This window comes from Hemicordylus capensis, chromosome 2 (genome assembly GCF_027244095.1).
Source record: "Hemicordylus capensis ecotype Gifberg chromosome 2, rHemCap1.1.pri, whole genome shotgun sequence".
NCBI classification, from domain to species: Eukaryota; Metazoa; Chordata; class Lepidosauria; order Squamata; family Cordylidae; genus Hemicordylus; species Hemicordylus capensis.
The window spans coordinates 27,722,582-27,969,589 of NC_069658.1; the positions used below are offsets into that span (position 1 = coordinate 27,722,582).

Here is a 247,008-nt window from a genome sequence, read left to right on the forward strand (position 1 = left end):
ACTAAATTAAACAAAAAAGTTGTCAGATTAAAAACCACAATCATCATTAGGTTTAAAAGTTATTTCAAAAGCTAAAAACTGAAAATTATAAAAAGCTAAAGAACCTACCAGATATAACAAAAAAAATATGGAGCATTAAAAAGCCTCCTTAAAAAGGTGTGTTTTAAGGTTTTTTTTTTTAAACACTGAGGGAAGGAGTATGGCGAAGCTCTTCAGGGAGGGCGTTCCAAAGCCGAGGGGTCACAACCAAAAAGGCCCTGTCTCTAGTCCCCGCCAACCAGATCTCTGTTAGTGGTGGGGCCATGAGCAGGGCCTGAGATGATGAGCGGAGAGCCCTGGCAGATTTATATGGGTGAATGTGTTCCGGCAGGTAACCCAGCCCTAAGCCATGTCGGGCTTTAAAGGTCAGTACCAGCACCTTGAATCTAGCCTGGAAGCGGACTGGTAGCCAATGAAGCTGATGCAGGAGAGGTGTAATATTCGTGAAGTGACTCGCACCCACAAGCATCCTTGCAGCAGCATTCTGAACTTGCTGAAGCTTCTGAACAGTCTTCAAGGGCAGCCCCACATAGAGTGTATTGCAGTAGTCCAATCTGGATGTTACTAATGCATGAATGACTGAGGTCAGGTCCGACTTCTCCAAATAGGGTTGCAGCTGGCATACCAGCTGTAGTTCGTAAAAGGCGCTTCTGCACACTGCTGCCATCTGCATCTCCAAGGACAGCGTTGGGTCCAGAAGCATCCCCAAGCTGCGGATTTTGTCTTTCAGAGGGAGCGCAACCCTGTCCAAGACCAGATTGACCTCATTACTCAGATGATCAGTTCTACCAACCCAGAGCACTTTACTCATGAAAGATATTCAGATTCAGCCAGGGAATTTCAAATAGCTCAGCCAACCAATGCCCTCCCTACCTTTTGATTTATAGGAATCAAGTACAAATACATCAAATATTTATACACCACTTTTCAATAAAAGATCCCAAAGTGGTTTACATAGATAAATATATAAATAATAGATAGATTCATAAACAATAAAATATTTATACTTATTTATAAATAAAATAAATAAAATGGCTCCCTGTCCCCAAAGCGCTCACAATCCAAAAAGGAAACTTAAGACGGACACCAGCAGCAGCCACTGGAGGGCTGCTGTGCTGGGGATGGATAGAGTTAGTTGCTCATCCGCTGGTCAATAAAGAGAATCACCACTTTAGAAAGGTGCCCCTTTGCTCAGTTAGCAGGGAACCCAAATGTAGCCAAATGTACATCTAAAGCAGATTTACAAATCTGTTTGGAAAAACAGGTTGCTCACCTGTAACCATTGATCTGGTAGTGATCCGTGGCAGTCATAAGAATGTGTTCTGCACCAGCGCAGGACCATATGGGCAGAATCGACTAGCTCTCGGACGTGTTTAGCCCTGCCCCCTGCACATGGTGCACTTGCTCAGTTTGGGCGGGTTAGCATTATCTCCTCAGTTGCTGAAGGAATGACATTTGGATGCAGTCATCATATGGAACCAGTCCACAGTTCAACAAGGTAAGTAGCACTGCGTGTTTTATAAACATATGTCTTGTCACTTCACATACTGTAGCGGGGCCAGCAGGAGGGTCTTATGACTGCAATGGAGTCCAGGATCTGAGACCATGATCTGCTGCAGCCATAAGAATGGGTGACTAAAGAGCTGCCAGTCTGGAGGTGGGCATAGTATGCTAAGCTAAGACCCTTTTCAGCACAAACCTCCCGAAATTGGCCGGATGGCTGCAGAGCGAAGGTCCAAAGCATAATGCTTGACAAAAGTATGCTCAGAGGACCAGGAAGCTGCGGTGCAGATGTCTCTGAGCTTGATGCCAGCCATATGGGCTGCAGAGGTACTATAAGCCCTGGTCGAGTCTTAGCTCCATCTTTTGAGGTTTGTAGGCCAGGAAATGAGTTCCACAATCCAATGGGATATTCTCTGTCTGGAAGTCTGGTAAGCTTTCACCTTGCCCTTGTAACCCAGGAAGAGGTGTTTTGTGTTTCTATAGGGCTTTGTTAACTGCAAATAGAACAAGAGCACACGCCTCAGATCCAGAGAATGCAAGCAACGCTCCAGAGCCGTTGCTGGATTTTGAAAGAAGGTAGGTAAAACCATGTCACTGTTGATATGGAAATCAGTAATTATTTTAGGCCTAAATTCAGGGTCTAGGCAAAACACCACCCTATCCCTCATGAAATTTAGTGTAGGGGATGTCAATGTGAAGGGCATTTAGTTCACTGGTGCATGCAAAAGGAGTGGGACACAGTCTTTCCCTGGCTGTTTAGACACATGGTTGCCGTAGTGTTGTTCAGGCTGATTTGAACTACCTTGCTGACAAGCAATGGTTGAAAAAACAAAACAAAACTTGAGGGCCCAGAATAGTGCCAGCAGCTCCAACAAATAGATGTGCATCTGGCACTGGCTCTGAGACCACAGGACCTGTGTGTGAACGTCTCTGCAATGGACTCCCCAACCTCACATGGAGGCATTGGTTGGGACCCAGACGAATGGCTGGGGTACTTGGAAGGGGACTCCCGTGAGAAGATTGGTCTCCTTTGTCCACCATCACAGTGATAGCAGGACCAGGTCTGGAATCACCAGCAACATTTGGGCAAGTTGGGCCTGAAAACTGACAGAAACCAAAGATGCAGCTGTTGCAGACAAAGCTTGACAAAGTGCACAATGGAATTGCATGAGGCCATCAGATCCAGCAGCTTCTATTTCTCATGAGCTTTCTGTCTGGGGTACTCCATGAAGATTGATATTAGGTCTCTGATTCGCAAGAAGCTCTCCATGGGAAGAAATGCATGCTGTGTATCTGCAACAAGAATGGCTATGTAAGCTATGCGCTTCACCAGCTGGAGCTTGGACTTTGACCAGTTGACCTGGATGCCTAGGTCCTCCAGTAAGCTTAGGACTGTCAAGACATGTGAAGCAAACTGATGTTCTACTCTTCCTGTCAGGAGCCAGTCGTCGGGTTATGGAAAGAGGACCAGTCCCTGTGACCGGCGGTGCGCTACAATCATGGCCATGCATTTTGTAAATTAATGGGGTGCCATCGCCAGCCCAAATGGAAGAACATTGTATTGGAAAGCTTGGTGACCCACTGTGAATCAGAGGTACTCTCTGTGGTTTTGTTGGATTCCAATATGAAAATACACATCCCAGAGATCCAATGTCACGAACTACTCCTCCCTAAGGAGGAAAGGAAGGAACCCCACCGCCCACTGAGATCTGCTGGAGAGGTCCGTCTGCAGCTGTAACCGGTTTGTCTGGTGGCCACTCAGGGACGGGACTTCTCCGCTGCTGCCCTGAGGCTTTGGAATGCGCTCCCTAGTGAAATAAGAGCCTCCCCATCTCTGACAGCTTTTTAAAAGTCTTTAAAAACACATTTCTTCACCCAGGCTTTTAATTCATGTTTTAAAGTATTCTTTGAAAATTTTAAATTGTTGTAATGTGTGTGTGTCCCCCCCCCCCATTTTTGTTTTAACAAATGTTTTACTTTGTTTTTATTCTGTTGTAAACCACCCAGAGACATACGTTTTGGGCGGTATAGAAATATTTTAATAAAAATAAAAAATAAAGTAAAATACTCCGTAATGTTATCATGCAAAACTTGCATATGTCCACATGATGATTTAATTGCTGGAGGTCCATAATCGGTCGTAGACCCTCGTCCTGTTTTGGGACCTGGAAGTAGAGAGTAAAACCCCTGCCACTGATCTGTCCACTGAACAGGGGATATCACCCCTTTGTCCAAGAGAGTCTGAATCTCTTCTATCAGATTTGGGGGAAGCAGGAGTATATTTAATGCCACTGAAGGGTGGCAGGGACGTGAATTCTATCACACAGCCTGTCTGGATTATGCATAGGACCCAGCAGTCTGATGTTATGTTGCACCATGTGAGGCTTGCCAACCTCATGTCGGAGGCAGCGAGGATGGAAGGCAGCAGAGAGTCAATGGCAGTGACTCTTGGGCTACGACATTCAGTGGACTGGCCTGATAATCAAAGATGCTGCTTGCCTGCATAGATAGTTTTCGTGTGGGAGCCTTGAGTGGTACTCATTTTCTGATTATAAGGCTTCTTATTGAAACACTGGTACTGTTTGCGAAAGTCCCTCCTGTCTGTCTGTTGGAGTATTGCCTCCTGCCGTACTGGTGGAGTTGTAAGGCTGTGATGGGGCTAAAAAGGTCTTAGCTGTAAACTTTGGCTTTTTGATGGATTCCATAGTGGTGTCTGTAGTTTCACAGAAGAGACCCCTTCCTGAAGGGCAAATTCTCCACACGATCTTTCATATCAGACTGAAGCACAGTTGAGCAAAGCCAAGCATGTCTGCGTAATGTGACAGCAGTAGCCAGTGTATGACATTCAGTTTCTACCAAATGTTTGGCAATGCTGAGTTGTCTAGTTAAGAGAATGGCTTTGGATAGGACATCATTGAACTTAGCTAGAAACTCCTCTGGCGAAAGGTTCCCCCCCCCCCCCGAAAATGTTCATCCCGGAGGGAGTGGACATACTTAGCAAAGTAGGCAGTGTAATTAGCAATTTTAACTGCCAAGCAAGAAGTTGAGTAGAACTTTTGACCCAAAATGTCCAATTTCCGACCCTCCTTATACATCTATATCTAAAACCGGCAGGTGTTAGTCATATCATACTGGGAGCAGTATGATATGACTAACACCTGCTGGTTTTAAACGATGAAGCACAATCCACCACAACAGAGTTGGGGGAAGGGTGTTTTAGCAAAAACTCATTATTGTCTTTCTGGATCCTGTACAAATTTTCCAATCATTTGGAAGAGGGAGCTGAGGTCTGAAGAGCATCCTATGCGGATTTTTCAGCCTTTGAAATCACCAGTAGAATTGGAAGTTGCAATGGCTGAGTGGGGGCTGCAGAATTAAAGAATTTTTGGACTGGATCGTCTATATCTTGAGCTTGCTTTTTTAACTCCAAGCCAAGTGCAGAAGCCATTTCAGAAATTTGTTTGTGATAAGGATACATTATCACCTGGCACCACCTTAATTGGAGGGTGGTCAGGATGGTCAGAAGAAGTCGTGTCACTAGATGATGATTCAGAATCGCAGTTATCTGTCACAATGACAGTACAAGATCCTGAAGGGGCTGGGCCTGTGTTCCTAGGAGTTGTTTGAGTCATAGACGTAGTGGTGGTAAGTGCTGCTGTTGGAGTAGGTTGAGTTTTTTGAGGATGCGGCTTGGGCACTTCAACCGTTTGTGTAGCCATGCACAAACAAATAGGATGCCCAGGCATCAATGAATCCCCCTCTGTTCTTGGTGGTGTAATCTGTGTCGACATCGAAACCCCCACTGGGTAGAGGTGTGACTTGGGTCAACACTGAGACCATAGCAGTGACAGGCTTAGTCAACACTGGTGGAGGGGTCATTTGTGTAGCAATAGGGACCATCAACACCGAGGATGATTGGTGAGCCTTCCAGGTTCTGTATTCTTGGTAATCGGAGGAAAGTCCAGAGGGGCTATGTTGAGCTTGTGAAGCATCACCTCCTCCGTATGCACAAACCAGGCCTTGTGTGGCCACATAGTCGGTCGGGACTTTCCATAGATGTGGGCAGGTTTGAAAATGGTTGAAAAGCCAAGGGTGTCAAATGAGTGGAGAGTTCAGCTTGGGATAGTGAGGTTCCTGGGGTCCTCATTATTGAGAACGTTGTCCCATCCTTGTCTGTGTTGAGCCCATGGCTTAGGAATCCATGGAAGGTTGAAGCTGATGGGGTACTCTCAGTGGAGTCCAGAATTTGTAAAGGGCATTGGGCAGCATCCTGTCCTAAGCCCAGGTCGAGTTTGACTTCGCCAACTTTCATTTCATAAGAAACTGGAGAGGACGTTGGTCGAAGAGTGTGCTGGGCACAGAGAACGGCTGGAGACAGAGTCAGCACTGGTGTTACTACGGGTGATAGGGAATGTTCACGACCTTGAGCAGTCGGTACCGTAGCCAGTATAGAGTGTGTTGTTACCATCAATGCCAAAGCAGGGCGTCGAGCCACGGGCAAAGTGGAACCCAGCTCCACAACATCCAACGTCAATGGATGAGATTGAACGGTCATCGAGATTGACTGCAGAGGAGTTGGAGAAGGCATAGCTCCTGAAGGGGCGGAGGAATGTTCACTATCAGTCTTGGCACCCTTTTCAAGATGTTTCTTAGGAGGCGGCAACCCTTCAACATTGGCAGCCTGATGCCGGGACTTGTGCTGTTTTGGGTGGATCGAATCAGAGGGTGACTTAGGTGCTTTAAAGGTATCAGTCGATGATGTCGAGGCAGTTCGCATCGAGGTTTTAGACTGTATAGCAGCAGATCCTGATGCACACTTAGACATCGGGCCCAGCGTTGACCTCGATACTGTACCAGATGTTGAGGGTATGGGAGCATTGGCCGGGGACTCTGGCATTGGTGTCCCTGGGTGCAGGGCGTTATTGTACAAGGCAGCTCGCAAACGAAGGCCTCTATCTTTTTCTAGTCTGGTGGGGAAAAGTGAGACAAATCTTACAAGTAGAGGTGTTGTGCTCCTCACCCAGACAAAGTAGGCAGAGCTCATGCTCATCTGCTGAGGGGAGTTTTGCGTTACAGTGGAGACAGCATTTAAAGGTCTTTTTCTTATCCATAATGAGTAAATAAAGAAGAAATAATACTCAAAGAGCCAAATTGAAGTCAGTTCTGAGAGTAAGTGGATGTAAGAATCCGAAGTCGTATCCGAAAAATCCATCCATACATAGACCAAAATCAAAACATAAAGAGCAAGAACAGTCTAGTCCAGTCCGAGTCAGAGGGTAGTAATGGTTGTTTTCTTTCAATTTCCACAGGAAAATAATTGATCTGAGGAGCTCACTGTCCGAGGTGCCGACACAATGGTCAGAAAGGAACTGAGGAGAAAATGCTAGCCCACCCAAACTGAGCAAGTGCACCATGTGCAGGGGGCAAGTGCTTTGAGGAGCTAGTCAATTCTGCCTGAATGGTCCCGCGCAGGTGCAGAACCCATTCTTATGGCTGCAACCAATCATGATCCAGATGCTACCTACATTACTAATCACAACAGTATTATGCTCTTGTGGAGTAATTTTCTAGGAAAGATTGTACTGTTGAGTTGGTGTTGACTCCTAGCGATCACATTCCATGTGATTTTCTTGGTAAAATACAAGAGTGGTTTACTAGTGCCTCCTCCCGGGCAGTGTGAAATGATGCCTTTCAGCACCTCCCTATATCACTGCTGCCCAATATAGGTGACTACAAATGTATTTACTCAGCACAGCCTGGGAAGAACAGCCACTTGCACGCTGGGCAAGCTGCTTCCCTGCTGCACCACCACAATCAAAATATTGCATTAGCCAGTTGGGGTAGTCATCTCTGGGGGACACCTCTAGAGATGGAAAATAGGTTACCGCATTGCAATCGGCTTTCAGCATGTTATCATGCTTTTATTGTCCTGACCATCGGGCCTGCAATGGCCAAGTCCTCAGTGGTGTTTTAAAAGCTTATACTAGTTTTAAACACACAAAACCTACTATAAAATTTTGTCAATGTGGCCTGAGGAATGGAAATGGAAGTTGGCCGTAACGCCCTCCAAAGGTTACTCCATGGAGAGAATACAACAATTTTTTCATTGTGACCTTAAACCCTGACCCTAACCTCTGTGCAAAACTGCCTGCAATTTTACCATAATTGTTTGTGGGTGGGGTTGAAGAAGGATTAAAGCTGGAAGTGCAGAAAACACAGAAAGCTGTAAGTACAACAATACTATCACCTATGTCACATCTCTAATGGGGTAGACGGCAAATTTACGACGAGTCTTTGACCCAAGATGGTACCAATGGCCAAAATTTGTGGGCCTCACTCATGGACGAAAAGCACTCCACCTCTCAAAACATTAAAACATGTTTTGCAATGCTATTTTCAAGCACAAGTTAAAGGCACACTAAGGGCACATTTGGCAAGGAGAAGAACCCTTAACAAAATACACCACCAAATCTTCATAATTCTGCTTACTATGGCCCAAACTCAGTCACAAACCCCAAATGCCGAGTTCTCTCTACTTGGTTGCCCAATGTCAAAGATAATAAAACACAGACTAGTAGTAAAATTTGTAACATTTATTGCATCACAATTCAGTTTAAAGCAGCACTATAAAGAGTAGATTGCAACATCCAATGATGGCAGACACAGAGACATGTTCAAAGGCATGCACCAGCCAAAATGGTTGACCTTTATGACAAACAGCATGATGAAGTAGCATGGGCCAGCCAAGATGGTAGACCTTGATCCTCCATCAAGAGAGACTTTTTATCACCCCATCCCACAGGAATCAGTTATGTTCAGTAAGGTATTTTATTCTCTATTATGAGTGCTTTATCCTGGCCGGGTAGGTCATGCTTGTACCCACCCACTTCATGTCCATTGGTCCGTGTCATCTTTGGTGCTCTCTCACTCAAGCCCCTCACTCTGTTTTTCCATGGAGCTCATGTACAGTTCTCTGTGGTTTGTGTAGCCAGTGTAGAGCTCACCACAACTACCTCTTTTTCAGGGGGGACACCCTGCTTTGTGGTTGGGAACTTACCACTTTCTGCTTCAGTTGGAAATTTCTGCCCAGCCAAGCAGATCTCCATACAGTTATGTGGAAAGTGTTTTACACCAGGGCAAGCACAGCTCAAAGGTCTAGGTGCACTTGCACATCGATTCCTTTCAACCCATCACACTTTACTAAAATGTATTGATTAAGCTGTGCACAGAGCTAATGTGATCTTCCTTCACTATGTAAAGAGGAGCAGCATATACATATTCTAAATAATGTTCAAAAACCAATGGGAGAATATTTCTCACTGTATCTCACAACAATGTGTTGCTGACATGAGTCACCATTCTTCAAAAGTGGAACTTCATCAAATGTGAAACTGCTGAATTAGAATTAATCAAGAGGTTAGATCCTCTCAGGCTTGAACTGAGACGACTTCTAGTTATATTTCAGGCTTAATTTAGCATAGTTAGGAGAATCTTGTTATCACCAGTAACTGCTGTTGTGTATTGTTGTATTTTATGTAAATTTAAGATGTATATAGAATTGTCACAGATGATACCCTTTTGTATTTCATAGTCATCTGGCACCATTGCTTACAATTCGTTCTCCTTTTGAGTGTGTGTGAGCGTCAGTGTATGTGCACATGCATGCACTTATTGCATGCTCACCTGAAGACAATTCATTATCTTCTCACTCACTCACCTGAAGACAATTCATTGGTTGCCAGTTTGTTTCTGAGCCAGGTTAAAAGCTGGTTTCGACTTTCAGAGCCCTACACGGCTTGGGACTGGGGTATCTGTCAGATCGCATTCACCCATATGAATTCACCAGGACCCTCAATTCGACTCAAGCCCTGCTTTTAGTTCTCACCAATGCAAGTCCAGTTGGTCGGGACTAGGACCAGGGCCTTATCAGTAGCGGCCCTCAACCTTTGGATAGCCCTCCGAGAGATGCTTCGTCAGTCTCCCTCTGATTGATTTTGTTTAAATGTGAAAATCCTCCTTCTTAAAGAGCTTTTAAAATTGGTTGCTCTTGATTTCTGATTTTCATTAGTTTTTAGACCTGATTGCTATTTTGCCTCTTGTGTGTGTGTGTTTTACTGTTTATTTGCCTGTATATATATATATATTTTTTTTTACTGTAAGCCACCCCAAGCAGCAGGCAGATAGAGATAGAGGGGTGTGTGTGTGTTCCTGACCACTACAGCTCAAAATGTATGTCTGCCTGACTTGTGGCAGATATTCTGAAAGCAGGTAAAGGTGATTTTGTGTTCTACAGGTCTTTGGGAACTAGAATTAAATTTTGCTTACAAGTTACTCATGAGTAGTCTCAATGAAATTAATGGAACCTAGTCATGAGTAACATTAATTTCAGTGGGACTACTCATGAGTAGTCTTGATGTCAGCTAGTGTTTCTTATTCTCCACTGGCTTTTTGTACTTCAAAGGATTTTCACATATACAGAATTATTTTTCAGTACTATATATTTTGGTTGCGGTATATGAATATTTGTAGTAGTTTGTCAGCTGCTTTGTTGGCCCATTATTGATAGAATTTCAGAAGCAGTACAATAGAGGTCACTATAAATTATACATTATTTTGCTTGTTTTAATCTCTTCCCTCTTATGTCTCATCAGGTTGTGATGAGCTTTCGGGCAAGGACTTGGCAAGTTTTTAGTGTAGTCCTTAGCTTATTTTAAGCATTTTACACATAGTAAGTAATAATAATATTCAACATTAACAACTGAGTCGGTGGCTAAGTTGTTTAAAATAGCAATCTGTTTTCTTGCAACTACTTTGGGCAGCAGCCTTCTGGATAAAAGGGGTTCCTCAGTCTAGACGTCTACACCACTGGAATCTATTGGGCAACTTTAATCCTAACAAACCTGAATTCCTTATTCATGATTTTAGTTACAGTATTAGGTAACAGTGCCACCTAGTGGGCAGAAGAAAACTCTAGGACAGATTTAACAGGGACAGAAAAAACACCATCCTATATAATAAAAGGCTAGGGTACCTGCGTCCGTGTCTCTGGCGGGTGTTCTGCACATGCGTGGCGCGCGCAGAACACGGCGAAAGGGAAGCGGAGCGGGCCGCCACCGCCGCCATGTTGGTTGGGCCGAGGCGGACAGCGGGTGGGCGGCGAAGCGGTGGTGGGCCCTGCCGAGGGCCGAGGTGGGCAGGCGGAGAAGCATGGTGGGCCCTGCCGAGGGCCGAGGCGGTGAGCGGCGAAGTGGTGGTGGGCAGCCGGCCAGGCGGCCCCGATACCGGGACAGAAGGTGGGGGTGGGGGGGAGAGGTGGCTGGCCTGCGGCCGTCCGCAAACACTAGCAAGCGGCGCTAGTGGGCATGGCAGGCCGCGGAGGCGGCACTAGGTGTGGCAAGCCCACCAGCGTGACAGTCCACAGAAGCGGCTCTCAGCCGCGGCGGGGGGACTGGGTCCGCTGGCGGTGGCACTCGGCCCTGCCGGAGACAGGGGAGCGGGCGGAGAGAGAAAGGTAGCCGGCCCCACTAGTGCCCGTTAATGTAACGGGCCTAATGACTAGTACTGAATAAAGAGCAAAATACAAGATGAGCAAACACACAGAATGTCAGGGTCTCATTATTAATTTCTATTGGTAAAAACTGAGTTTTTTTAAAAAATCAAATTTGCCACAAGTGATTGATTCAACCCTGATGGGCAACATGCTCTTGGATGTAATGAAACCTCAACAATCCTTTTAAGACAACATGACAAGTGTATGAAGTTTGAAGTCCATTTTATTAACAATGCATCCCTTTGATAAGATAATGCTTCAGGAGACTTTTAATGTTTGTAGACATGAACTATACACACTATACAAAAAACCAAATGCAAATCAAAAGGAAAAAAACCCCAGAAGAATCAAGATGGGCATAAGCATTCTGGGACAAAGCCTCTTTAAAATTATACACAGCTCAATGAAATATTCATACAGAAAATATATAAATACTTTTTTTTCTTGCTATGTTACAGGTATACAATATAAATCAGATTTCAATGTCCATTCAGTGACCTATAAACAATAGAACTTCAAAATATGTAGCAGCTTGTCAACTAAAAAAGAAAGAAACAAGGAAAATACAACCACATGGGATAGGGAAAATGACTCTTGGTTTTTCATAATCTCTTCCCCTCCTCAGAATAATTTACATCATCTCTAAGAACAAGCATTGTTTGGGTTATTGGCAGCAACTATTTGAAGAACCCTCCCCCCCATCCCAATATTACATGTACAAAATGCCATCTCTCCCCCACCCCTCAAAATTCTTGCATTTTGTGCTAATCTAACCTAAGCAGTGGCAAAAATGGCAAGTTACCTTTTTTTTTTTTTGGCATAAATTACTTTTTCAAATTAAATAGTGTCTATTTTACAAGCACGTCAAGCAAAAAAAAAAGTGCAACATCTGCATGCTGTGGCATTGCTAGCCACCTATTTTTACAAAAATAGTCCAAAGAAAAATCCACATCATTTTCTGAAATAAAAAATAAGGTTAACAAAAATATGTAGCAAATCTGGAGTTTTAAAGAAGATCTTCCTAAATAAAATCCTAAGATCAAGACAGGGTTATTTCCTTTTCTAGAAATGGAGAATTTCTAAAGTGGGGTAGGTGGGGTGGGGATTCAGCCATGTTCCCATCATCACTAGCTTACCTCTGTCTAGCCAGCACATAATTGTAGAGTACAGTAACGGGGAAAAGTTGCAAAATACATACCCCTCCACAATGTCACGATTTTCTGTACAGGAGGGCAAGCCAAAAGGTTAGGGATAACAGGGGTTATTGCAGGGGGCAGTCTCAAAAGAACATAGTTTCTTTACCCACAATGATATGTGTATATGTGTGTATGTGTGTGTGTGTGCGCGCGTACGCGTGCGTACACACACACACACACACCCCTTTTGAGGCAAGATCTAGCTAAAAGCAAGCACTTAAAGTACACACTTAAATACATATTAAGTACATGCTTACAGACTTTAAAGTGTGTAACTTTGGTTGGATCATGCCCTCTCTTTACATTAAACTTACATTCACTTCACACGTGGACATCAACTTTGTAAAATCTGAGTGCTGCTCGAAACACAAGCAGAGGATAATTTCCATGCATTTTATAGAATGTGTCTAGGACAGCAATTTCTTAAAATGTGTCAGCCTAACTTCAATGAAGCTCGCACCACCTCTTAATAAAAAAACAAAATGTTGAAACACAATTGCCATTTTCTAGCATACTGAAAATTCAAAATGAGAACGGATGGTGCCTATTTAAGCATTAACAGGAGCATTTTTCTTTCTTTTTAGGGTTACAGGGCTAGCCCACAGTTAAATCTCATGAATTATATGTTCCTAGGGATTGAAAATTCACTGGGGTGAGCCAAACAACCGTTCTGGGAGGGCGCAGGGGGGAAGGCTGGACTTATCCTACCTTTCCCCCAGGTGACCAATCATCCATTGTCTGCACACCTCCTGCGCGCCCACACGGACAACAGCAGGGGGGAGGGATCCGGGGCAGGAACTTGTTCTGGCCTCCAGGCATCCCTCAACACAACACACGGCACGCATGCTGCGTTAAGGATTCCCCCACGCGACACGCACTCTATGCACCCATCTCAGTGACACCTCAGGCTGTGTGCAGCCTGCAGAATCACATGATATCCAGTAGCTAGGGTAAGGGTGTAAGAGTACCCTTAACCTTGGCTAAAAGCCGGGTTTGTTAAGGGGGTTGGGCGGGCAGGGAGCGGAGGGATCTGCGAGGATCCTGCCGCTTCTCACGACCAGTCTAACCCTACTTGTGGCAGCCCAGATAGGGTTAAGATGGTTGTGAGAACAGCCTCATCTGATTACCAAACCTCCTGAGATTAGTAAGAGGAAGAGGTTTTTCCAAGCCTGTCTTAAAACTGGCAATTGCTATATGAATGGAATTTTTGAAAATTGATGGAAATGTTGAATTTAAGGTACCTTGTTCTAACAGGTTTGCTACAGCACTATATCTACTCTATCCCTAAGTTATCTTTTATAAGAAACAGAACTCCTACCATGATATTTGGAATGCACTGAATATAAGCCGGCAAGGCTGTCAATTTTTGTCATCTGCAGCCTGTTGGGATACTATTCCACTACCACCCACCTCCCCCCACCCCAAACCAAACTGTTAAATAGGCTTCTTTAAATAGGGTTTAATCTCTAAGTGCTAAGGAAGATCTCCATGTTCCAGCGAACTCTGTTCAACTCTCCTTGCAGTGAAGTGAGTAGGAAAGAGACTCGAGTAAGGAGTGTGGAAGTCTGTGGTTGATTCTTGATCTCCCTCCAGAGAGAATCCTTCAGGGTTGAGGTCGTAACTTTCCAACAGGTCCCCCAAGAAATAGCAACAGGCTGTGAGCATAGATTCTGAACGATTAAGATTCAATTAATGTACTTCACTATGAAAGTAGGGAGAACATTCACACAGGGATTTCTGCAGGGGCTGGATGCATTCAAGCACTATCTCTGAACTCCCATACTCCACATGCAGAAGACATCTAATCCCTTAACCTATGCTTAAAATGCAGTATGTGAAATGTTAAGGACATTATATCCTCCACATCACGGGTTAGGCAACCTCGGCTCTTCAGCTGCTATAATCCAAGACCAACTGGAGAGCCAAAGTTGGCCACCGCTGCTTTGCACATTTGGAAATCTGTTGTGCCTTTTACGTGTACTTTAAAAATTCATTTGATGTCAACTTTGCAATTTTCAGAAATGACTCATAACATTCCATCTTGTTGATGCTGCTGCCCAAACAGGTAGTTTAATACTTCTGGAGGCATGTACAGGATGGAAACCAGAATTCTCAGTTGTGGGGATGCGGGGGACGGGACATGTTTTGGATATACACACACATAGCTATCTGACTTTTTAAAAAAATTCTCCACTTCTAATTTTGAATCTCCCCAATAGCTGTTGTCATATAGCCTAACCATCTTGAGCATATTGTGTGTGTACATATGTATATGTGTGTGTGTACACACACACACTCATCTCCTATCTTGAAAAAAAGAAAAGAAAAATACAGAGTTACTGAATTAACTCCACCTAGAGTTATCAATCTATAGACCTTATTACTCTGTTCTAACTGAGGTAGTGTTCAGAACTACTGTATAAGATCAGCTACTGTTGTTTTTGCTGGGAATACTACACTAGTCCTTTGGAGTTTAACACCACTGTTTGGCCTATTGAGGCTAGTATTTTGGTTTTGCAAAGGAGTTGTCTTTCTTTAAGACCAAAAGATATCTCTGTAAATACTGGTGGATAATATAGAGGAATTCATTTCAAATATACTTTGCTATCCACATCATATGGTTTTATTATTCAGGCATTAAAGCAGCTGTGGCCACCTCCTTCCTACCAAGTCCTCAAGGGTCTCATGAAAATGGAAAAGCTCAGGCCACTCAATGTTGCTGTGAGCACCCATTCATAGCCCTACAAGTGTTTTACTGTACAGTTATAGTGAAGGGCACATAACTCAATTAAAACACTTTTGTTAACTACTACTATGAGAAGGGAAGAAACAGCTGGCTGGGTTATTACCTGTAAGTTGTCCTCCTTGGGTTACCCTCTACTGTCACTCCAAACATATAGCTTTACTCTCCAGCTCAGAGAAAGGAGGAAGATTTGGCTTCAAGGAATGCTCTACTTTGTTTGCTCCTTCCTGCAGCCTCCCAGTTGAAGACTTCCAAAGAAGGAAGTACTGCAACCTAAAACAACTTTGCAAAAAATAAAAGGCCAAGAAGCCCTTCTCATACAGGAGGAAAGCTCTCCAAATCTCTTCAAATGACCGCATACTTCCTTAGATCCCTGGTAATCACCAAATTGGAGAGCTGAGATTTCCTAAGAAGATTCAGGAGATTATCAGTAACAAGAAGTCCAATAGCAGGATGCTGGGGTTTTTTTTAGGATTCTTTGTTTCAAAAGAGTGGGTTAGAGTGGCAGCAGAGAAAAACCAAGGGGGGAGAGCTCACAGGTAAGGACTCAGTTGGCCATTCTCCAAGTTATCTCTGCTGCCATCCAGTGGTCCCTCTAACAAGGATTCCCAGATGTTATTGACTACAACTCCCAGAATCCCCAGCTGCAATGGCTTTTGCTTGGGGATTATGGGAGTTGTAGTCAACAACATCTGGGAATCCCTGTTAGAGGGAATACTGCTGCTATTCCCAACATTTGGGATGTACCAGAGCAATACAGCCCAATAGTTAAGGGAGGATTAGACTGTAAGAGAATAGTTATCCTCAGGAAGGGAAAACTCAGAAGGAAAAGGGCTTGAAACACTGTGTGTTCAAAGGCAGAATCTGCGAAAGATAGGACATCAATTTTGTAATATACAAGTCTGTTTGCCATAAAAAATTTCAATCAATCCATTAGAATTTATTAACATCTCACAGAGAAGAAAGAGTGTTCCTCTCAGGTTAGTGTAGCCTGCAATGCCCAGGATGCCTTTTGAAGAACAAGAAATGATGGCACAGGAGACTCTTTCTTAACTTAGAAATGGATGCAGTGCAAGCTTTATTCATGATCAGCCCTCCCAAAATTAAAGCCTAGTCAATTCTGAAGTAAATTCTGGAAATGAAGATGAGCTACCTGCACATCAGTAGCATGCCAAACCGGATTTCAGCAGAGCTGGAGCAGAATGAGGGCAATTCTTATGAAAAGTAGAACAGAGGATTTACCTTGGGCTTAAATCCTGTGTTGGGATGAAAGCTAACCCTGTTGCTGTGAAAAAATGCATAGCTTAGCCTGTATATAAGGTGCATTTGATACTGACTCCCTTGTAAAGTAGTTATTAACAAGAAAGGGCATGCATGTGCGCGTGCGCGCACACACACACACGTACGTGTGAGTGAGAGGAGGGAGGAGAAGCACTTGATGCCCTCAAAACCATCAAAATGGGGAGTCTTTCATGGTTGTTGATAAAAGTGTTCCAGCCATTTCAACAAGAATGGGGGGCAGGGAAGAGCAACTGCTTCACCAGGGAACTGTCTGCTCATCACTGGCCAGTTTCCCATATTCCAGAGCAGTTTACTCATAAGTAGTGCCAACAGATGGACTCGCAGCCACACTCTCTTTGGGCTTCTCTCATAAGCACAATGATAGAAAATAGCAAGGGATGAATTGCTCAGAGGGGCCAAGTTGGCAACCAGAGTGGGAGAGAGAGAAAAAGAGAAAACTGCGCAGTTCCAACCATTCTACATCCAAGGCTTTGAAAGAGCAGCAATGACCTAGAGGTGCAGTCATTTGTCTTTCGACCAGTCCAACAGATGAAGAGCTAGGAGCCCAGGCTAAAGGGGATCAAGAGGGGCTCCCAAAAGAAGATGTTTGGCCCAAGAAAAAGACATGTGACTGCAACCATTTGCCAAACTTGTGCGGAAGGAGAATTTGATTGAGAGGCTGCAGGAAGGGACTTTGACTGGGAAGCTGCAGGCGGCTTTCCCTAAAACTGTTATGAAACACCTCATTTCTCAGAATTGTGGAGCAAAAATCATATGTCTGGAGTAGCAATGGAGATGAGGATGCTGTGTTTTGTAAACAAACATTCAAATTATGTATACAATTATTTTACGTGCCTCTAGCAACAAGAAGATTCTACCACAAAAATAACTATTAGTATATTATTTAAGATCAGATAAGGAATATGCAAAATTGAGCTAATTCCGGCACAAGAAGGAATTTATTTGTATTTAAATACAAATTTAAATAATTTATTTGTATTTATTTAAAAACAGAAGGGTGAGGGGAATAAAAGTGGATGGACATATTTTTCCCAGTACAGTCCAGCTGAACTATTTTCTTACATCAGAAGTCATAGGAGTAACACCACTCCACCTTAGCCTCTGTAAGGAAAGTGGTCGGGTATTTGTATATACAAGTTTGCATATATCAGTTATTTGATTCTAGAGGAGGCTTCTCGATGTGGGACAAGTTTCAAGTTTGCACTTATTTAAATTTAGGAATTTCACTGATGATTATGGAGAACTGACCTACACATTGTCACCATAACATAAGCTTGGCAAAAAGACCTCTGAATACTGGATTAAAGTGAAGAAACGGCCACTTCTTGCACGTTTAAGGCTGAATTATTGGTACTATTCTGCAATTAACCTTGTGTGTATGATTAAAGCAAAGTGGTTAGGAGAAAATTTAAAGCCATGGAATGTGTAAATAATTTGTAGCTTTTCTGATCAAAAGCAGCAATAAGTATAAATTTCCTAGGTTTGCCTGATAAAGTATGCACCCTTACCGGACAGAAGTCATGCTTGTTAAAAATTTACATTTAGACAGCCAATTTACATATTGGATGAGCATTAATGTAGAAAACCTCACGAAAACAACATGCATTATATGTACAAGGAAATTTGATTCCACGGGATTGATATAAGTGATTTGTTCGTTTTAAGTCAAACTGTAGTGAAATTCCTTAATTAGTTCAATTAACACATCATTACATGTAACTGCAACGAAACTGGACAAACTGTCAACACAAATAAGAACCTTTGCCATTATAAACAATAAAATAACTTAAGACTACCCCCAAATTACTGAGGATTTTCTCTCTCTCCGAGACCAGAAACTCCCCAAGTAGTGTTTCACAAAATTAAGAAAAATATCATGGAAGGCCCAACATTAATCCCCTGATGTCAAAAGTCAGAGCATGCTCCATAGACAGCAAAGGGATACAGCCTACGATACCGTGATTCCCAAGATCCAAACAAGGGATTGCATCTCTGTCCACAACGGAAGTCAAAAGTCAGCAATATAAAACACGTCCCCATACGCCGTCCTCTATTATTAGGATGCTGCGTTTAAAAATAAGTGAAATGAAAACCTGTGCGTGTGTCTGGTGCTTGGTTCTTGCATATCTTGGTAACTGTTACTCATTGTTTCAACAATGCCCCACAGGGCTCAGATGGCTGGGGAACCACGTTCCACTGAGGAAAGGTTCTGCAGCTGGGATTCCGATTCCATGTACCAGGAACTTCCACAGCAACTCAGGAGTATGCTTCTCTTTTGGTTGTTCAGTCAACTGGAGATTATCCAGGGCTACCAGCAACTTCATATTTACTGCACCACAGAAAACAAGAGGTCAGGATTCAGCTGAAGAGTCAACTGTTCGTTGATTTGCCGGTGTTGCTAGAACGGCTTCTGCTTCTTCATGCATCTAGAAGAAAAGAGGAGGGAAATAGGCATTCAGGGTCATTTATATTATGGCACCAACCCAGTGGAAGCCTGTTACAAAGTTCACTAGATGTTCTACTCACAAGTAAAAACTGTACATCTTGAAAGAGTTCCTGAATGAATCGCCGAGATGGTAATCGAAATGTGCAGTGAGCTAGCAAGTATGATACTTCAGAGTAAAGGCATATATCATCAAATGCTTGGGGAAACTTCTCTTTAATTCTAATCAGGAAGAAAAAAGCAAGATTTATCATGTAAACATGATGATTTAACATGATTTTAACAAATGCTCCATTAAAATATTACAGTGCAAGTCTTTAGGGAAGAAAGCCGAGACAAACTAGCTGGACAAATATCTGATGTTCCATGCAAATCTATGAAGAAGTGTTTCAGGTGACCAATCATTTGGACCCAAATGAAAAACAAAGACAAAGAATGAAAAGGCAAATACTGGAAAGGCTTAGAAGCATCAAACCCAAACTACAAAAGGCCTTTCCCCTACAATCACTGTAGATATATAGCTGCAGCAAAACATCTGCTTGTGCTGAGATGGTTGTATCCCTATTACCAGGATTCCGTCACTGGAAATGTTACGTTGGCAATATGTCAAAAGCAGATCTGAAACTGAGCATGCAGGTGGCATGCTTCACCACAGGCTGATATGTTGCACTCATAGCTGGTTGCACACATAACTGTTGCACACATAGCTGGTTGTGAGAACAGACCCTAAGAGAAGATTCAAGTGATATTCAAGATAGCTATTTTTACTCATTAACTCCAGAACCATAGTCAGCAACAAGATTTCTGGAGAGCCATTTGAGGGCAGGGTAGGTTGATGGCCATGGCTTTAACACTATCTCCAAAAAAAGATACTTTGCCACAGATGCCAATCCCTTCTAACTTGCCCGTGCATCTGGTTTGCAAATGGGGGAAGATCAGGGAGTCCCCCTACTCCAGTTCAAAACCACATAAGGCCCAGAACTATGCTCAGCCGGCATGGCATCATTTCACTTCTAACATAATCACTCAGTCCTCTTGGGGATGTGTTAAGCATATGCTGATCTGATGGCTCACACATATCCAGAAGCTCACACATATCCCATTCTCCCTCCCTCCCTCCCTCCCCAACTCCACAGACAACTGGTCAGTGTGGAATCTGAGGCAGCTTCATCTGCTGTCCTTTGCTCTGCCTCTCTCACCCAGTTCTGACAGATGCACTGACTGCTAGTAGCAAACTAGAAATGTAGCAAGAACAGAGCATTACTTACGTCAAGAGCCCCGTTTCATGACCTTTTGTTCCTACTGAACTACTCAAGTTGATCACTAGTCGCAGGACTTCCTTTCTTAGTAGTATGCGACACACTGGAGTATCGTCTGCGATTGACTTTACTCCTGAGGGAAAGATAATTTAAGTATAAATATCTATGGCAACTGCACAAAATGCATAGATAGCATTACTCAATTTGCCATATTTCTAAATTTTTCCTCTTAAAAAAGACAACCAACACACAAAATCACAGGCTAAGGGGCTCTTCAGATTATACATCCTCTCTATGCAAGGGTTCAATATCTAGGAGCAAGGGAGAACACACCAATATGAGTTCTCCTGGTCTGGGAGTTCACCTTCACACGTGTTAAGAGGAGTGAGGGGACGATGTTGGGAAACTGTGAGCCAGAAACTCTATAGCTCGTTTGACTATTAAATAGTGAGGGGTGGGACCATATAGAGGGAAGAAAAGAGGATCAGGAAACTGATTAACATCTGAGACGCCCCTAAGAGAATCACATTCAGCTATTTTGGCAGAAATAATGTTATGATTTAGGCCAAAACTTTCAAGGGCTTAAATCCCTAGCGCAGTTAGGAAGGAGTATGTTCAACTGAGATAATGTTACTTCCATGAAAGTATTATTAGAATGGGGTTGAAAAGATCTTCCTTTGTCTCACAAGCCATCATCCTAATAATTAGGGATGTACGCAGACCATTTTTGCATGGTTTGGAATTAGAATTAGAAACTAAAATTAGAATTAGTATTAGAAACCAATTGGAAATGGGCTGCGTCCACAAACTGGTTTGGTTGAACGGACTGGCTGGTCTGGTCCATTCAATCGAACTGGCTTGAACTGGTTCACAGTTCTGAGTGGCTATTGTAACGTTAGGATAAAGGTATTTTAAAGGTAGGAATAGGATAAAGCTTAGGGTGGCCGTGGTGAAGGCAGGTGGTCGGTGCTGGGGAGGCGGTGAGAGACACATTTACAAGTGAAAGAGAACGTGCTGCTAGTGCCTACCAGTGCAGACTGCAGCAGTGCTCCTCCCAGCAGCCCGTGGCGGCAGCTCAGAGTTCTGGCCCCTTACTCAATTGCACATGCGTGGAGGGCAGCTGAGTGAGGGACCGGCCAGGACTAAGACCCTGAGCTGCCACCACTGGGGAGTACTGGTAAGCACTAGCAGCACTTTTTTCTTTACTTCTAAAGGTGCATCTTGCCTCTGCCTGCCTGCCCTCACCACATTCAGTCTTGGACTGGCCCGCCTCTCCTGGAGACCAGTCCAGTTCGCAACCGAAAACTGTCCAACCAGCCTGGCTCACCATCAAACGGTTCATGCACACCCCTACTACTAATGAATATAAACCTGAGAATTTTTCTGTTCAAAAGCTGTATATAAATAACGTATCTAAATTATCACAATAGTCGGAGGTATTAAAAAGACTGAATATTGTCTAAGACAAGTTACTCACCTATCACAAGATCTGTACTCTTGGTGCTACTAGCTGAACCATGGGACACAGCGTCACTACATCCTGAAATCCCAGAAAACTTTGAGGAATGGGAAACCACATCTAAGTGATTATGCACCGCCTTTCCACACCAGTCAGAATAAGGAATGTCTGAGAACTCTGATGATACAAGACACATGGAATGGTATAGATAAAAGTAATCCATACAGCTTAATGGTATCTGAAATTACTTGGGGACAGCTCTGGGAGGCACTATAGTTCCCAACTCTCTTTCCTGGCTTCCCCTTACAAAAGACCCACCCCTCGCACTGCAACAAGCAACGACTACTTGGTGCTGATTGCACCAGGAGAACCTGCTTCCATGTGGCGCGTGGGGGAAATGCCTACCAGACTCTCCAATTTCATCCAACTATAAAGGCCTAGTGCAGAGCTTGCTAGACTTCTGGCTGAGGCAGATGTAGAGGTACAAACCTGAGCGACTAAATGCAGAGTTAATTTTGTTGTTATGTGGATAGCTCTGGATGTGCGTGCAGACACAATAAAGGCAATTATCTTCCGTATGCTCTTGGAGCCCAGTATCTTCCATGTTTTCTAAGAACTGAGAGGCATCTGAACGGCTCGTGTTCATAATCTCTGTAAGGCTGATCTGTTGACGAAGCATCTGGAAGGGACTCTTTACAATCTCAGTAGGATCACTTGGGAAACCTGGAAATACATTAAGTAAAGCTATAGAAAAAGGAATATAATGAAGAGTAGCACCTTGTAGTAAAATATCAATGTCTGCGATTCATTTCCAGAAGTGACACGCTTAAGAAATTATTCTGTTCCTAGAATATTTGTTAGCACTACAGAAAATTAGCATTTTAGTACATGTCCACCTGAAGCTTGCTATAATCAAAGAAAGCTGCCAAACAAAGAAATCACAATCGGTGAAGGGTTTCCATACCTCTTTTCTCGCTCCAACAATGAAACAGCAAGTCACAATTTATCAAAATTACTAACACAACCGTGTGCGCAGTGTGCAAATCTGAAAAGCAGCAAACACCGAGTGGCAATGCAGTGCCAGCACTGCCCATCAGTTGGTGCTGCTGCGCATGTGACAGGCAGCCCCCGTGGTGTTGAACAAGCAGGCAGTTACACAACTCCTTAAAATTGTGCTTCTGCAGATGCACAATGGATGCCGTAGTGCGCAGCTGAAGGTGCATGGTTTTAAGCAGCTGCACAACTGTTGGCTTGTGCAATGTCACTGGGGCTGCCATATGCACAGCAGCGCTGGTTGATGGGCAATGTGGGCATTACTTTGCACATGTTGATCCGTAAACTTGGATAGGACATAACTATTCCGATTCCAGGAAAATGTCCCTCAACAATATCGAATGTATCGCCTCCTTTCATTTGTATGTTTCATTTCCTTTCTGATACACAACACACTTTGAAACCCCACTTACAAGTAAGAATAATGAAGTGGATATCCTCAGTCACACATTTCAGAAAACAACACCCAAATGTGACTTTCCCGAACAAAGTAAGTGGAAGGTTTGGCAATGACAACAGCCAGTTACCCAAGAAAAAAGAGTTGAGAGGGGAAGCAGTACCTCCAGTATCCTGGGCAAAGGCACGAGTTCCCCGTTCATCAAATGAAGGCATAGTTTTCTTCTGGAAATAAGGAGTTTCCTTTACCTGAAATATTGTAAATGAAAAGTTGTGGAAGTGCATGTCTAGTAATGCAAAAAACAAAACAACACCCTTCCTTACTACTGGTAAATATTATAGTAAAGTAAAGGTAAAGTTGTGCCCTCAAGTTGGTGACGACTACTGGCAACCACAGAGCCGTGTGGTTTTCTTTGGTAGAATGCAGGAGAAGTTTACCATTGCCTCCTACTGCACAGTTTGAGTTGATGCCTTTCAGCACCTTCCTAGATCACTGCTGCCAGTGGGGAGTTGAACCAGCAACCTCTTGCTCACTAGGCAAGTCATTTCCCCGCTGCACCATTAAGTGGCTTGGGGTGGATATTGCTGTAAATTAAGCACCCTGCTAACTCTTTCTCGGTCTAAATCTCCCAAAAGATATTAAACATGTTTCATGCAGAATTGCATGTGAATTAGGGATGTGCACAAATCAATTTTTTGATTCTATTTGTGCCTGAATTGAATCACTCCTGATTTGTTTTGTGTCTGAATATGTCTCCCCGAATCAACCCAGATTCTATTTGGATTCAGATTGATTCAGACCACTTATAAAGGTCCTAGGGGCACCAAATATAGTGGATGGGTAGGTCCCCATGGGTTCCACGTAACACCCAGATTTCAAGGCAGTGGGCACTTGGTTGATTTTTAATGATCCCCCCCCCCAGTTTTTACTGATGTTGTATATTTCCACCATAGGAAATAATGGGGATTCGAAGTCGCCCTATCCTAACCCTAACATGGATCCACAACTTTAGTGTTGGTTTTTTTTAAAAAGCTAAGCTCTAGCCCTTGTAGAAGTGGAGTTATGGAGCAAAATGTGCGGTCACTATTTTTCAAGTGTTTGGATTCTTTGGTGTCTAATAACTTTTCCTCATAATGAATTCCTATGAGGATTCATTATACACCTTAATTTCTTCTGTTCATTTTGACTGTCATTGGACAGTGCTAACTGTCAATTGTTACTTCTTCTGTTGATTTTAACCTCACTGCTGTGCGGGTGGGGAATTAGTGGCATCCCATGTGCCAACTACCCCCCCAACCCACTGGGTACTCAGTTTATATTTTAGGAATTGTTGAGGTGTTCAGACTCTTTGGTATGTAATGAATCCTCATAGGGATTCATTATGAGGAAAGATTATTAGACACAAAGGAGTCTAAACACTTGAAAAAATTGCTAGAACATAAACTGAGTACTACCCCACTGCCTTGCAGGCGGGAAGGGGGAATAGTTGACAGTTGGCACTGACCAAAGTCAGTTAAAATGAATAGAAGAAATGAAGGTATGTAATGAATCCTCATAGGGATTCATTGAGGAAACATTATACACCAAAGAATCCAAACACTTAAATCAATTTGTACCCAAATTGATTCGCACATCCCTAATCTGAATAATGAATTTGAGATGACAAATTCCCTCACAATAAAATATTATCACTTAAGACAGAAAGAGTTATATATACCTCAAATATTTCATTGATATCCACTGGGAGAGCAAGGCCAATGAAGTCATCCGAGCTACCATAGGTGGCATTGGACACCATTGAACGAACTGAAGAAGAACGCTGCAGTGTGTTTTGGTTAATTGGACTTAATAAATCTTCTTTGTCTAAAGAGGATGCATAACTTAAAGCTCTCATGAACCTGTAACACGAGAAAAAGAAGTGACCATTTATATTTAATTTCACACCCTGGCACATATAACAAGCATAATGGTCGACATCCAGACTAAGCACCATTGAAACTGTAGTGGTTAGAGTGCTGGACTAGGTCCGGGGAGACCTGAGTTCAAATTCCCATTCAGCCATGATACCTGCTGGGTGACTCTGGGCCAGTCACTTCTCTCTCAGCCTAACCTACTTCACAGGGTTGTTGTGAGAAGAAACTCAAGTATGTAGTACACCGCTCTGGGCTCCTTGGAGGAAGAGCAGGATATAAAATGTAAAATAAATAAATAAAATAAATTAATTTAAGTTCCATTAATTTAAAAGAGGCTTAGTTAGCCTGGATGTTATCCAGTTCTTTTAAAGTATGACTCACTTTGATGCACATACAATTTGCACCTAAATATGCACGTTCAGTGGTGCATATGCTGGTAACCTCCAGACGTGATTACTGTAATGTGCTATATACCTTTGTGTAGTCCAGAAACTGCAACTGCAAAATATGTCAGCCAAGTTGGTCTCCGGATCGTCTCAAAGAGACCGCATTACACATATATTAAAAGAACTGCACTGTCTACCAATATGTTTCTGAGCAATATATAGGTGCTGGTTATAACCTATAAAACCCTAAACAGCTTAATTCAGAGTATTTAACAGAATGCCTTCTTTGTTATGAACCCCGCTACATATTGAGATAATCTGGGGAGGCCCATCTGCAACAGCCACCAGTTGCCATCAGTGGCTACTCAGGGACGGGACTTCTTCAATGCCACCTCAAAGCTTTGAAATGCACTCCCTGCTGAAATAAGAGCCTCCCCATATCTGACAACTTTTAAAAAGGCTGTTAAGACACGTTTGTTCATCCAGGCTTTTAATTAGACTTACAAAATTTAACACAGTTTTTTAAGTTTAATATTATTTTAATTTGAGTTGTTTTATTGTAAACCGCCCAGAGGCATGACTTTTGGGTGGTTTATAAATACAGTATGTTAAATAAATAAATAAACCAGCTGACAGACAGACCAATGCTGTGATGGCGCTATGGGGGAGGGGTGACTTCCACTGGTGCTGGGGAGGGGTGATTTTTGCTAATTTCCCCTTCCCCCAAAGTCCACTGTACCTCTCAAAATTGTATCCCTGAAGGTCACTTGACCCTTAAGGACATATTTTCAGGATGCACAGTGGGCTTTAAAGAGAAGGGGAAATCAGCAAAATCATCCCTCCCCCATGGCGCCAGTACGTTAGTCTGGATGTCAGTCAGGCAGTCATTATCGATTGTCTTTTCAAGAGTAACTCAAATAATTTTTTTAATTGCAACACAAACTTGTAATAGGTGGATTCCAAATGCTTAAGAGGAAAATTTGAATTAGGTTCACCTGTATTCACAAAATGTTTAGCGATTGTTCCAGTCACAAAAATGTTTGGTAATTGTTTCAGTTCCAATGAACCAGGTCTATTCAAAAGACAAATCTCCTGAACATCTGATTATTTACATACGAACTTCAAAGGATGCTCCAGCTGTAGACACAGCTTCCCCTGCATAATCATAGCCTATCTGAAATTTCTGGTTAATTCCCTTAACAACTGGAATGTTTTTCACAGAGCTGAGATCATGACCTATATAGGTTTCCTCTCTTTCATTATTTCATGGAGACAAAACCTAGCTACCTCTGAAGAAAACCTGAGGAAATAAGAAGCTTTTACCTGTTTGGTGTCAGTCGGGAGTCTAAGCTGCCAGACTTCATTGTTATTGTATCAGTGAAGAGGACATCCTTTGCTGGAGATGCCAGGGCTTCCGAATGTGACAGGGAGGGATGCATCCTCTGCTGCTGCAAGCGTTTCAGTGTTGCATACCCAAAGGCATCTCGAGAACTGGTGTAGCTGAAGTTATAGTCAGCTAGGATTTTTATTGTAGCAAGGGAAGGCGCTTTTAGGGACTGTGCTCGCCGCGGAAGAGTGTGCGAGGAGCCTGGTGGTACCAGGGAGACGGAATTTGATTTTGAGAGAGGCAGGTGGTTAGACTGTGGGGTTGAACAATGGACCGTTTTAACTGTCTTGGTACTCACCACAGTACTTAAACTCCCACAGTCTGTGTCTATGTTTGTAGCATCCACTCCCACAGTTTCCCTTGAAGGACTCGAACTCATTGAACTTATGCCACTTGTTGTGGTATCTGTATTGAAACTCAAGCTACGGCTTTTGAAATGCGTCTGTGTAGAAACCTCTCCTATTAGCCTCTCTCGGCTGGTGTTTTCCCTGTGATTTTCATGCCCAAGGCTTTTCGGAAGCTTCAAGTCATTTTCACCAATACTTGGGGTGCTGTCTGCATCCTCACTGTGCCTGTTCCCAACAAAGGATGTCTCCAGTTTCAGCGTGTGGATTTTAGGCACCCTGAATATAGGCGTGAATTCGTCTCCCTGGGTCAAGTCCATGCTGCTGGAAGGCTCAGTTACTGTACGATTTCGCCTCAAGCCCGACTTGCTTTCTGATGAAGACAACTTGCCTCCTTTGGGATCACTGCTACTCCTATGCTTTTTATTAGGCAAAGTAAGAGAATTTAAGAAGCGATTCTTCACAAGCCTTCTGGAAGAAAAAAATGGGAAGGGACTGCGATCCTTATCCTTTAACGGTCCAGCTTGGTCATAGAGATTCTGCTCTCCATCTTCTGAGATGTCTAGGAAAAATGTACTAGTAGAGCTGCTGCCAACCCTGTCATCTTCCATAATAAACATACCTGAAATTAAAAGAAAAGCTTGCATTGCTAAATATTTTCACCTTCACATAAGACACAAAACACCTTAAGATCAGACCACTAATGCTTTCACCAAATATTGCTGTTATGCACCCAAGGCATCTATGGTGGTGATCTTGTCAGTTTCATGTGAAGGGGCAAAGAGTTGACCTCTGTTTCTGCTATGCATGCTTACTTGATGGTGCAGATTCACTTTCGCTGTTATGCCTGGAACTGGTGGATTCAGAGTTCAAGCTAAGTGTGCTGGGAATAGAGGAAAGTTCATTGCAGAGTTGCTCCATGTCATCAGGGACTACCGGCCAAGGCTGCCTACGGCTGTGTCTCACTGCATCCCAGTTGTGATGCTTCAGAATGTCACAACCTTGTTTCGTTTTGGCTATTAGGCCAAGCACGTAGACACAAGTTCTGTATTTACAAAACAGGGATCCAGTTTAAACAAGTATATATTTTATAGTTCAACAGACAAAAGATAATATGAACAGTCAGGCTACAGGAAATCTTTCCCCTCCCACCACTCTTATCAGAAAAGCAGTACATTCAGCCATGTAAAGGCACTGAAGACACATTTATCCACCCAGGCTTTTAATTAGATTTATAATTTTAAATAATTTTAATACTGGGTTTTAAATGTTTTTAATCTTTTAAATGATTTTAATTAATTGATTTAATATTTTAAATTATTTTAATTGTAAACCGTCCAGAGACACAAGTTTTGAGTGATATAGCAATATTTTAAATACGTTAAAAAATATTAAATAATTACTTGTGAAATGCAGAGAATACAAAGTCCTTTGTTAAGCTTGCCTGCTGACATAGTCTATAAACCTGAATAGATTTACATATTACTATTTTAACTCTAAGGTGACGTATTCATAAAGCATAATCAGAAATGTTACAGCTCACAGGTGGATAACATTAGATTATTTGTTTTTAACAATAAATAAAAGCCAAATAATAAAGATCTGGCCATAAAGAACATAATATCAAGTTGTCCAGGTGGCCCTAGTTATTCACAGGCACTCCATCCGCACCAATTTCCACAGATAACCTTATCCCTATGGGGATTGGGGGTCAGGTTCCTAAGCACACTGAAGTGTCCTGCAAATCACAAGAAACTCCCAAATCTTCTGATTTTTGTTCCTTTTGGGGGGCGGGGGCTTGGGTTTTTTTGTTTGTTTGTTTTTGCAGAAGAGCCACAAAATGTCTCAGCATTACAAAATGGCAGCAAGAGATTATGTCAGAAGTCATTTCCAGCAATTCAAGAACCACAGACAAGCAAAAATAACCGTATACTTGCCCCACAAATAAAAGCAACTGGGTCCCTATGACCCGACTGCAGTCATGTGAAACCGCGGGTGCCACATCCACGGGTAACAAGGACCACCTGCATATGAGCCCAGACTTCATTTACTAATAATAGAACTTTTGTTTTTATTTCCTGATGGGTATTTTGAAGTTAAACCTTATTTCAGTTTGGAAGAAAGGAAGTATAACGTTAAAGATGATCACTGAAAAAACGTCTACATGAGTAGGGCAAGAGGGTGCAAAACCAATGAAAAACAATGTAGCTGGCACACACAGAACATTCATTTTCCAGTTAGCCTATGGTCAATTCTAGGCTCTCCCACTGTAATGCTTCTTTTCTTCCTAAGATCATGTGCCATTTGTGAAGAATAACTTTACAGACAGTGAATCATGTAATCATTTTAATGGCTTCTGGACAAAGCCAAGCACTACAGACAGAAGGCAGCTTCCAATCTTCAAGTTGTACTTACCCCCTGATAGATAGAACCTCACAATGCTGAGCAAGTGCCATTATATCAGGAATCACATTTTCCTCCTGAAGCAAATTCAGTCCCCAGTTTGAAGATCCAATATTGCCCTGGAATGAAAACATAATTTTTGATCAAATTCCTTAGGACTGCCAAGGATAAAGGACTAGGATTACGATAGCTGTGGGTGGTGACAGCAATAGAACTTCTGACACAGTGCAACATGGCAAAGTGGCATTTGACTGGAGCTTGATTTGAGTGCCTTGCTAACTAACTGAGCAAAGAGGCACTTTTTAAAGTGGTCTCTTATATTTAGCAGGAGGCAGCAACTGGCCTTATCCAACCTCAGCACAGCATCCCTCCAGTGGTAGTTACTAGTGTCTCTCTTATACCTTTTAGATTGTGAGCACCTGGGAACAAATTCATTCATTTCTGTGTAAACCACTTTTGCTGAAAAGTGGTCTATAAATATTCACAATAGTAGTGGTTCACAATTTAAGAGATTTTATATAGGAAGCCACATCTATGTCAGTCATTCACCCCAAATCAAGCAGGTTTCCTTACAATATTCAATTAGAGCAGCGGCATCCAAAGTCAGAATAGTCTTAATGGTACCTAACCTCCGGTAGGAGACAGCACCTGAAGAAGCATCAGCAAATCAAAGAGCACAACACAGCCAGGGGAGGAACAAGCCCCAAAGGTTATTTCTTATCACTAACGCCCCCCCAGAGTGACAGACCACTCCAGAGAGAAACTATCCAACAGAAGAGGATAGCGGGGTGAAAAACGGAAACTGAACAACAGAGAGCCAGGGTGGATACACTCCCAGCCACTGAGGAGAATGACCTTTCAGGTAAGTGCCAACAATTTGTTCTCCCTCAATGGGGGAATGCATCCAGGCTGGGACCAGCCAAAGCCCCTAAAATCTCACTGGGAGGGAAGAAGTCTGGTCCTCATTGTGGAATCACCTGCTGTAACACTCGCTTCCCAAAGAAGACATCAGAAAAAGCCGACGTATGAATTTTATAACATCTAACAAATGTAGACAAAGAAGTCCAGGTGGCTGCCTGACATATCTACCAGAGGCGCTAGAGGTGAAAAGGTCGCTGAGGTGGCTGTACTTCTAGTGAAGTGAGCAGTGATTCCCTGGGGTGGGGAAAGTTGACTACTATACTATGCACAGATCCACCTGGCTAGGGTGGAAGAAGAAACTTTGGGGTCTAGGACAACTCTCTGAGGCCAACTCTCTGCGGGACACCTCAACATGGCTGACTCACTGCAGGGACAACTCAATGTGAATCTGACAAACACTTCAAAGCAGATCCCTGCTCTCTCTTCATTTTCCAACAAACCCGATAGTGCCCCACACTTCAAAGCAGTTCCCAGCTCTCTCTTCACAAACACACCCAACAGTGCCCCACACTTCAAAACAGTTCCCTGCTCTCTCTATATGGGGCTCGGAAGTGGGCGAAGGAGGCGCAGAACAGCCCGCCCCACACTTCAAAAGAGTTCCCTGCTCTCTCTATAGGGATGGGAAGCCGGCAAGGGATGCAGAGCGCAGCCCACTCCTGCCAGCAACCAGTGGACACGCAATTATTACTTTATTTGAATTTGAGTTGCAACCAGCAAACCCGATAGTATTAATGACAGTAGTACCAGAGGGTAGGGATGTGCACAAATGTGCACTCCCAGGAGGGAGTAGTGCAGTCAGGCTTGGTGTTATCCACCCCTTCCTCGGAAGGCTAACTGTCACACTCCGGTTGATCTTGGTTGCTCCCTGCCCTGCCAGAGAGTCTCCGATGTTTGGGGCCGAATCACCAACTGTACTGCAATCTGGGGAACAGGGATGCATGTGCAGAGACATTCTGTGTTCGGGAGCCTGAGCACGAGAGCTTGGCCTCCCTCGGTTTCTTGTAGGCTTCAGTGGTGGCGGCCACCACTGATCTCCAAGCCTCTCTGCAGGCAGAGAAAGCTGAGTCTTCAGATAGAGAGAGGGAGAGGCCTCTCTCTAGCTTCTTGAAGCGTGGGCAGCCATGTTAGAGAGGCTGCAGCAGTGTTAAGAATCGAGCTGTGTTCTGTCTCCCTTAAGCCCCGACTCCTCTAAACCACAAAGCAGGAAAGGGCAGGGGAAGGGAGATGAAGAAAAGCAAGGAATAACTAAAGGAACAGCAGAGCTGTAAAAAAAGGCACCTGCTGTGGAGTGGGACGGGGCGAAAAACTGGAGGCCGAGGGGGCAGCCCCTCCCATGTGGCCACAGTAAGCTTCTTTGATTGGCCCTGTTCTGGAGCAGGTGAGAGGAGCTACCCAGCCTGGATACACTCCCCCACCGAGGGAGAATGCACCATTTTTTATTTTTACATTTTGAGATTGATGTTTCTGCTTTCTTTCTTGGATTAAATAATCCTTAAACTCATAAACATAAACTCAGTATACATAAACTCAAATACAAAAGTCTGATAAGAAATATCCTGAATGCTTATACAGTATTATCAGCCAGAGAAAACTATCATTCAGGCATAAACTAATAATAAAAAACCATTACAAACTTATTCAAGTTACTAGTTATTTGAGTTATTATTATTACAAGATCTATATTATTTATTTATTTATTCGGTTATTTATCTGATATATGAAGTGTTTAGTAATTATAAGCAACCCCCCAAAAAACAAACAAACAAACCGATCTATAAAGATATGTATGGCTGTAGAAATGTAAAACAACCCCACAGAGCATGGCTGGTTCAAGATGTACTAGCACAAGGCATCTTCCTCACTCACTCCTGAAACTCCTTGAGCCACCCAAAAACCCACTAATGAAGGTTGGGGGACTTTCAGCAATGGCATGGGATGAGGCCTAAGGGGTATTATCTGGAAGCACTGAAGGAGAAGTGCCCTCCACTAGCAGCACCCCGCTCTTCTCATGCTGAGCCTCAGCAATGGCTTCAGCAGGGTGGAGGTGGAGGGAAAGATGCCATGTAGTGGTGCACGTTGAACTGTGGTACAATCTGGATGCGGCCTATGGAAGATTTTTTTTAAAAACAACAACAACAACAACAACTAACCAGTGCCCAGAGAGCTGCCTTCAGTTGCTTGATCCCTTCCCATTTGTCCAGCATAGGAGAACGAACAGTGTAGCTCAGGTCAGGAACAATACTCTAAAGAATAAAGAACAAGCACAAAGTATGTTCAACACCACTTTGTTTTCAACAGATCAGGCTTGATGAAATATATAATTTATTTATAAACCGAGTCACTTTTCCTACTTAAGCACTGAAAGCAACATAAAAATGGATTATGCTTTAAGTATTTTCAATAACACAAAAATTATGTTTCAAAAAAGCGAATAAACTAGTTTATAAATCACAACATTTCCACTGGTGAAATTTAATCAAGATGTCTGAAACAATTACAACAACTGTACCCAGCAAATAAACCTTTTCCCACTTAATGAAAAAATCTTCGAAAAAGATATAAAGTTCAGATGGAATTAAAAATCAGCTTCTTTGCTTCAGTGACTTGAAAACTGAGAAATTAACCAACTGAAAGTTGCATCATATCAAACTAAGGAGAGCACTATCACGCAATTCAAAATCAGCTAGCTCTTCCTTTGCTATGCAAGCCTGGCACAAGGAGCAAAAGAACAATTGTGGGAGAGGGCAATATACACATACATGGAAAGGAAGGGGGGAATCAGAGCAGGAGGGAAATTTGAGGGAGAGAGAAGGTGCAAGAGACCCACACTTCTTGTTTCAGCACTTCTTACATGCATCTCTAAGTAGAACTCAGACATCACCCCCAGTGAAAAGGAGTCTGAGCTCTAGAATCTCACAAGTTCTGCATAGATGTTACAACAATGAAGTGTGAGAAAACGAAGAGCTCATACCCCCTCACCCCACCCCCCTTTTTCTTCACATCCCAAGTTGCACTCAATCAGCTACGGGAGTATGCTTTCCCTAGCGCTTTGTAATAGCTGTTCAAAACCCACCGTATATGAAATTATTTCATTTAAATTCAACTGACATTCCAAAACTATGTGGGAAGAACTCAAAATGAAATTCTACAGGCAGGATTTTTAAATATGAACAAGGCCTGAACTTCTGCTCCAGTGAATCACCAATATGGTGAGTATGTCACAGGGTTTCTGTTCATAGTTTTTCAAAATTTCACAGGGCTCCATTTTCAGTTACTGTGATCAGTTGCAAGCAAACTAAAAGACATTCATCTGATGCCTTCAAATACAGGAATGACGGATTTAAAAATCAAGTTGTAAGTAAGCTGCTCTGCAAATATGATTGCTTATGAAAGCCAAATGCAATGCTGAAGAATCAATTTATTCTGCCTTAAGATCTTGCAATTCTGAAAAAAAAAAATCAAAATAGAAAATGTAAACATTCTGAAGGATGGGTATACAGCTCATGCTAAAGGAACAGCATGAACCACTAACTGGTTTTATGTATCAATATCTGACAAATGTGATAAGGCGTGCAGTCCTCCATCCCCCAGGATGAAATAAAGATATATTCACAGCCCAGAAGAAAGAGAAGGGAAAAGTAGAAGACAACAGCATCCCCAAGGAGGCAAAACAGTTCAGCTGCAGAGGGACAACCTCCATGTTTCTGTGGGACCAATAACCTCTGGGCTGAGATTACTAACAGCCAGGTGAAATACAACTTCTCTGATTGGCAGGTCAACTCTATAAACCTCGGCAATTATTCCCACCAATTAATACAAAAAGAAAAAGTTTAACTTAGACAGTGCTGGCAGAGACTAATTTCACAGAACAAATTTGCATCCATGACCTAGAACTTCTTAACTTTCTTACTGGACCTAATCAGAAAAAAATCAAGCCAGACTGGAGCACAGGCTCCAGAACATTGCACCAGTAATATCCAAAGAAAGAATGCTGAAAATTCCATAAGAAGGTTGGAATATATTTGTTACCTGCATTTGAATCAGCTACATTAAATTTCCTCACCTGAGCTTCCAACAAATGGCAGCCTGTTTTGTGGTGTACCAGTTGGCCATAAAGGTGAACTGGCAGATAGACATGCGGCCGCTGTAATCTGATAGAAAGAAAAATGGTCTGTTTGCATACAGTTAATTAAGACACTTTCAAAAGCAGCCACAAAGTAAATTTCATTCTAGATAGCCATTGTTTTAACAGTCCAATCAAGATAATTTGTAATTAAACTTGCCTTTGGTTGCTTCGACGAACGTAATTATCGCCATCAACAGGCTTGCGGTAAGTGGTAAGTGCTTCATTAAGTTGCTCTTCTATCAGCTCAACATATTTTAAATTATACTCCTAATGCAATAAATGGAACAGAGAGCCCATTAAAAAATGGTTCTCCCAGGAAATATTCTTATTTTTAATAATGTACATTAGTCTGATTAGAGTGAGAACATTCTTTCCAATTCCATCATTATAAGTGAGCTATAATTGTAGCTTTTTACAAGTGCAATGTTCAATTCAAAAGAACCAAAGGAATTCTAGAACGGAGGTATTTCTCATCATGAACTATCTTCTTTGTACAATGTAAAGGTTCTTGTGTCAGATCAATGCAAGGTTAGAAGGGCCAGACACTGTATTATCTCTAGAATATCCTCTGCTGCACAGACTTGCAGAGGGAAACTGTGAAGCAGCTATTCTATGTAAATGGGCATGCAGTTTGTGGATGCTCTTTCCATAGTGTTTCTGAACAGCTGTCTTTTGTCATAGGGCAGTTCTCCACCCCCACCCAGTATATGAAGACATTCACATTTCACACCTGATGGCTAAAGAATCAGCCCTGCTCTTCTATTCTTGGCCGAGACAGCTACACTCAAGCCTGGTTCACACAAACACACACAAAAACCCATGAAACTGAAGGTCAGGAATTGTAGGACTGACAAGAGGAAGCATTTATTCACACACTGCATAACTAATTTATGGAATTCTTTGCCACGGGATGTGGTGATGGCCACTAGCTTGGATAGCTTTAAATGGGACTTTAGACAAATTCATGGAGGACAGGTCTATCAATGGCCACTAGTCTGGTGGCTATGGGTCACTCCCAGCCTTGGAGGCATGATGCCTCTCAATACCAGTTGCAGGGGAGCAACAGCAAGAGATAGGGCATGCCCTCACCTCTTGCCTGTGGGCTTCTCAGAGGCACTTGGTGGGCCACTGTGCGAACAGGATGCTAGACTAGATAGGCCTTGGGCCTGATCCAGCAGGGCTGTTTTTATGCTTACCTGTAACAGGTGATCTTTCTGGTGATCCATGTTCACTCAAAAAATGGGTTCTGTGCCTGTGAAGTTAAAGCATCAAAAAGTCTGCTTAGACTGATCTTCAGATTTAGCCCTCTGAGGCTGCCTTTGCCTTTGGTTATATGGCTTTTTTTACACTGAATTTGAAAGATTTCCTGAAATCTCTTTTATCAGATTGTTTGCACTGATATTTTTCTCTACAATAGGTTTTGTACTTTTAAGAGTAAGATGGTAGTTGAGGGTTGGAAGCAAGAGTTCTTACTGTGTATCGTGACTTCTTCATCCTTTCCATGGTCTTGTAGGTTTGTGTGCTGAAAAGACCCTCTTCCTCAAATGGCAGATTTTCTATTTTGTCCTTCATACCAGGTTGAAAGGACACTGACCTTAGCCAAGCATACCTTCTGAGGGACATAGCACCTGCGATGGTCCATGATTCTGTTTCTTTTAAGTGCTTTGCTGTACTTAGGTGCCACCTGATGATGTCCACGGATTTGTTCAGGGCAGTCTTAAATTTCTCACGAAATTCCTCTGGCACATCTTTCAGGTCTTCCTTTAGATTGTCCAAGAGAGAGTGGTGGTACTTCACCACACAGGCCATGTATTTGGCTATTTTTATGTCTAAGCATGAAGTTGAGCAGAATCTATGCCCCATGGCATCCAGCTCTCTCCCCTTCCTGTCCACTGGGGATGAGTGCTTTTTGCCTGACTTGTTGCTTGCAGCACAATCAACCACCAGGGGTTTGGGCAGAGGATGTTTGAAGAGGAAGGGACAAGACTCTTCCTGGATGGACACAGTACAGGTTTTCTGGTCTCTGATGTGAAGGTAGAGACCAATGGTATTCCCAAGGTGTTTTTGCTGAGTTCACTAGCACTGGCATTGTAGGTAGAGATGCTGGTTGAGATGTAAAAGAACTGGCTATAAAATCATGAACAGGATCTCTGGCTGGTGCTTTGAGCTCTAGAACCAACACCTTTGCCATGTCAGCTACCTGTATTCTATATGATTTTGTCTCCTCTGCAGGTTTGTTGGAGGATGGGTTAGCAACATTTTCATGTTGGGAAGGGTCTGAGGGATTTTCAGTTTGAACTGAATCTCCCTCAGAGGAAGAAATAGAATCATATCCCCCCATCATAATGTTCTCTCTGTGTTTCAGGTGACTTTTCTGGAGCTGGAGAACGGTGTACAATCTCCAAGTCAGATTCAGTCAGGTGAGCAAGAGTTGAGGTCTTCTGTACTTCCTTTTCAGGGGGTGCAGTTGGAAGTACAATGAAGAATATTTATATAACATTTTTCAACGAAAGTACCCAAAGCAGCTTGCATAGATTGATAAATAAATAAAATGGTTCCCTGTCCCCAACAGACTCACAATCTAAAAAAGAAATATAAGATAGACACCAGCAACAGCCATTGGAGAGATGCTGTCTTGGGGATAGATAGGACCAATTGCTCTCCCCCTGCTAAATAAAGAGAATCGCCACTTTTAAAAGGTACCCCTTTGCTCTGTTAGCAGCTGGAGCCTTTGGTCTTTTGAAAGGGGAATCGGCAATGGGTTCAGGTGAGACCCCTTGCTCTTTGGGGCAGGCACCCTTCTCAAATCAGCCCTTAGTTTCATTGATTTCCACTTGCAGTAATTGTCAAAATCATAAGGTAGGTCTGGTGATTGCAAAAAATAAGGCTCCCTATAGCATCTGAGACCTCTTATGTATCCTGGGTCTAGGACCTATGGAGAGCTCCAACAGTCCTTTGGTCCAGTCAGGGACAAGTAATGAGGAGCAGGTTGGTGGTAGTTTTCTCTCCATGGGTAGGAGGGAAAACACTGAGTTGCTCTCGCAGGAGAAGCTGAGAGAGTCTTAGGGACTGGAGCAGTCTCGAAGTCCTCATCACCATCTACTGTAGCCCACGCATAGAAAAGGCTCTGAAAGTGGAACCTGATAGAGTGGTAGTTATAGACCCCATCAGATCCCAAACTCCTTGCAGGGGATTTATTATGTAGAAGAGGGGATGTTGCTCTTGAAGAGAGAAGCCTCCCTCGACTGGAGTAGGACTTCTTTGTGGGTCGAGAGAGCTGGAGTGGCATCTGGTAAGAAATCTATTATGATGGACAACATCATGGAAGTACCGGTCTTGGTAGGGGTCACCAAAGTCTGGGTTATCGATGTAGGCATTGGTGAAGCTACTGTGGCAGTCGATGATGAGCGTGCAGTCCATGACTGATGATGGTGGAGTGGACTTAGTGGAGGCTTTCAAAATAGAAGTCGATGTCCACGTCAACTCCAATGTTGAGGGTCTTGCGGTGTCCAGTGTCGAGGGTTTTGCAGTATCTGGTGTATCTTGGAAGCTTTGCTGCCCACCTTGCACTGAGGATGGCAATGGTGTGTGCAGGGATTTCCCCAACATCAGTGCCAATGTCAAAACCTTCTCCAGTGCCACTGATGCTTTATTGGGGGATCAAGTGCAATGGTACTTTGAGCCCAAGGGGTTTGGTGAGCCTGCTCTTTTGTGGTTTTGCTTCTTGTGGTGTCAGCATCGATCTAGCTTATCAATGGCCACGGGTTTCTTAAATGTCAAGTCTCCGTGATCTCTGTCAGATGGAGGGGGTCAGGTCACTGAACTCGGGGAGTCTTCTGACATCGACCTCAAGGGTAGACGATTGTCTAACATCAATCTCACTGATGTTGATGGCTCAGCATTGGAGAACTGTTTCGCATAATGTTGCTCTTATACAGAGTTCCCTGCACTTCTGCATTCGCTTCGAGAAAGACAAATAGGTTTTGCAGGAACTCACATTGTGGTTTCCCCCCAGGCAAATCAAGCAGTCGCCATGCCTGTCAGAGGAACGTAGTGTCCATCTACAGGTGGCAAAATGCTTGAAAGTTTTTAAGGAGTCCACTAGAACTGAGATATAAAGATGAAGGAGAAACCTTAAAACAGAACTGTTGTATGAAAGCCAGGAATTTCACCAACAGAACAAGTTTGAGTCAAAGGAGAAATGAAGAAATAGTCTGAAGGTCAAAGCCAGAATAATCTAATAAATTTATCTCTCACAGGAAATGGGAAACAAACAGAATGAATCCTTCACAATGCCAGAGGCGTGGCAGGTGAGAAGGAACTGAGAAGGTGTTCTCTCACCAAAAATAATGGTCATGCCACACGTGTGATTCATCAGAGCTGAAAACCACCTCATGGAGTTATTGAATTCTTCTACAGGAGTTACTGTGCAGGTGCAGAACCTATTTTGTCAGGGAACATGGGATCACTTCAAAGATCTGTTAATACTGGTAACCCACATTAAACCTAGATTTGAGAAGAATCATCTCACAATCACACTAATGGTGCTAACCCATATTAAACCTAGATTTGGACAGTTGTGTGAACCAGACTTAGGAACATAGGAAGCTGCCATATACTGAGTCAGACCATTGGTCCATCTAGCTCAGTATTGTCTACACCAGGGATTCTTAATGTTTGGTCCCCATATGTTATGGGACTTCAATTCCCATAATCCCCAACCAGAGGACTCTGGGGCTGGGGATTATGCGAGTTGAGGTCCAATAACATCTGGGGACCCAACATTGAAAATCCCTGGTCTACACAGACTGGTAGCAGCTTCTCCAAGGCTGCAGGCAGGAGTCTCTCTCAGGCCTATCTTGGAGATGTCACGAAGGGAACTTGGAACCTAGATGTTCTTCCCAGAGCAACTCCATCCCGAGGGGAATATCTTACAGTGCTCACACTTCTGGTCACTCATTCATATGCAACCAGGGCAGACCCCGTTTAGCTAAGGGGACAAGTCATGCTTGCCAGCACAAGACCAGTTCTCCTTTCTTGTGTTCTTCAGTGTTTAATAGAATCCCAGAAGTAACCTCTTCTAAGGAAAGGCAGCTTTTTATGTCAGCAATTTCTAGCAGAGAGGTGGTTAACTATTTCATCTGTCACCTTTCATCGCAACTCGTACCCACACATTTATCCTTGAAAGTACGTACCTGGAACTCTGCAGGAAAGAAGTTTGGGGTAAGTAAAGAAGAGAATTGCAGTAGGAAAAGGTGGACAGGAGAAAAGTTAAGCGGTGCCTCCTCCCTCCAACTTCTCTTCCTATTAAAAGCTGCTTTTCCTGAGAAGCAGGAGCTGTCAAGATTGTGTCTCACTTGTAACCTAACGCAAAGCCATGCAAGTACTATTTAACAATAAAAGGAAAATTGGTTCCAGCACTCACAGGTCTAACCTCACAGGCCAATAGTCCTCATGCAGGGGAACACAAGAACTTCCCATAATGGATCAGAATAATGAAGGCTAAATATGATACCTAAATTCAGGAAGCCTAAAAGCCTTGTGTGGTGACAGATCAAAGAGCTATCTGAGCCCCTACCTCATCTGTGAAAGCAGAGGCACACCTGGGCCAAGGCAGGAACGGGGTTGTCCCCCTCACTAACAGCTTGGTGATCAGAACTACTATCTATACCAAGTAGGAGTGTTGAGCTGCCCCATCATGAAGATGACTTTCCAGAGAGCTTTACCAGAGAATCTATTCTAGGAAAAGCAAGTCCACAACACATTAGAGGCTCCAATTTTAAAGAGCCCAAAGTAATTAAGTGTAATTAATTCAACTACATCCAATGTGCTTGCCAAGATCTGAGCCTAAGGAATGTAGGCCATCTTGTAAGCCGACCATGCTGACCAAATGGAATTTATACTCAGAAGCTGGCACCTTCCAATGCATGAAATTTTACAATTTAATAAAATGTTCACAGCAGCTTCCTTCCAACTGAATATCTAGAACACATACATGCCACTAAGATACAAAAAATAAAGCACAATCTACTCAAACTTTAGCATTTTAAGTCCCACTGATCTCACTGGTAGAGTTGAGCATGTGCTTAAATCTCTCCTGTTGAAATGGGATCCAACAGTGCTCAACATGAGCCGGATCGTGCTCCTAATGTTCTATTCTGCAGGGCTGGCTTTAGCCAAGCAAAACAATTGCACAATAAGAAGATATATATCTTAAATTATGAGTTCCAGAGAGCATTTTAGATTTGTTACCTTCTGCCATTTCTCCATTTGTTTTGTCACAAAGCCTCGCTCATTTAGATAGGAAAACCCTTTTGGAATTGATAGAAATCTGAAAAATCAACATGTTTACATGTGTGAGTGCAGTTTATAAATGCACATTAATTGGTTTTTATTCATCTGAATTAACATATGCTTACCTTAACAACAGAAGCAAACCTTTGTCTCCAAGATGAGATAGTGCTGGTTTCATTTGAATGAGGGCATGAAGGTTCGCCTAAAGAAGTGCAGGAAAGTTACATTTTAGGACTAGATAGCTTGCTCAACTGTTATGATCACATTCATATTCATCTATAAGAGAGCAGCAGTAAATGTGCATTTTATTATATGCAGTAATTAAATTACTGTAATTTAAACACCACTTTCACAAGTATTGTAGATTTTAAATGTTATTTGTTGGAAATACGTATTCATTCTCTTATGCTGAAATAGTCAGTCTTTTCAAACACTTAATAAATGCACAATGAATTTGGTCTTTGCTCCAACATGTCTTCCTAGTTACTATTCTCTTTGCGATAATAACTGGGAAAGTCACCATCACACACACACTACAGCTCACTTCATCGGCAACTTACAATTTCTACTTTGTCATACAAAAAGTAAGATGTGTACTTCTTAATGAACTGATACATGATTGTGTATATTCACAGAGAGTGAAGAATAGGGCAAAAGAATTCCCACCTTGTCTTCACATGCCTCATCAAGGATATCAAGTGCTTCAGAAGAAATGGCTTTATTTTTGTCATGCAGCTGGGTAACAAGTAATTCAATTCCCCAATTGCTGAAGAACTCTACATTGGCTCTCAGCAGTACTCTCAAATGTTTTGTGGCATACAACCTGCAGCTCTAGAAAGGAAAAGACAGACTGATAGAAAACTAGCAAGCAAAACATGGCAGAGAAACATAGATTAGGGATGTGCAGAACATTCTGATCTCAGAACTTTCCATCTCGAAACGGGCCGTTTCGAGTGTTCTGAGCCATTCTGACTTCGAACATTCCGAGTGTTCTGAACGCCGTTTTGGATTTCAAAGTAGTACTCTTCTGGCTTCTGTGCGTGTGCGGAAGCCATTTGCATGGTTCACCACACAAATGGCTGCCGCACATGTGCAGAGGCCAGAAAAGTGCTGTGTTGGAATCCAAAATGGAACTCAGAACGGGGTAGTTCCATCAGAAAAACCAGCTCGATTAGTTGTTCCGACAAAAAGATCCAGGGATTTTGTGGATTTAAAATTGTGGAGTACAATTCTATATAGTTAGAAAGTATGTTTCATGACAAAATGAGTTATAAAAATATAAGGAGTTCAAATTGTGTGTTAAACTTCCTAGATTGTATAGGCAACATTTACCATATTTTGACCTCCCCCTTCTTCCAAGCAGCCCCTACTCCCCAGTTTATCCTCTCCAGATTATCCCTGTAAGGTAGGGTAGACAGAGTGACTGGGTGTGACCAAAGGTTCAGCTACGGTGGGGGAGTGAGGCTCCCAGGAACCACTGAGGAACCACAGGGAAAGCTGCTCAATCAGCATCTACAATCCTTAGCGCTTGATGCCAATGAATGGGCTGTGCAGGAAGAAGCCAACTCCAGCTGGGTTGTTCCCACCCTTCAAGTTTCACTGCACTTGGGGATGATGGGAAGTGCACAGTTGAGGCTATGCCCCCTGCACCTGTTAAGGTAACAGGCCCAGCCTGCTCCAGGCCCAACACTGGGAAAGGCAACCAGTCAGTAAGTGGAGACTGTCACCATCCTGTGAAACTGGGACAGGGATGCTGCCAAGTCTCCCTCACAACAAGGTCACTCAGTTAGCTTCAAGTCTGAGGCTCAGCAAAAATTTGAACCCAGGTGTCCCTGGTCCAACACTATCCATATCCGTAAAAACATGAATAAAGTCACCCACACACCGTTTACAAAAGCCACCTCTCACTTACATCTGTAGATGCAGTTAGAATTTTGGAAAGGATGACTCTTGCTAATCCATCTCTGCTGTAGTCCAAGCTAGAAACTGTCAGTTTGAGTAAGTGATCTTGGTTCTTTAAGGAGCAAACATTAAGAAGACTGAAACAAGATAGAAATAATTAAGTGTAAGTTGAATCCCTATAAGTTATGTATACCTACACACAACTGAGATTACTAAGAATGTAAATATGTGTGTTTATTGAACTGATTTTAAAAATTCCTCCTTTTTTCCTTTGCTGCCCCATCATCTGTTGTATCCTCCACTTTTAAGTTTAGATGGTAAAGTCCCCAGGCCAAGCAACTTTTTTATTATTATTTATTATTAAAACTTTTATACCGCCCTTCCAAAAGGCTCAGTGCGGTTTACATTAAAACACCATTAAAATTAGTTAATAATTAAAACAAAAATTATAAAGCATAAAACAATGATAAACAATTAAAAACATCATAAAACAACAATTAAATAATCAGAACAATTTAAAAACAAGTTTTAAAAAGCTGAGAAAGCCTGGTTGAAGAGATGTGTTTTCAGGTGTTTTCTGAAAATTGCCAGAGATGGGGAGGCTCTTATTTCAGCAGGGAGCGCATTCCACAATCTCGGGGCAACAGCCGAGAAGGCCCATCTCTGTGTAGCCACCAAACGAGTTGGTGGCAACTGGAGACGGACCTCCTCAAGTGACCTCAACGGCCGGTGGGTAGGAATGTGCATGGTCCGGAGCAGTCCGGACCGGCACCGAAGGGGGGTCTTCCTTTAAGGGCAGGGAGGGCTTACTTACCCCTCCCGCCGCTTTGCCCCCTCCAGCGCCCGTATTTTACTGAGTAATTGGGGCGCTGGAAACCAGCCGCCCCCACCGCCCCACCGCGAGCAGATTAGGGGCCAAAACTACTGCCGCCGCCACCCTCCCTCCCTCCCTCCCAGCCGCCCTCCCTGCCGCCCTCCCGAGTCCTCACCAGATGTTGTTCAAAAAAAGAGAGGAGCTCGCGAACAGAGCTCCTCTCTCTGCAAAGTCTTGGCCCCAACTGGGGCCTTGGCCGCGCCGCAAAGGACGCCTGGGAGTTCTGCCGGAGGCCCGGTCTTGTCCCCTGCCGGCGGGTAGACCGGGCCTCCAGCGGAACTCCCAGGCGTCCTTTGCGGCGCGCCCAAGGCCCCAGTTGGGGCCACGAATTTGCAGAGAGAGGAGCTCTGTTCGCGAGCTCCTCTCTTTTTTTGAACATCTGATGAGGACTCGGGCGGGCGGCTGGGAGGGAGGGCGGGCGGCTGGGAGGGAGGGCGGGCGGCGGCAGTAGTTTTGGCCCCTAATCCGCTTGCAGGGGCGGGGCGGGGCGAGTTTCCAGCGCCCTAATTACTCAGTAAAATATGGGTGCTGGAGGGAGCAAAGCGGTGGGAGGGGTAAGTAAGCCCTCCCCGCCCTTAAAGGAAGACCCCCACCCGGACCCGGACTGGCCAGGTCCGAACCGGTCCGGACAGTTCGGAGGCCTTTACAATGGCCTCCGGACCGGTTCAGACACACCCCTACCGGTGGGGCTCATAGTGAAGAAGATGCTCTCTTAAATACCCAGGGCCTAAGCCGTTTAGGGCTTTATAAGTTATAACTAGCACTTTGTATTTTGCCCGGAAGCCTATTGGCAGCCAGTGTAACTCCATCAACAAAGGAGTAATGTGGTCTCTCCGAGATGACCCAGAGACCAACCTGGCTGCCGCATTCTGAACCAACTGAAGTTTCCGGACTACGTACAAAGGCAGCCCCATGTAGAGCGCATTACAGAAGTCCAGTCTGGAGGTTACCAACAAATGTACCACTGTTTTGAGGTCATTGATCTCGAGAAGCGGGCGCAGCTGGCGTATCAGCCGGAGCTGATAGAAAGCACCCCTTTTTGCATATGTTTTCCCAGAGTGGTACTGCAAATATTGATGCAATGGAAACAGAGTAAGTCAATAATGCATTCATTTTGATACATAAAGTTTTCTGCAACCTCAGTGCTTTTGGGTGGGGTGATCTGGGCGCTCTTGTAGCTTTTGGAAAGCCGCTTTGCCCTTTTCCCCTCTGAACACAGATCCGCCTCTTGTTGTCTGCACGCTCCATAGCAGGGGGGAGGAGTCAAGAAGGGACGAAAAATGGAGAAGGGCGGGGGGAAACACTGAGGAAAAAATGAAGGAAGGCTTTCTTTTTTAGGTTTAGGTACTGAAAAAAAAGACATTTAAGACAGAAGGAATAAGGAGGTATAAGAATAGTAAGAGAAAAGTTGGGGAGAGAAAAAAAATCAGTCTGCCTGGAGCTACACAGGACTGAAAGAACTGGAGGACAGAGTTATCCCCCTCGGGCTCTAGAGGCTTCTGTTTCATTAAACTAGTTACATAGTCTTGCCTAGGATCACATGAGGGGGATAACCCATCGAGATGCCCTTGACCCCAGCAACTGAGAATAATTATGTGCTTGGCCTACAAATCAAGGTTTATAAATGTGTTAACTTGGGGAATGATATTTTTTGTCACTTTCAAAATACATAATTCTGCATTTTGAATTCTAGCATGTTTGAAAATCATGCAACTGAAGCGTACAGAATTGATGAAATATAGATAACTTGGAGGGACTTCTGCAACTAATGATATGAGATTCCATTTTATCTGGGCTCAATATTTTTACATGCAAAATCTAAAAAAGCAAAATGAGTGTTTGCTAACTGCATCTAGCTGTAGAAAGAAAAGGTCGAAAGACTGTAGTTCTAAAGGAATGTAATATATAGAGTGAGAGAATAACATCTCTCTAGAACCTGAGAACGTCAAGACTTTCTTTTAAAATGAACAAAATACTTACCACTGAAAGACGTTGCATTTTTCAAGCATTTTAACTCCATGGGGATGACAAGAGAGTGTACCAAAAAACAAGAAGTAGTGCTGACTAAGGGTGTTCAGTAACCCATTGTTCTGGAGGCTGCGTTCTGGTTTCATTCCAGAAGAAGAATTGAGCCAGTGCACAATATCTTTTACTAACTCTTCCAGATATGTTTGGCCATCCTGCTTAAAAGTGGGAGAACAGACGAGCTTCAGTTGCTTTTGAAAGATTTTCTTTTCCTGAATGAAAATGTCACATATTTACATTTCTCTGAGCACAAGACAAAGTAAACATCATCTAACAGGACATACCAAGTAAATTAAAGGAGAAACACTTCTTCATTGCAAGAATGCTGGAACACGAGAGCTGAAGAGGAACTGTTATATTTTAAGGCAGGGGTAGGCAACCTTGGCTCTCCAGCTGTTGCTGAACTCCAACTCCCAACTTCCCCAGCCACAATAAGGCTGGGGATGATTGTTGTTCAACAATGGCTGTAGAGACAAGGTTGCCTACCGCTGCTTTAAAGGATATGTAATCTAGAAGAGATATTAAAACCTGGCTGCAACAGTACAAGGAAGTCTTTTCGCTTTTTAACAAAGCCATAGACTAGGATTTATAACTCCTCCACATGAGAAATGTGGGGGAAGTCAGCTGTGATGCTGCCCTCAGATGATCTTGACATGAGCTACAACTCATTCCTGTGGGGATTATGGGAGTCACAACTGTAAACAACTCCCAGGCAGCCCAAAATTTGTCAGAGCTAACTGTGCCAAGAGAGAAGCAGCTCAAGAACAGGTGTATTCAACAGGGAAATTACGCCCTCTGGAACTTTCTTCTAGCATCAGCTCCTGAGTTTTGTCAAATACACACAGCAAGACCAGAGAACAGAACAAGTCATGTTGCTTCGCTGGCTTCACTTGTGAGTGCATTTCAATGTTTGGGAGGGCATTACTGATCATTTCATTTTACAGTGATAACCCAGGAATAAACAATAGGTTGGTTCAAAGGTGTCTTGCTTTAGTAGAAGAGAACTTCCCTGCGCTCTCACACCACCCAAATTTCTGCCAATTTCTCCCTCTCACTGTAGTCCCTTCTGCTATTCTGGCTGCATTTTCATTAGAGCTGGCAAGCCCAAAATCCAAGGTCTTTGAGAACATGCAAAGAGCTTCATCAAAGTAAAGCTTGAGTATATAATTGCAGCCCGTTAAACTGAAGCTACTCAAAATTTCTCTCACCTCTTCAGATTCAAGAAGAAACTCCGTGAACTGGCAACCCACCACTGTGAGCTGCTTGGATTTTGCATACTCCACATCCAGGTTGGCATACAGTTTACTGCTGGGCTTGTAAAAATACATCAGCCGCCGTACAAATCTAATATTAAACAGAATAAAGAGATGTAAACAACGATCACAAGCTTCAGTTAACTGTGTACATTACTTACAGTGTTTTATCTACAAGACAGCATGCTGTGAACCAAGTAGGTTTGGGTTTTTTTGCTGTCTCTGCTTGCTTCTTCCAAGAGGGTTCATATAATGTAGTAAATTTGTTTTTCTAAATTAATCACTTGTGAATAAATACACTGGTGTGAATGTGTGTGTGCATGCGTATGTACACTCACACGGAGAACAAATTAGTAAAGGGTGGGGGCAGAATTTTTTCTCAGGAAATATGCTTTCTTAAACCCTGGCTGTCATCCAGACTATTCCATGAGGAGTTCAAATGAAATTAATGCGGGGAAATTATGAACTTGTCCCATTAATTTCAACAGGACTATTCATGAGTAATTTAGTCTGCATGTCAGCTACTGATGCAAAACAAAGAAAAATTATGTACAAATTACCCTTCCAACCCACCCACCCCAACCCAACTAAATGAAAGATTAACTCACAAAAAGTGAAAGGGAATAAGACAGTCGGTGTAGCAAAGAGATTACATCAACATTATAAGGAAGCTTTACTAACTTAAGAGGTAAGATGTTGGCCAAAGAAGTGTCTAGATAAGCACTTTCAAATCATTTGCACATATTGTACTTCAGAAGTTAATCTCTACTGAAACCATAGAAATGCTATAGGGCCAGAATTACTGCAACATGAGGCAAGCCATCACAGGGAATACAGAGAGTTACTAGGCAAGAAGCACCTTAATCTTCCTCCACTTTAAATATGTATCTGATTGGATCAGGAGACAAAGGCCGAATGGTATAGTCTCTCCAGAGGGAGTGACAATGCTGTAAACCTATCACTTTCACTTCACTCACAGACTTGTGCAGCATACTTGGATGCAAACCGCTCCTCTCCAGAGTTCTCATTTTTCTCTTGTATGCTAGGGATGTGCATGGAACCAGTTCGGACACCCTTTATGGGCCTCCAAAGAGGTTAGAACGACTGGCAGTTTGGCTGGTGCCCTTACCCTTCCTGTCATGTTTCCCCCGCTGGCGTTCAATTTTAAAAGTGCCCATTGGGGTGGCAGCGTGCCTCCCTGCCGCTTGTGTTCTCCTCAGCCAGGAGTATCCTAAAGTACCCAGTGCACATGTGCATGCCAGGTGTGCGCACACATCACATTCACTTGCGCGCACATGCCCGGCATGTGTATGTGCGCCGGGTACTTCCGGCCTAGAACACCAGGGCAACAGGGAGGTACACTGCCGCCCTGACGAGCACTTTTTAAATGGAGCGCCGGTGGGGGGAAATGCATTGGGAAGGGGAAACGCATTGGGAGGGGTAAGGTCACCTTCCCCCATCCTTAAAGGAATGCCCCCCGATCTTCACACCTCCCCCTGCCGGATCCGTGCACATCCCTAGTGTCTGCCCACCCCCAGATCTGAAATGAGAATGAGCAGCATCAGATGGAGTACCCTTGATGACTCTAACCTCAAACACACTCAAAAAAAGTCTTGACTTGGCAAGAGTCTTTATGAAAGATCAAGTACATCTTTTATAAGGCATATAACCAGTTATTGTACTGCAATTGAACCCTTACTGAAATGCACAACAAGCCATGGCTTCAAAACAAATGCATGCTAAACTATATTCATGTGTAAGCATACTAAATTTTACTTACAAAATTAGAGTTTGTATGATCATAAAACAAAAACCACATAAAAGGACTGTTGAACTGTTGGTGGCCGTATTGACAGTGATGAACTAATTGGCAGTAATGGCTCTGAGTCATCAAAACAAACAAAGCTACTTTTGTTGTCCATGATAACTGCAACCTGAGATCATTCTGTGGGAGGACTAACATGCAGCTACTTGCTTTCCATTTGGCAGCTAAAGATTGTATCTACTGCAAAAGAAACTGGCTATTTTTGAGCAAGCATGGAATTTTAAAAAAAGAAATGCAAACATATCAAAGTATACCATGGGTAATAATTAGGGGTACACAAAGCTTCAATGGCTGAATCAAACTCCTCAAACCAAGTTGAACCAACATTATTTTGGTTCAGACTGGGACGACTTGATTCAACCCCGACTTGGATGTCAAAACTGCCCTGTCTGTCCCCTGACTGTTTTAGTATGTACTGGGCAGAAGAGTTTTTAGTTTATTTTCAGTAGCAAGGGATTGGCAGCGGCTGCACAGCTTCAGCTTAAAAAGAGCTTTCAGAAGCTTCCCAGTTCCCCCACCCTTCTCCCTAAAGTACAGGAAAAGACTCCAGGTGCATTGGGAAATGTAGTTTTTTTCAGAGGCAATGGCAGCATTTCCCCACATATCCTCCACCTTTTCCCCAAAGGGAAAGCGGGGGAGAGGGAGCATTCCAGAAGTCTTTTTAAAGCTGAAGCTGCACTGCAGCAGCCATTAGCCCCTCAACAAAAGTAAATAAAAGCCTCTTTTGATCCCATCTAGTAAGCACTAAACCGGGGCTGGAGGAGTGGCAAAGGGTGGATGAATAAAAGCTTTGGCCAATTCGACAGGATCACTTCGAATCTAGCTAAAGCAAATAAACAGGTTACTCGCCTATAACTTATGATCTGGTACAGATCTGTCAACATCCATAAGTTTGGGTTCTGTGCCTGCATGGGAACCACAGGGTAGCAATGCCGCAGCTTGTTGAGGTGTCCAAGTCCTGTCCCCATGCCTACGGCGTGCTATTTAAAGGCAGGCTGGGCACCATGTTCCTCAGTTTTTGGATGACCGCCATGAAGGACGACAATCCAGATAAGTAGGTGAGTTCAGGATCGAAGCAAAAGGCCTGCACACTGGTACGCACACAGCAGAGCACTACTGCAGAGCGGTGGTCCGGGAGGGTCTTTATAGCATCCTGCAACACAGTTATATGCCATACACCTATCAGGGGTAACATTCATGGGCATCTGTAAAGCAGCAACATGGCCCACAGAGTTAACTTCTGTTAATCATTATGCCATAGATGTGCACTCTGCTGCTGAGGCGAGCTTCGGGAGAAGCATTTTGAAGTGCGTGTTACAATGATTACTACTGCACTCTCCTTCAAGGGGAGCTAGCTAAACACCCCTACTTATGGATTTTGACGGCTCTCGATCCAGATAAACAGGTTGCTCACCTATAACTTATGATCTGGTAGACATCTTTTGACATCTCATCCAGAAGTTATCTTTGCATGCGGACACATATTTGTAATATAGCAAAATGCACATTTAGATTGTTGCCATACTCAATAAGAACCACCTTGCTGGATCAGACCAAGGGTCCATCTTGTCTAGTATATTCACTTTCAGCATCTCACAAACTCTTGAAGGGGACCTACAATAGGAATTTTGCCCTTGGAACTCATCTGACAACACAAAATCCCTAACCAAGAAGCCATCCCGCTGTGGGGATTCAAACCAGCAACCTCTTGCTCCCAAGCAAGTTACTTCTCTGCTGCGCAATTAAGGTGGCAGTCCAATTGGATCTTAGGAACATGTTATTTCCAAGGCGTACCAAAATATTTTATTAAACTGATTTAATGCACATAGTAGCTACATACCTGTGCAACTGTTCATCTTTGTTGTTCTTCAGGTTGATATTTGGCCACTAAAAACAGCAGATACATAGTTTTGTAAGAATGGTATGCCCTTTTATTTGCAATTATTCATAATGATTTTATTTCAGCTTATCTTTTACAATTAATTAGGATATCATTTCACTGCTTACCTTAAGTATGGTCCCTATCAGATTCCAATTCCACTCAAGGTTCTCTTTGTGATTAAGAACTTGGCTATCTCTCAGATTCATCGACAGAGCTTCCTCTGTATCCTATAAAAATCAAAAGTAGAGGGGAAAATGCAAGTTTCTTTTGCTGTGAGATTATCTCTATATTAGAAGCTAACGAATAAATTTACAATGTAAATTTAAAAAAACTACAAGATTACTCCACCTTTAGAATGAAGATATCCTTCTGCACGCGATATTGATCCCTTTTCTGATGTGTTGACATGGCTTTCTGAACAATGTGATCTAGGTGAAGGCTGTAAGGTTTAGGTCCTCGTTTCTTCATCTCATGAAAACGTTTTAAGCAATTCAGTGCTGCACTGGCTCGTCTGCCAGGGAAAAATTTGATATTGTCAATATTTAATCAGGCTTTTCTCTCCTTTTTGTAAATTACTATCCTTACCAAGAGTCTGGGAGACCCAGAAAGTGACATTTCCCAAGGACTGTGATGAAAAGATCCTTTTTGTAGGACTGTAGGAAGTCCCAAACACTGCTGTGGCAAGGGTATGGGAACAGGGGTGCCTTGTAAGAGTTTTGCAACTGTAAAGCCTTCAGGCCTCACCATATTCTTAGCGACTTCAACAGGAGCATGAGGAGGCCTGAAACTTCAAATGGGATGGGCTTTAACAATGAGCTTATGTGGGCATGATACAAACTGAGTTCAAATCAGTTCATTTTAGAGTGAGTTCATGCTGAATCAAGCCAGGGGGTCTCCTCCATCACTATTTACAAGGCTATACTATACTACCACCTATAACAAATTATCAAGGGCATTTTGAAGGAAAACACTTTTAACAGTGCATAAAGTGCACAACACATCTGAAATTGCCAAGCATTTTTAAAAAGCATACTCTGGGGAATTTATTTATGTGGTAGTGATTATGAGCTAGAAAGCGAGAAAAAGGGCAAACTCACTTAGAATAAGAGTGTTGTGAATGCAACTTAGAGCCATGAAAATCAGATTTGCCACTGATTTCAATAAGATACAGATCTAAGACGCATTTCTTTCAACTGAAATAAAATACTCAGAAGTTTAACTGTGCTAAAAGCATTGATTATATTTGCACATTCTGAACTCATCAGGCTTGGGGTTTTCCAATTGCTTTATAAGAGGAACAATGTCTTAATTCAGTTCATGTTTTAAAAGCAATTGCCAGAGAGCAACTTGAATAACTTCTTCCAATAGTAATTTGTATGACAGGATTCCAGCCACATCTTGATTATTTGTTAAGCCAAGTTGTAAAGTGTGCGGTAGCGAGAGAGATTATACTAGTTCTTTTTGTACTGGTGAAAAGCTTCCCCCTGCCCCAAGTCAAGTGAACTGCACAAATACCACAGCAACTTTGTAACTAGGGGTGCGCAAGGAACCAGTTCCGTGCACACGCAGGAGAAGGTCTCTAAGGCGCAGGGAGGGTGCTCTTACCTCCACCGTCGCGCTTCCCCCTCCCCCACCATGCTGCATTAAAAATCGCTGGCGCGAGGCGGCTGTATTCCCTCTTGCCACCCCAGCCATTGTAATACCAGAAATGGAATCTATGCATGCGCATGCCACACACACACACACACACACACCACTTCCGGTATTACGCTGACTGGGGCGGCAAGAGAGAATACAGCCACCCCGCACCAGTGAATTTTAATGCAGCGCCAGAGGGGGAAGCGTGGCGGAGGAGGTAAAAGAACCTTCCCCATGACTTAAAGAGACCCTTGCCTTACCATTCGAACCAGTTTGAACGCAGGGGTTCCGAACCTGTTCAGCATTCTAAGAATTGAACACTGAACAGGTTCATGCACATCCCTATTCGTAACAAGTATTTTCTGAATGCCAAGATGTGCATTTAAAGGGAAATTTTAAAATTATTAAAAAATCTATCTTCCTGAAACAGAATTAAAATCCTATTGTAGATCCCAGAATTCCTTTATTCCATGAACTATGTATTTATTTTAATTTACTGTTAAATTTCTAGACCACCTTTCATAAAACATCCCAAGGCGCTTTACTAAAGTAAATACACAATAAAATTTCCTAAGTTGCATTAAAAAATTATTTATTTGATTTATATACTGCCCCTCCAAAAATGGCTCAGGGCGGTTTTAAAAATCACATTTAAAACCTTAAAATCAGTTAAACAATAAAGACATACATCACCATTTTTAAAAACCTACTACTATTCTTCCACATTACTGCAAAAAGAAAAGAGAAAGAGAATCCAAAAGGCCTCCGAGTTTTTTAAATTAATGTTCCTGGTATATCACTCGTTGCATCAATGGTATTGTGCCAAATAAAATTTGTGAATGGTGTGTAATTCTGGCTAGTACAGGACATCTGCTTCCCAGAACATTGTATAAACTGTTCAGAGTTCCTGCCTTATACATAGAGTCCAAATAGAAAGACAAACATATTTTCAAAACAAGTGGAAACTTCAAAACTAGAAAGTGAGGAAGTTTTTGTTAGACAAAACTGCTTTATATCCTAAATGTTCCTGGTATGAGCAGAAATTCCACTCATACCAAGGGAAGGGCTCATTCCCCACCCCTTCACTAATTCCCACTTCCTCATGTAATTGTGCTCTGGAGAGTCACCCAACCTGCAAGAGCCGATTTTCAGGGGGACAGGAGGTGGTGGCAGGGGGCAAGAGATAGATGAAAATAACTAACTCCTTACTCCCACCCTGCCACATGAGCACAACTTCTTCTGTTCAAGTGACAAAAAAGCTGTTCTGGCAAAATAAATCACAGATTTTACAAGCAGCAAAATTCCCAAATAATTCTTCAGCTATTAATTGTGAGTGCAATCCTACTTTAGAAATGGTTAAATTATTACAGATTTTTGTGAAGCAAGATTGCAGCCCTTGGTCATAATTTGACAAATCTGATAAATACCGATATTCTTTAATAGATGTTTAAAAAGCATCAACCATAATACTAAAAGATGACAGAAAGATTAATGATCTGGAATATAGAACACACAGGAGTAAAATTTCAGACAAAGTATAGAAAGCTTGAGAGCTTTTAACTAAAAAGTATGCTTACAGTCTTTTCTCCTTTACAATGTCAAAAGAAGCTGCCATGTTCATTAACGTTGGTAAGCAGTGTAAGTGGTGGCTGTGACAGTGAGGAAGAATGGTGTTTGCCTGGAAGAGAGAAGCAGCTTCATGGAGTTAGATTTTCAAATCGAGCCCAGGTTCCCCCACATAAACTTATTTAATTTTAATGGGACACAAACAGAGCTTTGGAAAAATAAAATCACTTTTCACATATAATTCAGCTAATGCATAATCGTATTTAAAAGCAAATACTGAATTTGGAAATGACAGAAACTTCTTTCCTTGTAATTACTTTTATTTTTTGTAAATTTTAAAGCAATACTTAGGAGTCCTTTATAGTGTCAATTAAATGCATTAAAGGGGGCAACAACTAATTGATCTAATGAATTTTATAGCTGGTCAGCTTGAAAAGAACAAAACCAGCCACTTGCAGGATTGCTGAATGATTAACATAATTTATAATCTTGTTATTCTAGTGCAGAGACCTCTCAACCCAATGCAAGACTGTGAGCCCTTGGCTCTGCTTTATACAGCCATCCAGGGGTAACTAACAGTGTGATGAACATAAGCAAAGGTCCTGTGCATTGGTAGAATTGCATCCTCTCCTAAGATAAAATGTGTTTTTAAAAATCCTCAACCCTAATGCTTTACCTTTCAAGGTAAAGCGTTAGGGTATGTGAAATGGTAAGTGAAATGAAATACTAACTTACCATATGCAAAAGTTCTCCGAGTAAGATTGTTGCTCTGACAGATATGTGGTCATCACTGCTTGTGATTACCTCAACTAAACCCTGGAGAAATTAAGAAGAGAACATCTAGTGTAATCAGCTCACTGATGCTGCTTTATAGAACCTATGTGCAATAAGGCAGGCTTAACTATTCATTATTTCAATTAAAAATCTGAACTTACTTCTAAGAGTCCATTTGTAATGAAAGCAGAGAGAATCAGTGCCAGGTAATTGTCCATGAGGTCAGGTCTAAATAAATGTTTAAACGGCAAAATCAGCTTCAAGTTTTTATTTCTCTTTCTTTCATAACCAAAGTAAGAGAAAATGGCATCACAAGTTACTCTTTTGGTTGTAAATCAATACCTGGATCTGGCTCGGTGATGTAAGATAACTTTAGCTTCTGCAGCTACAAAGCCATCAGAAAGTCTCCAACTGTCTTGAAACCTGCTTGGGTCTAGAACAAGAAAACCATCAAGTGAAAACTCTGCTTTCTTAAAAAGAAGACTCAGGTATACATGTACTACTATCCCTTGTCATCTTTCATTAGTTTGGTTTTATTTCTCTCCTACTTGTCCATTGTGGTTCCAGTACTGAAAGAGAGGGGTGTGTGTGTGTGTGTGTGTGTGTGTGTGTGTGTACACACACACACACACACACACACACACACGATCATATATGGTCTGTCACATTATGAGTAATCTCAGGTCTAATCTACAATAGGTCTTAAACCTCTCACATTTAACAAAGCAAGAAAAACAGTCAGGACACATACTCAGAACAGGGATTCGTGCAAAAGCAGGGAAGGTATAAGCTGGCTTGGTCTAAAGGTAGGTAATTTTTTATTCTCACACAGCACAAAATGTTTCAGGTCTGGAATATAACTTAGTATTTTCAAAATATAATTTAGCAAAAAGTGGGCCTCCACTATTAGATTTTGGGAAATAGTGATTAAAGGCTCCTATGCTGAACCCTGTTCCAGAGGCCCGCATCTTCCTACACTAGACCAGTGTTTCTCAACCGCCGGTCCGCGGACCGGTGCCGGTCCGTGAAGAGTCAACTGCCGGTCCGTACATAGATAGAACAGTCCCTGGGCAAATTAGGTCCCCTTGGCTCTATCGGCTGCTGGGCAAGGGGAGAGAGCGCTTTTTGCTCGCTCCCTGGAAAAAGCCACGTGTGAGGTTCCGAGCCAGCGCTGAGGGTATTTTTACCCAGTGCAGGTCAGCAGCACTTGGGACGGTCGCTCCAGAGGGAGCACCTTGAGGAGAAGGGAGCGCCGGTGTCCCGATCAGCCACGTGGGCAGGCTGATTGTGGGCTCCCAGAAACAGCGCTCCTTGGCCGCAGTCACTCCTCGCTCCTGAATGAATGCATTGAGGAAGGTAGTTGTGGTGGCTTCCGAGGGAGTGCTTTGAGGAAGGGACATGCAGGAAGAGGAAGAAGAGAGCAGGAAGAGACCAGCCATAGAGTGTCCACAGTCCCTGCTCTGCCGCCGCCCATGCACTGTGGGGAGTTGCGGCACAAGTCACTCCTGGTCCCCCCGCGCTGCCGCTTCTGGCTGGGTTCAGGGCTGGGGGTGGGCTGCTGTGGCCATTCAGCACCAGAGAAGCCCCCCATGGCAGCCGCGATCTTGCTTGCCTTCCTCTTGGCTTCCCGCGATTTTGGCGGGAAGCCGGCAGTAATCGGCGCGCTCCCTCAGGGCTAGTAGGCCAATGGAGCTCTTAGAGGCCATCCCAACGGGGAAAAAGACCGGCCGGGCAGAGGAAGAGCGAAGGGGACGTGGCAGAGGTAAGGAGGAGGATCGGGTTGGAAGCGGGTGAAAAGCGCGGAAAGGAGCCAAAGAAAGAAAATGGGGCTTTTTAAAAAAAAGGTAATATTGAGGCAGAAAGCGGTGAAGAGGGGTAGAAAAATCGGTAAGGGAGAACACAGAGTTGAGGGATTGCCGTTTATTGGAGTTATCAACTTATCCCTCCTCTATCTTTTCCCATTCGTAATGCATTCAGCCTTTCCCCAACCCTACAAACACCCCTGCCATAGTAGAGGCGGTTTTGTGGCGCTGGAAAGGGTGACGTGTGTTACGAGTGATCTTAGCAGATCTGTATGTTCAGAGAGACTTAAAACGTAGAGCTGGGTTTGCTAACCCGTGTGAACCGGCAGAAGCACTGCACCTTCTGATTCCTGCTTCAGAATCCCTCAGGTAGACTCTTGGTAAGGCAGCCACCCCATTGCCTGCCATACCTGCAGTTGGCCATTCAGTTTTGTGCTTCTCAAAACTCCATATTTTTTAGTTCAAATTTTTAGCCTTTATTTCCTTAACTGTAGTATTGCTGCTGACACTTTTAGGGTAGTATTTTGAAAATGAGCCAAGATTGGTACTGTCTTTTGTGCTGCTAGGTGAGACCTGTTGAAGTATAAAGCCACCTTACTACTATCTAAAACTGCCAGAATAAAACATGTAGATTCAAAACATAACTCTTCTCTCTCCTGTATTCAATAATGTCTCTGCTTAGGAAAATATTATCAGTGTATTGTTGGGTTTTTCCATTGTGGCTTTTGGATAGCCACTGTTGCTCCACCTGTGTGCGTACACAGAAGTTGCCTTCAATTGTAAGAGTAATTGTAAAAGTGAGCAAATGGTGGGGAGGGGGCACCTGAGAGTGAGTGGCTGACACTCAGCAATAAAGCGAAGTATAAGGTTGCAGCATATTTTTAAAAGATAGTAATCTTAAATCTGGACTTGACAAATCTCAGGTGCCAGGGAGCCATGATGCTTCATCCTTTCCCCCCCTCTCCCTTCAGATCAAAGCATAATCTTAGTCAAAATTATGAGATTTATGGTTTTAATATTTAATGTTTGCTTTTAAATTATTCTAATTTTAATGATTTTAATGCTCATGATATTATTTTAATTGTAAACTGCCCAGAGAGGTATAGAAGGCTTTTAAATAAATAAATAGATAGACAGATAGACTTAAACTTGGAACCCCTTTACTAACTGCTGGTCCGGGAAACTGCACACATGGAATATAGCGGTCCTTGAAACTGCGCGCGAAGAATTTACCGGTCCTTGGTTCCAAAAAGGTTGAGAAACACTGCACTAGACGACACCAGTTTTCTTCTAGCACTCACACGAGCAAAAAGGCTCTCAGACAGTCACCTGCTCAATCAGCCTGCAAATTACAATCTCACCCAACGACAAGATTGATGCTCATTCTGCAATTCCTGTTCAACAGTGTAGCAGTTTTAAGGTGACTTAAACCCCCCGCAAACCCCTGGCACTGGAAATAAGGCCCTTGTTCTGCTGTAATCAAGTAAAGAAAACACACCACATTCCAAGCTATGTCACATGTAAAGGAGCTTTTAAAAGTGTCACATTTTGTATACACAAGTGCTCACAAAATAAAAGTTTATCTAGCTGTATGCAAAACAAGATGCTAGGGTTTGCTTGCATCACTGCTCCCTTCTGCTTTTCAGTTAACTGAATTTTGTTTTACTTTTGTTTCTTGTCATCTTGTCTCCCTCTGTTCTGTTGCCACTTTTTGCCCGTCTGCAGTGCATGTGTGCAAATGAACAATGCAGGAATCACAAATAAGGAAAAGGGGCACCATGAAGGCCAAGCAAAAGATGTATTCATGAGTAAGCATTTCATGCTGCTGCATAGCCTTTATGGCAGCCCCTTTTTCATGTCCGTTAATTATGTCTGCATTGTTCTTTTGCACATATGCACTCCAGATGCACAAAAAGTAGCAATGGAACAGAGAGAGAGAAAGAACAAACAAACAAGATAAGAGGACAAGAATAAAAAGCAACAATATGAAATTAAATGAGAGGAAACATGGGGTGATGGTGCAGACAAACCCTTTACTATTGAGTAGAGGATTAGGCTGCTATACTAGGCAGCAAGTTTGCAAGTACAAAGCTTTTAGCGATGTCTTACCAGCCACTGTAAAAACACCGGCCAACATTCTGCACAGTCTCCACTCGATACTAAGAATCCACTGGGGCTGCTGTGCAATTTCAAAAGGCAGCCCTGATGGTACAGCAACAGGAATGTGGTGGAATGTCTTTAAAACACTTCCATTGCTTCCAATAGAAAGGAGTACTGTGCTGCTGTTTGGAAATACCTTACAGTCATTTCATAGGAGCCCTGTTCCTGCCACTACACAATGCCTTTGGAGTTGCACAGCAATCTCAGTGGGTTCTTAACGTCGATGGGAGACTGCACAGAATGTTGGCTACCTCCGAGGAGGGAAAGAAAACTCTCTTTAATAATGCACTGACTTCTGACAATTAAACTTAGACATGGAATCCTAATAACTGACTCCACAAACATGTCAAAAAGAGTTTGCATACTGTAATCAGTATAAAGTTGAAAAGCAATATTTTAAAATCAAGAACCCATTGTGCTTAATTTATATTGTAGTTTATAAAGCAGGGGGTTGGATGCAACAAGGAATGTTAGGAGCAAAATACATAAAGCATAGTGGCCAACATTCTGACTAACAAAATGCACGTGCTGTGAGGATCTGTGGGGGAGCATCAAGAACCCCTGCACAACTCTCCCATTCCTCTTGCATTCATACTGTCATGCAAGAGGACGAAGGCTTTTGACTGCTTTTTTCACATTATATAAAAGTGGAAACACGTCACTCGCGCAGCCCTCTTGCGTGACAGAGCCACAGGAGGGCTGGGGGAGGTGTGTGAGGGCTCCCAGCAAATCCCTGCAGACCCTCCTAATACGTGCCTTTCATCAGTCAGGATGTCAGCCAATACTATTTTAACTGTTCTCTACTTGGGTTACACATTAATGCCAGAATACAGCAAGTCTATTTGGAAAAATCAACAGCTTTTCAAGTTTACACAGAGAAATGGCTACTAGTTGCTGCAATCCAGTCTGATACTCATGCTTGAGGTCTACTGAGCATGATTATACTAAGCATGATTACACAGGGATTTGGGTATGAAGAAGTGGATAGAGGATTGCACCCGATACATCACCCTTAAAGCTGATAGTTTTATTTGAGTGTGCTACTTTCTTCAGCTTAATACTAACCAACACTGAGAAGTGCTTCTATAAATTCTTCTGTCACAACAGGAAGAGGAAGGCGAAATATATCATAAAGAACTTCAAGCAAGCCTCGCTATAAACATAAAAAGGAATATGATTAGGGGGAAAAAGCAGCCAAAATGTAAAAATACACTGAAACCATCAGTCAAAGCCTTAAAGATACATGAAAATGCAGCTACTTGTTTTCTAAGTTCAAGAATTTACAGTAGGCTGGGAGGGAGCACTGGATGAGACTACGGGAGACCTCCCAACTCTTGCAATGGCCTGCTACCATACTTAAGAGTTAGGACTAAAAGCTATTTATAAACACTAGATTGACTGCATCCAGTCCCCACAAGTCAGTGTGTTCTGGCCACAAGCTGTCCCCTGCTCATCTGTACTGCAGACTACAAAGACAGAGGCCAACACAGCAAGTGATGCGTCTAACACTCAAGGCATCAAGTTGGTGTGCAGTTCTCCCATTCCACATCCTGTTTATGTGAAAGTCACTTTTTGAGGCAAAAATCAAGAGCATAGATAACTGACATGCAGACATGCCCTTACTGTATTGTCTTGGTTAGTTCCATTTACAAAAATCCATGTGAGGTAATGGTTATTGTACTACTCCTCAGAGGAAAAACTGGAACTGCACTAAAGTGGTTGGCCCAAGGTCTATCTGTGAGTCCATGACTGAGCAGGAGAATGCATGCAAATTTTTCCAACTTAAATTCATTATTTTATTCAATGGAATATACTGAAGCACTATTACAAGATTATCTTTATGACTACTTTATAGCTAGCCCTCTCTTCACCAGATGAAATTGAACAATATTTCAAGTTATGGAGTAATGCGGAGATTATGGTCAAGGTACAGAGAACTGCTCAACTAGTTTTGCATTATCAAAGGGCTTTGGGCTTGTGCCTTTCAATCAGAAGTCAACTGTATTACATGGCAAACTACTCTTGAAACAGAGAGGAGTTGAAACTGAGAAAGCAATCTGTGATATGGCACAGTGATCAGCTGTTCAAAGTAAAACAAAAAACAACTCAGTGGACAAACTCTAGCATTTGGGAATGCCTGAAATATTGTTTGGATACCAGTCTTTAAATTGCCTAACAAATATTGCACATGAAATCTGTGTGAATGCACAATCCAATATTCAGGAATTATCTATAGTTTATCATCAACATAGTATTTTATTTTTGAACACATACTGAAGGGCTGCCTATTAGGAACACAGTCATCATAAAAGAGCTTTTACACTTTTTGCCTGCATATAGTTTTACCATTCAATGTATCAGCCAACATATCAACAATTCCTGCTCCAAATCAGTGATATCAACCAAGCCAGTTAACATAAGAGTGTAATCACATTGGAATATACATAGATACATTTTAATCACTTGTTACTCCTACAATTAAGAGTCTCTTCCATCTGCTCTTTTTATTTTAAAATTTGTCTTGTAATTTCACCTCATTTCATTACAGTAATTAAGTAATCTATTATTTAAGTCAGACTGTGGAAGAGCACCAGAGGATGCTCTGTGGGTCCAAATCAGTGGATCCAACTCAGCTGCCACTTGGATGTCTGGGACCCTGCCCTCTCCTTCCAGCAGATCAATTCTGAGAAATCAGCTCTTTCCTGCCTCTCCCATCTGTTGCCCTGCTGAGGTTCCTCCGAGCAGCTGGAAGGGACAGCCCCGACTATTCTGGTCTCACCATTTGTGTTCTATGAGCGACTGTCTTTCTCTACTAGGGCTCCCCTCAACACGGTTCATCCACAAGAAAGCTTCTGTAGACCCTCCAAAGATTGCATTGGGCATCTGAGCACTGGCAGCTATGCACCATCTCCCAGCTGCACTGTGAAGGCACAGGATCACTGTGTGCAGTACAGTCTCTGAGACAGACAGACACAGACACCTATTCTCAAGGAAACTAAAACTGGACATACATCTATAGAAACACTAGAAGAATACTGAGTACAACCCATGAAGGAGCATATAATCCTCACAAATCTTTCTGAAGAATTCAAACATACCCGTATTTCCATGTTAGGAATGCACAGCACCCCAATAAGAGACTGAATCCCAGAATTCCCAGGCTTGCATAAGCTAATAATGCCTAAAAACAATGAAATGCATAGTTAAATAATGGAAGAGTGAGATATTTTACTCATAAGAAAATACCCACTGACAATATCATCTATGAGGCATTTTTTTCAACCACATGGACATTATTAAATGCAAAACTTCTACAACAAATAGTGTTAATTACACACAGATAATCCAAGAATAATCCAGCATAAAGTCCACAGGATTTATATCACTATGAGCAACATGTCTTCCTTTTTTGTGAGAACATTACAACAGTTAAACTGTGAGAGCAAAAGGCTCTCTTTGCCTGGAAAGGACATGAGAGAATACAAGATCAAGACAGCCTTTTCCATACGATACCAAGGGGAAAATGTGGGAATTCCCACTAGAAGAGTTACTGGAACATTGCTGGATCAAAGGAGCCCAACTAGTTACTAGTGCTGAGTAACTTACAGGCAGGGCAAAAAATTAACAGCCCTTCTGTATTGTTTATTCCCAGTTTCTGCTATTCAGAGGTATACAAACTCTGAATATGGGTGTACCATTTAACTATAAAGGCTCGTAGCTTCTGCGAGTCCTAGATATTCTGTGAATTTGTCTACTTTTTTTTTAAGCAATCAAAGGTGTGGGCTATAATCTCATCCTATGTCAGTGAATTCCATAATTATGAGATGTGTGTAGAAGTTCTCTCATCTGTCCTGAATCTATTGTCAATCAACTTCATTTCCATACTGTTAATAATGTTATAAGCTTGTGTCCCTTCCTCCACTGCCTCTTCCCAATTGTCTTTTTTTCTGAACTAGAAAGCCCAAAAGCCTCTCCTCACAAGGTGATCCAAACCCTTGATCTCTGCTTGCTTGTTTCTGACTTTTTCCAATGCCATGATATTCTCTTTGAGATTAGCAACCACAACTGTACAAGACAGGCTTGAGAGCACGTTGCTTGGCAAGTACTAGAGAGAGAGCCTTTTCAATGGCAACTCCACAACTTTGGAACTCTCTTCCCAAGGAGATACAACAGGCTACCTCGATCCTCATCATTAAGTAGTTACTGAAGACATTTATCTTTAGCAAGGCCTTTTAATTGCTGTTTTAATCATTCAAATAGTGGTTAGGGATGTGCACTGAACCAGCGCCCTTCGAGCCGGTGGAGGTGGTGGGGATAGCTTTAAGGATGGGGGAGAGTGACCTTCCCCCCCCTTCCCCCACTGGTGCTCTGTATAAAAATAGTCCGGCAGGGTGGCAGTGTACCTCCTTGGTCCCCTGATGAAGTGACCAGTGAGTGTGTGTGCATGTTGCAGGCGGGCATGCAACACCCGCCCGTAATGTTCGCGCGCACACACACTGGGCAGTTCCAGTCACTTCCAGTCAGGGGATTAACAGGACAGCAAGGAGGTATGCTGCCACCCCGCTGAACTATTTTTACAGAGCGCCGGAAGAGAAAGTGTACCCTCCCCCATCCTTGAAACTATCCAACCCCCCAGTCTGGAGGCCCATAAAAGGGCCCCCAAACTTGTTCGTGCACATCCCTAATAGTGGTTCTTCTCATGATGATGTTTTTACTCATTGTGATTTTATTTAATTTTGTTTTGTTAATTGCCATGAGCTGTTTTTATTAGGGAAGGAAGGATTTAAATATCTAAAATAAACAACCTTGCCACATCCCAAATGTGGCTGCATCACAGATTTATATAAAGGCTCAATGATACTGGCAGCATTATTTTCAGTTCTTTTCCTAACAGGTCTTCTTTTCCTAAGATTGTTTTCTCCCCCTCTACTGTTTGATGGACTTGCAGCATTCCTCTTCCACCTGAGCTGCGAGGGAGGTATAGCCTATCTACATCACTGCGGGGGTGCAGAGCATGATTGATGGTCATGATTTTCCTGGTCTACCGTCTCTAGCTCTGCCTGGGTCCAGTCTATTATTCCTGCAGTGTACCTGATAACAGGTATAGCCCAGGTGTTTATGGCTTGTATGGTGTTCCCACCATTGAGTTTGGACTTTAGGATTTTTCTAACTCTCCTAATGTATTCACTTCCAATTTTTCTTTTAACTTCAGTGTGTGCAATGTTATCAGCCTGGAGAATGCCCAAGTATTTGTAATGTTCTTTCTCTTCCAGGTTCTTGATCTTGCTTCCATTGGGCAGTTCTATTCCTTCAGTTTTTCTTATTTTCCCTCTGTTCATTATTAATGCAGCACACTTGTCTAGTCCAAATTCCATTGCTATATCGCTACTGAAAAACGGACACTGTTTAGCAGTGATTCGATTTCTGATTGGGACTTTCCATACAGCTTCAGATTGTCCTTGTATAGCAGATGGTTTATTTTACTTGATGTTTTTAGATGTTTGGTATCCGAGGCCTGTTTTTATTATTAATTATTATTATTTATTTACACAGTCAGACAGGTGTTGTTGACTGGTTTGTTTTATCCAGACATCGAATCCTTCCCAGGGACCTGGGATGGCTGAATTTTATTCTCAATGTTCTTGCTGTTATGATAGATAGATATCATCGCAGGCTGTTCCCAGTAAAGTTGCTTTTTGTAATTGGCTGATGGTGATTTCTGTGGCCCCTATGGTGTTGAGGTGCTCTTCAAGTTGTTTTGGAATTGCACCTAGGGTGCCAATTACCACTGGACTTATTTTGGTCTTTTTCTGCCACAGCCTTTCTATTTCAATTTGTAGATCTTTGTATTTTGTGATTTTTTTCTATTTCTTTTTCTTCTATTCTGCTATCCCCTGGTATTGCTATGTCGATTATTTTCACTTGTTTTTCTTTCTTCTCGACTACAGTTACATCTGGCTTAATTATTAATTAATTATTAATTTATTATTATTAATTCATTTTCTATACTATTTATTTCTATACTATTTCTATATTATCAATTCAATTTCTTTTTTAAAGTCTGCTGTTACGTTACCCTCTAATCCATCAACTTTATTAACGTTGCAGATCTACAATTCTACTTTTGAATTCTTTAAGAGCTCTAAGATGTATGCCATCTGAATCTGGGGATTAATTTTTAATTTAATTAACTTCCAAACCTACCTCATCACTTCTATTTGAACAAGCAAGCAATTCTGTACATGTTTACTCAGATGTAAACTCCACTATGCTCAGAGATATACTCTCATGTAAGCATGCAGGGGATTGCAACCTTAATTCTTCAGATGTCCTAGCTGAAAATATTGACTCCCATCATTATTAGCTGAAAAAGGAGGATCTTCCCCTACTTTCAGCTCATTTCCTTCAGATGAGATGAACAAGGTTGTTTGTCTTTTGCAAGAATGGATTTGGTATTGTGTGCTGAATTCAGCTTTGATGTTTTTCAACACATTTCTAGCATCTAATTTCAGAGTTTTCACCAGGCATTGTTCATACACTTAAGTCTTTCATCTCAGCAATAGGAACTAAACTGCCTTAAAGAACAATGAAGAATCACAAGATGCTAAATTTCATTAGTGAATTCTGGACTTGTTCCAACTCCAAGTAAGCCATTCTTTCATTCATTCATCTTGTGCAAAGTTAAACTACCTACCTGCCCATGAACGAAACGCTGCCACAATTCCCATTTTACTAGCTGAGAGTCGAGCTTCTCGGTCCTCTCTGTTGTAAAAACAAGATCATGCAGAGATATTGAAGTTACACTGAGTTTTGTTATCCATTAAAAGTGATATATTTGACACCCTCAAATGTAAAATTATTAGGTAGATTCAGGGAATATGAATGCCAATATAGCAGCTTTAAAGTCTTGGGCCAGAACAAAATGGAAGCACTTTTATTTCAAAGCCAGCTAAGATGCAACTATATCCATTGTACTTACTTGAGTTGTCCATCAGCAGTGTCTGGATTGTGTCTGTAGTGAAAGTCTGTGTATGGAGCTAAAATCCGCTACAAGAGAAAAAAAATTGGGAGTCATTCCCAGGGCCACCATCATTTACTTTTTATAACTATTTAATGCTGATCTTTAATACTACCCACATCAAAAATAGCCATTGAAACAATGGCATGGTTGAGATGACATGAATTAAACCATGAGTCCGCACAACATCCCTGAGACTCACACTGATGCACTTCCCCCTACACTTCACACACAAAGGAAGGATTCTACTCCCAACCCTGCTTTAATACAAGCCAGGCGTGAAGGTTCTTGTATCTGCTGCCATGATCTATCTTTAGTAGTCCTCTCCTATAATAGCTATTGTCCTTGATAGCGGGGGAATGCTATAGGCATGGGGTGTTACTCCAACAGACAAAGTCCAAATATTTTAAAAATAAAGACTGTTTCACACAGAAAAACAAATGAAACAAAAGTTGATCCTTTCCAAGAAATACACAGTTCAAAGCATAACTAGTTATACTTTTTTCTGTCCTTCAGTTTCAGTCCCTTTCTGCCAGACTCTTCCTTGGCAGTTAACTTCCAACTGATTCCACAATACACATTCTGATATATATAGAACTCCTATCAATCAAAATACCCGGCCACAGTTGCCATGCTGACCTTACTCTTGCCCATATTTCCCCCCACACCCAAATTATTCTTAACTAGTCAGCTCTTCACACCGATCCACCAAGATCTCTGTTTTCAGAAAACCCTGGCTTGCTCCAAATAAAGCTTGAAAACCAGCCAAGGTATGAATCTGGGAATCAGCCTAGGCATTAAATCTAGACTATACATGTTTTTAAATGGGAGAACGTCCATTGTTTCTTTGTCCTAGAATGCTTCCTGACATCAATGGCTAACACCTTGTAAGGCTAATTAATTGTGTAACTTCTCATGCATTCCATCCTTAGGACTTTTGGGCTCCTACAATATGTAAAGCTTCTCCTTCCTCTTTTTGCTTTGTTTAACATCTAGCTTCTGGAGAACTCAAAATCTCGACGCCTGAAACTTTGTTTAATTTTGGTGGGTCTTAATAAAGGTATTACCAGACTCTGGTTTTTCTTTCTTTTTTTATATGGCTAACAACAACAACAATTTTAAAAATCCATCTTTTATTTAGATTTTGAACTGCCCAGGTTCTTGCGTATGGGGCAGTATAAAAATGTGACAGAGAGTTAAATAAAATAAGAACTCTCCTGATGGAAACTAAATAAAGCTCAAGCAAAGAGCCACGCCATGCATCTGCCATAGCAGTCTCCCCATCCCCAGCACCTGAAGAACATCTGATGAGGCTTTGCATCTAGCTTCTTATTTGGCAAAACTTAGTGTTCAGTGTCCTCTTTTCAAATGATATACAGAGTTCCAAAATTCTCCTATGCAGAATAGATATTTCTTTCCCTAAGTATTTTTTTAATCATTTCTCAACTCATCCACTATTACAATGAATTAAATAGCACAAAGTTACATACATGCGTACTTTGCAGAAGCCACAATGATAAACACTTCTTTGCAATTTTTATTTATTTATTTATTTATTTTTGCATTTATATACCGCCTTTCGTTAAAAAGATAACCCCAATTCCTACCTCTAATTCTACATCTGCTCGCACATACTGCCGGGTCTTTGGATGATTGAGAAGATGTAAGACAGTCGTTATGAGAGCTTCATTTATGCGGCTTAACTGACAATCAATCACATTTTTCAAGATGGTACTTAACCCACCCCGAAGAGCAACTACTTCTGGATTTTGAATAGCTGAAAAAGGAGAATTACATAGTTGGAGTATGATATCATCCATAAATGCAGAAAGACTAAAATACAGTTTACTTGAAATTATATTTTTATCAACAGTTTGCCTTAAAATCCCTTCCAATGAATTCTACAATTCAATATAAAATTATGTAAAAATTTAAATGTATTAATTCCTTTGATGATTGTATGCCATGAAACAGAATTACCATCTAACTCACCTAAATGTTTGAAAGCATGCTCAAGACAATTTTTTAAAACCCAAAAGCAAATCTGTAATAGATTAAGATCTTAAGTCTGTGTTTGGGAGAACAGTTGAGCATGTCTGGCTTCTCTTGCAAGTGCACGCGCACACTCGCTTCCGATGCTTGTCCATTTTTTCCAACGCATGCTTACACATATTGTAAATCTACTCTTTTTCAAACTGTTCAAGGACATGTACTGTAACCAACATATAAGACTTGAACTGTATTCAGATTTGCTTCAGAAGAATAACTAGGTCTGAGTGTTCCAAAATGCTACCAGATTTTAAGGCAGACGCAGAGGCAATCTTGAAGTGAATATCTTATATTTACATCTAAATGCAGTTGGCTGAGTTCTTCCACGTGCCCCACATTGTTTTGGTAGAGTGCATCATGTGGAAAGTGGGTGAACCAAACAGCTGAAGGAGGCAAAGCTCTGTAATCAGGCAAACAGGCTGCCCTGCCCTGTTTTCATCTGTTGGCTGACCCTCCAGAGCACAATACAGGCTGGAAGCCAGCCATTAAATGAAACTGGCCGAGTTCCTCATTTATCTCCCTGTGCACTGAGATCAGCAGTGAATTACTTGCTCACAGATACTAGACAGATGTGTATAAGGAACAGGATCTTCTTGGTGATGGTGCCCATGCTCCATGAAACTCATTCCCAGCAAAATTCATCCAGCCAATTCCATCTTTATTTTTTGTTAAAGGATCTTAAACATCTTTTGTAAGAAGCCTTTGAAAATGCAGCCTGAATAATTTTTAGATGAGTTACAGCTATTGAGAAATTTGATTGATTGGTTGATTGATTAAGTGCCATCAAGTCGGAGTCGACTCTTGGTGACTACATAAACAGATTCTCTCCAGGACGATCTGTCTTCAACTTGGCCTTTAAGGTCTCTCAGTGGTGCATTCATTGCTGTCGTAATCGAGTCCATCAACCTTGCTGCTGGTCGTCGTCTTCTCTTTCCTTCAACTTTTCCCAGCATTATGGACTTGTTGGGTCCATTGGGTCTTCACATAATGTGTCCAAAGTATGGTAGTTTGAGTCTGGTCATTTGTGCCTCAAGTGAAGATTCTGGATTGATTTGTTCTATGATCCATTTGTTTGTTTTCCTGGCTGTCCATCGTATCCTCAAAAGTCTTCTCCAGCACCAAAGTTCAAAAGCATCAATACTTTTTCTCTCTTGCTTCTTCAAAGTCCAACTTTCGCATCCATAGAGTGTCACGGGGAAAACCATTGTCCCAATTCTAATCTTTGTAGGTATAGACATGGCACGGCATCTGAATATCCTTTCCAAGGCCTTCAATTGCAACCCTATCAAGTGCTAGTCTGCAGCATATTTCTTGACTGCTGGATCCTTTGCTGTTGATGGTTGAGCCTAAAAGGCAGAAGCTGTCCACCACTTCAATGTCTTCATTATCAATTCTGAGGCTGGATGCTGTACCCGTTACCAGTTTAGTCTTCTTAACATTTCATCGTAGTCCTAGTTTTTCACTGTGCTCCTTGACTTTCATTACTTGAGCTTGCAGATCATCAGCATTCTCAGTAATCAGAGTGGGTCATCAGCATAGCACACGTTATTGATGTTTCTTCCTCCAACTTTAAAACCATACTCACTTCTTCCAATCCAGCTTCTCTCAGTATATGTTCAGCATATAAATTGAATAAAGAAGGAGAAAGTATACAGCCTTGTCTTACTCCTTTGCCAATGTGGAACCAGTCTGTTTTACTATGTTCCATCTGTACTGTGGCTTCCTGTCCTTTGTATAGGTTTCTCATGAGAACAATGAGATGTTCTGGGATGCCCATTTTCCTAAGGATATTCCACAACTTGACATGGACAATGCAATCAAAGGCTTTTCTGTAGTCAATGAAGCCACATGTTGTCTTCTTTTTGGTATTCTTTGGCTTTCTCAATTATCCAGTATGCATCAGCAATGATGTCTATTGTTCCTCAGCCTTTTTTGAAACCAGCTTGAATATCCAGCATTTCCCTTTCCATGTAGGGCTCTAATCTACACTGGATGATCCTGAGCATTATTTTGCTAGCATGTGAAATTAAGGATATTGTGTGATGGTTTGCACAATCTGTTAAGTCTCCTTTCTTTGGTATGGGTATGTCTGACCTCTTCCAATCTGTTGGCCATTGTGTCGTTCTCCAAATTTGCTGGCATAGTTTGGTTAGAGCCTTGACTGAGTCTTCTTCTGTTGCCTGCCATATTTCTGTAGCTATTCCATCAATTCCTGTAGCCTTCCAACTTGGTAATAAGATCCATCTTATTCATTTATTATTTTTCTGTGTAAACTGCCCTGAGCTATTTTTGGAAGGGCGGTATAGAAATTGAATTAATAATAATAACAACAATAATGATAATAATAATGACTAGAGTGCTGATCTAACTTCATCTTCCCATTCTAGAGGTTCTTGCAAGTAGGGAATATCTTCTAGAGTATCTTGGATGTTGACGTCCCTGCTGTACAGATTTTCAGTATAATCCTTTCATCTCTGTTTGATCTTCTCTGAGTCAGTTACTATCTGTCCTTTGGCATCCCTTAACATAGAAGGAGGTTCCAACCTTGATTTGGTGAGTTCAGAGATCTTTTATTTATTTTTTATTTATTTAACTTATTTATATACCGCTCAAAACAAAAGTTTCTGGGCAGTTTACAGCAATAAGAACAAATAAATAAAAAAGTTAAAACATTACAACAATTTCAAACGTTAAATTTATTTATTTACTACATTTTTATACTGCCTTTCCGCCAAAGGCACCCAAAGCGGTTTAGAATATTAAAAGAAGCAAATTACAGAATGTTAATAAAGTGTTGTCTCATGCTGTTGGTCTTTTCAGTAGCTGAAGACAGAGCTCCGTGGTCTGGGTGTATCCTTTCTTAAAACAACGTTAAAACTATTAAAAACCATAAAACTATTAAAACAGTATCTAATTAGAAGCCAGGGTGAACAAATGTGCTTTGACTGCCTTTCTAAAAGTTGTAAGAGATGGGGAGGTTATTATTTCAGCAGGGAGCCTGTTCCAAAGCCTCGGGGCAGCAATGGAAAAGGCCCGTCCCTGAGTAGCCACCAGACGAGTTGGTGGCAACTGCAAACAAACCTCTCCTGATGATCTCAACGGGCGGTTTGGTTCATAGCGAAGAAAACATTCTCTTAAATCCCCAGGGCCAAAGCAGTTTAGGGCTTTATAGGTTATAAACAAGACCTTGTATTTTTCTCGGAAACATAGCAGCAGCCAGTGTAGATCTTTTTAAAGATAGGATTGATATGGTCTCTTCGAGATGACCCCGAGACCAATCTGGCTGCTGCATTCTGGACCAACTGCAGTTTCCAGACTACGTACAAAGGCAGCCCCACACAGAGTGCATTCCAGTAGTCAAGTATGGAGGTGACCAGCAGATGTACTACTGTTCTGAGGTCATTTATCTCAAGAAACTGACGGAGCTGACGTATCAGCTGAAGCTGATAAAAGGCACCTTTGGCCACTGCCTCAACCTGGGACACCAGGAAGAGGTTTGTGTCCAGAAGCACCCCCAGACTGAATACCTGTTCCTTCTGGGGAAGTGTGACACCCATCCAGAACTGGCAGATCAAAATAATCTCCTGAGTTCCCACCCCGCACAATAAGTACCTCCATCTTATCTCGATTCAGTCTCAGCTTGTTACCTCTCATACAGCCCATCACAGCCTCCAGGCAGGCATTTAGGAAGGTTATTCCTTCTGATGTTGTTGACATGGAGAAATTGATTTAGGTGCCATCAGCATACTGATAACACCCTACATCAAATCTCCTGATGATTTCTCCCATGTAGCTGTCAAATAATACTGCAGACAATATGGAACCCTAAGAGACACCATACCGAAGTTCAGATTTTGAAGAACAACAGTCCCCGAGGGACACCATCTGGAATCTGCCCATGAGGTAGGAATGAAACCACTGCAAAGCAGTGCCTCCCAACCCCCTCAGACATTCTAGAAGAACATTATGGTCAATAGTATCGAAAACCACCAAGAGGTCCAAAAGGACCAGAGTCACACTTCCTCTGTCACTTCCCAATTGGAGATTATCCATCAGGCCAACCAAGGCAGTCTCCACCCCATAGCCCACCCGAAAGCCAGTCTGAAATGGGTCTAGATAATCCGTTTAGTCCAAGACTGGAGTTGGGAGGCCACCACCCTCTCAATTACCTTGCCCAACCACAGAAGGTTGGAGACAGGCCTATAGTTGCTTAACTCTGAGGGATCCAACACAGGTTTCTTCAAAAAGAGGAAGAGTGGGATATAAAATGTAAAAAATAAAAAGAAATAAATAAATAAGATCTAATAATTGCCTCCTTAAGGTAAGGAGGCATCCTGCCCTCCCTCAGAGAAGCATTATGATTTTTAATAGGCCGTCTACAACAACCTCCTTGCCAGATAGTATAAGCTATGTCAGGCAAGGGTCAAGAATACAGGTGGTAGGCCACACCACTCCAAGCAGCTGATTTTGGAAAACTTTCCTTGTTTTTCCATGTCTATTTCCATCCTCAAGGTCTTTACAGATGTCATTGCAGTATTGCTCATTGTCTCTTCTAACAGCTTTCTGAAATTCCCTATTAAGTTCCTTCCTGAGGTCTTTATCTTTCTTGACTTTGGCTTCTCTCCTCTTACTGGCAATTTCCACTGTCTGTTCTGACATCCAGTTTGCTTTCTTCTGATTCTTGGTTTTTGGCAGTCTCTTTTCATATTCGTCCTCAATTTCTTTGGTTTCATTCCACAGTTCTCTGGTTCCCTATCAATGAGTTCAAAAATTCAAAGTGGTTCCTGATGTTCTCCTTGAAAATAGTGGGTACATCCTCAAGATCATATCATGGAAACGGGAGAGCTTTGTTTTTCTGCTTTAGCTTGATTTTGAACTTGCACATGAGCAGTTTGTGATCTGTTCTATAATTGGCCCCCGGCCAGGTCTTTGCTGTTATAACTGAGCTCTTCCACCTCCTTGCACCAATAATGTAATCAATTTGTTCTCTGTATACCCCATCTGGTGATGTCCATGTGTATAGGTGCCGCTTTGGTTGTTTGAAGAATGTGTTAGCAATGAAGAGATCATTGGCTTGGCAGAAACTAAGAAGTCGTTCTCCTGCTTCATTTCTGTTTCCTAGGCCATACAGTCCGACTGTTTTCCACCTTTTTCCAACTTTGTCATTCCGGTTTCCAGCCACCACCAGCACATTTTGCTTGCATGTTCTGTCAATTTCAGACTGAACTTGAGCATAAAACTCATCAACTACCTCTTCTTCTGCATCTGTCGTTGGGGCATAGACTTGAAAAACTGTCATGTTAAAGGGTTGTCCACGAAATCTAATTGATATTAATTGGTCACTGACCGCATTGCACCTAAGTACTGTCATTGCTATATCCTTCCTGACTATGAAAGCAACATTGTTCCTTCTTTGTTTTTTGTGTCCCAAGTATTAAACGGTATGATTTTCTGACTGAAAGTGTCTTATTACAGTCCATTTTAATTCACTGATGCTCAAGATGTCAATCTGTTTTGAGAAATTTAGGCATGGCTATTAATGTGTTTTATCGCTGGTTCTGGTTGTTTTATTTATTGTGATTGCAATATTGTCCCTTGGTTTTTAAACTTATTTTAACTGTTATAGGAATGATTTTGATGAATTTACTTTTTGTTGGAAGCCACTCTGAAAACTCTAGAGTCATTACATCACCAGAACAGAATGCAAACAAGCAGTAGCACTAGGGGAAAACACACACAGTCCAAATATATTTCTTCATGCAATGCACAATACGGGTGTGCATGGAACTGGCTGGCCCAGTTCGAGTCTGAAGTGACTTTAACCTGACTGGCCCAGTTCGGTTCCGCACCCCCTCGAATCCCTCCTCTCAACCAGTTCAGTTCAGTTTGGTTGGGGGGGGGGGGTCGCAATTTTTTAAAAATTATTTTTCTTTTAGCCCCTTCGGGGGACTTCGTCTAGGCACAGGGGTGGGGGTCCGCAAAGGTTCCCCTCCCCCCTGCCAGCCTCCCTCATCACCACTGCGGCCCGTTCGACTGCTTTATTAGGCAATGCCAGGCCTCGCAGAGGCCATTTGCACATGCACGGCGGTGGACAAAATTGCCATCGCGCGAGTCTACGGAGGCCAAAACAGGCCTAATAAAGTGGCTGAACGGTGATTAAAGAGGCCAGTGATTAAATAAAGTGGCGGTGATTAAAGAGGCTAGCAGGGGGAGGGGGAACCTTTATGGACTCCCCGCAGCCTAGACCAAGCCCCCCGAAGGGGAGAAAAGGTAAAAAAAGAATTTTTAAAAAAAATCATGTGCCAGGGGGTTCGGTTCTGGTCTGGATGTAACTGGGGGGGGGGTCGGTTCATCCCCAAACCATTGAACCCTCAAAACCAAAACCATGAACCGCAAACCCCCGAGCCGGTTTGCAAATCCCTAATGCACAACTACATCATGCAGTTTATTGTCATGTGATGTTGCAATGGCCTCTAAAAATATTTCATTAAAAATGGCTATTGGTGAGAACTAAAAAATGGCTATATCCATCCTGCCATATATGTTCTTCCTGTGTCTGGCCACTCCTGAAAACAATGGATTTTTGGTCTAATCCAAAACACAATTATTACATTGATCTGCAATTTCAGAATTACTATATTCCTTTTTCACTCAACAGGACACCTATGGTTTTCTTACAGGATGTTTACTGCATCTGGGCACAGTTTAGCATTATTTTGTAAATTTCTAAAGAATTCTTAGATTATCTGAGTTCTCTGCAGTGAGCCAACTATTTGTCAAAATTCTTACCTAGTTCACAGATAATAGCAATACATGCTCGAACCATCCTGTCCCTCTCCTGAAGGCCATCGTTTCCAACGGCTATCAAGGAATTGGTAACTGAACTAGGAAATAATGAAGCATTCACGGTGATCATCTGCAAAGAAACAAAAAGGACAACAAAGATGAGTTTTGTCACTGCACTGTGACAGGAAGGCATGCACTGCATGTATAACAGGATTTAGAAGAAATACTAATGATTTTGTTATCTGTTTGTATCAAAATGTGGATCTTTCCCTCTCTCATTTGAAGTATTCAGCTCAACATTATGCTCTTCCACTTCATTATTCTTGTTTAGCAGCTTCTTCTGCAAAGATAGATGGCTTTGTACTGTAGCTCATAAAAGGAAAGAAGCAACAGTATGAGAAAGGGGCTACTGCTAGACTGTATAGAACACCTTCGGGATAATGTAGCTCAATTTACTGATAGAAACAGAGGAATGGCTAGATATTCTATATAAACTGCTTTGACAACTTTTTTGCTAAAAACAGAAAATAATAAAGGATAACTAAATGTGCAAGCAGTTTCCTGCAGAGTTAATGGTGTCCATCATTAACCTTCCTCTCCTGAGGAGGTAAACTGTGTGGGTAAACTGTAAACTGTTTTTGCAGTTTACTCCTCAGGAAACTGAGGAGGTAAACTGTGTGGGAGTACTACCGAACTCCCAATATAACTTCAGAGATTATGCTTTTTCTAAGAAAGGCATATTTTTAAAGCTCTAGCAAAAGCTTTATATAATCATAAACATACACTATAATTGAGGGGGAAGGAGGAATCACACAATTCCACCTTGCAACTCTAGTGAATCCGGACACACTCTCACATGATGTTCACAGTAGTACATCATGTTTGCACAGGGACCTCCAGGTGTGCAGCCCAACATGCAAAGGTCTGATCTGTGCAATCTGTATAGTACTCAGAGTGCACAGAATGAGCTTACTGAGCCTATATATGGACCCCTACATACTTTACTTATTTAAATAAAAGAAACAGCGGTCCACACATGCCAACATGATGTTCAATGAATGTCTAATGCACAAGTTGGAAAGCTGGAGGGTGAGAGGGAACCTCATCATGCGTAACTTCTCTAACATTTGCACAAGGCTCATGGATCTCTAATTCAAGTGTCTTTCAAGAGTGATATGACCCAAGCAGAAGGGCCACAGATCAGTGGTACAGCATAGGCTTTGCCTGCAGAAGATCCCAGGTTCAATCCCCGGCATCTCCGAGTGGGTCCGGGAAAGACCCCTATGTGAAACCCAGTAAAGTCACTGCCATTCAGTTTAGGCAATCCTTAACTAGATGGACCAATTGTCTGATTTGGCATTAGGCAGATTCCTATGTTCCCTAAGAAAAGAAGAGTACTTCTGGAGGGGAAGAAGTAGAAGGAGGAAAAACAAGAGATAGTGTATTCTGCTATCATTGTTCTCCCACCTTGCTAAATCAGGCAAGCGTTAGCACAAATTCTATATATTGGCTATGCACTAACAAATATCTCTTTATTATCAGGAATGTTTGACAGCTAATTTGATGCAATAGGCCACCTGGCCTATTACATATGCAAGTCATAGGAAATCTACAAAATAATTTACTAAAGTTCTCCAATTTTAAATTGCGTGATGATTTGGCAAGGGAATGCAAGCAAGTTGTTTTATTTACAGGTCACCTTTCAACAACAAGTTATAAAGATGACTGTACAACATTTAGGCATACCAATAAGATACAAACTTGTTTAATGTTTTTGAGAGACCTGCTCCTTCGTAAATCATGATGTGGTACTCACAGAACAGGAAGTTCTTTCAGACTTAGATTTCAAAGAAAAACCAACACCCTTCCCCCACCTAGAAAGAGAGAACCTTATACTTCATTCTTGTTATTTTGGCAGAGTAGGTGTCCTAGCTTCACAAAAACAAAGTTCCTGAACTGATGGCATGAAAATCACTCATTACAGATGGCAAAAATATGTGAGTGATCTCTTACAGCGAGAGCACTTTTGCTTCCAGATTTGCTGCTTTATACGATTGAAAAGTTGAACATTTCCTTGTTCACAACATATGCTAGAAAGCAGCAGAAGTCAATGAGGGATAACAAACAGACTGAATCCAAATAAGACGGAGGTACTTATTGTGCGGGGTCAGAACTTGGGAGAAAGTTTTGATCTGCTGGTTCTGGATGGGGTCACACTTCCCCAGAAGGAACAGGTACTCAATCTGGAGATCCTTCTGGATACAAACCTCCCCCTGGTGTCTCAGGTTGAAGCAGTGGTCAGAGGTGCTTTCTATCAATCAGCTTTGGCTGATATGCCAGCTGTGTCCATTTTGTGAGGCAGACTACCTCAGAACAATGGTTCATATGCTGAAACCTCAAGACTTGACTAGTGCAATAAGCTCCATGTGGGGCTGCCATTATACGTAGTTCAGAAACTACAGTTGGTACAGAATACAGCAGCCAGGTTGGTCTCTGGGTCATCTTGGAAAGATCTTATTGCTCCTATACTAAAGAGATACACTGGCTACCAATAAGTTTCCAGGCAAAATACAAGGTGCTGGTTAGGGGTGTGTGCAAGGAACTGGTTTTGCCGGTTGGGTTTGAATCCGGACCAGATTCAAACTGACCTGGCCTGGTCCAGTCTCAGGTCCAGATGAACTGGGCTGAACCGGTTTGCGGGTCAGTTCAGGGGTATACTTGTTAAGGGGAATCCAGTGAGGATTCCCCTTTACAAGTAAAGGGGACATTCCCTATCCTATAGGCGGGGGGAGGAGGATGAGAGGAGAGAGGAAGGATACTCTTTACCTTTACTAGGCCACTGTGGAGGCAGAGATGGGGGCTCCTCCAAGCCCACCCACCGGCCTCCTAAATGACAGCCTGGGCCGGCTCCGCATACGCATGGAGGCCCGAACCCAAGTCTCCCGCCACCTGCTACATCTGATGTCTCTCCGTCTCCACAGCAGCCTCCTAAAGGTACATAAGTACTCTCCGTCTCGCTTCTTGTCCCCCACCCCTTAGGATAGGGAATGCCCCCTTTACTTGTAAAGAGGAATCCTCACCAGATTCCCCTTTACAAGTATACTGCCAAACAAGCCCACGAACCGGTTCTTAGAACCAGAGCTGGTCGAGTTCGAACTTGGACCATCACTACCCTTTGGGGGCCTGATCTGGTTTGAACTTGGACAACCTGAACAAGGCTGGCTCAATTCAAACCGTGGTTCAAATCAAGCAGGTTTGCACATCTCTAGTGCTGGTTATAATCTAAAATGCCCTAAGCAGCTTAGGCCCTGGGTATTTAAAATAATGTCTTTGCTATAAGTCCCACCATCCACTGAGATCATCTGTCTACAGTTGCCACCAGCTCGTCTGGTGGCTAGGCAGGGATGGGCCTTCTTGCTGCCCCGAGACTCTGGAATGAGCTCCCTGATGCAATAAGAGCCTTCCCATCTCTGACAACTTTTAAAGGTTCTCTAAAGACATATTTTTTCACCCAAGCTTTTTAACTGGACTGTGGTTTTGTAAATGTTTTTATTTTTTATCTGTTTTATGTTGTTGCAAACTGACCAGATAAGCCACCTAATGGCTCAGCGGAGAAATGACTTGACTAGCAAGCCAGAGGTTGCTGGTTCGAATCCCTGCTGGTATGTTTCCCAGACTATGGGAAACAACTATATCAGGCAGCAGCGATATAGGAAGATGCTGAAAGGCATCATCTCACACTGCGTGGGAGATGGCAATGGTAAACCCCGCCTCTATACTACCAAAGACAACCACAGGGCTCTGTGGGCACCAGGAATCGACACCGACTCAACGGCACACTTTACCTTTGAACTGCCCAGAGATTGGAGTTTGGGGCAGTATACTAATTTGAAAAATAAAATAAAATAAATAAATAACATCTCTGTCACACGGTCCCTTTAAATTGAACCATTAAATGCTGTCCTTATTGCCCTAATTTCTAGGTATTCAATATTTCAAACAACAGCTTCTGGACTATTCTAATTTCTTTAATTATTAACTACTCTAAAGCTGCAATCCTACACACACTTTTCTGGGAATAAGCCCCACTGAAATAAATGGGATTTACTTCAAAGTATGATTATACTGTAAAGGAACTTTTAGTCTTACTACTTCTGAGAAGGTGGAACACAGTATAAATCCAATGTTAAGGCCAAAACAGCATAAACACCAATTCCAACATTTCTCTATTCTAATTTTAAATAAACATTCCATACTTTTGGCTTTTTATTAATCTTTCAGTTTTAAAGCTCTTAAAATACTTTAGTTGCTTATGGAAAGCTTTTCAAATGATTTCGTTTATTGCTCCAAATTAGAAATCATACTTCAAAATGTGTTATTGAAACACTGAGGAAAACTTGATAGTTTTTTTGCTCCTAGCACTCCTAATGGCTTAATTGGTTTAATATAGCAGATCCATTTCTACATTTTATTTCCATATTTACACAACTGTTCACAACATACTAACTGGATTTCACCACAACTCAGGGTCCCTGGTGTCCCAAGTTGAGGCAGTGGCCAGAGGTGCCGATCGTCGATGTCGAAGGCGTCGATGTCGAAGGCTTCGACGTTGAAGGAGGCTTCGATGTCGATGCCGGAGGAGGCTTTGACATCGATGCCGACGGGGCGTGTGTGCTCTCAAAAGCTGCAGCATCCGCTACTGGACTAGAAGCCCGTGGCACTGCACTCCACTCCGTCTCTGAGGCTTGCACCGATGAGGGTGAAGGGGTCTCTCGCCTATGCTCACTCCGACTAGAGTGCCCCGTACCGGCAGCTTCCACAACCTCCTGACGAAGCCTCTTTTCTCGTCGTCTCTGTTCCTTAGAAGAGATCTGCAAGGGTCTCTTAAAAGGTGTATCGGCGGACACGGTTTTAGACTGTGCGTATACAGCTCCGTGTACCTCCCTCCCCGATGCCGATGTCGACAGTGTTTCAGGTCGAGGGGTGGGAGGGCGCAGCGCGTCTTCATACAGGGCAGCTGTCAGACGCAGAGCTCGGTTTGTCCTCGTCTGCTTAGAGAAGGCACAACATATCTTGCAAGCCCCTGTGTTGTGCTCCTCTCCTAGGCATAGCAGACAGGAATCATGGTGGTCAGTGGAGGGCAACTTAGCCCGACACCTCACACTTCGCTTGAAGGTCGTTTTCGTTTCCATCTCCCAAGCGTTTGTCGTTAACAGTCCAGTTCAATCCAATAAAATCCGTCCGATCTTTCTCCAAAACTAGTCCGTAAAGCCGTATTCCAGTCCAAAATACAGTCCAAATTCCAAATATCCGATAATATCCGTCAAGAAAACAATATACTTTTCGCTACCGAGGAGCCCAAGCGAGGTCTGAACGCTGTGGCGGTCAAACAGAAACTAACGGAAGACGCCCACCGCCTAGTATAAGTAGTGAACACTAGCACGTGCAGAAGGGCGGTTGGGTGTCGCGAGGAGCTACCTAGTCGGCCCGAGAGGTGCCTGCGGAGGCACAGAACCCATCTACTTATGGATTCAATGGATCACGATCCAGATCAGTGGTACATATGCTAGTACATATGCTAGTAACCTCCAGACTTAACTACTGCTATGCGCTCTATATGGGGCTGCCTTTGTACGTAGTCCAGAAACTCCAATTGGTACAGAATGTGGCAGCCAGGCTGGTTTCCAGGTCATTTTGAAGAGACCATATTACTCCTATACTAAAAGAGTTACACAGGCTGCCGCTAAGTTTCCAGGCAAAGAACAAGGTGCTGGTTATAACCTATAAAGCCCTAAACAGCTTAGGTCCAGGGTATTTAAGAGAAGGTCGTCTTCTCCATAAACCCCATTGAGAACATACGGAGAGGTCCACCAGTATCTGCCACCAGCCCGTCTGGTGGCTACACAGAGACAGGCCTTCTCTGTTGCTGCCCTGACACTCTGGAATGCACTCCCTGTTGAGATGAGAGCCACCCCATCTCTCACAACTTTTAATAAGTCATGAAAGACTGACCTTTTCACCCAAGCGTTTTAATTGAATTGTGGTTTTAAGGTTTTTACTTTTGTGTTTTGGTTTGTTTTTGTGTTGTTGTAAGCCACCCAGAGATGGAGGTTTGGGGTGGCATACAAATTTGATAAATAAAATAAATAAATAAATGATAAAATCTAATATTAAAAAAGTGAGGTCTGGCAGTGTATCCACCACTACTTCCACAGATATATAATTTAGTATTGGGCTTATTTATTGTACAGTATTTATATAGATTTTTAATTTTGGATTGGGACCTGCCTTTCACATGCAGGTCCCAAGGTGGTTTACAATAAGTTAACAACAAATACAAAAACCCAACATTATTATTGCTATTCAGTGCAAAACTACACTGTTTTGTTGTGTTAGTTAATGTACCTTTCTGACTAAGCGAAGTGCCTGCGTCCTTTCTACTTCATTACTCTGCTGTATGTCTATACACCTATAAAATAAAAAGAATATAGATTAGAATATAGTAAATATTTTGCAGTTAGGATTCAAATGGCAGAATGAAATGTTCAGTTTTATTCTGCAGAAATTCTGGACATCTAAAGTATAACAGTACTTTACTGTTACATTGCAAACAGCAATGTTAACATTCCCCAGACACTATTATCAATATTCTAGGGAATACAGTGCTAAGACATAAGTTCTTGAGATGACTGAAGCAGAACTCTCTAAACAGCTGCTTGTACCAAAGCCCTTCTCTTCAACCCAATGGTCCTCAACTTCTCATTCAGACATTACAATCCTGTGCTGTCAAGCTGAACCCAGATGTAACTATGTATTTGGCTGGTTGTGTCAGAATGTCCACATCCATAACTGCTTTCATGGTTCAGTCAGAGAATATGGCTCATTTAAGATGCACAAAGGAAACCTCCCTTCTTCCACCAGAAAAATAGATTTTAGTTCAACAGTTGTTGACTTCATTAATCAAAGCTAAACTGGGCAATTAGATTCTCTAAATTTGATGATATTATCATCTATCTCTTTTAGGTTATGTGCTTGCAATTTAATAATATTTAACTGGTTTAAAATGGTTTACAAATGAGTTTTGTGTTAATATTTTAACTGCTTTTATGTTATGTTTTATGTTAATATTCTAAATGGTCTGAATTTTTAATGTAATCTGCTCTAAGCCATTTTAGGATGGATGGTAAATACATGAAATAAACAAATAAAACTGCAAAAATGAAGCAGCCAACCACTATTAAGAAATGTTTGCTAAGAAAGCTATTAAAACTCTCATGTATACCACATTTTTCCAGTTAAAACTATTAAGAGTGCATACAAGAATACCTATCTGAAGGCAAGTGCATAGAACATGCATGATGGTGCTATATCCCTGCTAACTGAGCAAAGAGGCACCTTTTAAAGTGATGATTCTCTTATATTCTGGAGGGAGTACAACTATCCCTATTCAACCAAGTACTGCAGCTCTCAATGGCTGTTTGTCAGGATCCCCCTTGTGTCTCTTTTTATTTCATGAGCCCCCCTGGGTCAGGGAACTATCCTTCCATTTGTTATATAAATCACTTTGAGAACTGTTTTTTGGCTGAAAAGTGGAACATTAACAACACACACACACATGCATGTACACACAACTGCATGTACAGCAAGAAACAACTGATCTTTAACATACAGACACACAATTCAATACTTCCAAATTCTATCTTATAAAAAAAACTAGGCTAGAAGAGGACGAGCAGCAGCAAGGTCAATGGACTCGATTACAACAGCAATGAATGCACCACCGATAGACCTTAAAGACCAAGTTGAAGACATATCATCCTGTAGAGAACCTATCTATGTGGTCGCTAAGAGTCGACACCAACTTGAAGGCACTGAGTCAATCAATCAATCAATCATCAAGCTATATAATCAATATTAAGTTACAGTCCTGTTTCTGCAATTCCAAACGAAAAACAAACTTATTTTGAAGAGACACACATTAGTTTATGTTGTACAAGGCAAGCATCATCTGGTGTTAACATATAATTCAATTCATTTACAAGTCCAGATCCATTCAAATGAAAGGCGAATGTGTCAAATAAATGGCAATTCATTATCAAAAACATAAAAAGATGAGCAATTCCAAAAAGCAACATTAGATACCTTGCTATCAAGTAATCCACTTTTAATTTTAACACCTTTTGCAGAATACTAGAGTCTCGGATAAGATATCGAAGGGCTCTTAGGCCTGCGGCTCGCACTTCCTTTGCTTCATTGAGTAAAGCTAACCGCAAACTGCAAGGCAAATGAGAAAATAAGATAAGCTTTACATACTTAAGTGCACCCCTTTGGCTGTTAAAAACAGATCACCCCACCCCACACTTTCTACATGACTGGGCAGATGAATGTTTAAACCAATACCTCTGCTTCAATCACGCCTGCTTTGGCCATTTAATGCTCAAGGGGTAGAAATGTTGAAGCTTAAGAAAAATCCAAACCCTCCCCTTCTTCCTAACATTTTTTCTTGTTGAAATGTTCACACAGTATTACTGCTGACAAAAATTTAGACTGTCTGCTACCATGATGAGGGCAAGGAAGAAATATCTGCTCTCCTATATTGTCACACAATTACAAACACAAAAGTTTTCCAACAGCCTAGTAACAAATAATGTGGTTTGTTCAACACTGGCTGGAATCTCCCACCAACACCAATTCCCAACATTCAATCAACAGTTCAGGGAAAGTTAAACAATACTTACCATCTAAGTATGTGATGTCATTATTTGGAGAGTGTGTGTGTGTGTGTGTGCGCGCGCGCATGCCAACACTTCCTGTTTTGAAGCTTCTTTCGTTTTTTTGGGTTTTTTTAATCACTGCTAAAGAGCTTATACTTCTCAAAGGCTCAGCTGGATGGCCCTGCTTGTACAAACAGAGGCCAATTGTTCACCACTTTCAGGGTTAGGGAGGATATTTCCCTCTCATCACACTGGTTAGCAACAGAGTTTTTCCCCCTTTTTTGCTTACCTCTGTAGCTATTTCAGGAAATTATCTGCCTTAGGCCCTTTGGCTCCACAGTTGTGAAGTCCATTCTTTTCACGGTTGGCACACATTAATTGTGCATGTGGGGGAGGGGGAACGCTGTTTGTTTTGAGACATTCAAAGACAGATAATACTTCTAGCCATCTGTTAATTTAATTATTTTTTAAAAATCACAACAGATTAAACAGAAAGTTCTAGTTTCCAATGTCTGGACTCACTTGCAATTTCTTATCAGAGTTATCTATCTCTCAGATTTATGGATTATGAAGTCACTGCATAGGTAAGTGCTCTTTTACAGAAACATCTCACACAATTTCTCATCATTTATGTTATTCAGGCAACAGCCTTTGTCATCATGCAGTCTTGGGGAATTTGCTGTATTATAAAAAAAGGGGGGGTGGGGGTTGTTGTTGCTTAAAGCAAACTACAGCAATTTCAAAAGTCTCAAGAATGACCAAGTGAGTAAATTCTAGGGCTCCAAATGTCCAATGCCAATGAATCTGTAGGACATACCCCAGTGCCATGGGGAGGTGTCCAGTTGTGCCACAGCCCTCCCCATGCAGTTCTGGTGCTGGAAGGGGCCTCTTTCAGCAGAAAGCTGCACGGGGCCTGCTGGGCACAGTTATTGCAATCAGTTCAAACTGTCAGTGAATGCCTTGAACCTAACAATCTTGAAAGGAAAGTTCTCACTTAGTGAATGTGAATAGAAACATGAACACATAGAAATGATCCATCTGAATTAATGATAATTTTTTTGGATATATCCTTTTATCTAGTTGCATCCCCATGGATGGGTAATGTTACTACTCATATATGTACACAATAAAATTGTATTTTAATAGGCAACCATAGCTAGATTCTCAATGTTGTAATATAGCGAGATAACTGGCTTATTCAGTATTATTTTTTCTTATTTTATGCATTCATATATGCCAAAATTCAGATCTCTAGATGGTTTACACAATAAGATAGAACACAAAAGTTAAACACATTAACACATTTAAAACAGTTTTCATATTTGCTGCAAAAGGAGCACAGCAAACAGCTGAGTGGCAAAAAAGCCTAGCATACAGTATCTTGCCCATGCATTTGAAACTGACCCCGGTATCAGGAATAGGTGCTTTTAGAGCTCATCCCTCCCACACTGTGCAGAATTGCTACTGAGAACAACTGTAGGGTGGGAATGAGGGAGGGGGCACTTGGCCAAGGTGAGGGAACTTGAGCCAGGAGTTCCTTTCCTCATCTTTCACCTAATTTGAGCATTGATCAGGACTGGGAAATGTTTTTGGTTTCCAATCTCAATTATTCTGTAAGAACTATAAACTCCAAAGAACATGCAGCACCTGCTATAGACTCACAGTTGCAAGAATTGTGGCCCCAGCATATCAATCAACCTTCAAAATGCTATTTAGGATAGGAGACCAATTTAAATCAACTTTGAAATTACGTTTTGTTTTGTTTTTTTAAATAATGTATAATTTTGAATGCTCCAAATATTGCTCAAAAATAGAAAGGGCTACTCACCATATAATGATGTCTTCATAAGTAAAACCAAGTTTTTCTTCAGCATTACCAGCATTACAAAGAAGCTGAAAGGGAAAATGTAGATATTAAGCTCTTCGGACACTATGATCTGTGCCCTAAGAGTCGCATATTACTGGATTTTACATGCTGAAATATGATGGAACATGCATATGCCCCCCCCCCAAAAAAATTAGAATGTAAAGTATTAAATGTGACACTTATTTCAAACACTACTTAATAATTTTAACACCAAGAATATATAGAACTTCCGCTCTAAGTCCAGATTTCTCAAATTTATTTAACTCTGCCTCCCTTCAAAACTTACAATACTTCTGGGGGCCTCAACTCAGCACAAATAATCTGTTACACAGGCATGCAAAAATTATGATGTTCAGCGACTTGTGGACTGGATTACCATAATCAGCACTGGCATCAGAAGAGGATCTCTCTGACCCCCTCCCCAAAACATGTGCAAGACAACATTTTCAGAGCAAAGCACCAGCTCTTTCAGAACCACCTTCTCCTCAAATGACATTGGGATGACAAATCCAATCAGTGAGGTTCTGCTGCCAGGAGGCATTCAGTCCACTCAAGTCCTGATAGGGAAGGAAATTAACACCTGCTTCAGAATCCTATTCCCCCACAAGGTCTCCTATACCCATCTAAGAATTTAGCACAGAAAATAGCTAGTTTTTAAAGTCTACAGCAAAAACACCACATTTTTTCCCAACGTAACTCAAAGAGTCTCTCATTGCACTGGGTTATAGTAACTAGCTTTTGGAAGAAAGCTTTTTCCTCTTCCTACTTTAGTCAAGTTCTTTTTAAAAGATATTTTAAGAAAAAGCAGGCTGCTGAAAATGTTTAAAATTTTGCTTAAAATCATCCTAGTTACTGCTCTCACATATCTGGCTATAGTTACCTTAAAAGGAGCAAACAATTCTTACAAGGTCATCAAGCTTAGACACAGAATTAAAAATGATACAAGGCTTACTTTATTTTCTTCCTCAGTCCCAAAGGATGTTATCCTCATACTGTCTGTGTTTCATGACAATGCTATCTCATCTTTGCTCAATCTATTTATGTGGTTCTGCTAGTTCAGGAGTGTCTGTGCCCACTACTGCCACTCTTAACATTTAAAAGGCAAAAGTCACTGCTGCTACTTTTATTTTTTACAATTGTAAATACAAATTGGCAAAGAGGGTAAACATTGTTTTGAATGATTCAGCTGTTAACTCTGATAGGTAGGTCACCTTTAGTGCAGAGGTTTTCAACTACATGACAGAATATCTTAGTGGGATAGAAACTAGAAGAGTGAAAGGCATATTAAATGCACATTTTCATAGTACTACACAAAAGGTTTAGGCTATATACCAATAATCAAACATTAACTTACAAGTACATTCCCTGGAAAATAAAACATGTCAAAGTAATATTTTTGCTTTGAAAAGGAGAAATACAATGGTGTTTTACTGCAGTGTTTATAGTAGGCTAGTCAAAAATATCACCACCTTACCTATATGTTACTATAAGATTCTTCTCTAACAATTTTTTTAAAAAATTCTATAGTTGATTTGCTGAAAGGATTTTTCACAAGTTCCTATGTGATTTGGAGGAGGACAATATTTTAGATGAAATATATCAAAACAGCCCATTCAGCAGGCTCTTCCAGGTTTTCATCATTTATAAAGACAGCTCTTTGCCATGAGTTCCGGCAAGTTTTCATGGTTCTTCCCACAGTCCATAGAGGTTTACAGGTAACTGCTTGATCAAGATGCATTGCCAAGAAGAACAGTAGAAACCAATGTATTCATGTAAAATTTGCACTAGCTTTCATTGATTTTATGCAGATTTCTAAATTGGCACAGATAGGAATGAACGTCTTCCACAGGTCCTCATTCTCCTTTTGCACCCTTCATAGAAAGTGTTGTGCCTAGCCCAGGACCCAGAATATCAAGGGCATTCCAATGTACTCTCAGTCCTCTTGTTACAAAACAAAATGGATGCTATATCTGTGTACAGCATCCCAAGAGCACACCAGCAAGACCTGCCAGAGCACTGACATGCTCAAAAACCTCATTCCCATGCTGAACATGCTTACAGCATTTGTCTGCACAAGCACTGCCAGCATAAAGAGGTGCTTTCTTTGATTGGAGGATTGGGGCTTATCTCCCTTGATAAGACCTTTTTCCTTTCTACTGTTTTACTCATATTCCTTTATTCACACACAACCAAGCGTTTTTTGCACCCTCAGTACATTTCATCCCTTCCTCTAGTCTAAACTGTCCTTGATGCCCAAAAATCCATAGAATGTTATGAAACTTGCACTACCAAGAAATGTTAGGAAATCTTTACAAACCAGACATATATCTCACAACTTTGGATACTGCAAGTATACAAAGTTGTGGAAATTTATCATAAATCTATCATTATCCTAATAAGATTAGATCATCTTGTACTTTAAGACCCACAAATATTTAGCAAGCCAAAACCCAAACAGTCTGCTCTACCTTGCTACAGAGTGAAAGATACTGGAACAGAACACAAGCAAAAGTGCTGGCACGGTCATCTTGAAATTAAGGCACACATGCCAAGAGAATTAAGAGTCATGCTTTAAAACAATATAGAATGGTTCTGATATATTGAGGTTGATGTTACATTTGCTGTGTCTTATCCTTATCACTGAATTGTTTGTTGTCTTAGCAACCATGGGCACAATTCTATGGAAAGAATAGAATACACCCGATTGATTGGGGCATATAAATATATTTGTTTGGGGCAGAATTTTGTGAAAAATATATTATTTAGTGGCAACATGGTAGCAGCTGATGCAGTAGAGAACAGCAAAAGAATTCCCAGAATAGCCCATTTGTGTGAAAAACTAGAACATTACTTTAGTGTAGAGATAGTTGCTTTACAACCTTCATATTTCAACTCTGAGATCTTTTATGATCAATTCCAGACATGGCTGGATCATGCTACAGGGCTGAGTCATAGAAATTCAGGTCATTGTGCCTTAAACAGTGGCTTAAAATTAGAATGGTCAGAGACTGTCAACAACAGTACAGTGACAAGAAAAACTCACCATTCCTTCTAACAGTGCACTTGATAGTCTCAAGCCAACCAGTAAAAGGCTACAAAACAGGGCTACCCACAGACAGAAGAGGGTTTCTTGAGAGATGCCCCACATACATATCAAAAACAGCAGAAAGGAGCATATTCTGAAGTAGCTGGTTAGCCCGTAACAAGCAAGCAATTGCTTCAAAGTTCTTGAACCTCAATGTTTTGCTTGTACATTACCACTGGCATTTTAAGAGGATTGGCAATTCATAATAAATAAAGAAATGGTTCAGTAAAGGGAACACACAATCTTGTATGGGTACATTTAAAAGTCTTAGCAAAATAGAAAAAAATCAGGGGAAAGGATCTCACACTCTTTCACTGCTGACTCATTAATTCAAAGTGGAACATATTAAATCAATAATAAATATGCTTCTATCACTTTACCACTAATGCACACAGAACAGCAGTTCTGAATGTAATGCAATGATATGAGAAGTACTGTAGGGATGTGCACAACGTTCAGAGGGCAAAGCATTCTGACTTGAAATGGGCCATTTCAAGTGTTTTGCAGCTTGAAACAGAACACACTTTAAATAAAGGACCTGTTCCAAGCTTGGAGCAGAACTCCTCCCATTCTGATCAAAACATTTCAATGTTTTGAGCATCATTATGGATGCCTGTTTTTCCCTTGCCAATTGGTTTTCTGGCACTGGCTTCTGATTGGCTTGCAATATCCTTGCTTCTTGGTTGGCTCGTTCACATACAAATCAAGAGTGTTTTCATGGGCAACTGTGACCCCATTGGCAGGGAGGATTTAGGGGGGAAGACTTTTGGAGCAAATTTCAAAATTAGAGCCAGCGTGGTGTAGTGGTTAGAGTGCTAGACTAGGACCAGGGAGACCAGAGGTCAAATCTCCATTCCGCCATGACACTTTCTGGGTGACTCTGGGCCAGTCACTTCTCTCAGCCTAACCTACTTCACAGGGTTGTTGTGAGGAGAAACTTAAGTATGCAGTACACCACTCTGGGCTCCTTGGAGGAAGAGCGGGATATAAAATGTAATAAACAAACAAAGTGTATTAAAAAAGGACTGGAAGGCAGAGAAAGCTCTTGTGCATTGAAGGGGATACATTGAAGAGGATACATCAGGACAGGAGGAAGGAATCAAGAAAGGTCTGATTTTGTGGTTTTCCTTTTTCAGCACTGAGTATAATATGCTGTGCTATTGCTGCTATAACTATCTGGTTTTGCTGGATCTCAGATTGACAAAGGCAGAACTTGGGTGCCTTCCTTCCTTGAGTTGCAGTTTGCTTTGTCTGCGAGATTGTGTTATGGTGAGAAATGGATAGTGGCAGCTGTGTGTGTGTGTGTGTGTGTGTGTGTGTGTGTGTGTGTGTGTGTGTACACACACAAAAAAAATATTTCTTGGTGATTGCTGTGATGAGCTCCATGTCTGGCCTTGAGAATAACTTGTGCTTCACTCACTGCACTGCTCTGGTCTGCTCTGCAATGAGCATTGCACAGCGTACTCAGTCAAAATGTGGCTGAAGTTGCTGTAGTTGAGCTTATAGCTATGCTTGCTACTAAGAATGCTGCAGCAGCAGCTGTTGCAATGCTAGGAACGTATGGAGTCAATTGTGTGTGAGAGAACAACTTGTGCCAATGATGTTACTGCAGCACAGACACGGTGGCTGGCAGTGGATTATGGGTCAGGTATTCTTTTTTGGCCATTTTTGGAGCATGTTAAAATGTATGTTGTGTGTTGGGAGGGACAGATTCCCTTTTACTGTGTGCTTCTGCAATGTTTTTCAAGATAGGATTACAAAATGCATTGCATTCTGGGACACCAAAGTGAGTTGAATAGTAGGACATGATGGGTGCTACCTACCACTCAACTCACAAAAGAAATGGACAAGCAGGCAATTTGAAAGAAGTTTTAAACCTTTCCCCCAAACCCCCATAGCATCCTATGGGGGTTTGGGGGGAAATGCTAAAAATATTGTTTAAAATTGCCTGCTTGCCCATTTCTTTTGTGCATTGGTAGCACCTATCATGCCCTACCACACAACCCACTTTGGTGTCCCTAGGAGCTACCGATTGAATTTCCCCATGGTTCCCTATGGCCGGAACAAACTCGAAACATTTCAAGTTTGTTCCATTGAAACAACCGGTTGGACCAATGCAACAGAACATTTCATCCATTTGCCTTTCATTTCAAGCTCAAAACAGAGCGCGAAATCCATTTTGTGCACATCCCTAAAGTACTATTTAACCTTTTCAAATGTTTTGATACATTTCCTGATTAAAAATCTTCATTATGAAGATATTATTTTGTTGTACCTTACTCCCTGGGCATCAGTTCTTAGAAATCTCCCAGAAATGCTTTTGTATCCATAGCCAGAAACATGAGCATAAGGACAGTATTCAGTGTGTAGTTGTGTATAGAGATCATGAACAGATTGACTGTAGTTTGTTAAAAGAAGCCTCTGAAAAAGAAGCCTGTCAGACTCCAAACATTTTCTGGAAAAGACTTGTCACTTCAGTAGGTGAATTCTCACTACACAAATGATAGTCAACTGATGTAGGAATAGGAAAAGCAGGAAGTGATCTTCAATATAAGAGGCAGCCTTGCTATATTTCTTGGTATATTTATGTTGGGCGTTTTTGCTGCTGTTTTGCACATTCTGGTGTTGAAAAGCAGTCATAAATCCAAAAACACAAATGCATGCATGCTCTGTTTTGTATTCTTAGTACACAACTAACTGCCTCTGTGTGAAGCAAGTCCTAATATTTGCTTCAAAATTTGTCTAAACAATTTGAGAAAATAATTTTTAAATGCTACTCAATTAGTGACAAGCTCTAAAATCTGGGCTAACAGTTCCACAAATATTCTTTTACATTTCTGCTGGTCAGCAGTCAGCTGCACTTGTTACTTGATCTATAGTAAAATGATGTTAAGCAAGAGACATTCTCATGGTTCCAAGATCACATCACTAGCTCCCTCTGTCTCTCCCCTAAACAGGAGAGGTAGTTCTTAGAATATATTTCAAACAACTGCATCGCACAGGAGTTCTACAAAGCTTAACAGCCTGCATTCAGTGAAAGCTGTCCAAGGAGGACACTGGATAAAAAGGGGCCCAAATTCAAAGTGTTCCCCCCATTTGACATTCTATAGATTTTCCCAAATGCACCTAGCCTATCAGAATTATATGGAAGCACCCAATGCATAAGTGTACATAAAAATATGCCATGTATGCATGCAAACACGCATTTGAAAGTGTAAGTATAACAGAAGTACATGTATCATACAGATAGGATTGGCTACAGCACGCTGCTGCCCCTACAAGGAGTGGCACAACACAAATATATGGGCAACATCTAGACCAGAACTGCACAACCTAAGGCCTGGGGGCTGGATCCAGCCTGTGAGGACTTTTCTGCTCTCCTCAGGGGTGGCCCAAGGTTTTGTAGTGACTGAGGTGAGGTGCAAATTGTTGCCTTGCCCCATGGCTCTGGTGGGGTTTGGAAGCTTTGAAAGTGAACAAGAGGCAAGGAGGAGGAAAGGTTGCTAGCAGTTTCCTCTTATTTCCTCATGCTGGGGTAACTAATTGCTTTCATTTGTATTTTTAAGGCATAATAATTGCTTCCATGATATCAATTAATGTGCTGAACAATTATCCAGGCCCCACATACCAAGTCATGATTGGTTCCAGCCCACTAATAATGAGTTGTGCACCCCTAATCTAGTCTAGCACTGCCCTTACATATGTTTCACTCATGCAATTGGGGGTTCTTGGTGATCCTCCCAAAAATAAATCCCTGAAAGTTCCCCAGCCTCAGAATCCAGCATGTAAATGGTAGAAGGTGCTCCCTAGCATCTATTACCATATTTACCCATCCTGAGGCAGCTTCATTGGTTACCGGTCCATTTTCAAGCTACATTCAATGTGTTGGTCCTGGCCTTTCAAGCCCTACATGGCTTGGGGCTGGGTGCCTGTTGGACCACATTCACCCATATGAACCTGCCAGGGCCCCTCTGCTCAGCATCTCAGGCCCTGCTCATGGCTGCACAACTAAGAGCCAGTTGGCAGGAACTAGAGACAGGGACTTTTTGGTTGTGGCCCCTCAGCTTTGGAACATCCTCCCTGAAGTTCTTCGACATGCTCCCTCCCTCAGTATTTAGAAACAAACACACATTTTTTTAAAGAGGCCTGTTAATGTTTTATCGGCTGCTTATATCTGGTAGGTTTATTAGTGTTTTAAATTCTCAGTTTTTATCTATTAATAACCTTTAATTTGAAACTTTTAAAATTTGTAATTTTAAATGTGGCTTTAGTCTGGTCTTTTTAACTTGTTTTACTTTATTAATGTTTTATTTTACATTGTATCTGTTTTGTTAATGTTGTGAGCTGCCCCGAGCAGTAATGTACTGGAGGGGCAGGGTATAAATATATATACACACACTTTTTTTTTTTTTAAGAGAAAGAAAAAAACTTTACTGGAGTTGGTTCTTTTTCCTCCTCCTTTCACTCCACAAATAACTAACATGGGTATGTGTGGGCAGGTTGACTAGTAAATGCTTTGCAGCCTAGTAACTTTTGTAAATGTATTTGAATGGCTGGGAAAGATGATTGCAAGCATCTATTTCCCCTTGAAAATTAATCCAAATTAACAGCAAGCTAGTTAAAGGAAAATAGCTAGCATACCTAAAGGTTGCAAAGCCAGCATCCATCCTACGCTAAACCCTGAACAGCTGGATGTTGAGCAGCGTAGAAGGAGTTACCCACTGTTTTGCTTGGGACTTTTGCTTTTGCACAGACAAGCTGGACAAATCCGAAAGGTGCCACTATGTGTTGTGTTTATAATGTTGCAATGGAGGCACCACTACTCCTGGTCTCCACCAACAGAAATCAGAGGACAGGGGGAGGTATGTATATGTCCTGTGCTCTGTAATTACACCAGGACTTCATGTAATATACAGAGTCAGCTTCCAAACACAAACAGGCAACCCATCAGAACAATAGGCAGTATCCTAGCTTAGATGTAACATCTCATTTAGAAAACAATTTCAACTCAAAATGCAAACTAGATCTACGCAATAACAAAAAAACCCCAACAGAGGCTATGTGCGTGTCGGCGTAATACAGGGGCAGTTGAGAGGCACCCCACTGGCACACAATCATAGCTGGGCGGGGCACCATGATTACAAAAGTGGCAGCAAGTCAATGAGGAGCAGGTAGGGACCTGCTCTCCTCCATGTTAAAGGGGCTGTGTAAGAGCTGGTCAGGAGAGGAGAGCTGTTCTTGTGGTAGCAATCATGATTTGTCCCCTTAGCTAAGCAGGATCGGCCCTGGTTGAATATGAATGGGAGACTAAAAGTGTGAGCACTGCAAGATATTCCCCTCAGGGGATGGAGCCGCTCTGGGAAGAGCAGAAGGTTTCAAGTTCCCTCCCTGGCTTCTCCAAGATAGGGCTGAGAAAGATTCCTGCCTGCAACCTTGGAGAAGCCACTGCCAGTCTATGAAGACAATAATGAGCTAGATAGACCAATGGTCTGACTCAGTATATAGCAGTTTCCCATATCTTTTTTAAAACCTTAAAACTGGTCTAATTTAAAACAATGCTAGCTAATGGCTAAAGCAGTGATCTTCACTATTATTCAAGCAGGGGCCACTTTGGCAAAAAACCTTGAATATGAGAATCATTTCCCACTGTGCTGACTTCCATGCTGAATACTCTGCACAGTCCCTCTGGCACTGTACAGAGCAACTGTTCCCACTACACAGTGCTGCATGGGGAGGTGGGGGGAGCCTTTAAGAGCATGGAGCCCTATTAAGCCCCAGAGCCATCTTGGAAGGCACACATGGAGCAGTGGGGTGTAGCCCTTCCCAGCACTCTCCCCTCAGAGCTCTATGGGGAAAGCACTGGGAAGGAGAGGAGAGCTGGTCTTGTGGTAGCAAGCATGACTTGTCCCCATAGCTAAGCAGGGTCTGCCCTGGTTGCATATGAATGGGAGACTTGATGTGTGAGTGCTGTAAGATATTCCCCTCAGGGGATGGAGCCGCTCTGGGAAGAGCAAAAGGTTTCAAGTTCCCGCCCTGGCTTCTCCAAGATAGGGCTGAGAGAGATTCCTGCCTGCAACCTTGGAGAAGCCGCTGCCAGTCTGTGAAGACAATACTGAGCTAGATAGACCAATGGTCTGACTCAGTAAATGGCAGTTTCCTATGTTTCCTAAGGATTACATTTCCCAGCAGACGGGCACCAGGGCTCCATTACCCTTAAAGGAACCCCAGCAGCTCTGGGAACAGTGTAATACTCTGCAATGGGAATGGTCACCTTCACATGGTGCTAGGAGGACTGTAAGGAGTGCCCAGTTTGGGCTGAAGCTTTGCACAAACCGAATAAACAATAGTCAGAGAGATGCATTTAGGGTTGACGGGACCCGGCCCTGGTTCCAGGGCCTTGCGATGAAGAACAGTGGGCGGAAGAATAATAATACTTTAGACAAGAATAACAGGCGTACAACCAACTTTAGTTTACCTCCTCACACCACCGCCACTTCTCCCTTCTCCAGCTCCAACGCCAAGTGGTGGCTCCCTCTGTCCCTGCAGGCAAGCAAGCTGCGGCCACAGCTGGCCACATTGGGTAGGTAAAGGGCTGGGGCCCTTGGGGTAGCAGGGACAAGCGGCTGTGAGGAAGGGAGGGAGCTAGACAGCCAGGCTTCAATGGGGTGGCACAGAAAGAATCAAGGGAGGGGAGGAGAGATCGAACGGGGAGTTTGGAGACTATAATAAGCTAGTTCAAAATAATATTCCTGTGATTATGTATTTCTAGAATGCCAGTCTCTCTTTTCACGTCATGTTCAGTATTTGTCCTTCCATTATATGTCTTCCATTAAACTGAAACTGAATCCAGATAAGACGGAGGTACTAACTGTCCAGGGTCAGAACTCCAGAGACGATTTTGATCTCCCTGTTCTGGATGGGGTCACACTTCATCAAAAGGAACAGGTTCGCAGTCTGGGAGTACTTCTGGATCCATACCTCTCCCTGGTTTCTCAGGTTGAGGCGGTGGCCAGAGGGGCTTTCTATCAGCTTCGGCTGATACGCCAGCCGTGTCCATTTCTTGAGATGAACGACCTCAGAACAGTGGTACATATGTCGGTAACCTCCAGACTTGACTTTTGCAATGCGCTCTATGTGGAGCTGCCTTTGTATGTAGTCCGGAAGCTTCAGTTGGTACAGAATGTGGCGGCCAGGTTGGTCTCTGGGTCATCTCGGAGAGACCACATCATTCCTTTGTTGATAGAGTTACACTGGCTGCGTAGGTTTCCAGGCAGAATACAAAGTGCTGGTTATAACTTATAAAGCCCTACCTAAATGGCTTAGGCCCTGGGTATCTAAGGGCACGTCTTCTTCATTATGAGCCCCAACGTCCATTGAGGTTGTCCGGAGAGATCTGTCTCCAGTTGCTGCCAGCTCGGCTGGCAATCACACAGGGATGGGCTTTCTTGGTTGCTGACCCGAGACTGTGGAATGCGCTCCCTACTGAGATATGATCCTCCCCATCTCTGATAATTTTTTTAAAGCATTTGAAAACCCACCTCTTCACCCAAGCTTTATCAGTTCTTTAAAATTTTAAGGTTTTAATTTGTAGATGATTTTTAAATTGTTAAATTGTTTTAAGTTTTTGTATATATTTTACTGTTTTATGCTATTGTTAACCACCCAGAGATGAAAGTTTGGGGCGGTGTACAAATCTGATTAATAAATAAATAAATAATAAATTAGAAACCTCCCTATTCCCATCTACATGTGAAATTACAATCCATGAATGTTATTCAAATTGCAAAAAATTGTCAAAGATTGTTCATTATGCTTCATTGTAATTTTATTCAAACACTTGATGAAACTCATATATTAAAACAATTGTAAATGATCAAGTAATTAATAGCCAACTAGCAAAGCATTCATTAAATGGTGTACTCGTTTTAGTTAAATGGTCCATCCTTGATCACTTTATCAACCTATTACAATATTTCTCATTCCAGTGGTTTCTGCAACATGAATTTTGTTCCAATTCACCTAGCAAACTCTTCATGCAACACAAATGAACACATACGTTATTTAACAATGATCAAAATGCTTACCTTAGTAAAATTATTCAAGTGGCCTAGCTTTCGCATATTTGACACCCCTTGCAATTTGGCCACATTTTGGAGAATTTCTCTCAGGTTATCCGAGGGGTCTGCAAAATAAATATGGTAGAGGTAGGCACAAGTTAGACACGACTCCTACTAGTTCTTTCATGAGGTAGACTGCTAACTGAAACAATCCTGTTTCAAACAAATTATGTTTCCAAGAAAGTTGTCAGTGTTCTAAGAAAGGCCAATAGTTTGAAAACTTGGTAATAAGATGAGTGACTGCAGAGATAAGAACTTTATGAACCACCACCAAAACTTGACACTCAGTATAACAGTTCAATTAAACACAATTGTTTCAACTACCACTTGTGAAAAAAAATTTAAAATACAAGATGGCACTTGCAATGTATCATCAGCGAAAAACCTCCGACAACATGGTTGTCATATAATTTATATTATATGAACATATGTTATTATTCAAAACTGTGGATAAGACAATATGTTTTTCATGTGAATCTCACTTATATGAGATTTATTTTTGATGCTATTTTTACTAAAGGTGCCCCCTCCAATTCTAAACCAAGAAATTACACCTCCAACTTCATCCATTCCCAGAAGTTTCCCCTTAAATAAGTCTAGGAACAAGTCCTGGCTGGTATTCTGTTGCAGCCAGAAGACATATTAGGTAGACATTTATTAGCATTTAAGGGACAATTATTACTACTAAACATGTTTCACACCATTTAGTATTGAAACTGAAAACAAATGAAGTTTTTTCAGTTTAGTTTTATAGGAAACAACTTAACTCAGGAACTAAGTTGAAAAGCTTCTTGGATATCCCAAATGAAGAGTGTACCCACTGGAACCACACTCAGATCTATTAAACTATCTCAGCACTCACCTGGGCTTATTTGTTTTACTACTCACAAGTTTGTGTTATGTGCTCCAGAAAGATCAAATTAAACTAAAATATTGCATCAAAGCAGCAGAATATTTTCATGGATTATGACCCCTGTAGCCAACTGCAGATGAGGCAACACATGATTTCTGTGGTGTTAAGTATCCAGGAGGTAGCAATTCACAAAAGCTACTGTGGTTCAAATCCCTTTGACATCATACCAGCATTTGAAGTGGGTGAGTGGGGAATCATAGGCTTTAAAGAAGGATAGACTGTTACCATATCCCATTTGAAAAAATCAGTACTAGAAAGGGGAAATGTAAGGGAACATTTTGTCCAGTTTCAAGAGCAAGTACTACAAGCCACAAGCAAATGAAGATTAAAGAGAATGGTGTTGGTATAGAAATACCACTAACAGTTTGTTATAACCCTTAATTTCAAGGTCATATAATAGATGGGAAGGGCTGCTTCCCTATAATTTAGCATCACTGAAAATATAATTCGGCTGATTCCTATTCCTTTGTTTTGCGCTTTCAGCATAATATTGGCGGGAGCTACCCAAGCATTCAAAGCTTTTGGATATGGAAATGATTTGGTACTGCATCTCAAGTATCCACTGCTAGTGCCTCTGAGCCCTCTAGAACATTTCATTTCATTGTTTTCATGATCAGAAAACACTTCCTCGAGAAAGCTCCTCAAAAGCAATGCATTCTGACTCAGGCAGATGAGCATGTCATGCAAAAAGTCATCATGCTTTTCTTCTACAAAGAGGAAAGAAATTAAACTCCTGACATGGACCTTAAAAATAAACGAGAGCTTTCAAAATATCTAGTTTATAGTCCACTTTTCTAATGTAACAATACACAATTGTTATGGTATCTTATGGCATCTTATGGTAACTTATCAATCATATATCTATCTCTATACACACACACACACACACACACACACACACACACTCCGAAAGGGCGCCCTTCAGCATGTCACCGCAATGTGAAAGCTCCATGAGCGGCTCAAGTGCAGAGACACAAACCAAAAAGACAGAGGATAACAAAGGAAAAACAAGCCTAAGGCAACTAGAAGCTAGAAGAGACTGGGCAGCTTGTGGACTCTCTTGAAGTGAGACAGGACCGGAACTGGGTTGGGTGTGGCTGCAGCAGCATAGTATATACAGATCTGAAATCTGATTGGCCCTGTCTTGAAGCATGAGAAGGCTGACAACCAGTCAAGTCAGGATGCCCACCCCAATCCTCGGAAAAACACAACTTACTGCCTGAAGGTAGAAGCAAATGTCCTTTTTACTAGCAACCTAAATGATTAACAAACTTGGTCAAGGAATGAACTCTATTATCACATTTCCTCTCTTTCATCATCAAAAATTACCATGGTAACAATACAGGATTTTGCATGGGGCGGGTCCATCCCCACCCCAAACCATTTTCTTTGAGGCAGAGTTTTACTCAAAACACTTGGGAGTTGCTTGTTCTGCAGGTGCCTTTGGTTCCCTTTCCCAGCTTGTGGTCAAGTTGTGCCAGTAAACCTGTAGAAGGTTGATGTTTGGAGGAGCTTAATTCCAGCTCTGTGATTCTGAAATCAAGAGTCACAACATACACTCCTGAAAGTGCTTCTATTAGGAAATAGAACCTTTCACATAAACAGAAACTGTGCAGCCATGATAACCTGAATGGATCAGCTTGTACTGGCAGGAATACAGATGCTCCATACTTTAAAAATCTAATTTCTGGCTGAAATGTTATTTAAACAATGAAGGTGTGCACAATCACCAATGTTAAGCCAAAAGAAGATGCATTTTTACCTACCTTAACACAGGAAAGGAAGGAAGGAAGGAAGGAAGGAAGGAAGGAAGGAAGGAAGGAAGGAATTTTTTAAAAAAACCCAGAAACCTCATTACTTCTCCACAGCATGAAACAAACAGTAGCAGGACGAAGCAGCTGAAACAGTCTTGGGCACCAACCTCCTGTTCCTAAACCCTACTACCAATCCTGAAAACTAAACACAGAAGGGGAAAGGAGAAAATCCGTGCTGAAGTCAGTACAAGGAATTTACAAGAGTATCCTTTGAACAACTTGGCTTTGCCACTGCAGGAGGAAAAGAAAGATGTATGTGTTACTCCTGCTTCCTGGCTTCTTGAGTTTCAATTAAAAGAGGCCACGAGTTTACTTCACAAGCCACAAATGTATTTCATCTCTAAATGACCAGATAATGAAAAGCATGGAGCAAAAATATATAAAATAAATACAACCAAGAACTAGGATTTGCAGGGTTTTTTTTCACAATATGCCACAGGCTTGTACAGCAGAGGCTTCAGAGAGCATGACACCTTGGGCTTAAGACAACCAAAATAAGCATCAAGCCAAAGCTGTTTTAAATCAATGAAGAAAATTTATATGAATGAGAACAACATGACAGGGAGGAAGAAAATGATACTAGTAAGACTGCAAATATGTTTTTCAACATCCTATAAAATTAGAATCGTATTCAAAAAGCACATCCCGCCCCCTACATATAGCTAGGGATAACGGAACCGCAGGCAGCCAGTTCAGCGGTGGGGGGTGGGGGAGATACCTTTAAGGAGCAGGGAAGGTTCTCTTCCCCCACTGGCCACGTTTCCCCCGCCGGCAGTCTGCAAAATCGCTGGGATGGGGCAACAGCGTACCTCCTTGCCACCCTGGTCAGCGTCAAACTGGAAGTAGGGATGGGCCCGGACCGGTCTGGAGGCCATTGAAATAGCCTCCGGACCGGTCCGGACCTGGGCGGTCCGGTTCGGGTGGGGGGGTACCTTTAAGGGCGGCGGGAGGGTTTACTTACCCCTCCCGCCGCTTTTCCGCTTGCCGCCGTAATCCTAAGTGTAATTGGGGCGGCAGGATATCTCCCTGCCGCCCCTTTCTCGATGTTGCTGGGAAAACTCCCAGCAGTCCTTTGTGCGTGCGCGCACATCACAGAGACGCGCGCGCCTCTGTGACGTGTGCGCGCGCACAAAGGACTGCTGGGAGTTTTCCCAGCAACATCGAGAAAGGGGCGGCAGGGAGATATCCTGCCGCCCCAATTACACTTAGGATTACGGCGGCAAGCGGAAAAGTGGCAGGAGGGGTAAGTAAACCCTCCCGCCACCCTTAAAGGTACCCCTCCACCCCAGTGCCGGACCACAGTAGGCGGTTCCGTGCACACCCCTAACTGGAAGTGCCTGCCATGTGTGCACACTCCTTAAAGGTAACCCCACCACCACTGAACCACCAGACTTTTGAACCGGTTCAGCGGTACACAAAAGGACCGCCAAACCAGTTCGTGCACATCCCTATTGCTCGCTGCTGCTGTTTATCAGTCTGGCATGTGTCTGGACGATGGTCCAGGTACCTGGTCTTTCTAACCACTGGTTGTGAAGCTGGCAAAGAACTGGATATATGCAGGAGACTGTCTTTATCTTATTTTGAAAAAACAAACCTATATTCCACATGACACATCAAAACACGTTAAATTTATAAAGGAAGAATACATGTCAAGGTTTCTTAAGGCGTAATTTCTTATTTTCAGAAATTCTGAGTATGTGACTAAACAACACGGTTGCTGGATCAAAACAAACTCTACCTGGTCCAGAAAGAGTTAACTTGCCCATTGGAATCCACAGATCAACAAGGGTCTGCTTTTATGGGTGACATCTTCACTATCAGTCAGTCTGAGTCTACAACTTTTTTTGCCCCCTCCTCTGGAGGAAAGAGCCTGGGACCTGGATTATATCACAAATGGCCAGGGACCCGAAAATTCTGCCACACACAGTTCCACCTTATAACCATTCCTTGTGTGCTCATTTTAATTGTAAACTGCTTTAAGACCCAATCCTCACATCATGATGTTGTTTCCTAACCAAAACATTATGGGGTCACTGCCAGAAAGGAAAGCAGAGGTTTTAAGCTCCACTTCTGCTGCCTACCGAGGCAGCAGCCATTTGAAACTCAAAAACACTGAGTTCACTGCATTATTGCCAGGTAAGACCTCCTATACAGTGACTCAATCCAAAAAGTGCACTGTGCTACTGGATTAATCTTGCCCACCCTCTCCGTACTGCATTGGTGAATTGATGCAATCAGATTCCATTTTCCCCCCAGCAACGCACAGCCGTGAAGTTTTTGCAAAAAAGCAAATACAAAAAACTTCTTTGACTGAAATATATAATTACTTGCAGATTTTTCTTGTATTGGTAGAAGTACCACCTCTAGTGAATTTTACATAACTAGTAATTCATTTTCCACTTCATTTTTAACATCATGAATGCAATATGTATGGACTTTAAGATTACAAGACAAAGAACAAGATGAGTAGCCTTTTCCCTAAGAAGATACTTACCAACTGTTAGGGTAGGTATAAAACTCCTTTTTGACTTTTATCTAAGCCCTCCTTTGGTGTACCTTGAGTGCACCAGGAGAAAAGGAACCAACTCATTCCCTTCCCACTGCATATTTCCTCAGAATGAAGGTAATGATGCACTCAATACATGAGCTGACTTTCAGTGGCAAACCAATGGCTAAAGTCAATTTTTGATCAGACTTTTTATTCCCTCCTTTCATCTGGGATGTTCAGACTCAGACTAGGTCTATGCAATCTTTTCTCTATAAACATACACCAAGCAGTCACTATCAGGGTCAAACTACATGTTACAGGAAGTGCATGCTTAGCACTTCTATGCTGGGTTTTGTTTTGTTTTGACAGCAAGTAGCCAGTTCACCTCCCTCAACAGACTGGAACTGTGTCAGGGGAAGGAGCGTCAACCCTATCTTTGCAATGGTTTTGATATGGACAGTAGCCCCTGAAGCTATCTGTCAACAGGAAAAAAACCTCCTACTGGCACTGTTGAGAGCATTTTCTCCCTTGAAAAACAGCTACCATGGGGGCCCCAATCGAGATTGTGGTGGGCTAGAGTTAAAGTCCCCTCTAGCAGTCCCAATCCAGCTGCTATTTACTGAGAATTCACACATACACCAAGGTAGTGCTAAGGATATGTTTTCTATAACATGTAGCTTAATTCTCACACTGATGGAATGTATGTTGGAAGGAAACAGTTATGTGGGCTCAGGCAGAGTTTAGCGCTCCAGACCACAAAGAGGAGAAACAAGCCTGGTAGAAGAAGAGAGCTATTTTAACATTTCCCCATAGCTGTTTCACCCACCTGCAAAAACAGATGTAGGATTTGATAGATGTGTTAGCCTACTACCTCTACTAGTATTCCAAACCATCATTTTTTAAATGTTACACCTCATACTAAAATAGACAATGGCAAACAATAAACTCATGATAAAATGATGAGATAAATATTATTTAAAAAACAATCTTTATCAATCTCATCCAGAGATTTAACCTACCTTGATTGACAATTTGTGCCAGAAGGACACATGGAGTGCAGCCCTGTTAACTCTCTTGGATTTCCTAGAAACTTTTAATACCAACATACATATCATCCTTCTGGACAACCTGGGGGTGGGGAGGGGGGTACTGAACTGCAGTGGTTATAGCCAACTCTTTCAAGAAGGTGCCAGAAAGTATGCTATGGTGTTTCACAATGTGAGGTGTTTCAATTTTGTCTCCTATTCTTTTTAACATCTACATGAAGCCAATCATTGGAAGGTCTGAGGCACAGTGTTAACACAGGAACATAGGAAGCTGCCATATACTGAGTCAGACCATAGGTCCAATCTCACTCAGTATTGTCTACACCACAGTTTCTCAAGCACCGGTCCCTGGACCGCTGCCAGTCCACGAAGCGTTGAGTGCTGGTCCCTGACTGGGAGTCAACGCGCCCCCCAACAATTGCAGTCAAGGCATTCACTTCCATGCCATGTGCAAAATTGAGGAAGAGGAAGAGTATCATGGAGGCACGGGACCCTTCTTCTGCCTTGCCTCCACGTGCTGCTGCAATCTTCCTACAGCTATCTTATTTCCTGTCTTTACAGCTTCAAACTGTATGCGGCGCGTGGGCATCAAGGAAAAGGTATTGCAGTGGGTGCCACTTGAAGGGCTGCTAGTACTTGCATGCTCATTTTTTGCAGCCAAAGGTTGATTGATTGAAACTAAGCTGCCTGTTGCGGCTGAGGCGTCTTGCATCGGCGGGGCATTGTGGTCCCTCAGCCACCTGCAACCCTCTGGTCTGCACCGCCAGTGGAAGACGGCGGTCCCCTTTGTGACTTCACCAGGGGGTGGAACCTCTGGCCGGGATCATGCCTTGGTTCGGGCTAAGCGGTGGAGGGAGGGAGGAGGGCTGCCTTGGTTCAGGTTTTGCAGAAAGGGAGTGCAGGTGGACCTTCCTCGGGGGAGGAGGAGCAAGCACATGTACCAAGGAGGACTAAGTGGTGGAGGGAGGCGGCGTGGTGCGGGGGAAAGGCAAGATACCATTTTGTGCATTCATGCAAAAGGGTCATTGGATGAATGGCACTGGAATGAAGTAATCCTGGGGACTTGATGCCCAGCGTGTTTCGTGTCCAATCCCAACCAATTTAAAACCAGCTGCCTGTTGCGGCCAAGGCACCTTGAGAGAGAATGCCGTTTCCTTCTTGCATTGGTAGGGTGTTGTGGTCCCTTGGCCCCCTATAATCCCCTGGTCTGCACCATCAGTGGAAGACGGCAGTCCCCTTTATGACCTCACCTGACGGGGTGGGGGGAAAACCTCTGGCCGGGATCATGCCGCGGTGAGTGTCAAGGTCTGGCCCATGGACAGGGAAGTTCACGGCTTGGCTGGACGCTGTCAACTGAATGACGTGCATTGAATCTCAGCAATGAGTAGGAGTCTGGTGCTGTAATTTATGGAGCAAGCCGAGAGCTCCCAGCTGGTAGGAATTTACGGCTTGTCAGCCCTCAGTGATAGGCGTTTGCTCCTCCTAACAGCTTCTAATTGCGTCCTGCATTTAGAACACCTGCATTGTTGTGGTGTCAACGGTGTTTCAATGCCTAGTTCTCCCTCCGATTGGTCTCTCACACTTTCTGCTGACTCAGGCTGCTGTGCCTGTTCTAAACCATCAGCTGGATCTATCACAGCTGTCTCAGGAACGCTGACAGCCGGGCTCTGCCCCTCAGATACTCCTGACTCGGCCGGAAAGCTGCCAGCCTCCCCTTCCTCCTCGCTGTCGGAGCTCAAGGGCATGACAGTGAGGGCTAATCGGTGGAGGGAGGGAGGGAGGGCTGCCTTGGCTCACCATCCAGCAATGCGCAGGCAGCATGTGGGACTACATGAGCTGCGTGGCCCCAAAGGCAGGCTGGTGTGATTGGCGCATGCAGGGGAGTTGGGAAGGGGGCACAGAACCGTGCGCTGTGAGAGAGGATCGGGGAACACCTGCTATACTCTGGTGCGCAAGCACAGCAGCGGCAGCTCTTGGACCCAGGCAACCTTCCAAGCATGGTCCATTGCACCATTGCTTCCCCCACCCTGAACCGTACCTCGTCTCCCCAGCGAGGAAGACGAGGCATCCACCACTACAACGCCCCGTGCCACCCGCCATCTCAGAACTGCCCCCTTCACTTTAACACCACCGCTCTTCTTCACATTTTCTTTCACCAATAAAAAAACCCATTCCCAGCACCTGCCACCTAACTGTTTTTAAGAAGTTTTGGAGGAGCTGCATGGGTTTCATTAGGTCTGCCTCACAAAGTGCACATCTAAGAGCAGGATCCAGATCAAGCCAGGTGATCATGACCAAGCAAAAACTTGCATCTCTGGGCAGTTTACAATTAAAATAATATAAGCATTAAAATAATTAAATTTGGAATCTTTTGCAAACATGGAATATTAGAGGTTCTCAAACTCTCACTGAATGACTGTTTGAGATCAGTCGTGGACAGTGTTCCCTCTAACAGGGAATCCCAGATGCTTTTGACTACAACTCCCATAATTCCCATCCAAAGGCCATTGTAGCTGGGGATGCTGGGAGCTGTAGTCAACATGATCTGAAATTCCCTGTTAGAGGGAAGGCTGATCATGGACTGCACAAGACTGAATAAACTGAAGCTCAACCCAGATAAGATGTTAATCATGGATGGCCTACCTGATCTGCAGATGAAAAAAGTCACCTGTGCTAGATGACATCACATTTCTCCTTAAGGAATAGCTGCACAGTCCAGGGTGTGTGTATGTATGGATCTGGCTCCATTTCTGAACACAATGGTGGCAGGGGCCATCTAGTTCAACAAACTGTATCCTCTCTTGGAAGACAGGAACCTTGCCAGTCATACATGTCTTGGCAATCTCTAAATTGGACTAGTGTCTACATACAATTCTACATACAAGCCATTGATGCTTCAGAAATATTCTTTGGTACAGAACAAGGCAACACAATAACTAGCTGGTTCAAGTTGCTGGAACTCTAGTATGCCAGTGCTAAAAGAGGTTCTTCATGCAGACTATTTTCTGGGCTGAATTCCAAGCACAGGTTTTGAGAGAAACAACCCAGGTCCAGGATATTTTAGAAGATGCTTTCTCACATACAAGTTTACCCAGGTATTAAGATATTTTGATGGTGTCTTGCCATTGAACCTTTGCTGGTTGGTTGACAGGTTAGAATCCACTAAGAATGGAATCTTCTCAACACTGTTGTCTCATTTATAGAATGATCTACCCGCCCCCCGCCAAGAAGTTCAGAAGATCAACTCACTGTTGATTTTTGGAAAGCAGATGAAAGTCTTAAAGGCTTTCTTGGCTTTCTCTGGAACATAGGAAACTGCCATATACTGAGTCAGACCATTGGTCTATCTAGCTCAGTATTGTCTTCACAGACTGGCAGCGGCTTCTCCAAGGCTGCAGGCAGGAATCTCTCTCAACCCTATCTTGGAAAAGCCAGGGAGGGAACTTGAAACCTTCTGCTCTTCCCAGAGCGGCTTCATCCCCTGAGGGGAATATCTTGCTCACACATCAAGTCTCCCATTCATATGCAACCAGGGCAGACCCTGCTTAGCTATGGGGACAAGTCATGCTTGCTACCACAAGACCAGCTCTCCTCTCTATAAAAAGGTTTTATATTACAAGTGACCAGGCTCAAACTATCACACTTTGGACACATTATGCGAAAACTCAGCTCCCTTGAGAAGTCCATAATGTTGGGAAAAGTTGAAGGAAAAAGAAGAAAAGGACAACCAGCAGCAAGGTGAATGGACTCAATTACGACAGCAATGAATGCACCACTGAGAGACATTAAAGGCCAAGTTGAAGACCAATCATCCTGGAGAGAATCTATCTATATGGTCACTAAAAGTCGACACCGACTTGACGGCACTCAATCAACTGAACTGTTCTAAAGCTGTTCATTCAGTTGTATTAGGTATAATTATTTTAACTGTTTCATTGTAAGCTACTTTGTGGGACTATTCAGGTGGAAAGGTAGGTTAAATGTTTTTTAAAAACAAACAAAATAGCATAAAGTTAGCTCATAAAAACGTACATTACATAACCGATGTTATTTGTTTGCAACTTTCAATAGTCCAAAATATGAAAATGCCAGACACATCTATCCTTTGTATGTGGAATTACAGTATAGAGACTCAGTTTCACTTTTACAAACTCCTAAGGTCCTCAGTTGTGCATCTATGTTTGTTAATTTTAAAGCAGATTTTCACATCATCGGGCAATGTTTGGCTTTAGCAGAGCTCTCATAAGGCATACACATGGAGAATATCTTCTAAACCACCCGATACTAGAATATAGCTCTCTTGCAACTGAAACAGCAATCTTATACCAATCTTCCTGCATTGTTCCAAGTTTTGGGAAAACCCGAATGCCTGGTCCTCACAGTGCCCAGAAACATTAAATGTTTGCTCAGCTCTATGTAGAGCTGGCATCTAACATGACCTCTTATAGACCCCCAAATGTATCCTCCTCACTCCAGATTTGCAATGCCACCATGGGAGCTGTAACGTGACACAGATAATGCCACAAATTCTGGTCACAATCTTATTCTAGACTCAGTTTAAAAGTTACTTTTTCAAGTTACATTTTCTTAGCAATTGCTACCCTAACTGTTCAGAATATAAAGTGTGATAAAACATTAGAAGTAATTTGCTGGCTCATTGAGATGTAGGAACAAGAACCAATGTACATATGGAGTTCGAGTGGCGTGTCTGCTTCTTGAGATAGCACCCACATAGGGCAGACTATGACTGCAGAACAGAAAACATGAGCACTGACCCTCTTGCTTAGCCAAACAGCAACACATACACCGAGCAAACTGCCATAGGTATTTATGGCATGCAGTGGAGCCACGTGTCCTGAAGGCTGATCTACATGAAGATGAAAAGCACAAAGAAAAGTAATAACAAATGCCTGACATGATTTTTTAAAACAGCTGTTTTGCCTGAAGGCATACATGCCAAAACAAAATTCACCTGATCAATGACACAACATTCTTCTCTGAAATGGATGAAAGAGATATGAGTAAACCAAAAGGCTACTTCTATTAACAGCACCTGGTATACTTCATCAATTCACAAGAAGATACATACATTTTGAAAATGTTTCAGTAATTCTGAAGACTATTTGCCCATACAGAATTCCAATGCACTTCTTTGCACTTTTGTTTGGAAGAAGTAGGCAAGTGAAAACTTGAGTATTTTAATTTGAAGTAATATTTACTTAGATTTATACCCCACTCTTCAATCAAATGATCCTCAAGCAACTTATAAGAGATTGAAATGAAATTTACAAACATACATGTCACATACTCAAAAGCCCTTAATCCTCTGACTGATGGCAGAGGTAAAAGGATGCTTTCCTTTAGAACTACAGTACCTGAGAAATTGGTAGCTGGAGCCCAATAATGTTTTATCTGGCAGGGAGGGGGAAGTGAGTTTCCTGCAACTGCTTTCTCTCTGGCTGTGGCTAGGGCCAGGCTGGTCTTCCCTTACCAAGATGTTTCTCCTAGGAGGCTGGGTTGTGCTCAAAATTGAATTATTAAATATTGTTTTGGGGTAAGAATGCCTTGGAAATTAATACAGGTTATATTTTTTAAATCATTCACATCTGACTGAAAAGAAAAACATCTATTATTTTAATGGTAAATAAATACTGTCATTTAAAATAAGGAAAACAAGTAATCATACTGGATGCAATCAAATGACAAGTTACATATACTGCCAGGTAGATTTACAAAAATCAAAAGCAATGGGGGGGAAGCAATTTAAATCACTCTTTCAAATCAGCTTTCAAATCAAGCACTAACCAAGTGACTGATTGATTGATTGAGTGCCATCAAGTCGGTGTCGACTCTTAATGACCACATAGATAGATTCTCTCCAGGATGATCTGTCTTCAACTTGGCCTTTAAGGTCTCTCAGTGGTGCATTCATTGCTAACCAAGTACTATTAGTTAGTACATAACTAAGTTAGTACATAACTAACCAAGTACTATGACAATAAAAGCATATTCCATATAGAGTTATTACACAATCTCGGGCTTAAAATATAAAAACCGACAACTTGAATTGAGTCTGAAAACAAGCAGGTAACCAATTCAAGTCACACAAAATCAGGGTAATATGCTCCCAATGAAAAGTTACTTCTGGTTGCAGCATTTTATACCAATTGAAGTTTCCAGACACTTTTCAAATGTCCTTCTAGAATGCACTGAACAAGGCTAATCTGGAAGCAGCCACAGCATGGATCTGTGGGCTAGATTAGACCTATTCTAGATAAGATCACAGTTGGCAAACCAGCCAAAATTGATAAGCGATTGGATGCACCTGGTTGGCCACTGCGTGAAGCAGGATGCTGAATTAGATGAGCCTTTGGCCAGATCCAGGAGGGCTTTTCTTATGTTCTTATGATAAAAGGCACTGGTTGCCACTGCTGCTAAACCACAGATTAAGGAGCACTGCCAAACTGTGAACTGATCCTTGAGGACACGTATGACCACATCAGGCTAAACACCTAATCCCAGATCAGTTGACATCCAACTAGCTACATCTCTGTCTAGACTGGGAATTACATTTGTTCTCCCATTTATTGCTTGTTCTCAGCCATTCAGTACCATACAGCTATCAAAGACCAATTCAGGATGTTGACACATTATCCAGTGTGCAATATACACAGTGTCGCTCTATTATTATTATGGAATAAAAAACAACAATATTTTCAAAAAGACTCACTCAACCATTGTAATTGGACATTCAGGCCTTCTCCTTAACAATTTCATTTCAACAAGAGACATTCCAGTAAGGGATTATACTACAAAGTTTTCCCATCCATCATCAGTCTGTTTCTTGCTCTTGCTTTGAGGCCCATTGTTGCCAAGATGACTAGCAATTTGCTGTCAACTGTTTATTAACTCACCACAAATCTGTGATAAACTCTACTGCTGAAATTACAACTTTAAACGTGCATTTACTTCCCTGGGACCATTTCACATTGAACAAAGTAGGAGTCATTTCTGAGCAAATATGCTTAGGAATGAGCTGTTAAGAAAGGGAAGACCGGGAGGGAACCTAAGTGAATAAAAGTTTATCCACTATATATTAGGATATAATCATTATCTCATTTCTTCATATACAAGACTCAGCAAATTTATTAATGATGCAGCAACTAACAAGCAAGCCCCATGCCAATTTTCTAGCTGCCTTTCCCCCACTCCATGTCACAGGGTGGACATGTGGAAGGAATGATGAGTGGGCAAGCACATCTGCTACCATTTTAAAGCATTCCCTACAGCTGCTGCCGCCACCAGTCCTAGGTGAAGGAGCACAAATTTCCTCCTGTTCCAGCTGAGTCCCCCTCTGGCTTTAAACTGTGCTTCAAACTCCCTCCTGAGCATGCTTCAAAACACTACATGCCTCCACCTCCATGTCTCTCGTTGCTACCACTGATGGCTGCAATTCTGAACACACTTATTAGGGAGTAAGATATCTTGAATACTCTGGAATGCTTCAGTGGGAATACAACTGAATAGGACTACAAACATACAAACATTCATAGGACAACACCAACAGCCTTTCTCTAGACCAGTGTTCTTCATTATAAGGCTCAGGGACCAGTGGTGATCCCTATCAACCCTAGCTGCAGTTCCCAAAATGTTTATTGGGCCTGTGTGAAGTTTCAGCCAAAACTAAATACTCTGCACAGTCCCACTGGCACAATGATAAAGACAACCATTCTCATGCCACCGTGCTGTGTGTTGGGCTTTGCCCAGCGCAAGGGGTCCCCTTTAAGGAAAATGGAGCCCCTACACCATCTTGGCAGGCATACACAGAGTGCTCCAAAGTACAACCCTCCCCAGCTCTTTCCTCTTGGAGATCTTAAGAGAGGGCTTCGTTTCTCCTAAAGCGCCTCCCAGCTCTGAGAAAAGCACAGTACTATGCAGTGGTCAGGACAGTGGGAAATGGCTCTCATCTTGAAGGCTTTCTGTTAAAGTGGCCCCCAGTTGAAAAATTGTGAAGACCCCTGCTCTAGACCCCCCAAAAGCCTGTCTCCTACACTGACACTGTGCAACCAATCATATGCAAACGTAGGCAGCCTTGACTCTGCATAAGACTCTGAGAATCTGCTGTGACCCCCACAATGAACACAGTCATCTGGCCCCTAAATCTTCCTAGTGATTAAAAAAGAGGAATGAAAAGCAAAGCATGCATTTTTTGCCTGGACCACAACAGAACCCATGCACTTTTACTTGGAAGTAAGCTGCACAGAACTCAATGAACTGCTCCTTTGGTTAATTCTGCTTCCACTAAAACACTCTTAATTTATCAAGGCTGCTAGGGTCTGCTCTTCTCACAAAACAAGATGGTGGTGGCAGCACTTCAGCAACCCACATGAGGTCAGATTGTGGCTCACTTCTGGGTTGCTATGGACATGCTGAAGAACTCAGGTTTACTGTGCAAGACAGGACTGCACAACTTTTGATCCTGTAAGCCAGGGCCTTGGCAAATTTTTGGGTTGGCTCCTAGATCCAAAAGAAAATGAATGAACCAGATAATGGACATTTGACAAAAGTAGTGGACTTAGTAACAGACATTGTGAGTGGGCTGGTCTTTATCCCCACTACACATAACATACTTGGAACAGAAAGAGAGTTGCCTGTGACAAATCAAGATTTTATTTAAGAACATCTCTGAATAGTCTAGCCTAGTAGCTACAGTTAAATTTCTAGGCGCCATGACTCCCTGGTGCCTGAGATTTGACAAGCTCTGCACTAAACCAACCATAGATCATTAGCAATGCAAGTCAGTTCACAAGCACCTGGAAGATCACAATGAATGGAAAGTGGGCTGTGCTCAGCTTGGTGAATCATAAGTTGTTCAGGCCTTCTCTAAGGAATTGAGAGTGACTTAGCACATTGAAGTAAAGAAAATGCACAAGTAACCCACACTTCTTTCTATGCATTTGGAGTCTTGCCTGAAGGAAGTACATGAAGGGGGAATCAACATGAGCTACGCAAGATGTACCCACATCAAGGGTACATGCATATCTCCAGATAGAATTCCTTCTTTGCATTAAGCCACAGAAGCCTGGGAAAATGCATGAGTCACTTGCACACACTTTACCACTACTTCCACATCATGTATGCAGCAACCCTGAGTTCCATCCACCACAGTTACAACAATCCTGCTGTTCATATGAATTACTTATCCAGGGATTTTTTTTTTTAAGGCAAGATGAACTCTTTCCCTTCTGCCATATGCTGCTGACTCATTTCCAGTTTACTTCAGTCTCTCATTCACCTTGAAAGTGAAAACTGGTCAGAGATTGGGAGTGCATTCATGGGCTGTTATCCAGAGCTCCATAAACAGACTGCATAAACAACAGTGCTCACTTTCCCATACCAAAAGGCAGACATAAGCTTTGCCCCAGGTTAGTTTTAGAAAATATATGTCAACAAACATAAGACAGTTAAATTCATCTATTCTCCAGTCAGCTAGTCTTCTGAAGTAGGTTTGAAGAACTAAACTAATAAATGTCTGTTAGCAAGTTTTTACAAGTTAATGTCACAAACAAATTAAGAGCTGATGGACATATCAGTTTGTTGAAACAGGAGACAGAATACAACATGAGAGGAACCAGGCCTGTACAGGCAGAAGAGACACAAAGCATAGGGAATTCTCAGTGCTCCCAGAACTGTCAGATACACCACATAGCCTATGTCATCTCCATTTCCCAAAGTAACAGAAAAATCACCACTTCCTGAAGGATCTTTTGCACACACATAAAATATATATAGATTTTTGCAATATATAAAATAATGCAGGTATTAACTAGCATAATCCAAGGTAATTTGTAAAGCTATGTGGTACACACATAAAACTGATGCATATAAGTAGAAATGCTGAATTATATCATAGCGAACCTTGGTCTGAGGCTTGTCTGGATTAGAAGCGAATTGTTTGGAGCGCAGTATGTTGAAGTAAAAGGGAGGGGGAGAATACTTGGAGGGTTTGGGGAAATTACCATTAGGTTTTTCAGGACAGTTATTTTATTACTTAGACCTGGAACTTGGGGTGAGGGTGGATAGTGAATTAGATTCTTGGGTTAGGTGAGGTTAGGAACCTGAAAAGGCTATGCTCATAGAAAAAAACAACAATATACTGTACCTGAATAAATGTAATATGGGATACTTTGTACATTTTCCTTATTTTGTTCACAATAAAATAGGTAAACCATAATATCTGGTATGCTCTAAGACCCATGTATTTGCAATGCTTAAACACCTACACTGAAATCCGGGATAAGCACGGCTGGGCTGTGAGAATCTATTTTTCAAGAACAGGGTTGTTGTTTTTAAACAATCTCCACTTGAATTACAATCTTCAATTTCTATTCCTTCAACATTAGTTTCTATTTTCTATAACCACTTAGTCCCACTTCAGGCATTACCAAAGCAGCATGGAAACTGCTTTTCATGCCACTTATATAACATCAAGATGAAGAACTAGGCACACAAGATGAAAGATATAGCATCTTCCCAATTGAGTTTCATCTGGCCCCCAGCAGAACCAAAATATTATACATCCAGCAGAAGTATTATGCTGGAAGTGTTATGGATTTAACAATGTATTTTCAACTCAATGTTCTATTATATCCTAATTGTGCCTTGTACTGCGAACTATTTCATTACTTCCATGTTATTTTCTTGTGAAAATGCATCAGCATGACTTCTATACAACGGTACTGAACACTTTGTTATAAGTATTCAAGTATCTGCAGTACAAAGGATCTAGCAACCATAACATGCAGCTTGATTCTGTTCAACAGATTTAAAATCTAAACACCATTAACTTGGTGAAATAATAGCATCTATAAAATAAAACCAAACAATCCAACAATTGCTGTGTTACATACTAGTTGATATTTGTTTTGGATCTGAACACTGATAGTTCACATGCAACACATTTTGGAACAGCACAGCACATTTTCAGATTAATAAAGATGTATATGCTTGAACTATGGAAGTAAACTTCTATAGCAACTACAGAAAGCATCCAAATGTCATTATGAGAATTCCAACCACTGCCATAACTTAAACAAGGACCATGTGCAGTAATATTAGAAGTCAGCTTGCCTATGGGGACAAGCAGGCGTGAGTTCATCCATAACTATCAACAAGCTGAGGCAGTGATGAAGTATTTTGAAGCAGATCACCGACAACACAGAATCAATTTGCAATCTGATGCCTTTGGAAAGACCACCAGAATCTACATACGGCAAGCTAATCAATGCATAAGTGCTGAAAAGCCCAAACACTGTTAACAGCCCCATCTGCAGCCAGCAGACGGTAAATAATGAACCTGCAACAGAGCAAGCTGTACAAAACAAGTCTAGGGGGTGGAGAGAACAACATACCTGCCAATAACCCATCAGCTGCTTATTGTTCCTATGCTTTCCCTCTTCCCTTCCCCCATGTGTCAAGACTGCCTGAGGAAACAGCTCACCAGAATGAGACACCATCCCTGTATCTTAGCAATCACCCTGTAGGTTTCTCCTCTTTTACAACACAACTGTATAAAACTCCAGCATTTCCATGATGGACCCTGCGGTTCTGTGAGACAGATCAATTGCTTGCTTTTCACCATTCAAAGCAACAGTCACATTATTTCTGTTTACAAGGTAAACACCCACCCCTGTAGCCAAGTGGTAAAAAGATGGGATAAAGAGGGGGGGATGTGGATTATGGGGCAAAGAGTGCTGATTTCTCAGCTATTCGCCCTACATCAAGCTAAAAAAACAACACCCAAAAACCAGAAGTATAGCAGGAGACGGAAGGAACGCACGAGAGCCCCACAGCCCAATCCTATGCATGTTTACCCAGATCTACCGAGTGAGGAATGGGTCTAACTTCCAAGCAAGTGACCGCAGCCGGCTTCTACCCCTTTTGGTTCAGAAGCAAGACCCGCTGGGCTCAACCGGGCCTTATTCCCATAACCTGCACAGGACCGCATCCTGGGGAGGGCCGTATCTTTCCATTCCCGAAGTGCTCCCCACTCCATATCTCTTAAGTGGTGGGAAGGCAGCTTGGGGTGGGGGGCATGCCCCACCCTGAGCTCCCCCATCCCCCCTATTAAATCAGGGGCAGATTCCCAGAGCAGCCCCCCCCCCGCCCCTCATGCCTGGGTCCCAGGCTCCATTCACTCCCATTCTGACACCTACAGGGGATGGGGGAAGGGGAAAGGCGCCGGCTGCGAGCTCCCCACCCCTTCCTCTGCAGGGCCCCCTCAGTTACCTCGGGTGAGATCGAGGGGGACGTTCTCCTCGCCGCTGTCGTTCCGGCCTGTGCGTGGAAGGCGGGCGGGAGGGCGAGAAAAGAAAACGAGATTCGGTTAGAGAGGGGAGGGGAGAGGAGGCAGTTGGGGGGCCAGGGGAGCGAGGCGAGCCGAGGCAGGGTTGGCGGGCGAGGGCGAGCCGCCACGCCGCCCTGCAAAGCCTGGGCCAAGCCCAAGTTCTCCTCACCTCGGATACGGAGGTGCCTCAGCGAGCGGGCGCGGAGACTCACCGCCATGTTGACGGCCCCGCAGTCACAACACCGGAAACCTCGCCCGCTCTCGCGAGAACGAGCAGGGAACCCGGCCGCCCGCCCGCTTGCTTGGTTACTGGCGGGCTCGCGGCGGCAGCGGCAGCAACGCGAAGCCGGCTGTTGCTCGCTCGCTCTCCCCCCCTCCTTCCCCCGCCGCACTCTCCCAAGCAGCGGGACGAGAGACTGGCAGGAGGAGGAGGGCGACACCCGGCGCTGGGCAGCGAATTGTTTTGTTTTGCTTTTTTAAACGTATAATTTTAATTAGAATTAATTTTCTTCGTTTTCACCCCTGTTTTGTGCTGTTTTCATTGTGTGTCTGTTTTATGCTTCATGTTTTTTTATTGTTTCATGTATTTTAATCTGTGTTGGTTTTTAAATATTGTTTAAAGTTTTGTACATTGCCTAGAGATGTACATATCAGGCGGAATAAAAATCATCTACAAAGGTTTTGAGCAGAATGGGTAATCAGGGGTGGGAGTCGGGGCGCCGGGGTGGGGCGGGGCAGGTAGGGCCCACTGGGAATATGCCCAGTTGCTCTGCAGGGCAGTCCGAGCCTGCTTCTCAGGGCCAATCTGAAGGAGAGGAGGTGGGGCTCTCCGGACAGGGAGAGGGCCTAAGTGGGGCTGGGCTGCTGGCGCAGGGAGAGCCCAGCAAGCGTGGCAGGGCACACCAGGTGATGTCTTCATAGCAACATAGGAAGCTGCCAACTTTGGCAGCTTCCTAAGTTGCTATGAAGACATGCCCCCTCTCCTGCTGTTGCTCCCCTGCAACTGGTATTTGAAGGTATCCTTCCTCTGAGCCTGGAGGCATCCCATCGCCTCAAGACCAGTTGCCACGGATAGACCTGCCCTCCATGAATTTGTCTAAGCCCCTTTTTTGAGCCATCCATGAAAGTGAACTAAACATTTGTAAAATCCCTCACATCTCATAGTCCAGACTAACCAGAGATGGGGGCAGCAGGGTAGAGACAGACAGATTTGTTACACTATAGCAGAGCATGAGAAATCCCTTCCACATCTACCCACATTCCTCGTAGATGTGGATACATACCTTTTTGCCCACAGATGTTCAGAAATAACAGCCATCTACTTAAGCACTGAGCAGCTGGCAACTTCAATGCCGTGAAAGCCCTGCTGCTTAATGAGCAAAAGCTTAACTTTTGCATCTAACTTTCTAAATCATTAAACTCCCCTACAGAAGAATGAGGAAAGGGTAGGCAGCTTGACTGGAAACGTATCCTGGAAACAAATCCAAGCCCTTTCTCAGTTGGTTCTCATGTATGCCAGAGTCAGATCAAAATCCAGGCCTGTTAGGATCTAGGGGTCCAACCCACACTGCAATATTCTGTTTGTACATTGGAGTGGCCAAGTACATTGTTCCCCTAGGACACTGCTGCCAACATGCCCACCTCCATCCATCTCCTGGCACCCACACACACTGCAAAAGGTGGACTTTAGCCTCCATCTTGAGCAAAACTGCTGTGTAGACTCAAAGCTTGCACCAGGAGGGTCGGTCTCCATGGCAGGCAAAAGAGATCGAGATCACATAGGCACAGAACTGCATGTTGGATTTAGCATAGCAAGAGGGGGACCTCACTCTGCCCTGGCCTTTTGTGGGAGGCAAAATAACAAGCATTTAATAATGCTTGTTAACAAGCATTAATAAGAGATAGGGATGTGCATGAACTCGTTCAATGATCTATTCACAGGCTGCCGAACCGATTCGAAAGACTGGCATATGAGCCAGTTCGAAGGTGCGGTGGGGGTAGCTTTAAGGCTGGGGGAGGGTGTCCTTACCTGCCCTGCCGTGTTTCCCCCACTTGCACTGCTGTCAAAATTGCGGGTGCAGGGCAGCTGTATACCCTCTTATACTCAGTCAGCATAATACCAGAAGTGGCTGGCACATGTGAGTGACGTGTGCATGCACGCCAGCCACTTCCTCTGTTATTACGCTGACCAGGGTGGCAAGAGGATATACATCTGCCCTGTGCCAGCAATTTTGACAGCAGTACTGGTTGGGGAAACACGGCGAGGGTAGTAAGGACACCATCCCCGCATCGTAAAGCAACCCTCCCAGGAGTGAACGGAACTGGTTCTGCGCACATCCCTAATAAGAGATTGAATGGCCCATGATGTTCATGCTATGGGATAATGAGACCTGATGTCCAGTCTGAGATATTGTACTGGCTTTCCAAATCATTACCATGGGAACACAATTTGGCTAGGTCCTCTGTGCTCCAGTCCACTAACTGTGTAGGCTGTGAGCAACAGCAAAATCTGCAGATTCGGTGACAGCAATGTATAAGAATTTGGTAACATGTGCCTCTGAGCGCCGAGGTGAGTGCTGTTACTGCTAGTGGCTGGCAGCAGCTGGTGAGGGACTGACAGCGGCCAAAGTGGGGCTGGAACAAGGTTGGAGAATGGGTAAAAGCTGTACAGGAGCACTGAGGCCAACCAAATCTGGGGTTTAAAAAAAAGTGCAAAACAAATGCACTGAGGCCTATGGGACTGAGCCTATCCCGGCAGTTCTGAGTGTAACAATGCCCCTTCAAGCATTAATAGTGCAAACTGAAAGTTTTGAGAAGCCGCAAAAGGTGGTGGTAGTGGTGGTGGTGATAACTGGGCGAAATAACATGAGAATGCTGTTTTACTTCTCCATCTATATGTAACAGGCATGCCCATGCCTGTGTAATCTCTTGCACAAACTCCAGTACTGGTTTCTCCTTTGAAGTACCAGCTCCTTTCAAACAGTCATTCATCCACACTACACAGTCTGACAGTTGACTGTTGTAGTACTACCTTCTCCATTCTCTGTTCCCCTTCCTGCGGACTGTTCCCCATCTGTCTTAAAACCATATCTGCTGACAGTTTAAAACCAAAACCAAAAAACAAACGTCCTATGACCAGTTGGGATATTCATAAACATTTCATAATACCTCAGCAGCTGAGCCAATACTTAGGAAGTGCTAATATCAGTCGCTGAAGCCAAACGTCTCATAGCCAATATCCATGTAGGTTTCAAATACTGCAACCTATATTTCCTACAGGGTCCCCTCCCCACCACGCAACATTATGTCATGCTTGTGTGATTAATTTGGAGCAAATTGAGAGCAGTTCTGTGCAAAAAGGCAGGGTATAAATGTCAGGGGCATAGCTAGGGGAGAGGGGGGGTCCGTGATTGCCCCTCTCCCCTGGCGACCCCTCAGAGTGAGGGAGACAATGAAGCAAATAGGGAGGGGTGGTGCTGGGTGCCGCTGCCCTCAGGAGTTCGGAGGGCCCGGGTTCTTTGAACCCAACTGCTCAATTATAGCTACTACACCCCTGAAATGAATAATCTAAACCTAACCTTCTTCCATGCAAAGCTTGTGATTGGTGCTTTAATTTGACAATTCATTCATATCCTGGCAGTTTAAAGGTAAAACGTGCCATAGAGTCGGTGAACATAAGAACAGCCCTGCTGGATCAGGCCCAAGAAGGCCCATCTAGTCCAGCATCCTGTTTCACACAGTGGCCCACCAGATGCCGCTGGAAGACACAGGCAGGAGTTGAGGGCGTGCCCTCTCTCCTGCTGTTGGTCCCCTGCAAATGGTACTCAAAGGCATCCTGCCTTTGAAGCTGGAGGTGGCCCACAGCCCTCCGACTAGTAGCCATTGATAGACCTCTCCTCCATGAAGTCATCCAAACCCCTCTTAAAGCCTGGTGACCACAGAGCCATTGGTATTGGTAGACTACAGGAGGGGTTTACCATTGCCTCCTCCCACGCAGTATGAGCTGATGTCTTTCAGCATTTCATATATCACTGCTGCCCAATATAGGTGCTTCCCATAGTCTGGGAAACATACCAGCAGGGATTCAAACCGGCAACCTCTGGCTTGCTAGTCAAGCCGTTTCCCCGTTGTGCCATTATGTGGCTAGTTTTTTACATATGTATAAAATGGTGATGGGCACACCCCCCCATCTCCATTCCCTGTCTGCTCTTGCCAGCAAGAGGGTGGACAGGTTGCTTCTTCTCTCATTCCTGCGTGAGAGAAAACAACTGATCCACTTGCCTAAGAGCCGGTGTGAGGTGGGCAGCAGAGGCAGGAGGAGGAGGAGGTAGCTATGAGAATGGCCCTTTTTTACTGTGATTTATGCTTATTTACACTTATACACACTTATAAGCCCTTTATATACTCTCATCCTAACACGTCCCAGTCTACACCACTACACCTAAAACCTCTTGTCTGTAAAACCTTCCTATGCCCCTGGGGCAGCACTACTACTACTACTACTACTACTACTACTTATATACCACTGCTCAACAAGAAGTTTTCAAAGCAGTGTGTACATAGAAAATGAATAACAAATGAGGTGGTCCCCTGTCCCCAAGAAGGCTCACAGCCTAAAAAGAAACATAAGATAGACACCGGCAACAGCCACTGGAGGGATGTTGTGCTGAGGTTGAATAGGGACAGTTGCTCCCCCGCTGCTAAATATAAGAGAAATACCACTTTTTAAAAATGCCTCTTTTGCTCAGTTAGCAGGGGGAAGTCACTGTGCATCCATAACCCATGACTAAAATAGCCTCAGAGGCTATGAGTGAAGAAACCCACACACATGTATGTGTGTGCAGGTACGTGTATGGTGTGCATATCACCACATGTGGCATATAGTTATTCATATATATATATATATATTCATATTCTGAGAGCTATTTGAGAAATATAGTGTGCTTTGTATGCTCTGCAAATACCTTCAGATGTGTTTAAAAACAGTGGAAAAGCACTGGATCCAATTCACAACTTTGCACATATGTTAAAGTTTCACACTTCTAAGGGTGTGGTTTTACTCAGAAACATGACTGGGTTTTCTCTGCAAAACGTCTTTCTGCTTCCTGTTTGCACTCAAAATAATTTTGCCTGAGTACAACAACAAAACAGCATTTATGCTTTTCTTTTCTTTTTAAGACAGAACAGATTTTTCAGGCAGATTATGACAGTTTGATAGAAAGATATGTAAAGTTGTCCCACTATGCCTCTGTTAAACAGCTTTTTAAGGTTTTTTCGTATTATTATCATTTAAAATCCTTAATGGGTGGCACTGTATAACTGTCATATGACATCATATGCTTCCCAATTACTCCCCTCATGTTGGAGTGGATGTCAATCTGAAGGTTCATATTACCATACTTGGTCAAAATGTCCCACTTTTTAAAAGTTAGGTGTTATCCAATATTATAACTGGGACGTTAATACAAAGAAACCCAGGAACCATGTTTAGGAGTTCATATCTCATGTCAATGCCCAGTTATTCATGAAGATTTCATTGGTTTACTTTTAATGACAGCAAACTTCATAATCTCTAAAACATGGAAAAGAAGGAGGCAACCCTCTATTAGAGTGGCTTGACAAAATATGGTATATGACAACATATACACTGGAGATTGGGGCCATTCACACGACCAGGTGGGGGGGGGGAAGGCTAGTTCAACTCACCTTTCCCCCAGACGAGCGCTTGAATGTTGCTGAGAGCGTCGACCGTGCTCCTAGATGATCCGTGCTACATGGCACAGCACATGACCCGTCCTGGCCTCCAGTTATCCCACAATGCACTGTTTGACATGCACGGTGTATTGGGGGCTTCCTCCAGGAGATGGGCACTCTAGGCTCCCATCTCTGTGTCTGCTGGGGCTGAATGCGAAAGCCTGGAGCCCGGGTTAAGGACACACTCAAGCCTTTAACCCCGGCTAAGAGCTGGGTTGAAAAGCTGGGCTAGATGGCACTGCCCCACCAGGATCGGGCCCAATCCCAGTGGTTCTCATGAGCAGCTTAACCCAGGCTGGGCTTCCTTAGCCTGGGTTATGGTGCGCATGAGAACAGCCACATCATTTTCTTGAGAGATGGTTACCTTCCTCAGTTTCACAGATAGAAATAAACTCACATATACAAAACCTGAAAGACTTAATTCAATACTCCTCTGGTAAAAAGCAAGGTATCCCTTACAATTCTGTTATCTGTAAATTATATTGACAAGTCATAAATTAGACAATGGGGGAAATGCATTATTATTAGAGAGCCTTATTGCTATTTCTTTTATGTGTATTTTACCTGGAGCTTTTTCAGATGGCGACATTCCACAACTTTACTTTGGGAGGGTGGGTATGCGTTCATGTATTGGCCAGATTTACTCTCAAGTCCAAGTCCATTTCAGAGAGCACTGCACACATGATTCGAGTTTTCCCTTCTTTATTGGAACCTAGACCAATTTATGTCCAGTGTAAAAAAAATCCCATTTTTGCATTGGAATATCCGTTATGCCCTGAACTTGCAGTAAAGCCTCACAGTAAACCCGCAGCAAAGCCTGCTGTTTGAAAAGCCTCCTGGTGAGAATAATGATAGATTGCAAAGTGAAATGCATGAGAATACTCATCTTTTGTTCCTCTATATCTGATGTAATTTGAAAATTTTTGTTAATTTTTTAGAAGCGGGTATATTTTTAAAAATAAAAATCATTTTAAAAAATCCTGCAGAACTCAGCTTCACCAGAGTGAGAAAGGGTGTGTACAGACATACCTTAGAAAGAGGAGTCACCATGGTTGCTGCTTGCTCTCCCCCCCCCACCACTCTTGGGTAGAGTGATCCTGGGTTCTGCCTCCTCTTTTAGCTCATGAGCATATGCTGAAATACTTGCCTGATAAGCACAAAAGAGCTAGCTATCTAGACTTCTCATAAAACTTGTGGCATCTCCAAAACTGTCAGTTTTATGATCCACTACTGGGGTGTTTAGAGGGTAGCAGCCCCACCAAATCCCATATGGGGGGCAATCATTATATCATAAGGTACATGATTAAAACAAGTACTGTATTATCAGCTGCAAAATAGAATGCAGAATTCTAGACAGTCTAATCTCAGCAACTATTGTAGGACTTACCCCGCCCCTGCCCCCAAATGGGGTTTGGAGAGTTGCTAACCCTAAACACTCCAGCAGTTGCTCACAAGACTGGCAGTTTTGGAGGTGCCGTAACTTTGGTAAGATATCCAGATAGACTTTTTGTACCTGATGATGTAAGTCTTTTGGTACAGGCTCTTGGCTTATTCTTGCTTCCTGTTTTGTATTTGAGGGGAGAATACTCTTCAACCCCCATCTCTCCCCCAACCCTTCTTACCCAGCTGGTTTTGAAGTGGTGGCAACAGTAGCATCGCCACCCTTCCACCCACTTAACCCTTCCTTTCACCCTCCTGATGAAAGCCGTCCCCCTCTCCTACTCCTCCTGTTCTTATACAGAAAACTACATTTCCCAGAGTTCTGGTTCATGGTTTGTTATCATAGGAGTGATCCATGCAATAGGGATGAAGGGCAGGGCTGATCTGCTGCTTCCCCACTGCAGCCAATAGAGGGAAGGAAGGATTCAATGGGTGAGTGGTGGGAAGTGAATCCGTGAATTGGTGATGGGAAGGAGGAGCTCAGGGTGTGGGGTGGGGGTGTCATAATGCTCACTTTAGGAAGTGATAATTACATGGCACCAAGGCTTGTGTTTTGAGCCAAGGAATTACCAACTTTGGCAATATGGCAACTTGTACCTTGCTTGCTCCCATTCACAGGAACACAGGAAGCTGCCTTATACTGAGTCAGATCATTGGTCCATCTAGCTCAGTATTGTCTGCACTGGCAGTGGCTGTCTAAGGTTTCAGGGAGTCCCTCCCAGTCCTACTTGGAGATGCCAGGGATTAAACCTGGGCCCTTCTGCAGGCAAAGCAGATGCTCTTCCACAGAGCTACAGTCCCATGCCTGAAGGGGAATATCTTACAGCTGAGAGTGCTCACATGTCATCACCCATCCAAATGCAAACCAAGGCAGACCCTGTGTAATGATCAAAGGAGGGATACAAAATCCCTCCTCCAGCTCTGAGGAGTCCTGGGTAGGTTCCCACCAACCACTTTTTAATAGGAGCAGATTCACCCTTCCAAGGGAATATTCTGGGAGAGTAAAGTTGAACTTGAAAACCCCTCCCTACAAGAAAGGTGTGAGCAGTCTTAGGCCTTCAAGAGTGTGTGACTAGGGCAGGGCCCAATAAGGAGTGACACTCTATAAAAATAACAAGGATTTATTAATAACTGGATGATAAGGACAACTATAGAGGCATCAATAATCACTCCTTCCATTCAAGTAACCCCTTCCCCAGGATCTTCAAGAACCATGCAGTCAGATCCAAGCACTTAAACTAAAATAAATACCCTGTCACATCTTGCTAAACTGATCCCTATCCTTCCTACTTACTTCCAGGTAAAGAACTTCCAGTTGATTCCCAGCCCCAGGCTGTCAGTCTCCCTTTTTCCTACAGTAGTTGCTGATCAGACCTTGGGTTGCTCTCCATGCAGAACTGGAGTATGAACAGGGTGTCCTGCATTCTGTTACACAGGTTTTGCAACCTCTGGCCCCTTCAACCCCAGTTTCATGTTACATGTGAATGTGGCCAATAATTCATGCTTGCTACTGCAAGACCAGCTCCCCTATGTTCCTGATACTGGTCACCATTACCTGGTCATCATACTTGTCACACCCTGTGGTTGCTTTCCCCACTCTTTCAGGCTGACTTTGTTTTGCAATCTAGAAGCAGCAGCAGGCTGAATGTGGCTGCAGCATTTGTCTAGGGGTGAACTTTGTGGTAAGTGAAGGAATCCACAGGCAAAACACTGCAGTTTAGAAAACCCACATGACCTTTAATGTTTCTAAGACCATAACAAGTTCAAGAACAACATCTACAGAGAATAAAAACAGAAGTTTAATATCCTTAAAAATCTGTTGGTTAACAATATGCTATAAAAGTCAAGGGTTCAAAGGCTAGAATCTCAGGATGCAGCACATACAAGAAAACAGTGGTCAACATCCTAACAAAGCACATGTGCAACAAAGCAAACATGTGTGCATTTGGTGTGTTCCAGGGTAAAGTAATGCAGGCACGTTGAGTGCAGGGGGAGCACAATATATTATTGATTTATTTTATATTTTATTTTATTTAGCATATTTTTATACTGCCCCAAACACAAGTTCTCTGGGCGGTTTACAAAACAATATATGCTGATCACCACTTCCCTTTGCAATCCAAAAAAAATTCTATAATCCCAAAACATGTATCTCACACGGCACTCAGGGATAAACTTTCAAGGGTCACAGAGCACTTCAGGGGGAAGTGGAGATCAGCAAAAAAAAACCCCCTCCCCGTGTGAATGCCACACACCTTTCCTCCGGAATGCAGCACATGCACGTGTGCTGCACGCATGCTTTGTTGATCAGAAGGTCAGCCATTGTTTTTAAAAACCCATAAATTACATTCATGGTCATTTAATTAAAAACATAAAAACATGTAATAGAACTCTTTTTCATCAAGCAATTGCCATTACAGAATAATTTAACTTCAGCGGATGCTTTCCTTGGTTACGTGCAAGGGTGCACATCCTGTCTTTCCAAGCCAACTAGGGTCATTCATATGTGTACCACTAAAGGACAAGGAACTATGCATGGAAATGGGTGCTGTGTGAGTGGTTTCTAGACCAATTCAGCAGCTGCAGCCGTGCGCACATATTCCTGGTCAGATTATCATCAGTACTGCTGATCAGCTGTTGGGAGGGGACCATGGCTAGACTGGAGATACGTTGGGGAGGTATGGCTTTGAGAAATGTGAAGTAGTTTAAATAATGACTGAGTTTCATTTCTTAGAATATCAAGAAATTTGAACATGTTGATTTATATCAACATACAAGGCTTTTGTCCATCATCACTTGACAAAGAATTGTTTTCGAAACAGAGGTTCACCAGGTCACCGTAGTGTATGTGGACGTCTTCACTACCTACTTGGTTATAGACTTCATGTGCTCTGTTCCTGATATGCAGTCTGTGGACTTTATCATTTATATGATTATATCTATTGTGGCATCTGTTATTGGTATATACCATTGTATTATGCATATTTAATTGATTCATATTCTATATATTTCACAATATAGCAATTTCTATCTTATTGTGATATTTCTCAATCGATTGGTTATTTTATGAGGAATCCTTCCCTCCCCCCTCCACCTTTTTGGTGACATATTTAGATCCTAGTATGTTATATACATTTCACTAGATTTATTACTACCCTTACACCCTCCCTGCTGATCAGTGCTGTTGCTGATTATCTGACCAGGACACTGTGTGTATATTTGTGTGCATGCATACACATCATTGCAACCTTTACTACTGAGCCTGGAATGTTGTTTCAAACGTATTAGGGAGTCTTTGACAATAATTACTGTAATCACAATCATCTCTGCAATCACAAGTAGTCTGATATTTATCTGCTGAATGAGCTATCATCAACTGGGAGGCATTGCATAGTCTTTCATAGCCTCATAACATATGAGGCTAATTTATTATGATGGCGACGGAAACATGTGATGAAAAGTTTTGTTTCATAACCTGCAAGGGATGCAAGGAGTCGCGGAGTTATCCATCTTTCCACTCTGAACATCCCTCAGTCAGCAAAACAATGTCCCAGCCTCCCTGAGGGCATCTGGGATTTTAAAACGCAAATGGGTCACTTCAGTGCTCACTGTTATTCTTGCTGGGGAGGGAGAGGCAGATGATAGGAAAAGAGGAGCCAGGATGTGCAGGCCTCTACAGAGGGATATTGCATATCCTCCAACTGTTTCTGTCAGGGACAGTCCCTATTTTCGGGTACCTGTCACTGGAAAATCTCTCTCTTTGTTGTCTCTGTTTCGCTTTGGGCAGATACTTGAGATTAGGGATGTGCAGAATGGTTCGCTGTCGGAACTTTTCAACTGTGAACTGGGTTGTCCTGATTGTTCTGAGCTCAGAATAGAATGTCCTTCAAATGACTCCAAAATGGTGCTTGGAACCGGCTTGACCAGTTGTTCCAATGGAATGTTCTGAGGAATTGCGTTCCATTTTGAGCTCAGAACAGAACACAAGATCCATTTCGTGCACATCCATGCATGCAAAATCCTGTATGAATAATATATGTAGTTGCCTTATGCTCAGTCAGACCTTTGGTCCATCTTGGGTGGATAGTGAAACCACAAATAATGGGGCATTAGGGCAATGGGCATTTCTGAGTCAGCAGGACAAAAGGGCAAAAACGGAGCAAAAGGGCTGGCAACAGAGGGATGAAAAATGGACTGAAAGTGGGGGAAATGGGGAAGGGGTGCCGTACTGTGCTCTGTGTGTCCCCAGGTGTCCAGCAATGTCCCCCAAAGTAAAATATTATGGGGTTTTCTTGCAAAAATCACATTTTCTTCTTCATCTTTACAAACATGAGCTACAAAATGGCTCCTGTCCTCAAAATGGCAGGCGGAAATTACCCCGGAAGTCAGTTTCGTCCATCCCTGACCCACAGAAATGTGAGCCCTAACCCTTTAAATTGCCTAAATTTTTCACGTATACCAAGGTTGGGTGGATATTACCCGACCGCGGATATGCGAAACTGCAGATGCCGGGTATGCGATTAATTAGGTTCTCCTGTATTGTTTACAGTATACTTGCTAACATGAAGTGCAATCCTAATGGCAATGGTGGGGCTTGCGGGGCCACTGCTGCAGACCCAGAAGACTGTTACTACAGGTTTTCCCATTCGTGACAATGGGGGTAAAAACAGTGACACTGCAAGTGTAACTACTGATTCACAACCGCAGCGCCACTGCTTCTGGCTCCGCACCATTGCCATTAGCATTGTGCATCATGTCAGCCTCTGACTGGCAGCGGCTCCTATACTGAGTCAGACCATTGGTCTGTGTAACTCAGTATTGTCTACACTGACCAGCAGCAGCTCTCCAAGATTTCAGGCAGGGATGTTTCCCAGGCCTACCTGGAGATGCTGCCAGGGATTGAACCTGGGACTTTCTACATGCAAAGCAGATGCTCTACCACTGAGCTTCAGCACAGATAAACCAAATGTCAATGTACTGCTTCATTTCACATATGACCAATACCCAAAATATTGGGTAAACATTGCTTATTTTCGTTTTATCTAGATAATGGTTCACCTGCCGTTCGGTAATATATCTCCATGTTTTGAATGTGTTTAAACTGAAGCTGTTAGATAATTAGTACAACCAGATCCATCATGTGATGAAACATTAAGTTTGAAAAACAAAACACCTGTTATGGTCAGTGTGCTAATGCCCTCTGCTTCAGAAGACAGTGCAGAATTGGTTGCTGAAGAGCAAATGAACACAATATATATCAGGTGGAAGAAAGCTGTAATTATCGAGGTGCTGAGGTGCCTCAAGCAGTGATTCTTGATGAGACAATAGAAGTGTCGCAAAGAATGTTGCTATTTTCCTCAGTCAAGTGTTGGAGAGCATGCCACTGGAAAACAAAAAAGCTTGCACAAGGAAAATGGAGTGGTTGCTCCAATGGTTTCACAATATCATGCACTGTATTGACTGAGAAAGGAAGTGGTTTGGAGGTCTCTTTGTTGGCCCCAATCAAAGAAGATAGGGGCACACCAAGTAACGTTGTCATGCCTCCACTGGAAAACCCGCCTCTCTGTCTGGAAACTGCTGGGATAGCTTAACCAAATCTTCGGACCTAAGTATTACAGCCAGTGTGAGTAAGAAGTTTTGTTCTTGTATCAATCAGCTGGAGAGTCAGAGATGATGAAGCTCACATTGGAAGAGTTCAGCAGTTAATCATTGTCATAAATGCAGTCTGCATGAGAGAGAGAGAGAGAGAAAGGAAACCATCAATGTTGTATATGCTGCCTACCCTTTTAATTAAAAACAATCTTGAAGACCATACTTCAGTTTACATGCTCAATTACTATAATTCTATTTAACAGGTGTAACATACCATCAGCAATATCATCATAGATTTCTTCATCTCTGTAAATACAGAAAGGGGGGGGGACCAAATTGTGTTAGATATACTGTATATAATATACAAGTGGCCCTCATCTGTAGTTCCAGCAATCATGGTTTTGCATATCTGCAGTGAGGTCCTATAGACCTGGTGCCCATATCTGCAGGTGCAAAATTAGGTGATTTTCACCTATCCACAGTTTTAGGGACACCGGAAATGACTTCCCAAGTCATTTCTGGTGTCATTTCTGGTCTGGAGGCAGTGGGAGCCATTTTGTGGCTCGTTTTTTAAAAATTCCCACAATTTTTTGCTAAAATTAGAGGGATTGGGGGTTGGGGAGGCATTACTGGAGAGCTGGAGATTTGGAGAGCAAGGTAGAGTACTTTATTTATCTTATTTATGCCAATTCTAAGGCCTTTTGTATGTGTGTAGGAACCTAACCCCTAGATTCCTATAGGGGTAAGGTTTCATTATTTGTGGTTTCCATATTCACACTTATAGACGAGAACGGAACCCCTGCTAATAACAAGGGCCACATACATGTGTGTTTGTATGTGAAATAGATAGGCTGCACAATCCTATGCATACTTTCTCAGAATTAAGTCCCAGTGAGGCACAAATCAAAAAGGTGGTTTACAACTCAACCCTATACATACTGAGTTCCATTTCACTTACTCCCATGAAAAAGCATCACACTCAGAAATAGGGCAGGCCCTAGGGTTTTTGAGACCCTAGGCCAAGCGTGGCCAAACTTAGCCCACCGGCTGCTTATTGACTACAACTCCTATCATCCCCAGCCACAATATGGCTGGGGATGATGGCAGCTGTAGTTCAACAACAGCTGGAGAGGGCCAAGGTTGCCCACCCATGCCCTAGGCTAAGATTGACATTGGCGCCTCCTGCAGCTGAGAAGTGTGGAGCCCTGGCTTTAACTTGAGCTAGGCAGGCTGTTCCTTCGTCAGGATGAGCGGAGAGAGAGAAAGCAAAGCAAAGCAAGACAAGGTTGGCTTTGTTCAGTCACTCTACCCCCTCTGTGAAGGAGAGAAAATGGGCACTCCCAATGAGTCATGCCAGTAGCTGCTTGGAGAGGGAAAGGGAGGCATGCCGTGCCTCCACCCAATAACTGGTGTCCTAGGCGACTGCTGCTCAGAAAGTGAAATATTTAAGGGGTATTTTTGAAGATAGAACAAATGGAGAAAATGTTATTGGATGACATATCCCGCAGTGTAACGCAACAGTGCAGATCTGCCTGTGCCACGGTGGGGCTCCAAATTACCAAGCGATGCTGCTGTCCAAGAGGGCAGTACCGCCATTGCTGACGCTTGTGCTTACACTTTGCATGCTCCTTCCATTGGCAGACATGACGGGCATCTCTCTGTTGACATTAGGGACGTAGGTACACAGGAAGCTGTTTTGTACTGAGTCATTCCACTGGTCTAACTAGTTCAGTACTGTCTACACTGACTGGCAGCAGCTCTCCAAGGTAACAAGCGGGAGTTTCTCCAAGCCCTACGTAGAGATTCCAGGGGGTGAGACTGGAACCTTCCGCATGCAAGTTTGCAGATGCTCTTCCAATGAGCAATGGCCTCATCCCCCTAAGGGGAATATCTTCTTACAGTGCTCACGTGGTCTCCCATCCAAATGCAAAACAAGGTAGACCCTGCTTAGCAAAAGGGACAATTCATGCTTGCTCCCACTAGACCAGCTCTCCTCCCTTGAAAAGCAGCCCCAATGGTGTAGTATATCGGGGCTGCTGCGGAACAACTTAAATCCACTTCTGGGAAGTTGCAGAGTGCTCTTTCCATTGTTTCCAATGGAAGTAGAGCTGCATGACTGCCCAGAAGCAGTTTCAAGTTGTTCCACAGCAACCCGGCCCACTACCCCATTGAGGCTGCTTTTCAGGTTGCACAGCAGCCCTGGCGGCAGTGTTCCCTCTAACAGGGATTCCCAGACGTTGTAGACTACAACTCCCAGAATCCCCAGATGCAATGGCTTTTGCTTGGGGATTCTGGGAGTTGTAGTCAACAACATCTAGGAAACCCTGTTAGAGGGGACACTGCCTGGCGAGTCCCTAACATCAACATAGGCCTGCCTGTCCTGTCGGCCGCGATTACCAATGGAAGCAGTCCACAACATGACATCATGCAAGGGTCAACAGTGTCTCTGGATGATTTAGAGCCCTACAGCAGTGCAGGTAGGTCTGTACTGCCCATGTTACTCTGCAGGATATGTAAGCCATTGGGCACAAGCCATTGGTGCAAGCCCTGTTGAAAAGCATAGGCAAGACACCTCCAGCAATTTACTGTATTTACCCAAATAGAAGATGACTCTGAATTTAAGACAACCCCCTTTAAAAATACAGGTTAAATATAGGTTGTACCTGCATTTACCTAAATGGAAGGGGACTCTGAATTTAAGATGAACCCCATTCCCCCACCTTCATCCATTTCTAGCATCAAAGAACTTGGGGGAAACGATAGTCTCGGATTCAGGAAAATACAGTACACACATGCCATTCTTTGCAATGCACAATAACTTCTCATTTGATTGTGTCCATTATATTCTGCCAACCATAGCTGAAACTGAAAAGTGATGTAAAAAAACCCCTAGACTTTAGAGTAATATGCTTCTTTATATGCATTTTTATGAAGTGGCGACTTATCTGCATGTTTATAGCAAAAACATTCATTTACCAAACCTTGAAAAGGAATCAGAATTTCACTAGCCTTCTATGAAAATGTTCTGTATTAAAAGGAGTTTCAAGATGAAAACATCGCACTTACTCATCAAATATGCAGCTTTTTCGGACATAGCCATCTGTAAAATAAAATTATATGTGCATAATTATTTCCAGCTGAAGTTGCTGTATCTCTTCTCAAGTCAGAGGAAACAATAACAACACAAAAATGATATTGACAATCTTTGGTGCCATACTGACCCTGTGGAATTGGGTGGAATTTAGCAAGAATCAAAACGATGCACAGAAGCTGTATAGATCATTTGTTATGGAATACAAACTAGTTAATGTAGGCCTGCCCAACTCCCCCCCCAGCTGTTTTTGGACTACAATTCCCACAATCCCCAGCTATAGTGGCCAATAGCCAGGGATTATGGGCGTTTTAGGCCAACATCTGCAGGAGGGCTGAAGTGGAGCAGGCCTCTGTTAATGCTCACCACTTGTCAGGACCAACCTGCAGGGGCGGAGCCACCATTGGACAAATGGGTTCAAAGAACCTGGGCCACCGCCCCTCAGGGGCCACACCTCACAGCCCCAGACATGCCCCTCGCATGGCCCCATTTGGAATTTAGATTGGCCAGTGCTGCGAACGCAACACTGGCCAACTGAGCTCCTAAACAGGACCATGCAGCCCCGTTTGGGAGCGAAACCATGCCCCCGCATCTTACATCAGATGCAGGGGACAGGGCTAGGGGGGGCCGTGGTGGAGGCAGCGCCCAGGCCACTGCTGGCCTCCCTCTGTGACTGCCAACCTGGATTCTTACCATGAGGAAATCCTACTGGAGGATGAGGAGGAGACCACTGCAATTGAGATGCCCCAGACCCAATGAAAGCCCCCTGGATTCAACAGACCCTGAGCAGCCAGCGCTTATCCCTCCCACCCCAAGGAACCCTGGCACTCTGGGGATCCAGTGCCCCTGCCACAGGACTCATGTCCCATCCCTGCAACCCCCTCATTGCCACAGCATCCCAGGAGCGGAGGTGACACCAAACCAGCCGAAGCTCCAGTACTGGAGGCAAAGCGCTCACCTGGCTCCTTAAGGCCTCCCTCTCAATGGGCTTACTTGGGAGGACAGCTCAGGTGCCTGACTTGGATCCGGGCTGGTCTGAGCTCCAGGAAAGGCAGCACTCCTGGCCCCTACACAACCCCCCCATTCAAAGCCTGACCTTGCTGGTGCAACAGCCGTCTCACTGCTCTCATGGCTCCAGCTGCTGCCTTGCTCCATCTCCCCTGCCCTGTCAGACCCAGGCATGGACACCACCATAGATGAAGAATTTTATTTCTATATGTCATGAAGGGCTTGATTCACACATTGCATGCAAATCACTCAGTGTTTTAGCACTTGATGACTTATTTATTTAGTACATTTATATCGTGCTCTTCCTCCAAGGAGCCCAGAGGAGTGTACATGGTTATGTTTCGCCTCACAACAACCCTGTGAGGTAGGTTAGGCTGAGAGAGACGTGACTGGCCCAGAGTCACTCAGTGAGTTTCATGGCTGAATGGGGATTTGAACTCAGGTCTCCCTGGTTCTAGTCTGACACTCTGACCACTCAATTGAAACATAGCTTTACATGTGAACTGCCTCCATTAAAAAAGCGTTGTGGTGTCCAGAGACACTAATGCATTGTCTGTGACTATTTGGTCTGTGCCTGCTGCTTCACACATGCAAATCATTACGTGGTGACATGGTCAGTGAGTGATGAAAATGCATGTCTGAATTCACCTCAAAAGCCCGAAGCAGGTTTTACCTGTAGCTGAAGCATCAAAAAGATGTTGCTGACTTTGGCTGAGTGATACGAAAAGACAGCAACATTATAGTTTCACACTTATATCTTAATAACACTGAAGTATAAAGTGTGAGCATAACATTATCATTACCTTTCAAGGCACTACAATAAAAGTAAATTCATGTTTTTATTTGTGGGGGATCCAAAGTCTTCTTCCCACTAGCAAAAGTCTTACTGAGAAAACACATTTTCCCAGGACTTTATCATCAGTATTTTGTCACTGGGGCAAAAAAAGAAAGAAGGGGTGGGTTTTCCATAACTGAACACCCCTATTAGGATAACAAATACTGCGTGAACAGTGGCTGCACATCATGAACCACCAGCACAAACTCCTTTCATGTGCCTGAACCATTCTGTGGTATGTATGTATGTATGTATGTATGTATGTATGTATGTATGTATGTATTTTTTAAAAAAAATCAGAGCTGAGGCATCTCCAAAGCACTACGGAAGCATGGACCACTCATGCACCTTGAACATCAATTTAGGACCAACAAAAGGAAGTACTTTTTCACACAATGTATAACCAACCTATGGAATTCTCTGCCACAAGTTGCAATGGTAGCCAACAGCCTGGATGGCTTTAAGAGGGGTTTAGATAATTTCATGGGGGACAAGTCTATCAACGGCTACTAGGGCTATAGGCCACCTCCAGCCTCAGAGGCAAGATGCCTCTCAATACCAGTTGCAGGGGAGCAACAGCAGGAGAGAGGGCAAGCACACACCTCTTGCCTGTGGGCTTTCCAGAGGCATATGGTGGGCTACTGTGTGAAACAGGATGATGGACTAGATAGGCCTTGGGCCTGATCCAGTAGGGTTGTTCTTATGTTCTTATCAGAGTGGTGCTCAGGTCTGGCATCAGAAGGTGCCTGGACTCCACACCTGGGTATGGTTCACCACTGTTGTTTGCTCATACCTAGTCCTGGCCCCACTCAGGAGAATTGGGCCCAGCTGTTGGCAGCCATGTTTTGCTAGCGGTTGCCATTTTCTCCTCACCATGACCTCCCCACAAGTAGTATTGCTCTGAAGCAATTGGAGAACAAAAATAATAACCACTGTGGGGAAATGCCACCCCACCCCCCGCCCAGGAACAATCCTACTTTTGGGGCTCTGTGGGGCAGAAAACTGAGTCCAGGAGACAGAGTGCTGCTGCCACCAGGGTACCATGAACCTTAGGGGGGGCCCACAGATTTAGGAATGGGCCCACTGGAGGGGCCCCTCAAATCACCAACCCTTGTGGTGCTCATCCCTTCCCACATAAAATAAAGCCTCATTATTTCATTGACACATTCCTTTGGATTGTTCTGCCAAATTGCAACACAAGATACACATTAATGTATGAGCAGTAGGCAGGGAGGTTGTTGAATATGACTACCAATCATGAAATTGCCCATAGGTAAAGTACAATCAACATGACAGCCATTCTTGTAAAAGCAGTTCAGAAGTACTCTAAACCACTCTCCGCATGCACTGGCTATTTATTTCCTTTCTAATAAAAGATTAAATAAACATTATATAATAATAAAATTGAGGTCTTGGTCACTTAGAGAACGGGGCAAAGACGCAGAGGTTATATAGAGCAGCAAAAACCTCTGGGAAGAAATAAACATTTTCCGGTTTATTTTCTGTGAACCTTCTAAAAATTCCTTGGAGGCTTGTATGCTCCTCCTCTTAGGGCTGGAGTTTACCTCTCCCCCTCCCTGTAAAACCAGATGAACATTTTATTCTCCTGTAGCAAGGCTGCCTCCCAGAACACTGTGTGAGGGTGGCATGTTGCACCATGCCAGCGTGGTGTAGTGGTTAGAGTGCTGGACTAGGACGGGGGAGACCCAAGTTCAAATCCCCATTCAGCCATGAGACTTGCTGGGTGACTCTGGGCCAGTCACTTCTCTCTCAGCCTAACCTACTTCACGGGGTTGTTGTGAGGAGAAAGTTAAATATGTAGTACATCGCTCTGGGCTCCTTGGAGGAAGAGTGGGATATAAAATATAATAATAATAATAAGGTAGCAGGGATGATACACTGGAACATCTGCAAAAAATACAAGCTACCTGTAGGCAAAGATTGGTGGGACCATAAAATTGAAAAAGTTGAAGAAAATGAAGATGTAAAAATATTATGGGACTTCCGACTACAAACAGACAAACATCTGCCACACAATACACCAGATATAACTGTAGTCGAGAAGAAAGAAAAACAAGTGAAAATAATCGGCATAGCAATGCCAGGGGATAGCAGAATAGAAGAAAAAGAAACAGAAAAAATCACAAAATACAAAGATCTACAAATTGAAATTGAAAGGCTGTAGAAAAAGACCAAAATAATCCCAGTGGTAATTGGAGCCCTGGGTGCAGTTCCAAAAGACCTTGAAGAGCACCTCAACACCATAGGGGCCACAGAAATCACGATCAGCCAATTACAAAAAGCAGCTTTACTGAGAACAGCCTATATTCTGCGACAATACTGTATCTATAACAACAGCAACAACATTGACAATAAAATTCAGCCATCCTAGGTTCTTGGGAAGGACTCGATGTCTGGATAAAACAAACCAGTCAATAACCCCTGTCTGACTGTGTAAATAAATAAATAAATAAATAATGATAATGATAATAAGCATGTGGAGTACACAGTTAACAATCAATGGCGAGACACTTGGACAGGTTAGCATTAGAAGAGGTATTTTCCAAGGGGACACACTATCCTCTCTGTTGTTTGTAATCGCCATGACTCCACTTTCACAAATACTAAACAAAACAGGCCTCAGATACCAAACATCTAAAACATCAAGTAAAATAAACCCTCTGCTGTACATGGACGATCTGAAGTTGTATGGAAAGTCCCAGACAGAAATCGAATCACTGCTAAACACTGTCCGTATATTCAGTACGATATAGCAATGGAGTTTGGACTAGACAAGTGTGCTGCATTAATAATGAACAGAGGAAAAATAAGAAAAACAGAGGGAATAGAACTGCCCAATGGAAGAAACATCAAGAACCTGGAAGATTAAGAACATTACAAATACTTGGGCATTCTCCAGGCTGATAACATTGCACACGCTGAAGTTAAAAGAAAAATGGGAAATGAATATATCAGGAGAGTTAGAAAAATCCTCAAGTCCAAACTCAATGGCGGGAACACCATACATGCCATAAACACCTGGGCTATACCTGTTATCAGATACACTGCAGGAATAATAGACTGGACCCAGGCAGAGCTAGAGACGCTAGATCATAAGACCAGGAAAATCATGACCATCAATCATGCTCTACACCCCCACAGTGATGTAGATAGGCTATACCTCCCTCGCAGCTCAGGTGGAAGAGGAATGCTGTAAGTAGCGGGGATGATACACTGGAACATCTGCAAAAAATACAAGCTACCTGTAGCCAAAGATTTGTGGGACCATAAAATTGAAGAAGTTGTCGAAAATGAAGATGCAAAAATATTATGAGACTTCCAACTACAAACATCTGCCACACAATACACCAGATATAACTGTAGTCGAGAGGAAAGAGAAACAAGTCAAAACAATCGACATAGCAATACCAGGGGATAGCAGAATAGAAGAAAAAGAAATAGAAAAAATAACAAAATAAAAAGATCTACAAATTGAAATTGAAAGGCTGTGGCAGAAGAAGACCAAAATAATCCCAGTGGTGATTGGCGCCCTAGATGCAATTCCAAAACAACTTGAAGAGCACCTCAACACCATAGGGGCCACAGAAATCACCATCGGCCAATTACAAAAAGCAGCTTTACTGGGAACAGCCTATATTCTGCGACAATATCTATAATAACAGCAACAACACTGATAATAAAATTCAGCCATCCCAGGTCCTTGGGCTCGATGTCTGGATAAAATAAACCAGTCAATAATACCTGTCTGACTGTGTAAATAAATAAATAAATAAATAAATAAATAATTGCCATTAGTTTAGTGCAAGAACAACATCCATTTCATTTTCCTATTCTGGAAAGGTCTTTTGGCACTGCTATTTTCTTCAGGACACTCAAACTGACTTTAAAAGGGCTCTCCTGGGTTGTGCGTGGTGGTCACTATGACTCAGTTTCCCCTCTGAAAACATAAGAATAATTGATAGAACTTTTCTTCCTCACAGTGGCATTTAAAAGCTGCAAGGCAAACATTCTGAACCCGATAATACAACTCCCTCGATGGCCTTTGAAACCTGAGTTCCTGTAATTCATTTCAAGACAGGAAGACTTCCCCTTCAATGAGGGACAATACACCACCACTTTTCTACAACTCCCTTGGGGAAATGAGCTCATATCTAGTGTATTCTATTCCCCTTTCCTGTCTTGCAGAAAGATAATCCTTGCCATTAGCAAGTCTGGGAGAGCAAATTATCGATTTTCATTGTCAAGGCCAGACAATGTATAAATCACAGTAGTATTGTTTAGAGAGAATTTTTGTCTCAAGCGTCAGTTGACAATTTCCTTCAAGACCACCCACCTTTGTTTCTGTGAAGCAAAGCAGTTATTGTAATATTATTAGCATTCAAACAGCTACATCCACTTGAGGTTTTCATAAGTAATTCCTCCCCACCACCCCACCCACAGCAAACAGACATAGTCCTGGAATCCAGATATCTGCGTGCAGGACTTTATGGCAGAGGGTGGACTAAGGATTCAGAGGTTATATAGCTGAATGTAAAGTAGCCACCTAATGGTGCAGCCAGGAAATGACTTGAATAGCAAGCCAGAAGTTTCTGGTTCAAATCCCCACTGGTTTGTTTCCCAGACTATGGGAAACATCTATATCGGGCAGCAGCGATATAGGAAGATGCTGAAAGGCATCATCTCATACTGTGTGGGAGATGGCAATGGTTAACACCTCCTGTATTCTACCAAAGAAAAACCACAGAGGAGAGCTGGTCTTGTGGTAGCAAGCATGGCTTGTCCCCATAGCTAAGCAAGGTCTGCCCTGATTGCATATGAATGGGCTACTTGATGTGTGAGCACTGCAAGATATTCCCCTCAGGGGATGAAGCTGCTCTGGGAAGAGCAGAAGGTTTCAAGTTCCCTCCCTGGCTTCTCCAAGACAGGGCTGAGAGAGATTCCTTCCTGCAACCTTGGAGAAGCCGCTGCCAGTCTGTGAAGACAATACTGAACTAGGTAGACCAATGGTCTGACTCAGTATATGGCAGTTTCCTATGTTCCTCTGTGGTTGCCAGGGGTCAACATCGACTCTACAGCACGCTTTACCTTTAATTATCTGGAAAGTCATAGACATTTAGGGACATAAGAAGCTGCCCGGTCTGACTTATACCAAGTCAAATCATTGGTCCATCCAGCTCAGTATTGTCTACCCTAACTGGCAGCAGCTTCTCCAAAGTTGCACCACTTGTTCTCTTGACCCTTGTCCCAAATGGTTTATTCTGTCTAGCAGGGAGGCTGTTGTAGACGGCCTGGTGGAAATCATAAATGCTTCTCTGAGGGAGGGCAGGATGCCTCCTTGTCTTAAGGAGGCAGTCATTAGACCTCTTCTAAAGAAGCCTGCGTTAGATCCCTCAGAGTTGAGCAATTATAGGCCTGTTTCCAACCTCCCGTGGCTGGGCAAGGTAATTGAGAGGGTGGTGGCCTCTCAGCTTCATGCAGTCTTGGAGGAAACTGATTATCTAGACTCATTTCAAACTGGCTTCCAGACTGGCTATTGGGTAGAGACTGCTTTGGCTGGCCTGATGGATGATCTCCAATTGGCAATTGACAGAGGAAGTGTGACTCTGTTGGTCCTTTTGGACTTCTTGGTGGCTTTTGATATTTTCGACCATAGTATCCTTCTGGAACGTCTGAGGGAGTTGGGGGTGGGAGGCACTGTTTTACAATGGTTCCTCTCCTACCTCTTAGATCGATTCCAGATGGTGTCGATTGGAGATTGTTGCTCTTCGAAATCTGAGCTTAAGGATGGTGTCTCTCAAGGCTCCATACTTTCTCCAATGCTTTTTAACATCTACATGAAACCACTGGGAGAGATCATCAGGGAATTGGAGCTGGCTGTTACCAGTATGCTGATGACACCCAGATCTACTTCTCTATGTCAAATTCTTCAGGAGCTAGCATATCCTCCCTAAATGCCTGCCTGGAAGCAGTAATGGGCTGGATGAGGGAGAATAAACTGAAGCTGAATCCAGATAAGACGGAGGTACTTATTGTGCGGGGTCAGAATTCTAGAGACAATGTGGATCTACCTGTTCTAGATGACTTCCCCAAAAGGAACAGGTTTGCAGTCTGGGAGTACTTCTGGATTCACACCTCTCCCTGGTTTCTCAGGTTGCTTTCTGTCAGCTCCAACTGATACACCAGCTGCACCCGTTTCTTGAGATCAATGACCTCAAAACAGTGGGACATTTGTTGGTAACCTTCAGACTTGACTTCTGTAATGGTCTGCCTTTGTACGTAGTCCGGAAACTTCAGTTGGTTCAGAATGAGGCAGCCTCTCTGGGTCACCTCGGAGAGACCACATTACTCCTTTACTGATGGAGTTACACTGGCTGCCGATAGGTTTCCGGGCAAAATACAAAGTGCTAGTTATAACTTATAAAGCCCTAAACAGCTTAGGCTGTGGGAAGAGAGCGTCTTCTTCACTACAAGCCCCACCACCCATTGAGGTCATCTGAGGAGGTCTGTCTCCAGTTACCACCAACGCATTTGGCGGCTACACAGAGACGGGCCTGCTTGGTCGCTGCCCCGAGATTGTGGAATGCGCTCCCTGCTGAGATACGATCCTCCCCATCTCTGCCAATTTTCAAAAAACACTTGATAACCCATCTTTTCGCCCAAGCTTTCTCAGCTTCCTAATTTTTTAGGTTTTAATTTCTGGTTTATTTTTATATTGTATTTTTTTTAATATGTTTTTAATGGTTTTATGCTATTGTTAATTGCCCAGAGACGGAAGTTTGGGGCGGTGCAAAAATTTGATAAATAATAATAAATAAAATAATAAATAAATAAATAAATAAATAAATAAGAGGCTAAGTTTTTATCAGTATATAGAAAAGCGATTAGAAAAGTTTCACTTTCCTAATGTCAAGCTGCTAGAAATGGCCATGCCGTTCCCTGGTTTTTGTCTGAAGGGTAGTCAGGGATTGCTTAAGGCAGTGAACTTCACTGGCAAAACACCTTCAATCGGCCGGTTCAGATGAAGTTGAGCTCATTGCCCCTTTGGGGCAGCAGGCTGAGGTTTATCTCAACCAGCCCCATTTGAGAGCCATTTCCCACTGTGCTGACCTCCACACAGTACTCCACTCTCCTCAGTGCTGGGAGGGCCCTTTAAGAAAGACAGAGATCTCTATTAAGAGCTCTGGGATGAAAGCACTGGGAAGGACTACACTTCCCAGCACTCTGTGCACACCTTCCAGGATGGTGCAGGGGTTCAAGAGGGCTCAACCTAATAGCACAAGGAGGGAAATGGCTTGACTAGCAAGCCAGAGGTTGCCAGTTTGAATCCCTGCTGGTATGTTTTCCAGACTATGGGAAAAACCTATATTGGGCAGCAGTGATACAGGAAGATGCTGAAAGGATCACCTCATCCTGTGTGGGAGATAGCTATGGTAAACCCTTCCTGTATTCTACCAAAGACAATCACAGCGCTCTGAGGTTGCCAGGAGTTGACACCGACTCGACAGCACACTTTACTTTTACCACCTCCCTTAAGGAGCAAAGTCCAGCACTGCAGAATGGGAATGGTCACCTCTACAAGGTGCCATGGAGAGTATGCAGAGTATTCCGCTCCGGCTGAAGCTTCACACAGACCCCATCAACAATTAGTCAAGGGGCTGCAGTTAGGGTTGGTGGAAGCTGCCTTACAATGAAGAACACTGGCTTCAGGTTTTTGTTGGTTGGTCATCAAATGCTGTAGCCCACCCTGAGCCTTTGGGAAAGGGTGGACTTAAAAATCGGAAATAAGAGCCTCAGCTGCTGATAATTCCTGTGGAAGAGCTAGCGAGGCAGATGTTCGGGCCTTTTGAAGGATGGTGGAGTTTTCTCATTTGTCCTGCCGAGAGCGAAACAGCAGCTTCTGTCATTATTTTCACTATCAAAGATGTGAAGAATGTCTTTGGGGGGAAATTTTTTAAATAGTTTTCTGTTAGGACATGGATGATCTACTTGGAGGGAGTTTAAAGACAGACAGGCCCAGAGGCAATGCCCAACCTTTTAAAACCAATGAAAAATCCACAGACGTAACAAGAATGAACATACATACGTACAGTATAATGAACATTTCCACTTACGTATACATCGTGCTCGTCTTCAGGAAAGCTAAATATATTGACTCTCAAAACAAATATCTTTCCCAACCACTGGTTATTGGTGACAAAGTAATGAGAAAATTCACTTCTTCCTTTTACAAGTCAGAAGACAAGAGAGATTTAACAAAACTGTGGCCAGATGGCTTGCCAGGGAAAGCTACCAGGGAACCAAAGAAGAACGGGCGTAACTATAATAGGGCAAGGGGAGACAGTTGTCTAGGGCCCACTGCCTTGTGGGGGCCCCCCAGAAGCAAGCAACATGACTGACTCCCACAGCCTTGCACCCGCCCGGGCTTCCTTCAGTTGTATTCATCCTCCGAAATTGATGTGAGTGTTAAAACCTGGAGCTACCAGAACAGCATGTCTTTCTCTAGTACCATTCAATGGCTTGCATCGTCCACAATTTACAAAACCTTAAAAAAAATAATTTAGGGCAATACTCTGCTTTTTGTTAACACTATTCAGCCTCATTTAAGATTTCTTTACTTCATGAGCTGAGCTTCAGTGAGGGGGGCACATTTTAAAATCTTGTCTCTGGGCCCACTCCAACCTTGCTACACCCCTGAAAAGAATGTATCCCTTTTCATAGTCAAGGTAGATAATTTCCCCAAAGAAGACCCTGTCTCAAAACTTATATACACTGGACATTTTACAATAAATATTTCCATACTTATTGCATCCTTGGATTAGCCTCCTTTTTTCTTCAAAGAGGAGCCAGTACAGTGCAAAGGCCTCCCCCACCCTGATTTTGCACAGGAGAGGAATATCACTTGAATGATCCTTCTCTGACACTTCTATAACAAATGGGCCTCTTGACCCACACAGTGTCAGGGGAGGTGGGGCAGGGTACCCAGCCAGCAAACACAGTCCTAGGCTTGTTTGCAAACACCAGTGGGTTTGTAACACTACACCGCAGGATTACTGGAGCCTTAACATTCACATCTGAAGTTTCATAGACCAAGTCAGATCTTTGCAGACTGGTCCGTCTAGATCGATATTCTCCACACTGACTGGCAGCAGCGGTCCAGGGTTCAGGCAGGAGCGAGCTTTTCCCAGCTCTACCCAGAGATGTAAAGAATTGAAGCTAGGACCTTCGGCGGACATTCTAGCTCTCAGCCGGGGCTGCACAGCTTTGGCCCTCCTGCTGTTTTTGGACTACAACTCCCATCATTCCCAGCCACAGTGGCCAAGAGTTAAGAATGATGGGATCTGTAGGCCAACATCTGCAGGAAGGCCAAAGTTGTGCAGCCCTGTGGTTTTCTGGAGAAGGTGAAAAACAGAGCAAGTGGATAATGTGACCAGGTGCAAAGGAGCACAAAGCTCCTATACGTTTAGTGGTTGTGTGTGTCTATTCACTTCTGTGAGAGAAAGTAAAGAGGTGCATTGAGGAAGTCTGGAGGCTAAATCTGTCCCCTGCCCCTGTTGACCCCATCCCATGAGAATCAGACATACACCTTTCTCCACATTCTGACTTTGTTTCTTCTCACTTTTATATATAAGAACATAAGAACAGCCCTGCTGGATCAGGCCCAAGGCCCATCTAGTCCAGCATCCTATTTCGCACGGTGGCCCACCAGATGCCGCTGGAAGCCCACAGGCAGGAGTTGAGGGCATGCCCTCCCTCCTGCTGTTACTCCCCTGCAACTGGTACTCAGAGGCATCCTGCCCTCTGACTAGTATGAGTTGATAGACCTCTCCTGCATGAAGTTATCCAAACCCCTCTTAAAGCCATCCAGGTTGTTGGCTGTCACCACATCTTGTGGCAGAGAATTCCACAAGTTGATTATGTGTTGTGTGAAAAAGTACTTACATTTGTTTGTCCTAGATTTCCTGGCTATCAGTTCCATGGGATGACCCCAGTTCTAGTGTTATGTGAGAGGGAGAAGAATTTCTCTCTATCTACTTTCTCCACACCATGCATGACTTTATAGACCTCTATCATGTCTCCCCTCAGTCATCTTTTTTCTACACTAAAAAGCCCCAGATGTTGTAGCCTTGCCTCATAAGAAAGGTGCTCTAGGCCCCTGATCATCTTGGTTGCCCTCTTCTGCCCCTTTTCCAGTTCTACAATGTCCTACAGTATGTTGGCAAGGATCTAAAGAACAGTGAATGGAGTGATGGGGAAAATAACTAAGTACTATTCCACGGACTCTGCCATAAGCACTAGCGGAAGACAACGAGGCTGTTCACAAGAGCAGCCCTACCCAGGTTTGGACAGCCCTACCTGGGTAGGGCTGCTCATGTGAAGCACCAGGATCGAGGTCGATCCTGCCACTGCCTCCCCACGTAGCCCAGGTACAGAGTCGTGTGTGTATGCTTGGGCTGCACGCAGCCCAAGCAGACACAAAGCCAGGTGCCTAGAGTGCCCAAATTAATGGAGGAACCCCTCAATGCACTGCACTTGTCTGGAGCGCTGGGACACATTTTCTCAGCTTCCAGAAGACTGCGTGGCTGGCAGAGGAGCCGGTCATGTGGGTGCTCAAGCTGTACAGCTGCCATCGCTGCTGGATCATCTGGGGGGAAGATAGGTGCTCTACTGCCTTCCCCTCCTGCTCGCCTGACCTCCCTGGCTCAGCAAAAGGTCATTTGAATGACCTTAATGTCTCAGGGGGTTGCATTATAGGGGAAGAAACATGGTGAATAAGGACTACAAATAAAACTCCAAAAGTAGTTTTGAAAGGATTGTGCACCAAGTCCTTAGCAAGGGCTTGTGCAAACCGAGCCCTTCCGGGTGCTTCTATCAAGCGAGGTGAGGTGAGTGGCCACCAGGGAGAGGACCTTTTCAGCTGTAGCACCCAGTTATGGAATAGCCTCCCTAGTGAGGTTCTCCTGGCTTCATCACTTTGTTCATTTAGACACCAGGTAAAGACCTTTTTGTTCACCCAGGGCTTTTAAATTCAGGTTTTCAGATTTGATCTGATTTTTAATTAATTTTAAAATGAATTTTTAAGCTGCTTTGTATTGAATTTTGTATTTTCTTTTCAGTTTTTTGGAAAACTGTTACGATTTAATGTGTTATGCGTTTTTATCATATGTTTTATTCCTCTGTTGTGAGCTGCCCAGAGAACAATTTGTTATGGAGCGGCTAACAAATAAAGTTTATTACATGCCAACCTGGTATGTATTACAGAGACCTGGCTAGGGGAGACTGGGGGCCCAGTGTGGTCCCAGCTTCTCCCTCCAAGGTACTCTATTAAGGAGCGGGTGAGGGACCGTGGGCGAGGAGGTGGAGTGGCTGTGGTTTATAAGAATAACCTTTCCCTTACCAGGATCCCTGTTAGAGGGTTGGACTATATCAAATGTGTGTACTTAAGTCTGAGGACAAGGGATAGACTGTTGGTGTCCATCAGAAGGGACTACCAACGGGACTTCTGTTGGTGTACCAATTGCCCCGCTGTTCAACAGAGTCCCTAACTGAGCTGACGGACTTGGTCTCGGATTTGGTCTTGGAGTCCCCAGGCTTGGGGTGCTGGGGGACTTCAATGTTCACTTTGGGAACGATTTGTCCGGGGTGTCTCAGGAATTCATAGCGGCCATGATGACTATGGGCCTATCTCAAGTGGTCTCGGGGCTGACACACATTGCTGGTCACACACTTGATTTGGTATTTCACTCTGATCAGGGTGGTGTTCCGTGGGTGGGCAATCCTGTGATTTCCCCATTGTCATGGACGGACCACCATCTGGTTAAGGTTGGACTCACAATCACTTCCCACCATCGCAGGGGCGAGGGACCTATTAGGATGGTCTGCCCGAGAAGGTTATTGGATCCAATAGGATTTCAAGAAGCCTTGGAGGGATTTAGTGTTGGCTCTGCCAGTGATCCTGTTGATGCCCTGGTGGAGAACTGGAACAGCAAACTCACCGGGGCAGTAGACATGATTGCTCCTAAGCGTCCTCTCCGACCCGCTTCAAAACTGGCCCCTTGGTATATGGAAGGACTACAGGGGCTGAAGCGGCGAGGTAGATGACTGGAGCACAAGTGGAGAAAGACTCAACTCTAATCCGACAGATTGCAACATAGAGCTCATTTGAAGACCTATGCTCAGGTGATACGTGCGGCAAAGAAGCGATTCTTTTCTGCCCGTATTGCATCCGCAAGTTCACGTCCGGCAGAGTTGTTCAGGGTTGTGAGAGGGCTAGTATGTGCCCCTCCTCCCTTGAATCAGAATCTGGAACCATCGATTACCAGCTGTGATGTTTTTAATGAATTCTTTGTGGAAAAATTTCTCGTATTTGGGCCGACTTAGACTCTGTCTCCACAATTACTTCAGTGTCTGATGTGGAGGTGTCCAGCGACTCCTCTTGTGTAGATAGGTTGGATCAGTTCCAGTTTGTGACTCCTGAGGATGTGGACAAGCTGATTGGAACGGTGCAGCCTACCACCTGCTCTCTTGACCCTTGCCCAACATGGCTTATACTATCTAGCAGTGGGGTTGTTCTAGAAGGCTTAGTAGAGATTATAAATGCGTCTCTGAGGGAAAGTAGGATGCCTCCTATTCTTAAGGAGGCAATTATTAGACTGCTTCTGAAGAAGCTTACCTTGGATCCCTCAGAGCTGAGTAACTACAGGCCTGTCTTCCGTGGTTGGGCAAGGTGACTGAGAGGGTGGTGGCCTCCCAGCTCCAGACAGTCTTGGAGGAAACGGATTATCTAGACCCATTTCAAACTGGCTTCCGGGCTGGCTATGGGGTGGAGACTGCCTTGGTTGGCCTGATGGATGATCTCCAATCGGGAATTGACAGAGGAAGTGTGACTCTGTTGGTCCTTTTGGACCTCTTGGCGGCTTTTGATATTATCGACCATAGTATCCTTCTGGAGCGTCTGAGGGGGTTGGGAGTGGGAGGCACTGCTCTGCAGTGGTTCCACTCCTACCTCTCGGGCAGGTTCCAGATGGTGTCCCTTGGAGACTGTTGTTCTTCAAAATCTGAACTTTTGTATGGTGTCCCTCAGGGCTCCTTATTGTCTCCGATGTTATTTAACATCTACATGAAACAGCTGGGAGAAATCATCAGGAAATTTGGTGCAGGGTGTTATCAGTATGCTGATGATACCCAGATCTATTTCTCCATGTCAGCATCATTGGGAGAGGGCATAACCTCCCGAAATGCCTGTCTGGAGTTGGTAATGGGCTGGATGAGGGATAACAAACTGAGACTGAATCCAGATAAGACAGAGGTACTCATTGTGCGGGGTCAAAACTCGGGAGATGATTTTGATCTGCCTGTTCTGGATGGGATCACACTTCTCCAGAAGGAACAGGTACGTAGTCTGAGAGTGCTTCTGGATCGAAGTCTCTCCCTGGTGTCCCAGGTTGAGGCAGTGGCAAAAGGTGCCTTCTATCAGCTTTGGCTGATACGCCATCTGCATCCGTTTCGTGAGATAGATGATCTCAAAACAGTAGTACATCTCCTGGTAACCTCCAGACTGGATTACTGTAAAGTGCTCTCTGTGGGGTTGCCCTTGTATGTAGTCTGGAAACTACAGTTGGTTCAGAATGCAGCAGCTGGGTTGGTCTCTGGGTCATCTAGGAGAGACCATATTGCTCCTGTATTGAAGGAGTTGCACTGGCTGCCGATATGTTTCCGGGCAAAATACAAGGTGTTAGTAATAACCTATAAAGCCCTAAACAGCTTGTGCCCTCGGTATTTAAGAGAATGTCTTCCTCATTATGAACCCCACTGCCCACTGATATCATCAGGAGAGGTCCGTCTTCATTTGCCACTGGCTCGTCTGGTGGCTACTCGGGGACTGGCCTTCTCTGTTGCTGCCCCGAGGCTTTGGAATGCGCTCCCTGATGAAATAAGAGCCTCCCCATCTCTGACAATTTTTAAAAAGTCTTTAAAGACTCATCTGTTCACCCAGGCTTTTAACTGATACTGTTTTGATTGTTTGTAATGTTGTTTTAGAAAGTTGCTTTAAATTGTTTTTTTTAATTGTGTTTTAAATTGTGTTTTAAATTGTGTTTGTTGTGTTTTAAATTTCCTGTTTTTGTTTTTAACTAATGTTTTAATGCTGTTTTTATCTTGCTGTAAACTGCCCAGAAACGTAAGTTTTGGGCGGTATAAAATAGGTTAAATAAATAAATAATAAATAATGAAATAACAAATAATTAATTAATTATTATTATTATTTAACAACAGAGGGATTCTGGATTTGTCAAACAATATTCTGAGTCGGAAACAACATTTCCATGAATGAAAGAGGCTGTGAGAAGAAGGGCACTTTTGGATCCATCATCATCTGTAGATGTTGGACAACTGACTTCATTGGTTGTTCAGTCCTTGATATAATCCAGGGGCAGTGATGTAACTACTGTTGCTAATGGTGACTGACATTTCATGCTGCAGAATGGCAGCATTAGGAATCCGTTTCACTGGAGCTGTTATGCAATGAGCTAAAAATAGCATACAGGCACCTTCCATTGGAAACAGTGCTCTGGAAGTGCCCGCACGATGCTTTAGGCCACTGCACAACTTCCCATCTCTGCCACACCCCCAGGTCTGCCTTTCACATTGCAGAGCAGCCCTGGTGGGTCCCTAACACCAATCAACTTTGTTAACTTGGCAAAGAGGCACCTTATAATGTGGTGATTCTCTTTATTTAGCAGGGGGAGAGTAACTGGCCCTATCAACCCCCAGCTCAGAACCTCCAGTGACTGTTGCTGGTTACTGTCTTATGTTTCTTTTTAGACTGTGAGCCCTTTGGGGACAGGGAGCCATCTTATTTATTTGTTGTTTCTCTGTGTAAACCATCCTGAGCCATTTTTGGAAAGGTGGTACTGAAATTGAATAAATAAATAATAAATAAATAATATTCTGCAGCATGGAATTTGTTGGCGTTGGAGTCCCAGTGCATCGACCTTTTGCACCAACTAGCCTAATGACCACTAGTGGCATTGGGAGAAGAGATCATGAGTAAGAGTCTCCCTATCTGTCCCTACTCTGTGATCTGTCCCTACTCTGTGATCCCTACTTCTTGTGCTGAGTCACAATCCTTCCTTTCCTCCTAGAAAGCAGATGGAAACATCTCTCTCTCTCTCTCCTTACCTATTCATTATGTAGTCCTTTAGATTAGGACTTTCCTATCCTTATCAATGGCTACGAGTCAGAGGGCTTTGGGCCACCTCCAGCCTCAAAGGCTGGATACCTCTGAGTACCAGTTGCAGGGGAGTAACAGAAGGAGAGAGGGCATGCCCTCAACTCCTGCCTGTGGCTTCCAGCGGCATCTGGTGGGCCACTATGTAAAACAGGATGCTGGACTAGATGGGCCTTGGGCCTGATCCAGCAGGGCTGTTCTTATGTTCTTATCCAAATCTACTTAACCAATAAATACCTAGTATTTAGTTCTACAAGAATCTCCATGTGTTTTCGCTAAATAGCTGCAACAACATAACCATCCTCTGCTACGTACTCTGTAACTGGAGTGTGTGCTCTCTCTTCCTCAGTGCTCTGCTGTTTATCTACTGGGGGTAAAATTAACAACCCCCAAGAGAATTTTGGTCACTGTTATAAGAGCCATATTAAGGTTAGCAGAGGCCTCTAGAATAAAAGGCCTCTCAGCTTTGAAGCCCAGGAATATGTACTGGGAGACTCCATCCAGTTAGACTTATATCAACTCCTCTTGCTTCCGCCCAGAACTGCAGTGCCTGTGTACCCTCTTTTAGCCCCACTTCAGCAGTTATTTATGCATCCTCCAAAGCTATCCATATCTCATTTATTCATTGTCTCCATGGCTTCATTAAAAAGTGGATTTGAGATCACTAAACAGCACCAAAGTGCATTGAAAAGCATTGTGTGGTTTTGCTTTTAACAGGCAGTATTTTCTTTAAGATTGACTTAACTCTGCTGTAAAAAGCATGCCCAAGACAGAAGAACAGCAACAGAACATAGACCCCAGCATGAGCATACAGGTGGTGTCGGGCAATGGAGACCCAACCTCAGTATACACACTTATAAAAATGGTAGGAATTCACCTATCCGAATTCATCTATTCACAATTCCTAGGTGGCCAGAAATTTCGCTGAAAGGAGCCATTTTGTGGCTCTTGTTAAAAATAAATAAATTCTTGTGATATTTCATGGTAAATTCAATTGTCAAAATTTGGGGTTTGGGGAGCATTGCTGGACAGCTGGGGACCCACAGAGCATGGTATGGCACTTTATTTCTAATTTTTCTGCCTTTTGCAGCCTTTTAAAGCATTTTTTAACCTCCAGGAATCCAATTCCCATAGCCTCAAACTCTCGTTCCATTATCTGTGGTTGTAGCCAAAAACAGAACCCTCGCGGTTGAGGGTCACCTGTATAAAATACCAAGGCAATGAGGGACCCAAAACACTTGCTCAGAACATGTTCCATAATTAATGTGGACCAACTACTTGCTACATCTGTCCTGTTCTTGTATGCTCAATGAGCCACTGTACCCATGCACCACTAAGAGGTGTGGGAGAGGATTAGTCTTGTGTGCTTTTTACTTACATTTTCCTTCTCCATTCCTACACAGGACTTTCGTATCATCAACATCTTTTATAACTTGAACAGATTCTCCTGGCTTCACTTGTAAGTCTTTTGAGCCTCGTTTCTTAGGAGATGGAGCTCGATTTATGGTTGTAGAATAGAGAACTTTAATATCACCGTCATACTGTAAAAACGAAACAAAAAAGGGTTGAGTGCATACACAAACACACACACTATATGCACAATTGGTAGAATTAAAATCACCATGTATTTTCTTCTTTATTCTTACTACTGAATTGTAGACAGTGTATTTGAGGTTCCAGAATTTAAAGTGCAGTCTGCACACATGGCTATCCAATTTAGGATTCTGGCACAAGCAGCATTTCCCTCCATGCTTGAGCCCTGGGTGAGACTCATGCTTGGGTCTGTGACTTTATACATAGTGGGAAATGAGAGTGCACTTCCCTGCCCTACTCCCCCAAGGCACTTGCCCCATCCCCAACACCATTGGGTATCCACAGTTGGTGTAACATGCTTAAAGGCATACATGCATGGTATCTGGGAATCAATCATGACATGTAATCAGGGCCAATGTGCACTCTAAGCATATTTATTTTATTTTTATTCTGCTTTTCCTCTAAGGAGCCCAGAGCGGGGTACATAGTTATGTTTCTCCTCACAATAACTCTGTGAGGTAATATATGCCCTGTTTGAACCTTACAGAAAGGTACAATGTTTGTTCACAGAAATGTGCTATGAACATAATAAAGGAGGACCTTAATAATGAAATTTGCACTTCCTCGGGATCACGTCCTCAAACTCTCTCCTGAGACAATCGAATAACTTCCCCTTGTAGTCATAATAGAAACTTGATTGATATTATTCAGAATGGGGAAGTGTACCACTTTCACATTTTTTTCTCAGGGGAACTAAAGATAAATGTTATCTGTTCTCCAAGGCAGAGTTTTTTATTGCTTTGTTATCAGTTTACACCATGGAATTTTTGAAATTAAGAGTCTGATTCTAAACACTGTCAATAGGAACAGGGGCGTAACTAGGAGAGAGGGGGCTCGTGTTGACTCACCCCCCCAGTGAGGGAGATAATGAAGAAAACAGGGAGGGGTGGATCTGGGGGGCTCTCAGGAGCTGGAGACCCCGGGTTCTTTGAACCCATCTTCTCATAGCTATGACCCTGAGTAGGAAATATATCACAATGAGTTGAATGGGAATATTCATTACTAAGTAAGTGTTTATGTGACTGCAGCCTGACAGCAGTCTTTTTACTCAGAAGTAAATCCCAAGTAAATCAATGGAATTCATATTATAGGGAAAGGTCTGTTGAGCATAGCAGCATACTCAGAAATAAGGGGGGGGGGGAATAGCCTAGAGACATGGAGTAAGTCCACCCAATCTCAGTGGTTGACCTACTGTGCAATGTTCTATGTGTGTTTTAATGGAATGTGCACACAGTTGCACAAGAGCGCTCTTCTACAAATGCACAAAATTGTACCAATGGAGTTATGTGACCGACAGCCACTGGCAATTATGCCCATCAATCACACAACTGTGTTTGTGCAATTTTTGTGTTGGTGCAAGAGCACTCTTGAGCAATTGTATGCATGTTCCATTAAAACACACACTGAATGTGTGACCCCTGCTAACTGGGTAAAGAGGCAACTTTTTAATGTGGTGATTCTCTTTATTTAGCAGGGGGAGAGCAACTGGCCCTATCCACCCTCAGCACAGTGCCTCCAGTGACTGTTGCTGGTGTGTGTCCTATGTTTCTTTTTAGAATGTGAGCCCTTTGGGGACAGGGAGCCATTTTATTTATTTCTCTATGCAAACCACTTTGCAAACTTTTGTTGAAAAGCGGATTATAAATATTTGTTGTTGTTGTTGCTGTTGAATGTTGCACAGTATGTCACCCACTGAGTTTGGGTGGACTTACTCCCTGGCAAGTCCCAGTGAACTCAGTTAAACTTTTAAGTAAACACGTTAGTGCACTATGCATTTTATTCCAATATTAAGGGAAGGCATTTGAGGCTTTGCATGCAGAAAAGTTAAACACCTGATTTTGTAATTTTAATAACAGTTTGGGTTCTGAAAACTTGTCTATATGTATTTCCTCACACACTTTGTTTTTCATTGAAGACTTTCTCTAGGTGTTCTCTTTGGAGTTGAAACGTTACTCTATTAGGAGTAGAACAGTTTGGGTGGTAGTCCTGGCACTTTGGAAATACCAACCATTGGACCCTCCTTATTTTCAGTAAAAATCTCCAAGGTGTTTTCCAGATTACATGTTGCAACAGTTTCGTAACATGTCCAATAAGCGCCCCTCCGCACTGTTCATGTTTTGACATTGTGGGCATTGCGCTGTCACTAGGGTACCATCCATATTTCCCATGCCTTGTTCAGGTTTGTTGTTGTTGTTGTTATTCATTCATTCATTCATTTATTCATTTATTTGATTTCTATACTGCCCTTCCAAAAATGATGCATTATGCCCCTATAACGTGGTAAAAGTGCTACAGGAAAGTAGCTGTATTTTTCTGTTATAGGGAGCCTTGCCCTGCATTTTAAATACACACATTGTAGCATGTTGCAGTATGAACAGTTCTCCCCCCGCCCCGTGCAGTGTGGCCAGAACCTAAGGGGTATACACTTGAGTCAAATGGGCCATAACCCAAAATTTGGCTTTTAAAAAAGCCAAATCTGGCAACAGAGCTCCACCCATGCTTGCTTCCTACTCCCCCTTGCCGTTGGGAGAGAAATACGCAGGGAGAAATCTCAGCTTTCCCCTCCTTTCCTCCCCACAGACCCCAAACCCCACACCTCCCTCCTCGTCCGCTTGCTTCCAATATAACTTGAGTTTGTCAACACAGAATAAGAGGGGAGAGCAGCTGAGCAGATTTCTGAATCCAAACCTTTCTCGTGCACTTTTTACTGATGAGGAAGCCCATTGAACTAAATCATTTACTTCTGTGCAACCCCACTTGTTTACTACAAGGCAAAGGGCAGGGAAAGAGAACAGTCACTTACTTAAAAGGAAGCCCATTGAACTGAATCATGACTCATTTACTTCTGTGCAATCCCACAGCCCTCACTGGAAGAGCGCTCGCCTCCCCTCTCCTATGTATGTATGTATGTATGTATGTATGTATGTATGTATGTATCTCTCTCTCTCTCTCTCTGCATGCCAGTTCAAGTCTTTCCCACTTCCTGGCTCACCACAGGATTCCCTTTTGCCCCTACCCACAAATAAGCAGTTCCCTTGTTTTTTCACTCCAAAGGATCTCCTCATGCACCCCACTTCCCCTCTTTTCTTTTTTAAACCCCCCCCCCCATTTTTTCTTGCACAAAACTGGAATGATGCAAGACAAAGTTAGAATTTTGTTTTGGAAAGGTGCTTCCCCCTGCAGGGGGATTTGTGCAAGGCAGCCTAGAAATTACGAAGAAGAAGAAGAAGAAGAAGAAGAAGAAGAAGAAGAAGAAGAAGAAGAAGAAGAAGAAGAAGAAGAAGAAGAAGAAGAATAAGAATTCACATCACCCTGCCACACCAAAACTCCATTGACCCAAATGGAGCAGGAGGAGGGGCAGATAAATGTGTTTCAAGGAGAATATGGACAGTCCTGCCTTGAAAACATGTTGCAAAGGACAGAAAATATGACTGGCCACCAGCCTACAACGAAGCACTGAATAACGCTTTACTCATGGTTTTAAACCGTTGCACTATTCTGTCAAACTTTGCAATGCTTTACCCATTGCAAATTTTGTAGTCTGGAAAACGCCCAGGTCTTTAATGCCAAGCATTCAGGATTGGGCAAGCTTTCCGGCTTGTTCTGTTTCTGTTTCTCTGGTTGTTTGGCTACCTAATGATGCCAATTGGTTTCGTATTATTGGGGTTTTAGCTTTTTGCTGCTGGTTGCCATTGTTTTTCTGTGTTAATTAGTTAAAGGAAATCCCCAACTTACAAATGAGTTGTTTGTATGTGCAGGTTGGTGTTTCCCTGCTAACTGAGCAATGAGGCACCTTTTGCAGTGCTGATTCTCTTATATTTAGCAGGGGGAGAGCTACTGGCCCTGTCCCGACCCTCCAGTGGCTGTTGCTGGTATCTGCCTTTTATTTCTTTTTAGATTGCGAGCCCTTTGGGGACAGGCAAGCGGCCATCTTATTTATGTATTTGTTTTTCTATGTAAACCACTTTGAGAACTTTGCTTGAGAACTTCACCCAAGATTTTTAACTAGATTTGTGGTTTTAAATTGTTTTAAGGGTTTAATACTCTTTTAGTTTGTTTTGTGATGCTGAAAACCTCCCAGAGACAGAGGTTTGGGGTGTGTGTGTGTGTGTATACACACACACAAATAAAAAATGAAATAAAATAATGATAAAGGCGGCCCATTTTGAGGAATGCCTGCAGGCTAAACAACATGTAACATGGGAGATTCACGATTGGATCTCTCAGGGTTTAATTTTAATTTTAAAATAGCTGCAGGGTATTCTGATTTTGATCTAAGCAGCAGCGGTAGGAGAGAGGGTGTTAAAACCTTTTCCTCTATGCTGTTTTTCTGATACAAAACCATCCCACCCAACAGCTAGCACACTGTAGCGGGGGAGGTGGGGGGAGAATACAGGCACAATAATTGAATTAAGTGGGATGAATTTGGTGGTGGGGCAGAGGAGAAGGAATATATTATTTACCTAGCGTAGGATTTAAAAAACTATATCCCTCCATTGGCTCTGCTCATCAGTGAATTCAGTGGAGGCAGAGTTAGGTTAGTTAGGAATAATTTATAAGCAACCTATTATTTTTGTACCACATAGCCCAAGAATGGGTAAAAATTAGGTCACGGTCCACAGATTTCCAGTGGATCACCTAGTGATGGTCAGTAACAGCGATTATTGCAAAAGATCTGATTCTGCAAGAAGAATACAGGCACAATAATTGAACGTTCTCAAGCAAGAGCTCACTTAACAGAGATTAGTTTACCCCTTAACTATTAAGAGGTCCTATGTATGACCACTTGCTTTCAAGGGTGTTCACAGAAATAATGCTTAGTATGTGGGGTGGGGGGCAAGATTTAGTTTAAGTTTTTCCCCACCAGCACACCACCCACCCCCTGCCTATTAATTGTAGGAGGCCTATTAATTGTAACCACAGGCCACTGGCCTGATTCTATATTCTTTATACCAGGGCTTTTCAACTTTGGATGGCCAGATGTAGTTGGACTACAACCCCACCATCTCCTGCCACAATGGCCATCCATTGTTGGGAACCGCTGCTTTGTCCTATTGACACACACATCCTCCACACCACCGCATGGTGAGAAAGGGAACCCACAAGGGTGAAAGGGGCCTGGGCTGTGCCTATGCATGTGGTTTGCCACATTATATGTTTTGGAACCAATCTGTAACAACCATCTTTAAATTCACCATAAAACATTAATTCAGTACAATAAGTCTCTATACAAATCAGACAATTCAGAACTCAGACCAGATTCAAGCCATGCATAAGGCCAGTTGAGATGAATGCAGCCTTTACATACAATAGTGTTGAAGCTGCACCAAGAACATGCCCACCCAGATATTACTGGCAGATGTGCCAATGCGCTCATGGCACATTCTGGAAACACGTGAGAGAGGCATTCATCCGAATCACCTCTCTACATATGCTCACAAACCCAGCTTAAATGGGTTTTAAAGGGGCGGGCATGTTCTCAGCATGGCCCCAATGTTACGGTGTGTAAAGGGCTGTGTTTCTCTGCACTGGCCTCCTCAAGGCTCCATTTCACATCTTTTACATAAATCTATGATCAACGTTGGCAGTGAAGTTCCAGGCATTCATTTAAAATGCAGCAACTTAAAATTAGATTTAGGATATTCAATGAATTCAGAATTTGGGGGGCCGCTACTGACACCCAGACTTGCTTTGTTAATTTTAAAATGCATCAGTAGACTAGTAACGTAAAACATATTGGGAATCTATAATAGAGTGACCACACAAGTCTACAAGTAGTCCAGTACCTCCATAGTCTTAGTGGCATTTACCCTTGAAAGCATTTATCTTTGTAAATGAGAACTTTTCGTTTCAGTAGCAGAAGACATCCATGGATAATGAAAAATGAAAAATTATGAATTCAACTATATGGGGATGATGGCTCAATTAGGATTTACCTTAAACTTTTTCCGGAATTCTTTCTCCTCTTTCTCCATCTTCTTAAGTTTCTGTGAATCTCGGTCATCTGATTTGCCCCTCCCAAAGCTCAGGGATTTTGCATTTAGCGCTAGACTAAAACATCAGATTGCAAAATAAACAAAATCCCAAGATTATCAGTATATAGACTTGGTACATTTTTAGGCAGTTGTGAAACAGTAAGGCAGTTCACACAACTCATCAGACTGTGTAGAATTCAGGAGCTGTGTGCGCTCCCAGTGTTCGATTATGTGCTCACAAAAACCTAGGTAGGAAGAGGGAGGAGTGATTGTCTGCAAGAGAGGAACTGGGTAGGATGGCTTTTCCTCCGACCTTGTTAAGATGCTGGGTAGGATGGCGCTGCCCTACTCAGCTCCTCTCTTACACATGATCACTCCTCCTCCTACCTAGTTTTTTGTTCATATGTGGTCAAAAATCGGGTGCACACACAGCTCCTGAAGCTGGGTAGGACACTTGTCCTACCCAGTTTTTGATTGTGTGAACTGCCTTATTATGTGTGTCTTTGTCAGTTACGGCCTGATTAAAGAACTAGGGGCCCTTGTGAACAACCTATGCTCCATTTGAGTTTGTTCTGGAAGGAGATGAAGCTGAATGAATGCACTGCTGGGGAGACAGTAGCAGCAGTGGGGAAGGATGGAGGGCCAAGCAAGCTGGTCGCTGCTACAGGAACAGCAGTGGAAGGCAGACAGACAGAGCACACCCTAGGAGGGGGAGGAGGGATGTGCGTGGTGGGAATAGGCTTCAGCCCAGGCACCAGGGCTGGCAAGGTGGGGGATGGGGCTATTGAGGCGAGGTGGGGGGCAAGGTGGCACTTTGCACCTTGTTCCAGGCATCAAAGGCATAGGGGTGTCACTGGATTAAACCACAGTTTCATATCTTGGCTTGTGTATTAACTGTTAGAATAAGCCACAGTTTCCTGAATTTCTGAAACTGAAGTTCATTCTAAACCAAAAGCAGAGATTTTAATCCTCTACCCTAGTATGCAAAAGAGGAGAGGATGTGAACCCAAGGCTCAGTTCTCCTCAGGCACATAGCACTAAGCCATGGTTTAACATTACATGTGCATGAGGTCACCCTCTCTCAAGCTCTGGCATATCGTGCATGGGTACCTCAACCAGTAACGTGGTGTGCACGCAAGCTGCACAATGCAAAAACTGCACAAATGACACATCGCACAGTGGGAATAATGGGCGTACTCTTGTGCCACATCATTTGTGCAGTTTTTGTGTTTGCGCAATTGCACAACTTGCATACACATGTTAATGGGCCAGTGTACCCTTGCATAGTATGTCAGCTAATCTGTCAGCTTGTTGAAGGTATTGCTAAGATAATGAGGAGATTCTCACGATCAGCAAAAAGTGGGCTAATCATGGTTACCTCATCACACTAGCAGCCCCTTTACCATGAGTGGGCAAGCTGGAATGATGTGCCAGGGTGGGACTTCCTACCTGCTTTCGACACTGAGGAGGAAATGGGGTTAAATGTTCAAATGGGGCTTACATGGAATTGAAATGCTTAATTCATGACCCAGTCTATCAGAATGGGTGTTAACCTTTAGTTTTCTGTCAAAATTGATAGTAGGTTTAATAGCAGTTCTGATACAATCAAGCCAGGCAAAAAAGACATTTGCAAACAGACCTAATAAATATGTTCATTACCTCATTTCGGTTGGTGGGGGAGGGAATTCAGATGGCTCAACGTCATCATAGACATCACTATCCCCAGAATCTGAAATGATAATCATTTATGAAAATGAACATCAATATACAGTCACTGTGCATTGGGTAACATTTTGTAGGATATTACATTCATGCAACAGCCTGGCAAGTGGTTTATTTTATGATGTTTCTCATATTAATGGTTTTGAACAATCAGCTAAGGTACTGTAAGCATACTAGTAGAATCAGTCTGTTCCACTTGCTGATTGTGGCTGATTTCCTGCACGAAATTCCATCTACCTTGCAATGGAACATTTGTGCAGTTGCACAAGAACAATCTGGTACAAGATGCAAGGATTTCACAAACACAGGGTGAAATAGAGGGCCACTGGAAATAATGGCATTCTTTTTGTGCAACTGCCTTTGTGAAATTCTTCCATCTTGTTTAAGAGTCCTCTTGCACAACTGTGCAAATATTCAGTTGCAAGGCATACAGAATAATGCCCAGTCTGTCAGCCTACATGGACTAGACCTTTATGGTCCCACCTTGTGAGCAGGACATCCAAATCAACATCCAAATCACATTAAAAGTTCAGAATTAAATCCATTCAGTAGCATTTGATTACTTTTCTTGGAAATTTGTATTCTACACTTTTTCAATACTATTTTAAAGGGCAGGTGCTTGTAATGTGTGCTATCATTATCTGTTTTCAAGATGAAAGGTTGTAATGAAAAGAGCCCTGGCGGGATTTTTAATAATGTGGTTTGTATTGGACTGTAAATGAATGAATTCTGAAGGGGCGTGTTCATCATTTGAATGGCCATCATCTTGTTTCAAGATGGGAGATGGAAAAAATTATTTCTGGATATCCTAGTCCTCCATTCCATGACCTATGAAGTGTTTATTGGACTGTAAATAAATGGCTCCCTACCTCTGGTATGTCCATCTACTCAAACTCTAGGAAAAGCCAGATGAGAAAGGGCATGAACTAAACAGAGGTTGTGTACAAAAGAAAGTTTCAGTATCATTATACAACCTTGATCAATATCAGTCTTATTATTTTTCTCATGTTCAGGCCGACTTAGGTTCAAACTCCACAATTGTTACAGAGTCTGATGCCGATGTGTCCAGCAGCTCCTCTTATGTGATGACCCTGGATCAGTTTTGGTTTGTGATTCCTGAGGAATGGTGTGGCTCACCACCTGTCCTCTTGACCCTTGTCCGACATGGCTTATACTATCTGGCAGGGAGGCTGTTGTAGAGGGCCTGGTAGAGATTATAAATGCTTCTCTGAGGGAGGGCAGGATGCCTCCTTGTCTAAAGGAGGCAATCATTAGACCACTTCTGAAGAATCCTGCCTTAGATCTTAAAAAACTACAGGCCTGTCTCCAAACTTCCGTGGTTGGGCAAGGTGATTGAGAAGGTGGTGGCCTCCCAGCTCCAGGTGGTCTAGGAGGAAACTGATTATCTAGACCTATTTCAAACTGGTTTTCCAGCAGGCTATTGGGTGGAGACTGCCTTGGTTGGCCTGATGGATGATCTCCAACTGGGAATTGACAGAGGAAGTGTGACTCTGTTGGTCCTTTTGGATCTCTTGGTGGCTTTCGATACTATTGACCATAGTATCCTCCTGGAAAATCTGAGGGGATTGGAGGTGGGAGGCACTGCTTTGCAGTGGTTCCACACTCCTACCTCACAGGCAGATTCCAGATGGTGTCTCTTGGAGACTCTTGTTCTTCCAAATCTGAACCTTCCTGTGGTGTCCCTCAGGGCTCCATATTGTTTCCAATTTTGTTTAACATCTACATGAAACCGCTGGGAAAGATCATCAGGGGATTTGGTGTTATCAATATGCTGATGACACCCAGATCTATTTCTCCATGTCAACTTCATCAGGAGAAGGCATAACCTTCCTAAATGCCTGCCTGGAGGCAGTGATGGGCCAGATGGGGGATAACAAACTGAGGCTGAATCCAGATAAGACAGAGGTACTTATTGTGTGGGGTCGAAACCCGGGAGACAATTTTGATCTGCTGGTTCTAGATGGCGTCACGCTCCCCCAGAAGGAACAGGTACACAGTCTGGGGGTGCTTCTGGATCCAAACCTCTCCTTAGTGTCCCAGTTTAAGGCAATGGTGCTTATTATCATCTTCGGCTGATATGCCAGCTGTGTCTGTTTCTTGAGATGAATGACCTCAAAATGGTGGGACATATGTTGCTAACCTCTAGGTTGGATTACTGTAATGCGCTCTATTTGGGGCTGCCTTTGTACGTAGTCTAGAAACTACAGTTGGTCCAGAATGCAGTGGCCAGGTTGGTCTCTGGGTCATCTAGGAGAGACCATATTACTCCTGTGTTGAAGGAGCTACACTGGCTGCCGATACGGCAAAATACAAGGTGCTGGTCATTACCTATAAACCCCTAAACAGCTTAGGCCCTGGGTATTTAAAAGAACGTCTTATTCACCATGAGCCCAAATGCCTGTTAAGATCATTCAGAAAGGTTTGTCTGCAGTTGCTGCCAACTTGTTTGGTGGTTACTCATGAACGGGCCTTCTCCGTTGCTGCCCTGGATTTTGGAATGCCCTTCCTGTTGAAACAAGAGCCTCCCCATCTCTGGCAACCTTTAAAAAGGCATTGAAGACACATTTATTCACCCAGGCTTTTAATTAGATCTATGGTTTTAAATTTTAATGTTGGTTTTAAATGATTTTAATGTTTAAATGATTTTATTGATTTAGTTTGGATTTCAATTGTTAATTGGTTTTAATTGTTTTTACTTTGTTGCAAACCACCCTTAGCCATGTTTGGAAGGGCGGTATATAAATTAAATAAATAATTAATAATCATACTTACCCTTTCCAGTTTGCTTTGCTGAAGCAGTCCTAATGGAAATAAAAAGAAGCATAAGTTCATTATATAATCAAATCAGTTCAGAAGTCCAGTCGGATTCTGAAATGTACTTGTTTAAATCAGGCCCCAGTGAATATTATGTTGGATAAGGATGAACTCTAGAATATGTGGAAGTGTTGTTGCTGAATTGTTATTTGTTTTCTCTTGGGATTGGAAGTTACCTAGGGTGGGGTTTTGGGGGGGTGGGTGGGGTTTTGGGGGGGTGGGTGGGGTGGAGGAAACAATGCAGAATCTTTTCCCCTCACTTGATCAATAACAACTATGGTATGATTCCTTGACTATGTGAGATGACGATCCTTCTATCATGAATACAAGTGTATCAGATAAGCTGCCAGCAGTGGACAAGCTGGGCCATGATAAACTTTTCATACATAGTGTTGACAAAAAGCAAAAAACATGGGGCAGAATCCAGTAAAAATCCCCACCTTCCGCTAAAAAATATGGGTCACAATCCACCAGGCAGTTCTCCTCTACAAATCTTAATGAAATGAATGGGAACAGTGCAGGATCATGGATTGTGCCCCATAGGTCAGATTAATCTGTTTCCAACTCTGCTGCCCATAATGGTGCCCAAAAACTCCCACCTGAGCTCGCCATCTCACCTTATTTCATGGAACAGTCACCTCTGGTGATATGCAACTATAACCTAAGGCAAGAGGGAATCATGGACAGCACATGGCCCAGCTTTCAAAAAAGAGCAGTGTTTTCATAGCTTGGGTTATCTGATTTGTGGTTTAATTTATGGATGGTTAAGCTGCTGTGAGAAGTTGTTAGTGGCACATGATCAACAAGTATATTAGCCATTTAGTTTTTAGTGAATCACTTGTTTTCACAGCAGTCTCTTACAGGAAACCGCCATTATCTTCTGTCACACTGGCTTTAGCTGTAGTCTCTCGTACACTTTTCTTTTGGTAATCTTTTCCCTTTAAAATCTTCAAAAGCCCTCGGGGCCAGGTGCTACTCTTATCTTCTTCCTGTGACACAGACCTTGGGAGTATGCATGCAATTATCACATTGCAGAATGAAATGCAAGCTTCTTAAAGGATTGAATTCTACTTTTTGGTTGGTGCATTTAACTCATGTGCCCCAAAGGGACATCTCACACATAACATTTTTAAAGAGTATAATTCAAGACAGCTGCACAGTTTACACATCAAACCCACATACACCAGGGAAAATAGTTATATAGGATGAATAACAAATGTGTGGATAATCCGGATCTATAGCTTCTATTGAGCCATGTGAACATTGGTCCATGTTATGCTATTGAGGATATAAGTGACCTTCAGATTCTCAACTACTAGTTTCTACTTATAATAAATAGAAGTTGTAAACTTTAACCCATGCAGGGATGTAGCTATAATTGAGCGGATGGGTTCAAAGTTACTGAGCGGCCCCCAGCTCCACTCCTCCCTATTTTCTTCATTATATCCCTTGCTCCGAGGGGCTGCTGGGAAGAGGGGAGAACACAGGCCCCCTCTCCCCTAGCTATGCCCCTGAACCCATGAATGTTCCTCAGAAGCATAAACCCATGTAAAGTAGGTAAAAGAGTAAGGAATCTTTAAAACAAATCCAAAGCAACGAATTCCATGGTTGAACGTGTTTTTTACAAACCCCAATTTTCACGCCATTCTAAAATCCCCCATATCCTCCCCACAAAATATTTTCCTAACATCTTTGTATCACAAACTAATTGAAATGGATAGAATTCTCCACTTGCTTTGATTATATGATCAGCTTTTAACACTTACCTTGTTTGAATATCATCATCTTCCTCAACTCCATCGTAAATGTCATCAGGAGGAGGTGGAAATCCCACTTTAAATTAAAAAAAAAAAAGGTACAGCCTAAACTGATGTTTTACAAAGAATTGAAGCGATTGGTCTGAAAGCCCCACTCCACCCACCTCCAGATGCCCCTGTTATCAGATGTGAAGCAGATGGCAAAAAGTGGAAGGGCCTTCTTGGTAGTGGTACCTGATTTGTAGAATGAGATACTTTTCTGGCACTTACTCAGATATCATTTCAGTGCCAGGCAAAGGCCTTTTTATTTTTACAGGCCTTTTATTCTGATGGATTTAATGCTACTTCTAACTGCAGCTGTTTTGTTTTGTGTGAAATTTATTGGTTTTGTTGTTGTTTGTAACTTGTAAGTTGCTGTGGTTGTTTTATTGTAGAGGATTGGTATGTAATTAGCATTTTTCAAACAATATATAAATACATTTCTTGAATTAAAATACGTATATCTCCCTTATCCAGCAAGTGTTTAAATTGGCTTACCACAACAAAGGAAAAATCTCAATCATATAACATCTTTTATATGAATATATAAATTCATATATATTTTAAAAGAAAGAAAGAATAAATAGCTAGAAAATATATGAGCCAGTTAGAAGTGTTGCTCTTCTAGAGTTGCTTTGGGAGAAATCCCAAAGGCTTGAAGAAAAAGGATTAACAGTAACAACCTTCTGGAATGAAAGCTAGGAGGAACAATTCCTCAATCACAGAAGCAGGCAACTATACAGCCACAAGGCCTTGTTTGTACGATGGCATGAAAGATACATGGGCATGAATAGACAGGTGTGATTATCATAATGGTCCAACTATACAATAATGCATTTTTTTTTAAGTAAATCTTTTTTGAAAAAATTGACCAAAGAATAACATCACACTTTTTGAGATTATATTGATCTAGTGTATTAATTTATATCATGCCTTTCGCTAAACAGTAAATCCAAGGTGTCTTGCAATATACAGAGTAAAAAATACAATGGGTTACTCCTGAAAGTTTTCTTCCTCCAGTGGAAAGACTCCTTGAAGAAAGTTCTTTCTGTCAGAGGAAGGGAGCCTTTAGATGCAACCCATAAAAACCCACACAAAAATCATAATAATAATTTATAGCAGAATAAAGCAATATTGCAAAAAGGCAAACGTTCTCAAAAGCTTGCTGGAAAAAGACAGTCTTCACTGCCTGTATAAAAGTGGACAGTGACGGGGTCAAATGTAGGGTCTAACGAGGCTATTCCATAGTTTGGGTGCCACAGCTGAGAAGGCCCTGTCCCTTACAGACATCCACCAAAATTCCAATGGTGGGGTGTGCAAAAATATAAAATGCAAATATATATTGAGATTAGGTGACTTCATCAATCATCTGTTTAAGACTAATGAGCGAACACTGAGTGGAAAAAACCCATCTGTGTTCTTGTGGTATTTCCAGTTCGAAACATCCTAACTATGGTACCTTGTTTGCCTAACTGACCAGTAGCCATGTTAAACGTCTCTTTCTTCCTAGCTACAGAGCTTGCAAAGCAATCTTAAAAGTAATTCATGCTGTAAGAAAATACTTTATGAACAGATTTTAAACAAGGCATTTAGATATGAATTCTTGATTAAAAGCATGATTAAAACTCATTCAGGGTTTTAAAAGTCAAGTGTCCTGAGTTGCACCTGCAAACGAACTGGTAAACAGTGAAGATACCAGATCAGCATAATATGATCTGGCTCCCTGTTCAACTGATATTTGATCTCTCTCTTAAGAGAGACTTTAAGAGGAAAGACAGTTAAAGTCAATCAATTCAGCTTTATAACAGAAATCAATTGGTTATAGGTGAGGCTGTCTTTTAAAATTGTTTTCCTTTTCCGAATAAAGCAGGAGGACAAGCTTTTCCAGATCAGCTTGATGCTGAAGGGGGAAAAGAGCTTGAGGTGAATGTAGCTTTGATTCCTGAAGTTGGATATTTGGGCTCAGTGTTAACAGGAGAGTTTTATACATTAAGGAGATGTTATGAAGACTTGATTATAGCCCTGTTCATTCATTCAAAAACTGGATACATTGTATCCAGGGATGGGGGGGCAACGGGGGCACACTGGCTGGCCCCATTCCCCGAATGCTAATGTGCTTCTTAGCCATGCCCCCTTGCACCCCAGGGTTCAGTGTTTGTCTGAGGAAAGCAGCATGGAATCTGGGGACACTTCCTTGGCACAGTTTAGAACCCTGGAATGCCCAGGGTTCTAAATCATGTGGACAAAATGTCCTTGGTTTCAGCATGGCCGTCTTCCAACAAAGTTGGGGAGAACAGGGGGCGTGGCTAAGCAGCACATCAGTACAGAGGGATGAGGCTAACTGGTCCACTCCTGTTGTCCCCCCTGTACCTGGGTACAATATACCCAGTTTTCGAATGAATGGTCAGGGTTATAAAACTTCATGAGACCTCCCTATCTAATCTTAATATCTAAAGCATCCCTGTTAACACTGAGCCCAAATATCAACTTGGGAAATCAAGCCAACTATTGATCAACATTATGAATTCTAGTCGGTATATGTAGATTTTGTCTATATGCTCACTAGCCTTGGTATTTTTCTTTTTAAAAACACACAATTGTCTTCATTATTTTGAATATTATGTGTTTTTGCATAATATGGCTTTGCATTGCATTAGAACCATAAAGGGTTAGTTTGGATGAGCTGCTGGCCCCAACACATGATCAAGACAGGTGTAACACCGAGACCATGCCTGCCCTGACTGCACTGGAGGATGACCCAACACACTAAGAGGCTATTCTCACAATCGCAGGAATATGGGCTAAGGGAGCCTAGCTCAGTTTCCTAAGGCTGTGTGCTGCAACGGGAGCTGTGCAGCTCCCGGCAGCAAACCTCATTAAGTACGTCCTCCCCCGTTAAAAGAGGTTAGCAGAATGAGTGCTCCACTAACCCTGTTTTCCTGATCGTGATACGCCATGGTTACTCATGAGGAGACCACTGACTGGAAGGATACAGTTAGCCTCCCAGTGTTGGGGGTCTCCCCAGAATGCCCCGCACACTCATGTGGGGCATCCTGGAACTTCTGGGGGCCAGGCAGCCCCCAATCCCTGCTGCCCCTACTGCCTCCATAATGGAGCCAATCTGGCCACCCAGGGTGAACTCCCTGCTCATCTGCGGAGAGAGTGGGCTAAGCCCCCTCTCCCTGCAGAGCATGGTTAGGCTCTATACACGGAACACGTGTAGTGTCTCTGACTCATTTGAAGGGGATGCTAATCTATATCACCTCTCTGGAGTGCATGTAGAGGGAAAATTCTGATGAGCACCCCTCTAACATGATTGAGGGACACCCTGACAGCCTGGAGGGTGTTAGGACATTGGGATGTCCTCCAGTGTCATTAAGGCAAGCACACTTTCAGCATGACCACGTCCTGATCATGTGTTGCAGCTGGCATCTAATTCAAACTGGACCTTTATGGTTAGGTTCAGATGCAATGTGAAACCATAGTTGGTTCAAATGTTTGAATCTGAGCCTGCCCACAAACCATGGTTGGTTTGGGGCTGCCAAACCAGGATTTGAAACCATAGTTTGAAGCTGGTTTTCAAGCCACTGTTTACACTAACTGCAGTTTGAGGTTATATCTGAATTCACAGACTACTGGCAAACCACAGTAAGGGCCATTGCTCCAGAGGAGGCTGTGTCGGGGTTGCCTATCCTCCTCCGTGAGACAAGGTTGTTTACTCAGTCAAATGGCAGTGTGCTGAGAGTAGCAGGGGGCTCCAGACACCAGGGCAACCCCAGTAATTACCTTTCAGAAGTCAGGAAGGGCTCAGAGAGGCAGGCAACAGCTGCTGGGGGATGGGCAGGGGCAGCCCAAGAGGCAGCAGAATGGTGGAGAGGGAATAGCGATGATATCAGCTCCACAGCTGCAGCTTTGTGTGGAAATGGTAGTGAAGGGGATGGAGTTGGAGAAAAAGGCCCCTTGGGAGGCCAGGGATTGGGTGGCCAATCCACTTGCCTGGCCAGAGAAGAAGGAGCAAGCTGGAAGAGGGGAGCAGTGTCCTAAATGTAGGGTTTTATTTAAGGCAGGGGCTGCTGAAGATGAGACGATCAGCAGGGACGGGGTTTGTTGGTTTGGTGGACTCCCGGGGAGGAGCTCAGATCTTTGCTCCCACTGATAGGCGATGGAGTAGCGTGACTATACTTCCCTCCTCCCCCAACTCTGAGGCAATGCCTGTGCCTATAATTTAGTGCGAGATGGTGGGAAGGCTAATTAGAGAATTCCTCCTCTCTAAACACGGACAGGCTGCATCACAGAACAGGGAGTTGCTCTGATTCAAGAGACTGTTGTAGCATGGAGAGAGGAATGAACTTAGGAAGCTGCGTCCCAACAGAGGGGAAACAAAAACAGAAAAAGAACTCTAAACCATGGTTTGCTTGTTGTATGTCTGCAAGCTGAAACCACAGTGTGGGTTCTTGAGTAGGATTTGCACAAACCATAGTTTCACATCACATCTGAACCCAACCTATATACAACCCAGCCTGTGTACAAACTGCATGAGTGTAGACTCTGTACGCACAACTGGGGACGCTAACAAAAGGGTATATGTGTTTGTGCATAGCCCCACCCCATGAATCAGAGGCACTTAGCGTGTTGGGAAATCCTCCAGTGAAGTCAGGGCAGGCATGGTCTCAGTGCTACGCTTGCCCGATTCTGGATTCTGTTGGAACTAATTTCTATACATAAAAGAGATAGCAATCAAAAGATAACTTACCTCCTGTGGCACTTCCACTTTGGCCATAAGAACAAAAGTAGACAAAAAATTATTAAAAGATGGAATAAAAAAGAAAAAAGAAGAGACAATAAAAGGAACATTAGTACTTAGATGTGCAACAGACATACACAATCTATGCAGACACCTACACATATTGCAAGCAAGATTTAAACTAGCCATCGAGTAGCGCTGTGCACAGGCTGAATTATCCACTTGATTCTGATAACCATCTAGGTCATTCTTCCATCCTGCACATGAAGATGCAGGGGGTGGTCTGGATTGCATTGGACTGATACTGTTTTGGCTCGATGCATCAGAATGGGGATGGGGGAGGCATACCCTACAGAAGACCCTGGGAAGTGGAGAGGCAGGGCATGATGCTCATCTCATGCTATTTCTCTTAAGTATTTGATAATCAGAGGTACCATGATCAGACTAGGCTTTCTCTGAACAGGAAGCTTCCCAATACGCCCTGTTTGGAATGACATTTAAGTAGCATAGGAAGTGGGAGATTGAATTGCCACCACATACTGGTGAAAATCCTGCCCAAATCTTTGGATGGCCAGCAGTTACACGGAGAGGTCAAACAGGATGGAAAACAAAATGGGCTCTTTGGCATATTGTAATCCAATGGCCATGAGGTGGAGCAGCAAAGCTGAAGTAGGGGTGTTCAAGCTGGCTCAGCTTAACAGGTTAGGGGTCTCAGAACCTAAAATGGCCTCCACGTGTGTGCAGAGGCCTGAACTGGGCTATCACCAGCCCTGCCTACTCTGGGGGAGGCTGGCGGGGGTGGGGGGGAGCTACCACCCCCCATACCCTGTGGCTGCTACAGCCACCACCGGTGGCACTTGTAAGTAGTTACTTACTCCTCTCCGTCCTGCTGTACCCTTAGGCAAGCACCCCTGTCTCTTTACTGGTAAAGGGGAATCCTCACTGTTTTGAACGAGCTTGATTACTGTCTGGTTTGATCGGGTCCAAAACCGAACCGGGCCGATGCAGATTTGAGCCAAACTGGCAAAACCAGTTTTGTGCACATCCCTAAGCTGAAGGTTAGAGCACCTATGAAGATGCAAAGTTCTTCATCCAGGATGAAGGTATGAATATCTATGTTTATAGTACAGTTATGGCAGGGAGGCAGAGCCCAGGAGGGGTAGTCTGGGATGAGAGGTAATTAAGGCCTCAGTCTGCTTCTGGCTGGTGTTGAGTTAACTTGCTTCCTCGGACCTCTGCAGTCCTGTGGACTGGCCTCACCTTCCCTTTGCCTCACCTTGCTTCCCAGGCAACCAGGACAGTTGCCTAGTTCAGACATGCTGTTAAAACCTTGAAAGACTTATTAAGGCATTTTACTGTGCTACTGTTCTCTGTCTACTTTCCCCCCCAAAGGCTCACAATTTAAAAAGAAACATAAGGTAGACACCATCAACAACCACTGGAGGGATGCTGTGCTAGGGTTGTGTAGGTCCAGTTGCTCTCCCCTCCTGAGTATTCACAAAGGAATCACTATTTTAAAGGGTGTCCCTTTGCTCAGTTAGTGGGGGGGGGGCATTGTAAAGATCCTACAGGGTTGTTGTGAAAACACAAGGAAGGGGGAATGGTGTACACTGTACACCAACATTCTGAGCTCCTTGAAGGAAGGAACAAGAAGGTCCTCTCTTTGGTCATCATTCCACCTAACCTTGGACAAAGAAGGGACCTGGAAGAGAGTTTTCGGTGAACACCAAAGGGTTCTGTTAGGCTTTTTGAAAACAAAAATTCTTCTTAGGAGTAAGCATGTCAAACAACAGTTTCCTCATTATTTATTGTTTTAATGAGTGGAGGTGGCATCAGGAAGGCAGGCTATGATTTGGCCCTCTGGGTCCCCATCTCGTTCTATCTTTAATTCTAACATACCTGCTGATGCTATCCTGCTCCCCGACATCATCGTACAGTTCCTGGTCACTGTCTGGGTGCCTTGGCTGAATGGGAGGCCGTGGCTTTCTTTTCAAAGAATCATAGTCAATTTCCACCATGGTAGTCTTAATGTAGCCATCTGAAACACATTTTAGATGGTGTGGTTGATTTATTTTACAGCCGCACAGTAAATAAAAATAAGAATAATAAAAACAGCAACAAGAATAAAAGGTAAGAACTAGACAAATATATAGGAACATAGGAAGTTGCCTTATATTGAGTCAGACTCAGGGGCGTAACTAGGTTGGAGTGGGCCCTGAGACAAGATTCTTAAATGGGCCCCCCCCCCGCCGAGAAATTTTTTAATAATAATAATAATTCAATTTCTATACCGCCCTTCCAAAAATGGCTCAGGGCGGTTTACAAAGAGAAAAAGGTGCCTCTTTGCCCAGTTAGCAGGGGACTTTTATTCTCACATTTCTGTCCTCATTCAAAACATATTAAAAACAGATGTACAAAATTGAGCAAATGAGAAGACACTAGAAACACTAATTATTAAAATGGGCCCCTCGCTGCAGATTAGCAAAGGAGACTTTCAACCATGCAGGGTGAGCCTATGTTTGTTTTCTCAGAATTCTGAACAAATTCAGTAAAGTTTGATTCCAGGAGGTTTTTCACAAGAGGCTTTTAAAGCCCTTTAACACACATCTCCTCCGGAATGGAGGTGCTGCATTCACATGTTGGCCAGATTTACCCTAAGGGGAAAAAATATAAAAGCACAACACATGCGTCACAGTTCTCACTCATGTCTCAGTTCTCACTCAGACCTGGGTTGCAAAACCACTTGAACATAAGTGTATTTATGAATTAATTAATTAATTAATTAATTAATACATAAATAAATTTGTTCCAGAAGTTTTTGTAATTTCCTGCCATGAAACAAGCCACTTATAGGACTTTTTAGAGGGTTTTTTTTAAGCCAGCAAATTTTCCAATCAGTTTTAAATTAAATATAAATATTCAGAGACTTCTCAGTCTCCCCCCCCCCATCAAAGCCCTATGGCAAGCAGATCCCTACATAGGGGGTAGGGGGAGTGCAACCACAAAAAGGAATTCATATTCTACCTGGCAAAGGCTGAGCTGTCTGGCCTGGGAAGAGGGTCTGCTGCAGAGAGCTGTAGTAGCCACTCTGACTGCCAGCCTTCTTCCTGGGGCTTGCCAGCCTACTCGAATTCAGGCTTCACTGAGGCCTACACGGAGGCCTCCCTGGAAGCCCCGCCCACCCGCCGATCAGCTGAGAGGCGGGGAGAAAAGCAGCTTGCCTGCTGCTTTGATTGCCGACCAGGACGACAAGCAGGAGAGAGGGCAAACAGGGCAAGTGGCTGAAGGGTCTTGGGGCTGGGCAGGGGGCAATGGGGAGTCATGTGAAGTGTCTCTGGGGGGCCCCTCAAGGCAGTGGGGCCCCGAGACGACTGCCTCCCCCTGCCTAATGGTAGTTACGCCCCTGGTCAGACTAGCTGCTTTAAATGGAGTCATCTAGCTCAGTATTGTCTACCCAGACTGGCAGAGGCTCTCCAAGGTTTCAGGCAAGAGTCTCTCTCAGCCCTGCTTGGAGATGCCAGGGACCAAAACTGGGTCCTTCTGCAGCAAAGCAGATGCTCTTCCCCTTGGGAGCCATAGTCCCATCCCCAAAAGGAAATATCTTACAGCGTTCACATGTAGTCACCTATCCAAATGCAAACCAAGGTGGACACTGCATGAACCTGTTTGGCGTTCTATTCTTAGGGGCGATTCTGACGATCAGCAAAAATCGGGCTAGCCTCCTCTAGCCCGATTTTTGCTGATCGTCAGAATCACCGGGCTCGCAGCCGAGCCCGGTGGTTCTGGAGCAGCAAACCCACTCTGGAACCCCTGCTAAAAAGCATGTTTGCGGAGCGAGCGCTCCAGAAAACCTGCTTTTTAGGCTCGTGAGTAGCCGCGGCGTGGCTTCGTGCTGCGCCTACTCATGAGTAGACCCCCGGCCGGGAGGCGAAAAGCCGCGTCCCGGCTCGGGGGTCTCCCCAGTATGCCCTGCACGCTCGGGCAGGGCATACTGGGGCTTGCAGGGACCGCGTGGCCCCCACTCCCCCCACCCCCCGCTGGCTCCGTCACAGAGCTGGCCATTGTGTGGGTGGCCGATCCAGCCGCCCAGGGCTCCCTGCCCACTCATCTGTGGGGAGAGCGGGCTTAGCCCGCTCTCCCCGCAGTTCTCACAAAAGCGGGTCTCACGGATCGTGAGACCCGCCTCATTGAATACCACACAGGTTCGGAACTCCCGTGTTAGAAACGGTTCGAACATGGGGGCAGGGTGGCTTTAAGGATGGGGGAGGGTGCACTTGTCGTCCCCCCCGCACTTCCCCCTCCGGTGGGAACTAGTCTGTAGAATCTTGGTTCTGAAGGACTAATACTTCCAGTATTTCCAGCACAAGGTTTCACAAGATTCCTAATACATCTCACAAGATCAGAGTGAAGATGAATGATAAAACCCAGCTCTCAAATGGCCATAAAAACCGAGATCTATCTCAGTTGTTTTTGTCGACTCCTACAAGTTAGTTAGTGGAGTTGAGAAGTTAGTGTTGAGAAGGGACATATTCATGAGACCAAGAGGTCACACTGGAGAGATTAGTGGAGAGATCTTCTTGGGAAAGACCCAAATGCTACAATCCCCAGTCAAGTCCACCCAATCTAATCCTGCCTCCAATGAAAATGACATTGCATTATGTCAGCTAAAGAGGAAGAACACTGGAGACCTTAGTGTGAGGAATCTGGTTACAGCAAAGACTCTGCACCCCGCTACTCTCCTTCCCAAGTGCCAGGCACACAGTAAACCCAGCACCCATTTATTTATGGGAAGCACAACTATTATAAACCATGGCAGGTTAGTATGAAGAAAATACCTATTTCAGAGCTGAGAATTCTGTCCTAAGGGCATTTCCTATTCTCCAAAGAGTGAACTCAAATTCTGTGATTAAAATAAATAAATTAAACGCCAGCTAAACATATCAGCATGCATTCACTCCATTTGTACACTTATACCTACAGGAGCCTCTTGTTCTTCCCAGCCATTTCCCCTCTGGATTGTCTGTGACACGGATGATTTCAATGTTGTCCCCTTGTTTGAATGATAGCTCATTCTTTCCTCCTTTGCAGTCTGTGCGAGCTCTTGCCTGGTGAATGACTTCAATGGGACCCGCCAGCTACACCAAGGAAGAAATGAGAGTCAGTAAGCATTAGCTACCATATTTACCTAAATACAAGGCGGCACTGAATTTAAGATGAGCCACTTAAAAAATAGAGCTTAAATACAGGTTATACCCTTATTAATCCAAAACAACAACAACAACAAATATTTATATACTGCTTTTCAACAAAGGTTTCCAAAGTGGTTTACACAGAGAAATAATAAATAAATAAGATCGATCCCTGTCCCCAAAGGGCCACAGTCTAAAAAGAAACATAAGATAGACACCAGCAACAGTCACTGGAAGTACTGTGCTGGGGGTGGATAGGGCCAGTTACTCTCCCCCTGCTAAATAAAGAGAATCACCACATCAAAAGGTGCTTCTTGGCCAAGTTAGCAGGGGTTATATGCTATTTATGCATAGGGCTGAGCTGTGAAGCTAGCCCCTCTTTCTTTGAAGCTTGGGAGTAGGGCTGTGCTGATATGTGATTTGGCTTCTGAATTGTGGCGCAATCCCTTTAAGAGGCTTACCCATGGAGGCCTTGTGCGTACCGGTGTCATGCGCAGGCTGCTGACGGAGAGCGCTGCTGGCATGATCTGATAGCTAAGGGAGTGCCACCAGTATGGAAGTGACAGTGAGCGGAGGAGGAGCAGGGATGGACCTGCTCTCCTCCAGTTAAAGGAGCTGGGTAAGCCCTCGATTTTAAAGAGATTGTGCTGTGATTTGGAAGCCGAATCATGTTTTGAGCACATCCCTACTTGGGAGGAAGGGCTTAGAAAAAGGCCAAAGGTTGCACATTAGGGATGTGCAAACCGGTTCAAATTCGAACCAGGGTGGTTCAAAGGTTCGAATTCGAACCGAACCAGCCATCAGGTTCGAGCTGCAGGTTCGAATTTGAACCGAACCAGGGGGAGGTTCGAACAAAACCAAAACTGAACCACCCCCTCCTGGTTCACACCTGGTTCGAATTCGAACCGAACCGGGCAAACCGGTTTTGTGCACATCCCTATTGCACATTGTGCTGAGGGAGGAAGTGTGTGCCCATGCTGTGCCTGCAACTCACTGAACAATGAAGACTAGGTGAAAGAAAATCGAGTGATTTTCCATCTCCTCCAGTCCTCTCTGTGCCACAAGCCACAGAGATTAAGAGAAGGATCCCCCTGACTCCCCGTTTCTTCCTGCCCACGCTGTGCCTTTCCTTTCTCCTCTAGCATCATTGCTGCAGCTGCAGCACCATGCCAGGACCAGCCATACTGTCAGACTCACACCAGAGACCCAAGGGATGTTCCTATGATGAGGGGAGGGGGTCCTGGCTGCTGGCCACAACTTTCTAGGGCTGTGAATTGGTTCCGAGGCAATGCAATCCCTATCAGAGCATCCTTCTCAAAAACAATTCTGTAGAAAAAAATTCCTCCGATACTGGCAATAGATTCGATGCAATACCACATCATATTGTTATTACATAAAAACTCTCAGAGGCTGGGAGGGATTACCTTAAAGGAAAAACCAGCCTTCCATGAAGAGAGTAGCTACTGAGAAGACAGCCATGGCACCACCAATTCAAATTTCCACCCTAGAACCCTAGAATACACCAGGGCAGGAAGCAATGTCATTACATTGCATCCTTTTCCTAGTGCATTACTGGGGCAGGGGAATGGCTGTGTCCTGTAAATACAGGGCACAGCCAGCTTTTCCAAGTAATGTACCATGAAAAGGATACAACGTAATTGCTTCCTGCCCTGGTGCATTCTAGGGTGGTAGAGTCGAGGAAAGTCAGCGATTTGAATCACTGTCACTGTGAAGTTGAAGTCCAACAACATCTGGGGACCTAGGTTTGAGAACCCCTATTTTACAACAGCCCAGTGAGGCAAGTTACACAGTGAGGCATATTATACAATATGACACACCCAAGGTGGAAGAAGGAGTTGAAGTAAATCCAATTCCTGAAGCAAATCCAGTACTCTCCATTACACCACCCTGAATCTGCTACCCTCATCTGTTTAAAGACAACATAATTCCGTTTTTCTCCTTTGGATCTACTGTATATAGCAGGGGTGGAATGTAGACTTGTGGAATCTACTTTGTTTTATACTAGATGCAAATGGTGGCCCAGGTGGCAATTGCCTACTGTACCGCATAAGCCATCCGCACACTGGAATAACCTCCGCAAACAAAGGTTTGGATGATACCATCCTGCCCACCTGATTAGGAAGGGGATGCACCAAGTGTGTGCCCATTGGGATATCCTCTGAGGATGTCGCAGTGCCCTCCCAGCATGTCCTTTTATTGCATGAGGGGGCCGTTTATCTGAATGGCCCCTCTACATGTGCTCCAAATACTTTAATCAACTATTTGGAGCATGTGTGGAGAGGCCATTCAGATGAAGAGGCTCCCACATGTGATAAATTGTGTGGGAGTGGTGGTATCATCCAAACAGGCCCAAGGACAAACCTACATCTGAATTATAACATATCACAAAACACTAAAAGCAGCCAGCAGTGCCGCACAAAGACATGGACCCAGGGATGACTTTAGAAAGTCCTGGTGGGGTGCAGAGCCTGTGGCAAATCAGAGAAAGTGGGTCCCCCTTTTAATTAATGCTAATGGCAGCAACAAGAGTGGGGCCTAGGCAGTTGTCCTGCTTGCCCTGCCCTAAGGACTGCCCTGTCTGGTCCAAGGCTACCAATTAATAGCCATGTTTTACAGGGGAGAAACATAGCCTGAGAAATAGGCACCAGTGACTTGCCAGTTATGGCAAATAATTATTTTTACTTTCAGCTTTACTTGAGATGAGAGCCAGAAATACTGACGTCTGAACTACTGCAAATCACCCAATAAATCCCAATCCACCTTCCGCCTGCCCCGTCATAGAGAATAACACTTTCATTCAGACTTTCTGCTAGAATTAACAACTTGAATGATCTACCATGTTCAGTCTGATATGAAGTTTTCAGTCAAATGGGATATCCAGCATGCCAAATGCAATATTCTAACAAATCTAGTTTATTTACTTCTTTTCAAACCATGCTCGAAAAAGACCTTACTTTGAACTTCTTTCTCATCTCCTGCTCTTTTTTCTCTTTTTCTTTTTGTTCCTTCTCTATTTTTTTCTTTGCTTCCTTCTCCCGTTTCTGCTCTTCTTCTCTAGTAGTTCTGTGCAGTGAAAAAAGATTGATATTCAGCTCAGGAGACAAACGAACAAGCACTTCGGCACTTTCCAGATTAGACCCTGCAACGGGGTCACAATGTTTTTGTGAAATGTGCTTCTGCACTTTCTGTGTTGTGACACTGAAGTCTCTACACTGTCAGCAGGGTGCTGTTCACAATTCGGATGCCTAGTTTTGGATTTAATCACTGCGATTTATTGCTATAACATATGTCAGGCATAAACAGGTTGCTGTATTTTCCAGTTGTTGCCAGACTGTTCCCCCTGCTGGTAGCTTAGCTATTTAAGTTCTGAATGTGATTTTCCTGAACTGAAGCATTTTGCCACTGTTGAGCAGGTAACCTGGAAAGCGCCCTGGTCAGGAATGAAAACCTATCTGAAACATTTACTCACAAGTGAATTCTGGCCCGTTGAATAACGGGCGCTAGTAACGGCGCTCCTGGCCCCCCGCCGCCATTCCCCCTCCCTCCACCGTCCCCCCCACCTTTAAGGGCCAAATCGGCCCAGGCACTTGCCCCCGCCAGGCCGGGGAGACGGAGACCGGGGGCGGAGCGGAGGCCATGTAACTTTAAAAAAAAAAATTTACTCCCGCGGCCGACGCCGCCGACCGCCCACCCTCCCTCCCAGCTGCCGAGTCCCCCTTACCCTGGCCGACTGCTGTCGGCCGAAGACAGCCCTTAATTTAAGAGGCAGAGAGGAGCTCGCAAGCAGAGCTCCTCTCTGTGCAAAGCCTCTTGCCGAACTGCCGCTTTGGGCGCTTGCGTCCCTTGCGCCCAAAGCGGCAGTTCGGCAAGAGGCTTTGCACAGAGAGGAGCTCTGCTTGCGAGCTCCTCTCTGCCTCTTAAATTAAGGGCTGTCTTCGGCCGACAGCAGTCGGCCAGGGTAAGGGGGACTCGGCAGCTGGGAGGGAGGGTGGGCGGTCGGCGGCGTTGGCCGCGGGAGTAATTTTTTTTTTAAGGTTACATGGCCTCCGCTCCGCCCCCGGTCTCCGTCTATTTTGGCCGAGGCGGCGACTCTGCCGCCGCCTCGGTCACTTTCCCGCCGCCTCCTCTCCGGCTTCTTCGGGGCGGCCGCTTCTGGCCGCCCAAGATGGCTGCCGGGTGCCGGCGAGCGTGTCTCCCTTGCCCTGTTCTGCGCCTGCGCTTTGCGCAGGCGCAGAACAGGGCAGGGAGGCACGGACACACGCTTGGTGTCCGTCCACGGATGGACACCAAGCGTTTTATTAGAGAGGATGTCAGAGGAAGTGACTTGAAATGAAGTGGAAACCAGTATTACAGTCTCTTGTTGGATTTGACCAAAGGTCTGTGTAGTCTAGCATTCTGTTTTCCACAGTGATCAGCTAGAAACTTCTGATAAAATAAGAGCCAAATTACGCATGACCTAGGAGACCCAGAACATTTTAGAAACATTAATAGCACAGCAGAGTGTTTGTGTGTGTAAACTGAATAAAGGCAATGATGCGGGTGTGTGTGTGTGTTTGTGCAGTTTATCCATTTCTCCTCGGAAATGTTTTCATGACTTGAATCATCCCCCACACTATGGACCAGTCCTCACAATCGCTCTAAATGTTAGTTAGGTGGGAATCCGAGATTCCACCTGTGCTTGCCCTTCCATGGAGCATCATGAGAACTCACAATTTTCTGGCAGCAGGGTGGTGGTGGTGGGAATTGTCGAAACAGGAAGCCGACATGAAGCTGATATCCATAATCAGGATATGAAGTTAGCTTGACCATTTCGGTTTCGTGTCGGGTTGGCGTGCTGCCAACTGGAGGTCGCCAAAAAATTGTGAGTTCTCCTGACATGCTCCATGGGAGAGTAAGTGCTAAAGGGATCTCAGATTCCTGCCTAACTGACATTAGATCAATGGTGAAAACCAGCCCTGTACATGAACATATGATTCTGCTTTCTGCGGAGTCAGACAATTGGTCAGTCTAGCTAAGTACGGCACTCATTAGCGGCAGCTCTCTCAGGCTTCAGATGGAGACTTTCCCAGTCTACCTCAATATGCCTGGGATTGAACCTGGGACCTCAGTTTCTAGCTGCTACTAGCCCTGCTGAGGGATACATGTCCCTTTCTAAGTACAGTACAGGATTACTAGAAGGAGTACAGGATTACTAGTAGGTTGGGGTGGGCAGAGGGAAAACAGCATGCCTCTCCCCCAACTTCACTTCTTGAGACCACTTTGGGAGCCCCACAGTGGCTTTTAAGCTTAAAAAACAACCACCAACTAATCAATATTGGGAGATCTGGTCATGTATCTCTCACATCATAAGTATACTGCCCTTTACAAGTGTGTCATAAAAGAGATATCCATCCAATGTTTGTTCAAAACATCTGACAATCCAAGATATACTGAGATCAGTGTTTGGAAACGTGATGCTTTGTTTGGGACACTTATCTAAAATTTTGAATCTGTGATTTTTGCATCAACACAAAAACAGCAGATGTCCTATGAGCAAGATATACTGGGAGCTGCATGCAGAGAGGACTGTTAACCCGTTCTTTCTATCATGCTTAAGACAGTAAGGGAAGCCCCAATTCTGTGTCAGGCTCTTTTGTGCACATTCTTGCTAAGGTGCTCATTATTTTTTAAATAATTTACTTATTCATCACGTTTCTATACTGCCAAATTAGAAAGTCTCATGGTGGTTTACAAATGATTGGCAAATATAACAACACAATAAAAACAATTAAAATAGCTGAACAATTAAAACAGTTAAAACAGATAACATTAAAGCCATGAAACAATTGGAAACCTAACCAAAAGCCTGGTTGAACAGATATGTTTTCAGAGCCTTCCTAAAAGCTACTGTAGCCTTTATACTACTACTTAGTGTAGTAGTAGACTACTACTACTACTACAATTCTAACTCTTGCAGGCAGCAAATTCCAAAGCTGGGTGGGGGGAGGCCCAACCCCGAGTCGCTGCCAGAGAGAACAGCAAATGCAGGTACTCAGATGATCTTAACAAATGCTGGAGTTCATACAAAAAAGGTGTTCTCTTAAATACCTTAATTAAATCATGCTTAGCTGGCATTGTAGCCACCTAATGGCACAGCAGGGAAATGATTTGACTAGCAAGCCAGAGGTTGCCAGTTCGAATCCCTGCTGCTATGTTTCCCAGACTATGGGTTACACCCATATCGGGCAGCAGGGATATAGGAAGATGCTGAAAGGCATCATCTCATGCTGCAGGGGGGATGGCCATGGTAAACCCCTCCTGTAATCTACCAAAGTCAACCACAGGGCTCTGTGGGCGCCAGGAGTCGACACCGACTTGACGGCACACTTTACTTTAGCTTGCATTATTGTTTTTCTGTTTCTCTCTCCCCCACTTTGGTTGTGGGATTTTGGTAGTCAGGGACCCGTTTTATCTGTAAAGCTTATTAACTCATACCTCATCTCATCTAGGTCTTCATATTCTTCCTGCTCCCCACTACTGTTCTGACCCTAAATAGGGGGAAAAGTACAGATTTTTCAGTCTTCATTGTTAGAAACAGACTTGAATAAGAAAGAGACAATTATATTCCGGTTCAAGTGTAGCAGATTAAAAATAGATGGCATAAAGACGTAGCAGCAAATGCACTCGGACAAATATAAGGTCACTCAATCATTTCACCCACAAATGATAGTTCAGATGAGTTCCTGTGTAGAACCATCATGTAGTGGTTAGAGTGTTGGTAGGACCAAGGAGACTTGAGTTCAAATCCCCACTCAGTCATGAAACTAACTAGGCAACTCTGGGCCAGTCACTTCTCTCTCGGCTTAACCTACCTCACAGGGTTTGTTGTGAAGATAAACATAACCCTGTACACTGCTCTGTGCTCCTTGGACGAAGAATAGGATATGAATGTTGTAATAATAATAATAATTTGATTTCTATACCGCCCTTCCAAAAATGGCTAAGGGAGGTTTTACATAGAGAAATAATAAATAAATAAAATGGATCCCTGTCCCCAAAGGGCTCACAATTTAAAGGAAACATAACTGGACAGGGCCAGTTACTCTCCCCCTGCTAAATAAAGAGAATCACCACGGTAAAAGGTGCCTCTTTGTCAAGTTAGCAGGGTGTAAGAAATAAATAAAATAAAATTTCATTCTGCTATGCAAAGGCTTGGATCCAAGGACAGTGAGCCAAAGGGGGAAACGACATAGTGCAGTTCCATGAACTCGCTTTGCAAAGTCTCAGTGGCTTACGTACTAGCAAGGCTGGAGCAACCCCTATGCCCCTGCATGTGTGTAGGCACTGCTGATGCGGCAATGCTAAAGGGCAGCAGTGCTCTGTGATGAGGGATCAGTGCAGGTAGTTCCAATGCAAATAATGGGTGTCGCATCATGCAACTGCATGCATGGAGCCCTGACCATGGAGTGCTGCTGCTTCCGCCCTGCGGTCATGGGCGGCTCTTCCATGAGGCAAGGCGCCTCAGACTGCAGAGTATTGAGGCACCAGTGAGGCAGCAAGGTGTCCCCCTCCCCCACATTTAACAAGGGGAGAGGAAAGAGTGGGAGGAAGGTACATTTTATATTATTTTATAATAAATCATAATTACTAATATTTAATCTAATCTAATATGTACACAATATTCTTTATTTTATATTAAAGTCCTGTTGTTTATGTTTTTAAAACTTTTAATTAGATTTGTATTTTTATATTCCAATTTAATATTTTTATTTTATAATTGTTTTATCGTCTTAGATTGCCAAGAAATTTAGAACTGACAAAAGGAAGTTCTTTTTCATGCAATGTACAATCAACCTATGGAATCCTCTGCCACAAGATGTGGTGGCAGCCAGCAGCCTGGATGGCTTTCAGAAGGGTTTAGATAAATTAATTGAGGACAGGTCAATCAATGGCTACTAGTCTGAGGACTATAGGCCACCTCCTCAGAGGCAAAATGCCTCTCAATACCAGTTGCAGGGGAGAAACAGCAAGAGAGAGGGAAAAGCCCTCACCTCTTGCCTGTGGGCTTCTCAGAGGTACCTGGTGGGCTACTGTGCGAACAGGATGCTGGACTAGATAGACCTTGGGCCAGATCCAGTAGGGCTTTTCTTATGTTCTTAATGTTTTAAATATTTTGCAAATCATCTTGAGATTGTTCTAATGAAAGGTGGAATAAAAAATTAACAATAAATAAATAAATAAATAACACATAAGGGAGGCTGCATTTCACACCCTGCCTCAGGAACACAGCAGTCTTGAGCTGCAACACAGCCTCATTGGTGGTGCTGAATTGTGTGCAGGGGTGTGGGGTGGTGCTCCAGCCGCCCGCATTCCCTTGCACGGTACGTAAAGCAGTGTTTCAGGGGTCGGCTTAAGTGGCAGATATTTAGAGCAGCATTCCGAGGACAGGCTTGTAAAGAGAAGCTGCTCTTAACTCAGCCAGGTTCTTCCTGAGCAGCAGAGCACGCAGAGGGTGCAGGGCGGGAAGTGATTTCTGCTATCTCCCCTGCCTCCAAAAGTGCTCTTTGCCTTCTAGAAATATGTCTCTGAGGGCTGTACTTCTAGAAGGCAAAGAGCACTTGAAAAGTCAGGGGAGATCAGTGGAAATGCTCCTCCCTTCCCCACTCAGCTCCTCAGGAAGACTCTGCTTGCCAGGACACAGCCTCTTGGAATGCTGCTTTGCATGTTAGCCCATGTAAGGAAGATAGGACCAACCTACACGTTACACTAAGGGCAGCAATACAGTGGTCTGCTTAACATTTCTGTGTTAAATGCTATAGTCCCGATCCAGAATAGCACAGCTCACAGCTCCTGTTTAGGACAGAAAAGTTATCCATTGCATCTCTAAGGACATGCACTACATAGCATGTAGTTTCACCCACAGTGATAAGGAAGATACAGGCTATAGCACAAAAATTCAAGGGGCCATCACAAGGTCTTGAAAAGAGCTTGTGCAAGACTTTGCACAAGAGCTTGCATAAATGGAGAAACGTCTCTGGGTCTGTGGTCACTCTTCTCAGGCAAGACTAACAGCCCTTCCACAAGATGAAGAGGTTTTCTGCAAGTGGGTGGGTACCTTTGACTCCATGCCCAGGACATCAATATTGCCCAGAGCTCATCACATACAACAGTTTTGTTCAGCGTGCAGAGACAGCTGGTTAGAGTGGTGAACTGAGCAGCCTGGGTTCAAATCCCCACTTAGCTGTGAAGCTCACCAGGGAGTTATTCGCACTTGGCTTCATGCTGCGGGGTAAATGCTGAGCGAAGCCACTTCGAATTATACTCACAGCACTGAGGGAGGCAGCCCTTCCCCTCTGCTCTCTGGTTTGCTTTTGATGCAAGTTCACATAGTGTTTTCCTTCTAGCCAAGATTACTAAAGAGGTACATCTGCATTTGTAAAGAGAGTATCCCTCTTATCATACAAATGATTCTACGTCAGTGCCTCTCCCTATTTGCGTTTTCAGAAAAAGTAGCTGAAAACCAGCATTTTAAAAACCTAGAAATACTTTGAGAGAAGCTAGAATTTGCAAGACAAAGCCCGATTTGTGTGTGGAGTGGGTTCAAGGATCTCAAAGGAAATTCAGGGTAGGTTTGGCTGGTGTGTGAACACTCACACTCTCTCCCGAAGGAGATTCGGGGTAACAGCCCCGTCTGTAATGCCTCCAGGTAATGTTGGGCCAGTCAATCTAACCTACCTCACAGGATTACTGTGAGGATAAACAGGTTGTGGGGAAAGGAGAGCCCTTTATGCTGCTCTGAGCAACTTGGAGGAAGGGTAGGATATAAACCTGAATATTCTGCAATGAATCCATGGTATATCGATCTATCTATCATATTTCTATACCACCTGATATATAAATCTCTAGGCGGTGTACACAATCCAAATTACAATATAAAGATAAAAACAAACAAAGCACTTCCACAGAATAAAAACAATTAAGAACAATTCACAGAGTGAAACAAAATAATTTTGCAGGATAAAAACAGTTAAACAATTTAAAATTAATTTAAATTAAAAGCCTGAGAAAACAGGTGTGTTAACGGTCTTTTAAAAAGCAATCATTGATGGAGTAGCTCTTATTTTGACAAGGACTGCATTCCAAAACCCTGGGGCAGCCACAGAGCTGGTGGCAACCATAACTGGGTCTCCTCGAGTGATCTTAATAGGTGGTAGGGTTCATGACAAAGAACCCTGGACCTAAGCCATTCAGGGCTTTATAGATAATGACCAGCACTTTGTATTTAACTTGGAAACATATCAGCAGCCAGTGCAATTCTTTCAAAATTGGTGTTATATAGTCCCTTTGGGTTGTCTCAGAGAGCAACCTGGCTGCCACATTCTGTACCAATTGCAGTTTCCAAACTATGTACAAGGGCAGCCCCATGTACAGTGTATTGCAGTAGTCCAGCCTGGATGTCACCAGCATGTGTACTATTGTTTTAAGGTCATTTACCTCCAAAAATGGGAATAGCTGACATATCAGCTGAAGCTGATAAAAAGTGCTCCTGGCCACTGCCTCATCCTGAGAAACCAGAGAAGGTTTTGGATCCAGAACCTACCAGGACCCAAGCTACCTACCTGATATTTCAGGGGGATTGTAACCCCATCGTGAACAGGCAGATCTAAACCATCTCTCGGGTCTTGACCCCACCCCCCATCAGTACCTCTGACAGTATTTGGATTCAAGTTCAGTTTGTTATCCCTCATCCAGCCCATTACTGCCTGTAGACAGGCATTTAGGGACAATCAGCTGGCTAGTTGGACCACCAGACACATATTCTTACTTGTGCATGAATTCCCTGTGTCATCCTGCCTAATATTTCTGTGGGTGCTTTTACTCATGATCCAATGATTCTGCTAAATATTTAATTCAAAACTTTCACAGGCATTATTTTTCAAACACTTCACTATGCTGCTTTGCAAACTGTGGGCTTCTTCACATAATCATTAACTGGGTAGGACACACATACTACCCTATTCCAGGAGGTGTGTGTGCTCCTGATTATCGGTTATCTGAAAATGAAAAACAAGGTAGAAGGCAGTACGCTTGATCATCTGCAAAGCCTCAGTGGGATAGGATAGTTTTTCCTCCTACCTTATTCAGAAACCGGGGATGGAATCTGGGTGGGGTGTACTTGTTTCAATCAGCCAAGGCTTGGCAGACAATCACACTCCTTGCCTCCTACACTGCTTTTTGTATGCACACAACTGAAAAATGGGCACATGCACAGCTCTCTGGATCTCATTAATCTCCTGACAAACCAGGATTTATTATTTATTTAGCATATTTGTATACCGGCCACTACTGAAGTCTCTAGGCAGTTTACAACATTAATTTCATTCATGCCCTTGAATAAATGGCGTTGGGTCCCGGAAAGTGAGCGACTACAATTCCCACCTCTTATAACCTCCTGTTCTTTGGTGTCATTTCTCTGAACACAGTCTGAAGTGTATCATCAGTAGCACCTCCCTTGGCCAAATTTTGTGAAGAGCAATGACCACAAAACCTCATTTGTATGGCATGAAAAGCAATACCTACCTCTGCATTTCCTGGACCTGAAAAATTAACACCAAAAATCAATGGTTAATTTTATTTTGTCAGAATGCTTTAATATATACTTAGTAACATCAGGCTATCATCATCAGTTATAATTAGTGTTATTAAATCATCTGTGTGCATGGTACTTTACCCCACGGGTTCCAAATCCTGCCCCGCGCAGAAGTTGTTGAACTACAATTCCCCTCATCCCCAGCCACAATGGCCATAGACCATGATGGGAACTGTAGTCCAACAACATCTGGGAACACAAAGCTGGGAATCCTTGCTTTACACAGAATGAGAAGGTGGTTCCCCGTCTCAAGGGGGATCATAATCTAAAAAGAGAGGCAAGGGGAGAAGAGAGCTGGTCTTGTGGTAGCAAGCATAACCTGTCCCCTCAGCTAAGCAGGATCTGCCCTGGTTGCATTTGAAAGGGAGACTAGAAGTGTGAGCACTGTAAGATATTCCCCTCAGGGGATGGAGCCGCTCTGGGAAGAGCATCTAGGCTCCAAATTACCTCCCTGGCTTCTCCAAGATAGGGCTGAGGGAGATTCCTGCCTGCAACCTTGGAGAAGCCGCTGCTAGTCTGTGAAGACAATACTGAGCTAGATAGACAATGGTCTGACTCAGTATATGGCAGCTTCCTATGTTCCTAAGGGGTTGTTAAAATATTGCAAGTCTCTAAGCATATTGTACTTCGAGGCCTCTAGAACAAAGCTGGGTACATCTAAAGGCACAATTTTTTAAACTCAGATTCTGAAGCTCTATATTAAGAAATAGGAGCTGAAGAGATTGAATTGTGCCAGGCCAGCTATTTATCTTCTGAGGATGGTATGCAGTTCAAATCCCTAGTCTTGATTTTAATGCTTTTAAAATCAGACTTTTCTGAATCTGCAAGAATATCCCAATCCATCCTGAAATCAAAAAAGTATCTATTATACTCTGTATAATATATTAATATGTGGCATACTGTAAATATATTGCACAGTGTATACATACACTCATAGCAGAACATTGTATATGATACTGCGTATACATCCAATTTCTCCGATTTCCTGATTATCTGTACGGTTCTACATACGGACAGCCCTGCTGGATCAGGCTCAAGGCCCATCCGGAGCAGTATCCTGTTTCCCACAGGGGCCCACCAGTTGCCTCTGAGAAGCCAACAGGCAAGTGATGAAGATATAGGCACCATCTCTCCCACTGTTGCTTCCCTGCGAACTGGTATATAGAGACATCTTGCCTCTGAGGCTGGCAATGGCCTATAGCCATCACTACTAGCTATTGATAGACTTGTCCCACCATGAATTTGTCTAAGCCCCTTTTATAGCCATCCAGTCTGGATCTATTTATGTTTTGACCATATATCAGTGTTATACCACTTTAACTGCTATGGCTTCTTGCTCAGAATTCTGGAAAATGCAGTTGGGTAAGATGCTGAGAATTTTCTGTTGCAAATAACTAGACTCTCCCCACAGAATTATTATTAGGGTTCACTAAGAAGAGGTTTAAATTTTATAGTATGCATATTTCTCATGTGTTGGATGTCTTCTAGGCAATTCAAATTATTAAAGTTCCATTGCAATCATTTTCCTAATTTCCACTATCAATTAAATTGGATTCTTCTTACCTTCAGAATCAACATCATCATTGTCTCTATAAAAAGAAAAAAAGGTGAAAATGTTAAAATGAGAAAGATGCAACTAAAATTCCTATAATGCTTTTTTCCCCATGAAAGTCTATTCTAAGCCATATGTCCTATTGGAGATGATATAGCTGCTTCTGAAGCCTATGATAAATATGATTGACACTCTTTTCTTGCAGGGGTGTTGTGCTTTTAACAGCTGCAGTGACAGAAAAAAACTAAACAGACAAAAACTTCTGCATCACTGCACGTCTCTGATGGGAAAGGATATACCTGTTGAAAATCTGCCTGTCACTGTAGCTGTTTAAACACACAGCAATTCAACTAGAAAACAAAAGCAGCAACCCTATATGCAAGGTATTGGTGTAACTCATTGCTTTTTCAATGTATAATGTATCGGTTAACTACTGCAAAGGTTGCAATGTGAAATCTGGGGCCAACTTTTGAATGATTCCACGTTGTACACACTCATTGCATTTGCCATTGCTACTCTGGTAGAGCATTTGCTTTGTAGGCAGAAGGCCCAGGTTCAATTCCTGGCATCTGTAGGGCAGGAAGAGATTCCTGCCTGAAATCTTGGAGAGCCACTAGAGGTCAGTGTAGACAAGACTGACCTAGACAGGCCAATGGTCTGACTCAGTGAGCCCTTTCTCACGGAGAAAGACGATCCTTCCCCACAGGTGATCCTCTTGAAGAGTCTGGGCACAGAGATCATGCACCCAGACATGCAGCTGCCTCCTCAAGCAGCATGGGGGGTCCCAGAACACCCACAATGCCCCCCGCACTAGTGCACAGAGCATTATGGGGACCCCCCCGATGTCAGCTGGGAGCCCCACAGCAGCTGGGACTGGAAGCAGCTGGGACTGGCAGATAATCGCCAAAATGAGGCGACAGGGTGCTCGTTCCCTTAAACTCATTTTGTAGGTGGGCTCTAGAGGCGGGCTTGTCACCGTGTCACCACCAGGAGCCAAGCAGCTGCCAGAAGTTCTCGTGTGTGGATGAAACTGGGCTGGGCTTCCTTAGCCCAGTTTCACCCACACATGAGAACAGCGTCAGTATGAGGCAGCTTCCTATGTACCTCTCTAGAGGAGAGCTGGTCTTGTGGTAGCAAGCATGACTTGTCCCCTTAGCTAAGCAGGGTCCACCCTGGTTGGATATGAATGGGGGACTTGATGGGTGAGCACTGGAAGATATTCCCCTCAGGGGATGGAGCCGCTCTGGGAAGAGCAGAAGGTTCCAAGTTCCTTCCCTGGCATCTCCAAGATAGGGCTGAGAGAGATTCCTGCCTGCAACCTTGGAGAAGCTGCTGCCAGTCTGTGTAGACTAGGCCTGCTCAACGTTTGCGCCCCAGCTGTTCTTGGACTACAACTCCCATAATCCCCTGCCACAGTGGCCAATAGCCAGGGATTATGGGAGTTGTAGGCCAACATCTGTAGGAGGGCCAAAGTTGAGCAGGTCTGGTGTAGACAATACTGAGCTAGATAGATCTATGGTCTGACTCAGTATATGGCAGCTTCCTCTGTTCCTATCTGCATCCACACATGTACAGTGGAGCAGTTCACCCGATCACTAAGAAGGTAGATACTACTCAGCTTTGGGAGCTGTGCATGCTCCTGATTTTTGACCATCTGTTAGTAAACAACTAGGAGGGGTGAGTGAGATCATCTGTGAAACAGGAGCTGGTTAGAACTGCACTGTCCTACCCAGCAGTTGAACTATGCACTTTAATTAGGTAGGAAGAAAAGATGTCCTACTTGGCTCCTGTCTCCCAGATAACCACTTCCCCTCCTTCTACCTAGTTGTTTGCTAATGGATGATCACAAATCGGCAGTGTACACCGCTCCCATAGTTGGCTAGGACACTTGTCCTACCCTCTTAGCAATCGTGTGACAATCATTAATAGTAACAATCGTTACTGTAGGTGTTTGGGCATAGATAGGTGCATAGGAAGCTGCTTTATAACAGACCATGTGAACAGATTGTGTGAACAGCCTTAGTGTGAACGGCAGGAACAAACCTGTAACGCCAGTGACTCAAAATAGGAACCAGAATGCACTATTAGTAGTATGGAGGGAAGCAATTCTCAGGAACACCAAGCAAGGTAGGTCAGCAGCCATTTGATATCAGCTGTAAGAACGGCATAGTAAGCAGTTGGTGTTTGATGATTTGGTGTTACCAGATGTCCTATGTCCTTTGCATATTTCCAGGGTGGGGGGGGATGGGGGTGCCACTCACTGGTAACACACTGCACATTCATGGGGAACCTGGTGCTAAATCATTCGTAAACAACCTGATTCTGGGTCAGGGCTTCGTACTCGCTGCGATCAATTGAAAATTGGCCCTCGGCAGCTGGAGCTGCTGGCTCCTACTGTGAGGCAAGCAAAGTGGGAGAGGAATTCTACCCTTACCTGTAAGTGCTGGAAGGTGATGCTGGAGAGAGGAAGCACCTCATTCAGCACCATGCAAGTCCACAGTTGCTAACTAGGATAGACATCCTCACTAATATCAGCAGCCCATGCTCGTGCCAGGGGCCCTCTCTCCGTTTAAATAGCTTCTTAAAAGTAATCTTTTCTGTAAACGGTATGCTTGCCTATGTGAATTGCTCTTAAAAATACTGGCCTTCTATGCTCTTCTTTGACCACCACACATAGGGACAATGGTGCAAGGCAGGGGTGGGGAGATGAACGTCCCTGAGTTGTGTGGCCAAGAAGGCACCAAGGTGCCCCTTTGCCCCTCCCCCCCACTCCATTGCCCTCATTTCTCTCTTGCAAGCTGCAGTGGCATTTCTCCCCACACCCGCTTGTCACAGAGGCCAGGTGAATGCTGGGAAGGAAAGCATGGCAGATCCCTCACCTTCTCCAGCTCACAAAACACATGCTTTGCACTGGCTGGGTGCTTCCTTTGCCTTGTGGTGGTGAGGGGGATGCCATGTTTGCCATGTTTTCCTTTCCAGCACCAACCACGAGGATGGAGTGGGGAGCAGCACACCTGGTTGCTGTGGCAACTGTAGCAGCAGTGGATGCAGGAGAAAGGAGGAATGCTGCCATTGCCACTGTGTCTGTCTGTCTGTCTCTCTGTCTCTCTCTCTCTCTCTCTGTGTGTGTGTGTGTGTGTGTGTGTGTGTGTGTGTGTAATGCAGTGGCCTGCCCCTGGGCTGCTGGTCAGCATGGCACACCCCAGTGCACACATTTTTACTGCAGGGGCCAACTGATGGTGGCCACCACATTTCTTTAATTGTGTGTCTGCCTCATACAAAGTGGGGTAAGTTGATGTCTTATTTTTTTTAATAAACCGCCTAGAGAAATAAATAAATAAATAAATAAATAAATAAATAAATAAATAAATAAATAAGAAAAGGGACGTGTGAGAGTGAGGGGAGCTGAGTCTTCCCTCATCTTCACTCATCCATAGATTATTTTTAATGGTAAAATAAGACAGCACTTCCCAACATTTTATATACAAATAGGGCAGAAATGTGATCAGAGGTGCTCTAACCCCTAGACCTTGAGGACCTGGTCCACGACCTCCAAGGTCTGGGGGGGCTCCAAATGGTGAGGGGGGGCTCCTGCAGCCTCCCCGTCACTGCCCTGCCACACTGAACCTGTGTGTGTGTGTTTTTATTTCAACCGCCGCGCGGCTGAGGGGTGGCTGTCGGGGGTTAGGGTTAGGGTGAACTGAGCAGTCCTCCGCCCCAGCAGCGCCGGCAGCCGGAGCAACTGCTGGGCCTGTCCATTTGGCCCAACAGCTCTTACTCACTGCAAGGCGCACCTGCACAGTTGAGAGAGATCGTCGCAAGACTGACAGGCCCAGCGGTTGCTCCGGCCACCACTGCCAGGTGTGTGTGTGTGTGTGTGTGTGTGTGTGTGTGTGTGTGTGTGTGTACTGCTTGGCTCACCCCCCTGACAGCCACCCCTTGGCCATGCAGTGGCTGAAATAAAACTACAATGGAGGTTCGGCACAGCAGGAGGCCCCCAAAAGTAGCTTTCGGTGGCTGAGCCTCACGATGGGGGCAGTTCGGGCGTGAGTCACATTCCCCAAATTTCCTCGCATCGAGGCCATGCATCTGAGCCCAGGGGGACAGACAGGGCACGGCTGCCCAATGCACTGTGCCCCTGGATGTGATTAGTGGCTTGGTGTGGCCTTCATACAACCTCCAGAGTTCAAAAACGGCATCCTCATTTTCACATAATAACCAGGGCTTGAATTAAAAGGCAGTCAGAGGAGGCCCAATTCTTCTCTGCTTTGTCGTGGCCTCTTTAGTTATGAGGGACTTTAGTTATTTGGCTAAAACTGGGGAGGCGTCATGGCTGGAGCTTGTGCATTTCACTAACCCCCACCCCTGCCCCACTTCATTATTTGAGCACTCATCGTAACAAATTAAAAGCAGACACTAAGATGAGTGGCAAATACAAGGTACAATTTGATGACCGAATTGGAAATATATTTCCACAGAGGCGAGATCAACGATATGAGACAAGAATGTTAAAGGAGACAGATTTTCATTTTTATCTACATGGTGTCAGACCTGGGCTTGATGTTTCTTGGGGGAAGAACTGGAGCTTGTACTGATGGGTGGAAATCCGTAGGAGGAAGAGGAGGTGGCAGCTGTGGGGCTGGGGCTTGTGTGACAGAAATGCATGGCGGTACCGGAGGGGGTAAGACCTGCTTGGTAGGATCTGAAAACAAACAAAAACAAAGTAGAGTGATGATGCAGGATACAGAGAAATCATGGTGAGTTCTTCACTCCTTATGCAAGACTAGCATCATAATTTGCAGTCAAACACTGTTTCACCCACCAGGCATTCTCCCCATGGTTTGGATTGGCTGGTTGCCTTCTATAACAAAAGTTTAAAGCACCACATGCACATTTATCTATTTATATGTTCAACTTTTACCTTATTACCAGTGTTCCCTGTAACAGGGATTCCCAGCGGTTGTTGACTACAACTCCCAGCATCCCCAGCTACAAGGGCCTTTGGCTGGGGATTATAGGAGTTGTAGTCCACAACATCTGGGAATCCCTGTTACAGGTAATCCCTGCTTATTACCCTAGACCAGGCTGCACAACTTTAGCCCTCCAGCTGTTGTTGGACTACAACTCCCATAATCCCCAGCACAGGGGCCAGTAGCCTGGTATGATGGGAGTTGTTGTCCAGCATCTGCAGGAATACTGGAATTGTGTAGCCCTGCCCAAACACCTGCTAACTGATCAAAGAGGCACCTTTTAAAGTGGTGATTTAAAAAAAAAATATTAAGCAGGTGGAGAGCAACTGACCCTATCCAACCCCAGCACAGCATCCCTCCACTGGTTGTTGCTGGTTTCTACTTTATGAGGCTCTTCACACATTTGGTGTGAAGCACCAGAGGGGGTTCTGTGGGGAGAACAGGCTTAGCCCACTCTTCCTGGTCTCGTGGTAGCAAGCATGACTTGTCCCCGTAGCTAAGCAGGGTCTGCCCTGGTTGCATCTGGGAAGCCGCTCTGGGAAGAGCAGAAGGTTCCAAGTTCCCTCCCTGGCTTCTCCAAGATAGGGCTGAGAGAGATTCCTGCCTGCAATCTTGGAGAAGCCGCTGCCAGTCTGTGAAGACAATACTGAGCTAGATAAATCAATGGTCTGACTCAGTATATGGCAGTTTCCTATGTTCCCACAGATGATCAAACGGCAGGTCTGGGTGGCCGGATCCATCATGGAGCCGGTGGGGGCTGCGGGGATCAGGGGCCCTGCGGCCCCTAGAACATCCAGGATGCCCCACACAAGCACGTGGGGCATCCTGGAGAGACCCCCCTGGAGACACCATCCTGGAGAGCCCTGGAGACTGCTTGCAGCCTCCTGGTTGGAGGTCTACTCATGTGTTGCTGCATGCCGCGGCAACACACACACACACAAAAGATGAGGGCAACAGAGCACTCGATCCGTTAACCTCGTCTAAGGGGAGGGGTAATTAGGTGGGCTAGCCGCCATGGGAGCACCGGGCTCGCCTGCATTACTCCTTTAGCCCGCTTTCCAGGGAACATGAGAATAGCTTCTATGTTTCTTTTTAGATTGAGAGACCTTTTTCTGTGCAAACAGCTTTGAGAACTGTTGTTGAAAATATTCATAGTAATAGCAGTAGTTAGTGCAAAAACCTGAAACTTGTTTTAATGTAGCAAAACCGTCCATAGATTAGAGTGCTCACAGCTGGCTTTTGCCGAAAACCTGCAGATCCATGTTGCTCATTGTTAAAAGGGAGAGGAGGTGGGTTTTGAGACTGGATGGCTTTAAGCCTGAAATGCTTCTTTGCCTCCAATTTTAATCCAAGCCAGAGAAGAATTGGGGCCTTGTAATGCTCACCTTTGAGACAAACATTACAGGCCCCCAAAGCTCATTTCTGGGCCTGAGCCTGATGGACTTTGCCAGTCTCTAATTCACATCGAATGTGTTGAGGACACTTCCAAGCTAGCCACATTCCTCTACAAAAGTTCTGTCTATTGTTCCCATGAGGCATAATTCTCAGGCATCAATGGGTTTGGTTTTTTTTTAAAAGCACCATTAAAGGGTACCAGACTGGTATGTATGTATGCCTGTATTTTACCCTAACAATTGGGAAGAGGAAATGCTATTTCGATTTTCTACCTGCGACACCAGAATGCCTGCCTTGGGACTGCACGGGGGTTGTTCTTCCTGATCTTGAACGTTTTTCAGAATTTGGACAAACCTTATGCAGCTCATATTCTGGAGATTTCAAAAGGTGTGTCTTTGTACATCGGATTGTATTTTTAAAAATGCTGTACTATTGCATGGAACATCCACTTCCTACTTTATCTGCTTTCTTCAGGCTGCTGCTTTTAGCTACATTTCCTTTGTCTTTCAAGTTGCTTAACATTCCGTCTACTGTGTCTTGTTGCAACCAGGCTACTTCCTACACCTTGTTTCTACTTGGGTTGCAACACCTAAGTAAGAAGTGCATGCATATTGTGTCAAAGTGCATCTGTGTGTACTAATCATGGCCTTTTGTTTAAAAAATGCATGCAGATGGCAGACAGCCGTACCCTGCTTCATGGTAGGGCTATTGCCAAAACGGCTTGCTGCCCCACAGCCACTTCCTTGAAAAGGCGTGCTGTCTGTCCACTCCCCACCCCGCCGACATTAGCCATCTCTGTCCTTGCCTGATGGATAGATGGCGATGGCAACAAGACTGTTTGATTAGACCTTAACTGATGAGTAACAAATAATGACAGATGCAATCATGGATTTTCCACATAATGGTATGCACATCCTTCAAGGACATAACTGCAGATGGCACAGGGCATTTCTGAGGGAAGGAGAGGTTGACAAAAATCAGCATCCCCTGCAGAGCTCAGGAAGAGCTCAGGCAGCTCTTCACAGTGGGGACGCTTCTGCCTTCGCCTGCATGGTTAGTGAGGACGTCAGCCATTTACCATCACTCATCATCATAATCATCTTTATTCATTTAATTGGCTTACATACTGCTTTGAAATCCATCCATGTAAGAGAGGGGCACGTGTGCAGCTTCCAAGCCACTATTAAGAATGCCCACACTGCCTCCTAAGGCAGGGCTGCTCCTTTCCTAGTAAGCATTGCAGAAATGCAGTGGTGACACTACTCCCAATGAAAAAAGCATTGCAGTTGCATTTCCACAATGTTTGGTGAAGAACATTGTGAAGCCCCTCCCCTTCAGAAGTGGTATGGGCATACTTGACTGTGGCTCAGAAGCCGCACACGGGCCTCTCTCTCACATGGATGGATCTCTGGGCAGCACGGAAGTCATGATTATTATGACCCTGATAACAAATATTTATATACTGCTTCTGAACCACAAGTTCTCAAGGCAATTTTACATAGCAAGAGAAAACAGAAAATAGTTCATTGTCCCAAAGCGGCAGACAATTTGTGTTAAAAACACAGAGAGAGAGAGAGAGAGAGAGAGAGAGAGAGAGAGAGAGAGAGAGAGAGAGAGAGAGAGAGAAAGCAACTTGGGAGTTGCTTTGTTGGGTTTTTAAAAATTTAAATATTTCTATACCACCCAAAACTTGCATCTCTGGGTGGTTTACAATTAAAATAATTTAAAACATTAAACCAATTAACAATTAAAACCATCTAAAAGATTAAAAACATTAATTAAAATGATACATCTAATTAAAAGATTGGGTGAATAAATGCATCTTCAGAGCCTTTTAAAAGATTGCCAGAGATGGGGAGGCTCTTATTTCAACATGCAGCGCATTCCAAAGTCCAGGGGCTGCAATGGAGAAACCCCATTCCCAAGTTTCTGCCAGATGAGTTGGCAGCAGCTGCAAGCAACCCTCTCCAGATGATCTTAACAGGCGGAGCAAGCGGGGTGGGGCTCATGGCAAAGAAGACATTCTTGTAAATACCCAGGGCCTAAGCTGATTAGGGCTTTATAGGTAATAACCAGCACCTTGTATTTTGCCTGGAAATGTATCGGTAGCCAGTGTAGCTCCTTCAATAGAGGAGTTATATGGTAGTTTCCGGACTATATAAAAGGGCAGCCCCACATAGAGCGCATTGCAGTAATCCAGCTGAGAAGTTACCAGCAGATGTACCACTATTTTGAGGTCGTTTGTCTCAAGAAATTGACACAGCTGGCGTATCAGCCAAAGCTGATAAAAAGCACCTCTGGCCACCGCCTCAACCTGGGACACCAGGGAGAGGTTTGGATCCAGAAGCACCCCACACTGCGTACCTGTTCCTTCTGGAGGAGCGTGACCCCATCCAGAACCAGCAGATCAAAATCATCTCCTGAGTTTCAACCCCGCACAATAAGTAACTCCGTCTTATCTGGATTCAGCCTCAGTTTGTTATCTCTCATTCAGCCCATTACTGCCTCCAGGCAGGCGTTTAGGGAGGTTATACCTTCTCCTGATGATGTTGACATGGAGAAATAGATATCGGTGTCATCAGCATATTGATAACACCCTGCACCAACTCCCCTGGTGATCTCTCCCAGCAGATCCATGTAGATGTTAAACAACATTGGAGACAATAGGGAGCCCTATGAAAGTTCAGATTTGGAAGAACAAGAGTCTCCAAGAGACGCTATCTGGAATCTACCCGTGAGGTAGGAGCAGAAGCACTGCAAAGCAGTGCCTCTCACCCTCAATCCCCTCAGACGTCCCAGAAGGATACTATGGTGGATAGTATTGAAAGCCGCCAAGAGATCCAAAAGGACCAACAGAGTCACGCTCCCTGTGTCAATTCCTAATTGGAGATCATCCATCAGGCCGACCAAGGCAGTCTCCACCCCACAGCCTGCCCGAAAGTGAGTTTGAAATAAGTCTAGATAATCATTTTCCTCTAAGATCGCCTGGAGCTGGGAGGCCACCACCTTCTCAATCGCCTTGCCCAATCATGGAAGGTTGGAGACAGGCCTGCAATTATTTAACTCTGAGGGATCCAAGGCAGACTTCTTCTGAAGCATTCTAATGATTGCCTCCTTAAGACATGGAGGCATCCTGCCCTCCCTCAGAGAAGCATTTATAATCCCTACCAGGCCCTCTACAACAGCCTCCCTGCCAGATAATATAAGCCATGTCGGTCAAGGATCAAGAGGGCAGGTGGTAGGCTGCACCATTCCAAACAACTTGTCCACATCCTCAGGAATCACAAACTAAAACTGATCCAGAGTCATCACATAAGAGGAGCTGCTGGACACCTCAGCATCAGACTCCGTAACAATTGTGGAGTTTGAACCTAAGTCAGCCCAAATACAAGAGATTTTGTCCACAAACTCATTAAAAACATCACTGCGAGTAACTGTTGGTTCTAAGTACTGATTCAAGGGGAGAGGGGTGCACATTAGCCCCTTCATGACCCTGAACAACTCCGCCGGACGTGAACTTGTGGACGTGATACGGGAGGAAAAGAATAACTTCTTTGCCACACGTATCGCCTCAGTATAGATCTTCAAATGCTCTCTATGTAACAATATTTTGGATTTGAGTTGAGTCTTCCTCCACTTGTGTTCTAGACGTCTACCTCACCGCTTCAGCCCCCGTAGTTCTTCCGTATACCAAGGGCTAAGGGTTGAAGAGAGTCAGCTCTCCCTGTGATATATACCAGAGAACCACCACTTTAAAAGGTAACTCTTTACCCAGTTAAACCCACGTCTGTGCAAGTACCAACATCTAATTCAGGCACGTGTAGCAATAGGGGGTGCAGGTGGCACGGGCCACCAATGCCTGAGGGGCCGCCTGCCATGACTCCATCTGCCACTGATGGCATGGGGGATAGGGCCCACCTGCCTTTGCGGCCCTCACCAGCCATCTAGTTGCCCATCCACCACTGGCCTGCCCCCCTTTGCCAGCCATGGCATGGTCTAATGATGTCACTCTGCTGGCTTGTGCCAGAATGTTGAAATCATTAGACAGCACTGTGGCCAGCAAAGGGAGACAAGATGGGCAATTGGGTGGTGGGTGAATGGTATGAACAGTGAACGAGTTGGTAGTGGTGGTGTAGTGGTGGGGCTGCCCTCCTCTCACCCCAGGGTCACCCTCAAAATTGTCATGCCACTGGATATAAGGTGGAATAAACCAAGATTTGTCAGTTCAGACATCACAGCCTATCTTGGTTTATTCTAACCTACTTGAAAAAAACCACAAGCTGTAACTCATTTCAAACTAAGGCTTCAGATTACCATTTATTTCAAGCGAGTTGTTTAGAATAAACCGAGATCTGTTGATTCAGGCATCACTACTGATATTGGTTTATTGTAGCCTAATTGGAAGTAGACACTCGAATGGACACAGGGGTGAGGAGCAGGCTCTCCTGAAGCCTGGGGATGTCACATGGATTCAGGCTTTAACAGAAGTTTCACATGGTACAGAACTTTTTGTTAAAAAGCTGTATATAGATAATCATAGTTATAATGAGGCGGCCCAGTCCGCAATCGGACCAAACCAAGTCTAGTCCATGGCAGGCCGATTTGCCACAGTTCAGCAGTTTGAGGGGGTTATTCTTGTAAATTCATTGTTAACCGCCCAGAAACAAAAATTTGGGTGGTATATAAGTTAAAAGGGGGGGGGGATCCAGTGAGGATCCCCCCTTAAAAGCAAAGGTGTGGGGATGCCTTGAAATGTTTTTTAAAGGGTAGCTGGGGGTGGTGGCAAAAAGAGCGAAAATACCTTTTAAAGGGTAGCCGGCGTGGCCAGGGGGGTTGGTTGGTTGGGGGAGGCTTCCACAGAGGCTGGAACTGCATTGCTGTACGGGCAGGTTGCCTGAGGGAACGCTGTGCACATGAGCTGAGCCAGAGGGGCTTTGAGGAGTGGTGGCGGCAGCAGCCACTGGTCCAGTAAGAATTTTAATCTACTTTTAAAGGTGCCCTCTCACCATCCCGCCCCCCGCTGGCTGCCCTTTAAAAAACCACTTCAAGGATTCCCCCACACCTTTGCTTGTAAAGTGGAATTCTCACTTGATTCCCCTTTACAGCCACAGCAAAGCATCGAACCGGTTCGACACAGTGCAGTCAAACGGACCAGACTGCCCTGTCAGTTCGAACAAACTGGGTTGCAGAACCACAGTCTGGTTCGAATTAGAGCTAAATTCAAATATCACACTGTCCCTTTATCATGTAGGGCAGGGGTGGCAAATACATCTGAGTGATGGGCCGGATTTGCTTCCGATGCATCTCGGTGGCTGGGGGGGACATAGCCTCACGTCACCTTCTGTCTTTCTCCTCCTTCAACGCCCTCTTTCTTTCACTCTCTCACTTCCTTCCTTCCACTGAATGCACTACTTTTTATATCATAATATGCTCAGGGAAAGGTTGAATTTTGGGGGGAATTTTTTAGAAGAAATTCTAAATATAATCATTATATTTTAATTGTTGTTCAACAGATTTTTTAGCACTCAATGATTATTTCTCATACTCTCTTCCTTTCTTCCTCCCTCTTCCTCTTCCCCTTGCCCTCCACTCACTCATATTGACTCAAGGAGGGAGATAGAGGGAGAAAAAGATAAGTGAAAGGAGGGAGGGAAAAGATAAGTGGGACGAAAGGGGGAGTGGGAGGGGAGATAGAAAGAGAGAGAAGTGGGAGAAGGGAGGCAAAAAGAAGGAAAGCGGGGAGAGAGATACTCTGCACTGTTGAGGCTTGGAAGAATGTGAGTCTCCCTCTGCTCTCTCTCTCTCTCTCTCTCTCTCTCTCTCTCTCTCTCTCTCTCTCTCTCTCTCTCTCTCTCTCTCTCTCACACACACACACACACACACAATCTTCTCTCTCTCTCTCTCTCTCTCTCTCTCTCTCTCTCACACACACACACACACACACACACACACACACACACGGGATGAGCAAATTGATTTGGGTACAACACGATTTGTACCCGAATCTAGTTGATTTGGGTGATTTAGAGACAAAACAAACCACCACTGTGGTCCATTGGCCAAATTCGGGTACAAATCAAATCACGCCTGATTCAATTCAAATTGATTTGAGATTCGGATCCCTCCTATTAATTCCCCCAGATTCCCAGCTTTCACTTTTAAAAAAGCTAAGCTCTAGCCATTGTAGAAGTGGAGTTATGGAACAAAATGTGTGGTCAGTATTTTTCAAGTGTTTGGATTCTTTGGTGTATAATAACTTTCCCTCAATGAGTCCCTCTGAGGATTCATCATTACACACATTCATTACTTCTATTCATTTTGACTGTCTTTATGAGAGTGCCAACTGTCAACTGCCATGTGCCAACAACACCCCACTCTCACCCGCAAGACAGTGGGAGTTGGGTGTATGTTTATGCTCTAGGATTCCCCCCCGCCAAGTATTTAGGCTCTTTGGTGTCTAATAACCTTTCCTCATAATGAATCCCTATGAGGATTCATTACACACCAGAGTCTAAACACCTCAAAAATTCCTAAAATATAAACTGAGTACCCAGTGGCTTGTGAGCTGGGGGATTGTTGGAACATGGGATGCCACTAATTCCCCACCCTCATCTGCAAAGCAGTGGTGTCAAAATGAACAGAACAAATGAAGGTGTGTAATGAAGACACCAAAGAATCTAAACAAAAATACCTAAAAAATAAACTGAGCACCCCAGTGTGTGTGTGTGTGTGGGGGGTAGATGACACATGGCAGTTGACAACTGGCACTGTCCAATGATAGTCAAAATGAACAGAATAAACGAAGGCATATAGTAAATCCTCCTATGGATTCATTGTGAGGAAAAGTTATTAGACACCAACGAATCTAAACATTTCAATATTCCTAAAAATTAAAATGAGTACCCCACTGCTTTGCAGGTCTGTGTGTGTGTGGGGGGGGGTGTAGTTGGCACATGACAGTTGGCACTGTCCAGTGACAGTCAAAATGAAAAGAAGAAATGAAGGTGTGCAATGAACCCTCATAGGGATTCATTATGAGGAAAAGTTATTATACACCAAGGAATCCAAACATTTGGAAAAATAATGACTGCACATTTTGCTCCATAACTCCACTTCTGCAAGGACTAGAACTTAGCTTTTTCTTTTTAAATGAAAGCTGGGGGTCCGTTTTAGGGTTAAGATATGGCAACTTCAAATCCCCATTGTTTCCTATGGTGGAAATGCTCAAAATCAGTAAAAACTAAAAATAATATTAAAAACCAACCAAGTGTCCCACTGTCTTGAAATTTGGGTGGTAGGTGGCATCCATGGGGACCTACCCAGCAACCGAATTGGGTGCCCCTAGTACTTTATTAAGTGGTCCGAAGTGGTCTGAATCCAAATCAAATAAAAGCAAATACAAATAGAATCTGGGGTGATTTGGAGGGGGTAGATTTGGAGACAAAACAAATCAGGGGTGATTTGTTTTGGGCACAAATCAAATTTAAAAAAACCAATTTGTGCACATCCCTCTCTCTCTCTCTCTCTCTCTCTCTCTCTCTCTCACATACACACACACACCCTTCTCATGCCACCCCACCTCCAGGCCCTTTCTGCATCTGCTAGAGTGGGGTGTGCACTATTCTTCCATTGAGCCTTCTCTCTGGGCTTCTGAGCCTCTCTCCCTTCCCGCTCTCGGCTCAGGCCTGCTGGAGGAGCTCAGCCAGAAGGAGCTGAAGCTTACTTGCTTAAAGGGCCAGCGTGCCAGCATGCCAGTTCATCTGGCCTACCGGAATGCTGGGGGTGGGGAGGGGAGGAGAAAATACTGGCATGGGCGGCAGTGGGAGGAAGGAAGGAAGGAAGGAACCAGCCAGCCACAGCAAGTGGGGATGAATGCCACCACTTCAGTGTGTGTGTGTGTGTGTGTGTGTGTGTGTGTGTGAAATGCAGAGGCTGGGGCCAATGCTTAGCTTCCTAGCCCCTGCTCAGGGACTGGGAAATGGAGCTCTGCAAGCCAGATGCAGCTTATGGGCTGGCAGTTTTGACACCCTTGATGTAGGGGGTGGTTTGTCTGAACTACATTATTCCCAATGGGAGGCTCGTTGCTGCAAGGATTGTGTAGTTCTTAGTAGTGATGGATTTTCTTTGAGCCTGAGAGAATCAAGTTTGGGGATGAATGGAGACAACACGTATGCCCTGCCCATCCACAGGCAGCTTGCCACACTGTATGTGAGCTAGTAAAAATAAATAATAATAACCAAGGGGGAGGGAATCAAAGAAATTGCATTAAACCTCAAGGAGAAAATGCAAGAGAAAAGAAATGCATTTTTAAAAATTTCCTAAAGCAGGACAAAGAGGAAGTTGACTGAATACTGAAAGGGAAGCAGCCCCATGCATAAGGGGTCATGGGAAAGAGAGCACACTGATGAGAAATAGTGCACAAGGAAGTGAAGGTTGAGTAGGAAGCCGGACATTTGGTGAATGGAGAGAATGAAGAGGAAAGAAACCAATGAAAATAATGTGGGGACAAGACCACAGTCCTGTTTTCATGTTATGTTCAACACACACACAGTAGTATGTTTCCTATCTCTACTCTGCATTTGAGGGGGCCTGTACCCAGGTTCACTTTTTAAATGAACACACGGGCAGCCATTCACACAAACACATGCACATGTGTACAGACACTAGTATACACAACCAATGTAATATATGTATAGGGTTCGCAAAGGGATGGTAAGGCTAGGGAAAAAAAGTTTAAACTTAATAAAGGACAACTGAGGAAACGCCAAGAGCCACAAAATGGCTGCATTCACATGTAACATGAAACTGGAGTTGAAAGGGCCAGAGGTTGCCAAACCTGTATGTCTGAATGCAGGACACCCCATTCAAACGCCCGTTCCACACAGAGAGCAACCTGAGGTTTTACTCTCCAAACTCCAATTAATACCCTCGGGTTGTAATGAGGTTTGCCACCAGTGTTCCCTCTAACAGGGATTCCCAGATGTTGTTGACTACAACTCCCATAGTTCCCAAGCAAAAGTCAGTGTAGTTAGGGATTCTGGGAGTTGTAGTCAACAACATCTGGGAATCCTTGATAGAGGCTACACTATTTGCCACCCCAACCCAAGGTTGAACGCAACCTGCGTTTCATGCAAAAGCTGAACTGCAGGCAGCATTCCCTGTAACCGGAGTTGAGGGAGGAAGCTCCAGCTGTGATTGGCTGTGCGGGCTGTCCTTCATGCAAGAAGGAAGCCTGCCTGGCCAGTTCCCCCTCCTCTCTGCATTCTCCCTGACTGCAGAGATCCTGCTCTCCATTATGTCCGAATTCAGATAAGAGAGCAGGGTGGGGTTGTGAGCGGAACCTTGTGCCAATTGGACCCGCAGTTCCACGTTACATGCAAATATGACCATAGAGTTGTAACATAATTAAAATGAGAAGAATGTAAAAAGATATTAACCAAAGATCCATCTAGTAGGAAAAACAAAAACTGGCCCTCTCCACCCCCAGCACAGTACTTCTAGTGACTGTTGCTGGTGTCTTTTTAGAATGTGAGCCCTTTGGGGACAGGGAGCCATCTTATTTATTTATTATTTCTCTGTGTAAACCGCCCTGAGCCATTTTTGGAAGGGCGGTATAGAAATCGAATGAATGAATGAATGAATGAACGAACGAACGAATGAATAACAGGCAAGCCGAAGAGATGACAATAGAGATTATCAATTTTGGATGAGACTCAACCCCCATTCAGATATGATTTTGTATTTGCATATGCCAATAATTGAGTGACAAGGTGAAAGTGAAAGTGAAAGTTTGGGTGGAAACATAAATGGTCTGTCTTCCGCATACTGAGTTTGAGATAATCAACCAACATACAAAAGTTCATAGCATTAAATGATACTTAGCATTTATGTAGCATTTTTTGAGTGTTCAAAGCAGAAACGCAAAAAGATCAACATTTACTGGTATGACGGTTCAATGAAATGCCATACTAATTGAATCCCAGCTGTTACAAACACAGGAGTTGCACCAAAGTGGCCACTAGTCCTGTGACTACCAAGGCCTGAAGCATTTAACCACCTTTCTCTTTCTCTTTTGAACATGTAGGAAATTGCCCTGAAAGCCACCAGGGGATTCTTGTAAGTAAAATTAAATCCATCTCCTATTGCAGCCTGCATTGATGTTGTTGATTCTTTTTGCATTTTTCATCACCATCAACAGACAAATGTGTGAACATAATATGGCATCTTCCCTGGGGATAAATATTCACGTCTCTACACCTGATGCTCCTGGCTGTGGGCAAAAACCAGAAGTTACATCCTGGTCTGTGTAACATTATCTTGATGGGCCCTTTTAATCAGGAAAAACCATGTCTAGAATGATGACCAGTACTGGAGAAGTGTCACAGGGGAAGGCGATGCTTAACCCTTTCTCTGCACACTCCAGATCACTTCCCATGAGCAGCTTTGCCCGCATGGGGTTCAACATTTGGCAAATATGGATTAGACACTCCACCGAGGCAGGGGGGATCCATGTGGAGGGCAATTTGAGGTGGGGAAGAGTTTAAGCACCACCCCTACTGCCTCTATTATTGCAATCTGGAAGCATCCCTCCCCCATTTAAAAAGGGCCGTTGCATCAAGTCTGAATGTAACATCTAGTTAATCCTGTCTGAAGCTCTAGATCAGGGGGTCCCATCCAGTGTTGCTCCAGATGTTGCTGAACAATTTATTGTGGCTGAGGGTGATGAGATTTCTAGTTCAGCAACATCTCAAGCACCACAGGCTGGGAACTCCTGCTCTACATAGCAAACAATTCATTTTGTCTTTAGCCCTATTCACACATTTTATGCTCTGTGCAGTACAGTGTACACACAAACAGATTTGTATGGATGCACAGTTATTCACATTTCACATTCTGCAAGCAGCATATTTCCTATTTGTACCCAGCATTTGAAGGGGACTGTTCAGAGGTTCACTTTTTAAATGAAAGCATGTTCAATCATGCACACAAAAACATGTGTGCATGTGCAACATAATGTCTGAGCAGGGTTTCAGAAGAAGCATAAGACTACTAAAGTAGGAGCTGTTTTACACACTCTACACAGTATAAGATGGTAAATGGAGATGGTAACATTCTGAACTGTATCACTTGCATGCACACAACATACTGGGCCAGTTCAAACAGAATGGCCCCCAGCACACACAATCAGGAAAGGGATGCACTGAGAGAATGCGGGTCAGGACATCCTCCAAAAACATCCCCGTTCACTTCCTCTGTGTCCCCTTATCATATTTAAACAAGTACTTGGAGCATGTGAATCCAAGCCATTCAGATGAAGAGCTCCCACATGTGATCAAGAGACGCACCAGGAGGGCGTTGGGAGGGTCGTCCATGAAGGATATCTTGACAGTCACACATGCTTTTGGGGCATCCTTTTCCTGATCATGTGCTCTGGAGGCTGTATCATTTGAACCCACCCAAAGGCAAAGGATTCCCTACTCTTCTCCTGTTACTCTTCTCCCCCAGCAATGACAATTCAGTTCAATAAAATCTTTGCAGTGGCGGGAGCATGTGATAGCCCCACCTAGCAAGGCAAAGATTTTACCCTGCATGAAAGAAATAGGAAATAGAAGAAGAATGACTCACTGTTGCCGCTGCATTTCTGGAATCTTTCCAGGTCAACCGTTGGAGGTCTGCTGGGCTTTTGTGGAGGTGCACCTAATTTGAATGGTGGAGGCAATGCTTTCCGTTTAGGCACCTTGTCTTTCTCTTCTTGTTCAGGGGTACTGGCCCAAGGTCCTGTTGTGGCCACTTTAGACACACTGACAAATTTACCAGGAACCGTACCAGAACCTGACCCGGAATCCTCTTGATTCATTCGGAAAACATTCTTTGTGACGCTTGGCCTATTTTCTTCATTCTGTTGCCCAACACCTTTTGAGAGGATCTGAGGCATGTTGCTTGCGCTACTTACATGTTTCAAAGCTACACCAGGAAAATGGCTAGTTGGGGAATCCATTCCATTATTGCCCTTTCCTTCAGCATCTTTGGTTGATCTAAAAGAGTTGACTTTTGGCTTGGGGCCTATGGAGCCCGTAGGTGCTGCCGCATTCAAAAATACATTTTTGGGGGTGATCTCTTCATTGTGGCTTGGTTTTGGCTTCAGTCCTAACTTTGGAAAAGGAGGCTTGGGGTCATGTTCTTGTGAGGAAATACTGAATTTCCCCTTCACATCAGCTACCTTTGACAACCCAGGCTTGGCCTCCTGTTCTTGGGGTTCAGGTTTAAGGCTTGGCTTAGGTCCTAGAGGCTTGAGTTCATTTTTTGGAGGCACATGACCAGGCAATCTGTTCTCAGGAGGCTTTGGAAACACCGGCTTGGATTCCTCTTTCCGTAGTTCTGTAGGTTTGGGGCCCATAGGCCTAGGGAATCCAGGTTTCTCATTAGCTTCTCTATTTACTGCCTGGGCCAATGCCGCAACCTTGCTGGCCACAGGGCTGGCTTTCAATGGCTTTGGGTCCTTGTCTGATGTGTCTTGAAGGGAAGGTTTGATGCCCAAAGGTGGTTTAAGAGATGGAGACTTGTGTAAGTTGCTGCTGGGTCTTGCTGAAGGGCTGGCATTCTCCAGATGAACAAATTTCTCAAATGCTGATTTTGTTCCCAGTGAAGGTTGCCCCACAACTCTGGCTTGTCGGTTGTGAACCTCTTCGACTGGGTTGTTGTTGCTAAACTTCGCCATGATGGACTTCACGTTCGTCTGGCCATCCTCCAAGCACAAGGAAAATAAAAAAGAAAGCGGAGTGAGAAGACTTTTGCTGCAACGTTCACATAGACTTATACTTTACAGGCTTTCCTGGTCTGAGGCTTGCAACACTACTGATTGGTTAGAGATACCTCAGCATTTTGCTTCCTGTATGGCTAAAGATGTTCAACATTTTGCTACACACGCTTTGTGGTTAAAGCATATTTCAAGACGTTTACTGCAGACAAGCACAGTTTTGCTGACTGATCTGTCTGTCCCTGCTTTGTTGGCTGTAATTTCTCCTCTTCCCATATCTGCAGAATATGGAAGTGATATTTAAACTCTTCATTATCTAAAATTAAACTCAGCTAGGCATGTGCGTTTCATTTCGGATACAAAATGTTTTGTGCACAAAACAGGCCATTTCGGCTGTTTTGTAGCCAAAACAAAACACCCAATGCTCAAAACAGAAAATTTTGTAGCCAAAACAAAATGTCCCTGTTTCGGATACAAAATGTTTTGTTGTTTCGGCTGTTTTGGCTCTCCATTTTGCAATTGCAAAAAGTCTTTCTCCTTCAGTCTCCATTTTGAGTTTTGACATCTGTTTGAATTTCCAGCCCTTCCAGCCCACAGACTGGCCAGCGAAAGCATGGGCTGATCTGCTGGCAATTGCCTCCTTATTCCTTTTAAGCAAATTTAAGGGTAAATATTACCCTCATTGGCTAGTGGGACAGTGTGCATTTACCCTCATTGGCCAGTGGGGCAGTGTGCATTTCATTGTTGTTGTTTCACACTGTTGTGTGTAGATCAATTGCATTTTGGGCAGGGGGGATGTGGATGTGCATGACCTTTGGAAATCTGCCTGATTTTTTCCAAAGCTCTGCTGTTGTTGATGTGTGATGTTGATGTTATTTGGGGTGGATTGCTAACCCATGGGATGCTGGGTTCTGTTGTTTCTGAGGTGTTCTGAGTATAGATTCTCTGGTAGTATATGATATTTTAAATGACAAACCATGAATCCACTCTCATATGCTACCAGAGAATCTGAATCTACACTCAAAACATCTCAGAAACAACAGAACCCCGTACCCCATGGGTTAGCAACCCATGGGGGTGGTTGGCACCCTATGTGCTCTACACCACCACTCGCTCTGGGCCACCCTGGTGCCCCCCAAGTGCAGTTATGGGCAGGAATTATGGAGGTCCATCATTCCCTATGGGGAAGAACTTTACAGATGCGCAAACTCCATTACATCTTTAAAATCAGCCGTCTGACCAATTCCTTTGAAATAATTCTGGCAGCTTCCTTGCCCCCACTGGGCACTACGGCCCACCCTACTCTGCTCTGGGCCACCCCTTTCCCCACAACATGAAGCTATACATTTGCTGAAACCTCCATTCTTCCCTATGGGAAAAATCCTATACTTCAAAAATTCACCAAAAATTAGCCCTTTGCCCAATTCCTCTGAAATTTGGGTGGTAGTTTCCACCCATTGGGCACTACCACCCCCACCCACTAGTTTTTCCCTGGGGCCATTTTTCAAAATCCAAAACATTTCAGATTCGGATTTTGCAATTCCAAACTAAGAACAAAATTGGGGTGTTTCAGATTGGCTGATTTTGAACAAAGAACAAAACGGGGGTGTTTTGGATTCGGGCCAAAAACAAAACAGAAAAAAACCCAAAACGCACAACCCTAAACTCAGCAACTCTGTACCCTTGGAACACATATATTGCATGTGTGCTCCGAGTTACTGCAACTGAAAATATAATTCTCCATTTTGCATTGATGAGGTTTTCCACAGAACTTTATAAAATCAACTTCACAAAACAAACAAAAGGTGTTTGCCCAACCAAACAATACCAGATCCAGGAACTTTGGGTCCCTCAAGAAAGACATACTTAGTTGCCACCCTTAATTTGGAAGAAATGGAGTCTATCTGAAAGTCAGAGTTAAGAGTCTGTTGATTTAGAGCAGTGGTTCCCAACCAGGGTTCCTCCAGATTTTGTTGAACTACAACTCCCATCATTCTCAGCTACAATTTATTGTGGCTGGGGGTGATGGGAGTTGTAGTTCAGCAACATCTGGAGAAGTCCTGGTTGGGAACCACTGATTTAAAGTCTGCCTTAAGTGTTGCCTTTGCTTACTGCCTCTTTTAAAATAATAAAGTAGAACTCTGAGAAAGGGAAAGGGAAAAACAGACTCCAGGCAGTTGTGTCAAGAATGTTGAGCATGGTCATATACCTTGACCATTTTTGAGCTATTGGGAATGTACTTGATCAATCAAAATTTGATTTTCTGAATCCCTCTTGATTGGAGAATAACACATGCAAACTGATAATTATTTCTCTTTAGCTCTGGGCAATTATATTCCACGCCATGTGAAAACTGCATCATGAAGCTTTGTTGGAATAGTAAGCTAACTGCCAGACTTGAGTTCTGACAAGTGCCCATCCTCACCACACTCTGTGACTGACCCTGGATATGTGGGCACTGAGAATTCACAATTACAGTTCCCAGGGACCCTGGAGTGAAGGAATGACTGCTGTTCACCAAGTCTAAGTGTGTCACACAGAGAGACCCCTTTCAGATAAAACTTTTTGGGGAGAGGCTAGTGGGGTGGTAAAGCATATGCTTTGTATACAGAAGGTCACAGGCAGCTCCAAGGAGGGTGAGCAAGACTCCTGTCTGAACTCTAAAGAGCCACTGCTAGTCAGTGTCAACAAGACTGAACTAGATGGGCCAGTGGTACCCTAAGGAAGCCCATGGGTCAATGGTCCTCTAAGCAAGATTAGGGGGTTGAGCTGTAGATCAGTGGTGAAGCTTCTGCTCTGAATGCAGAAGGCCCCAGGTATCTTCAGGCAGAGGTGCACCTAGGTAATTTTGGAGCCTGGACCTAAAGACCTTTGGAGGCCCACCCCCCGCCCGCTGCAAGTTAAGCATCACCTCCCCCCCCCACAGTATTTTTAACACATATGTTTCTGAGGGCACAAACAGCAACTGAACTCACAATAATGTAAGAATATAAAACAGCGATACCTATGCAAATAAGCATTAGCAGGAACATTTCAGCACACAAGTTAACATATTCCCATCCCACGTATTTCTTTCCCCACTCCCCCCCCCCATCTCTAAAACACCTGGCACAGGTCACAATCACACTCAGCCATCCAGCGCAGTGTGGGCTGCTGGCGCAGTGCAGCAACCACACCACTCAGGACAGACTAAAGAGGATTTTTTTGGGGGGGGGCTGGACTTCAGCCCCAAAGTCCTGGGCTAAAAGCATCCCTGTCTCCAGGTAGGGCTGCAGAAAACACTTGTCTGAAACCCTGGAGAGCTGCTACAGTTCAGAGGAGATAACACTGAGCAAAATTGACCAATGGTCTAACCCAGGCGCGTAACAATGATAGGGCAAGGGGAGACAGTTGTCTGGGGGCCCCACTGCCTGGAGGGGCACCCCAGAGGCACCTCATGTGACTCCCCATTGCCCCCTGCCCAGCCCCATAGCCTCTCAGCCACTTGCCCTCTTCGCCGTCTCTCCTGCTTGTTCTGCTGGCCCGCAATCGAAGCAGCAGGCAAGCTGCAAAGAGCTCCTTTTCTCCCGCCTCTCAGCTGATCGGCGGGTGGGCGGGGCTTCCACGGAGGCCTCCGTGTAGGCCGCAGTGAAGCCTGAACTCGAGTAGGGCCCAAGCCAGCCAGGAAGGAGGAGGCAGCCAGAGTGTTCTCTGCAGCAGAAGACCCCTTGCTGCCCTGCTTAACCCAGACCAGCATTTGCCAGGTAGAGTGTGAACTCCTTTTTGTGGTTACCTTTCCGCCCCCCCCCCATATATAGGGATCTGCTTGCCATAGGGCTTGGATATGGGGAGCGGGGGAGGGACCAAGAAGTCTCTGAATATTTATTTTGAAACAGCTTGGAAAATTTGCTGACTTAAAAAAAACTATCTAAAAAGTCCTATAAGTGGCTTGTTTCATGGCAGAAAATTGCAAAAACTTCTGGAACAGTATTTTATTAATTTTATTTATTCATTCATTCATTTATAAATGCACTTATGTTCAAGTTGTTTTGCAACCCAGAAGGTCTGAGTGAGAACTGTGAAGCATGTGTGGTGCTTTTATTTTATTTTTCTTGTGTGTGAACTGCTCCCCAATAACTTGCAGGGACTTCAGGGTAAATCTGGCCAACATGTGAATGCAGCACCTCCATTCCAGAGGAGATGTGTCTTAAAGGGCTTTAAAAGCCTCCTGTGAAAAACCTCCTGCAATCAAACTTGACTGAATTTGTTCAGAATTCTGAGAAAACAAACATAGGCTCACCCTGCATGGTTGAAAGTCTCCTTTGCTAATCTGCAGCGAGGGGGCCATTTTAATCATTCATCTTTCTAGTGTGTTCTAGGCATTAAAAGTAATACAAATGTATAGTACTCAATGTATATCACTATATATTGTGACGTGTGTGTGTGTGTATTCAGTGAAATGTATTTGCAGGCAGCATACTTATTTTGGAATATCAGACTTAAATCCTTGGGGGCCTGGGGTGTGCGGAGGCCCTGGACTTTGAGTGTGGGGGGGGCCATTTTAAAATCTTGTCTCTGGGCCCACTCCAACCTTGCTACGCCCCTGGTCTAACCCTGTATAAGGCAGCTTCCTATGTTATGTTTCCAGATAACAGCACCTATCTGGCAGGACAAGTACCTTTCTGTTGCAATCCACCTCTTGAAGTAATGGTTCTGCAGACACTTTTGTTGTAGGCACTATGAATGTAAAGTAAAAGTAAAGTGTGCTGTTGAGCCAGTGTCGACTCCTGGCGACCACAGAGCCCTGTGGTTTTCTTTGGTAGAATACAGGAAGGGTTTACCCTTGCCATCTTCCACGCAGTATGAGATGATGCCTTTCAGCATATCCTTATATCACTGCTGCCTGAAATAGGTGTTCCCCATAATCTGGGAAAAATACCAGCGGTGATTCGAACTGGCAACCTCTGGCTTGCTAATCAAGTCATTTCCCCGCTGTGCCATTAGATGGCTGTAGTAGATATATTTAGTATTATATTGCAGAACTTGCGTTGGAGTGTCACAGACTTTTGGTGCTGGGGGACTTCAGTGTTCATTTCAGGACCAATTTGGCCGGGGCAGCTCAGGAGTTCATAGTGGCCATGACAACTATGAGCCTATCCCAAGTGGTCTCTGGATCAACACATCTTGCAGGTCACACACTTGATTTGGTATTTTATTCTGATCAGGGTGGTGTTCCGTGGGTTGGGACTCCTGTGATTTCCCCATTGTCATGGACGGACCACCATCTGGTTAAGGCTGGACTTACAACCACTTCCCACGTCCACAGGGGCGAGAGGCCTAATGGTCAGCCCAGTTATTGGATCCGGTAGTATTCCAAGAAGCCTTGGAGGGATTTAATGTTGGCTTTGCCAGTGATCCTGTTGATACCCTGGTTGAGAATTGGAACAACTTGCTCACCAGGGCAGTAGACACGATTGCTCCTAAGCATCCCCTCCGACCTGCTTCAAAACTGGCCCCTTGGTATACGGAAGATCTACGGGGCTGAAGCGGCAAGGTAGGTGACTGGAGCGCAAGTGGAGAAAGACTCGACTCAAATCCAACAGATTGCGACATAGAGCATATTTAAAGATCTATGCTCAGGCAATACGTGCAGCAAAGAAGCGGTTCGTTTCTGCCCGTATTGCCTCTGCGAGTTCATGTCCAGCAGAGTTGTTCAGGGTTGTGAGGGGACTAGTATCTGGCCCCTCTTCCTTGAACCAGAATTTGGAGTCATCAGTTACCCCCTGTGATGTGTTTAAAGAATTTTTCACAGATAAAATCTCTTGGATTCGAGCCAACTTAGATGTAGACTCCACAATTAATTTGATGTCTGAACTGGAGGTGTCCAACAACTCCTCTTATGCGATTCGACTGGATAGGTTTCAGTTTGTGACTCCTGAGGATGTGGACAAGCTGCTTGGAGCAGTGAGGCCTACCGCTTGTTCTCTTGACCCTTGTCCAACATGGCTTGTCCTGTCTAGCAGGGAGGCTGTTGTAGGTGGCCTGGTAGAAATCATAAATGCCTCTCTGAGGGAGGGCAGGATGCCTCCTTGTCTCAAGGAGGCAATTATTAGACCTCTTCTAATGAAGCCTGTGTTAGATCCCTCAGAGTTGAGCAATTATAGGCCCGTTTCCAACCTCCCATGGCTGGGCAAGGTAATTGAGAGGGTGGTGGTCTCCCAGCTACAGATGTTCTTGGAGGAAACTGATTATCTAGACCCATTTCAAACTGGTTTTTGAGTGGGCTATGGGGTGGAGACTGCCTTGGTTGGCCTGATGGATTATCTCCAACTGGGAATTGACAGAGGAAGTGGACCTCTTGGTGGCTTTCAATACTATCGACCATAGTATCCTTCTGGAAAGTCTGAGAGTGTTGGGGGTGGGAGGCACTGTCTTACAGTGGTTCCGCTCCTACCTCTTGGACAGATTCCAGATGGTATCGGATGGAGACTGTTGCTCTTCAAAATCTGAGCTTAAGTATGGTGCGCCTCTAGGCTCCATACTTTCCCCAATGCTCTTTAACATCTACATGAAACTGCTGGGAGAGATCACCAGGAGATTTGGAGCGGGGTGTTATCAGTATGCTGATGACACCCAGATCTACTTCTCCATGTCAACTTCTTCAGGAGCTGGCCTGGCATATCCTCCCTAAATGCCTGCCTGGAAGCAGTAATGGGCTGGATGAGGGAGAATAAACTGAAACTGAATCCAGATAAGACAGAGGTACTGATTGTGAGTACCTCCAGAGATTATTTTGATCTGCCTGTTCTAGATGGGGTCACACTTCCCCAAAAAGAACAGGTTCACAGTCTGGGAGTACTTCTGGATTCACACCTCTCCCTGGTTTCTCAGGTTGAGGCGGTGGCCAGGGGTGCTTTCTATCAGCTCCAGCTGATACGCCAGCTGCGCCCATTTCTCGACATCAATGACCTCAAAACTGTGGTACATCTGCTGGTAACCTCCAGACTTGACTTTTGTAATGCGCTTTACATGTGGTTGCCTTTGTCCGTAGTCCAGAAACTTCAGTTGGTTCAGAATGCAGCAGCCAGACTGGTCTCTGGGTCATCTCAGAAAGGCCACATTACACCTCTGTTGATGGAGTTACACTGGCTGACGATAGGTTTCCGGGCAAAATACAAAGTGCTAGTTATAACTTATAAAGCCCTAAATGGCTTAGGCCCTGGGTATTTGAGAGAACGTCTTCATTATGAACCCCACCGTCCATTGCGGTTGTCTGTGGAGGTCCGTCTCCAGTTGCCGCCAGTTCATCTGGTGGCCACATGGAGACGGGCCTTCTTGGTTGCTGCCCCAGGACTATGGAATGCGCTCCCTATTAAGATACGATCCTCCCCATCTTTGACAATTTAAAAAAAAATATTTAAAACCCCATCTTTTTACTTAGGCTTTTTCAGCTTCTTGATAATGTATAGGTTGTTAATTCTGTGATTGATTTTTAAATTGTTAGTTTTTAATTGTTTTTATGTGTGTTTATATGTGTTTTTAACTGTTTTATCATTGTGAACCATCCAGAGACACGAGTTTGGGGTGGTATACAAGTGTAATAAATAAATAAAATACTAATAAATATGCTGAGACGCGGAATTAGATGCAAGCTTTGGAGGCCTTAAAACTACGGTGGCAGACTTGTTGCCAGAAATTTTGTGGTAAAGAGGTCTAGAATGGCAGGAAATCATTGCAGAACAGCCAGAACATGATTACAGGAAGCTCAGTAGGTGTAAATCTATGTAATGGTATTACTTCTCGGTAAGCAATTGGATAGAATTCTGCCTACATGCTTCCCCCTCATACCTCCACATGTAGAAGTGCCAGACTTATCTTTCTTAATGTAAACTGATAATCAGGGAGGCTGGCTTGGAATATGCCTGGGGGTCAGGGCTCACACAAGTTCAGTGGCTACACTACAGCCCTACGAGATGGGCCTTATTAGGGCCAAGCCATATGTTTTATTGTTGCCTCATATTAGGTATGCATGGTTTTTATTTATTTATTTATTTGTTAAAGTTATATACCACCTTTCATTAAAAACAATCCCTAGCCTGATGTTGATAACCCAATGCTTGATTTACTCATATATGTGTCCGGTAGCATGTTGTACACATGCACAGTACATTTCTAGCCTGATGCAGATTTTGGTGTTGCTACAGAGTGAAGAAGCAATGGTGAAGATGTTAGGAGATGGACTGCCTTTTCTTCTCTACGATATGATGTAAGCTGCCAGGGACACACTGGTGGGACTTTGTTTCACGACCATTCCCAGGAACAAAGCCCAGAGTAAATCCTTATGCAGGGGAGGTCCCAAGCACATCCCATGGTCCTTGCAGAATGATGTCTCAGGAACTCCATACAAAGCAAGCCAAGACTGGACATCCAGGTAGACTGCTGGGCATAGTTCTAGCTCTCCCGGACAGGCTGGAAATGAGAGTGGATTCAATGACAAACTTTGAATCCACTCTCATTCCTACCGGAGAATCTATTCTCAGAAGAACACCTCGGAAACAACAAAATCCAGTGCCCCATGGGCTTGTCATTTGGGGGGTGGTTGGCGCCCTATGTGCACTACATCACACCCTGCTCTGGTCCACCTTGGTGCCCCCCAAGTGGAGTTATGGAGCTACTGAACTTCCCCATGATTCCCTATGGGGGGAAAGATTAAAGATGCTCAACCTTCAGAATTTTTTTTAAAATCACCCCAATTTCTTTGAAATATGGGGGGTAGCAGGCAGGCACCCATTGGGGCACTACACCTGACCCACTCTTCTGCCCCCAAAACCCCCTTTCTGCCCCAAAGACATGCCAACTTCAAAAATCTTTTAAAAATCTCCCCTTTGCCCAATTCCTTTGAAATCTGGGTGGTAGCTTCCTTGAACCCATTGGGCACTACCACCCACCACAATCTGCTCTGGGACACCCTGGTGCCCTCCCCTGGGGAGTTATTACTAAGGTTGCTGAAATATCCATTATTCCCTATGGGGGAAAACTTAAAGACGCACCAACTTCAAAAATCATTTAAAAATCACCTCTTTGCCCAATTTCTTTGAAAGCTGGGTGGTAGATTCCTTGTACCCATTGGGCACTACCACCCACCACAACATTCTCTGGGCCACCATGGTGCCCCCCTGTGGAGCTATAAGTCTGCTGAAATCTCCATTATTCCTTATGGGAAAAAGCATAAAGACATACCAACTTCAAAAATGCTTTAAAAATCACCCCTTTGCCCAATTTCTTTGAGCAAAAAGAAATACTTATTGCCCAAAGAAATACTACCACCCAACCCACTTTGGCCACAAAATGGAGGTCCAAATATCTGAATTTTTTGTGTCCAAATCTGGGGTGATTTGTTTTGTGCCCGAATCTGGGCAATTGAGGATAGGGGTGATTTGTTTTGTCTACAAATCACTCAAATCAGCCAGATTTGGGTACAAATCATTTTGTACCCAAATTGTTTCACACATCCCTAGTCACTGGTCCATCAATAGAAGGTCATTGATCCATCTAGCTCAGTATTGTCTAAACAGATTGGCAGCAGCTTCTCCAAGATTAAAGTCAGGAGTCTCTCTCAGCCCTATCTGGAGACGCCAAGGAGGGAACTTGGAACCTTTGGTATGATGCTCAGAGTCACGGTGTAGTGGAGGGGGGACGTGCAGGGATGGAGCACCGGTCCGGTACTTCTTGGCTTCTCTGGCTGTTAGAATGGCCATGGCCATGAGGGCTGTCATGGAGAGTGCCTGCACTTCTGAATTTGCAACTACATCACTGATGATGCTCTTCTCAGAGAGGGCCCCATCGCCTAAATAGAATATCTTACCGTGTCCACATGTAGTTTCCCATTCAAATGAAAACCAGGGTAGACCCTGCTTATCAAAGGAGACCCCGCTCTCCTCCCATGCATCTCTCTTGAATCTTCTTCACTTCCCGTGAAAAATAACTAGGGGAGAGTGATATGGAACTCAAAAACAACCAGAGCGAGGAGTGAGTCAAGCAGTCTCTCTCTGCCCATCCTTTCTCCTCTCCAACTTCCATCCTGCTCAGGCTGATTTAGGGTTTTTTTTAGAAAGAAGCAGAGAGAAAAAACTTCCACATTTGAGCCTCCTGACTGTGTCTAGACCAGACACAGTCCCATTTCAGTTCAGTTGTGACCCTCATGGCTTTCCAATGATACTTTACATGTTTATTTTTCACATGCACGTCTTCTTCCCAGAAAAAAAAAAAAACACAGTCTAATAACAATACTATCAATAACCATAATAGCTGACATACAGAGCAAGGATGCCCTGCAAGCAGCCTGACAGAACATCCCAATGAACATGACGTCACGGGCTTGCGACACACTATTCTAACTGCGCAGGTGCACCGGAGTGCCTCACAGTTCTCATAGGCCGCTGAGCTGGACAGTCAGGCTCAACAGCCACTCCCGCTCTGCCCACCACCGCCACAGGGGTGGGGGAAGCCTGCTTGCCTCCCCCCAACCCCAGCCATGCACATAGCAGCTAGACTATCAGTGGTTTGGCCTCACGGTGGTGGCAGGGAGGAGGGCTTGCGGTGGGGGGTTCATGGTGGCAAGAGCCCCCCCCCCCGGGGCTTGGAGGCCACGGACCCAGGTCCCAAGGTCCAGAGGTGAGAGTGCCTGTGCCTTAAAATATGTTTCCAAAGTCCCTTAGGGACACATTTTCAGGTGACACAGAAGGCTTCCTGGGGAAGTGGAGGGCATAGAAAATAGCTGTTTCCCTACTGCACCGGTGCGGTTTGTTGTGAAGTTGTGTTAGGCTGCTCTCTTGCCGCATCATTGTTTCTTTGCTCTGTATGTCAGATTAATTAATTAAACAGATTATTATTATTATTATTACTGCATTAATTGATTAATGGAATAATACAGTAATAATAATAATAATAATTAATAATAGCTTCATCTGTACACTTGAACATACACCCATAAATCCACATTTAAGTAAGCACCATGTAATGCAGGCATGTGAGCAGCTGACTGATGTGGGTGCATGTGACGCAGCCAGGAGGGAACTTCTATGGAAAGCTCTTTGGGCCAGACAGGAGTTTCAAGCCGGCTACTGAGCCATTGCCATGTGGCCAGAGCCCAGACAACGTGTGTCCTTGTCTGGAAGGAGATGGCAGGGGGGCACCTTTTGCTGCAAGTATGCCAGATAAGATGGTGAGAGCTATATGTTGTGGCAACGTCTGACACACAAAGGCACTGCTACACTAACACACCCACAAGCCCTGAAAAATCTCGTCCAGTTTTCATGGGGAAAACATGCTCGAGGAACAAAACTGAAGAATGCCATAAAAGAGAGTGCTGAACTTGAATCAGAAACATCTAATTCCCCCCCCCAAAAAAAACGCTGCCTATATCACCCTTCCAACCCGTACTTATTTTATTTCAACGGAGAAAGCACCTTTCTGTCCGGAAGAGAGCTTCAAACACCACCGTACACAAACATCTTTCCAAGATAAGGAAAACAATGTATAAAGGGAGGGGACAACTTGCGCAGTGTTGAGTTTGCATACTGTATCATTCTTTGGCAAATTCTGGCTTGAAAAGAGAAAGGCTTGTTCTGTTTGTAGCACTAATAGCTCGAGTGGTTTTCATATGGTTGAGGGAAATGGAAATGGGCCCTCATTAGCATAGAACTGAAAAGCTGCAGACCAAATGCAGTGCTGTGCAAAGTTATGTTCACATATTCATTTCCAAACAGACCATTTGCTTTACTCTCTAAAATTGCATAAGGGCTGCGTTGCACACTACAATTTGTAGGTGAATGTGACAGACGGCTTTTAAAACTTTGTTACCATCAAGCTTGGCATCAGCATTCAACCATGCTGAACACGGGTACAGCCGTACACTTATCTGTACAATGCATCCGAGGGGCCTCAGCCCAGGTTCATTTTCAAAATGAGCGCAAGTGGAGTTATTCACACAGTTATTCACACAGATACAGATGTCTGAACTCAGGTACAATATCATAAGGCAGTTTGCACGATCAAAAATTAGATCGGGCAAGCTTCCTACCCAGCTTCGGGAGCAGCCCAATTTCTAATGGTGTGGGAGCAAACAATTAGGTAGGAGGAGGGGGGAGTGATCATGTATGAGAGAGGAGCTGGGTAGGACCATCCTACCCAACTCTTGTGCTCAGCATTTTAACAAGATAGGAGGAAAGGCTGTCTTACCTAGTTCCTCTCTCGCACACGATCACTCCCCCTCCTCCTAAGTTGCTTGCTCACAAACAGTCGAAAACCAGGAGTGCACACACAGCTCCCAAAGCTGGGTAGGATACTTGTCCTACCCAGTTTTTGATTGTGTGAACTGCCTTAGTGTCTGAACAGTGCTCCTAGAGAGCAGCTGCCAGTGCCTGACATGATACACCCTCTAATGAAGCCAGAATGTTCCATGCCACCATGGAGCCGGAAGGCAGCCCCAACATTGGAGAGCACCAGCAATCACACAATCAGTGCTACCGCTGTTTCTCCATCCCCCCTGGTTCTCTCCAGCATCGGGGCTGTCTTCTGGCTCCACTGCAGCTATGACACAGAGTGTTCTGGCTCCATCAGAGTGTGCATCATGTCAGTCAATCTGTGCAGACAACTGAGCAAGGTGAGCTAATGGTCTAATTCAGGTGGAGAAGGCAGCTTCATATGTTCAAAGTGGAGTACAGCCTTCAGCAGCATGTAGTGGGATGGGGGATGTTTCAGCAGTGGCCCTCTGTTGCGAGCATGTCCCTATTTTCATGCATGAAATTTGGGAAGTATGCAGACTGCTTGCGAAATGGTTATTATTTGTGGTTTGCGACATACCACTCATTTGGAGGTTTTTTATATTTTTTAAAAAAAAAAACACTAGAGCTCTATTACTTCACATTCCCACTTCCTTCAGCAACAGGAAGTTCTCTGCAGACCTCACAGTGTCATGCCCTCCGACATTTCACGGATGAAAACAGGGATATGCCCATGAGTGTATAGGAGGTGTGGCCAAGAACTGTGGGAGACATAAAGTACAACTCGGACGGCAAGCATGTCACAGATGGAAAGCAGGTGATATAGTGCAGGGAGAACATTTGATTCCAGATGACTAAAGCAGATGAGCCAATTCCACACCCCGCAACGCCTTACAGATGAAAATAAGGATACATGTGTAACAATGAACCAATGAATTCTCACACCACGGATGAATGCCCAAGGCACCCCCCCCCAACGATTGCACATTGCTGAAAACTGGATTCCATTTTAGTGATATGCACCCATTGACATGCAGGTGCCCTAGAGACAAGATAGGTCCACTTATTAACCCACTTGGAGATTTAATCTCTAGAGACTCTGGGGAGGGAGCCAGGGGTGTAGCTATAATTGAGCGGATGGGTTCAAAGAGCCTGGGCCCCCAAGCTCCTGAGGGCCCCCCCAGCTCCACCCCTCCCTATTTTCTTCATTATCTCCCTCACTCTGAGGGACCACTGGGGAGAGGGGCAAACACTCCCCTCCAGCTACGCTCCTGGAGAGAGCAGAATCCCGAAGAATGACCACTCTAGGAGTTCACATGAATAAGGCATCCTCAAGAGGCAAAAAGTGGTACAAAATAGGGACAGTGAATTACCAGAGAAAGATCTCTGAAAACAGGGATTGTCCCTGGTAAACTGAGATGGTTGGAAATGATGAAGTGTCCATATCCTTTCCCTTGGAAGAAAAAGGAATGCCATCTTGTGGGGTCCTTGTCTGGAAGACTAGGCTGCAAATTAAAACTCTGTTGCTGGTTCTCCTTTGAAAACGATCTACAGGAATCATTAGGTAATCCCCTGCTGCTGAAAATGAGAAGCTGTTGCCATCTCTTCTGCCTCACCATTTTTTCTTTGGGTCGTGCATAATCAAATGAGGGTTTTTCACAAACTGTTGTTTCCCCTAAAGTCCCCTAGTCAGCTGACATGAAGGAGAGGGGAAGGAAGGTCAAGGAAAGAGGAAGAAAAGAGGATTAACCAACACTGAGAAGTTCCCTTGTCTCAAACAGTCTGTTTCACTGCCATGGAAGAATAACCAGCAAGGATAAGCACTGGGCAGTAGGCAGGGGGTGGGCAGGTCTTGTGCAAAGCACATGGTAGCCTTACTGGTATTACTGGAGCGACAGTGATTTACAGAAGCTAAGAGCTGACACTTCTGACTGACTCTACACGTTTGTGGATCAAGCCTCTAGTATTCAAACTGGGCTATCCTGCGCCTGCTTTCTGGGAGCATCCAGACACAGTCTGATGACAACTGACTGCGACACTTGTCTGCTTTGCAGCTGGAGGGTGCAGATCCCCTCCATTTTAGGTGTTTCATCCCTCATTTAGCTTCAGTCCCCCCGACAAACCTAGTAACTCATCTTTTCAGTCCCCAAAACATATCCCCCCAACACCAGAAGTGTATTTCCTCTCCCCTCTAAGGGTTCCAGCAAAAAAGCAGGCATGCAGGCGCACTGGGCAAGTTGGGTGAGGGCTCTTGGCACATCCTCACAGACAGTCTCTTGCTTCATTAGTCAGGAAGTCAGCCACTATCTGTCGTTTCTATTCCTTCTGGGCCTAGGGCTGTTCAGGCTCCTGAGGAGATCGTACAGGACCACCCACTCACAGAAACATCTGGGGCAAAACTGAAACCACTGACATAAGGAAATACCAGATACATACAGGTATATGACCAGGAAGGAGGGTTGCCATGTCTCCAGGAATTTAGGGGAGCCCCCGGGTTTTGGCTCCTCCACCCAGCTGCTAAATTCCACCTGAATTTACACAGATTTCAAATGCGCTGCCGGGATTGCCCAGATTACTCTGGATCCAATCACATGGGAGAGCAGAGAAGGAGGGGAAAGCATACAAATATGTTAGATAAATAAATGCAAATTAGTTGCTGCATAATTTGCAAAGTAGGCCACCGAGATTTGGAAAGCTTGGATATGGCAACCCTACCACAAAGCAGGGACATATGGGAGAGGGAGCCTGTGTTCAGCCCACTACCCGGCAGTCTCTTGGAGGGAGGGAGATAATGAAGAACATAGGGAGGGGTGGAACTGAGGGGCCCAGGTTCTTTGAACCTATCAGCTCAATTATAGCTACAACCCTGCCATTCAAAAGTGCCATTCAAATGAAAATCAGGAAATGTTTCAGAATGGAAGCTTCTCCCCTAGGGGGTTTTCAGGGCAAAAGAGGCATCAAGTTTCAACGGGAAACCAACCCTAATAGACTATCCTACAATCTATTAACAGCAAAGGTAAGTGGACTTCACCACCATCTGAAATGGCAATTCGTACATGAAATGGCAATTCATGCATGTGCATTAATTTACAGGCATTTGCAGTAGAGAGAGAAATATAGCAATATACACAAGACATGTTCACACACAGAGCCAGACTTGACCAGAGTTCCAAATCAGGAGGGGAAATGCCTCTCAGGTACATTGTTTCCCTCTGCTGGCAAATATTGGCCTCGTGCAGACCCAGAGGGTGTGGCTACAGAGCATTGCAGAACGTGGGCGGGGCTACCCAGAACATTCTGTTCCCATTGTACCTGGTACCCTGTTCCCAGCTATAATAGCTCTTGAACAAAGCTTGAGCATTTGTGAAAAATCTGGTTCAATTTCACTTCAGCTGTAAGCTAACCAGGTGACTTTAGGCCAGGGGTGCACAACGCAAACATCCCAGTGGGCCCCAAACAACCATGATGATGTATGTGGGGGCCGAAGTCAATTTTCAGTGCATTGATTATTGCAGTGAAATTATAACGATAAATATCGAAGCAATTACTCGTTAGTTGTGGGTCCTTCCTTCCCCCCAGGGGCCCTCAATTTTAATCAAGGATAGTGGCCAGAAAATAAGCCCTGTCGTTGCTCAGTCAGTAGGCACCTGAATGTTCCAGCCCCACACAAATGCCAAATTATGGGGCTCCTGCTGTTGCTGGCTACCTAGGCCATCAAAAATGTCCCCGTGGTCCAGATCTGGTCCCTGGGTCTTATGTTGTGCAGGGCTGCTTTAGGTGAACAACAACCCTTTTAGCTTCAGTGATTCTGTCCGCCATCTATAATGCCATGAAAGTAATTCAGGCATACACGATAACCACAGTTAACCCTGACCGGAGTTAGAATTTCTAACTCCAATTCGCGCTGCAGACGTACAGCAAACCGTGGTCAGCCTAAGTTGAAGGAGAGGAGAGCCCCTCCCTGCCGCTTGGCCTCCCAGCCCGATCCCAGCCAGCTCCGCGGCCAGAATGTGGAGAAAGTGTCACCGTGTCAGCTGCTTGGCAAAGACTGACTGCAATTTCCAGTGGGGCGTGCCAAGCAGGGCCGTGCATTTCCAGAATGCTCCACCCACCCTCAGCAGGGGAAGTGCATTGAAAGTCCTTTAAATGCCCCGAAATGCCAGCACTGCTTCTGCCAGTCATGGCACTGCTGTCCCCACTGCCCCCACCCAAATGGCACCGCACCTTGGAAGCACCACACAAACGACAATTCCAGGGGGATTTGGGACCAGAGCAGGGGAGGGAAATTCCACTTTCGGTGCCGGAGAGGAGGGGAAAACCTGCATCCGCTGGAATGGGATCTGCAGATGGGGGAGGGTAAAGGATGCTGGGGAGGGGTCTGTCCCACCTTGACTAGGAAAGATATCACAAGGGGAGGCCCCAGCAGAGCACTCCAACCAGACCCATCACAAAGCTGCTGCAAGCCCGTGGATTGGGTGGTTTATAAATTGATTGAATGAATGAATGAGCAGCTTGCTGCCCAATAGGCTCACATTCTCACAAGAGGCCAGTCTACTGGGTAAAGGCCTGAGCCCATTCAGGTGTGATCCCTATCAGCGGACCGCGAGCTCACGACTTGAGCCACCCACTTAACCACCAAGGAATCCAAGCCCCCCCCCCCCGCCACTATAGTGGGCCCCCGGCTGTCTTTGTTGCAAAATGCAGAGGGAACCGCTACTTCTCTCTCCCCAGATCTCGCTGCAGCCTTGCACGTACCCCAGAGAAAATCCCCACACCTCAGGTGCCATAGCCTGGTCACAGGGTGGGCCAACAGAATAGTACATTCACTCAAGTTTTTAAAATCTCGGGTCTGGTCCATCTGTGCACTGTATGCCGATAGGTCTGGTCCGTCTGTGCACAGCACATTGAGATCATGAGGAGAGGTCCGTCTGCAGTTGCCACCGGCTCGTCTGGTGGCTACTCGGGGACGGGCCTTCTCCGCTGCTGCCCTGAAGCTTTGGAATGTGCTCCCTGCTGAAACAAGAGCCTCCCCATCTCTGACGGCTTTTTAAAAGTCTTTAATCTGTTCACCCAGGCTTTTCATTAAATGTTGTTTTAATAGTTTTAACATTGCTTTAAAATATGATTTAAAATTGTTGTGATGTTTTAACTTGTTTTGTTGTCATTTATTTTGTTTTAACACGTCTTAACTTTTCTGTTGCCATTTATTTTGCTTTGTTGTAAACCACCCAGAGATGTAAGTTTTGGGCGCAGAGGCATAGCTAGGGGAGAAGGTCCCTGTGCTCGCCCCTCTCTCTGGCAGCCTGGCAGAATGAGGGGGATAATGTAGAAAATATGGAGGGGTGGAGCTGAGGGGCCCTCAGGAGTTAGGGGTCTTTGAACCCATCCACTCAATTATAGCTACACCCCAGTTTGGGCAGTATTAAAATATGTTAAATAAAAAAATAAGCAGGCGCAGGGAATGGCGGGAGATGGCACTTTCTACTTAGAGCACCCACAACCTGACACTCTTGTGAGCAGGCGTAGTCTGCATGAGCTTTGTTGCCAAACATGGAGTGATTCTGATCCTGCTGGCCTGCCTCATGAGTAAGCCAGGGTTGTACCCCCTCCCCCAGAAAGTGGCTGGTCCCCACTTCCCCACCCTTTCTTTGTAAAAGATAGAACAGATCCCACCCCAAACCTCCGAGTCCTCACACTCTTCCCCTGTGCAAAATTGTAAGCACCCAAAGGGCAGCCGTTGAGTCGGTGTCGACTCCTGTTGCCCACAGAGCCCTGTGGTTGTCTTTGGTAGAATACAGGAGGGGTTTACCATTGCCGCCTCCCGTGCAGTATGAGATGATGCCTTTCAGCATCTTCCTATATCGCTGCTGCCCAATATAGGAGTTTCCCATAGTCTGGGAAACATACCAGCGGAGATTCGAACTGGCAACTTCATGCTCCCTAGGCAGGTTACTTCCCTTCTGCGCCATTATGTGGCAAAGGGCATCTAGACATTCCCTTTTCCCTTGCCCTGGCATGTGCGCAGTGTTGGTGGAGGGGTGGACACTGGCATGAACCTTTCCCATTCAAAACTCCCGGGACCCGGTCCATCTGTGTGCCGTATGCAGATAAGTGGGCACGGGGAATCTCAGGAGAGGGCCCTTTCCTCTGCTCCCCCAACCCCGAGGCAGCTGCTGGCAACAGCGCACCTGTGAATAGGTGCGAATGGCCAAGCAGGGGGCTGATTTCCAAGGCGCCTTGGCTGCCGTCCCCGTGAGCAGACTCAGGGATTCCCCCACCACCCACAACACACAGGAACACAGCTCTACTTGGAGCACCCATGGCTTGACACTCTCGTGAGTGGGCGTGGTCCTCATGGCCATTTCATTGCCACACTCATAATCATGTCTCTATTATGAGGAGTAACCAGGCCCTTGCTCATGGGGTACCCAGGGGTTGTAACCTCCCCCCAGGAAGTGGCTGGGCCCCACTTCCCCACCCTTTTATCATAAAAAGTAAAACAGATCCCCCTTAAACCTCCCCGCACTCTTCCCCATGCAGAATTGTAAGCACCCAGAGAGCATCTAGACACCCCTTTTCCCCTTGCCCTGGCACATGTGCAGTGCTGATGGAAGGGTGGACACAGGGATAGACCTTTCAGGCCATTCAAAACTCCTGGGTCCCGGTCTGTCCTCCCATTGTATGCAGATTTACGTGTGTGGGGATATGGGAGAGGGGAGCCCCTATTCTCTGGCCACTGCCATGGAGCAGGATAGCCAATCCAGGGTGATGGCAAGGGTACATGTGTACACATGGATACCCAGGCAGGGGGCACATTTATTTATTTATTTATTTAATACATTTCTATACCTCCCCAAACCAAGTCCTCTGGGCAGTTTACAAAACAATAAAAACAGCCAATAAATGATTAAAGCATTTCAACAATTAAAATTAAGAAGTTAAAACTATTAAAACACAATTAAAACAGTATCTAATTAAAAGTCTGGGTGAACAAATGCATCTTGACTGCCCTTTTAAAACTTGTAAGAGATGGCAAGGCTCTTATTTCAGCAGGAAGTGTGTTCCAGAGCCTCGGGGCAGCAATGGAAAAGGCCCATCCCTGAGTAGCCACCAGGTGAGCCGGTGGCAACTGCAGATGAACCTCTCCAGATGATCTCAATGGGCGGTAGGGTTCATAACAAAGAAGATGTTCTCTTAAATACCCAGGGCCCAAGCCGTTTAGGGCTTTGTAGGTTATAACCAAAACTTTGTACTTTGCCCGGAAACTTAGCAGCAGCCAGTATAGATGTTTTAAGATAGGAGTGATATGGTCTCTCCGAGATGACCCAGAGACCAATCTGGCCACTGCATTCTGGACTAACTGCAGTTTCCAGACTATGTACAATAGGCAGCCCTACTGCAACAGTCTGTCTGTGGTCCCCAAGACTAGGAATGTATTCTCCAGGGTAGCACTCAGAAACCATCCTTGCTCTATTCAGAGCACCCATGGCCTGACACTCTCATGAGGGAGGCGTTAGGTAGAGAAGGGGAAGCTTTGCCCTCTTGAATCAGTTATGCTTTGTCCAGGCAATTCGCTTCTCTCCTATCCACTCGGATGGTCCATCTCATTAGCTGTCTGTGGGTGTCCCTGTGGCCTGTCACTCAGATGACCCAAGACTGTCCTTAGTGACCAGCCCTGGCCAAGGGCAAGCCTTTGCGGGCATGAACCCCCAAATGCTAAAGGGGCTGGGCCCCCTTCGCCAACCTTTCTGTGAAAAGAATAGAACTTGGCTGCTTGGGAATCTCTTTTAGACCCTGTCAATAGCACCTCCACACAGACCATTTGCATGGGTGGTGCAGGGAATGGGCTGCGGAGTGGACCCTTCAACCCATTCGAAATTCCTGGGCCAGGATCGGTGTTGCAGCATATGCAGATCTCCAGACCTAGTGATTATTGGGAGTAGAGAGCCCCGGTTTTCAGCTTCCCCCGAGACGGCTGCATCGCTCATGGGTAGGGGTACACATCTCCACATTGGCATGTGGGTTGGCAAGGCACAGGGTTTGACAGTGGCTTGGCAGTCGCCAAGACCACAACAGCACTTTACCGGGATTTGCGCATTTGGGCGCACTACACTTACAACCTCTGGCAGCTTTAACTGTGGTTAAAGTATACGTCTGAACAGCCCAATGTAGGGGAAGCACTTTGAACACTTGGGGAAAATGCTACATAAATATTATTTTATTTTATTTTATTTATTTATTTATTATTACCTCCAAAGCTCTCCAACTGTTACAACCAAAGTATGCTATCTATGGAGCGAAGTCCATTGACTGCAGATGAATCATAAGGTTTCCTTTCTTTCCCTTATTGGATTTGCATATGAAAAGCACTTCGATTGTTATATGTGTGACTCATTTGTCTATGATCACAAATGCACATGACTGATCTACTTCATGCCTTGAGCAAATGCAAAATAGATTCAAATATAGGATTTGCAGGAATATGAAGATCTTCAAGGCTGTGGGAATAAGGAAACTTCTATAGCACAATTCAATCACCAGTTAATGTGACCAGATCTGTATAGATTTAGGTTCTTCAGCTTACCACTGCAGGGCCAGCCCTAGGCATTGAGACACCCTAGGCAACACTTAAAGGGCCTCTCCTCATGTAGGAACATAGGAAGCTGCCTTCTACGGAGTCAGACCATTGGTCCATCAAGCTCACTAATGTCTACAGCCCTATCTTGGAGATGCCAGGCAGGGAATTTGGAACCTGATGCATGCAAGCAAGCAGATTATGCTCTTCCCAGAGTGGCTCCATCCCCTAAGAGGAATACCTTACAGTGCTCACATGTAGTTTCCAATTCAAATGCAAATCAGGGTGGATCCTGCTTAGCAAAGGGGACAATTCATGCTTGCCACCACAAGACCAGCTCTGGGATACTGGTTAGTGTTGGACTAGAGCTAGGGAGACCTGGAGTCAAATCCTCACTCACCCAGCTCTGAAGAACTTCTGCTGGTCAGTGCAGAGACAATAGTTACTTTATTTATTTATTTATTTAAAATATTTCTATATCGCCCAAAACTTGCGTCTCTGAGCAGTTTACAATTAAAATCATTCAAAAGATCAAATCAATTAACAATTAAAATCATTTAAAACACTGAAAACATTTAAAACCCAGTATTAAAAATTTCAAAACTATCAATCTAATTAAAAGCCTGGGTGAATAAATGTGTCTTCAGTGCCTTTTTAAAAGTTGCCAGAGATGGGGAGCCTCTTGTTTCAACAGAGAATGCATTCCAAAGTCCGGGGGCAGCAAAGGAGAAGGCCCGTTCCCGAGTAGCTGCCAAACAAGTTGGCAGCAACTGCAGACACACCTCTCCAGCTGATCTTAACAGGCGGTGGGGCTCATGGCAAAGAAGATGTTCCCTTAAATACGTCAGCCAGAAAACTCAGTAGTCAACTAGATTGCTCAAAGGTGTGACTTGGCATGAGGCAACTTCACAAAGCTTCCTAAAGCTCACTGGATGCCCTTTGACCAATCATTGTCCAGCACGATGTGCAGGGATTGCTTCCCACTGGGGCTGCTGGGAACTCATAAGGCAGCCCTGACACTGTTATTCCAATTTGCCACAATGGGAACAACTCTGGTAGTGCTGCTTGTTTTACAAGTCTGTTGCAGCCCCATCTGTTGTTCCACCGTCTAACCTGCCTCACAGGGCTGTAAGTATAACTGAACAAGGCAATGGGGGCGGGGAGACAAATGTCCCTGGGCCCATGAGGGAAGGGGGCTTTCTGGCTGGGAAACAGCCTGCTCTTTGCTCTCCCTTTTCCGCCTCCCGGACTCATTGGCAAGCTGCTGGCTCCTATAAGAACATAAAAACAGCCCTGCTGGATCAGGCTAAAGGTCTATCTAGCCCAGCATCCTGTTTCCCACAATGGCCCACCAGAGGCCTCTGGGAAGCCCACAAGCAAGAGATGAGGGCATGCCCCCTCTCCTGCTTTTGCTCCCCATTCCCCCCTGTACTATCCCAGGAATCTCCTCACAGCAGGGTCCAACTTACCTTCTCCCAGTCAACCACTCTTAGCCTCTGCTGCTTGCAAGCCTTGTGCTCACACAGCCTATGCTGCTGGGAACATGGAGCAATAGAGACCAGGACTCGTTATCCTGGCCTCCAAGTATCCCACACTGCACCGTGCTCCAAGCTGCCACAGAACAGTATGCTTGTGTGAAGTAGGGCCACTTCACTTTGGGGGACCACTTTGGTGCTTCCAAAGGCTCTCCAATTTGCCTTGACCCTCTTCAGCCTCAGTGCAAGGGGGCCTGCTTCACTTCAAGCTGAACCTTTCAGTGGCTCAAAACAAAACTTTCAGAGGGGTGAAGCTAAAGACAAACGGCAGAAATATATCAAAGCTCACAGTTGGCTCCAGATAACTGCTGGAGCGTCATCCTTAGCTGCTTCTGGACTTGCACCCTGCTTCTGAGACTTGTTCCATGAGAAGTAGCTTGAGTCCTGGATCTCCTGTACCAGGCCTGCCTTCTTGCCAAGACTCTTTAGTACCTTTACAAGCTACCAGCCGGGAACAGGTCAAGTGGAGGGAGGGCCTTAAGCCATTGATCTGCTCAGAACTGCCCTCCAAGGCCGCTTTTCTCCCAGCAAGGGGACATAATAGTCTTGTTCTCGTGACCAAGAGCTAGCTAGGAGGAGCGTCCAGCCAGACTCCAAGCCCTGTGCATGCTCCCAAGAAATGTCACGTGTGGGCAAAGACTGAGGTAGGGGGAGGTAGAAATGATCATGTGCTTAGCCATGATGTAGGTAGGATGGTGCAGGACATGCTTTTCCTGCCACTCTCTACAATGCTGGGTACATGAGGTGGGTTGGCCATGCTACCCAGATTGCGGCTAACACACAATTACTTTCCCCTGCTCCTACCCTGACAGGACTTGAAGCCCAGCTTGACTCTTCTCCTATCCAGCTTTTGCTTAGGAGAACAAGACCAATATCTGTTTCACCATCATGAGACAGTCGCTGGAGGCTATGTGCAATTGGGAGCTGGGAAATGGCACAAAAGTCCCTCCACCCATCACACATCCACTCATGATCACAGCCTCCAAGGCTACTTTTTGAGTAAAAACAAATTGGGATACTGTTTATGGGCCTCCTATGTGATATCTTGTGTGGTCCTGAACAAGAGGCTTGTTCTTGCTGCAGCCATATTTACAATGTAGTGATTCATCATTTTGCCATATTCTATGATACCATCCTAACCACGACCAGGGTGGACACTGATGATAAGAGCAGGGGGGAAACCATCATCAGTTTCTTTTTCCTTTTTTGGCCACAGGCATTGTCACATGAGAGGCCTTTCTTTAAAACCATCTGCAAAATGAAAACAACATCGGCATTGCCTAGTAGTCAATGAGGTTTTATTTATTTATTTATTGTTAAATTTATATACGGCCTTTCATTGAAAACAATCACAAGGCGTTTCACACAGAAAAAATTAAAACGGAACTATAAAAATTACACAATTAAAATATTATACTAAAATATAAAAAAACAGATCAATTAATTTTTTTAAAAAAATTACATACATAAAAATAACCATACAGTATACAAAGAAGCAGCAATGGAGACAATCACATAAAAGCCTGAGTAAAAAGCCAAGTCTTCACATGCTTTCTAAAAGCCATGATGGAGACCGAAGAGCGAATAGCCACCGGGAGAGCATTCCAGAGTTGCTGGGGGCAGCAACAGAGAAGGCCCTGTCCCGTGTGCACAACAACCGAGCTTCCTTCATTGTCGGCACCCGGAGCAGAGCCCCCTCAGATGACCTTGCCAAGTGGGCAGCAACCCTTGGGAGCAGGCGGTCCCTCAGGTATCCCGGGCCCAAACCGGGATACCTGAGGTTGTTCTCATGATCACCTCTACCTGGGCTAGCACAGACATACCCTGGTAGAGCTGGTAGAGAGAAGTGCTGAGACTGGTCCCAATCCTGGCGCTTCTCAGCCAGGTAGCCCAGATTTGAAACTCGGGCTAAATGTCAGAGAGCCTGGGTGTCCACAGAGCCGGGCAGAAGGAGCGCCTGACCACAGGGAAATTCCCCAATGCACTGTGCTCCTTGCACAGTGCATTGTGGGATGCATGAAGACCTAGCCTGCATTTCCCCCTTACCCTTGCTGCTCTCAGAGTGCTCGGGCACCAGTCATGTGGGTGTGTGGCACTGCAGAGCCCAGGAGTGGCACCAATCATGTGGAGGAAGGCAGGCAGGTTCTACCTACATCATGACTAAGAAGATAACAACAGGCCCATCTAGGCCCAAGGCCCATCTAGTCCAACATCCTGTTTCCCACAGTGGCCCACCAGATGCCTCTGAGAGAAGCCCACAGGCAAGAACTGAGGGCATCCTCTCTCTCCTACTGTTGCTCCCCTGCAGCTGGTATCTTGTCTCTGAGGCTGGAGGTGGCCTATAGCCCTCAGACTAGTAGCCATTGATAGACCTGTCTTCCATGAATTTGTCTAAATCTTTCTTAAAGCACACCCAGGCTGGTGGCTGTCACCACATCCTGTGGCAGAGAATTCCATAGGTTAATTGTGTGTTGTATGAAGAAGTACTTCCTTTTGTCGTTCCTAAATTCCTTGGCAATCAGTTTCATGAGAGGACCCATTTCTAGTGTAGAGGGAGAAACATTTCTCTCTATCAACACCACAAATGATTTTATAGACCTCTATCATGTCTCCCCTCAGCTGTCTTTTTCTAAACTAAAAAGCCCCAGGTGTCGTAGCCTTGCCTTGTAAGGAAGGTGCTCTAGGCCCCTGATCATCTTGGTTGCCCTCTTCTGCACCTTCTCCAGTTATATAATGTTCTTCTTAAGACATGGTGAGCAGACTGTACAACTGTACACAGACTGTACAACTGTAAGCAGTACTCCAAATGTGGCCTCACCATAGTATGTATGTATGTATGTATGTATTTATTTATTTATTTAGCATATTTTTATACCTCCCAAAATGCAAGTTCTCTGGGCAGTTTACAAAATAATAAAAACAACCAATAAAAAAGATTAACATGTTTCAACAATTAAAATTAAAAAAGTTAAAACTATTAAAACACAATTAAAATACAATTAAAACATATCTAATTAAAAGCCTGGTTGAACAAATGCGTCTTGACTGCCCTTTTAAAACTTGTAAGAGATGGTGAGGCTTATTTCAGCAGGAAGTGTGTTCCAAAGCCTCAGGGCAGCAATGGAGAAGGCCTGTCCCCGAGTAGCCACCAGATGAGCTGGTGGCAACTGCAGAGGAACCTCTCCAGATGATCTCAATGGACAGTGCGGTTCATAGCAAAGAAGGCATTCTCTTAAATACCCAGGGCCCAAGCAGTTTAGGGCTTTATAGGTTATAACCAAAACCTTGTACTTTACCTGGAAACGTATTGGCAGCCAGTGTAGATCTTTTAAGATAGGAGTGATATGGTCTCTCCAAGATGACCCAGAGACCAACCTGGCTGCCACATTCGGAACTAACTGTAGTTTCTGGACTACGTACAAAGGCAGCCCCACATAGAGCGCATTGCAGTTGTCAAGTCTGGAGGTGACCAGCAGATGTGCTACTGTTCTGAGGTCATTTATCTCAAGAAATGGACTCACCTGGCATATCAGCCGAAGCTGATAGAAGGCACCTCTGGCCACAGCCTCAACCTGCAACACCAGGGAGAGTTTTGTGTCCAGAAGCACCCCCAGAGTGCATATCTGTTCCTTCCGGGGAAGTGTGACCCCATTGAGAACTGGCAGATCAAAATCATCTCCTGAGTTCTGACCCCGCACAATAAGTACCTCCATCTTATCTTGATTCGGTCTCAGCTTGTTACCTCTCATCCAGCCCATCACTGCCTCCAGGCAGGCATTTAGGAAGGTTATTCCTTCTGATGATTATGTTGACAAGGAGAAATAGATTTGGGTGTCATCAGCATACTGATAGCACCTTGCACCAAATCTCTGATGATCTCTTCCAGCAGTTTCATGTAGATGTTAAACAGCATCGGAGACAATACAGAGCCCTGAGGGACACCATATCAGAGTTCAGTTTTTGAAGAACAACAGTCTACAAGAGACACCATCTGGAATCTGCCCAAGAGGTAAGAGTGGAACCACTGCAAAGCAGTGCCTCCCATCCCCAACCCCCTCAGATACTCCAGAAGGATACTATGGTTGATAGTATCGAAAGCCGCCAAGAGGTCCAAAAAGACCAACAGAGTCACACTTCCTCTGTCAATTCCCAATTGGAGATCATCCATCAGGCCAACCAAGGCAGTCTCCCGAAAGCCGGTCTGAAACGGGTCTAATGGCATTATAATATTAGCAGTTTTAATTTTAGTCTTCTTCCTAATGATTCCGAGCATGGGATTGGCCTTTTTGCACAGCTGCCGCATATTGAGTTGACACTTTTAATGAGTTGTCCACCATGAACCCAGGATCCCTCTCCTGGTCAGTCACCAGCAGCTCATATCCTTTCAGTATATATGTTAGATTAGGGGTTTTTGCGCCAATATGTATCACTTTACACTTGCTAACATTGAACTGCATTTGCCATTTTGATGCCCACTCCCCACAGTTTGGAGGGATCCTTCTGGAGCTCCTTGCAATCTCTTTTGGACTTCACTACCTTAAATAGTTTGGTGGCATCTGCAGATTTGGCCTACCTCGCTGCTTACCCCAACTCCAGATCATTAACGAATAAATTCAAAAGCACTGGTCCCAGTACAGATCCGGGGGGGGGTCCCACTTCTTACTTCCCTCCATTTAGAGAACTGTCCATTTATACCTAACCTCTGTTTCCTGTCCTTCAACCAGTTACCAATCCACACATGAAGCTGTCCCCTTATCAAATGACTGCTAAGTTTTCTCAAGAGTCTTTGATGAGAAACTTTGTCAAAAACATTTTGAAAGTCCAAGTATACTATATCAACTGGATCATATTTATCCAGACACCTGTTGACATTCTCAGAGAACTCCAAAAGGTTGGTGAGGCAAGATTTACCTTTGCAGAAGCCATGCTGGTTCTCCTTCAGCAGGACCTGTTTGTCTATATGTTTAACAATTTTATCCTTGGGAATGCTTCCCATCAATTTGCCTAGAACAGACATTTAGCTAATTGGCCAGCCTGTAGTTCCCGGATCCTCACTGGATCCTTTTTTGAAAATCGGTGTTACATTGGCTACTTTCCAGTCCTCTGGGTCAGAGCCTGATTATAGGGATAAGTTATATATTTTTGCAAGGAGATCGGAAATTTAACATTTGAGTTCTTTAAGGACTTTTGGGTGGAAGCCGTCTGGCTCTGGCGATTTGTTAATTATTTTTTTCAGACAGTTTAGAACATCATCTCTCGCCATCTCTATCTGACTCAGTTCTTTAGCCTCTGTCTCTGAGAAGCCCAGTTCAGGAACAGGTATATGCTTAGTATTCTCTGCCGTGAAGACAGATGCAAAGAACTTGTTTAGCTTCTCTGCAATCTCCATATCCTCCTTTTAAATTCCTTTCCTTCCCTCATCATCTAACAAATCAACCACCTCCCTGGCAGGTTTCCTGCATCTGATATATTGGAAGGAGTTTTTTATTATTCCCCTTGATGCTTTTATCTAAATGCTCCTCAAACACTCTTTTCGTCTCCCTCACCTTGTATTTCTTTTGCCAGAGTTTGTGTTCCTTTCACAATAAAATAGATACAATGTAAAACAAAAGTAATAAAGTTTACCAACTCAAATAAACAAGTTAAAAGTCAGCTTAAAAACCACAATCAGTATTAAAAGCTAAAAATTAAGAATAAAAACTAAAAACTAAAGAAAGTTTTAGTTTACACTAAACAAAGAATCCCTGCAATTGGCCAAGGGAATTGCATCGTCACACTGATGCAATGTAACTGACTGCATCAATTATAATGCCAGCCCCCAGAATTAAGCTGAGAGTGGATCTCAAGAGGCCGGGGCCATATTTAGTTTCTTGATCAGGGGCTGCCCTTTCATGAGGCAAGGTGAGAACTTGACCTCAGGCAGTGGATTACTGGGGCAGCAGCATGGGTGTCTGCTGGACTTTTTCTAGGGGGAGGAGGAGCAAAGACTGCAACCCAGAACCCATGTATCTGGGAGTAAGCCCCATTGAAATCCATGCAATTGGCTCAATCTGTGGGGGGATTGCTCCCCTGGGTGCCAGCAGAATGACCTCAGCATTGACACTGGAACAACGCTTTGCAACCTTGGAGAAGCTGCTGCCAGTCTGTGAAGACAATACTGAGCTAGATAGACCAGTGGTCTGACTCAGTATATGGCAGCTTCCTAACTGATCTGACCCTTACAAGCTTGGCAAGAAGTGCCTCTCACACGCCTTGCAAAACTTGCAAGAAGCACAAGGAAAGACAGGGAGGCTGCTGGCAACTATTCCTGCTCCCCATTCCCTGCAGGACTTTCCATGTTTGCGAGAGTCATTGAAAGGGGGCTGGCCCTCACCAGGTTGGTGGGGAAAGGCAGCATTTGACATCTCACTTCAGGCTTCAAAATACCTTGGCCTGTCTCCCTGTTCTTGATCCAGTCAAATAACATACAATTGGTTAGTGCTTGCATATCTCTTAGATCTTCACAGGCTGTCCCACTTCACTTTCCCCAAATACAAATCCTGGGAGTTATTCGCAATTGGCATCAGGCGTCAGGGTAAATGTTGAGCAAAGCCACTTGAAATTACACTCGCAGCGTTGAGGGAAGGAGCCCCTCCCCTCTGCTCTCGGTTTTCTTTTGAAACAAGTCCACATGGCATGCTCCGTGTTTTCCTTCTACCCAATGGGAGGGAAGGGATAGAGAGAGAGAGAGCTCCTGCAGATCTGTATATCTGAAGAGAGCATGCCTCTTATCATGCTAATGATTCTACGTCAGTTCCTCTCCCATTTGCTCCAGCACTTTCATAAAAAGTAGCATAAAAGCAGCATTTTAGAGACCCAGACATATGTCGAGATAAGCTAGAATTCGCATCACAAAGCCTGGTTTGTGTGTGGAGTGGGTCCAGAAATCTCGAACAGAGGCGTAACTATAGGGGGGGCAGGGGGGGCACGTGCCCCGGGCGCCATCTTTTCTGGTCACGTGGGGGGCGCCGCCATGACAAAAATTTTTTTTAAATTTTTTTGTTAATACAAATGTTTCCTGCTCAGTGCAGCAGCACTGCAGCAGTCAAGGGAGCACGTCAGCGCCCCCTCCCGCACGAGCGGTCCCTTCCGCGCTGCCTGGCCCCCCCCCATTGCTTTGCTGGCACCTGGCGGCCAGTCAGTGGCCTGGCATGGCGGCGGCGGCGGCGGGTGCTTGTGAGGAAAAACCTAAGTATAATGTAGTATGTTGGGGGGGCGTGGGGAGGGGGCGCCATTTCAGTGCTTGCCCCAGGCGCCGTTTTCCCTAGTTATGCCTCTGATCTCGAAGGGACTTTGAGGTAAGTTTGGCTGGTGTGTGAATGCACACCCTCTCTTCTGCAGGAGATTCGTGGAAGATTCCTAGGTGGACCTGTGTGTAAAGCCTCCTGGTGATCAAGAAGCTGGGCTTGATTCTGCCAAAGTTCATAGAATTTTAGAGTTGTGAGGGGCCTTGGAAGTCTTCCAATCCAGCACTCAGTAGAGGAAGCTGCTACAGTGTCTTGGAGAGATGGCCATCCAGCCTGCTTGGAAATCTCTAGTGAAAGAGAGCCTGCCCAACAGTGAAGCAGGCTGTCCAGGCTGCGTCCATAGGGTAGAGCAAACAGAAAAACTGCCTGGGCCCTGCTCTTGTTGCTGCCATTGAAATTAACTGGATGGGGCCCCCAAGGCCCCACACCCTGCCAGGGCTCTCTAAGGACATCCCTGTAGAATATTCCATGTTGAGCAGCTCTTACGGTGAAGTTAAATTAAGCACTTGGAAAGCTGCAATCCTAAGAACATTTTCTAAGAAGCAAGTTCCACTGAGATAACTGCAGAGTAAATATGTGCAGTACTGAAGGGCAAGTTCTACAGTTTTCTACAGGAGGAATATGGGAAGCTGCCTTAAACTGTGTCAGACCATTGGCCCATCTAGCTCAGCATTGTCTTCACAGACTGGCAGCGGCTTCTCCAAGATTGCAGCCAGGAGTCTCTCTCAGCCCTATCTTAGAGATGCCAGGGAGGGAACTCGGAACCTTCTGCATGCAAGCATTCAGATGCTCTTCCCAGAGTGGCCCCATCCCCTGAGCGGAATATCTTGCAGTGTGCTCACACATGTTCCTCATTCAAATTTAAACCAGGGTGGACCCTGCTTAGCAAAGGGGACAATTCATGCTTGCTACCAGAAGACCAGCTCTCCTCCCCCAGGAGAGTTAAGCACATGTTTAAAATCATTTCCATTCAAAGCAGTGGGACATAGAATAGTCCATTTCAACTGGATTTTCCCTATAGGTTAAGCAGCAAAATACCATACATTATCCTGTTCAATATCCACTCTCTCTGAAACATCAGTGAATAAAGTGGCTACATACTGTGCAAGGGTATGGGAGCGCAGTACTTTTATGGGCATGCTAGCTGTGCAATGCTGCAAATCGTGAAAATGTGTTATATGAGAGTAAGTATCATTCACATCCACAAGTGTACTATGCTTCCGACCGCTGTATGGTATGTGAGCCTCTGGGATTTTTTTGGGAAAAGATAATCCATAGGGAACACTTTGCAATACAGTCATATATGAGAAAGGTAAGGTAAAGTGTGCCGTCAAGTCGATTTTGACTCCTGCTGCTCACAGAGCCCTGTGGTTTTCTTTGGTAGAATACAGGAGGGGTTTGCCTCCTCCCGCACAGTATGAGATGATGTCTTTCAGCATGTTCCTATATCGCTGCTGCCCGATATAGTACCGGCAGGGATTCGAACCAGCAACCTTCTGCTTGTGAACAGAAGCAGAATGTCAAGCATTTCCCCGCTGCGCCATTTAAGAACTATTCCATATTTAAAATGAAGCAATAGTCTCATGATACAAAGCAATCTGTTGATTTATCATTTTGGCCATGAACTCACTGCATCTGACAGCAATATTGAGAAAGTGGTTTCAGAAAAGCTTTTCCGGCTGGGAAGTAACTCATGTTTATTACCCATGCTTGGTAACAGTTTCTATACACTTTCAGAGAAACCCATTTAAAATAAAACCCCTCAGATAAATTTATCTTTGCTGAGAACCTTTTCAGTTGTAAGAGAAGTTCTATCTACAGCCTGTGATCCATTAATCTAGGGTATTTAAGAGAACACCTTCTTCATTATGAGCCCTGCCACCAATTGAGATTGTCTGGAGCTTTTATATAAAACAGGTTTTACTGCAAGTTTATGGGGAGGCTTTACAGCAAACTCGGAGTTGTCCCCCAAACCCGATACAAATAGTGGATTTTTTAACCCCGGATATAAATCGGGTAACACTCTAATGCACAGTGAAAAACCCAAATTGTGTGTGAACTGCTCCCTGATAATTCGCAGGGACTTCGGGGTAAATCTGGCCGATATGTGAACGCACCCCCTCCATTCCGGAGGAGATGCAAGTTAAAGGGCTTCAAAAGCCTTGTGTGAAAATCTCCCGAGGGAGGTCTGTCTGCAGTTGCCACTGACTCATCTGGCGGCTACTCAGAGATGGGCCTTCTCCATTGCCTCTCCAAGGCTTTGAAATGTGCTCCCTGCTGAAATAAGAGCCTCCCCGTCTCTGATAACTTTTAAAAAGGTGGTAAATACACATTTGTTCACCTGAGCTTTTAATTAGATTCACAGATCTTTCAAATTGTTTTAATTTTGTTTTAATTTGTGCTGTTTTACTGTACACTGCCCAGAGATGTGATTTTCTCTCTCTCTGGTAGTATATAAATATGCTAGCCCAATAGATACATAAATGATAATGAATTAAAATAAAATAAAACAACCCGGGGGCTCTCAACGAGTTCCCAGAATGGCTGAAGGCCATTGTGATGAGGGATGATGGGAGCTGTAGTCCCACAGCTGTGGCTAGGGATGGTGGGAGCTGTAGGCTGAGAACCCCTGCACTAAGCCAAAATGAGCCCAGCCACACTGTTAAGCATATTGCAGGCTACAATCTGTGGCTAGCTGGCTGGCAGCATTTGGCTTCGTGGATCACAAATGGCACAGCCTGACCCACAGACAGTGTAGAAAACATTTCTAAGGTTTTATAGCACACCACCCACACCGCTGGGTGTTCAAATATATGGAACTGAAATTCAAGCATCAGTCACTCTTGAACATTTTGCAAAACAGCCCCGATGCAATTGTTTCATATATCTCCTCAGAAGGAAAACAATGGAAACTATGATAAAAGTCAGCACTTACCATGGCTGATAAAAGTCTGTGTCTATTCACAAGCCTGCTAAAGAGCGTATTGTTACAAGAGGAACATTTTCTTTTTCCTTCTGCCAGAACTTCCTATTTTGAAAGTGTTCAGTGGTTTGTCCAGCCTTCGTAGGAAAAACCAGCAGTGCAATCCATATTTTGCATACTATTATCTGGCTTGGCTTCTAACAGGGTTTGCTGTGGTAGCATGGGAAGGAACTGTGGAGGAAAAAGAACTGTTAACACACACATACACACACACACACACACACACACACTCTCTCTCTCTCTCTCTCTCTCTCTCTCTATCCATCCATCCATCCATCCACATCACACACACACACACACACACACACTTACCTACCTATCTATCTATCCACATCACACACACACACACACACACACACACACACACACACACTCATCCATCTATCCATCTTTCTATCTATATTAATCCCTTTATAGGAAATCTCCAGAAATGAAGAGCATTAACATTGTTTAATTTAAAAAAGAAAAAAGAAACTCTTCTCCTTTTTCGTACATTACATACAGCTGGAATCCAAAGAGGAACCATAAGCTTGTACAAAGGTTGAGTATGCCTATGGATACTACTTTTCTTTGAAAGGCAGATCCACTTTTCAGATCTTTGCATCCTATCATATACTGGTTTGGGAAGCTACCCCCAACCCCCCAGGTTCAAAAAGGGACTGTCATGTGGCATCAGGGACTACTGTTTGACAGTCACATTCCCCAGACCTCCTTGAGAACAAGACAATAGCTGCACAAATGTTGGCATTGCAGACTCTATGTCAATGATTTCTTGCTCTTAAAGGTAGAACAACATGTGGTCTCTTTCATTTATTGTAAGTGAAGCAGATCAGAATTTAGTCGACAGGGAAACCATTGGTTTTATGTGTGTGTAAACTCTCTGGCAGCTGCAAGGCTATGTCAATGTAGTCGGAGTCTGTGTTCCAGGAGAGGAAAGAAGCAGCTCGCTCCCTCTGTTTAGTTTATCAAAGGAAAAGTGTTGGTTTTTTTTAAACACACACACATGCGTTTGTTCAAAGTATACAAGTAATTTTCTAGGAAGATCTAGTTGCTGAATGATAGAGGAGTTCTGTGTTGTTGTTGTTTTGTTCTGTTCTGTTTTAAGATGAGCAGATAAAGGGAAGCACAAACTCAAATGTCCTAAATTCTCAGAGACATCGCATGGACAAAATAAATCTTTTAAAAGCAACAGAACAAAGCAGAAGTTCAACTGCCGAGTAAGTAAAGCAGTTTGTTGGATCAATGTGCAAGGACATTAAAAAAGAGTGGGTGGAGGAACAAAGATTTGTTTGATAAAAGTTGGGGCATGCTAATGATGAACAAAAGCTCTTCACAAATTAAAAACACACATGAACACCTAATCTAAAAAGAACTTTTTACTACGCTGGATACCTTTCGTGACCTTTATCAACAAGTCTAAGATGATGATGACGACAACGACTATGACTACAACAAACATTTATATACCACTTTTTGACCAAAGTTTCCAACGCGATTTACATAAAGAAATAAATAATAAAAAAACCAACACACAATAAACCAGAATGTTTGAAATCCATTTTCATTTATTAAAAGGTCACACAAAAAGCCTCATTGATCATAAAAAAAATTGACATAACTGATGGCAATGATGACTGTTCTTGTTTGATTACTTTGGGGTTTGGGGGGGGGAGTTGCATTGTGAAATAAAAATAAAAAGTATTTAAAAATATGCAGGGATATAGTGGGTTATTTGTCAGATGATGGCCATCAGATGTCGTTTTGCTAGGGGAGTCCTCTCATAAGACAATACTATACTTTAGGGCTGTGCAATATAAGATCTGGAATTCCAGAAATGGTTCAATATGGGCCGTTTTGGAGGATATTGGAGAGATATTGGTCTGAAATAGGGAAGCCTATTTTAGACTGGAATTATCCAGTACAGTTTTGGGGATTTCCAGAGCATTTTGGGGAAATTATTGGCATTCTAGAGCTCTAAATGGTGGCAAAAATATAAAATAGATTCTGCATACACACGTGCGCACGCACGCGCGCACACACACACACACACACACTCATGGCGGAAAAAGCCATCTTCTGCCATATATCTGCCCGCCTGCCTGCCTGTGTATTTATTTCTTTATTTAGCTGATTATTTGCTTACAAATTAAAAAACAAAGCATTTGATTCCTGGATGTCACATTACTTCCCCTGTTATTCTCAGATGTGACATCACTTTTCTTCTGCAGTTCTCTGATGTGAGTACAATTTCTGGGTTGCTTTAAAAAAATATAATTTAAACACAATGGATAGTCAGATTCACTTGTAATTAAATACCTATTTGTCCAGAGCTCCCTGTCTAGCCATTTTCTCCAGCAATTTTTTTAAAAAACAACAACTTTCCCCATAGACTTCTATGGGGATTTTCATTGAAAATGATCAAAGTTCTGGAAAGAAATACGATACTGAATCCAAGACTGGAATTCTGAAGGGTCCAAAGGACCTGTAACTGATATATATGGTTCTGGACTGGATCAGATTTGGGTCTTATCCAGAATTTGCAATTGTGCACAGCAGTGTTCCCTCTAAGGTGTGAGCATATGTGTATGCTGTGCAATATGTGTATGCTGTGTATGCTGTGCACACACCCTCTAAGGTGTGTACATATGTGTGTGCTCACACAGTTTTTGATGTCCTCTCAGTTAATTTTAGATCCTGCTCAGGCTGAATCAGGAAGGCCCCACTCTAAACGCTTATGCATACACACTGTTTTGATACTGCCACCACCCAGAACGAAACTCTTTCCACACAAAGATTTTTTTAAAAATAGAGAAAACATTGATGCCCAGGCCTATACTTCTTTGAGATCTTTTTTGTTGAAAACTGGTCCATAAATATCCATAGCAGTAGTGTACTATAGATGTTATGCCAGCTGAAACTGTGAGTGACCATGTTTGTTATTTGACATAGGAGTTTTTAAATATATAAAGTAGGGAGTGAGAATTCCCTCGCAATCTTCCTGAATTCCTTGCCCCAGTGAACTCAAAATTCCCTCCCTCAGTGAAATGCTGTTTTTCTGCTTGGCCTCTCCAGATGTGGTGTTTATACTCTCATTTTCAGCACCGTCGTGGCAAAATGTTATGCCTGTGACTCTGGCAGAGGGATAACACTGTTACTTCTGTTATGTTAGAACAGAGAAAGAGAGCGTGTCTACAGGAAATTTGTTGTCTGAGAGTCAGAGAATAGTGGGCCTTCCTATGAAGATGATATCTCCAAAATTACAAGTCCCAGAATTTCTTAGTTCCTTTTGGCATTTTCTGTGCACTTGCAGAAGTCCGCAGGGTATACCAGACAACCGGCTTCAGGAGAGAGGGACAAGTACAATCTGGGAGATTAGTCCCAATAAGAGTGGGAACCAGTTCTAGAACATATGTGAGTAAGTGAATTAGCCTTAACTTACAAGTTTGCCTATCCATTCCTTTAAAAAACAACAATAAAAACCCACATACCAAACCACTACATTTTAAGCAATAGACAAATGAACAATTTTCAAGCTTAGCTTTGGGAGAGGGGAAAAGAAAGCTGCTGGGACTTTGGAAGCCATTTCAACTGCATAAGAGCTACTGTTTTTATGCTACCAGAAGAATAAGCTGTTAGTTAATGTGTTTCGATTTCAGAAAAGGGTTGTTTTGGAAGACCCTTTTCTTGCTCTTTCAGGGTAAGGGGAGAAATAGGGTTGTTGTAGTTGTTATGCTCCCTGAACCTGCAACAGTGGAGAAGTTAGGCAAACAGGTAGAGTAGGGGACTGGTAGAGTAGCATTGGGGACTGACGCAGCAGAAGTGCAAAGTTGCTTTAAATTACCATCATTTCATATTGCAATACATGTGCTGAGTTGATATAAATGTGTGTTTAGAAATGTGTGTTTAAAGTGCCTCTTTGGTGTTCATCTCCTCACAGTGACAATTCCTTTAAAAATGCTCTGACTTGAGAAACTGCCCCAAGTGGCAATGCACATGAGTCCATGAGCTATACAGAGAACATGCATATTCCCACACATTGCTTCATATCCTTTTCAGTGCTGTCAGTTCACACATACTACTGTGTGTCTAGCTACCTAATGGCGCAGAGGGGAAATGCTTGACTAACAAGCAGAAGGTAGCCGGTTTGAATCCTACTATATCAGGCAGCAGCGATATAGGAAGATGCTGAAAGATATCGTCTCATACTGTGTGGGAGGAGGCAATGGTAACCCCTCTACCAAAAGAAAACCACAGGGCTCTGTGGGCACCAGGAGTTGAAATCGACTTGATGGCACTTTACTTTACTGTGAGTCTGCAAATCCTGAATAAACATTTACTGAGAAATGAAGTGAAGCATGCCTAGGGTCAACTGAATACCTCTGTGGGCCTGATGCAGGGTACTAAATGACTCCCCTCTATGTGCACCCTACTTTCCTTCTCCCCCATCCCTCTAAAAGCAGGAGGCAAAAGGGTATTTTGCCATCTCACCGGTGCCCCACTTTGCTGCCTGAGGTGACTGCTTCATCTTGCCTGGAGGCTTTTCATTCAGGTTTACCCCTGGTTTACCATGAGGTTTTACTGTGAGTTTGGAGCATAACGGATACTCCGATGCAAAAAGAGGATTTTTTTTTACCCTGGACATAAATTGGGCTAGATTCCAATATGGAGGGGAAAAACCGAATTGTGTGTGAAGTGCTCTCTGACATATCGCATGAACTTTGGGGTAAATCTGGCCAATATGTGAATGCACACCCACACTCCCAAAGTAAAGTTGCTGCAAAGTCACCATCTGAAAAATCTCCTGGTTATGCCCACCTGCAACTCTATAGATTTCACCTCCAGCTTTCTTGTGTTTTTGTTTATAATCCGTCCTCCAGCTTCTTTATGGCATTAAAAAAAATATAGCCCCTTGGAAACCCCCCACCCCTCCTAGGAGTGAGGAATGGGTGCACGAGTTGCTCGAGTTACCAGCACATGAAAAATGGGCCCTCATAGAAGTAAATAAACTGCATAAATAGCCCGAAATCTGGGACAACTTTATTGAACTATTTTTAGAATGATTAAAAAACACACACCAAAAACAACCCAAAACACCCTTTCTAATTCTCCCACATCTATTGGTGCAACTGTGTGTATCTCCTTCTCTTCTTCCCTCCCACCTCTCCTTTCTTTTCCCACCACCCCACAGCCGGCACAGCACGCAAAGGCTGGAGAGGGGAGGGAAGGTTGGCCTCGGGAGTGGGGCGGGGCGGGGTGGGTGGGGAATGGGGAAAGATATATGTAAAATACAAAATGACAAAAACATTTAGATAGATATAGATATAGATACAAATATATAGAGAGAGCCCTTGCTCCAAGGCGCCCAGGTTGGCATATTTATAATGTATTTACTAATTTATTTCCTTTAATTATTAGTGAGAGGGGTTTTGTTTTGGGGTATCTCACCTTTCTAAAAAACACAGACACAAAGTGACTAATAAAAAATTTACAGTAAGACAAAACCAACATCTGTGATATGAAACCATCTACATAAGGCACCAGTTTGAAAGCAGGTCTGGTTTTGCTGAGAAAGCATGACTTCAAAAGCTTTGCAAAACAGAACAAGTTCTCAGATGCTGTGTAAAAACAGTAAAAACACCTTCTCCCCCTCACCTCACATATTATCCTCACAATAACCCTGTGAGGTAGGTCAAGCTAAGAAATAGTGTGGCTGGCCCGTCACCCAATTGCATTCATGATTGTGGGAGTCAAATCTCACTCTCCCCTGTCCAAGCCCAACACCACACCACACCACTTTGCTTTCTGTTCATTTCCTTTTATATGGCATTAGGTGCCTTTCAAGAGAAAAACTCTACCCAGAGGGAGGAGAGAGAAAGCATATTATAAAACCACCAACAGCCAGCCCAGAAAAGCTAATGAACAGGGCAATGCAACAAAGCGTTTGCAGGGGAGGGTTAAGTTGAGGATGGGGACATCGCTCAGATCCTCTCTGTTTACCATACAGAATGTCCTGATTCAATCTCTGGCATCTTCTGGTAAAGGTAAAGTGTGCCATCGAGTCGCTGTCAACTCCTGGTGACCACAGAGCCCTGTGGTTGCCTTTGGTAGAATACAGGAGGGGTTTACCATTGCCATCTGCCGTGCAGAATGAGATGATTCCTTCCAGCATCTTCCTATATTGCTGCTGCCTGATATATTTGGGAAACATACCAGTGGGGACTCAAACTCCTGCTAACTTGGCAAAGAGGCACCTTTTTAACATGGTGATTCTCTTTATTTAGCAGGGGGAGAGTAACTGGCTCTCTCCACCCCAGCACAGTACCTCCAGTGACTGTTGCTGGTGTCTATCTTGTGTTTCTTTTTAGATTGTGAGCTCTTTGGGGACAGGGATCCATCTTATTTATTTATTATTTCACTGTGTAAACTGCCCTGAGCCATTTTTGGAAGGGCGGTATAAAAATAAAATAAATATACAAGCAAACAAACAAACTGGCAAGCTCTGGGGAAATTCAAAACTGTGCCATTAGGTGGTAGGGTGGAGAAAAATTCTTGTTTGAAGCCCTGAAGAGCTGCTGCCAATCAGAGGAGACAATACTAAGCTAGATAAATCAATGGTCTGATCAGTAGACAGCCTCTTCCTAAGCCTGAAGAAGAATTCTTGAGAACTGGGAAGCTTATCACATTTTAGTTGGTTCTGCTAAAAGGTACACAGTTGTCTACTGTTCTTGGATTGATTGATTGATTGATTTTTTTTTCCCTAATGCAGCAACATGGCTACCTCTACTTTTTGTATCCAAGATTAATAAATATATGGCAAGCAGAGTGCCCCATAGCTGCCAGCTACCCACATCCCCTCCCTGAGTGGGTTTTTAAAAAACCAGTGCACACACTGGATCAATGTTGGACACACCCTGAACACACATTTTCTAAAAACAGAACCAAACCCAGCACCAGAATGGCTTCTTCTTCTTCCCTTTCTCCTCCCACTTCCTCCCCCAAACCGCAGCTTCATCTCAAATCACTCCTCCAGGGTGTGTGTGTGTGTGTATGATCTTTCCTTTTAAAGATACTGCATTTCCAATTCAACTGCAGAATCCCCAAGCTCCAGTTTTTCAATGGCAATCTTTTATTATCCCTTATACCTGCCTCATTTCTTGCTAGTTTGGGGCTGGATGATTAGGAAGGACGAGGATGAAAGAGTCGTAATTGCACAAATAGCTTCATCTACTCATGGACTGGCCACATCTTCTGAATGTAAAGCAGCCCTTAGTGCTGATTCAGTGCTTACTAAACATAAACCTTACATCACTAATGGATGGCCATGCAAAAACAGGGTCCCTGAAAATCTTCAGCCATATATGCACGTAGCGTTGTGAAGTTATCCCTTCTCAATTAATTGGTGCTTAGGACTGATCATTTGGTGGTGCCAACCTCCTTACAAGCAAAAGTGATCAAAATTGCCCATGCAGGTCACCTGGGCATGAGCTTGACTAAATGGCAAGTCAGAGAAGTTTTGGGTAGCCAGGCATGGACAAACACATTGAAAATGTAATCTGGCACTGTATGGCTTGTGTTGTATCTAACAAATTGCAGAAGGCTTTTACCATCCACTTGACTCCAGTAGAGTATCCCAGTGGTCCCTGGGGAAAACTTGCTCTGTATATAATGGGGCCTTTCGATAACCAATCCACAAAACAAAGATTTGTTATAGTGATGGAAGTGGTTAGAGTGCTGGACTAGGACCAGGGAGACCCGAGTTCAAATCTCCATTCAGCCATGATACTTGCTAGGTGACTCTGGGCCAGTCACTTCTCTCTCAGCCTAACCTACTTCACAGGGTTGTTGTGAGGAGAAACTTAAGAATGTAGTACACTGCTCTGAGCTCCTTGGAGAAAGAGCGGGATATAAAATGTAAAAAATAATTAAAAAAATATTCCAGGTGGCCAGAAGTTTCATTTGTTGACAACATTACTACCAACAAGGTGATCCAGTTCCTGGCTGCAGTTTTTGCAAGAGAAGGTCTTCCTAAAGAACTAGTGACTGACAATGGGACACAGATTACCTCATCTGAAATGGAGCAATATTTGCATAATCATATGGTACAACACAAGACCCTTTCTTTGTACCATCCTCCAGGGAATGGTTCAGTGGAAAGAATGAACAGATTAGTGAAAGAAAGTTTACAACTGGTTACTAGGCAACAACAAGCCTGTAAAGAGGCAAACCATGAAACTCTGTTTGCTTATCAAAGTACTCCTCAGTCTACTACAGGAAAATAACCTTTTGAACTGCTGAGAGGACTCAAAGCTACCACCAAACTTACCCATTGGCAACAACTGGTAGGACTTTCCATGCCATCTCACCCTGAGAATTCAGGGATTTGTGACTGGGTAAGTGAGAACAAACAAAAATTCAAATTGTATGTGGATCAGAAATGAGGTGCGAAACAGTGAACATTTCAGGTAGGGGACTTTGTTAGAGTATGGCTGCCTTGTAAAGCAAGAAAGGGATGTTCTTAATATTCTGGACCAAAATAAATATTCAAAATCTAAGGAGATTCTGTCATATTGGATGATGGAACGAAATGGAACAGTTCGAAACTTTCCAGCATGCATACTATGAGGGAAGAGAGTCTGGTCTCAGGAGAGGAACTGGAGAGGAATTTGATCTTGTCTCCAGTTTTGACACAGATGAGGCTGATGAAAATGCTCAACAATCCTCGGCCCCAGAAGATAAATCACAAACAGCTCCTATGCAGAGAATCCAAGAATTAGGAGCAGTGTGCATGATAGGAGAGCACCTAAAGGACTTCCAATACTTTGTCACTGAATTTTAAATACTGGTTGTTATAAAGGGGAGGGATGTGTTGTATTCTGTCTAGTAGTCTTTTATGTTTTGTGATTTCAGAAGTTGGTCCCAGTGAGGATCTTGTAGAGCAGGGATTCTCAACGTTGGGTCCACAGATCCTATTGGACTTCAACTCCCATAATCCCCAACCAAAGGCAACCTCCATTCTGGAGGAGATGTGAGCTAAAAGCCCTGTATGAAAAATGTGCAGCGGGGTGGGGGTGGGGAGTAATCCTTTTTTCAGAAGCCACAGAACGGATTGAGATTGGGGAGCTGGGTCTTGCAGCAGGGATTCCAAAACCAACACATCAAAAGGTGATATTGAAGCAGGTGCAGGAGAGGACTTAGGACCAACTCCAGGTTACAGGTGATCTACAGGTTACCCCAGAAATGCTGAAAGCTCCCCACAGCCCCTTTTATGACAATCTACTGCTGCACATCAGGTTGGTCAGTGTTTCTCTTTTGCTCACACTTAGTTCAGTAATTGTATCATGATTCTCCAGGATCCTGGCTGGCCTTATGGGGGCACACACAGACATAAGCCATTGACTGGATTAGAACTGGAAATCAGCAAATCATTTTCATCATCAGGAGGCTGGACAATTGATATGTTCCATTGTTCAGAAGATTGTCAAGAGACCTCAGCCAAATAGAGAAATGTCCTGGGTAGAATGCTGGACATAACATTCATATTAACACAATAACATTTTACTACAGTTTCAGCTCTGAAAAGTGATCCAGCTGACTAGCCCTGAGGACAATTCCTACTGAATTTGAAAAATGATGTGCACCTGTTGTAAACAAGATGATGTCTTTTTCATCCTTTAGCTCTCTTCTGGTCACAAAAGATTTTAAGGGGAGTTGGGCAAGCAAGCAAGCAAGCAAAATATTCAGCAAGCTCCTCCGTGATTGAGAGTGTTAGAGGATTACAGTAAAAGAGAAACTTGAAACTGTGCCAGAACCTCTTAGTCTGAAAGAGTATGAGGGAGAGAAGCTTCAGGGTAACAAAGCAGAACTTTGCTTATTTATATCCTCTGTCTTTCCAGTCACTAAGTTCTGTCAGTCTGGGAGACATTTTCAAGCCATTTCCCAGTATCGTACAGACTGTAACCCACAACCCATTTACTAACATGATGAGTAAGGGTTACTGTGTTTAAAGGTATCAGTGCTGCTGTTGCTGTGTACCTTAATCACAATCCTTCCCATCATGAGAACAGAGTAACAGAATGGTGGCCAACATCTTATGCACTTGTGCTGCATAAGAAATTCCGGTGCTGCTGAAGGGTTTGACTGACATTGCACCGGTGATTGCCCGGGGGGTGGATGGGGTGGAGGTGGATGGAATTTTACCAGTCTCTCCTTCCCCACAGAAGCACTTTGTGCTGTCCTGAAATATGTCCCTGAGGGCTACATAACCCTTGGGAACATATTTTCAGGAGGTAACGGGTGCTTCTGGGGGATGCTGCCTTCCCCATGCAATCACCAATGTTGCGTTACTCTGAAACTCTCCAGCAGCACCAACACAGCATAGGATGTCAGCCATTGTTATTATAAATATTTGCATACCACTTTTCAACAGAAAAATTTTCAATGCAGTTTATAAAGCAAAAGGTATGAGGAAACGATTTTCTGTCACAAAAGAGCCCACGGTCTAAACATGCATGCATGCATATGCACAGAGAGACTATATATGCACACATGCATGAGCGCAT

The 247,008-nt window shown here is 43.9% G+C and overlaps 2 protein-coding genes across 9 annotated transcripts; both read right to left on the minus strand.

The window, feature by feature from the left end:
• Window positions 1-11,297: 11,297 nt before the first annotated feature.
• RICTOR (RPTOR independent companion of MTOR complex 2) lies at window positions 11,298-114,901 on the minus strand. Of its 6 annotated transcripts, none has more exons than XM_053296254.1 (38): window positions 114,832-114,901; window positions 114,605-114,652; window positions 96,023-96,120; window positions 84,815-84,879; window positions 82,415-82,546; window positions 80,678-80,741; window positions 74,276-74,402; window positions 67,045-67,214; window positions 65,399-65,466; window positions 65,114-65,181; window positions 61,518-61,600; window positions 59,485-59,572; window positions 54,800-54,890; window positions 54,619-54,685; window positions 54,419-54,499; window positions 53,695-53,795; window positions 50,828-50,990; window positions 50,605-50,706; window positions 50,438-50,484; window positions 46,728-46,863; window positions 45,475-45,674; window positions 42,631-42,757; window positions 41,385-41,549; window positions 40,844-40,920; window positions 40,677-40,755; window positions 34,582-34,691; window positions 34,362-34,449; window positions 32,449-32,541; window positions 29,390-29,496; window positions 27,790-28,019; window positions 26,567-27,596; window positions 24,662-24,842; window positions 23,108-23,192; window positions 21,984-22,217; window positions 21,513-21,671; window positions 20,045-20,168; window positions 18,860-18,998; window positions 11,298-18,759 (listed from the first exon to the last, which is right to left on the minus strand). In XM_053296254.1, exons 1-38 carry the CDS (start codon window positions 114,878-114,880, stop codon window positions 18,685-18,687), a joined length of 5,151 nt encoding a protein of 1,716 aa, XP_053152229.1. In that variant the 5' UTR covers window positions 114,881-114,901; the 3' UTR covers window positions 11,298-18,684. The 6 variants fall into 6 exon arrangements, with proteins under 6 accessions (XP_053152229.1, XP_053152228.1, XP_053152227.1 ...); XM_053296253.1 differs by having other exon boundaries at window positions 45,475-45,677; XM_053296252.1 differs by having other exon boundaries at window positions 45,475-45,731.
• Window positions 114,902-123,572: 8,671 nt separating this feature from the next.
• FYB1 (FYN binding protein 1) lies at window positions 123,573-203,823 on the minus strand. 3 transcript variants are annotated; one of them, XM_053301570.1, is made up of 18 exons: window positions 202,676-203,823; window positions 189,237-189,387; window positions 184,697-184,722; window positions 183,064-183,080; window positions 177,979-178,031; window positions 174,459-174,567; window positions 171,273-171,429; window positions 168,194-168,332; window positions 166,304-166,320; window positions 161,521-161,587; window positions 160,616-160,756; window positions 159,713-159,741; window positions 156,857-156,926; window positions 155,159-155,273; window positions 149,008-149,170; window positions 130,515-130,548; window positions 127,723-127,754; window positions 123,573-127,581 (listed from the first exon to the last, which is right to left on the minus strand). In XM_053301570.1, exons 1-18 carry the CDS (start codon window positions 203,766-203,768, stop codon window positions 127,559-127,561), a joined length of 2,436 nt encoding a protein of 811 aa, XP_053157545.1. In that variant the 5' UTR covers window positions 203,769-203,823; the 3' UTR covers window positions 123,573-127,558. The 3 variants fall into 3 exon arrangements, 2 of the variants coding, with proteins under 2 accessions (XP_053157545.1, XP_053157544.1); XM_053301569.1 differs by lacking the exon at window positions 160,616-160,756 and having other exon boundaries at window positions 202,676-203,795; XR_008317460.1 differs by lacking the exons at window positions 123,573-127,581; window positions 127,723-127,754; window positions 130,515-130,548; window positions 149,008-149,170 and adding an exon at window positions 157,789-157,814 and having other exon boundaries at window positions 155,242-155,273; window positions 202,676-203,795.
• Between the last annotated feature and the right edge of the window lie 43,185 nt (window positions 203,824-247,008).

Excerpts from the sequence above, each read along its gene's own strand:
- FYB1 (XM_053301570.1), bottom strand. The coding sequence starts at position 203,768 with ATGGCGAAGTTTAGCAACAACAACCCAGTCGAAGAGGTTCACAACCGA. Across the intron at positions 168,333-171,272 it reads GGGAAGAACAAGAGGCTCCT|ATGGCTACATTAAGACTACC; the intron begins GTAGGTATAAGT and ends AATGTGTTTCAG. Across the intron at positions 160,757-161,520 it reads GATGATGATATTCAAACAAG|GTCTGTGTCACAGGAAGAAG; the intron begins GTAAGTGTTAAA and ends CATACTCCCAAG.
- RICTOR (XM_053296252.1), bottom strand. The coding sequence starts at position 114,880 with ATGGCGGTGAGTCTCCGCGCCCGCTCGCTGAGGCACCTCCGTATCCGA. Across the intron at positions 34,450-34,581 it reads GTTCGTCGAAGCAACCAAAG|ATTACAGCGGCCGCATGTCT; the intron begins GCAAGTTTAATT and ends TCTTTCTATCAG. Across the intron at positions 18,999-20,044 it reads CATGAAACGGGGCTCTTGAC|AATTAAAGAGAAGTTTCCCC; the intron begins GTAAGTAATGCT and ends CTTCCTGATTAG.